We start from the raw sequence: 288,358 nt of genomic DNA, 5'->3' as shown, positions 1-288,358 counted from the left end.
TTTTTTGCCATACCCTCCTTGCCTTCTAACCCTTCCAACTTCTACTTTTCCTTTTGTTTCTCCCTAGAAAACAAGCAGGCAAATACAAACAAAATACCAGTAAATTAAAAATTACCTAAAGCAACAGGAGACAAAAATATAATAATACCCTTCTAAAGTACTATTGGGATCCGTATTTATTTGCCAACTACTATAGAACATGGCACCTTGCCTTAAGTTGCAGTTTGTATGCCCATTGAGAATCCAGTGAAACATTTTGTTGTTGTTTTGTGAGTGGTTGGGTTGTCCCATGGAGATTATTTCTTGGTTAGCGATTTGTATTTATGTCTACTTCCCCATTTCAGGGCTAGAAATCTATCTTGCTTAGACCTGTGTAGGTCCTGTGTATCCTACCATGGGTTCTGTAAATTTTTATGTGTGTCATTTCAGTTCTGGCTAGAAAGTCTTGTTTCTTGGATATTTCCATTTCCCTTTGATTCTTAGAATTATTTTGACTCCTACTGAAGGGTGATGTTTGAAGTCATCCCATTTAGGACTGAGGGTTCCAAAATCTTGTACAGTGGAATCTGAATGTGCCATTGTTTAAGAATAAGAATAGATTTAACTAGATATTCATTGAAAAGAAAAATTTAAAAACATAATATCCTTCATATTTAAAGCAAAAAACAATGCATTTTAAAGATAATATAGTGCTAATTTGTCCTAAATTATAATATTTTAAAACAATATGTTAGTGTGTTTAAAGTACTATAAATAGGATGGTAAGTAATATAGAAAATTATATACAATATGCTATAATGTTAGATTGCAACAATCTAGATTTCAGATTTCTTAACATTCATGATGCCAGGAATATTTATGCCATATCATCAACTTTAGCCCAGACAAATAAAAATTCAATGTAGTTATCATCCTATCCTTTATGAATCCAATATTTACTTTTTACCTATTGAATGTAATATGTGGAAAAGTTACTGTTTTTATATTGATCACTTTTCTAAATATCTATGCCATTTGTTTTTTAATTTTATAAAAGGTATCCTATTCATGTTATTATATTCTGTCACAATTTCTTTTCAGTTTTGAATATAAAAGTTTACTTTTTGGATATTTCTTGTTTTTTCAAACAAGAAATGTCTTAAAATATTTCCTGAAAGTTTATATGTCATCTGTATCTCATGGTTAAAATTATGATTTGTCTCCTCATTCTGCATTAATGACAAATTTTAAAAGCACTGCTAGATATCTTCACTTCTTTCTCTTTCTAAAGATAAAATTTGTAAGTGAAGATTAAACAATCACTAAACTGCAAAAGTTATCTTAAAATTTTGGTCATATGAGACATAAAAGCAAACAGTATTATAAGCCTCAAACTGGTCATTGGAAAACACAACATTTGACGAAGATTGAGCCTTGAATTGGGCATTCCTCTGCATTTTATCCAGAGCTTAGAGGAAAAATCTGTGCTGAGCTATTAATTCTGTCTTGTGGTCTTCATGACCTCATTACTGGAAAGAGAAAAGAAGAACTTCAAATATACTACATAAGGTAGAATTTTTCTTCCAAAAATAATAGGCAAAAGCAATAATGAATAAATTTGCAATATTCCCTTGAGGAAATTAAAAATCAAACAACAACAAATACACTCCAGTAGATACTATAAGAGAAACATTAAAAGTCCTTTTATTACTTTTAGATCATAGGTTTAGAAAAAATGAGATTTTTAAAGACATTCTTGGTGCTAGTATAATTAAGACATAAGCCATTTCCAAAGCATATAAATCATTACTGATTGGAATTAGTATGAAAACACAGAATATGGAACCAATGAATTCACTTTTCCAAGAAAAATGGTACTTAACATTTAAAGTAGCCACATTTGGAAAAGGTCACTTTGCAATATATTTATATGTGTAATTACAAGTTTATGTGTAGCTGTGCATTTATATGTCTAGACATGTGTATAACAATCAAGTTTAACTAAATATTTCATTACTTTCTGTTTTTTTTTTTTCAAGCTGGGGACCGAACCCAGGGCTTTGTGCTTCCTAGGTAAGCGCTCTACCACTGAGCTAAATCCCCAGCCCCTCATTACTTTCTGATCAATGACATAACTATGTCAAAATATCTTCAATAGATGCATCCCTATGCTAAGAAACTTGGTAGTTTCAGGTACCTTAGCGCTCTCTTTTACTTCATGTTCCCCAAACTAGATTGTTTCCTCTCAAAATCACTCTGTCTGTTCATATATGAAATTGAATAGTTAAGAGTTTATTTTGTATGAACACCCTTGCTGTTCATTCCATGATACAAAAGGTTGAGCAGTTCTATTTTGTAACATCTCGCCTTTACATCTGGGACTAGCATGCTTCTTTCAGCCTTCCAACATGGATTTCTGGGTGTGGACTCCCAGTCATCTCTGCTCAATCTAAACTGCTCTTACATTACATTTCATCCATTCTTGCAGACATTTCCACACAACACTGCTCTCCTGTGACCGGCAATCACTGGCTGTTTGCAATGTACTACATCATTCTGTATTTCTCTTCCTCTCTTTGGCAGTTTCCCAAAGCCTCATTCATGCTGTGTGTCAGGAAGTGTTCTACTCAGGGGAGAATACAGGAATGCTATTGCTATGTTTAATTTCATAGTCTAGTACAGAAGACAGACACTGAGCAAGTATTTACAAGGACATTAGAATTTTTACTGGAAAGCATCAACAATCCATGAGCACAGAGAAGAGGACTTTTCTATTTCTATTTCAGTCCACATTTTATTCCACCCACTACTTTCCCCTAGCATTAACACTTTCCTCTTAATGTTTTGATTTCATATAGTTTGTAACCATCACCAAAAACATTGTGTCATTTTGTAACTATCACTTGTTTTACATGATGATTTTCATGCTAAACCAAAATATTTGAAAGTCCAGACAATGGGATATATATATATATATATATATATATATATATATATATATATATATATATCCCCTCTGCTGTGGATTCTATTCATTAATTACATAACATCAATGTGATGTTTTTGCCTTAGCTTGTATTGTATTTTATTTTATTTACATTATCTACTACTGTATTTTGGTTGTTTGGTACACTAAATTATTTAATTTTTAAGTTGTTTTATTCATTTACATTTCAAATTGTTGCCCCCCCTTTCAGGTCCCCAACCACGATTTCATCACCCCAACCATCCACTCCTTTGCATCTGAGAGCATGTTTCCCTACCCACTACACCTATCCCTTCACCTTTTCCACCTAGATCCCTCACCCTCCTCACCTCACCCCCCAACCCTGCATCCCTTTTCCCTGAAATGGTTATTTCAGTCTAGGTGAGTTCATATGACCTTTGTTTTGTTATTTTAGAGAGACTTGTTCTGATATTCTCCATCTCTTTGGTCTACACTAGTCCTTCTGTATCCTATTTTATGAAATTCCTTGAACTCTGAGGAGATGGATTTGATAAAGACATCCCATTTAGAGGTATGTCTAAGCAAAACCTTTTAAAATATCTTTTGATATCCCTGCATGGTAATGACGGTTTTGAAGAAGACTGGAATGAGATCTTTGTCAGTATGTTTCTATGGATAAAACAAAATACCTGAGACTCAATAATGTATAAAATGAGAATGTTGTTTTAAAACTCTTTGTGTATTTTGTTTTGGTGGGAAAGAAGTGGGTGTTAGAAAGGTAGCAAAGCAATTAAGGGCACATTATCAGAGGGTTCAACTTTAATCCTAGCACCAAACTTAGATCTTTCACAATTTCACGAAGTGCAGCTCCAGTTTATCTGATATTCTCCTCTCTTCTCACCTAGTTAGGCACACACACACACACACACACACACACACACACACACAGAGACAGACAGACAGACAGACAGACACAGACAGACAGACAGACACAGAGCAACAGAGAAAGAGACAGAGATATAGACTCTGACAAAGAAGGAATATTCTGCTCATATACTAAAAAGAGGACATGGAGTTGGACATGTAAGTAGGGAGATGAAGTAGACCTGGGTGTTATGGGGAAAATTGGGGGATGAAGTATAATCAAAATATGTAACATGAGATTGTTAAAGAATTATTAAAACCATTTAAAAGAACAAACACATTGACCGTCATTTTCAGGCAAGTGATGACTTCTAGGTTTAGGAGCAGGAAATTGGGCAAAGCTTTCTTGTAACTGATTAAAAAGGAAATGACAACATTGATATATAATGAGACCAAAATTATTTAAGATTTAATATAGGTCTTCTCTAACAGTTGGAAACCACTTCATATAAGGTCTTTTATTTATTTTTGTAACAACTTTGACATATGACTTTAGGCTCCACTTTTACATAAAAAGAAAATTATGGTCACTGAGAGATAAAACGATGTCCTAACATCTCACAATTGAACTGTGCCATAGTAAGTGCTGGTGGACCTGTTTGGGTCACATTAGACTATTTCTACTATATCATCAAACCTATATTACCAAAGAATATAAAATCTTTTGAGAAAGAAATGCAGTTCAGGAAACATGACCAGAAAGCAAGGAGGTGGGAGATGGAGAAATCCCATGTGGAATACTGAGGAGCTATTAACATTTAGTTGGTGTCTACTGGGTAAGGACAAAAATTTTAAATGATGTAAAAGGCCATGGTCCAGCAGGTTACAAAACCATGCACATATAGGCAATGCAAAATGGACTTTGTGAACATTAAAAATATTAAATAGAAAGATTATATGGATTGGAAGAAAACTTGGTTAGGGAATAGGAGAGGAATCACAAAAGAGGGAATCATGTGGATTTGATTCCAACACATTATATGCACAGAGAAACAATTAATGAAATGTTTTTAAAATCTTATCAAGTTCAGAAGGGAAAAATAAAAATGAAAAGTTCTTAGGGCCTGAAAGTCTAGAGTCAAGGTGCAAATAGTTCACCTAACACATCCTAGGCTTTACAGATAGAGCTTTGAAACTCAAAGGTGTATTGGTAAATGTTAATAAAAGAGTCTCTACCACTTTAGCTGATTGTGGTGGGCCACATGGCATCTACTGGGTATTTTCATCTTAGTCATCAAAGTGTTTTACCCACTAAGCTCCAAATCTGCATCCCATGCTGCTGCCAGCTACTGTCTGAGCCTGGCAGCAGCTGCCCTCTTGCAACTCTCTTGCTGCAACTCTACTCACATTCCCAGCATCCACCCCCTGTGGTTATAGTCATAACTCCCAGTTACCCATTTAAAATCTAAACTCAACAAGCTTGTAATTTAGCAAGCTTATGTCTTAAATTCTCAATCCACAAATCATCCACATAATAAACTCAAAACCAATTGATAATGACATAAACTGCCCACCTAGACGAGACAATTTGTCCTATAAAAACCCATTCCTTGAGAAATATTCATAGCTACCTGTGTCCATTCAAGGCCACAGGGATCTAGGTCATCCTTCTCTCCCTCCATCTTGGTTCTCCTTTTCTCCTCTCTCCCACCTTACCAAAAGTCTGTCCCCAACATACTCTTTTTCTGGCCAATTATAGGCCATGCCTTATCTTGTGCCATCCCTTAACCTGCATAAAGATGACAATCTACACAAAGGTGTCACTAGGATAATTCTGTTGATCATGTTTTATTAGAACTGTGTTTCTCAACCTGTAAGTCATAGCAACCCCTTCAGAGGTTGAATGACTCTTTTTACCCAGATCACCTAAAACTATCAAGAAAACGCAGATTTTTACATTAAGATTCATAACAGTAACTAAATTAGTTATAAAGTTGCAACAACATTATGAACTGTATTAAAAGACCCCAGCATGGCCAAGTTTGCGAACCACTATTAGAACATGAGGAAAGAATTCTCATGAGTAAATCAATTCTTACAAGCATCATCTACAAATATTATAATATTAATAAATACATTATAAAATGTGAATTTTAGGAAACCCCTTCAGATGGAAGGAATTATAAAATCAGTAGAATGCATAATATCTTTATGATTTACTCTTTTGAATTCTTATTTTAATATTGAAAAGATTGTGTTTAAAGTTTAGTATATTCTTCTACAGCATGTAAGAGACTAGTTGTAATATAAATAAGATTCTGGCAAACATGAAGTACCAGAATTTCCATAAAATATTGATGCAATATCTTACATTGTAACTAAGAAAGTGAAGAATGTTCTGCCATTTGTGGTGTAGTTTTTTTTTAAATTAGAGCCTACATAGGCAGAATACATGACAAGAAAGTCAGTAGAAAATTAGGCTGTCATAGTCATATATCATGGAGGCAATACATACTAGAGAATAGGTTAGGTACAGTTTTAACATAAAACTCTGTTCCATTTTAACCAAAGTAATCGTCCTCTGATTTCTATCTTGGGTTTGTAGCAAATAAAATTGTGGTTTCAGTGCAATGCTTAAGGGACACAAATATGTATAATAGGATCAATCAGAGGTTACTATACCTTTAGACTCCTGTCAAATGCTCTAGTATTTGAAAGGCCAAGGTTCAATGGGCACTGTACAAAACTCTCACATGAAACAGTTGCCTTTTTAGCAAGACCTTGGAGAGCATTTCATCTACAGAAAGGAGTGTTTCCACTCTCTCAGGAAGCAAACCAGAATGTCACCTAAAAAGAAGTAAACAGCAAAATCAGGTAGTTATTAGGAAAAGGAAGGTGCCTCATTAGACAAGTTCAGACAAAAATTTAGTAAGCTGTATATGCCAATCAACCCTGTATATTTAGAATAGAATGAAAATATCTGGAGAAACACTAAAATAATTTACTATCTATAAAAATGAAATTGATAAAAACATTTTATCATTTTAAGTGTTTCTGCAAGTGCTGTAATAGAGAATTCAATAGTTTAAATTCGTTAATTATTTCTTACATTGTTTGTTCTGAATTCTCTTGTGAATTTGGCAGATTTCTGAACAGGCAATTATACATTCATTTAAAGGCATAATTAATCCTCCTATCATGGCTTCTCAGGGAACATAAGGAGAGCTTTTGCCTTTATTATGGAACAATAGATATTACCGAAGAATCATCCAAAGCACAGTGACACAATAAGAAGGAAAATTAGTCTTTAGATAATGTGACTGTGAGTGTGAATTTTAAATGGGTACCTGATTATGTGTAACTACTGCATCCACTGGTGATGAGAAGGATTTGATTTCCCCCAATCACTTACTCATGTGAAGCTGTGGTTCTAATTCCTTCTGAATGTATCCCACAAAGTGTATGCTTGAATTACCTCACTAAATTTCCCTTTTAAAATATCGTTACCAAGTATAAGGATTCTTCATGTGTTGGGGATTGTCTGGAAATCAGATTTTACTGAATATAGCACATAAAGGAACAGGACAAAGTAGAGGTTTTTTTTTTAACTTCAAAAACCCAGAATCATGTTTAATCTCTACAGGACTAAAGCATAGTTGAACATAAGTTGAACTATGCTTGCTTTAAAACATGACACAAGTATATTTCATGGAGGATCTTTAGGAGTCCACAGTCTAATTCTCAGCAACCTAATAAACAGGCCTGCTCTAGATTTTTTCAACACAATATGATTTTAATAGAAAAGTACCTATGGTTTGAAAGCATGCACAATTTAATTTTCACAGTTATTTTTTACCAAAATGTTTTTATTAGCTTTCTTTGTATTTTTGTGTTAGGAACTATAGCCACAGCCTTGCTTCTTAAGTCACCAATCACCAGCTCTGGTTCTTACCAAATTCTGAATATTCATCTACAAATATTAAGTTTCAAGTAATGATTTTATTCCTTAATAATTGTAAAATTTCTAGGCTTGAAGTTATTTCTATATTTAATTGATTAATGAACTATCTTTGGTCGAGGGAATAACCTTTTAAATAGATGAAAATCTTATGGAAGCTGTCTTTTTCAATTTTAAAATAACTTTCAAAAACATTTTCATTTTACTTTTTAAACACACACTCTGTAAAAATATTTGCATATTAACAGAATTCAATGATCTTCAGGTTTTAATTCAGGCTTTTGTAAAAATATAACAGATGTGAAGCTCTGAACTACCTTTATAATTCTTTCAATCTTTTTTTTTAAATAAGAGTTTAGATTTTTGATTTAGGTATAAAAACTTTGGGTGACATTTATTCTTCTTAGTCTCTGTGACTTAAATACTGTGACCTAAAGTCTTTTCTTTTTAATGCAGGGCTTATTTTCTAATTACTTTTATTGTTTTAGAGTCTTATTTTGTAAAGGTTTCAAAACTTTTGTATGAGACAATGGCAGTAGAGGCTGGTATTGAGAAAGCATGCAGAGGAATTAAATATGTGTTTCCAAACAGAAACTGAGATAAATGCTTGGATATCTTAGAATTAACTCAAGGGGTGGTAGAACAAAGCAGTTGTCAAAAATGTGCCACCATGTCGTAAAGTTATTGGAGTACAGCCTTAACATCATTGTATATTAACATTGGGAATGTGTGTAGTGTGCATGGGAATCAAAGACTGCTTCCAAATTAGTAATACAGAAGAACACTAATAAGGACTATGCTCAGAACACACTTAAGTCTCTTATGAGACTCATATCCAGTTGCTAGCATGAGTAAAAGAGCCACAGGTCTGCAGCAGATTGATAGCCCATTTTATCATCCTGCATGACTCAGGCAAGAGTAGCCAATCCAAAATCTTGAAAATATATTGTGGAAAAACCAAGCTACTTTAAGGAGAACCTCAATTATGTCTGCCAAAACAGTTGAGAGAGGGCAAGAGGGAAGGAGATATGGAGACAGAGAGCCGGATGCTCATGGTGCATGCAGCTAGAAGTTGGCTTAAATCAGGATGTACACCAGTAAAAGGAGTTTGCTGTCCATGGCCGGGAACAGAGAATGACCCTGAGATGTGACATCTATGAGCTAGGGATTGCAGGAAGATGAGATTCTGGAGACCAATACCTGTTATTCACTGCTGTAATGTCAGAGATTTCTGAAGTTTCAAAAGTGTACCCGATACCCACAGCAGTATGTTTCTATCAGGGTGACAAACACCAAGGTGTTGTGGATACGAGAGCTACAAAAATGTAATTGGCCTAGAGATCAATCAGGAAGTATATGGTTAATGAAAGTTTAATATGTATACACAATATGTTTCCTCAGGTAAAAGGAAAATAAAATGATAAAACTTGCAGGTATATAGCTGGAACTAGCAAAGGGTACACTAATTGAATTAATCCAGTTCCACAAAGACACAAGGTACATGTTATTTCTCATAAGTGGTTCTCAGTTTTGAATAATTAGATCTATGTGTTTAGCTCAAAATATCTAGAAGCTGGTGAGTTTTATAAAAGAGAGTGCCTCAAAGAAGGATAGAACATAAGTAATAGGAAACAGAGTGTACATATTTGATGGTTGAGCTTTATTAGGTAAAGATGGTTATTTAGGCATAGAATGGAAAAGATTGGGGTGGAGAAAAATGGTTGCCCACAATTAAGGAAAACACTTTAAGTCATATAGGAATCTATTACTTCCAAAGCCAAATTAAAATATGATAGTACAAAAGTTAATGAGAAATAATACTTTACCTAGTAAATGTGGTATATGTCTTTATGAATTTTTGTCCCCAAAGTCACCAGAGACTGCAGAGAGCAACCAAGTGCTCTTTGCTTGGATGTGAAGCCTATGACACAAGATAAAAATCTCTTTTTACTATGGGGAACAGCTAAAAATCTGTAACAGAAGTTTTAGTCTCTTGGAAGAAAAATAGTAATACTATTTAGTTAAGATGATAGCATATCAAGCTACCTTATAAAACTTAAGCTTAAACCTGCAGACATGGTGCACTCACTCTTAATCAAGAATGCTGTCCTTTGCAATGAAAACTGATGAACGCAGAGATGCATGCTTCATAAAATGATGCAAGTGTAAATTAAGTCCTTGGACCTAAACAAGATATTCATTTATACACCTTCAATTTAGACTGAGGACACAAAACAGAAGACAGGGTAAAGTGTGTTAGAACTGAAAGATAATGAGAAGAACAATGAAATATTTTGGAGGAATGGCACAGCCAATGTACATACAGCCTATCAGGAGTCAATCATACATTAGGGAAAGACCATGTAACCTTACCTTTTTTTGCTGTACTATGAGCTTTCTGAAGATTCTACTGGAAGGGAAGGCATTCTCTACAGTTGTGTCCTTATGAATAAGCTTGCTATATAACCAGAGATAGCCCCCAAAAAGCATGATCAAATGAATAGTAGTGAACACAAATCCATGGATAAACTTAGTAATTCTAACAAAAAACAAAAACACAAGACATTGGGAAAGTGACTTAAAGTTAGGTGTTCAGGGGTAGATAGTAGACAGTGAGAATGGCATTACTTACAATACACTATATATTAGTATAAATTTGTCTAAAAATATAAACAGAAAGGAGGAAATTCTCCTCCCTATACTTGGTTGCTTCCCACATTTCAAACAACAGCAGCAGAACTCTAATGGAGTTCTGGGAATAATCTAGAAAGTCTCAGGAGGATGAATGCATCTGTAGCTCTAGAATGAAAAGTTAAGAGACCATGTCTTGCTCTTACAATATTTCCACAAGTCTTCTAAAATGAACCCCATACCTTGAAATAGGGAATCATGATGAAGATCTCACATTTCGAACTGGTCACTTCACAACCTATGTCTTTCATCACTGCATCCATTAATACTACAAAAGAAAATATATCTGGTGAGGGTTGAGAGATACACTAATTTATGAGTATGAAGACGGGATCTTAGATGGCAGATTTTTACTATCCACTCATCAGAATAGCTGATTCTATTGAGGGGCCTTGCTAGTCTTTAAATTCAATAAAAAGTTCTTGTTTACTTCCAAATCTGTGCTGTTTTTGCACCAAAGAACATATCTTAACAAGCTACCTGTTTGCACTTCCAGCAGGGCACAGCCCACTTTTACTTTTTTACTTTTATCTCCTGGAAGTATACAAAGCATTATTTAAATTGATTAGTAAGTGTGAAATTCCTAGATCACAATCAGCTTGACTTCTTCATGTCTGCTGAATCAAAGATATGTCAATAAACTCTTACCCCAACTTCTGGAAATAACCAAGAGAAAAGCAAGTACTCTGCAATATTTGATGAGCTATAGAAATCCACTAAACAAAACCTAAAAAAAAAACATTAACTTACACGAAGCAAATGTGTTCTTCCTATGGGATTGCAAACCCCTTTGGCTCCTTCAGTCCTTCTCCAAACTCCTACACTGGGATCCCTGTGCTCAGCCTGATAGTTGGCTATGAGCATCCTCATCTGTATTGGTCAGGCTCTGGCAGTCTCTTAGAAGACTGCTATATCAGACTCCTGTCAGTAAGCATTTCTTGGTATCAGCAATAGTGCCTGGGCTTGGGGTCTGCATATGGGATGGATCCCCAGCTTGGGAACTCTCTGTATGGTCTTTGCTTGAGCCTCGTCTCCACTATTTGTCCCTGTATTTCCTTTAGACAGGAACAATTCTGGGTTAAAATTTTGGAAATGGGTGGGTGTAAACATCCCTCAAATGGGGACCTGCATTACCTATGGATATGATGTCTACAGGTTCTCTCTCTCCTTTGTTGGGAATTTCAACTAATCTCAACCCCCTTGGGTCCTGGTATCCTCTTGCTATCCTGGCATCTGGGACTTTCTGGTGGCTACCCCAGTTTTCCATCCCCCATTATGATGCAGTGAGGATGCTTCTATATAGTATGTTCAGAAACCTTTAGTGCTTAGATAGGAAGCCAGTCTACACCACCCTAATTAATCTTTCCTGTTCTATTCTTTTCCTTTCTCTTTTCATAGCATTTTCATTCTACTCCCCTTACCCCACCCCTTTTCATGGTTCATTTCCAGTCACCTGAATTTTGTGCTTAATTGTTTTACTCTCTGTGATTTGTTCAGCTACTTTTGTTACACAACAAAAGTCGACCTACTCAGTGATAGCACTGTTCAAACTGTGATACCCCTTTCACACCATTATTAACCAAGAAACATGTCTCATAAATATGCCAAAAGATAATCAGATAGACGCAGTCTTTCAGACGAGGATCCCACTTCCCTGTCTGCAGTTTTGGTCAAGTTGACAATTCCAACAAGCCCAGAAGGTTAACTTATACAAATATAAGTATAGACTTAATGGTAGCATCCATACAAAGATGCTTTTCTTTCTGGGCATTGGATACCTCACTCAGAATGTTTTATTAGTTTTTCTTACGTATGTCCTTTTAATATGCACTACTGTCACAAAAAGCTATTTTTTAATATGACTCTAATGTAGACATCCATAGATGTTGTTAAATAAAATGCAATTACCTGGTACATGATTATTTTCCCTTGAAATACGTATTACGGGTAAATATTACCATCTTTTATTCTTACATCTTACTTCCTGTCATTGACCTTCTAAATTTCTAAACTTTCATTTGTCTCTTTTGTTAAGTCTCTTTTGTAAACAGCATTGTACAAAAAATAACTTTGTTTTAGAATTGTTTTAGAATGAAAAACATAAAAAAATCAACTATTATATAAGTAAATGAAAAATGTTTGGTCCTGCTTCAATTCTCATTATATTTTTCATTATAAAGTATAACCAAATGCTAGAAAATAGTAATATTCAATTATAGTTTATAATATTTAAAATAATATATTTAAATTGAAATTTAATTTATTACAATTGGCTTGACCTAAAATTAATTCATTGAAATCCTGAAAAACAGTGCTTTATCTTTGCCTCAATATTCTTTGCTTCAAAAGAATTGAATGGTTGAGCATCTATCTTGCTGCTAGCTTATAAATCACATCAACAGTTTTCTTTCGTGTGTGTGTGTGTGTGTGTGTGTGTGTGCGCGCGCGTGCACGTGCGCGCAATGTGGGTGGGTGTGTGCATGTGCATATGCGTGTGTGTTTCTCTAAAACCTTTATTTTACATAAAATGCATTTCTCATTCTGCCTTGAGTCAGAGTTTCAGGTGTGTTGTTGGTCATAACAATGAGGGGAAATGCAATAGATTTGTTTAGAAGACAGACCATTCTAAGAAGTGGATCCTCCTCTCATGACCAATGAAACAGCTACTTTGCTCCTTACTTGGTCAAGGTTGCTTTGGTCTAGTATCTAGCTTTATATTGTCTTGGTGAAATTTCGGAGTACCTATTCCTGTGTGGCTCACAGTACTTCAAGCATCAAGAGTTGATTATATATTTTACTGATCATCTCAGACAGATTATTCTAGATTGAGAATTAGGATTGGTTTTTTGTACTGGTTATTTTATTTATTTACATTTCATATGTTATCACTCCAGTTTCCCTTCCACATGCCCCCTTTCCCCTCTTCCCTCTCCCCTACCTCTATGATTGTCCTCCCCTACTAGCCCTCTTACTCCTGTCTCAGTGGCCTATCGTTCCACTATCCTGGGCCATCAAGCCGCTACAGGACCAAGGGTCTCCCCTCCTTGTGATGCAAAATAGAAAAAAAAAAACCCTCTGCTACATATCCAGCTAGAACCATAGTACCCGTGGGTCTGCTTTGGTTGGTGGTTTAGACCCTGGGAGCTATGGGGGTCTTCAGGTTGGTTGATATTGTTGTTCTTCCTATGAGGTTTCAAAACCATTCAGCTTCTACAGTCCTTCCCCTAACTTTCCCATTGGGGTCCCTATGCTCGGGCCAAACTTTGGCTGTATACATCTGCATCTGTATTTGTCCAGTTCTGGCAGAGCCTGTGAGAGGACTGATATACCTGACTCCTCTCAGTAAGCACTCGATATCAGCAAAGGTGTCTGCGTTTGGTATCAGCAGATGGGATTGATTGCTAGGTGGGGTGGTCTCTGGATGGCGTTTCCTTCAGTTTCTGCTACACTCTTTGTCCCAACATTTCCTTTTGAAAGGAGCAATTCTGAATTAATATTTTTGATACAGGTGGGTGGCCTCATCCCTCAACTGGGAGCTATGTCTATACATTGGATATGGTCTCTACGGGTTCTCTCTCCCCTTTGTTGGGTATTTTGGCTAAAGTCCTCCCTCTTGGGTCCTGGGAATATCTTGGGTCCCTGGCATCTTAGACTTTCTAGGGACTATCAACAGTTCCCCCTTTTCTACTGCTACACACCTACTTTCAAATTCCTGACCCTCTGTAATTCTTGCCCATCTCCTCCCATATATGAACTGCCCCCTCTTTTCCTCCCCCTTCTCACTCCCTCCCAGATTGTGGATGCTACAAGATTGATCTTTTAAATTCTTAGGTTTTCTCAGATTTTTATACTAATGTAACATCTTCAACTATTTTATGTCTCAGCTACTTTACAAATTCTATTTAGCATTTCACTTTATTTAAAATTTCTTGATGAAATTGTGATAATTTTAATTTATAATTTCCTGCTATAAAATGAGACAAAACAGAAAGATGTGCTCACTTTGTTCAGAACCTTGCATTCTTCATGGACAGTGAAAAACTACCAATAAATTAATTTTTGAATATGACATTTTACTTCCTTTTGGCAAAGTAAATAATTGTATACTTATGAATAATATCACAGCTGTTACCAACTGGGATAAGTATATTGTTATTATTCAAATAGTTAAATCTTTATTTATGCATGAAAACAGAGCTACTGAAAATGAATAACATTTCTTTCCAATTATTTTTTAATTTTCCTAATATATTTTGGTGCATAAAAATAGCATATTGCTTTAAGACACATCACTTCAGATCTACAAAAAACATTCTTAATTTGATTCTTGAAAAATACCCTCAGAAAATTATTGCAATACAAAATATTACAAAATAGAAAATTAAATTTACTTTTCTATAATTATTCTAAAGTGACCTTTAATTTTTATCTCCACTTTATAATGAATATCAAAGACTGTTATAACTACCATGAGCTAAAAACTTTAAAAGCCTTCAATATACACCTAAAATCTATTTTATATTTAAGATTTTAATCATGAACTAATGGACAAATACAGTTGACAATACATGAAGAACTGATATGCAAGCAGAGAGATTGAGACATGAAATGCATAAACAATTTTTGTTCTTAATGTAGTACGTATCTCCTTTCAAACAATACATTATGAGGAATAAATAAAAAAGCCTAATACATTTTCATAGTATAATAATTGCATTGTAGACACTTCTCTAAATCTCAGTAAATATTTTTGTCTTTCTATTTGAATTTTATTTATAGGACACTGCGACTTGAAATTAACACTTTCTATGAGAGTAACAGGTGGCTCCTTTATCTTCCACCTGGCTCATATACGCAGCCCATTGGCTTCTTTGACTACCTTAGAAAGAACAGCATTATCTCTTATTTAATAGCTGTGAAATGGTATTAATTTTTAAATCTACATTGGATACTTCATTTAATATATTAGTTTAATACACCAAAGTCACTGTGGTAGTCTGCGCCCATGCCTGTATTCAATACAGAGGATAGAAGACCGAAGCATTCCTTTTCTGCCCACCTCAAAGCTCGAGGTGAGAAGACCACCTTGTTCTCTTGTTAAGTCAGAACAAAGTATGTACGTGGCATAACTTTCATTCTATCCCGCCTTGAGTTAACATTTAATGGATTGCTTCATAGGAGCAATCATGTTTCCATTAGAGAAGGAGTACATGAAAAAAAAATAATTAAGCAAGAATTAAACTGAAAAAGTGTAAGATCCTGATAACACCTCCAGCCATGTTAAGCAACATTAAGAAAGACCAACTTCTAGCCTGATAAATGAGAAAACGAAACAGTGTCAACAGGAAAACGACAAATGAGCAGGAAGGACCAGCCCTTAAGTTAGCCTCTGCAGTGTTTCAGGCACATCAGACTCCATTTGTAACTAGGATCTACTGATACGAAACAATTAAAACAAAGCATTTTCCTTTCATTGCCCTGGAATGGATTTTGGTAAAAACTATTAATGTACAACGTGATCAAGTGTCACACTCTTGTCATTGATATGGTTGTTTCATTATTTCTTTCCTGCTCAGAATGCCATGGGCTTGAGTTCATCCTCTGACCGATTACTTGAAGGTTTGTGTCCCTATTCACAATCACATGTGCACTTGCATTATAGATGTTTAATTCCCTTGCATTATAGATGTGTACATTATGTATTCATAAACACTTGTTTTATATACATATATATCATATTTTTTGGGTGTGTAATCAGAGTAATTTAAATACTGCTTATATTATTAATTTTTTCTGAATTTTCATAATAGCCTAAATAATTAAATTACTTGATATATATTGGATTTTTGTGGGTATAGTTTGCCGAGATCCAACCTCAGTGTGATGAGGGTCCTGAGAAAGAAAAATGGGAGCAGTGCTAAATCAAAACTGACTTAGACAGTAGTGGATGCAAGCTTTAAGATCAACTGCTGTTTCTTCGCCTGAGGATTCTCATTGTTCTTCCTCCTTCTCTTTCTTCATTCCTCTTCCTTCCTTTCCTGTCATCATTCTTCCCACTCTTTTTCTTATCCCCTTTCATTCTTCTGCCTTCTCCTGGCCAGAGAGTCTTAACCGAGTCTTCTATTTACTAAAGCTACATCATCAAGACTTTGAACATTGTCAATAATATTTTTTTAGAAATCCTTAAATTTACGTACATTTTATGAATCCTAGATCATCAGTTCTAACCCCCGCTCCCTTCAAACAAACAAACAAACAAACAAACAAACAACAACAACAACAACAAAAAAAAAACACAAGCCAAAACACACTTCTTATACTCTTTACACAGCTAGTTCTTCCTGGGTAAATGGGCACAGCTATTGAGTTTTCCTGGTATAGCAGACAGCAGTCTTTAGTAACTATTTTCATGTAAGAACTGAAATGTAAACTTTATGGAAGTAAAGCATTTAGCTCTCTCTTATTCATCCATCAGAAGTATCACCTCCAATCCTTCAATTAGCTAGGAAAAGGAAGTACTAAGTACTTATATGCTTATACATCATCTTTTATTTCTCTAATCTTTGTTTCCTAGCCCGCCAATTTCATGTCTCATATAGTGTTCTTCTAATACTATTTGTTATTATATCGTATACAAGCCTTCCTCCATTAAAAAAAACCCAAAAAACAAAAAAAAACTATTCTTTGCTTATTGTCTTTTTTCCTTTATAGATTATTCCTTCTTTTCCTATCCATGCCCTTTCTTCTTGAGACCACTTTTACTCTATCTGTGATGTCCCCATGTACACCCTGGCTAATTAATGCAGCAATAATTGGGTCTGAGAGTAACATTTATCTCCTCATCAAATTACAAGTTCAAGACCAAGCCTTGCAATGCATAATTTCCACAATGGGCCATAACGGTTTTATGGTTTCTGCTGTTATGTTTTCTAGATCCTCTCCCATGGTCCTAAAAGCCAAGCAGAGGGCATGTTCCTTGTCCTCCACAGCCTCATGACCACCTCTATTCCTCATTCTTGAGAAACACATCTGTTTCATTTATTGTGGTGTGATTAACTGTGAGTAGAATGAGAAGAATATTCCCCACTAAAAGAGATTGAAAGTAAAACATACATATGAGAGTGCAGATTAGTTTCAGGCCAACAGCAGTTATCAACATATATGGGGATCAATGGAATAGCATTGTTCCAGGTCAAGAGCAGTTTCACACTGCTCCTTACACAGCAATGCTGGGCCTGGTAGTAACTGTCTTTCCTCAAAGAAAGCACTTATTAATTAGTGCTCTAAAAACTCACTAAAGCAGAGAGAAAAATTGTGAGGAATACAGCACCAAGCTTGCAGCCCTGATGCAATAGTGAGTTCACTATCTTCAAGCTTCTAAGCCAGTATGTCTTATCTTTCCTGAGAAATGGACCTAGTCAGACACTTAGGAATAATTCCAAACAAATTTTGGTCTGTTTAGACACTGAATGACACATGCATATTTTCAATATTATGCATATTTATTTAATACTTCATAATATAAACATAATTTATTAAATATAAAAAGCCTATAACTTTTATGTCTCTGAATAGCAAGTATTCTATGTTACATTAATTTTCCCTGTTATTTACTTACCATTTTAAAGTTCTTCACTCTCCAGGATTCCTTAGTTTGCTTTGGTAGTCCTTAAAGAACTAGGAATCTATAAATACATCAAGAAACTTAATACATTTCTATAGGCATCAGAGAGTCCTGTGACACATTTTGTTCATTCAGTTGACCCATAGATAAAAAGCATCATTCAATTTTATAGCCTGGAAAAAAATTGAAATAGTGTTACAGATTTTTCAATAAATCAGTAAATATTGTTGGAAAGCCCCTGATCTCTCAAATATTTCTATTTACTACAGAATTAAAGATGTGTATTTCTATTGTACGGTTTCAATCATTGTGATAAAGCCCCATGCAATTTGAGTAGAAAAAGGTTTATTTCAGCTTACAACTCTCAGATCACACTCCTAAAACTGAGGGAAGTCAGGGAAAGAGCTAAAGGGATCTCCCTGGGGAGGAAAACTGAAGCAGAGACCATGGAGAAACATTCCTTACTGGCTTGCTCTTATGTTTTGCTCAACTTTTTTCATACAACCTGGAACCAGCTACCAGTAGGTAACACTGTCCCCTGTGGTGAGATGTGCTACCCACATCAATCAAGAAAAAACTCCACAGGTCAATCAACTGGCATTTTCTACATTGAGATTCTGTCTTCTCAAAGAACTCTAGCCTTTGTAAAATTGACAAAAAGGTAGGCAGTATATTTTCATAAAAGGATATATATATATATATTCAGTTCTGCTTAAACTATATCTTTCAAAGCATTTCATTTAATTATTCTGTTACTAATATTTAACTTTATATTATAATGGTATAAAGATAATTCTGAAAGCTAAATACATGTAAATAAGAATTTTGATTTGACTATTAATAGAATTGATAGTATATTTATTTATAATACAGATATGTGGTTTTAAATACCTATAAAATATTATTTTACTTTATGACGAATCACTTCAAATGTCTGGTTTGTCAATTATTTGTAGCCTTTTGCTTCATTGTTAAATTATTAAAATGTCTTTGAAATCATTTTTCCCTACTATTTTTGGGTTGTCATCACACTAATACTTTATGGCTAGGTATTTTTAATTAAAATATTAATTTATTATAATTATCTACATAAGATTGTTGAGTAGATTTTTTCTCACATCCTATGGGAATAAGAATAAGTGATCTTTGAAAAATAATTTTTAGATAATTGTCTATAATTTTCATGAAACTAAGTCATATTGTTCTGTACTTAATAAGTTTAATTTGCTTTAAACCTCATACACATTTCAATTTAGTTTAAATATAGCAGTTTTCCCACTATTTAGTTGAGTTTATGTTTCAGAGATTTTTTTTTGTATTTACAAAAGCTGGAACAAAGTATGGACAGTTCACATGCCAATGCCTATTTTTCTAACAGTATCCTCTTTTTCATCATATTTATTCATATTCTTCACAATTAATGAGTCATTATTTATAGGCTCTTCTAATAACTGTATCAGATGACCTTCTGAAAACAATAGTAGGCCTTGCAGCTGGTTAGTCACAGGTTAGCATAGCCTTTTAAATGAATTCTCCTTAGGGGACAGCCTTCACAAAATGTATGTGATGGATGTACATTTTGGGTCAAAGGTTTTGTATGGTGGCATAATGTTTTTATCCCTCCACTGGGAGTCCTGCATGGCCACAGAAGATAGCCACTTCAGGCTCCATATTCGCAACTGCTAGAAGTCTTAGTTACAGTCACCCTCATAAACATCCTGGAGCTTCCCACATTATAGGTCTTTGAGATGTCCTAGAAATGATCTCTTCTGCCAAGCCATAGATATCCATTCATGCTTCTTGCCTTCCATACACCCTCATCTCCCACCACCATGCCCATTCCCCTCCAAATCCCCTCTTTCACCAAGTTTCCTTCATCCATTAACCTCCAATGACTGCTATATTTCCACTTCTGAGTCGTACTCAGGCATCTCCCTTGGGTTCTCTTTGTTATTGATCTCCTCTGAGTCTGTGGACTGTAGCATTGGTATTCTGTACTTGATAGCTATTCTCCATTTATCAGTGAGTATACACCATTCATGTCCTCTTGGGTTTGGGTTATCTCATTCAGGATGCTAGTTTCTACTTCCATTAATTTGCCTGCAAATTTCATGCTATCCGTGTTTTTTTTTTCTTTTTTGTTTTTTTTCTCCATCTTTATTAAATTGGGTATTTCTTATTTACATTTTAATTGTTATTACCTTTCCCCATTTCCAGGCAAACATTCCCCTAACCCCTCCCCGTCCCCTTATCTATGGCTGTTCCCCTCCCCATACTCTTCCCATTACTACCCTCCCCCCAACAATCCCGTTCACTGGGGGTTCAGTCTTGGCAGGATCAAGTGCTTCCCCTTCAACAGGTGCCCTTTACTAAGGAATTCATTGCTACCTATGAAGTTGGAGCCCAGGGTTAGTCCATGTATAGTCTTTGGGTAGTGGCTTAGTCCCTGGAAGCTCGGGTTGGTTGGCATTGTTGTTCATATGGGGTCTCAGCCCCTTAAAGGTCTTTCAGCCTTTCCTCTGATTCCTTCAACGGGAGTCCCATTCTCAGTTCAGTGGTTTGCTGCTGGCATTCGCCTATGTATTTGCCGTATTCTGGCTGTGTCTTCAGGAGAGATCTACATTCTGTTCCTCCATCTTATCTAGTTTGGTGGCTGTATATGTATAGGCCATATGTGGGGCAGGCTCTGAATGGGTGATCCTTCAGCCTCTGTTCTAAACTTTGCCTCCCTATTCCCTTCCAAGGATATTCTTGTTCCCTTTTTTTTTTGGGAGCTGGGGACTGAACCCAGGGCCTTGTGCTTGCTAGGCAAGGGCTCTACCACTGAGCTAAATCCCCAACCCCTCTTGTTCCCCTTTTAAAGAAGCAGTGAAGCATTCACATTTTGGTCATCCTTCTTGAGATTCAAGTGTTCGGTCCATCTCGGGTTATTCGAGCATTTGGGCTAATATCCACTTAACAATACTGCATACAATGTATGTTTTTCTAGGATTGGATTACCCCACTCAGGATGATATTTTCCAGTTCCATGCATTTGCCTATGAATTTCATAAAGTCATTGTTTTTGATAGGAGAGTAATATTCCATTGTGTAGATGTACTACATTTTCTGTCTCCATTCCTCTGTTGAAGGGCATCTGGGTTCTTTCCAGCTTCTGGCTATTATAAATAAGGCTGCTATGAACATAGTGGAGCATGTGTCTCTGTTATTTGCCGGAGCATCTTTTGCATATATGCCAAAGAGGTATAGCTGGGTTCTCAGGTAAGTGCAATATCAAATTTTCTCAGGAACCTCCAGACTGATTCCCGGAATGGTTGTAATAGTCTGCAATCCAACCAAAAACGGAGGAGTGTTCCTCTTTCTCCACATCCTTGACAGCATCTGCTGTCACCAGAGTTTTTGATCTTAGCCAATCTGACTTGTGTGAGGTGGAATCTCAGGGTTGTTTTGATTTCCATTTCCTCATGACTAAAGATGTTGAACATTTTTTTAGGTGCTTCTCAGCCATACAGCATTCCTCAGATGTGAATTCTTTGTTTAGCTCTGAACCCCATTTTTAATAGGGTTAATTGTCTCACTGCAGTCTAACTTTGTGAGTTCTTTATATATTTGGGATATGAGCTCTCTATCAGTTGTAGGATTGGTAAAGATCTTTTCCCAATCTGTTGGTTGCCGTTTTTTCCTAACAACAGTGTCCTTTGCCTTACAGAAGCTTTACACTTTTATGAGGTCCCATTTGTCAATTTTTGATCTTAGATCATAAGCCATTGATATTTTGTTCAGGAAATTTCCTCCAGTGCCCATGTGTTCGAGATTCTTCCCCACTTTTTCTTCTATTAGTTTGAGTGTATCTGGTTTGATGTGGAGGCCTTTGATCTACTTGGACTAAAGCTTTTACAGGGTGATAAGAATGGATAGATCTGCATTCTTCTACATACTGACCTCCAGTTGAACCAGCACCATTTGCTGAAAATGCTATCTTTTTTCCATTGGATGGTTTTGGCTCCTTTGTCAAAAGTCAAGTGCCCGTAGGTGTGTGATTTCATTTCTCGGTCTTCAATCCTATTCCACTCGTCTATCTTCCTGTCTCTGAACAAATACCCTGCAGTTTTTATCATTATTGCTCTGTAAAACAGCTTGACTTCAGGGATAGTGATTCCCTGGGAAGTCCTTTTATTGTTGAGGACAGTTTTAGCTATCCTGGGTTTTTTGTTATTCCAGATGAATTTGCAAATTGTTCTGTCTAACTCTTTGAAGAATTGGATTGGTATTTTGATGGGCATTGCATTGAATCTGTAGATCGCTTTTGGTAAAATGGTCATTTTTACAATATTAATCCTGCCAATCCATGACCATGGGAGATCTTTCCATCTTCTGAGGTTTTCTTCAATTTCTTTCTTCAGTGTCTTGAAGTTCTTATCATACAGATCTTTCACTTGCTTGGTTAAAGTCACACCGAGGTATTTTATATTATTTGGGACTATTATGTCATTTCCCTAACTTCTGTCTTGGCTTGGTTCCCTTTTGTGTAGAGGAACGCTACTGATTTATTTGGGTTCAATTTATACCCAGCCACTTTGCTGAGGTGTTTATCAGGTTTAGTAGTTCTCTGGTGGAACTTTTGGGATCACTTAAATATACTATCATGTCATCTGCAAATAGTGATATTTTGACCTCTTCTTTTCCGATCTGTATCCCCTTGATCTCCTTTTGTTGTCTGATTGCTCTGGCTAGAACTTCAAGGACTATATTGAATAAGTAGGGAGAGAGTGGGCAGCATTGACTAGTCCCTGATTTTAGTGGGATTGCTTCAAGTTTCTCTCCATTTAGTTTAATGTTAGCAACTGGTTTGCTGTATATGGCTTTTACTATGTTTAGGTATGGGCCTTGAATTCCTTCTTTCCAGGACTTTTATCATGAAGGGGTTTTGAATTTTGTCAAATGCTTTCTCAGCATTTAATGAAATGATCATGTGGTTTTTACTTTTCAGTTTGTTTATATAGTGGATTACATTGATGATTTTCCGTATATTAAACCATCCCTGCATACTTGGGATGAAGCCTACTTGATCATGATTGATGATTGTTTTGATGTGCTCTTGGATTTGGTTTTCAAGAATATTGTTGAGTATTTTTGCATCGATATTCATAAGGGAAATTGGTCTGAAGTTCTCTTTCTTTGTTGGGTCTTTTGTGATTTAGGTATAAGAGTAATTGTGACTTCATAGAAGGAATTAGGTAGTGCTCCATCTGTTTCAATTTTGTGAAATATTTTGGTGGCAGATAGCTGGGGGCCAGCATCAGTGAGGTTCAGGCTCCAGCTAGACAAATGGAAGTACCCGGTCCCATAGGAATTTCGCATTTGTGTGTCCTGAGTCCAAAGGGAGGTCACTTGGAACAGAAAAGTTGCTCTTACCTGTGGTCTCAGGCCTGAAGTCACTCAGCGGTGGCTTCGTTCAGCTCTCCATGAGGGCAGTAACCAGAAGGGCTTGCTCCGCCTTTTCTCGGGACTCTGAATTGTCCTTGTTTTTAATAGCCATGTAGTATTTTATTGTGAAAATGACCCAGGTTTTCTTTTTCCAGTTTTTCAGTTGAGGGACCTCTAAATTGCTTCCATTTTTTGACTATTATAAATAAAGCTGTTGCAGCAGCTCTCTGCTCCCAGACCCCGTGAGAGAGAGACCCAACCGCCTGGTCAGGTGGGCACTCCTGAAGCTGCAGAGCGGAAGAGACCACCAACACTGCCCACCCCTGCCCACATCCCTTGCCCAAGAGGAAACTGTATAAGGCCTCTGGGCTCCCGTGGGGAGGGCCCAGGAGCGGCAGGACCCCTGCCTGAGACACCGCCGGAACCTGAAAGAAACAGACCAGATAAACAGTTCTCTGCACCCAAATCCCGTGGGAGGGAGAGCTAAACCTTCAGAGAGGCAGACAAGCCTGGGAAACCAGAAGAGACTGCTCTCTGCACACACATCTCGGACGCCTGAGGAAAAGACCAAAGGCCATCTGGAACCCTGGTGCACTGAAGCTCCCAGAAAAGGCAGCACAGATCTTCCTGGTTGCTGCCGCCACAGAGAGCCCAAAGGCAGCACCCCGCAAGCGAACTTGAGCCTCAGGACCACAGGTAAGACCAACTTTTCTGCTGCAAATGACCTGCCTGGTGAACTCAAGACACAGGCCCACAGGAACAGCTGAAGACCTGTAGAGAGGAAAAACTAAACGCCCGAATGCAGAACACTCTATCCCCATAACTGACTGAAAGAGAGGAAAACAGGTCTACAGCACTCCTGACACACAGGCTTATAGTACAGTCTAGCCACTGTCAGAAATAGCAGAACAAAGTAACACTAGAGATAATCTGATGGCGAGAGGCAAGCGCAGGAACCCAAGCAACAGAAATCAAGACTACATGGCATCATCGGAGCTCAATTCTCCCACCAAAACAAACATGGAATATACAAACACACCAGAAAAGCAAGATCTAATTTCAAAATCATATTTGATCATGATGCTGGAGGACTTCAAGAAAGACGTGAAGAACTCCCTTAGAGAAACACAGGAAAACATTAATAAAGAAGTAGAAGCCTACAGAAAGGAATCGCAAAAATCCCTGAAAGAATTCCAGGAAAACATAAATAAACAAATAGAAGCCCATAGAGAGGAGACACAAAAATCCCTGAAAGAATTCCAGGAAAACACAATCAAACAGTTGAAGGAATTAAAAATGGAAATAAAAGCAATCAAGAAAGAACACATGGAAACAACCCTGGATATAGAAAACCAAAAGAAGAGACAAGGAGCTGTAGATACAAGCTTCACCAACAGAATACAAGAGATGGAAGAGAGAATCTCAGGAGCAGAAGATTCCATAGAAATCATTGACTCAACTGTCAAAGATAATGTAAAGCGGAAAAAGCTACTGGTCCAAAACATACAGGAAATCCAGGACTCAATGAGAAGATCAAACCTAAGGATAATAGGTATAGAAGAGAGTGAAGACTCCCAGCTCAAAGGACCAGTAAATATCTTCAATAAAATCATAGAAGAAAACTTCCCTAACCTAAAAAAAGAGATACCCATAGGCATACAAGAAGCCTACAGAACTCCAAATAGATTGGACCAGAAAAGAAACACCTCCCGTCACATAATTGTCAAAACACCAAACGCACAAAATAAAGAAAGAATATTAAAAGCAGTAAGGGAAAAAGGTCAAGTAACATATAAAGGGAGACCTATCAGAATCACACCAGACTTCTCGCCAGAAACTATGAAGGCCAGAAGATCCTGGACTGATGTCATACAGACCCTAAGAGAACACAAATGCCAGCCCAGGTTACTGTATCCTGCAAAACTCTCAATTAACATAGATGGAGAAACCAAGATATTCCATGACAAAACAAATTTACACAATATCTTTCTACAAATCCAGCACTACAAATGATAATAAATGGTAAAGCCCAACATAAGGAGCAAGCTATACACTAGAAGAAGCAAGAAACTAATCGTCTTGGCAACAAAACAAAGAATGAAAGCACACAAACATAACCTCACATCTAAATATGAATAAAACGGGAAGCAATAATCACTATTCCTTAATATCTCTCAATATCAATGGCCTCAACTCCCCAATAAAAAGAAATAGATTAACAAACTGGATATGCAACGAGGACCCTGCATTCTGCTGCCTGCAGGAAACACACCTCAGAGACAAAGACAGACACTACCTCAGAGTGAAAGGCTGGAAAACAACTTTCAAAGCAAATGGTCAGAAGAAGCAAGCTGGAGTAGCCATTCTAATATCAAAAAAAATCAATTTTCAACTAAAAGTCATCAAAAAGGATAAGGAAGGACACTTCATATTCATCAAAGGAAAAATCCACCAAGATGAACTCTCAATCCAAAATATCTATGCCCCAAATACAAGGGCACCTACATACGTAAAAGAAACCTTACTAAAGCTCAAAACACACATTGCACCTCACACAATAATAGAGGGAGATTTCAACACCCCACTCTCATCAATGGACAGATCATGGAAACAGAAATTAAACAGAGATGTAGACAGACTAAGAGAAGTCATGAGCCAAATGGACTTAACGGATATTTATAGAACATTCTATCCTAAAGCAAAAGGATATACCTTCTTCTCAGCTCCTCATGGTACTTTCTCCAAAATTGACCATATAATTGGTCAAAAAACGGGCCTCAACAGGTACAGAAAGGTAGAAATAATCCCATGCGTGCTATCGGACCACCACGGCCCAAAACTGGTCTTCAATAACAATAAGGGAAGAATGCCCACATATACGTGGAAATTGAACACTGCTCTACTCAATGATAACCTGGTCAAGGAAGAAATAAAGAAAGAAATTAAAAACTTTTTAGAATTTAATGAAAATGAAGGTACAACATACCCAAACTTATGGGACACAATGAAAGCTGTGCTAAGAGGAAAACTCATAGCGCTGAGTGCCTGCAGAAAGAAACAGGAAAGAGCATATGTCAGCAGCTTGACAGCACACCTAAAAGCTCTAGAACAAAAAGAAGCAAATACACCCAGGAGGAGTAGAAGGCAGGAAATAATCAAACTCAGAGCTGAAATCAACCAAGTAGAAACAAAAAGGACCATAGAAAGAATCAAGAGAACCAAAAGTTGGTTCTTTGAGAAAATCAACAAGATAGATAAACCCATAGCCAGACTAACGAGAGGACACAGAGAGTGCGTCCAAATTAACAAAATCAGAAATGAAAAGGGAGACATAACTACAGATTCAGAGGAAATTCAAAAAATCATCAGATCTTACTATAAAAACCTATATTCAACAAAACTTGAAAATCTTCAGGAAATGGACAATTTCCTAGACAGATACCAGGTATCGAAGTTAAATCAGGAACAGATAAACCAGCTAAACAACCCCATAACTCCTAAGGAAATAGAAGCAGTCATTAAAGGTCTCCCAACCAAAAAGAGCCCAGGTCCAGACGGGATTAGTGCAGAATTCTATCAAACCTTCATAGAAGACCTCATACCAATATTATCCAAACGAGTCCACAAAATTGAAACAGATGGATCACTACCGAATACCTTCTACAAAGCCACAATTACTCTTATACCTAAACCACACAAAGACCCAACAAAGAAAGAGAACTTCAGACCAATTTCCCTTATGAATATCAAGGCAAAAATACTCAATAAAATTCTGGCAAACCGAATCCAAGAGCACATCAAAACAATCATCCACCATGATCAAGTAGGCTTCATCCCAGTCATGCAGGGATGGTTTAATATACGGAAAACCATCAATGTGATCCATTATATAAACAAACTGAAAGAATAAAACCACATGATCATTTCATTAGATGCTGAGAAAGCATTTGACAAAATTCAACACCCCTTCATGATAAAAGTCCTGGAAAGAATAGGAATTCAAGTCCCATAACTAAACATAGTAAAAGCCATATACAGCAAACCAGTTGCTAACATTAAACTAAATGGAGAGAAACTCGAAGCAATCCCACTAAAATCAGGGACTAGAAAAGGCTGCCCACTCTCTCCCTACTTATTCAATATAGTTCTTGAAGTTCTAGCCAGAGCAATCAGACAAGAAAAGGAGATCAAGGGGATACAGATTGGAAAAGAGGAGGTCGAAATATCACTATTTGCAGATGATATGATAGTATATTTAAGTGATCCCAAAAGTTCCACCAGAGAACTACTAAAGCTGATAAACAACTTCAGCAAAGTGGCTGGGTATAAAATTAACTCAAATAAATCAGTTGCCTTCCTCTATACAAAAGAGAAACAAGCCGAGAAAGAAATTAGGGAAACAACACCCTTCATAATAGACCCAAATAATATAAAGTACCTCGGTGTGACTTTAACCAAGCAAGTAAAAGATCTGTACATTAAGAACTTCAAGACACTGAGGAAAGAAATTGAAGAAGACCTCAGAAGATGGAAAGATCTCCCATGCTCATGGATTGGCAAGATTAATATAGTAAAAATGGCCATTTTACCAAAAGCAATCTACAGATTCAATGCAATCCCCATCAATATACCAATCCAATTCTTCAAAGAGTTAGACAGAACAATTTGCAAATTCATCTGGAATAACAAAAAACCCAGGATAGCTAAAGCTATCCTCAACAAGAAAAGGACTTCAGGGGGAATCACTATCCCTGAACTCAAGCAGTATTACAGAGCAATAGTGATAAAAACTGCATGGTATTGGTACAGAGACAGACAGATAGACCAATGGAATAGAATTGAAGACCCAGAAATGAACCCACACACCTATGGTCACTTGATTTTTGACAAAGGAGCCAAAACCATCCAATGGAAAAAAGATAGCATTTTCAGCAAATGGTGCTGGTTCAACTGGAGGGCAACATGTAGAAGAATGCAGATCGATCCATGCTTATCACCCTGTACAAAGCTTAAGTCCAAGTGGATCAAGGACCTCCACATCAAACCAGACACACTCAAACTAATAGAAGAAAAACTGGGGAAGCATCTGGAACACATGGGCACTGGAAAAAATTTCCTGAACAAAACACCAATGGCTTACGCTCTAAGATCAAGAATCGACAAATGGGATCTCATAAAACTGCAAAGCTTCTGTAAGGCAAAGGACACTGTGGTTAGGACAAAATGGCAGCCAAAAGATTGGGAAAAGATCTTTACCAATCCTACAACAGATAGAGGCCTTATATCCAAAATATTCAAAAAACTCAAGAAGTTAGACTGCAGGGAAACAAATAACCCTATTAAAAAATGGGGTTAAGAGCTAAACAAAGAATTCAAAGCTGATGAATGCCGAATGGCTGAGAAACACGTAAAGAAATGTTCAACATCTTTAGTCATAAGGGAAATGCAAATCAAAACAACCCTGAGATTTCACCTCACACCAGTAAGAATGGCTAAGATCAAAAACACAGGAGACAGCAGATGCTGGCGAGGATGTCCAGAAAGAGGAACACTCCTCCATTGTTGGTGGGATTGCAGACTGGTAAAACCATTCTGGAAATCAGTCTGGAGGTTCCTCAGAAAATTGTACATTGAACTGCCTGAGGATCCAGCTATAACTCTCTTGGACATATACCCAAAAGATGCCTCAACATATAAAAGAGACACATGCTCCACTATGTTCATCGCAGCCTTATTTATAATAACCAGAAACTGGAAAGAACCCAGATACCCTTCAACAGAGGAATGGATACAGAAAAAGTGGTACATCTACACAATGGAATATTACTCAGCTATCAAAAACAACGAGTTTATGAAATTCGTAGGCAAATGGTTGGAACTGGAAAATATCATCCTGAGTGAGCTAACCCAATCACAGAAAGACATACATGGTATGCACTCATTGATAAGTGGCTATTAGCCCAAATGCTTGAATTACCCTAGATCCCTAGAACAAACGAAACTCAAGACGGAAGATCAAAATGTGAATGCTTCACTCCTTCTTTAAATGAGGAAAAAGAATACCCTTGGCAGGGAAGGGAGAGGCAAAGATTAAAACAGAGACTGAAGGAACACCCATTCAGAGCCTGCCCCACATGTGGCCCATACATATACATATACAGCCACCCAATTAGACAAGATGCAAAGAAGTGCAGACCGACAGGAGCCGGATGTAGATCGCTCCTGAGAGACACAGCCAGAATACAGCAAATACATTGGCGAATGCCAGCAGCAAACCAATGAACTGAGAATAGTTGAGGGAATCAGAGAAAGAACTGGAAGAGCTTGAAGGGGCTCAAGACCCCATATGTACAACAATGCCAAGCAACCAGATCTTCCAGGGACTAAGCCACTACCTAAAGACTATACATGGACTGACCCTGGACTCTGACTTCATAGGTTTCAATGAATATCCTAGTAAGAGCACCAGTGGAAGGGGAAGCCGTGGGTCCTGCTAAGACTGAATCCCCAGTGAACTAGACTGTGGGGGCGGAGGGCGGCAATGGGAGGAGGGTTGGGAGGGGAACACCCATAAGGAAGGGGAGGGGGGAGGGGGATGTTTGCCCGGAAACCGGGAAAGGAATAACACTCGAAATGTATATAAGAAATACTCAAGTTAATAAAAAAAAATAAATAAATAAAGCTGTTATAAACTTAGAGCAAGTGTCTTTTTTTGTATGGTGGAACTTCATTAGGGTATATGCCCAGGAAAAGTATAGCTGGATCTTGAGATATAAATATTCCCAATTTTCTGAGAAAATGCCAAATTTATTTTTAGAGTGATTCTACAAATTTGAATCCAGTCACAGAGGAGCGTTTCCCTTGCTCCATATCCATGTTGCATATACTGTCACTTGAGATTTTTTATCTTATATATTCTAATGGGTGTAAGGTGGAATTTAACTGGTTATGACTTATATTTCCCTGATTGTTAAGGATATTCAACATTTCTTTAAGTGATTCTGGGTCATTAGAAAGTCTTTTGTTGAAAACTCTCTAATTAGCTCTGTAACCCCCATTTTGAGTTGGGTTATTAGGTTCATTGGTATCAAATTTCTTGAAGATCTCATTTATTAATTGCTGATCTTAGAGCCTGAGCCATTATTGCTTTGTTGCCACCTATACCAATGCATTCACTGCTATTCCCCACTTTCTCTTATATTGTTTTATTGTATCAAAATTTATGTTGAGGTCTGATATACTTGGACTAGAATTTTGTGCAGGGTAATAAATATGGCTCTATTTGTTATGTATATGCAGAATACAGTTAAGCCATCACCATTTGTTGAAGTTTTCTTTCTTCCTTCCTTCCTTTCTTTCTTTCTTTCTTTCTTTCTTTCTTTCTTTCTTTCTTTCTTTCTCTCTTTCTTTCCTTCTTTCTTTAATTCATTCATTCTTCTTTCTTTCTTTTCTGTTCATTCTGTTCTTTCTTTCTTTCTTTTTTTTTCTTTTATCCCCATTGAATGGTTTTGTCTCGTTTGTGGAAAATCAAGTGTCCATAAGTGTGTGGGTTTATTTTAGGTTCTTCAATTTGATTCTAATGATTAACCTGGCTATTTCTATACAAACACCATGTAATATTTATTACTTTTCCTCTGCAGTAGAGTTTAATATCAGGGATGCTGATACATCCAGATGTTCTTTCATTGCACAGTGTCATTTTAGCTGTCCTGGGGTTTTTGTTTTGTTTTATTTTTCATATGAAATTGAGAGCTGTTTTATCAAGGTCTATAAAACTTGTGTTGGATTTTGATGGGAAATTGATAAATGGCAATATTTCTATGTTATTCCTACTGATCCACAAGCATGGGAGATCTTGCCATCTTCTCATATCTTCTTTAATTTCTATCTTAAGGGTTTTGAAGTTCTTGTCTTTCCTTGTTTAGTTACACCAATAAATTTTATATTATTTGCTGCTATTGTGAAGGGTGTTGTTTCCCTAAACTCTGTTTAGTGTCACATCCTATCTCCTAAATGAGTTACTTTGTTACTTAGTATCTTTGAATTCCTTGTATATTCTAGATACTAACCCTCTGTCAGATGAATAGATGGTAAAGATATTTTTCCCATTCTATGGGCTTGTTTTTAACTTGAATGATAGATTCTTTCATAGTAAACACACCATTTACTTCCATATGATCGAAGTTTACCAATTGTTTTAATTAATCTTCTGCCAAGATTAATTCAGAAATCCATTTCCTGTGTATATAAGTTCAATCGTGTTGACTATTTTATCCTTTATCAGATCCAAGTTTCCAGGTATATTTCAATGTCCTTGGCTTAATGTAATTCCTTGTAGAAGTTCTATAAAGGCTATAATTTAATATGCAGCATGTTCCAGCTATATTAACATGGGAAGACTTGTTCATGTATGTTCGTTGCCCCATACCCTACTAAAACATTCAGGGAATGGAAGCAGGATAGATATTCATCAACTTGTAAATGGATAAGGAATATGCTGAGCCTTTAATCAGTCATCTCTTAAGGAAAATAAAATTATAAAATGGCCAAGTAAATGGAAAAGATCTATAAAAATTATGCTAAGTTAGGTAACTCAGATCCAGACTAATAAATGGTATTTTTTCTCTCTTTATTTTGATGTTAACTTTTTCTGTTCAAGTATAAGTGAATACCTAAGATAGGCAGGAAATTAGTAAGAGGCCGTACTTCCACTCCTAACTAAGAAAATGGTCTCACTAGTTTGGCTTATAGGCAAGTCTGGAGAATGTTTTCTTAATAAATCAATGATGTGAAAAGACTCGGCCAATTTTGGTGGTGATACTTCTTGGTAAATGATTCTGGGTTTATACAAAAACAGCCTGAGGAGCCAACCTCCATGCTGTATGCCTGTTTCTGACTCCAAGTTTTTGCTTTGATTTTCTGCCATCCTTCCTTTGAAAATGAACTGTATCATTGAAGCAAATGAATAAAGCCTTTACTCCCAAGTTGGTTGTCATCAAGTTCTTTTTATCACATAAAAAACGAAATCTAAGATAGTGGAAAAATATCAAAATTTGTTGTCTAAAATTCTGAAAGAATTAATAAATATATTTTATAATAACATTTACCACAATTACACTTTCAAATGAAAATCACTCAGTATCATGCATTTTCAGCAAACTTCTATTTGTACTTCTTCCATGAATGAATGTGTGCAGAAACATAATAGTGTATGTAAATTAAGTATGGGAGAAAGAGTTTTGAACTAGCCACAAGGGGTTTTAGTATCCCTGGCCCACCATTGCTCAAATTTCTGACTATTTTTATTGATACCTATACTTTCTAGGTCTATTAACAGTATGGTATATTTAAAGTGATGAGAAACAAAAAGTTACAAGCAAGTAAAATAATTATTGTACTAGCTAGAAATAGTAAGTGAATTAGACTTACTGTAAAGAATAAAGATAGTTTGTTTAGATAGAAAGAATTTTGTAGACAAGTAAAGAAAATAAAAATTATTTAATGATGTATTTTTAAAAGTTAAATAAAACAGACATCCAAAGGAACCTATAATAGGCTCTTAGAGATGGCTCAGCAGTCTAAATTCTTCTTGCTCTAGCAAAGTTTCCAAGAATTCATATGGTGTTCGACAACTCTCTGTTACTCCACCCTAAGACTCTTCTATGCACTCTTCTGGCCTTGTACAGAGACATGCACACAAGGAAGATATCACATACATGTGCACATGCATATGTATTTGTAATACATATGCATATATATGTATTTTTACATATATGTAAATGTATATAGATGGCATTATATATCTTTACACAGTAACTATAATGTTTACTTCATCTAATCTGTTTCATTATGTTAAAGATAAAAAAGGCCTGTTAAAATAGATTAATGAACTTTTATGTACTGACAAAATAAATTTATTACAAATAAGTTTAAACAATAATTTTATCTCTGTATATAAGTATTAATTATTTTACTTTTCATCTTGATTCTTTTTATTTATTCTGTAGCAGTATAACAATTTTTGTTTATTTCATTTATCATCATTCAAAAGTAATTATTTACCACTTTCATAATCACAGTTTAGTGAAAAAAGTAGTTTCCTTGAATGTTGCTTTTAAATCTCTAAAACTAACAACAAATTTTAGAAACCTCAATCTTTAAAGTAACATATGATAACTAATTCTTTCCCAAGGGTTGTAAGTTTTACTCTCTTACTTCTTCTCCCACAATAAATAAAAAATCAACATCCCTTAAATGCCACATGTACAAATTTCAAATAGTGGAAAATTGATGGTCTTGGCAGGGTGAACCATAGGAACATGAACTTATTTGACTGGTATGGATATGAAGTTAATTCCCAGAGATAGTAGCTGAGACACTGTTCCTATATGTGTTTTAGTTTACCTTTCTGTGCATGTGCATAGAAAATAGAAAGTGGCATCTATCTAGGATCAGAAATTTCAATTGGATTCCTACAGTGCTATGAACAAGTAGAGGAGAGTTATAATGTTTTAAAAGAAGGAAGAAAATGATTCAGTTTTAATGAATTAGAATTTCATATTTTTACTTACCTTCAAACCTAATATCAAAAGGAATGTTTAGAATACTCTGCAGCTTCAGTAGGACTAGGCACATTATTTTCTATTGAAGATAGACAAAACAGCACAGTTATGGAGGAAAGGAAGCCAAAGGCAGGTAATATAATCAGTGACAACCCCTGATCCCTATGTAGGAGTCCCACATGAAGCCCCAGATACATAACTGTTACATATATTGCAGAGAGCCTAGGCCCATCCCATGCATCTTCTCTGGTTTGTAGTCCAATCTTTATGACACCTGATGGACCCAACTTAGTTGACACTCTATGACATTTTTATGTCCTTGTTCCCTGTTGTCCCTGTACTGATGAGAATGTGAGGACAGGGTGGGGGTAAAGATGACATGGTTGGACTAGAAAGAGAAAGGAGGAGAAGCCACAATCCAGGTGTAAAAAGTAAATATACAATTTCCTTGAAGAAAACATGAAAAGAAATAGAAATCCTATCTCATCCTCTCAGTTTTCCATTTTCTTTCTAAATAAGAGAATCATGCAGAGAATAAAGTCTACCAGCATTTTATCTATTATTAGGTCTTCTTTAATGGGAAAGTTGTCCAGCGAAGACAGATCAGCTCCAGTTGTATATTCTCTATATTTATAGGACATGGATTTTTTAGGATGAAAAGAAATCAACTATCATGTATGTAAAAATATTTTGTGAGAAGAAACTATTTTTATTTACCTCATTAAATGCTTCAAGAAATAGATTGGAAATGTAGTTTGTAGTAAGGTCATCTGAATTGTGCCCAAGAGAATCAGGAAATGGAATAGCAGCTGGGTTCAGTAGCAATTTAAATTTCAAAGTCTTTCTTCATCTTTATACTCACTAATATTCCGTGTCCGCCATCATTATCACTAATCCATTACCTGATGGATTGCTTGAGGAAATACTTTGATCCTTCCATTTTTACTTTCTATAAACACAAAGTATGTATGTACATATATTTAAGAATTCTGACCTTCTATCTCTCTTCTTTCTCATAAACATCATCAAAGTTTGACTATAATTCTAATTTAGCTATAAACAGAAATACAGGGGATCATGTTAAAACAAAAGCCACATGGTGCCAAGATATTAGATTTGGAAAAAGTAAAGAAGAGAAAGGGTGAGGGGTGGCAGAAAAAGTTCTTTCATCATTTCCTTGATTTCTGCAAAGTTGAAGAGAAAAATCATATTCTAAGTGAAGAGGTGGGACAAAAAGAGCTTCATGCTTTTGTCCATTCACTGATAGTTAGGATACTAGCACTCCACTTCTGTTTTACACATCTTTGCTATCATGTTTGTTTTGTTTCAGTTTTTTATATTAAATAATTAAGTATAGCTAGAATTCAATACTTTAATATTTTATCATAAATAACTCATAAATAATTCTGTAACTTCAACAATTACTCTTGTCTGATCATTGCACAGAATGTCTATTAATTGACACATCACATTTTATCCATGAGTGAATATGAATATGAGACAAATAAGCAATACCAGTCAATGTGTTTAAGAAAGAATAGAATTTGGCCCCGTAACACTCCTGAATTCTCCATCCTGTGGTATAAGTTTTATCCTATTACTGAGAAAATACATAAAATTATAGAGTAACACAAATTTAACAATAACTTTTAAACAAATTATTAATTAATAATTACTATAGATAAGAGAAAGTATAAATCCCAATAAACTTAAGAATGAATGGATAATTAAATATTCATGTTATTCTCTTGCTTTATTCTTGTTGATTTGAAATATTTAAATCACTGATATAGATTTTGTAGAAGCTCTGAGTCATATTCTCATGTAACAAACCTGCAGACTCCATTTTAACAAAACAACCCTGTCTTTCCCATCATGCCCATATAACCATATTTCAGTTCAAAGGATACCTGCAAATCCTGAGCACTACATGACAATGTATGAAACTGCTTACATATTCACTGAGGCTTCCATTCCTGTAGCATTCTAGTATAGTAATATATGAGACTGACACACTTCCTACTGTGCTAACAAGGCACCTCTGATGTACTCATAAAGATGGGTCTCTTTTATGCATCAAAAATACAATCCACCTCACATAGCTTATCATAATCATTTGTGAAATTTTTTCATCTAACTCCCTACAAAGCTATTATGTAATCACCTGCATGGTACACATAAACAAATTTGAATATATTACTGATGTTATATGCCTCATGAAGGAAAACTTTTCATGATAATTTGGGTCTGTTCTTTTAAATTGACAAAAGGCAGAGGTGTAATTATTTATTTTTATTACATTGGCTATGTTTTGTGTATGTGTACATGTGTGCATGTGTGTTTGTGTGTGTGTGTGTGAGTGTGTGTGTGTGTGTGTGTGTGTGTGTGAGAGAGAGAGAGAGAGAGAGAGAGAGAGAGAGAGAGAGAGAGTATGAGACTATGTATGATCATGGATGTGCACAAGAGCAGAGGAAAAAAAAACCCACCACCATCACCACCACCACCACCACCACCACCACCACCACAACAACAACAACAACATTTTACCCCATCAGTTCTAGCCACAATAGTTTTCACTCTGTGAGCCATTACAACAGATTCAATATTAGTAATTTTATGAATGATATAATCCTCAGTTTAGAAAAATTGGAATGAGAAATACTGTAAATTGTAGTTTTTCGATTATTGTGAGATGTAGGTAGCTTTACTTAAATGGCTCAATTTTGAAAAATCCCTTTGCCTTTCTTCTAAGCATTGCCTCATATGTACTGCCTTGTGGCAATCCTCTGAACATGTTAGCCTTCATATAGCACTTACGCTCCTCACATTAGTACATAAACAGCTAATACTGTGCTTCCTTGAATTGTATAGGTATTTTGGAAATGACCTGAACAGTTCGATGCATTAAAATGATACTAATGTGAGAGAAGATATATCTAAAGAAGTATATAGAGACATGCAGCCAACAAAATACAGTAATTTCCTCTGTGGGTTTCTAAGAGCTTAAAGATAATAATGATGAAGAAAATAATAAAACAGTTCCAGATACTAGTAGGAGGGCATTTGGAGGTTGATTCACAATTTTTCTTCTTTTCCAATAAAATATATAATTTAATTTCTGTTTCTATGAGCTCCATTTATTTATATTTATTTTTATTTATTTATTTACCCTCAAGTTGGCTGACCTTGCAATGAATTTCTTCTTTCATTGATAAAAGGACAAAAACTTAATGTTTGTTTCTGAAAAAAATTATCGCTAACAATGCTTTTGGTAATAGGTAGAAGCATTAGAGAGTTGTAAAAAGTATATTGGTATTTTGTTGCTTCCAGTATGAAAACCAAATTTGGAGATTACATAAAATATAAAAGAACTCATCATTTGAGACACACTTTTATTCATAAAACATTTGCTTAATTAATTTGGTTCCACAAAAATACATAGATGGTAGCTCACTTTTGCAAGTCTGGGCATTGGGCAAGTGAGGTAACTGGCTCAGAAGTTGCCAGTCATCCTTGACTATAGTTTTTCTGAGGTGATTCTGTGCTACATAAGTCCCTGTCTCAAATAAATAAACAGTAAGAAATGAAGGATAGGAGGAAACAGAAAATAATGAAAATATTATTTTGAAGCTCTTTAAAATTATGTTTTATGTTATTGTTTGTGCTTAAGATAGCTCACCTTTTCTGGAAATCTAACTATGAGAAATTTAGGATTTAATTTTATATTTTGATGCAAATTGTTTTAATGTTTATTTTGTTTTTTCAAAATAAATGAGGCTGGTAAGAGAACACAACGTTATATAGAGATTCCCGAAACTGTCGATTAGTGCATTGAAATTTGTAGGTAAAAAGGACAATTCATTCCAATAAATCTCCAAACCTCTTCCAAATATTTAAACGAGACATGAAATTGCAATTATTTATATAATCTTTTAATACTACAACCCAAAAAATAATCCAAACCATTCATTACTTGAAGTATTCAAACAAGGGAATGTCTTACAAGGTTTTAAAGAATGGACTAGAGATTTTTAGCCATGTAGTTCTATGTAAAAACAGCAAGTGAAGGCTGATAAAGTGGTGAGTGGTTCCAACTAAACATTGTTGAGACTGAAACATAAGTTAAATTCAGCTATTTTTTATGGAAAAACTTACCCATTCAGTGGTCTAGAAATTATACATTTGAAAAAATATACTGGAATTTTTCACAGCATTTTCAATTGGGAGGAAAGTTATAAAAAACAGTGTCTGGGTAAAGAGAATCTGATATGGCCATGGGTCTATAGTTTCCAATAGTCAGAACTCATTTTAAAGTTGCAGTGATGGGAATATGAATCTCAGTTATATTTGTCTTTGCATTACATGAAGGGAAAATTTTCCTAGACGATGAAACAGAAAGAGAAATATTCACAGTTCTTAGCAAACAACTTTTTATTTTACTAATCTGAAGAAAGTGCCTTGGTTTTTGGTATCATACAGAGAGCAGACAACTTTTCTGATAACGGAATGAGAGAAGCATATGCAACATTAGATGGGCTGGTGATGGTGTGTTAGGAACGAGTTGTTACTTTACAAAAGGTAAATCCAGACACAGAATTTAAAATGTGCACATTTGCTCACAACTCACACTTGTAAATCCTTCCCATCAAAGAATATGCGGGTTTAAATGTGCACTTGGGATCATGCGGAAGAGCCCAAGTTTGTTGACATGAAGGTACAAAAAAAAAAAAGGTGAAAATGATTTCAAGCCACAATTTGATAAATGCCAAGAGTGACAAATCTGTTTGAGGATAATTTATCTTCCAGATGGGTTTGTGACTAAGTGGTTTTAGTCACTAGAAAATATGTACAGCATTAATTCTTCCCAAACATGTACGTAATAGCCTATTCGATTGCTACTGCATGTGTACCTTAGAACCTTGGAAATTCCTTTTCTTACTTAGAAACAGCAACTTAGGCTGCAAGTCTTTTGTGTGAACAGTGCTCTCTATATGTTAACACAAATATAATTATCTCTTTGGGGAAAATGTGTCAAAACTATAAAAGAAATTATGACTGGCTTTTAGATATAAGGTAAAACTTCGCCTTTTGCATTTTTGTACGTGCATTTCAACAAATTTGGTCTCTTCCATGTTAACCCCAAGTGCACATTCAAACCCACATATTCTTTGACGGGAAGGATTTACAAGTGTGAGTTATGAGCAAATGTGCACATTTTAAACTCTGTGTCTATAGAGTTTTATATTAGCTGAAAGTGCACACACTTGGCAAACAAGAGGTGTAAGCATTTGTCTCAGTTTCAGCAGTGTGTTTTAGTAGAAGCAAACCATGATAAGAATCTTAGACAAAAAATAAATATAATTTTTTAAAGACTAACAAAATGCATTGCAAATATATAAAAATTTATATTTGTGAAAACGCATTTTTGAACAAAAATTTGTCTTTCATATTTTTGAGACAAAATGCTTTTCTCTTTTGAAGCAAGGATAATAAGACTCTAAAACCTGAGGAGATAGTATTTATTTAAGAACCCCCAAGTGAATGCCACTTACAGAATATTAGTTTTTACCCTTCAGGGATTGTTGCTTTTTACGCAAAATAATATCTATTCCAAATACTACACTAGATTTTTTTTCTAGTTTCAAACTGAATTTGAGAGGAATTCCTAGCTCAGATGCATCAGAATGACTTCTAGGTTAAAAGGAGTCTTGAGAGTCAGGATAGACCAAGGAACTCGAGGAAACAACGTACTTCAGAGGAAAATGGCTCAAATAATGAAGTGACTGCAATAAGGACAGTAAAATCACTGCATAAGGCTCACCAGAGAAAACAGGCTGCGGTAATGAAAGCACTTTGTTATTGCTACAGAACCACTCAGTGACATCTCAGACATATGTGCCCTCGTTGGCCATAACAAGGTCAAGGAATACATGCTACGAAGAAGACGAACCTTCTCAATTAGGTTTTTCTAAAAAAAAATTACACAAATATTAAGGGATATATAGAAAAGAACTTTTCAATAAGATATGAACCCTTTCAAAAATCTAGGTTACTGGACCTCTTCAACTAGAATGTAATAATAGTGTGTTTGGAATTTGCCTTCAGTGAGGAATCCAGCTATAAACATCCCAGCCGATCTTATGTTTCCCAAGTTAAGCTTCAGATAAATAAAAGCATGTGTTTGCAATCAGAAATATCTTTCTGCATGTGCAACACCCCTGGTATTTGATGATAGTGACAATGTTTAAAATGATTATGTGTCCATTTTCCTACTTATACACACATAATATGTAAACATTTCTATAAATATGGCATCACAATTTTACCTCCATGGAAAATATTTGCCATACAATGAAACCCTGAGTTTCGATACACTCCTTCTGAGAAAGAAGATATATACTTATTTTCTAACTTATATTAGCAAAGACAGCCTTCAAGGATACCTGTTATTGGAATGGGGAAAACTTAGTATGGACAGATGCCCTGATGTTCAGACATAATGAAATCCTTAATATAAGACATTGAAAGCTATACATATAAAAATCATACTTTCATTGCCTGCAGCCCCAGGGATTTATTTTTACTGAGCTCAAACCTTTATCAGGTTTTTGTTGTTCTCTTTAATACAAATAATAAGTGACTCTTTTGTCCATGTTGTTGTAATCTTTGATCAAAAAGATTGGTAATGCCCTATAAGTTAGTAACTTAAATATAAAGTTTAGACACTGTGATCTATTTTACTGTTTCACTAACAGTAGTGGTTTAAGGAATCTGCATAATAGAACTGCACATATTTACTTTCTGTGTAGGGATTTTGCTTCATATTTACTTTGTTCTGGTGGTATTTCCTTGATTAACCTAGTTGATTTCTCAATTTGAATTCAGGAAAAATTAATTATTAGTAATGTAATGCATTTATTATATGCATCATTTTGCCTTTAAGATGACTATTCTAATCCATTCAAATGTTTTCTAATATTCCTACATTTCACGTTTAAATTCTGTTATATTAGAGAAATTATTAATGTACTATGTAACAGCAAAAGAACATTTTTTGAGACTAAAACTTAATAACATATACTCTTTCTATTATTTTTTTATAATTCCCAGCTTTTTATGTGTAATATAGTCATCATTTTGTGATTAATTGTTTTTCGTGGAAAATATTTGTTGAGTAATCATTGGACAATTAACTTCACTGCTGTTTACCATCCTAATTCCAGATTTTTAAAGCATAAAAACCTAAAATCAAGCAATTTTATTATTTAAGCAAATAAGCCTTAAGTTATCTCTTGGGGAAAGGATCTGTTTGGCCTTTTTCTAAATTTGTTAATTCACTTATTAAAATAGCGCTTTCTGAAATAAGCATTATACCTCATAGACTGCTTGAAGGGACCATGTGCTTTAACTGACAAACAGAAGTCAACACAGATTGAGATAACCTTACAGCACAATGATAATCAGTCCCATTGCTTTAAGTGGGAAGAACCACTGTGATGGACATGAAATCAATTTAATATTTTCAATTTATATGAAAAACATTGTAAGCTCTTAGTTTCATGTGGTAGAGTAAACATATAGTATGGATGTTGAATTCATAGGGGTTATTGGCTTTCTAGAATATTAAAGTCATGTGACCTCTTTACATGTGGATTTATAAATATAAAAGATGTTCAGATTAGATGATTTTGCCTTACTTACATCCATCTGATCCTGTATGCAATCATAAGCAGCATTTAAATTGCTATCCTGGTGATAACATCATGTAGCTCTGTTCATTTTCTCATGTTAATTACAAGTTCAATGAATTCTGACATTTGGATGAGCTCCACTGATTTTCACTTTGATCTATTTTAAGATCTAGTGAAATATTGAAGTTATGAGCCCTAAGCAAAGAAACTGCTATAATCATCCTTAAAGACTTCACAGCAGGGGTTGGGGATTTAGCTCAGTGGTAGAGAGCTTGCCTAGCAAGCACAAGGCCCTGGGTTCGGTCCCCAGCTCCGAAAAAAAGAAAAAAGAGAAAAAAAAAGAAGTAAAGAATATAAGAAAATCCCTTGAAATAGTACTATAATAAATAAAAATCCCTGGCTATGAGGCAATTATGAGGGCAACTGGGATGTATGAGATGTGCTTCACAATAAATAAATAGTGCCAGGAAATATTAAAAAAAAAAAAAAAAAAAAAAAAGACTTCACAGCAGTCCGGTTCGGACGTTAGAATACTCTATACTATCTTCTGCTAGATCAAAAAAGGGAAAGACTTTTAGAAATCTGCTTTTTAAATTAGAGAAAAGGAGGAGAGAGAAAATATGTGTATGTAAATCAGAGAAAAGGCTAATATGAGTCTATTTCCTTATTCCACTCTATGGATAGATTTCCTTTAAGAGGGAACTGAAATTCTCAAGTTGTCAAGTTTGATGATTTTCAACATTTTCTGCTGAACTGTCTTGCTGGGTTGCATTTAAATAAAGGGAATATCAAAACAGGGAATCTCATGAATTAGCACCAAAAGGATGGCTTGCTCCTAGAACACTGACAGAGTGACAATGGAATGGAAAATGCAGGCAGAAACATGGACAGAAAACATGACATAGGGTAGGCTGCTTTCATTCTGCTGGACCATATTTAGAATTGAAACATTCAGTGTCCCCAATATTGTCCAGTGCATTAATTATAAATAGCATGTTTAGAGTAAATACATCACACACACACCCACACCCACACATGTATATACACATGTGCGTGTATGTGTGTATATATATGTATATGTATATGTATATGTGTGTATATATATATATTTTTCTTATATATCAGAGGAAGACTTTGCAAATTATTTTGAGTTCGATATATTGATGTCTTTGTCAATAGACTACATCCATTCAGAACTTTATCCATTCTTCATAGTTTCACCCAGGCTTCCTCTGCTTCCCATAATAAGTGATTATTAGAAAAAAGATACTTTCTTATAATTAGTATTCTATGTCCTACTAGTGAAATAATTTTTAAAAATGCATACTCCAATAACTTTACAGTTATTAAGAAAATATTCTTAATATGGTTTCTATAATAATTGAGAGTATGGCAAAATGCAAAGGCTATATGAATGTATCATGTGATTTTATCATATCAAACAGGGAGCACTATACAAATTTTTAATTGTTTTGCCAGTGTAAAACATGAATTAGATTATGCATTCAATAGCTCTTCTTCATGACAGAGGGAAATATACAAATAAGAAATCTTCTTTACATGTATTCTCATTGTGGAAGAACTAGAAGTCTCAGTATAATGGTCCTTTTTATAGTTTATTTTATGCCTGGAATTTTAATTATATTATTTCCTCCCAACCCTGTCATATAAACTTCCTTGCTATTTTCAAACATCACTTCACTTTTATTATTTTTGTCGTACACATGCTCATGTACATACACATACACACATATACACAAACACACACAAGAACACACACATGTAGTGATTAAATATATCCCTACACCCTAGAAACATGCACACACACAAACATATCTTATAGATATCCAGTAACTATAGTTGTGCAAACTGATCAGAATATTATAAATGATCTTTTGAAATTTTTTTATTCTTCATAAACAATGTCCCTATTTTCAGTATGTTGAGATAGATACATAGAAAGATAGATAGATAGATAGATAGATAGATAGATAGATAGATAGATAGATAGATACCTGGATAGATAAATAGCATTACAGAAAGCCACAGAAAGCCACAACCAGTCAAAATGCAGTTTTGGAGGCCAGGCTCAGTATCAACATTTACAAGGCAACTCCTAATCTTAAGCTTCGGAAGACACTAGAAGAAAGTGTGAAAATGTTGTAAGAGCAAAATGTTAAGGGTGTTTGCTGTGAGACTGTATTCTATTAATATCAGAAGCTACACCTGTACCGTATCACCAATGAGACTGCCTAAGTGTGACCTGAAGCAGGACAGGGACAATAGATATGTCAAAGTGGCAGATGGTAAAAGCACAATGCCTCAACCCTACGGAGAGAACTATCGGCTATAAGGAAGCCACCAGAGGATGAAGGAAGTATTCCTTCCCAAGATAGAGAATATTGACTAATTCTAATAAAAATGTTAGCATTGAAAACATACATATTACTTTGCACAGACTCAACAAGGTATAAATGTTATTTTGAAAATATATTCTTCATAAAAGGAACCTCTCTATTCATGATTTAAGTTTTGTAGTTTTCTTCTTTCTGATTTTCAATTTTTCTTTTAATTAGAATGCGTACCCAGTGTCACTAATAAGTCATTGATTAGGGTTTTTACATTATCTAAGTTAAAGATTCATGATTATTAATCTCTGTTCCTATACAAAGCTCTATAAACTGTAGAAGATTCTGATAATTCTAATTATTATATTTCACACAAAATATGTATATATTACAAGTTTATAATCTCTAATTATGAAATAGTTTAAGCGCTTCCAGTTCCACCTATGCCAGGGACCAGAGGAGGTGCATGAGTAGATCCCACACAGACACATCACAGTCGCAGCTCTACACCACAGGCATTCTTTTTTTTTTTTTTTTTATTAACTTGAGTATTTCTTATATACATTTCGAGTGTTATTCCCTTTCCCGGTTTCCGGGCAAACATCCCCCTCCCCCCTCCCCTTCCTTATGGGTGTTCCCCTTCCAACCCTCCCCCTATTGCCGCCCTCCCCTCATAGACTAGTTCACTGGGGGTTCAGTCTTAGCAGGACCCAGGGCTTCCCCTTCCACTGGTGCTCTTACTAGGATATTCATTGCTACCTATGGGTCAGAGTCCAGGGTCAGTCCATGTATAGTCTTTAGGTAGTGGCTTAGTCCCTGGAAGCTCTGGTTGCTTGGCATTCTGATACACCAGCTTCACAGATAAGACACTAAATCCTGCCCCAAAATACTGCGTACCAGGATCCCTGAGACACAGAGAAGCAGCTTTCCCACTTAGCCAGAAACCACTAGGCCTTCTGATTCCCACCACTTCTCATGACCAGACCCCTGGTGCTGGACCAGATCCCACATGCCTACATCCTATTTGTAGCTAGACTTCCCAGGTATTCTGACACATCCAGGATCACAGGATCGCAGGTTTACAGGTTCAGAGGGAGAACAGATTCCAGTCAGAGACAGAAAGGACAGATAATACCAGAGAAACCAGGTGGCAGGATATAAGTGCAAAAATATAAGCAACAGAATCCAATTTGTGTTGACAACATCAGAATCCACCTCACCCATCACAGCAAGTCCTGGACACCACAACACACCTTTAAATTAAGATTTATATTTAAACTCTCATTTCGTGAAGATGATAGAGGACTTTTCTTAAAGACATATATAATTCCTTTAAAGAAATATTCTTTATTTCCTTTAAAGAAATATAGAAGAACACTAGTAAATCAGTAGAATCCCTTAAAAGGGAAATGCATAAATCCCTTAAAGGAAAACATAATCAAACAGGTAAAGGACTTGAACAAAACCAGCCAAGATCTCAAAATGAAAATAGAATCATTAAAGAAAACTGAAAGGGAGACAGCCGTGAAGATGGAAAAACTAGGAAAGTGGACAGGAGTCATAGATGTAAGCATTTCCAACAGAATATAAGCCATAGGAGAGAGAATCTAAATGGCAGAATATAGAATAGAGATCTTTGACACAACAGTCAAGGAAAATACAAAAAGCAAAAAGCTTCTTTTCTTAAAACATTCAAGAAATTCAGGACAAAATGAAAAGACCAAACCTGAGAACACTAGGTATATAAGAGAGTGAAGGTTCCAAACTCAAAAGGCCAACAAACATCTTCAATAAAAGTATAGAAGAAAACTCTAGTAAGTGGAAGAAATAAATGCCCATAAACATACAAGAAGTCTACAGAACACCAAACAGATAGGACCAGAAAAGTTCATCACATGATAATTAAAATACTGCACAGAACAAAGAAATAATACTGAAAGCAGTAAGGGAAAAAGGCCAAGTAACATATAAAGGCAGACCTATCAGGGTTACACCAGACTTCTCCATAAAGACTCTAAAGGCCAGAAGATCCTGGATAGATGTCATACAGACATTATGAAAACAAAAATGCCAGTTCAGGTTACTATACCCACCAAAACTTGCATTTACCATAGATGGAGAAACCAAGGTATTCTAAGACAAAAAAGAAATTTAACCAATCTTTTCAAACCCAGGCCTATAGAGGATAAAAGAAGGAAATTTTCAACACAAGGAGGGAAACTACACTAAAGAAAAAGGAAGAAACTAATTTTCTCATGAAAAAACCCAGAAGAAAAGAAACATACAAACTTAATTCCACCTCTAACAACAAAAATAACAGGAAGAAACAATAATTTGTCCCTAATATCTCTCAACATCAATAGACGCAATTCATGAATAAAATGACATAGATTTCCCTGCTCCCAAACCCCATGGGAGAGAGAGCTCACCTCCCAGACAGGTAGGCAGTCCTGAGACTGCAGGGCAGGAGAGACCACCAGGACTACCCACCATTGCCCACATCCCTGACCCAAGAGGAAACTGTATAAGGCCTCTGGAAACAGGAAGATAGGGTCACTCAACACTGGTCCAGACACCGCCCAGATCTAAAGGGACCTGGTCGAATAGCTCCCTGAACCCAAAACCTGTGAGAGGGAGAGCTAGACCTTCAGAGGAGCAAACACACGTGGGAAGTCAGAGGAGACTACACTCTGCCCACATTTCTGACTCTAAAGGAAAACACCTAGCACTATATGGGCCCCCTGTGCACAGGGTCCTGAGTGAAGGCAGGGCAGGCCCTTCTGGTTGCTGCCCTCACAGAGAGCTGAAATCCAGCTCTGAGAAGTGACTCCAGGCCTGAGACCAGAGGTAAGACCAACTTTTCTGCTCCAAGTCACCTGCCTGGTGGACTTAGGACACACGCCCACAGGAACACCTGAAGACCAGTAGACAGGAATGACTACACACCTGAAAGCAGAATGCTCTGTTCCCATAACTGGCTGAAAGGGAAGAGGAAAATTCGTTTACAGCCATCCTGACACAAGAGCCTATAGGCAGTCTAACCACTGTCAGAAATAGGAGAAAAAGGTTACCACCAGAGACCACGTGATGGCAAGAGCCAAGCTCAGGAACCCAAGCAACAAAAATCAAGACTACATGGCATCATCAGAGCCCAATTCTCCCACCAAAGCAAAAACTGAATATCAAAAAACACCAGAAAAGCAATATCTAGATTTAAAATCATATTTGATCATGATGATGGAGGACTTCAAGAAAGACATAAAGAACTCCCTTAGAGAAATGCAGAAAAACACAAATAAATAGCAGAAGCCTACAGAGAGGAAATGCAAAAATCCTTGAAAGAATTACAGGAAAACACAATCAAACAGGCAAAGGAATTAAAAATGGAAATAGAAGCAATAAAAAAAGCACAAAGGGAGACAATCCTGAATATAGAAAACCAAAAGAAGAGATAAGGAACCATAGATACAAGCATCACCAAGAAAATGCAAGAGACAGAAGAGAGAATCTCAGGAGAAGAAGATTCCATAGAAATCATCGAATCAACTGTCAAAGATAATGTAAAACGGAAAAAGCTACTGGTCTAAAACATACAGGAAATCCAGGACACAATGAGAAGATGAAACCTAAGGATAATAGGTATAGAAGAGAGTGAAGCTCAAAGAACCAGTAAATATCCTCAACAGAATCATAGAAGAAAACTTCCCTAACCTAAAGAAAGAGATGCCCATAAACATACAAGATGCATACAGAACTCCAAATAGATTGGAACAGAAAAGAAACACCTCCCGTCACATAATAGTCAAAACACCAAATGGTCAAAACAAAGAAAGAATATTAAAAGCAGTAAGGGAAAATGTCAAGTAACATATAAAGGCAGACCTATCAGAATCACACCAGACTTCTCACCAGAGACTATGAAAGCCATAAGATCCTGGACAGATGTTGTACAGACCCTAAGAGAACACAATTGCCAGCCCAGGTTACTGTATCCTGCAAAACTCTCAATTAATATAGATGGAGAAACCAAGATATTCCATGACAAAACCAAATTTACACAATATCTCTCAACACATTTAGCCCTACAAAGGATAATAAATGGTAAAGACCAACATAAGGAGGCAAGCTGCACCCTAGAAAAAGTAAGAAACTTTGTCTTGGCAACAAAATAAAGAGAAGAAAAGCACACAAACATAATCTCACATCCAAAAACTTGTTATCCAAATATAACAAAAAGTGACAATCACTATTCCTTAATATCTCTCAATATCAATGGATTCAATTCCCCAATAAAAAGACATAGATTAACAAACTGGATACGCAATGAAGAACCTGCATTCTGCTGCCTACAGAAAACACACCTCAAAGACAAAGACAGAAACTACCTCAGAATGAAAGACTGAAAAACAACTTTCCAGGCAAATGGTCGGAAGAAGCAAGCTGGAGTAGCCATTCTAATATAGAATAAAATTGATTTTCAACCAAAAGTCATTAAAAAATAAGGAAGGACACTTCATATTCATCAAAGGAAAAATCCATCAAGATGAACTCTCAATCCTAAATATCTAGGCTCCAAATACAAGGGCACGTACATACATAAAAGAAACCTTACTAAAACTCAAAGAGCACATTGTACTTCACATATTAATAGGATATTTCAACACCCCATTCTCATCAATGGACAGATCATGGAAACAGAAATTGAACAGAGACGTAAACAGATTAAGAAAAGTCATGAATCAAATGGACTTAACAGATATTTATAGAACATTCTATCCTAAAACAAAAAGATATATCTTCTTCTCACCACCTCATGGTACTCTCTCCAAAATTGACCATATAATTGGTCATAAAACAGGCCTCAACAGATACAGAAGATAGAAATAATCCAATGCATCCTATCAGACTACCACAGGCTAAAGGTGGTCTTCAATAAAAATAATGGAAGAATGCCCACATATACAAGGAAGTTGAATACTGCTCTACTCAATGATAATCTTGTCAAGGAAAAAAATAAAGAAAGAAATTGAAGACTTCTTAGAATTTAATGAAAATGAAGGTACAACATACCCAAAAGTATGGGACACCATGAAAGCTGTGCTAAGAGGAAAACTCACAGCTCTGAGTGCCTGTAGAAAGAAACAGGAGAGAGTTCATGTCATCTGCTTGACAACACATCTAAAAGCTCTAGAACAAAAAGAAGCAAAACACACCCAGAAGGAGTAGAAGGCAGGAAATAATCAAACTCAGAGCTGAAACCAAGCAATTAGAAACCAAAAGGACTATACAAAGAATCAACAGAACCAAAAACTGGTTCTTTGAGAAAATCAACAAGGTAGATAAAACCTTAGCCAGACTAACCAGACGACATGGAGAGTGTATCCAAATTAACAAAATCAGAAATGAAACGGGAGACATAACAACAGAGCCAGAGGAAATTCAAAAAGACATCTGTCCTACTAAAAAAGCCTATATTCAAAAAAACTTGAAAATCTGCAGGAAATGGACAATTTCCTAGACAGATACCAGGTACCGAAGTTAAATCAGGAACAGATAAACCATTTAAACAACCCCATAACTCCTAAAGAAATAGAAGCAGTCATTAAAAGTCTCCCAAACAAAAAGAGCCCAGGTCCAAATGGGTTTAGTGCAGAATTCTATCAGACCTTCTTAGAAGACCTCATATCAATATTATCCAAACTATTCCACAAAATTGAAACAGATGGAGCACTACCGAATTCCTTCTATGAAGCCACAATTACTCTTATACCTAAACCACACAAAGACCCAAAAAAGAAAGAGAACTTCAGACCAATTTCCTTGTGAATATCGACGCAAAAATACTCAATAAAATTCTTGCAAACCGAATCTAAGAGCAAATCAAAACAATTATCCATCATGATCAAGTAGACTTCATCCCAGGCATGCAGGGATGGTTCATTATATGTAAAACCATCAAATTAATCCACTATATAAAGAAAATGAAAGATAAAAACCACATGATCTTTCATTAGATGCTGAGAAAGCATTTGATAAAATTCAACACCCCTTCATGATAAAAGTCCTGGAAAGAATAGGAATTAAAGGGCCATACCTAAACATAGTAAAAGCCATATACAGCAAACCACTTGCTAACATTAAACTAAATGGAGAGAAACTTGAAGCAATCCCACTAAAATCACAGACTAGACAAGGTTGCCCACTCTCTCTCTACTTATTCAATACAGTTCTCGAAGTCCTTGCCAGAGCAATCAGACAACAAATGGAGATCAAAGGGATACAGATTGGAAAGGAAAAAGTCAAAATATCACTGTTTGTAGACGATAAGATTATATACTTAAGTGATTCCAAAAGTTCCACCAGAGTATTAATAAACCTGATAAATACCTAAAGTGGCTAGGTATAAAATTTACTCAAATAAATCAATAGCCTTCCTCTACAAAAAAAAGAAACACCCAAAAAAGAAATTAGGTAAATGACACCATTCATAATGTTCCCACGTAATATAAAATACCTCGCTGTGACTGTAACAAAGCAAGTGAAAGATCTGTATGATAAGATCTTCAAACCTCTAAAGAAAGAAATTGAAGAAGATCTCAGAAGATGGAAAGATCCCCCATGCTCATGGATTGGCAGAATTAATATAGTAAAAATGGCCATTTTACAAAAAGCAATCTACAGATTCATCTGTAATAACAAAATCCCAGGATAACTAAAATTATACACAACAATAAAAAGAATTCCACGGGAATCACTATCCATGAACTCAAGCAGTATTACAGAGCAATAGTGATAAAGACTATATGGTATTGGTACAGAGACTGATAGACCAGTGCAATAGAGTTGAAGACCCAGAAATGAACCCACACACCTATGGTCACTTGATTTTTGACAAAGGAGCCAATATCATCCAATGGAAAAAGATAACATTTTCAGCAAATGGTGCAGTTTCAACGGGAGGTCAGCATGTAGAAGAATGCAGATCGATCCATGCTTATCACCCTGTACAAAGCTTAAGTCCAAGTGGATCAAGGACTTCCACATCAAACCAGACACACTCAAACTAATAGAAGAAAAACTAGGGAAACATCTGGAACACATGGGCACTGGAGAAAATTTCCTGAACAAAACACCAATGGCTATGCTCTAAGATTAAGAATCAACAAATGGGATCTCATAACACTGCAAAGCTTCCGTAAGGCAAAGGACACTGTTGTTAGGACAAAACAGCAACCAGCAGATTGGGAAAAGACCTTTACCAATCCTACAACTGGTAGAGGGCTTATATCCAAAATATACTAAGAACTCACAAAGTTAGACGATAGGAAGACACATAACCCTATTAAAAAATAAGTTTCTGTGCTAAAAAAAGAATTCACAGCTGAGGAATGCCGAATGGCTGAGAACCACCTAAAAAAATGTTCAACATCTTTAGTCATAAGGGAAATGCAAATCTAAACAACCCTGGGATTCCACCTCACACAAGTGAGAATGGCTAAGATCAAAAACTCAAGTGACAGCAGATGCTGGCCAGGATGGGGAGAAAGAGGAACTCCTCCATTGTTGGTGAGATTGCACACTGGTACAACCATTCTTGAAATCAGTCTGGATGTTCGTCAGAAAATTGGACATTGAACTACCTGAGGACCCAGCTATACCTCTCTTGGGCATATACCCAAAAGACACTCCAACATATAACAAAGATGAATGCTCCACTATGTTCATAGCAGTCTTATTTATAATAGCCAGAATTTTGAAGAACCCAGATGTCCTTCAACAGAAGAATGGATACAGAAAATGTGATAAATCTACACAATATATTACTACTCAGCTATCAAAAATGACTTTATGAAATTCATAAGCAAATGGATGGAACTGGAAAATATTATCCTGAGTGAGGTAACCCAATCACGGAAAAACACACATGGTGTGCACTCATTGATAAGTGGATATTAGCCCAAATGCTAGATGCACAGAACACATGAACCCCAAGAAGGACGACCAAAATGCGAATGCTTCACTCCTTCTTTAAAAGGGGAACAAGAATACCCTTGGCAGGGAATAGGGATGCAAAGTTTAGAACAGAGGCAGAAGGAACACCCATTCAGAGCCTGCCCCACATGTGGCCCATACATATACAGCCACCAATCTAGGTAAGATGGATGAAGCATAGAAATGCAGGCTGACAGGAACTGGATATAGATCTCCCCTGAGAGACACAACCAGAATAGGGCAAATACATAGGTGAATGCCACCAGTAAACCACTGAACTGAGAAGGGGACCCCTGTTGAAGGAATCAGTGAAAGGACTGACAGAGCTTGAAGGGACTTGAAACCCCATATGAACAACAATGCCAACTAGCCAGAGCTTCCAGGGAGTAGGCCACTAACCAAAGAATATGCATGGACTGACCCTGGACTCCAAACACATAGGTGGCAATGAATAGCGTAGTAAGGGCACCAGTAGAAGGGGAAGCACTTGTTCTTGTCAAGACTGAACCCCCAGTGAATGGGGTTTTTGAGGGGAGGGCGGTAATGAGGGAAGAATGGGGAGGGGAACACCCATATAGAAGGGGAGTGGGAGAGGTTGGGGGATGTTGGCCTGGAAACCTGGAAAAGGGAATAAGAATTGAAATGTTAATAAGAAATACCCAAGTTAATAAAGATGGAGAAAAAAAACCAAAACAACAACAGCAAAAAACAAAACAAAACGAAACAAAACAACAAAAAAAATGACATAGACTAACAGACTGGGCACATGAAGAGAATCCAGCTTTTGCTGCATACAGGAAAAAAAACCTCGGAGTCAAAGGCAGTTATTATATCCAAGTAAAATTATGGGAACATTTTTACAATCAAATGGTCCCAACAAACAAGCTGGACTACATTTCAATAAACAACAAAATGTACTTTAAATCAAAAGTTATCAAAATTTGGGGAAGGATACTACATATTCTTCAAAGAAAAATCCACAAAGATGAACTGTCAATTGTGCACATTTATGCCAAATGAATGGGCATCCATATCTGTGAGAGAAATGTTACTAAAGCTCAAAGCACACATTAAATTTCACATGATAATAGTAGAAAAATATTTCCAGATCATGGAAACAGAAAATAAACAGAGACACAATGAAACTAAAATAAGTTATGAGCAAAATTGATTTAATTGATATCTACAGAACATTTCATCTTAAAACAAAAGAATATATCTTCTTCTCAGCACCTCATGGTACCTGCTTAAAATCAACCATATATTTGGGCACAAAACTAACATCAACAGGTACAAGAACATTGAATTAATCCCGTGTATTCTAACGGACCACCATGTAATAAGGCAGGTCTTCATTAACAACAAAAACAAAAGAAAGCCCACATACACGTGGAAGCTGAACAACTATGTACTCAATGATAACTTGGTCATGGAAGAAATAAAGAAAGAAATCAAAGACTTTTTGCAATTCAATGATAATGAATGCCTAACATATCCAAACTTATGAAAGCAGTGCTAAGAGGAAAACTCATAGTTCTCAGTGTTTCCATAAAAAAATTGGAGCGATCATACTCTAGCAACTTAAGAGTTCATCTGAAATGCTAGAAAAGAAGCAAATATACCCAAGAGACAGAAGGAAATAATCAAACTCAGGGCTAAAATCAACCAAGAAGAAACAAAAAAATTTATGCAAAATATTGACAAAACTGGTAGCTGTTTCTTTATGAAAATAAACAAGATAGATAATTCCTTATCCATACTAACCAGAGGCCACAGAAACTGTATATAAATTAATAAAATCAGGAATGAAAATAGACATGTAACAACAGAATCTGAGGAAATTAAAAAATAAACTCATCCTACAACAAAAAACGAATACTCAACAAAACTGGAAAACCTAGATGAAATGGATGATTTTCTAGAGAGGTGAAAGGTACCGAAGTTAAATCAGGATCAGATAAATCACAAAAACAGCCCCATAGACCTCAAGGAAATAGAAGCAGACATTAGAAACCTCCCAACCAACAGAAGCCCATGGTCAGATAGATTTTGTGCAGTAATCTATCAGACCTTCAATGAAGATCTAATAACCTTACTTCTCAAATTATTCCATAAAATAGATATAGAATGAACACTACCCAATCTTTCAATGAAGCCACAGTAACACTGATAACTAAACAACAAAAAGACTCATCAAAGAAAGGGAGCTACAGAGCAATTTCCCTTATGAATATCAGTACAAAAAGACTGAGTAAAATACTCACAAACCAAATCAGGAACACATCAAAATGATCATCCACCATGATTAAGTAGGTTTCATCCCATGAATGCAGGGATAGTTCAATATAGGGAAAACCATCAATGTAATCCATCATATAAACAAACTCAATGAAATAAACCACATGATCATCTCATTAGATGTTGAAAAAGTACTTGAGAAAATACAATACCCATTAATGTTTAAAGTGTTGGAGAGATGAGGAATTCGATGTGCATATTTAAATATAACAAAAGCAATATATAGCAACAAGTAGCCAATATAAAATCAATGGAGAGAAATTCAAAACAAACCCATTAAAATCAGGAACAAGACAAGACTGCCCACTCTCTCCCTACCTATTCAATATAGTTTTCAAAGTTATAGCCAGAGCAATGAGACAGCACAAAGAGACCAAAGAGATACACATTTGGAGGTAGGAAGTCAGAATATCACTATTTGCAGGTGGTAAGATAGTACATATAAGTGAGCTGAATAATTCTACCAGAGAGCTCCTACAGCTGATAAATAACTTTAGCAAAGTGTCTAGATGTAAAATTAACTCAAACAAATCTGTAACTTTAGTCTACTCAAAGGATAAAATGACTAAGAAAGAAATTATGTAAACAACACCCTTCACAATAGTCAGAAATAATATAAAATAGCTTGGTTTGACTCTAACCACACAATTGAAAGATCTGTATGAGAAGAACCTCAAATCCCTGAAGAAAGAAATCAAAGAAGATCTCAGAAATGGAAATATCTCCCTGCTCATGGATTTGCAGGATTAATATAGTAAAAAAAAAAAAAAAGGTCATTTTACCAAAAGCAATCTACAAATTCAATACAATCCCCATCATAAATCCAACTCAATTTTTCATAGAATTAGAAAGAGCAATTCTTATTTCATTTGGAATAACAGAAAAACTAGGACAGATAAAACTATTCTCAACAATATAAGTTCTGCTTAGTTTAATGTTAGCGACTGGTTTGCTGTATATGGCTTTTACTATGTTTAGGTATGGGCCTTGAATTCCTATTCTTTCCAGGACTTTTATCATGAAGGGGTGTTGAATTTTGTCAAATGCTTTCTCAGCATCTAATGAAATGATCATGTGGTTTTGTTCTTTCAGTTTGTTTACATAATGGATCACGTTGATGGTTTTCCATATATTAAACCATCCCTGCATGCCTGGGATGAAGCCTACTTGATCATGGTGGATGATTGTTTTGATGTGCTCTTGGATTCGGTTTGCCAGAACTATATTGAGTATTTTTGCGTCGATATTCATAAGGGAAATTGGTCTGAAGTTCTCTTTCTTTGTTGGGTCTTTGTGTGGTTTAGGTATAAGAGTAATTGTGGCTTCATAGAAGGAATTCGGTAGTGCTCCATCTGTTTCAATTTCGTGGAATAGTTTGGATAATATTGGTACGAGGTCTTCTATGAAGGTCTGATAGAATTCTGCACTAAACCCATCTGGACCTGGGCTCTTTTTGGTTGGGAAACCTTTAATGACTGCTTCTATTTCCTTAGGAGTTTGGGGTTGTTTAAATGGTTTATCTGTTCCTGATTTAACTTCAGTACCTGGTATCTGTCTAGAAAATTGTCCATTTCCTGCAGATTTTCAAGTTTTGTTGAATATAGGCTTTTGTAGTAAGATCTGATGATTTTTTTAATTTCCTCTGAATCTGTAGTTATGTCTCCTTTTTCATTTCTGATTTTGTTAATTTGGACACACTCTCTGTGTCCTCTCGTTAGTCTGGCTAAGGGTTAATCTATCTTGTTGATTTTCTCAAGAACCAACTTTTGGTTCTGTTGATTCTTTCTATGGTCCTTTTTGTTTCTACATGGTTGATTTCAGCTCTGAGTTTGATTATTTCCTACCTTCTACTCCTCCTGGGTGTATTTGCTTCTTTTTGTTCTAGAGATTTTAGGTGTGCTGTCAAGCTGCTGACATATGCTCTTTCCTGTTTCTTTCTGCAGGCACTCAGCGCTATGAGTTTTCCTCTTAGCACAGCTTTCATTGTGTCCCATAAGTTTGGGTATGTTGTGCCTTCATTTTCATTAAATTCTAAAAAGTCTTTAATTTCTTTCTTTATTTCTTCCTTGACCAGGTTATCATTGAGTAGAGCATTCTTCAATTTCCACGTATATGTGGGCATTCTTCCCTTATTGTTATTGAAGACCAGTTTTAGGCCGTGGTGGTCCGATAGCATGCATGGGATTATTTCTATCTTTCTGTACCTGTTGAGGCCTGTTTTTTGACCAATATATATATCAATATAGTTCTTGAAATTCTAGCCAGAGCAATCAGACAACAAAAGGAGGTCAAGGGGATACAGATCGGAAAAGAAGTCAAAATATCACTATTTGCAGATGATATGATAGTATATTTAAGTGATACCAAAAGTTCCACCAGAGAACTCCTAAAGCTGATAAACAACTTCAGCAAAGTGGCTGGGTATAAAATTAAGTCAAATAAATCAGTAGCCTTCCTCTACACAAAAGAGAAACAAGCCGAGAAAGAAATTAGGGAAACGACACCCTACATAATAGACCCAAATAATATAAAGTACATCAGTGTGATTTTAACCAAGCAAGTAAAAGACTTGTGCAATAAGAACTTCAAGACTCTGAAGAAAGAAATTGCAGAAGTCCTCAGAAGATGGAAAGATCTCCCATGCTCATGGATTGGCAGGATTAATATAGTAAAAATGGCCACTTTACCAAAAGCGATCTACAGATTCAATGCAATCCCCATCAAAATACAAATCCAATTCTTCAAAGAGTTAGACAGAACAATTTGCAAATTCATCTGGAATAACAAAAAACCCAGGATAGCTAAAACTATCCTCAACAATAAAAGGACTTCAGGGGGAATCCCTATCCCTGATCTCAAGCAGTATTACAGAGCAATAGTGATAAAAACTGCATGGTATTGGTACAGAGACAGACAGATAGACCAATGGAACAGAATTGAAGACCCAGAAATGAACCCACACACCTATGGGCACTTGATTTTTGACAAAGGAGCCAAAACCATCCAATGGAAAAAAGATAGCATTTTCAGCAAATGGTGATGGTTCAACTGAAGGTCAACATGTAGAAGAATGCAGATGCCAGCAGCAAACCACTGAATTGAGAATAGGACCCCCGTTGAAAGAATCAGAGAAAGAACTGGAAGAGCTTGAAGGGGCTCGAAACCCCATATGTACAACAATGCCAAGCAACCAGAGCTTCCAGGGACTAAGCCACTACCTAAAAACTAAACATGGACTGACCCTGGACTCTGACCTCATAGGTAGCAATAAATGTCCTAGTAAGAGCACCTGTGGAAGGGGAAGCCCTCTGTCCTGCTAAGACTGAACCCCCAGTGAACTAGATTTTTGGGGGGAGGGGGCAAGGGGGGAGGATGGGGAGGGTAACGCCCATAAAGAAGGGGAGGGTGGAGGGGGATGTTTGCCCGGAAACCGGGAAAGGGAATAACACTCGAAATATATATAAGAAATACTCAAGTTAATAAAAAAAATAAAACAATATAAGTTCTGGGGGAATCAGCATCCCTGATCTAAAGCTATACTACAGTGGAGTAGTGATTGAAACTGCATGGTATTGGTAGAGTGACAAGCAAGTAGATCAATGGAATTGAACAAAGAGCCAGAAATGAACCCACACATCTATGGTCACTTGATCTTTGACAAAGGAGCTACAACCATGCATTGGCAGAAAGACAGCATTTTCAAAAACTGATTCTGGTTCAACTGGCAGTCTGCATGTAGAAGAATGCAAATTGATCCATTCTTATCTTTTTGTAAAAAGCTCACATCCAAGTGGATCAAGAACCTCCACATAAAACCAGATATCATGAATATCTAATATAAGGAAAGTGGGGAAGAGCCGTAAACACTTTGGCAAAAGGGATAAATTGCTGAACAGAACACCAATGGCTTATGCTTTAATAGCAACACTCAACAATTGGGACCTCATAAAATTTCAAAGCTTCTGTAAAGCAAAGGATGCTGTCAATGTGACAGAACAGCAACTTACAGATTGTGAAAAGATCTTTACCAACCCTACATCTGATAGAAGGCTAATATCCAAAATATATGAAGAACTCAAGAACGTAGACTCCAGAGAACCAAATAATCATATTAAAAAGTGGAGTACAGAGCAAAGTAGAGGATTCTCAACTGAGAAATCTCGAATGCCCAAGAAGCATTTAAGAAATACTCATTATCCCTAAACATCAAGGAAATGTAAATCAAAACAGCCTCCATAATGATCAATCATACATAATGACTAAGATAAAAAACGTAGGTGGTAACAGACATTGGTGAGGAAGTGGAAAAAGAGGAATATTCCTCCATTGCTGGTGCGATTGTAAGTTGGTAAAACCACTTTGCAAATGAGTCTGGACGTTCCTGAGAAAATTGGAAATAGTTCTACCTGAGTACACAGGTATTACACTCCTGGGCATATATCCAAAATATGCTGAACATATAACAAGACACATGCTCCACTATATTTATAGCAGCCTTATTTATAATTGCCAGAAGCTGGAAATAAACCAGATTTCCTTCAACAGAAGAATGGATACAGAAAATGTGGCACATTTATAGAGTGGAGTACTATACAGGGATTAAAAACAACGACTTCATGAAATTAGCAGGCAAATGGATAGGTCAACAATATATCATCCTAAATGAAGTAAGTCAGACACAAAAAATACATGTGGTATGTACTCACTAATAAGTGGATATTAGTTCCAATGCCCACAATGCCCATAATAAAACCCACAGAACATATGGAGCATAGAACGAAGAATGACCAGGCTGTGGATGATTCAGTCCTATATTGAGAGGGAAACAGAGGATTGTGGCAGGTGGAGGGAAAGTGGTAACTGAGAGTGAGAAAGGGGGGGGGGGAGGAAATAAGGGTGACAGCATCACCCTTATTTGGATCTGGAGGAGATATGAGAGATGTTCAGAGGGCTAGGAAATCGAACAAAAATATGTAGCAGGGAGAATGAGGAACTGGGGAAAGCCACAGGAGGGTCTCAGACACCAGGAAAATTTGAGACACTCAGGACTCAATGGGATGAGGTTAACTGAAATGCCCAGAGAAGTGGGAGATAGGTCATGTAGAGACCTCCTCCATTAGGTAGGCACGACCCCAGGTCAAGGGATGGGGGTACATACCCATCTCAAAATTTTTGTGCCAGAAATGTTCCTGTCCAAAGGAAGACAGGGACAAAAAATAGAAAAGAGGCTGAGGGAAGGGTCAAGCAGGGACTGCCCCACCTGGGAATACATAACATTTTCAGACACAAAACCCAACACAGTTGCTGAGGGGAACCCAGTGTGGTGATTCGTGAGGAAGTTCGGTCAGCACCTGACTAATGCAGATGTGGATCCTTGGAACCAACCATGAGACAGAGCTTAGGGACTCTGGTTAGGGAGCTGGCAGAAGGTCTGGAGAAGCAGAGGGGGATTACAACCCCACTGGAAGAACGACATAAACTATTCTGATCACTCAGTTCTCTCTAGGTCTAGACCAGCAACTAAGGTATACCTGGATTCATGGCTCTAGATACATAGGTAGCAGACCACAAGACGGCAACAAGACGAGAGGCCCTTGGTCTCAGAGAGGCTTGATGGCCAAACATTAAAGGATGCTGGAGGAGTGGCGCGTGAGAGTGTGGGTGGGAGGAGGATCACATTCATTCAGGAAAGGGAGAGAAGGGAGGGCAGATGGGTTGCTTGTGGAGGATGGAGTGTTTGTGGTGACAATAACCAGAAAGTGGGATATCGTGAGATATAAACAAATGAAATGATTACGGAAAATAAAATAAAATTAAAGACATTAACCTAAAAACCATTGTAGTTCTGCTGGCCAATTACCTTTTTAAGAAACTTGTAAAAATAAACTTTTTATAAGATAAAGAACCTTCAATAAAGTCTTTGAATTAACTTTGTTTTGACAATGTACCATGGCCATGGGACATACCACATAAGTGTCCTTTGTATACCCAATAAGACTCTACTGAAGAAATCTAACTATAATTGAATGGTTGTCAATTAGAGATACATTTTATGTAGGAATTGGGGGTATAGTCCACCCCTCACAATGTATGTCACTGCATTTCTGTGGCATTCTTGTAGTTTTATTGGGGGGTTATTCTGATGTATTATTATTATTATTATTATTATTGTCATTGTTATTATTATATATCATTTTTGTTCTCTGTTATCCTGAAGGGAAAGAGAAAGAATGTGTGTGGATTTGGGTAGGGATATGGGGAAGAATTGGGGGGAATTGATGGAGGGAAATAATGATCAGGATATAGTGTACAAAATCTACTTTCAGTTTATACTTGTGGCTTTATTAAATTTATGTGAATATTTTTTATGAATTTGCTGCATATGATCATGTATAAAGAGAGCCCTTATTACATGTTGCATATGCTTATTGCATATCATGTTGATTATTAGAATAATGTCATCTGTTACTTCTTTATGATGGTTTATGTACAAATAATATCAATATATACAACCACGGACAAAATTAAAATACATTTTATACTTCTAACTGAAAATATTGCTTAGATGCAAAAAGAATAATTCCTAACCTTATTATTTTCCAACTTGGCAATACTGCCATGTCAGTAGACTAGATTAACTGAAGCTCATTTTAAAGATGTCTCTCTTCATACTTTAAATTTGAAAATCTCACTGTCTAATCTACAGAGAAAGCAAGTTTCTCCAGAACAATAGTAAAGTCAAGATAAGTTTAGTATTATGCTAGAAAATGAATTTCCTGACCTTTCAGCCTGAAGATAAGTTTTCACAGCAGGAAATAAAACAATTGAAATAAATGAAAATGTTCTGTTAATTTATGCTGCCTGTTAAATAGGTCAGCACAATATATTACAAGAGTTCAATGTTTTTAAGTGATCGGAAATACAATGACCTTGAGTTATTCTTTGAAAAGAACAATGAATGTTTCCTACCCAGTATTCTAGTTCCCTTGATCTAATCAGTTTCCAGGAAAAAGAATTCCCTTGAAGGGATTGAAGCAACCGCTGTAGGACCTTCTATGTGTTTTGTTCTAAGGACAAACTAATCTTATGAAATCACCACTTTGTACTAATGTACAAAATTCAGAGATGACTGTTTCTTGGTTACGAATTTGATAGCTTCATAAGCTATTCTTAACTAACATATACAATATTATCTTTCATACTAAGGGTGAGAAAATATAGACTTCATCTTATCTCAATTATATGTATATATATACATATATATATATATATATATATATATGTATAGATATAGATATCTGCAGATAAATGTGGCATTTGGGATTAGAGTGACCTATCTCTCAGTGTTTTAGGATAGGTCATGTCATTGCTAAGACATACCTTACAGACAATAAAAATTACTTAATTTAAAAGGAAACTAGGTAGGAGAGGAGATGGGAGGAGTATGGGAGAGGTTGAAGATCAGGTGTGGAGTAGGACAGTTGTGACAACCCAAAGGCTATGAGAATGAACACAAATTTGAAACTGACAGGGGTAGGAAGGTAGGCGGCATCTCCAGGACTTGACAGAGTCCTTGGATAAGGGATGTACCGAAGAATCAATGGGGGTATCCTTAGGTGTGACTCAGCATTAGTTATATGGAACCTACAGAGACCATCTCCTGTAGCCTGGCAGGAACCCCAGTAGAGCAATAGGGATACCAAACCACTCACAAAATTTTCGAACCAAATTTAATCCTGTCTGTAGAGAAATGGCATGAGGAGACTTCTCCTAGTTTCCTAGCTTTGATGCAGTCTATAGTCAATGCCATTTTCAGTAGTGTGAGCCCAAGGAGGCATACTTTCTCAGGCAGAGAATCCTGGTGTTGTGACTTGTAAGCTGTAAACCTGAGGAAGTGACCCTACTATTCCTGTCCTCCGGAGAAAGTAACTTTGTTTATAGTTTAACTTGACATCATACCAAAGTTAGACTGCAGACAGATTTCTTAACCTGCAAGGAGGTTTGGGTCACTTTGAACCAAAAAAATCTATTGCTATGTAAATGGCTCCTGATGGGAATGAGAGTCTGTAGATAATCTTTATTTTACTATCTGTGTAAAAGATGCTAAAACTTTGAATAAAGTGTTCGTAGGCTGATTATGCCTGTGTGGACTCTGTGTCCTAGTTAAGGTGGCTCGACCCTTGGTTCTCTGGTTTACAGGAAATGCAGTAACAAGGGATGGCCTTAGAGACTGAGAGAATGGCCAACCAATAACTGCCTAACTTGAGACCCATCTCATAGACAAGCACCGATCCCTGACACTATTACTGAAATTGTGTTATGTTTGAAGACAGGGGACTAGCTAGTGATAACACTTAATCTTGTCCTCTGAAAGACTCCAACCAGCAGCTGACTCAGAAAGATGTGGACCCCCACAGTCAAACAAGGGAAGGAGCTTGGAGACTCTTATGGAAAAAACAGAAGGAGTTCCAACCCTAAGGGCATATAGGAATACCACAGGAAGACCAATAAAGCCAACTAACCTGGACCCTTGGGGCTTTCAGAGACTAAACCACCAATGAAAAAATATACATGGCATGGACCTAGGTTTCCATGCACATATGTAGCAGATGTGCAGCTTGGTGTTCATGTGTGGGCCCCAACAACTGGAACAGGGAGCTATTCCAAAATCTGTTGCCTATACATGAAATATGTCTTCTAGCTGGCCTTGTCTGGCCTAGGTAGGAGAGGATGTACCTAGTCTTGATGTGTAAGTGTGGAGATGTGCAGGAGTCCCCCCACCAGCTCAGAGGAAAAGGGGAGGAGGGACAAGGGGAAGGATTGTGGGAGGAATGACCAGGAGGGAACAGTGAGCTGAATATAAAGTGAATAAGTAAAATAAATTACTCTAAAAATTATCTACATTAAAAAATATTTAAATTTAAAAAAGATTTCACCAGGAAAGTCTGCCACAATCTAGAAAGTGAACACGTAAACATTACATGACATTTCAATGGTGTCTGAAACTTTTAGGAACGAAAGCAAAGTGAAGCTTTCTTTTGCCTAATAAGTGAAGTCAAGGGGGTTGGGGATTTAGCTCAGTGGTAGAGTGGTTGCCTAGCAAGCACAAGGTCCTGCGTTCGGTCCCCAGCTCCAAAAAGAAAAAAAAAATGAAGTCAATCTATTCTTTTTAAAGTCTCACCTCCCCAACTCTGAGTGCATGAAAATTTTAATCTCTCATATGGAAGTAAGTATTTTTGAAATATTAAATGGGCTGTGCTCAAACCAGACTATAGATGATGAAGCCAGGTACATCTCCCATTACCATGACAATCCTGTGCCTTACAACCTGCACTCTCCCGGGGTTACTACAGTAGGCAGAACTGTGAAACTGTACACAGCCCTCCCCTAGGCTTTGGCAAATGACAAAGGATGATGGTAGTGATTGCTAGGGTTAGTAACTAAGAGGGGTCTCACAAAATTTATAAGCTTAGTCATACTTTGTAGACATACCAAGTATATAGACATCCTCATTTGGGTTTAACTTATACTAGCTTCAGAGCTAAAAGTTTGAGCATCTTTTGCTGTCTATTTACAGAAAGTGTTTGGCCAATCATGCACACGTTGCATGTCGTTTTTCCCTCGCCCTTGCATTAATTCATTGACTATCTTCTTGCAACACTGCATTTGAAGAATGAATTTTAGAATATGAATATGATTTAATTTCTCCACTATATCATTTGTTTTAATTTATTGTAGAGCATTATATGGGGTGCTGTCTTAAATTTTCAATAAATGTGAACATTTTTTCTATTTTCAATGCATTATATCTTTTTTTAAATTATTTTTATATGATATATTTATTTTAATTTAGGGATTTAAAAAGAAGCTGTGCTTTCCTAATTAAATACAACATTGTTTTTAGAATTTTTAGACTTTTAAGTCTTATATTAAGATAAATAAATGATATAGTTTGATTCTTATACCACATGCATCTATTTTCAGTTCCTTTAATACTATTTTATCAAAAATACTATCATTCCTATTAACAGGTTTCTGATACTCTGGATTTGACAATTTTGTAGATGGATGTAAGTCATGATTACCTTTTTCACTGGTAGTATTTTAAATATGTTCTAATACCATAAGTGCATGAGTGTCAATTAAATCAAGATTGATCAAGCTTCCAGTTTGGCCCCAGCTTCATTTCTCCACGTTCAATGGCATTACTAGTGTCTTCATCAATAATGCTTTGCTGAAAAATTACAGATCGTAGTCAATAAACTTAGCAAGTAGCCTCTGATGTTTGGGATTTCCATGGGACACATTTGGTTAAGGACTCAACATTATCTAATCCATTCCTGCCACTGAATCACTGAATGTTTTACTTGATGGTATGAGATGTCTGGTTTGGTCCTGTCTACCCTGTTATGTGTATATTTATCTATCTGTCTGTCTGTCTGTCTATCTCTCTCTCTCTCTCTATCTCCCTCTCTATCTCTCTGAAAAACTCGTTCTATGGAAGCTTTTATATAAACATGCACATGTGTATGTGAACAAATGGATTTTCAAAAGGCCTTTAGTGTTAGTTGTTTTCCCTATGTTTTCTTTTAATCCTGCCCTTCTATTCCCCTCACCATTTAATTCTCCTATTCTACTTTGTCCTTTAGATGTTTATTTTTTAAAAATCATATATAATATCTCCTTTTTTAATTTGGTTAATTGGGCTAATTTAAAAAATATTGATTTTTTGTGAGTTATATATCATATACCTGAATTGCACTCATCTCCTATCTCTTTGCATCAGCCCTCTGCCATTCCTCCCAAAAGTAAATAAAAGACAAAAAAGTATGAATAAATAAATAAATAAATAAATAAATAAGCTAAGCATAGACAAACTTTTATTGTGGAAGTTGAAGTGTGACACAGTTTGCCCCATAGTATACCCCCATTTTATTATCAAATTTATTTTTTCACTTTTCAATCCCTCATATATGCCATCCTTTCTACTCCCTTTAAAGGGGATACTCCCCTCTGGGTATTAACCCTTACCCTCCACACCCTCACAGTCACACAACTCCAACCCTACTCCACACCCCACCTCACCCATCAAGTCACTGTGAGACTGGGTCCATCTTTTTCCACAGAGGTTATGCAGGACCATCAATTTAGGGTGCAGGTTAGACAGGCAGATATTTGAGCAACAAGCTCAGAGAGAGCCCCTACTTCAGTTGTTGGAGGGTCCAGACAACTGATCATCGGCTACATATGTACAGGTGGCCTAGGTTAGGCTTGTGATTGCTTTTCGGTTGGTGATCCACAGATTAGTTGACTCTGTTGGTCTTCCTATGGAAGGATGAAGACAACAGACCAGCCAAGAAGCTCTTGACCCAAACTGTATGCTGCATACAGATGGGCAGAGGCAAAAATCGGGAACGGCCATGAATGACTGCTCCAAATTGAGACTCATCCAATGGGCAAGAACCAATCTAACACTATTCACGATACTCTGCTATGCTTGCAGACAGGAACCTAGCATAACTGTCCTCTGAGAGATGCCACAGATGTTTTTTATTGTTAATTTTATTTTCTTTTTTGTTGGCAGAATATTTAGGGTGAGAGTATAAAACATGAAGTTGAGTGGACATAAAATTGGGGAAGAACTGAGGAAATATTGGGTAACATGATCAGAATATAGAATATAAAATATCTTTTAGTCTAATTAAAAAAGAAATCTATACTTTCTACGGTGGAAGACTTTTGAAGTTTCATTTAAATTCAGTTCATTTGGTTTGATTTATTTGTGGCATATCCATTTCTGGAGTAACTTTTGTATTTGCATGGAAAAGAATCACAAGAGGTTTGACTGTAGTTAGACATCAGACATTGCTTCTGTCCCAGTGTCAATTTACTTTCTCATTATTTTAACTGTTATAGATCCTTAGAATTTCAACATGTATATAATGTCATTTGTTAATTCAATCAGAATGATCCTGGAATAATTTGTTTGACATTTGTTGATTTAGGAAGTCAGTAGGGGACAAGTGTTCACATAATTACATGGCTATGTGTTAGTTCTACATCTTTACTAAGAGCTGCTAGTTTGTTATAGAGTGATTATACTAAATGCATGATACTTATCTTGAACATTTCCTTGTCTACTTAAAATGACATTGTGATAACTCTGTGTCAAAATAACCATAAAAGGATATATTCATTTCCTTATTGGTGTCACTATATTTGTTTAATAATAAGGCAGTATTGTGTGTAAGCTCTTGAGACGCTATTTTAAAGGTTTTGTATTTCTTTATGCAGCTCTAGATTCTTTATTTTTATTTTGCTCCATTCTTTTAAAATTTTAGTATTTTACTTCTTTTTTATCGATTCACATTACATCCCCTTCACTACTCTACTCCTGGGCATGCTCTGTCACAATTCTTCCCCCATCCTCCTCTGATTTTTTCTCTACATTCATTTTCATGGGCACATGGCCATTTTTACTGCTCCTCCTGAGACCTGATCCAATTCCTGTCATTCCCCTCCCCATTCTCTTTCCCACCCAGTTCCCTTCCTCCATCTGCCTCTTATGAATATTTTATTTCCCCTTCTATGTGAGCACTTTGCTTCTTTTTGAGGGACTTTTATATTTAAATCATTCTGCGGTTGTCTGAGGTAAGCTGCATAGTATTTCCTAATACAGACTTTATTTTGTCAATTTGGAAAGATACTTTCTTTAAAGACAAAGCATAAATTGACATGTATATTTTATATTATTGTCCATGTAAACATTGATTATAACATTCATTTAATGGTATTTCATTTCTTCTCTACATGTAATTGCATGGCTGCTTTGAAATCTTTCTTCTTCTGAAACCAATTGGGTAAATATAATAAACAGATAATTTCCTAGATATATACAAGCAAGATCAAATTATGGAAACTTGAGCATCTGAAAAATAATAAGCAAGGAGATTAAATTATAAACCAAAAATCTCCCAACAAAGTAAAACACAGGACTGAGCAGATGGTTTCCCTGGTGAATTTTATTGCCCAAATTAAATGCATCATGTAAAATCAACTTCAAAACACTGAAGAGAACTGAGATCTATTGAATTCATTGGTAGAGAAGGAAGGCATCTTTGGGCATGCCAGAGACCTAGGATGGAGGAGACTCCTGGGAATATTTGGAAGTAACTAGCTGAGAGTCCTAGCATTCAGAGAAAAGGATACTGAAGAGGCTACCTTTTGGAGTCAGTGGAGGGATAAAGACACCAACATACCCCCAAAGCCTTCAACCCAGATAGTGTTCTGTCTATAATAAGTGCAGGGACAAAGACGGAACAGAGACAAAGGGAATGACAAACCAAACGCCAGCCCAACTTGAGACCCATCTCATAAGCAAGTACTGACACTTTTAATGATACACTTTTATGCCTGCAGACTGGACCCTAGCATAACTGTCCTCTGAGAAACGCCACCCAGCAGCCAATGGAAACAGATGCAGAAACACACAAGCAATCATTTAAAGGAGCTGAGTTGGGGGAAGGATTAAGAGACACAGAGAGGATAGGAACTCTACAGTTAGACCAAGAGAGTCAGTAATCATTGGGACTCCCGGACACTGAAGCATCAAAGAGCATACATGAGCTGTTCCTATGTACCCACACTCTACATACCCATTCCTCACTCCCCAAATACATACAGAAGTCCTGCTTAGTCTTCATGCTGGTAGCCAATAACTGGAGCAGTGACTGAACCTGAATCTATTGCCTATCAGTAGATCCTGTTCTCCTAACTGTGCTGCGTTCTCTGGCATCATTGGGAGATGATATGCCTTGTCTGATAGTGACTTGATGTGTCAGGATGGGTCCATACTCAGGGTAGTTTTCCCTCTTCTCAGAGGAGAAGAGAAGGGGAGATAGAGGGAGGAAGTATATGAGGTGGGTGCTGGGAGGAGAGGGGTGCTGTAATCAGGATGTAAAATAAATTAATGCATAAATTAATGGAGAAAAACATTACAAGAAGTCAAATTTTGGGGGGAGGATGTATGGGATGAGTAACAGAGGGCAGACAGGGAGGATGATAACAACTGTACTGTACAAAAAGATTAAAGAAAAACATTACAATCATCCATAGCAGAATAGAATTTTCAAATGGCCAAAAAAGTTAAAAAGTCACAATCCTAGTATAAATAGGCCTAATACCCTCAACCTGAAGATTTAAGGATGGCTCACCATGCTAAAGCCGAACTATAATTAATTACATTTTTAATTGCTGTGACAAAGTACATGGGAAACACAGCATAAAGGAAGCATTTATGTCAGCCATCTGTAGTCTAAAAGAAAAAAATATCCTTTATGGCAGGGAAGGTCTGGCAAAGTTTCTTGTGGTAGAAAAACACACAACCTTGACTTGCTTTATCTGCAAGGATTAGGAAGAAAAAACAGGTGGGGGAGCTTAAAATTCTTCCTTTTCTCTTTTAATCTTTATTCAGCCCAGCAGCCTGAGTATATGGGACTGGGTTAACCAAACAGAGGACAAGTAGTACTTCCTCCCTTTATCTCTCTGAAAACTGCTTTCATAATGGTACCCAACTTTATACCTAATGGATGCCCTAGGCATTGCTCGGTTCACTCAAGTTAACAATAAAAATAACTATCACTGTATTGTTAGCAGAAAGAACAAAACAGGCAACCTCAAAGATAAAAAGTAGGGGGTACCCTCCAGAATATACCACAGACCTGGGAAATAAGAGACTTTGAGGATTCAAAGGGAGGGACCTTAAATGTAATGTCCAACAGCGGGGAGAGGGAACTTGTAGAGCCCACCTCCAGCACAAAGACAAGGCATCGAATGAGGGATGGGGTTGTCACTTCACAGACATAAATTCTGACCCATAATTGTTCCTGTCTGAAAAAAAACTGCAGGCACAAAAATTGACAAGAGCCTGAGGAAAAGGAGATCCAGTGACAGGCCCAAAGTGGGATCCAGCTCAATGGGAGGCCGTAAAACTTGACACTATTACTGAGGCTATGGTGTGCTAACAAAAAGGGACCTATCATGACTGCCATCTGAAAGACCCAACAAGCAGCTGAAAGAGTCAGATGCAGATATTTGCACCCAAACAATGAACAGAAGCCACTGACCCCTGAGTTTAAATTAGAGAAAGGCTGGAAGAAGCTGAGGAAGAGGTCGACCCTGTAGGAGGACCACCAGGCCACCATCCAGGCAACGTACACCAGCTCATATGAGGTCTCCTATACATATACAGCAGAGGACAGACTGGTCTGGAATCAGTCAGAGAAGATGCACCTAACCCGCAAAAGACTGGAGGCCCCTGGGTGTGGGGAGGTCTGGCGGGGTGGGGAGTAGGACAATGTCTTAGAGATGGGAGTGGGGTGGGAGGAGGTATGGGTTTTGGAATAGTCAGAAGGTTGACCTGGAGGGGAATAAAATCTGTATTGTTGAAAAAAATTGAATAAAAAAATAGATGCACATGAAACAAAATTAAAAGAAAAAATCATAATCTATAAAACTATAAATGATTTAAAAAATTAAAACACTCCTGTACATCAAGAAATATTTTCAATGGGTTTATGTGATATAGTGTGAATTACAAATTACAGCCTTAAACTACATATTTAAGTAGCAAAATGCAGGTGATCTATGTTAAAATGAGAAAAACTACTTCAGTTGTGACTTTTCCATATATAACATGCATATCATCAACATGTATAGCAAATGGTGCTCAGCGTCATCCATCATCAGGGAAAGGAATGTCTGACCTACAATGGTCACCTCTCATATGTGTGAACAGCTATTACCCAAGGGCCCAAATATCAAAAGCATTCTAAAGACTATGAAGAGAATAAAACCCTGAAATACCAAGCTAATTATGAGAAACAACATGAGATTCCTCAAGTAATTAAATTCATGGGATAAGGACATGAGCACAAATGCAAGGGAGATGGAACAAGTCAGTATCCCTAGGTCAAGAAGTATTGATTTATTTATTGTGGAAATTCCACAGATAATATAGAAACAATCCAAGGCCAGCAAAAAGAGAAACAGGTGAGTGAAGAAAATCTGGTGTCTACTTATACATACAATAAAGTATGTACCAACAATAAGAAAAACCCTATCATCTAAAACACTCATCAACCTTGAAGATATGATGATAGATTTCATTAGCTCATCGGAAGCGCCACATGTGATGCTGAAAAAGACAAATTGGAAATAGGATAATAGAGGCAGGGATGGGGAGATTTTGGTCTGAGTATACAAATCTATAATCAATTTGAATTTTAATGATGACTAAGGTTGTTGAAAATTTTAAAACAGTTTCTCAGCCATTTCGGTTTCATTGCTTGAGAAATCATTGGTTCTGTGTTTCATTTGTAAATTGGGTTCTTTGTAATCTTAATGGTGATATCTTTGAGTTCTTTGTATATTCTAGATACTAATCCTCAGTTACACATCTACTAATTTCATTGAGTCATTATGTCATGAAGAAATCAAGCTGCACCAAACTAGAATCCTTTCCCCTAATGACTATCATCCACAGACCTGGAAAGTACTATATACAATCATAATGGAAAAGTAACCATCAATTTCTCTCAACTACGTAACCTGTGATCTACAAAAGTGACTCCCTTAAAGTATACTGGTGCAATAGTGGCAAAAGATTAATCAAACACATTTTACTGGATTAAAGACCCACTCTATGAGAATGAAACAATGTCATACACTATTGTGAGAACACAAAAGTGAGGCTAAAGATATCATAACCCCTAAAGGAAATTCTAAGAATGCATACATTGAGTAAATTCGTTAATACTTCCATTTATACTGCTATAAACTACAGAAAGTAATTTTACTTTTGGCCATGTTTTGTAGGGTTGTGGGTCCTGAATCTACTTTGCCACTGGCCTTGGCCACGTGGGGAGTCAGGACGATGGAGTTTGACCTCTCTTACCTCACAGTCACCAGGCAGGCATTGGACCATAGGGATGCCACAGGATACCACTCCAGGTTGGGGAAGTGTAGTCTGAGGTACAGGATGGCCAAAGCTGGGTGGGGTGTTCCAGGGCCTGTGAGGAAGCTGGTGCCCTCTGGTTCTGAGGCTCTGGGACACCCAGGCTTGCCTGGGAGTTGTGGAAGATCTGAGAATGGAGTGGGAGCCCATGGGCTAGATCTAGCCCAGTCCAGGGGTGGGAGGGGAAGGGAGCTCAGGGTGGTCCCAGTGTGATTATCCTTCGATTGATGTGCATCATCAGGCTTGGATTGAGCCTGTGCAGAGCAGCCTTCTATGGAAGATTAGACAGTAGGCAAAGGACATTTCCATGGCTCCCCATGGCAGATCCAGATGAAAAGAGACAGTCCATGGTTTTAAGGCATTTATTGTCATGGAAGAGAGTGGGATTGTAAAACCATACCCCACTTTTGCAGGGAATAGGGTCTGAGAAGGAAAGCTTATTGGCTAAGCCCTTCAGGCCTTTAGGCACCTCATTAAAATGGAAATCTCTGTCTTGAGCCTATGTGACCTGTGGTCACATCTCTTTTATATTGTCTTGGCTGAGATGTTAATGCTACATATAGAGAGTCTTGGAGTGTTGCCCTTGATATTGATGGCCACAAATCCCTGGGGGAGCTATGGCTAGTGACAGGGACTTGGTCACTGGAAGGTGAAGCTCCTACCATCCCTTCAGGGTCTCAGGGGCTTCTAGCCTTAGCTCAGCCAAGGACAAGGCTACATCTCATGCTCCACTGCCTCACAATGTTTGCTTGTTTTGCTTTGCTTATGCCTTGCATTTTGTTTTATCTAGCTTTAGTTTTCTTTGCAGATTATCATGTCCAGGATTTTATTGTACTTATTTTTGTGTAGTTAAATGCATACCAACTATAATATATGTCAAAGAAATTGAGCATTAACATTAGCTCTGATTGGTTGTTTCCAATTACCACGTGTAGTACTAACCAATATCAGTAGACACTGAAAGAACATTTTCTATGAAACAGTAAAGCTCAAACTCCTTACTTCTATATTGAGAGAAAATCGGATTATTTAATTTTAAAAACTATTTGTAAAACTATTATTTCATCTTATATTCTCCTTTTTCCTTCCATTTTTACTAAATTGGGTTTTTCTTGTTTATATTTCAAATGTTATTCCCTTTCCCGATTTCCTGTCCATCAGCACCCTAAACACCTCCCATTCTATATGGGTGTTCCCCTCCCCATGTACACCCCCCCGCACATTACCACCCTGTCAACAGTCCCCTACACTGGGGGTCCAACCTTGGCAGGACCAAGAGCTTCCCCTTCCACTGGTGCCCCAACAAGGCTATTCAGTGCTACCTATGCAGTTAGAGACCAGTGTCAGTCCATGTATAGTCTTTGGGTAGTGGTTTAGTCCCTAGAAGCTCTGGTTGGTTGTCATGGTTGTTCTTATGGGGTTGCAAGCCCCTTCAGCTCTTTCAGTCCTTTCTCTAATTCATCCAACGGGGGTCCGTTCTCAGTTCAGGGTTTTGCTGCTGGCATTCGCCTCTGTAATAGACATGTTCTGGCTGTGTCTCTCAGGAGGGATCTATATCCGGTTCCTGTCAGCATGCACTTCATAGCTTCATCCATCTTATCTAGTTTTGGTGGCTGAATATGTATGGGCCTCATGTGGGATAGGCTCTGAATGGCCATTCCTTCAGTCTCTGTTTAAACTTTGCCTCCCTAGCTTCTTTTGTTCCCCTTTTAAAGAAGGAGTGAAGCATCCACATTTTGGTCATCTTTCTTGAGTTTCATGTAGTCTGTGTATCTTGGGTAATTTGACATTTTTGCTAATATCCATTTCTTAATGAGTGCATACTACATGTGTTTTTCTGTGACTGCATTAACTCACTCAGGATGATATTTTCTAGTTCCATCCATTTGCCTATGAGTTTTATGAAGTCATTTTTTGATAACTAAGTAGTACTCCATTGTGTAGATGTACCATATTTTCTGTATCCATTCGTCTGTTGAAGGGCATCTAGGTTCTTTCCAACTTCTGGCTATTATTAATAAGGCTGCTATGAACATAGTAGAGCATGTGTCTTTGTTATATGTTGGAGCATCTTTTGGGTGTATACCCAGGAGTGGTATAGGTGGGTTCTCAGATAGTACAATGTCCAATTTTCTGACGAAACTCCAGACTGATTTCCAGAGAGGTTGTACCAGTTTGTAATCCCACCAACAATGGAGGAGTGTTCCTCTTTCTCCACATCCTTACCAGCATCTGCTGCTGCCTGAGTTTTCGATCTTAGCCATTCTGACAGGTGTGAGGTAGAATCTCAGGGTTGTTTTGATTTGCATTTCCCTGATGACTTAGGATATTGAACATTTCTTTAGGTGCATCTCAGCCATTCTATATTCCTTAGCTGTGAATTCTTTGTTTAGCTCTGAATCCCATTTTTAATAGGGTTATTTTGCTCTCTGGAGTTTATCTTCATGAGTTCTTTGTATATTTAGGATATTAGCCCTCTATCAGTTGCAGGATTGGTAAAGATCTTTTCCCAATCTGTTGGTTACCTTTTCTGTCCTAACCACAGTGTCCTTTGCCTTACAGAAGCTTTGCAGCTTTTTGAGATCCCATTTCTCAATTCTTGATCTTAGAGCATAAGCCATTGTTTTTTTTTTTTTATTTTCAGGAAATTTTCTCCGGTGCCGATGTGTTTGAGACTCTTTTCCACTTTTTATTTTATTAGTTTGAGTGTATCTGGTTTGATGTGGAGGTCCTTGATCCACTTGGACTTAAGCTTTGTACAGGGTGATAAGAATGAATCCTTTTGCATTCTTCTACATGCTGACCTCTAATTGAACCAGCACCATTTCTTGAAAATGCTATCTTTTGTCCATTAGGTTTTCACCCCTTTGTCAAAAGTCAATTGGCCATAGGTGTGTGGGTTCATTTCTGTGTCTTCAATTCTATTCCACTGCTCTATCTGTCTGTCTCTATACCAATACCATACAGTTTTTTTTATCACTATTGCTCTGTGATACTGCTTGAGGTCAGGGATAGTGATTCCATTAAGGAAGTATATGAAATTCTATAAATAACTCTTTAAGTGAGTTATGAAACAGGGTTAAGTAACAATCCCTCAGTATTTATAATTAAGTCTGAAGCAATGTTAACTGATACTGTGAATTAATGTTTATGTTTCTCTTATCTGTTCATTTTTACTTAAAAATATGTAGGTAAATTAGAGGCAAACAATATGTTAATTAATAAGACTTTTATTTCAGGATAATTAATCTACATGCTCTGAAGGAGAAATTGATATTTCAATTATCTAAATTTTAGTTTATTTCCATATAATTAGTCACTTAAGTTATTGCCTTCTCATTATTCCTTTACACTCATAAAATCTGACTGAGTTTCCACTAATAAATTCATTTGAAGTCTGTGCTTTTTAGCTGATCTGACAGCTGGACTAGCATATTAATGTCCGAAATTGATTGACATGTGAATTTTCAGAAATGACTTTTATTTGGGTGTACCACTAAACTTGTCAACTACAGGCAGTTATATTTCCTATACTCACAAGAAAGGTTTTTTATTTCCTTAGGGAGATATCATCTGGTCTTTTTTGTTGTGGGACCAGTGGAAGGGGAAACCCTTGGTCCTGCCAACTTTGGACCCCCAATGCAGGGGAATATGGGTGGCAGTAAAGGGGATGTATGGGGGGAATACATGTATGGGGGAGGGGGAGGGGAAGGGATGGAGGTTTATGGACAGGAAACCTGGAAGGGGAATAACATTTGAAATGTAAGTAAAGAAATATATCTAATAAAAAATTAAAAAAAACAAGAAATGGGCACAGAAATTGATTAAGAGTTTTGAAGTCATTCATACTATATCAAAAGCAAACAGTAACTCCTCATTCATGATGAATAAATACAGAGTTTAAGTCTTGATCAGAGTAGTTTCTAATATGTGGCCTGAGTACCAAGGTGTAATATGTCTTATATTTTAAGGCAATAAGAGGCACTCAAAAGAGTCATCGAAATATTTGTGAGACATAGTTAAACATCTTTTAGACCTAATATAAAATAGGGTTTAGTACAATACTGTTATTTATATTTACTCATATATACTCATATGTAACAGTAAAAAAATTTATGTTATTGTTAATAATTATATACATTTTACCCATATATTTTATATTTTGTTTTATTTAAGATAAACTAAGTTATAACAATTACTCAAAGTTTCATTTTTTGCCTAAGTCAAATTAAATGTAATGTTACTCACCCATAGAGAAATGATTCAGTCTTAAAGAACATTTACTTCCACATTTGCTAGCCCCTTCTGGGGTCTTCCCATAATTATACCCACATGTATATAAACCCTCCACAAATATATGGCTGTAAATGTTATCTATATACATAAATAAATCTTTCAAATATGATTATATAAGTGTGAATGTTAGGGTAATATATTTCCTTTTGGTATATTTCCTGTTCCTAGAAATAAAAAAAAAGGTATGTTAGAAACGCAATATATAAGTTCAGAAAATCTGAACTGAAGTCTAATTGGAATATATGTACTATCTTATATAATAAACAAAAGTCCTCAGATGAGAATGTTGTTAACCTGACCAGAACACAATGAAAAGATACTGCTCTCCAAAGTCCAGAAATGTTTAGACATTTTCTGTAAAGATTACAATGCATTTTACTTCATAGATAAATTCAGCTCAAATTTAATTTCAGGTATTACAGTCAACTATATCGTCTGTGAAAACAAACACAATTCTAAGATTAACTCCCACCAATAAGCACTCATAAGACCATTTATGTAACTATTGAAAATAGATTATCAAAAACATAAATAAATGTTTATGAACATCCTCATTGGTAAAGATTCTTACGTCTTTCACACCTACTGTGTAACAGTGAGATGCTAAGCAGATGAAAATGTGTGGTAGCAACTGTGTATAAAATTCAAAATCACAAGCTGTAATACTCAGAAATTATAAGCATATAATATGAAGAAATGGCCAACAGTAGATATACTGTACGGTGTCCATATATGTTAAATCACAATTTCACAAAATAGTTTAAGATGACTTCTGAAGTATATAGTGATAGACTAACATACATTTAGAATACACCAAATAAATACTAGGGCATTTATAGAGAATAAATATTCAGTGTAGCTCATATAACTTTTTTTATTTTATTTTACTTTATTTTATTTTTTATCTTTATTAACTTGAGTATTTCTTATTTACATTTAGACTGTTATTCCCTTTCCCGGTTTGGGGGCCAACATCCCTCTAATCCCTCCCCCTCCCCTTCTATATGGGTGTTCCCCTCCCCATCCTCACCCCATTACCACCCTCTCCCCAACAGTCACGCTAATATACCTTTTAACTTATCAATTACCATGAAGACCTCAATGATATAATGGATTCGACATTTTCTCAATTTCAGACAGTTATTTATTTACTTTTCTACATCTTTGAAAATGTGCTGTATCTTATAACCAATATAAATTCATACTTTAATTGGTAGTATTTTCTTTAGTTATAAAAAATCCACTGTATTCTAGGATGATAAATTGTGGCACTTTAAAAATATTCTTTTGAAAATTGTATTCATTTTCTAAACGATGTGTGGTAATTGCATACGTGTTCAGAGGCCGAAATTTAGGCAGCTATCTTAGAGAAACGAAGGGATGGTAGTTGCAAAATATGCGCACAATCTTTTGTAGTAGAAAATACATTTTTATTTGAAAATAGAGACTTTTTTCTCAGCAAAAACAATGACTTCTGATTGATAATCTAGTGTCTTTTTGGCAGAATATATATGTTGTCACATATTTATTTTCACATAGCAACTACTGTAGACAGTGAGAGTATCATTCATTTCCAGGCTAAGGTGGTTTTACAAAAAAAAAGTATTTCTTATAATCACAGTGAATTAATAAAAATAAACAAATGGCATCGTTAGCAAACTAAGATGTAGGTCCAGTCAGTCTGTAAAGGGTTAATTTAGAGTCAGAGAAAGTTAATTTAGATAATTGTTTCTCCAGATGATATATCCTGTTGAAGTAATTTTATCAAAGATTCAAGTAATAGATTTTGGGGTATCGATCACAGAAAGAAAATTTCAAACACCTATCTCTGAAAGCTCTAATTCATTTTTTATATCAATATTTGGACACTGTCTATATTTTAAACTTATTGTAGTTTGTAGTAACAATCAAAAATTCCTGCAATATGAAATTGTTTCCACCTTAACAAGAGCTACTTCATGAGCTTCATGGAAGGAAAGTCCATTCACTGAACTCCTCAAGAGCACACTTACAGAAGTGTAAGTTTGAAAAATAAAAATTACCTGGATAAAGATCAAGTACATTATTATGAAACCTGGACCAAAGAGTACACGTTTACATAAGTAATTGTGTAGAAAGACATATATGTCATATATGTTTTGGGCCTGCGGTTCAGGCCAGCTTGCTTTAAAGTAAAAAAAAAAAAAAAAAAAAAAAAGAAAGAAAAAAAGAAAAATCAACTGATAAATGGATGAGTGGCATAATTTCAGCTAACAATGAAGGCTGTGAGAAAACTTTATGGTAGCTCTAGAGACTATGATATAAAAAGACAGTTGTTTGACGATCATGTCTATGTGGAGGAGATGTTTAATCTAGGGTCCGAATGACCATGTATGAAAAGAGGTCATGCAAGACCTTACAGACACGGAAAAACAGTAGAAAGACTAGAAATGTAAATATTTGGACCATTTTAAAAATAAAATCAATTTATCTGAAACAAAGGGTCAGGGAAATGTCTTGCTAAATTGTCAGAAATACTTCTTTATCAATACTTTTAGGTGTTCTGGTAAGTTCCCAGTAATATCATATGCTTAAAGAAAATTTGAGAGGATCAGCCAAGATGAGGACATTAAGTATAAAAACACCACTGAACTGAGAATAGGACCCCCGTTGAAGGAATCAGAGAAAGGACTGGAAGAGCTTGAAGGGGCTCGAGACCCCATATGTACAACAATGCCAAGCAACCAGAGCTTCCAGGGACTAAGCCACTACCTAAAGACTATACATGGACTGACCCTGGACTCTGACCTCATAGGTAGCAATGAATATCCTAGTAAGAGCACCAGTGGAAGGGGAAGCCCTGGGTCCTGCTAAGACTGAACCCCCAGTGAACTAGACTGTGGGGGGGAGGGCGGCAATGGGGGGAGGGTTGGGAGGGGAACACCCATAAGGAAGGGGAGGGGGAGGGGGATGTTTGCCCCGATACCGGGAAAGGGAATAACACTCGAAATGTATATAAGAAATACTCAAGTTAATAAAAAAAAACTTTGTTGTAATATTTAACAATAATATTTAGCACATTATATGTGTATTTTTATATGTTTTACTGTTTTTTTAAATTATAATTTAAATTAGACTTACTTTGTATTACACATTCAGTGCAGGCTAATGTGACATGCTATATCTGTGAGACAGAGGTAAGTATTGGAAAGAAAAAAAAACATGTTGTGTCAAGTTCTGAATACGTCATTGAAGTCTCAATTCTATTAGTTAGGCAGTTTGAAATTATGCATTACATAAAATACTTTCTTCTCATAACTCATAATTCCCAAGCATGGATTATTGCCAGTTTGAATGATAAGAATGCTTCTGAGAGCACTCTTCTTTCTTTATTCCTGCAAAATTAGTGGTGGTAGTGGTGGTGGTGGTGGTGGTGGTGGTGGTGGTGGTGGTGGTGGTGGTGGTGGTGGTGGTGGTTGTGTGTGTGTGTTTCCGCAAGCATTTGTGCATGTATGTCACATTTACTTTCACAAAACGTGATACATATTGTTATTTGAATATTTATGAATGAAAATACATTTACTCTGCTCATGTGTCCATGATTCAGGTACCATCCACTTTATACCATCAGTTCATTTGCTTGGCTGTGAAATGAATTATGACCCTTGGTATTTTGCCTTAATGAATTCCAATAATAACCTCCCCTAAGACCCATCTGTCAGAAAGAATGAGATTCAAAACTGATATTCTTGCTACTCTCCAGTCCCTGTATAAAGAGAGCAAAGAGCAATCCGCTTGGCACATTCATCAGAACTGTGTTCAAGCCGATTAAAATGCACACATTCTGGAACTTGCCTTTTATCTGAAATCCAGCAGAGGTATTTGTTTTGTTTGAATTGCCTTAACATTCTTTTTCCATGCCCATTATATTGTTGTTTGCTGCTGTTAACAGCATCAGACTAAACAAAAACAACTGGAAATGTTGAGTGGACATTTGCTCGGCATACATCTGTGACATGACTTGTGTCCTGTTTTTCTACCAGAATCTTGCTATTCAGGCATAACCTGGGGTGAAAGGGGAATTTAGTGTTGTTCTGCATCACATTACTCTTGTGAGAGGAATCAAAGGAACATATAAAATTTTCAATCGAACAACACTCTCTATTTGGGAATTGCTTTCATCTCATTCAAACAACTTCCCATTGGTATAAAGGCTTTTCATGTCTGAATGGCAAAGTTTGCACTACAAGGAATATGTTTATTATAGGTTTGATTTCCGCGGTGATGTCCTGTGCAATTCATTTTTATTGCATGAATTTCTACTAGTCTTTTTCTCATCTCAGTTTTCTCATTCTAGTTATTCAGACCCTGGGACAATCAGGTTTAGTCAGTGTCAGCTCTTTTTTTTTTCTTTCTTTTTTTATTATTAGATATATTACTTTACTTATATTTCTATTGTTATTCCCTTTCCCGGTTTCCTGTCCATAAGCCGTTGTCCCCTTCCCCTCCCCATATGGGTATTCCCCCCATCCATACCCCTGACTGCCCCCCTTATTCCCCTGCACTAGGGGTCCAACCTTGGCAGGACCAAGGGCTTTCCCTTCCACTGGTGCCCCAACAAGTCTATTCTCTGCTATGTAAAGCCCCATTCTCTTGTATCACTTCAGAATTTTCAATTACTATACAAGATTACACTATCTAGTCATTTCCTCTTAACTCTTTCTGTAAGAGCTATCTGTCCACCTTTTCAACAATAAAAGGGAAAAAGTTATAAATGTGACTAGATAATAAATAATATTAGATTAAATTTTAAATTGTGGGGTTTTAAGTCTACTTTCTAATTCCACATGAATATTTTCTCTTAGGAAAGTTCTAAAGGGTTATCTCTGAAAATAAATGTCAAATCATTTTCTTTGGCTTCCAGCTTTGCAGTATTTGATCCAAGATCATGAACATTGGGGAATACATAATTTATTATATTTTATGCAACTATTTATGTTAATGAATATAATTGTATTTATACTTTGGTAATTATTAAGACAATTTATATATAATATTTCTGTTGTTATAATATGTTAAATACTTTCAAATTATGCTTTCAATAGAAACGATATAAAAGAAAAAATGTGCTTGCTGTGTGCTTGGGGGAGGGAAAAAAAAGAAAAATGCAATTCTGCAATTTAATGGTAAAAATTAAAATGCAGGAATATAATATTTACAAATTACAGTGGTATGTCCAACTTAGTATCATTACCATATTCAATGATTAATCAATAAACTCATACACTTAATTGATCTCCTGATATCATGATTTAATTGAGCATCAATATCATGAAAAATAAATAATCTTTTAACAAGTTTAAATGTTTTGAAGAGACCTAATATTTCATGATGAAAGCATGAAAACTGATATTTTTAATATATTCATTGTGCTCTGAAATTCTGTTGGATTTAGGATGGAGTCTTCCTAAAGTAGTGTGATGGTAATTTTGATATTTCAGTTTTACAAATATTAGTAACATAAAACATAAAGACACACTCATCTAAGCATATAGTTTGGAATAAATTATTTATATTCATAAATAAATGGAATATTTATCATAATTTAACATGGCAACTAAATTCTTATTACTGTGGAGAGAAGAAACAGTCTACTAAGAAATGTTTCAGAAATGTTAATGAAGTACATATCACGGTACCTATGATAACTTTCTAAAACTTAGAAATCTAAGTACCTAATTAGAGTACCTTGTAACATGCTGATACATATAAACATCCATGGTAGTTTGAATGAGAAATGTTGCTCAAAGGCTCACATCGTGAACACTGGTCTTGTGTTGGGGGCACTGTTTGTGGAGGTCAAGACTTGGTGGAGTATACATCTCTGTACGTGAGCTTTTGCAGTTTTCATCTTCCCCTTACATCTAGGTCACTTCTGTAATCCATATTTTCTACAAAAATTTTATCTTTCAGCTTCATGATATAGTTGGCTATTGACTTCCCTTTGGAACTATATGTCAAAATAAACTATTTCCTCTAGAAGTTGCATTGACTGTGGCATTTTATTAGAACAACAAAAATTAATTGATACTATAACATTATGTATTTTTATGAGGCAAGTAAGAAAATGAATGAATGGCAATGCAACCCTCAGAGTAACAGGTATGAGAAAACCTGAGTTGAAAATTCACAGGAAGGAGATAATACACACTGAAGAAGAGACAAAATCTTCAACAATGTGTGATGATCAAACTGAAAAACTATGTGTGGAAGAGTGCATTGGGCTCTTTTTCTCTCAGCCTGCAAAATAAATTATAATTTTAAGTGAACCAATGGCCTCAAGACACAGATTCCTTCAGTCTGACAGAAGGGAAACTAGGAAATTAAATTAAAGTAGGCACAGAAAAAGAGAAGAAAGAAAAAAATTGCAAACAGTACTCCAATATTATAGTTATTAAGATCAATAATCAATATATTGGACTGAGTGAAACTAAAAGTTTTCTGTACTGTAAAGGAAACCATGACTGTGGGGAAAAAATAGGCAAAAAAAACTTAAGCATCTGTACATCTAGCAGAAGATTACTCTCTAGAATACACACATAAAAAAAGAAAGGAATGAAAAGGAAAAAAGTAAAGAAATACAACCCAATTGAAATGGAGCATGGAACTAAGCTAGATACTTAAATAACATTATCCTAGAAGAAAATAAATAAAAAGTAAAATCACTATGATATTTTAACTTACCCAGTGTTTTAATTAATATTTGTAAACTTTTATATTTCTGTAATAAACTACTACAATATAAACTGTAAAAGAAATCATTTAATTTGGCATACTATTTCAGAATTTTTGAATCCATGATGTTGGAGTACAAAAATCAACTGAGATTCTTTATTCACAAGGTGAAGCACTGGGTGTCTTTCAAAACCTCTAAGCTAATCTCTAGTTATTCAGTTCTTCCAACCACCTCCAGTGCTCTTAATCCTCCCTGATCAATTACACAAACTGGGAACCAAATATTGATATATATGAGTGTATATGGGTCATTCTTATTGAAACTACCATAATATACTCCCTTCTTTAGTCAAGCTTGTATCCATATAATAATGCATAATGCCTTTATTCCAACTTCAAAAATCCCCCATAGTCTTTTAGTCGCAACACTGTTTATAGGTACAAGGACTGTTCTGAGACCCAAGGCAATTACTGGATCATAACCTACCCAACAAAAAAGCAAATTATATACTTCCTACAAGTCGTGGCACAGCACACGATATTTCAAAAAGAAGGAATAGGGGAATACTGAGGAAATACTGGACTAAAGCAAGACAAAAACATAGCAGGGCAAATTCCATGTCCAATAGCTCAGTGTCTTATACTAAAAGAGTTAAATGGCTTGGCTTCCCAGCATGACTTCTCTCTTTTTTGATACCCAACCCCCTTTTTTCATAAAAGCCTCTTCGGTAGATATCTTTTAGCTCTGGTGTATTTAACATCTTGGAATCTTGAAGGAACTCTTCCACTGACTTTCACATATTAGTAAAATGACTACTCTAGACCTCCATGCTGTGACTCTACCATTTATATGGCCTTGATAGTCCTCCTTAACATTAAAGGAAGAGATTACAACTTCTGTACTCATGCAACATTCGTGACAATAAGAAGAGAAATATGTGGACAATACTATCAAACTTGACTATTACCTTGTATGAAACTCAGCATCTGTGAATTACTACTGCAGCTAGATTTTACTAATTATTTGAGTTAATTAAATTATTTAATTAACGAAATAGAAACAAAGAGAACAACACAAAAAGATCAATAAAACCAAAAGCTGATTCATTGAGAGAACAAAGGCATAAACAAACTAACTAACCGGCACAGAGGCAGTATCCAAATTAACAAAATCAGAAATACAAAGGGACACACAACAACAGAAATGGAGAAAATTCAAAAAAAATCATCAGATCCTACTACAAAAACTTATACTCATCAAAACTGGAAAATCTAGACAAAATGGACGGTTTCCGAGACAGATACCACATACTAAAGTTAAAGTCAGATCAGCTAAACTATCTTAAAAGTCCATATGCTATGAGGAAATAGAAGTTAATAAACCCCCCGCAGCCAAAAATAGTCCAGGGCCAGATGGATTTAGTGCAGAATTCTACTAGACCTTCAAAGAAATCCTATACTAATTTTCCTCAAATTATTCCATAAAATACAAAGAGAAGGAACGCTACCTAATCCATTCTATGAAGCCACAATTTTTCTACAAAAATACTTAAACCAGACAAGGACCCAACCAAAAAAAAAAGAACTTTAAACCAATCTCACTTATGAATAGTGATGCAAAAATCCTGAATAAAATTGTTGTAAGCTGAATCCAAGAACATTTCAAAACCATCACTCACCCTGATCAAGTATACTTCAAACGGGGAGCCAAGGTTAGTTCAATATAAAAAAATCCATTGACATAATCCAGTACATAAACAAAATCAAAGAAAAAAATCACATGATCATCTCCTTAGATCCAAAAACATTTTGACAAAATACAACACACCCTCATATGAAAAGTATTGGAGAAATCAAGAGTTCAAGGCACACCTAAACATAATAAAAAGCAACTTACTGCAAACCAATAGCTTATATCAAATTAAATGTAGAGGTATTTGAAGCAATCCCACTAAAATTAGCAAAAAGAGAAAGATTCTCACTCTCCCCATATCAATTCAATATAGTATTTGAAGTTCTAGCCAGAACAATTAGCAAGAAAAGGAAACCAAAAGGTTAAAAATTGGGAGGAAGGAATTCAAGATATCACTATTTGCAGAGAATATGATACATAAGTGACTCCAAAATTTCTACCAGAGAACTTCTCCACATGATAAACAACTTTAGCAAAGTAGCTGAATATAAAAGTAATTCAAAAAAAATCAGTAGCCTCCCTTTATACAAATAATAAAATTCTGAGAAATAAATTAAGGAACAACTCCCTTTACAATAGCCACAAATAATATAAAATACTTGAGATAACTCTAAACAAACAAGTGAAAGAATTGTATGACAATAACTTCAGGTCTTCTAAGAAAGAAACCAAATAAGATCTCAGAAAATGGAGAGATCTCCCATGCTCATAGATTAGCAGAATTTACATAGTGAAAAATGACCATCCTACTAAAAGCGATCTACAGATTCAATGAAATCCCCATTAAAATCCCAACAAAATTCTTCAAAGACATTCATAATAGTGTTTACTAGAAACTACATGACAGAGTGACTATTCTTCTGTCTTAAAGTCTACTGTACAATGAAAATTAGTCCATTACTTTCCAATACAGCCTTAGGCATGTGCTTAGCATAGAGTAGAAACCTGCACATCCTTTCCCAAAATATGATGAAAATGGTTTCTTGCCCTGTTCTTAATATCAATCCCTTGTGAACTAGACTTCTACAATTTGCTGTGCTCTCTGAGCTTTCGTCTTTGAAGCGCCTGCTAGGATGGCTCATTAAGACCTACTTATAGAATTCAAATACTGTTCTGGTCCACGATCCCCAAATCTTACATATCCCTACTAAAATCAGTTTTATAAAGTCTGTTACATAGGGATCTCACTCACTGGTACCAAATATGTATTAGTTACTCCTCTATTGCCATAATAAAACATCTCTAGTGGAGCAACATATAACAGAAAGAGTTTAATTTGGTTCACAGATTCAGACAGAACTTATGATGCTGGAACTAAAGAACAGCTGAAATAACACATCTTGATCCACACACATGATACAGGGAAAGAGAAAGTTTTAGAAATGCTAGGAGGCTTTTACACCTCAAAGTGCACCCCTAGACCCCTAGTGACACAACTCCTCCAAATATTATGGAAAAAAATACACACACACAAACACACATATATATGTATATATTTATATACATGCATCAGAATGGGGTAGGATTATGAAATGTCAAGAAAAATGATGGCATGAATATGGGATAAAGGATCACTTTTTCACTGAGGTAGAGTTCCAACCAACTACATAGACTATGAAAATTCATGTGGAAGTTCCTCCAATAGTTAAAATAGGTCTTCTTCACTATCCAGCTGTAACACTCTTAGATATGCATACAAAAATGTCTATATCTGCTAGAGATATCTTATTCATGATATTTGCTGCTTTATTCAAGAGTCGGGGAATGGAAATATCCTTTATGTCTAGGAACTGATGACAGAAAATAAAAAGTGATATATTTACAGTGTAGACTTCAATTTAGCTAAGAAAAATAAAATTAAATAATTTACAGGTTAATGGAAGAAGCTGCAAACAGTCATTCAAAATGAGATAACCTGGACCCAGAAAGACAAATGTGTCATTTCTTTCATTTGTAATTGTTACCATTAAACTTCAGCTATGTGAGTTGCAAGAAATAACCATGAATAAGGGGGATTGGTAGGGGTGCTTCTAAGAGAAGGAAGCTATAAAGCAGTGATAGCTGATACTGGAGGGATTACTCTGTGGTTAAGAGCATTTTCAGTGAGAAAGAGCTTTGTTACTAGTGCCCACAAATTGTTTGTTACTCCAAGGCCTTATCCTGACCACTCCACAAATCGAGGATGTACTTGGCATATAAGCATGTTCACCAAATTTGTCTGCGAGTAAAATACTTAGACACAAAGTCTTAAAAATTATAATGTGACCAGTGATATAAATGTTAAAGAAAACAAATGTACTAATAAGGATTTATTTGTGATAGTAGAGAGCTGGCCAAGATAGAGAGAAAATGATATAGAGAGATAACATTAAAGATCTACATACTAGTGTTGAAGCACATGGTGCACACATGGGTGCACACATAAAATAAGAGAGACAGAGACAGAGATTGAGATAGAAGTCAAAATGGGTCTACACTACACAAATGCTGTTGCTCCTGTAGACACCATAGGCTAAGGTGGGACTTTGAAAGATATCCTGGTTCCAGGTTGAGCTAAGGCTTGAAACCCCAGAAACTATGACGCTTTACCTGATTCACAGGAACCAGGAGCCAGTCTCTAGTTGCAGCCTACATAGATATGTGGCTGTGGAAAGCCGTGATAACATTCGCCATTACAAGATGGCGCTGGCTTCCACTGCACCAGCCCGACTTCCTTTCAGGAAACTAGCTGTGTGCGCATGTACAAGAGTGTGTTTGTGCCAAGTCTTTGCCCACCCCGGGGCGTGCCAATGAGATCATGGGTAAGTGACCAATCAGGCGTGGACACGCCACATTAGGGTGTATATAAGCAGCGCCATTCTGGGGCTCGGTCTCTTCCTCTTTAAGATACAATAAACGCTTTGCTACAGAAGGATCCTGGTGTCTGCTCGTCGTTCTTGCTGGCGAGACATTGGGCGCGCGACATGTGGCCATCAGTCACATAAGGGAATGATCCACGTCCCTCCACAGGTAGAGAATATGAGCTGTGACCAAGTAGGCACAAGACAGATCTCCATTTTAATGAGGTACTTAAATGTCTGGAGGCCTTAGCCAATAAGCTTTCCTTCCAAGATACTCCTCCCTGCAAAAGGTATTTAATCTTAGGCCTGCCCTGAGCGGTGGGGTATGGTTTTACACATCTACTTTCTGCCTTGCATATAAATGTCTTAAAACCATGTACTGCCTTTTTCCATTGGGATTCACCACTGGGAGAAATGAGGAAGGTCTTCACCTATAGAGCTGCTGTCTAATCTCCCATAGAAGGTGACTCTGCATTCTTACTCACAGCCACAGCCAAGTCAAGCTCAAGCCAACTGCAAACAAGCCAAGGACTCTTTTGCCACGGGACCAGCCAGAGCCCATCTTTTCCCATTTTCCCCAGGCTAGATCTGGCTTGCAGGATCCCACTCCATTCTCAGCTCTTCAGCAGGATCCAGCAGCACCTGGGTGTCTGAGAACCTGAGATTCAGGTGGCCCCGGTGTCCTTGCAGTCTTGGAGATCCCCAGCCTGCTCCAGTTGTCCCATGCCTCAGACTGTGCTTCCGCATCCCTGGAGAAGTATCCTGTGACTTCCATATGACTGGACAACTGCCTTGTAATGGCATAGCATAAGCGCAATCAACTCCCCATGTCCTACCTCCCCAGTGGCAGTGAAGATGATGTTGGACCCAATAACCTTACAGGTTATCAAGTGAATATCCCAGTGAATAAGAATATGTTGGGGTTGGGGATTTAGCTCAGTGGTAGAGCGCTTGCCTAGGAAGCGCAAGGCCCTGGGTTCGGTCCCCAGCTCCGAAAAAAAAAAAAAAAGAATATGTTAACTCTTGTTGGACTTGCTACAAATAAAGTGCCTCAGACTCCCCAGACATTACAGGCATTTGTCAATTTGATTTGTTACCCTCTAGAACTTGATGGGAAAAAACAAACAAATAAACAAAAAAAATGTTGCTGAAGACACTGAATAACTTAGTGACAAAACATGGAAATATCAAGATGGTACAAACTTGGAATATATAGTCTAGCTTTCATGTTGCGGGAAGGTATAATGTTTACCATGGAAATGTAAAATAAGCAATCATTTTACCCAGCTTTGAAACTACCTGGCAAGAAAATTGTATTGGTGAGATGGTGACATAAAATAATGGGAATAACCAACCACTTTACTATTGTATGAGATAAGAACCATACCTCCTAGGAAAAGAATCTATAGTAGGACATGGGCCATAGGTGGAAAAACACTAAAAATTAAATCTGCTAAATGGAGATAGTACTAGATCCACTTATAACAAAAACCACTATATCTAAAAATTAATGTCACTCTCAGTTCTTAACAGAGAAATTTCTTCATGCAGTGAACATACACTACCACAGTCTCCATAATGGTTCAAGTGCATAAAATAACTCATTGTTGAATGTTCAACCCTCAATTAGATACCTAAATCACATCTCATTCTCCCAGGGCACCGGTACCATTGAGGAAGTGGAAAAACTGTAAGATACAAATGTGGTAAATCAATATGAAGAAACAAAGTCCTCCTGATATATTGTGGCTACTGAACATAAAACTTAGTGATTATAACACCATTCAGAAGATCCACAAATACTCAAGCCAGACCAGCCCTAACCCAGCAGGCTGAGGGTAGTAGAAACTTAATCATATTCTTAGCAATGAAATTATTAGGAACTGATAGCTTCTAGATGAAGAGAAATCCCTTTCCTTTCTTCTTTTTTTTTTAAAGAGAGTTGCCTCTGTTAAGTGGGCCAAGCTTGAGTGGAAGAGCACAGATTCAAAAATATATTGTCAGCACTAATCAAACCCATTTAGTGCAAAACCGGAAAAAAAAAAAACTGAAGAAATTCAAATCAAAATAATTAAGTTCAATGATCACAAATAAAAAGAAAGCATTAAAGTAGAATGATTTGTTGTTGGTAAGAATAATTTCAGAGCAGGAAAGGGATGGGTTAATAGAGTAAAAATGGTAGGAAAATAATTAAAATTTTCATATAAAGGTATAAAATTGGGAAACAAAAATAAAAAAATATAATATCTTTCAACTATGCTTTATTCCTCTTGAAAATAAATTATTCATTTCTGTTTATAAGTAATAAGCATCTTTATTTTTCCTAAAAATACAAAATTTTCAATATTGTATAGGGATTAGTTATCTGCTAGTGTTTGTGATTGACAGAAAAATTCTACTTATGCATCTTCCCCAAAATTGTTATCCAACTGAGAAAAATACAGTGGCTCAAAGGGTATATTATTTCTGCTTGCCATTCTATAACACGAAGTTGAATCTAGTTTCTAAAGAAAGCTCTGATATTGAAAGAAAAACACATCTCATAACAAACTCCATCACCTTCTGGCTCTTGCAATCTTCCTTTCTTTCTTTCTTTCTTTCTCTCTTTCTTTCTTTCTTTCTTTCTTTCTTTCTTTCTTTCTTTCTTTCTTTTTTATTAACTTGAGTATTTCTTATTTACATTTCGTTTGTCATTCCCCTTCCTGGTTTCTGGGCCAACATCCCCCTAACTCCTCCCCCTCCCTTTCTATATGGGTGTTCCCCTCCCCATCCTCCCCCCATTACCACCCTTCCCCCAACAATCACGTTCACTGGGGGTTCAGTCTTGGCAGGACCAAGGGCTTCCCCTTCCACTGGTGTTATTACTAGGCTATTCATTGCTACCTATGCAGTTGGAGCCCAGGGTCAGTCCATGTATAGTCTTTGGATAGTGGCTTAGTCCCTGGAAGCTCTTGTTGTTTGGCATTGTTGTTCATATGGGGTCTCGAGCCCCTTCAAGCTCTTCCAGTCCTCTCTCTGATTCCTTCGTCTGGGGTCCCTTTCTCAGTTCAGTGATTTGCTGCTGGCATTTGCCTATGTATTTGCCCTATTCTGGCTGTGTCTCTCAGGAGAGATCTACATCTGGTTCTTGTCAGCCTGCACTTCTTTGCTTCATCCATTTTATCTAATTGGGTGGCTGTAAATGTATGGGCCACATGTGGGGCAGTCTCTGATTGGGTGTTCCTTTTGCCTCTGTTTTAAACTTTGCCTCCATACTCCCTGCCAAGGGTATTCTTGTTCCCCTTTTAAAGAAGGAGTGAAGCATTTGCATTTTGGTCATCCTTCTTGAGTTTCATGTGTTCTGTGCATCTAGGGTAATTCAGGTCTTTGCGCTAATAGCCACTTGTCAATGAGTGCATACCATGTGTTTTTTTCTGTGATTGGGTTACCTCACTCAGGATGATATTTTCCAGTTCCATCCATTTGCCTATGAATTTCATAAAGTCATTGTTTTTGATAGCTGAGTAATATTCCATTGTGTAGATGTACCACATTTTCTGTATCCATTCCTCTGTTGAAGGGTATCTGGGTTCTTTCCAGCTTCTGGCTATTATAAATAAGACTGCTATTAACTTTGTGGAGCATGTTTCTTTGTTATATGTTGGGGCATCTTTTGAGTATATGCCCAAGAGAGGTATAGCTGGGTCCTCAGGTAGTTCATTGTCCAATTATCTGAGGAACCTGATGGAGAAGGTTTTATATCTGTGGATGAAGTGTAGGGAAACATTCTGAGCTATACAGTCACAAAGGATGTGGGGAGCGGGTGTGGTGGCAGTCCCAAGATGGTGCCCCGGACTGCAGCTAAGTCTCATGACTAGCATCTGACTTCCTCACACACCTGAAACTAACCATGTCCATTGTGAGAGGTGCACAGGCGCGCCTTAACGCAAGATCAGGCCATGTGAGGTGGACCTATGAACTGAGACTACGCAGTCTGGACTGAGGAAACAGAGTTGAGGGAGGATATAAGGGAGTGTGCTGGGGGCTGGGAGGAGGAAGGGAAGAAAAGAGAGATTGCTGCTTGCATGCAGAAAGAATCGTTCCTGAATAAACTGCTTTGAGAAGAACATCGTGGTGTTGCTCCTTTCTGTGCGACAATGAAGGAGGAATGGCAGTACAGAAGAAGAAAGAGCTACAAGGGACAAGTAATGCCAAGGTCTTTTGAAAAAGCCTCAAGGAATCATGCTCTTTTGTACTTTTTTATGATTTGAAAGTAATTGTTCCCAACTTTTTTATAAGAATATATATTTCAAAATTTGTTATTGATGTGTCTTGTGATAATACTTTACATTCAAAATATGATAAGCCATACTTAAGCAAACGAAGTATTGTTTTAGAAAAGATTAAGGAAACATTTTCTGATTTCTGCTTAGTATCTCAGAATTGGCTTTCTTTAATGTCATGTATCTTATTAGTTGCAACAAGGGGTGCCTAATTTAGGTCATTGCTTAGTGATGCATCGGTGAGCAAAAATCACTGTTTAGTTGTGTCAGCTGTCCTAGTACACCACAAACATACAATGATCTGTTAACACATGGTTTCTTTGCTACTTCCATAATCACGAGAAGAGATGAGGAGGGAAAAGGGGAGTCTTATATATATTTTCATTATTTGACCGTTACCACTATACAATATCTTCAAATTTACTTGCATGCCAATGTTTAATCATCTCTTTCATTTTTATTAGCTCATTCTTTGTTGTCTGCCTGTTTGTTTTGTAATGAAGATGAAAACATCCTACCTGTTGGGCAGGTGCCCCACAACTGAACTATATATCTACAATTTTATTCTTTTTAAATTTTAAATAGGACAGTTATGTCTCCCGTTTTTAGCCATAAGAGAGTATTATTAGAAATGTCAGGGATTGGTGCTTACCCATTAGATGGGTTTCAAGTTGGGTCAGTTATTGGTTGGCCATTCTTTCAGTCTCAGTTCCAACTTTGTCCCTCATTTGTTTTAGACACAAGACAAATTTTGGGTTGAAAATTTTGTAAGTGTTGATGGCTTACATATCCATTGGGGGTCCTTCCTGGCTATAGTAGTTGGCTTTTTTGGGTTACATGTCTCCTCTGTTAGGCATCTTGGAGGGAGTCACCTGCATTGACTCCTGGCAACCTATCCTGACTCGGGTTTCTGAAACTCTTTTTTTTTCTCCATCTTTATTAACTTGAGTATTTCTTATATACATTTTGATTGCTATTCCCCTTCCCGAAACTTTCTAATAATTCCCCTCTCCCACACCCTCCACCATCACCCTAGCAGCTGTGGATTTCTATTCATTCTCCTGGCACTCTGTGAATCTCTCCTGTCTCTCTATACACTGTACACCTGGAATGAGGCCCCTGGCACTTAGGTAGCAGAAGTGAAGTACAGTTCATTCTCCATGTGTCCCCCCAAAAATTGGAGGGGAGCCTCTCTATAAACCTGTGGCCCAACTGTGGTATCCATCCATTCTCCAACAGGACTGCCTTGTCTGAACTTAGTGGGAGAAAATGTGCCCTTCATTCCCCTCTTGCTCCCTTCTCCCAATCATTAACCTCCCTCCCTCTTCTTCCTATGATTATTTTGTTTCTCTGCTGATTCAAACATCCTTGCTTGAACCTTTCTTCTTGTTTAAATTCTTTGTCTGTGTGGTGTATTATGGTATTCTGTGCTTAATGTTTAATAACCAATTATCATGGAGTACATACCATGTATGTCCTTTTGGGTTGTGTTATCTCACTCAGATTGATATCTTTTAATTCCAACCATATGCCTATACATTCATGATGTCCTTCTGTTCAATAGCTGATTAGTATAACTGTCTTCTGAAAGCCTCTACCCAGAAAGTAGAGTCAGTTTTTTTCTGACTCAAAAAAGTGCAAAACAGCCTAACATTATAGGGAGATCAGGGATTCTTATGGAAGAGTTGGAGGAAGGATTGAAAGCGCTCAAGGAGCTAGGAACCCCACAGGAGAAACGAACAAAGTCAACTATCCTGGAACTCTGGGTACTCTAAGAGATTCATCAACCAAAGAACACATAAGGGCTGGAATGAGGCACCTGGCACATAGGTAGCAGAAGTGAAGTACAGCTCATTCTCCATGTGTTCCCCCCAAAAATTGGAGGGGAGACTCTCTATAAACCTGTGGCCTGACTGTGGTATCCATCCATTCTCCAACAGGTCTGCCTTGTCTGGACTTAGTGGGAGAAAATGTGCCTAATCTGTCATAGACTTGATAAAAGAGTTTGGGGTGAAATGAAGGAGGCCTCTCCTTCCTACAGGTGAAGGGGAATGGAGAATAAGGACAGGGTGTCTGTGATGGGGGACCCAAAGGGGAGCAGCGATTGGGATGTAGATAAATAATTATATAAACCAACCAAACAAACAAACAAACGAAAATTTAAAAATAATTTGGATACTATCCAGGCTGGTCTTTTCAGTCTGTTGCTGAGGAAAGACCTGAGCTTCTGATAGACCTGCTTCAGCCTCCCAAGTATCTTGGGTTGGAAGCACAACTTTCATATATTCAATGATCACTGCTTTATAACCTTTGGCTCATGTTCAGTTTAATTTATTGCTATCGATGATAATGCACATATTAGTTACTTTCTAATTAATCTTGGGGAAAATGCCAGATAAAAAGCAATTTAAGAAAGGAAAATTTTTACAATACTTACCATTTTCAAATTGATGAGATTTAAATGTGACTGAGGAAACAAAGCCCTGGGCATGCTACTGAGAATTTTTCTAGAGTAGGTTAAATGTGGTGGGAAAACTTATACTAAATAGGAACATACTATATCAAGGCTGAGACTGAGACTGTGTGAAATGATAAATGGAACTAAGCTGTAATAGTCATCATTCTCTGCATCCTGGCAATGGGTGCAAGATAAGCAGCTTCCCTAAGATTTTGCAACCAATATTTGACTGCATTCTTTTAAATCTTAAGCCCATGTAAATCTTTCTTTCCTTATTTTCCCTTTGTTATGTGTTTCATCACAGACATGAGAAAGATAACTGATACAGAAAATGCCTACTTAAATGAACATCTGTTGCTAGGGTTAACTTGAACCTGCAGCTCTTAGTCCTCAGGAACAGATAGGTAGGAAGTCTGTGGGAAAGTCTTGAAATTGAATTTAGAAAAGCTCTTGAATGGTATAAGAAAATTTAAGCACGTCATTCTGGGAGAAGCTAAGGAATAATAAGAATAATGAGGAAAATTAGATAGCACAGAATCCAGGTCTCTGCAGTCATAGGAAGGAACACAGTCTAAATAAGGAAATAAAATAAGGACATATTAATATAATGTTTGTTCAGAAAGTTCAGGTCCTTTGTGGCCTTGTTCTTAGAAATTGAATGAATTTAAACTTAAAGTTAATAGATTACTCTCATTGGTGCAGAAGATTTGAATATAGGGAAAATGTCCGGTTGTGTTTTTGTTTTTACTTACTATTTGTTGTCTTTAGGTCGACTGTGATATGGAGAAGAAATTGTAGTCACAAAATAGAAAAAGATTGTGAACAGCAACAAAGAAAGTTGATCAAAATAAATTTAATTTTCTTTTAAGGACAATTAAAATTACAATATATCTTTAAATTTATAAAGAAATTAATGTTGTTAGAGACTAACCTTGGCATCTGTGTTAGGACAGGAGGAAAGGTTCCTAGAAAGCATGACCATTCCTACTGAAGGCTTCATCTTGTACATGCAAATCAATTTGTAAAAATAGGTAGGTAAATTGAAAATGATCATGATGGAAATGCATACTCAAAAACTAATGTCTAGAGAAGTGTTTACTCTGTGTCAGCATGAAGAGGCTGCTATCTAAAAGGCTTACCATTTAAGTGATTCTAGATTCTGCCAAGTTGATAAGCAATACTATTCAACAAATGTATGTCCATTGACAACTTTATAATCATGTCATTTAAAAGTAATAATAACCTACTTATGCATGCAATATATATCCAGTCTCCAATTTCAAATGGCTCCTAATTTTAAAAACAAATTCAAAGTCTGAAACTCAAAGTGAAACACTAGATGTGATTTCCTTAAAAGTAAAATACCTGCCACCAAGTATGGTATGGTAGTGGTTACAATGAGAGTGGTTTTCATATGCAGACATGTTTGTTAAGTATTAAAAGGTACGGCTGTGTTAGGCAAGATCTGTTATTGAAGGGTGGTTTGAGGTTTCAAAAGACTCACTGTCAGATGCCATTTAGTCTAAAGGCTAGCAGGTAACTTTCCTGAGACAATTCATAATAGACTCTGATGAATGAACTCTTGAAGGCAAAGTATGAAACACTGCATCTCGGGGTTGATTCTTGCTATTGAAATATCTTTCCTGCCATTATTAAATTAATATAACAATCCCCAAGCATTAGCCAACACTATTGGGCAGATTTTATACAGCTCAACAATGCAATGTTTTATAGTGATGCAATATAGAGAAATAGATGACTTCTTGATTCTTTTATGATAATTCTATAGAAATTTTAATTTTTACCAGTGATTATTAAACACTTTACTAAAAGGGCTGCAATTAGAGCTCTCTGTAATATAAAAATTACAATAAGGTCTCTGTAAGTCTTCACACATCATAGGCTATTTGCGCTAAGATAGCAAGCAAGACAGATTTACAATAAAGGAATGCATTCCTTTAGGCTGTAAAACTAGTCTACTAAAGGTCATAATAAGAAACGAATGATTTTTTGTAGGTGCAAGGACAAAAGATAAAATGTTGACTGGGTTTATCTATACAAAGCTTCAATACTAATAAGATATTAGGCAGAAGACATGCCTCTTGACAGAAATGTGCTAACCTAAAATTAAAACTTTCAATTTTAAATGAACCTGTAGAACCTGCAGTGGCAGATAATGACTGATTATTTAGATAACTAATCTTAATGGAAACACATGTAAACATCTTGCTTGTTACTTCTTCTTCGATTTATAATATGAAGTGTTTTGAACTTGTTTTGAACATTTAAGGGGGTGATACTTAGAATACCATGTCTACGTGATGTATACTAAAAGAGTACAAAAAAACTAGGAAGGATGACATTAAGGATACAGGCTGTGAAGAAAAGAGACAGAGAGTAGAAGCAAAAGAACTAGAGAGACAGCAGAATCTACCAGAATATAATAGAACTGACCAGAGAGACCTAAGGCAGAATAAAGCACAGGGAGAAGAGCAGAAGAAGCTCTAGAGAGAGCAGAAAGCAGCAGGCAGTCTTCTCCTTGCCATGGAACAGGTTATTTTCATAACAATAGGTAGGCTTTTTTTTTTTACCATGAGATAGGATTTCTATTTTTTTTCTGCATCTTATTTTTTTTCTTTTCTCCATATTTATTAAATTGGTTATTTCTTATTTACATTTCAATTGTTATTACCATTCCACTTTCCAAGCAAACATCCCCCTAACCCCTCCACCTACCCTTCTATATGAGTGTTCCCCTCCCCATCCTCCTCCCCTTACCGCCCTCCCCCGAACAATCCTGTTCACTGGGGATTCAGGCTTGGCAGGACCAAGGGCTTACCCTTCCACTGGTGCCCTTACTAGGCTATTCATTGGTACCTATGAGGTTGGAGCCCAGGGTCAGTCCATGTATAGTCTTTGGGTAGTGGCTTAGTCCCTGGAAGCTCTGGTTTGTTGGCATTGTTGTTCATATGGGGTCTCAAGCCCCCTCAAGCTATTGCAGTCCTTTCTCTGATTCCCTCAACAGGTGTCCCGTTCTCAGTTCAGTGGTTTGCTGCTGGCATTCGCCTATGTATTTGCTGTATTCTGGCTGTGTCTCTCAGGAGAGATCTACATCCGGTTCCTGTCAGCCTGCACTTCTTTGCTTCATCCATCTTATCTAGCTTGCTGACTGTATATGTATGGGCCATATGTGGGGCAGGCTCTGAATGGGTGTTCCTTCAGCCTCTGTTCTAAAATTTGCATCCCTATTTCCTGCCAAGAGTATTCTTATTCCCCTTTTAAAGAAGGAGTGAAGCATTTGCATTTTGGTCATCCTTCTTGAGTTTCACATTTTCTATGCATCTAGGGTATTTGAGCATTTGAGCTAATATACACTTATCAATGAGTGTATACCATGTGTGTTTTTCTGTGGTTGGGTTACCTCACTCAGGATGATATTTTCCAGTTCTATCCATTTGCCTATGAATTTCATAAAGTCATTTTTTTTGATAGCGGAGTAGCATTCCATTGTGTAGATGTACCACATTTTATGTATCCATTTCCCTGTTGAAGGGCATCTGGGATCTTTCCAGTTTTTGCCTATTATAAACCAGTGTGCTATGAACATAGTTGAGCATGTTGGAGCATCTTTTGGACATATGTCCAAGAGAGGTATAGCTGGGTCCTCAGATAGAACAATGTTCAATATTCTGAGGAACCTCCAGACTGATTTCCAGAATGGTTGTACCAGTCTGCAAACCCACCAACAATGGAGGAGTGTTCCTCTTTCTCCATAGCCTTGCCAGCATCTGCTGTTGCCAGAGTTTTTGATTTTAGCCATTCTGACTGGTGCTAGGTGGAATCTCAGGGTTGTTTTGATTTGCGCTTCCCATATGACTAAAATGTTGAACATTTTTTAGGTGCTTCTCAGCCATATGGCATTCCTCAGCTGTGAATTCTTTGTTTAGCTCTGAACCCCATTTTTTAATAGAGTTATTTGTCTCCCTGCCATCTAACTTCATGAGTTCTTTGTATATTTTAGATATGAGCCCTCTATCAGTTGTAGGATTGGTAAAGATCTTTTCCCAATCTGTTTATTGCCATTTTGTCAAGGTAGGATTTCTTTTTTTTTTTTTATTAACTTGAGTATTTCTTATATACATTTCGAGTGTTATTCCCTTTCCCGGTTTCCGGGCAAACATCCCCCTCCCCCCTCCCTTCCTTATGGGTGTTCCCCTCCCAACCCTCCCCCCATTGCCGCCCTCGCCCCCATAGTCTAGTTCACTGGGGTTTCAGTCTTAGCAGGACCCAGGGCTTCCCCTTCCACTGGTGCTCCTACTAGGATATTCATTGCTACCTATGGGGTCAGAGTCCAGGGTCAGTCCATGTACAGTCTTTAGGTAATGGCTTAGTCCCTGGAAGCTCTGGTTGCTTGACATTGTTGTACATATGGGGTCTCGAGCCCCTTCAAGCTCTTCCAGTTCTTTCTCTGATTCCTTCAACGGGGGACCTATTCTCAGTTCAGTGGTTTGCTGATGGCATTCGCCTCTGTATTTGCTGTATTCTGGCTGTGTCTCTCAGGAGCGATCTACATCCGGCTCCTGTCGCCCTGCACTTCCTTGCTTCATCCATCTTGTCTAATTGGGTGGCTGTATATGTATGGGCCACATGTGGGGCAGGCTCTGAATGGGTGTTCCTTCAGTCTCTGTTTTAATCTTTGCCTCTCCCTTCCATGCCAAGGGTATTCTTTTTCCTCATTTAAAGAAGGAGTGAAGCATTCATATTTTGATCATCCATCTTGAGTTTCATTTGTTCTAGAGATCGAGGGTAATTCAAGCATTTGGTCTAATAGCCACTTATCAATGAGTGCATACCATGTATGTCTTTCTGTGATTGGGTTAGCTCACTCAGAATAATATTTTCCAGTTCCAACCATTTGCCTACGAATTTCATAAAGTCGTTGTTTTTGATAGCTGAGTAATATTCCATTGTGTAGATGTACCACATTTTCTGTATCCATTCCTCTGTTGAAGGGCATCTGGGTTCTGTCCAGTTTCTGGCTATTATAAATAAGGCTGCGATGAACATAGTGGAGCATGTGTCTCTTTTATATGTTGAGGCATCTTTTGGGTATATGCCCAAGAGAGGTATAGCTGGATCCTCAGGCAGTTCAATGTCCAATTTTCTGAGGAACCTCCAGAATGATTTCCAGAATGGTTTTACCAGTATGCAATCCCACCAACAATGGAGGAGTGTTCCTCTTTCTCCATATCCTCGCCAGCATCTGCTATCTCCTGAATTTTGATCTTAGCCATTCTCACTGGTGTGAGGTGAAATCTCAGGGTTGTTTTGATTTGCATTTCCCTTATGACTAAAGATGTTGAACATTTCTTTAGGTGTTTCTCAGCCATTCGGCATTCCTCAGCTGTGAATTCTTTGTTTAGCTCTGAACCCCATTTTTAATAGGGTTATTTGTTTCCCTGCGGTCTAACTTCTTGAGTTCTTTGTATATTTTGGATATAAGGCCTCTATCTGTTGTAGGATTGGTAAAGATCTTTTCCCAATCTGTTGGTTGCCGTTTTGTCCTAACCACAGTGTCCTTTGCCTTACAGAAGCTTTGCAGTTTTATGAGATCCCATTTGTTGATTCTTGATCTTAGAGCGTAAGCCATTGGTGTTTTGTTCAGGAAATTTTTTCCAGTGCCCATGTGTTCCAGATGCTTCCCTAGTTTTTCTTCTATTAGTTTGAGTGTGTCTGGTTTGATGTGGAGGTCCTTGATACACTTGGACTTAAGCTTTGTACAGGGTGATAAGCATGGATCGATCTGCATTCTTCTACATGTTGACCTCCAGTTGAACCAGCACCATTTGCTGAAAATGCTCTTTTTTCCATTGGATGGTTTTGGCTCCTTTGTCAAAAATCAAGTGACCATAGGTGTGTGGGTTCATTTCTGGGTCTTCAATTCTATTCCATTGGTCTATCTGTCTGTCTCTGTACCAATACCATGCAGTTTTTATCACTAATGCTCTGTAATACTGCTTGAGTTCAGAGATAGTGATTCCCCCTGAAGTCCTTTTCTTGTTGAGGATAGCTTTAGCTATCATGGGTTTTTTGTTATTCCAGATGAATTTGCAAATTGTTCTGTCTAACTCTTTGAAGAATTGGATTGGTATTTTGATGGGGATTGCATTGAATCTGTAGATTGCTTTTGGTAAAATGGCCATTTTTACAATATTAATCCTGCCAATCTATGAGACTGGGAAATCTTTCCATCTTGTGAGGTCTTCTTCAATTTCTTTCCTCAGTGTCTTGAAGTTCTTATTGTGCAGATCTTTTACTTGCTTGGTTAAAGTCATACCGAGGTACTTTATATTATTTGGGTCTATTATGAAGGGAGTCATTTCCCTAATTTCTTACTCGGCTTGTTTCTCTTTTGTATAGAGGAAGGCAACTGATTTATTTGAGTTAATTTTATACCCAGCCACTTTGCTGAAGTTGTTTATCAGCTTCAGTAGTTCTCTGGTGGAACTTTTGGGATCACTTAAATATACTATCATATCATCTGCAAATAGTGATATTTTGACCTCTTCTTTTCCGATCTGTATCCCTTTGATCTCCTTTTGTTGTCTGATTGCTCTGCCTAGAACTTCAAGAACTATATTGAATAAGTAGGGAGAGAGTGGGCAGCCTTTTCTAGTCCCTGATTTTAGTGGGATTGCTTCAAGTTTCTCTCCATTTAGTTTAATGTTAGCAACTGGTTTGCTGTATATGGCTTTTACTATGTTTAATTATGGGCCTCAAATTCCTATTCTTTCCAGGACTTTTATCATGAAGGGGTGTTGGATTTTGTCAAATGCTTTCTCAGCATCTAATGAAATAATCATGTGGTTCTGTTCTTTCAGTTTGTTTATATAATGGATCACGTTGATGGTTTTCCGTATATTAAACCATCCCTGCATGCCTGGGGTGAAGCCTACTTGATCATGGTGGATGATTGTTTTGATGTGCTCTGGAATTCGGATTGCCAGAATTTTGTAGAGTATTTTTGCGTCGATATTCATATGGGAAATTGGTCTGAAGTTCTCTTTCTTTGTTGTGTCTTTGTGTGGTTTAGGTATAAGAGTAATTGTGGCTTCGTAGAAGGTATTCGTTAGTGATCCATCTGTTTCAATTTTGTGGAATAGTTTGGAGAATATTGGTATGAGATCTTCTATTAAGGTTTGATAGAATTCTGCACTAAACCCGTCTGGACCTGGGCTCTTTTTGGTTGGGAGACCTTTAATGACTGCTTCTATTTCCTTAGGAGTTATGGGGTTGTTTAACTGGTTTATCTGTTCCTGATTTAACTTCGATACCTGGTATCTGTCTAGGAAATTGTCCATTTCCTGAAGATTTTCAAGTTTTGTTGAATATAGGTTTTTATAGTAAGATCTGATGATTTTTTGAATTTCCTCTGAATCTATAGTTATGTCTCCCTTTTCATTTCTGATTTTGTTAATTTGGACGCACTTTCTGTGTCCTCTCGTTAGTCTGGCTAAGGGTTTATCTATCTTGTTGATTTTCTCAAAGAACCAACTTTTGGTTCTGTTGATTCTTTCTATGGTCCTTTTTGTTTCTACTTGGTTGATTTCAGCTCTGAGTTTGATTATTTCCTGCTTTCTACTCCTCCTGGGTGTATTTGCTTCTTTTTGTTATAGAGCTTTTAGGTGTGCTGTCAAGCTGCTGACATATGCTCTTTCCTGTTTCTTTCTGTAGGCACTCAGCGCTATGAGTTTTCCTCTTAGCACAGCTTTCATTGTGTCCCATAAGTTTGGGTATGTTGTACCTTCATTTTTCATTAAATTCTAAAAAGTTTTTAATTTCTTTCTTTATTTCTTCCTTGACCAGGTTATCATTGAGTAGAGCATTGTTCAATTTCCACGTGTATGTGGGCATTCTTCCCTTATTGTTATTGAAGACCAGTTTTAGGCCGTGGAGGTCCGATAGCACGCATGGGATTATTTCTATCTTTCTGTACATGTTGATACCCGTCTTTTGACCAATTATATGGTCAATTTTGGAGAAAGTACCATGAGGAGCTGAGAAGAAGGTATATCCTTTTGCTTTAGGATAGAATGTTCTATAAATATCCCTTAAGTCCATTTGGTCATGGCTTCTCTTAGTCTGTCGACATCACTGTTTAATTTCTGTTTCCATGATCTGTCCATTGATGAGAGTGGGGTGTTGAAATCTCCCATTATTATTGTGTGAGGTGCAATGTGTGTTTTGAGCTTTAGTTAGGTTTCTTTTACATATGTAGGTGCCCTTGTATTTGGGGCATAGATATTTAGGATTGAGAGTTCATCTTGGTGGATTTTTCCTTTGATGAATATGAAGTGTCCTTCCTTATCTTTTTTGATGACTTTTAGTTGAAAATTGATTTCATTTGATATTAGAATGGCTACTCCAGCTTGCTTCTTCTGACCATTTGCTTGGAAAATTGTTTCACTCTGAGGTAGTGTCTGTCTTTGTCTCTGAGGTGTGTTTCCTGTAGGCAGCAGAATGCAGCGTCCTCGTTGCGTATTCAGTTTGTTAATCTATTTCTTTTTATTGGGGAGTTGAGGCCATTGATGTTGAGAGAAATTAAGGAATAGTGATTATTGCTTCCCGTTACATTCATATTTGGATGTGAGGTTATGTTTGTGTGCTTTCACTCTCTTTGTTTTGTTGCCAAGACAATTAGTTTCTTGCTTCTTCTAGGGTATTGCTTGCCTCCTTATGTTGGGCTTTACCATTTATTATCCTTTGTAGTGCTGGATTTGTAGAAAGATATTGTGTAAATTTGGTTTTGTCATGGAATATCTTGGTTTCTCCATCTATGTTAATTGAGAGTTTTGCAGGATACAGTAACCTGGGCTGGTATTTGTGTTCTCTTAGGGTCTGTATGACATCAGTCCAGGATCTTCTGGCCTTCATAGTTTCTGGCGAGAAGTCTGGTGTGATTCTGATAGGTCTGCCTTTATATGTTACTTGACCGTTTTCCCTTACTGCTTTTAATATTCTTTCTTTATTTTGTGCGTTTGGTGTTTTGACAATTATGTGACGGGAGGTGTTTCTTTTCTGGTCTAATCTATTTGGAGTTGTGTAGGCTTCTTGTATGTCTATGGGTATCTCTTTTTTTAGGTTAGGGAAGTTTCTTCTATGATTTTGTTGAAGATATTTACTGGTCCTTTGAGCTGGGAGTCTTCACTCTCTTCTATACCTATTATCCTTAGGTTTGATCTTCTCATTGAGTCCTGGATTTCCTGTATGTTTTGGACCAGTAGCTTTTTCTGCTTTACATTATCTTTGACAGTTGAGTCAATGATTTCTATGGAATCTTCTGCTCCTGAGATTCTCTCTTCCATCTCTTGTATTCTGTTGGTGAAGCTTGTATCTACAGCACCTTGTCTCTTCTTTTGGTTTTCTATATCCAGGGTGGTTTCCATGTGTTCTTTCTTGATTGCTTCTATTTCCATTTTTAATTCCTTCAACTGTTTGCTTGTGTTTTCCTGGAATTCTTTCAGGGATTTTTGCGATTCTTTCAGGGATTATTGCGATTCCTCTCTGTAGGATTCTACTTGTTTATTAATGATTTCCTGTGTTTCCCTAAGGGAGTTTTTCACGTCTTTCTTGAAGTCCTCCAGCATCATGATCAAATATGATTTTGAAACTAGATCTTGCTTTTTGGTGTGTTTGTATATTCCATGTTTGTTTTGGTGGAAAATTGGGCTCCAATGATGCCATGTAGTCTTGATTTCTGTTGCTTGGGTTCCTACGCTTGCCTCTCGCCATCAGATTATCTCTAGTGTTACCTTGTTCTGCTATTTCTTTTTTTTATGTTATTCATATTTTTTTATTAACTTGTGTATTTCTTATATACATTTTGAGTGTTATTCCCTTTCCCGGTTTCCGGGCAAACATCCCCCTCCCCCCTCCACTTCCTTATGGGTGTTCCCTTCCCAACCCTCCCCCCATTGCCGCCCTCCCCCCATAGACTAGTTCACTGGGGGTTCAGTCTTAGCAGGACCCAGGGCTTCCCCTTCCACTGGTGCTCTTACTAGGATATTCATTGTTACCTATGAGGTCAGAGTCCAGGGTCAGTCCATGTATAGTCTTTAGGTAGTGGCTTACTCCCTGGAAGCTCTGGTTGCTTGGCATTGTTGTACTTTTGGGGTCTCGAGGCCCTTCAAGCTCTTCCAGTTCTTTCTCTGATTCCTTCAGTCGGGGACCTATTCTCAGTTCAGTGGTTTGCTGCTGGCATTCGCCTCTATATTTGCTGTATTCTGGCTGTGTCTCTCAGGAGCGATCTACATCCGGCTCCTGTCGGTCTGCACTGCTTTGCTTCATCCATCTTGTCTAATTGGGTGGCTGTATATGTATGGGCCACATGTGGGGCAGGCTCTGAATGGGTGTTCCTTCAGTCTCTGTTTTAATCTTTGCCTCTCCCTTCCCTGTCAAGGGTATTCTTTTTCCTCATTTAAAGAAGGAGTGAAGCATTCACATTTTGATCATCCGTCTTGAGTTTCGTTTGTTCTAGGGATCTAGGGTAATTCAAGCATTTGGGCTAATAGCCACTTATCAATGAGTGCATGCCATGTATGTCTTTCTGTGATTGGGTTAGCTCACTCAGGATGATATTTTCCAGTTCCAACCATTTGCCTACGAATTTCATAAAGTCGTTGTTTTTGATAGCTGAGTAATATTCTATTGTGTAGATGTACCACATTTTCTGTATCCATTCCTCTGTTGAAGGGCATCTGGGTTCTTTCCATTTTCTGGCTATTATAAATAAGGCTGCGATGAACATAGTGGAGCATGTGTCTCTTTTATATGTTGAGGCATTTTTTGGGTATATGCCCAAGAGAGGTATAGCTGGATACTCAGGCAGTTCAATGTCCAATTTTCTGAGGAACCTCCAGACTGATTTCCAGAATGGTTTTACCAGTCTGCAATCCCACCAACAATGGAGGAGTGTTCCTCTTTCTCCACATCCTCGCCAGCATCTGCTGTCACCTGAGTTTTTGATCTTAGCCAATCGCACTGGTGTGAGGTGAAATCTCAGGGTTGTTTTGATTTGCATTTCCCTTATGACTAAAGATGTTGAACATTTCTTTAGGTGTTTCTCCGCCATTCGGCATTCCTCAGCTGTGAATTCTTTGTTTAGCTCTGAACCCCAATTTTTAATAGGGTTATTTGTTTCCCTGCGGTCTAACTTCTTGAGTTCTTTGTATATTTTGGATATAAGGCCTCTATCTGTTGTAGGATTGGTAAAGATCTTTTCCCAATCTGTTGGTTGCTGTTTTGTCCTAACCACAGTGTCCTTTGCCTTACAGAAGCTTTGCAGTTTTATGAGATCCCATTTGTTGATTCTTGATCTTAGAGCATAAGCCATTGGTGTTCTGTTCAGGAAATTTTTTCCACTGCCCATGTGTTCCAGATGCTTCCCTAGTTTTTCTTCTATTAGTTTGAGTGTGTCTGGTTTGATGTGGAGGTCCTTGATACACTTGGACTTAAGCTTTGTACAGGGTGATAAGCATGGATCGATCTGCCTTCTTCTACATGTTGCCCTCCAGTTGAACCAGCACCATTTGCTGAAAATACTATCTTTTTTCCATTGGATGGTTTTGGCTCCTTTGTCAAAAATCAAGTGACCATAGGTGTGTGGGTTCATTTCTGGGTCTTCAATTCTATTCCATTGGTCTATCTGTCTGTCTCTGTACCAATACCATGCAGTTTTTATCACTATTGCTCTGTAATACTGCTTGAGTTCAGGGATAGTGATTCCCCCTGAAGTCCTTTTCTTGTTGAGGATAGCTTTAGCTATCCTGGGTTTTTTGTTATTCCAGATTAATTTGCAAATTGTTCTGTCTAACTCTTTGAAGAATTGGATTGGTATTTTTATGGGGATTGCATTGAATCTGTACATTGCTTTTGGTAAAATGGCCTTTTTAACTATATTAATCCTGCCAATCCATGAGCATGGGAGATCTTTCCATCTTCTGAGGTCTTCTTCAATTTCTTTCCTCAGTGTCTTGTAGTACTTATTGTACAGATCTTTTACTTGCTTGGTTAAAGTCATACCGAGGTACTTTATATTTATTTGGGTCTATTATGAAGGGTGTCGTTTCCCTAATTTCTTTCTCGGCTTGTTTCTCTTTGTATAGAGGAAGGCAACTGATTTATTTGAGTTAATTTTATACCCAGCCACTTTGCTGAAGTTGTTTATCAGCTTTAGTAGTTCTCTGGTGGAACTTTTGGGATCACTTAAATATACTATCATGTCATCTGCAAATAGTGATATTTTGACCTCTTCTTTTCCGATCTGTATCCCTTTGATCTCCTTTTGTTGTCTGATTGGTCTGGCTAGAACTTCAAGAACTATATTGAATAAGTAGGGAGAGAGTGGGCAGCCTTGTCTAGTCCCTGATTTTAGTGGGATTGCTTCAAGTTTCTCTCCATTTAGTTTAATGTTAGCAACTGGTTTGCTGTATATGGCTTTTACTATGTTTAGGTATGGGCCTTGAATTCCTATTCTTTCCAGGACTTTTATCATGAAGGGGTGTTGGATTTTGTCAAATGCTTTCTCAGCATCTAATGAAATGATCATGTGGTTCTGTTCTTTCAGTTTGTTTATATAATGGATCACGTTGATGGTTTTCCGTATATTAAACCATCCCTGCATGCCTGGGATGAAGCCAACTTGATCATGGTGGATGATTGTTTTGATGTGCTCTTGAATTCGGTTTGCCAGAATTTGATTGAGTATTTTTGCGTCGATATTCATAAGGGAAATTGGTCTGAAGTTCTCTTTCTTTGTTGTGTCTTTGTGTGGTTTAGGTATAAGAGTAATTGTGGCTTCGTAGAAGGAATTCGGTAGTGCTCCATCTGTTTCAATTTTGTGGAATAGTTTGGATAATATTGGTATGAGGTCTTCTATGAAGGTTTGATAGAATTCTGCACTAAACCCGTCTGGACCTGGGCTCTTTTTGGTTGGGAGACCTTTAATGACTGCTTCTATTTCCTTAGGAGTTATGGGGTTGTTTAACTGGTTTATCTGTTCCTGATTTAACTTCGATACCTGGTATCTGTCTAGGAAATTGTCCATTTTCTGAAGATTTTCAAATTTTGTTGAATATAGGTTTTTATAGTAAGATCTGATGATTTTTTGAATTTCCTCCGAATCTGCAGTTATGTCTCCCTTTTCATTTCTGATTTTGTTAATTTGGACACACTCTCTGTGTCCTCTCGTTAGTCTGGCTAAGGGTTTATCTATCTTGTTGATTTTCTCAAAGAACCAACTTTTGGTTCTGTTGATTCTTTCTATGGTCCTTTTTGTTTCTACTTGGTTGATTTCAGCTCTGAGTTTGATTATTTCCTGCCTTCTACTCCTCCTGGGTGTATTTGCTTCTTTTTGTTCTAGAGCTTTTAGGTGTGCTGTCAAGCTGCTGACATATGCTCTTTCCTGTTTCTTTCTGCAGGCACTCAGCGCTATGAGTATTCCTCTTAGCACAGCTTTCATTGTGTCACATAAGTTTGAGTATGTTGTATCTTCATTTTCATTAAATTCTAAAAAGTTTTTAATTTCTTTCTTTATTTCTTCCTTGACCAGGTTATCATTGAGTAGAGCATTGTTCAATTTCCACGTATTGAACACAATTTGGCATTCTTCCCTTATTGTTATTGAAGACCAGTTTTAGGCCGTGGTGTTCCGATAGCACGCATGGGATTATTTCTATCTTTCTGTACCTGTTGAGGCCCGTTTTTTGACCAATTATATGGTCAATTTTGGAGAAAGTACCATGAGGAGCTGAGAAAAAGGTATATCCTTTTGCTTTAGGATAGAATGTTCTATAAATATCCGTTAAGTCCATTTGGCTCATGACTTCTCTTAGTCTGTCGACATCACTGTTTAATTTCTGTTTCCATGATCTGTCCATTGATGAGAGTTGGGTGTTGAAATCTCCCACTATTATTGTGTGAGGTGCAATGTGTGTTTTGAGCTTTAGTAAGGTTTCTTTTACGTATGTAGGTGCCCTTGTATTTGGGGCATAGATATTTAGGATTGAGAGTTCATCTTGGTGGATTTTTCCTTTGATGAATATGAAGTGTCCTTCCTTATCTTTTTTGATGACTTTTAATTGGAAATTGATTTCACTTGATATTAGAATGGCTACTCCAGCTTGCTTCTTCTGACCATTTGCTTGGAAAATTGTTTCACTCTGAGGTAGTGTCTGTCTTTGTCTCTGAGGTGTGTTTCCTGTAGGCAGCAGAATGCAGGGTCCTCGTTGCGTATCCAGTTTGTTAATCTATGTCTTTTTATTGGGGAGTTGAGGCCATTGATATTGAGAGATATTAAGGAATAGTTATTATTGCTTCCCGTTATATTCATATTTGGATGTGAGGTTATGTTTGTGTGCTTTCATTCTCTTTGTTTTGTTGCCAAGACGATTAGTTTCTTGCTTCTTCTAGGGTATAGCTTGCCTCCTTATGTTGGGCTTTACCATTTATTATCCTTTGTAGTGCTGGATTTGTGGAAATATATTGTGTAAATTTGGTTTTGTCATGGAATATCTTGGTTTCTCCATCAATGTTAATTGAGAGTTTTGCACGATACAGTAACCTGGGCTGCCATTTGTGTTCTCTTAGTGTCTGTATGACATCAGTCCAGGATCTTCTGGCCTTCATAGTTTCTGGCGAGAAGTCTGGTGTGATTCTGATAGGTCTCCCTTTATATGTTACTTGACCTTTTTCCCTTACTGCTTTTAATATTCTTTCTTTATTTTGTGCGTTTGGTGTTTTGACAATTATGTGACGGGAGGTGTTTCTTTTCTGGTCCAATCTATTTGGAGTTCTGTAGGCTTCTTGTATGCCTATGGGTATCTCTTTTTTTAGGTTAGGGAAGTTTTCTTCTATGATTTTGTTGAAGATATTTACTGGTCCTTTGACCTGGGAGTCTTCACTCTCTTCTATACCTATTATCCTTAGGTTTGATCTTCTCATTGAGTCCTGGATTTCCTGTATGTTTTGGACCAATAGCTTTTTCCGTTTTACATTATCTTTGACAGTTGAGTCAATGATTTCTATGGAATCTTCTGCTCCTGAGATTCTCTCTTCCATCTCTTGTATTCTGTTGGTGAAGCTTGTATCTACAGCTCCTTGTCTCTTCTTTTGGTTTTCTATATCCAGGGTTGTTTCCATGTGTTCTTTCTTGATTGCTTCTATTTCCATTTTTAATTCCTTCAACTGTTCGATTGTGTTTTCCTGGAATTCTTTAAGGGATTTTTGCGATTCCTCTCTGTAGGCTTCTACTTGTTTATTAATGTTTTCCTGTGTTTCCCTAAGTGTGTTCATGTCTTTCTTGAAGTCCTCCAGCATCATGATCAAATATGATTTTGAAACTAGATCTTGCTTTTTTGGTGTGTTTGGATATTCCATGTTTGTTTTGGTGGGAGAATTGGGCTCCGATGATGGCATGTAGTCTTGGTTTCTGTTGCTTGGGTTCCTGCGCTTGCTTCTCGCCATCAGATTATCTCTAGTGTTACTTTGTTCTGCTATTTCTGACAGTGGCTAGACTGTCCTATAAGCCTGTGTGTCAGGAGTGCTGTAGACCTGTTTTCCTCTCTTTCAGTCAGTTATGGGGACAGAGTGTTCTGCTTTCGGGCGTGTAGTTTTTCCTCTACAGGTCTTCAGCTGTTCCTGTGGGCCTGTGTCTTGAGTTCACCAGGCAGCTTTCTTGCAGCAGAAAAGTTGGTCTTACCTGTGGTCCCGAGGCTCAGGTTTGCTCGTGGGTTGCTGCCCAGGGGCTCTCTGCAGCGGCAGCAACCAGGAAGAACTGTGCCACCCCTTCCGGGAGCTTCAGTGCACCAGGGTTCCAGATGGTCTTTGGCTTTTTCCTCTGGCGTCCGAGATGTGTGTGCAGGGAGCAGTCTCTTCTGGTTTCCCAGGCTTGTCTGCCTCTCTGAAGGTTTAGCTCTCCCTCCCACGGGATTTGGGTGCAGAGAACTGTTTATCCGGTCTGTTTCCTTCAGGGTCCGGCGGTGTCTCAGGCAGTGGTCCTGCCGCTCCTGGGCCCTCCCCCACGGGAGCCCAGAGGCCTTATACAGTTTCCTCTTGGGCCAGGGATGTGGGCAGGGGTGTGCAGTGTTGGTGGTCTCTTCTGCTCTGCAGCCTCAGGAGTGCCCACCTGACCAGGCGGTTGGGTCTCTCTCTCACCGGGTCTGGGAGCAGAGAGCTGCTGCGGGCCGGGATCCGCGGGTGTGGGACTTCCGGTAAACACAGAACGTGCCTGGTCCTAGAGAAATTCTGCTTCCGTGTGTCCCAAGCTCACCAGGCAGCTTTCTTGCAGCAGAAAATTTGGTCTTACCTGTGGTCCCGAGGCTCAGGTTCGCTCGTGGGGTGCTGCCCAGGGGCTCTCTGCAGCGGCAGCCTTGTTCTGCTATTTCTGACAGTGGCTAGACTGTCCTATAAGCCTGTGTGTCAGGAGTGCTGTAGACCTGTTTTCTTCTCTTTCAGTCAGTTATGGGGACAGAGTGTTCTGCTTTCGGGCGTGTAGTTTTTCCTCTCTACAGGTCTTCAGCTGTTCCTGTGGGCCTGTGTCTTGAGTTCACCAGGCAGCTTTCTTGCAGCAGAAAAGTTGGTCTTACCTGTGGTCCCGAGGCTCAAGTTCGCTCGCGGGGTGCTGCCCACGGGCTCTTTGGGGCGGCAGCAACCAGGAAGACCTGTGCCACCCCTTCCGGGATCTTATGCAGCCTCAGGAGTGCCCACCTGACCAGGCGGTGAGGTCTCTATCCCAAGGGGTCTGGGAGCAGAGAGCTGCTGCGGGCCGGGATCCGCGAATGTGGGACTTCCAGTAAACACAGGACGTGCCTGGTTCTAGAGGAATTCTTCCTCTGTGTGTCCCGATTTCACCAGGCAGCCTTCTTGCAACAGACAAGTTGGTCTTACCTGTGGTCCCGAGGCTCAAGTTTGCTTGCGGGGCGCTGCCCACGGGCTCTCTGCGGCGGCAGCAACCAGGAAGATATGAGCCGCCCCTTCCGGGAGCTTCAGTGCACCAGGGTTCCAGATGGCCTTTGGTGTTTTCCTCTGGCGTCCGAGATGTATGTACAGAGAGCAGTCTCTTCAGGTTTCCCAGGCTTGTCTGCCTCTCTGAAGGTTTAGCTCTCCCTCCCACAGGATTTGGGTGCAGAGAACTGTTTATCCGGTCTGTTTCTTTCAGGTTCCGGCGGTGTGAGGTAGGATTTCTTTTAATCAGGTTTCTTCTCATATATAGGGACAGGGCTTTTTCATACTCAGTGAAAAACTAGAAGCTTTTCTTTTTCTGTATGAAGTAAACCTTGAAGTGTATTTTTCATCCAGAATAAAAGAATTCATTTTGCTCTGGCACTTGCTTAATGGACCTAGTGGAGGCTTTTGCTACATCCATCAAATATTCATATATATATATATATATATATATATATATATATATATATATATATATATATGTGTGTGTGTGTGTGTATGTTCATATGTATGTATGTATGTATATGTATATACAAGTATAGATGTGTATAAGTATGTAGGTTGACAAGAATGTATAACAGTATGCATGAGTATGTTTATATGAATGTGTATGTATGTGTTTGTTTCTGTGCATATTTGCTTATATAAAAGTTTTGTTTTGTGAACTTGATTCTTTTTTCCTGGATCAATTAAAGTAAATTGCTCCAAGCTTCCCTCTCAGCTCGCCAGAGAGAGGAAAGGCTTGTGGGCAAGAGAGAAAGGAGCATTAGCAGTAAACCCTCTACGGAATTCTCTACTGCTATAGAGCATATTTTTATTTAAAGTAAGTTATATTGTAAGTTTATAAGTAAATAAGTGATAAGTTTTCCAGGGCTAATCAAGCACAGCGAATTATAAAGAAAATAATTGCCCTGCCCCTTTCCCTTGGTTCCTGAAAATGATGCCAAGCAGGTGCCTGCACCTGTGCACTGTTCCACTTCACAGAGCTCATAGTCTCTTCCAGAGACCATGTCAACAGCTTGTGCTGGGTTCAAAGCAAAGATCATGAACAGCAGCCATCAAGTGACCTGCATGGATTGGGTGGCCAAAGAGAGGCCAGACAAAATAGAGTTTAAGAGGAAGTGAAACGTCTCATTGCTGAAAAAAATGGAAAATTACAAGAAGAAGATGGAAGTGAGGAATCAGAGGCAGGCAGTCCTTCAGAAGATGGCATGCAGAGTGATGGACCCAAGCACAGCTTAGAGAGCCCTTGGAGGATTGGAATCCACAAGATGACCTTACACTAGATAATGGTGAGCTTGATGAGGACATCCTACATAATTATGATGAAGAGGACAACCCAGAACCTGAGACCGTTCCATAATCTCTGTTGGGTCTTATGGTCTATTGTCATAATGATCAGGATAAATATGTCACTCTGAAAGATACGGAGCAGTGTGAGCATGAAGATTTTTTGAATAAGTGGACTGACAACCTCATCATTTGTGGCTGTGCCGAACATGAGCAGTGCAATTTAGAGGTATAGGTTTACAATTAAGAAGAGGAGTCCTTCGGGGCTGGGGATTTAGCTCAGTGGTAGAGCGCTTACCTAGGAAGCGCAAGGCCTTGGGTTCGGTCCCCAGCTCCGAAAAAAAGAACCAAAAAAAAAAAAAAAAAAAAGAAGAGGAGTCCTTCGCAAAAATACTCAACAAAATTCTGGCAAACCGAATTCCAGAGCACATCAAAACAATCATCCACCATGATCAAGTAGGCTTCACCCCAGGCATGCAGGGATGGTTTAATATACGGAAAACCATCAACGTGATCCATTATATAAACAAACTGAAAGAACAGAACCACATGATCATTTCATTAGATGCTGAGAAAGCATTTGACAAAATCCAACACCCCTTCATGATAAAAGTCCTGGAAAGAATAGGAATTCAAGGCCCATACTTAAACATAGTAAAAGCCATATACAGCAAACCAGTTGCTAACATTAAACTAAATGGAGAGAAACTTGAAGCAATCCCACTAAAATCAGGGACTAGACAAGGCTGCCCACTCTCTCCCTACTTATTCAATATAGTTCTTGAAGTTCTAGCCAGACCAATCAGACAACAAAAGGAGATCAAGGGGATACAGATCGGAAAAGAAGAGGTCAAAAAATCACTATTTGCAGATGATATGATAGTATATTTAAGTGATCCCAAAAGTTCCACCAGAGAACGACTGAAGCTGATAAACAACTTCAGCAAAGTGGCTGAGTATAAAATTAACTCAAATAAATCAGTAGCCTTCCTCTATACAAAAGAGAAACAAGCCGAGAAAGAAATTAGGGAAACGACACCCTTCATAATAGACCCAAATAATATAAAGTACCTCGGTATGACTTTAACCAAGCAAGTAAAAGATCTGCACAATAAGAACTTCAAGACACTGAGGAAAGAAATTGAAGAAGACCTCACAAGATGGAAAGATCTCCCATGCTCATGGATTGGCAGGATTAATATAGTAAAAATGGCCATTTTACCAAAAGCAATCTACAGATTCAATGCAATCCCCATCAAAATACCAATCCAATTCTTCAAAGAGTTAGACAGAACAATTTGCAAATTCATCTGGAATAACAAAAAACCCATGATAGCTAAAGCTATCCTCAACAAGAAAAGGACTTCAGGGGGAATCACTATCTCTGAACTCAAGCAGTATTACAGAGCATTAGTGATAAAAACTGCATGGTATTGGTACAGAGACAGACAGATAGACCAATGGAATAGAATTGAAGACCCAGAAATGAACCCACACACCTATGGTCACTTGATTTTTGACAAAGGAGCCAAAACCATCCAATGGAAAAAAGATAGCATTTTCAGCAAATGGTGCTGGTTCAACTGGAGGTCAACATGTAGAAGAATGCAGATCGATCCATGCTTATCACCCTGTACAAAGCTTAAGTCCAAGTGGATCAAGGACCTCCACATCAAACCAGACACACTCAAACTAATAGAAGAAAACTAGGGAAGCATCTGGAACACATGGGCACTAGAAAAAATTTCCTGAACAAAACACCAATGGCTTACGCTCTAAGATCAAGAATCGACAAATGGGATCTCATAAAACTGCAAAGCTTCTGTAAGGCAAAGGACACTGTGGTTAGGACAAAACGGCAACCAACAGATTGGCAAAAGATCTTTACCAATCCTACAACAGATAGAGGCCTTATATCCAAAATATACAAAGAACTCAAGAAGTTAGACCGCAGGGAGACAAATAACCCTATAAAAAATGGGGTTCAGAGCTAAACAAACAATTCACAGCTGAGGAATGCCGAATGCCTGAGAAACACCTAAAGAAATGTTCAACATCTTTAGTCATAAGGGAAATGCAAATCAAAACAACCCTGAGATTTCACCTCATACCAGTGAGAATGGCTAAGATCAAAAAACTCAGGTGATAGCAGATGCTGGCGAGGATGCGGAGAAAGAGGAACACTCCTCCATTGTTGGTGGGATTGCATACTGGTACAACCATTCTGGAAGTCAGTCTGGAGGTTCCTCAGAAAATTGGACATTGAACTGCCTGAGGATCCAGCTATACCTCTCTTGGGCATATACCCAAAAGATGCCCCAACATATAAAAGAGACACGTGCTCCACTATGTTCATCACAGCCTTATTTATAATAGCCAGAAACTGGAAAGAACCCAGATGCCCTTCAACAGAGGAATGGATACAGAAAATGTGGTACATCTACACAATGGAATATTACTCAGCTATCAAAAACAACGACTTTATGAAATTCGTAGGCAAATGTTTGGAACTGGAAAATATCATTCTGAGTGAGCTAACCCAATCACAGAAAGACATACATGGTATGCACTCATTGATAAGTGGCTATTAGCCCAAATGCTTGAATTACCCTAGATGCCTAGAACAAATAAAACTCAAGAGGGATGATCAAAATGTGAATGTTTCATGCCTTCTTTAAAAGGGGAACAAGAATACCCTTGGCAGGGAAGAGAGAGGCAAAGATTAAAACAGAGACTGAAGTAACACCCATTCAGAGTCTGCCCCACATGTGGCCCATACATATACAGTCATCCAATTAGACAAGATGGATGAAGCAAAGAAGTGCAGACCGACAGGATCCGGCTGTAGATCGCTTGAGAGACACAGCCAGAATACAGCAAATACAGAGGTGAATGCCATCAGCAAACCACTGAACTGAGAATAGAACCCCCGTTGAAGGAATCAGAGAAAGAACTGGAAGAGCTTGAAGGGGCTCGAGACCCCATATGTACAACAATACCAAGCAACCAGAGCTTCCAGGGACTAAGCCACTACCTAAAGACTATACATGGACTGACCCTGGACTCTGACCTCATAGGTAGGAATGAATATCCTAGTAAGAGCACCAGCGGAATGGGAAGCCCTGGGTCCTGCTAAGACTGAACCTTCAGTGAACTAGACTGGTGGGGGGAGGGCAGCCATGGGGGGAGGGTTGGGAGGGGAACACCCATAAGGAAGGGGAGGGGAGAGGGGGATGTTTGCCCGGATACCGGGAAAGGGAATAACACTCGAAATGTATATAAGAAATACTCAAGTTAATAAAAAAACAAAAAAAAACAACAACAAAAAAAAAAAAAACAAGAAGAGGAGTCCTTCTATGTCCACCACAACATACTCCTGTCTGCATACCTGTCTGCACATCCTCTGAGTATGAGATGACTGAATTTTTATCCCAGGCCAGATGCTTCTCCTGTAATTTACATTGCTGTGGGAAACGTGACCCCTGTCATTTAGGTGTGGGATCTTTCTGTAGGGAAGTCGGCAGCCAGGTTTACTGCACATACAGATGACTGCAGTGAACACATCCAAAATTACCTCCTATGGCACTTCAGTGGCCAGATCAAATAAGTGACCGAGAACCATTTCTCACCATGTCATATCTTGGCCAGTACAGATGATGGTTTTGTATATAATCTGGATACACGTTCAGAGAAGTTGATTTTTACACTTAATGCACACGACTATGAAATGTCTGGTCTTGATCTGAGCAGTTAGATCAAAGGCTGCCTTGTGACTGTCCACAGACAATTTTGTGAAGATCTGGGATATCTTAGGAGAAAGGCCAAGTCTCATTCACTCTAGAGACATTAAAATGAGAGTTCTCTTTTCATCAAGCTTTCCTGATTTGTCATTTGTTTATGCCTTTGGAGGACAGAAAGAAGGGCTTTGGGTTTGGGATTAAGCACTGTCTCTTCAGTAAATGAAGTGTTTGGAAGACATGAGAGACTGATTATTGGCAACAGGAAAGGTTTATTCCTTAGTGGCCTCTATGGGAGCAGGAACTCACAGACACCAATGAAGTCCTGTCAAAGATCAGTTTCCTGGTGTGCTTAACTAACTCAGAGTTTCAAAAAATCCTGTCCTAAAAATGTTCATGTGTACCTACAACCATAGACGGAAACAAAATTCAGTGTCTGTTGCCATTGCTCTATGCGGCATTGGTGGCAGTCCACAACCATTGGGCTGTCTTCAACTGAATACTGAACAGAGTTCTTTCTTTTTTTGAAAATAAAGTTTTCACTTTAAATAAAGTAGGGGTGGGTGGAAAAATTAAATAATTAGAATGATAAAGCGTTAACTTTCCCTAATGCTTAATGAAGAACAGAATAGTAATAGTTAAGAGGGGGATAAGGAGGGGAGGGAATGGGGGCTTATGGAAGTGAAACTGGGAAGGGGAATAACCTTTGAAATGTAAGTAATGAAATATATCTAATAAAAAAGGAACTGTGCAAAGAAAAGATTTAGCAAAGAGCAATAAGAAGAAAGAGTTAAATTTCAGCCAAAAGCAATCAAAGTTATAAGGCACAGAACAATGATAGGTTTAAGTTCTTTAACACCAAACAAGTAGAGAGTTAAATGCTTTAGCATAGAACAGTTAGACAGTCAAAAGGCTAGAACTCATCAGTCTTCTGACTTATGTCCAATGTTGTGTTCCACTTCAGTCCCATTCCCTCAGGCTAGGCAGGCTCCCTGCAAAGCACACCACCCCAATCTCTCTATTACCTCTCTGTCTCTCTGTCTCTGTCTCTGTCTCTGTCTTTTTCTGTCTCTGTCTCTGTCTCTGTCCTCTCTCTCTCTCTCTCTCTCTCTCTCTCTCTCTCTCTCTCTCTCTCTCTTTCTCTCTCTGTATTCCACTTTACAGATCAGAATACGAGATCTCAGGTATTATTCCTGGCATGCATTTTGTTTATTTCTTGTATGATGGACACTATCTGAAATTGTAAATCAAATAAATTATTTTATAAGTTTTCCTGGCCATGATGTTTTATTAAAGTAATAACAGAATAACTGAGACAGGCAGAGGATTACACTTCTACTCCAAAAGGGACTCCAAGAGCAGGACTGAAACCCAATAGGGCAAACATCAAATCCTTTATCTCCTCATCCAACATCATGGACTCAGTGTTTCATTCATATGCATTCAATAAATAGTACAAACTATAGAAGGATCAAAATAGGGTCTGATGGTCAATTTTGACTATAAACTTCACAGGGCATAATATCATCAGAGAGAAACCTTATGAACATCTTATGATCAATTAAGCTATTGGCTCTATAGTGTAGGAATGCCTATGATGCATTATATACATTAGGTTAATATCAATCATGGATCTGAGGAATTATTCTTATTAGACTAACCACATTTAAAAGACCCACCCATCACATTGGGTGATGCCATCCCTAACATACTGTCCAGTAATGAATGCACAGGAGAAACCTACCTGGACTGTATCATTCACAGTCCTTTGCTTCTTGGCTCTGAGTGCTAGTATGACCAGCTTGTTAAAACTTTTGCTATTTTGACTTCTCTATGATGACAGAAGGATCCTTCAACTGTGAATCAAAGTAAGTTCTCTTTTGATGCCTTTCCCAGGATATTTTATCACAGCAATATGAAGTAGCTTCTCTTGGGAAGGATGCTTCTTTCCTTAGATGCTTGGTAGTTTCTGTGAGAAAACAGTTACCGGATGCAGTCTGTTCTTGCATGTCACTGTGTCATCCCCATTGTTTTATTTTGAGATGTCTGATAAACTGCACAGACTCAAGTATGAATAGATTATGGAAACTAATAGATTTAAATATAAATGCTTATGGTTGAGCTACACTGATATTCAGAATAAAGGAAATCAATCTAAAGACAAAGCTTTTTTTTTTTTTTTTTTTTTTTATTAACTTGAGTATTTCTTATATACATTTCGAGTGTTATTCCCTTTCCCGGTTTCCGGGCAAACATCCCCCTCCCCCCTCCCCTTCCTTATGGGTGTTCCCCTCCCAACCCTCCCACCATTGCCGCCCTCCCCCCATAAGACAAAGCTTTTAAAATATTACTTGTAACTCCTTGAGTAAATTGTAAATTGGCCAGGAAAGCCTGTCACTTAAATTTTGACATTTCTATAAGCTAACACCTTAAAAGGAGAAAATAATCATGTAACACCTGTACCTGTAAACTCAGTAAGTGTTGACAGGTTTATGAATGGTAGGTAAAGCTGAGTCACTAGATTTTAGAAAGGTACCAGAGACTTGGAAATTCAGGGCAAGTCCACCATTTGTTTGAAACCAGCTTGTATTGATATCAACCCTTGCTTTTCTTCAATAGCAAGGTTACATCATTTTTTTTACATTTCCTCACTCCTACATCCATAAATCATTTTAGGGAATGAATAGCAGTGTAAGTGCACCTTTTTTTTTTTTTACATTTTCACTTGATCACATTGCTATTAAGGAAAAAAAAGAAAGCAAATATTCTAAAATATTTAGAATCGTGCTGTAAATAACTGACTTCAAAAATTACATGTATTTTACATACAATAAAGTTATTGCCTTTGAAATTGGATGTTTTCACAATTGTATTCATGGTATTTCATTTAGAATTTGTGCTAATTTGCAATCAATAGAGTATCCTATAGTCATAGCTTCCTAATGTTAAGCAGATTGTCATCCAGATAACTTTAATAAATGGGATATTTTATCAGCCTATGACACAGTTCCGTCAGTAAATAAGTTTTGTTGTAAATATTTTGCCTTACTTGTTCAGTGTGTTCCATTCAGTTGCATTTAGTTCACTGCAGTTTGGAGTAGTTCAGTTGAATGGCATTGGGTTCGGTTGAGTACGATCAGTTCTCAGTGCGGGCAGTCAGTGCGGTGCAGTTCAGTTTGAGGAAGTTTATCTGAGCAGAGCAATTTGGTGAGAAGCCACAGAGAAGACAGTTTGAATAATTCAGCTTGGAGAGGAGAATTGAGCCAGAACCAGTCAGACAGAATTCAGAAAGTATTAGAAAGGGTTAGCTATCAATTCAGCCCTAACCTTCCTAGGGGACAATTACCCCTGGCAAATACAAGACATCTACAGCAATATGACATCAAAAAATGCTATAATGACTTAAAAAAAAACCAAATGGATCTTGTTTATAAAATACTGCTAGAGAAAACATAGCCTATTTGTTTAATGAATAAAATAAGTCAATACTAGTTTTGCATTATACCATTTTGTAAATTGTTCTTGGACAGCAGTAGCTGTTGCTCTAAGAAGTAATAATCATTTCAGGTATTTCGAATAATATTAATATATCAGAGTCTTCTATAATTCGCTGAATACAATTTTATTGATTCTCATGAAGCCTCATTCTAAAAATAAAATGATGAAAATAATGCTGATACGTCTTAACTTAACACACCTCCAGATTATGGAGCCAAATTCCTTTAGCTTCAGGTCATAAGTCTAAACCTGAAACTGAGAAGCACCTAGGGCCTGTTTTGGAGACTAGGGACATATGCTGAAATCGTATATCAAGAGAGTCTATTTGTCTTAAATCATGCTTACTGGATTCACCAATTCTTAGAGTGTATGCTCAAATAAATATTACTCAAATGCTAACAAAGTAATGATAAAATGAAATAAAATAGCATAACAATTTACTTTTATTCATAATTTTGGTGTTGCCTACTTTAAAGTATTAAATACTTAATATATTTTCCTTTTCTAAGAGATAAATGTCTGTAGTAGAAATGTTAGAGGTCTTCTAATTCATTTTATTAGCATGTATATTGTGACTCTTAGGTAATCAATGGGGATTAACAAGTATATACAATGTTGAAAATCCCATATGATTTTACGTATTTAAAATATTTGGTCTAAATAGTGTAAATATGATAAGTACACTTCAGTTAAAATTTCTCATTAACATCAAGTATCAAATGCAGACTATTAGAAAAACCATCATCCAGTCTAGATTAAGTCTTCAAAGTTTCTATTTAAGTTCAATGTAATATATATATATACTCCTATATATATGAAATTCACCTTTTAGTTCCTCTCATTTATATCTTATGAAATATGTTGAAGAATTTTGAACATGATACTCCTTTTGTAAAAAATGAAGAATAATGAGAATATTGGCAATACTTTTAGAATATGGCATTACTAAGATTTAGAATACTAGAACAATAAATTAAAAAAGTTCTCATCTCCGGAAAACTGTCATAATTGAGAATTGTAACTATTTTAGGAAGCTTCAAATATAATGTTGAAGAGAAAATGAAATATTTCAATATATTGAAATTGCACAAAATATATTTTATATTTTAAGAATGTATTATCAACTGTAGGATAGAAAATAGAAAATCAGTATTATGAGCTGTGTGCTTGCATTATCTTTTTTCAGACTTTAGAAAAATGAATATATATTAAAGATAAATAAAACATGGTTTTGATATTTGCCATTGTATAAGGACATATAAAAAAATCCAAAACTACCTGGTTATTTCTTGTAATATCTTTAAAAATACATATTTTTCCAAATGAAGCTTAATTTCAGCTAATTCCCACTTCCATACACAAGGTTCTGAGGCAAACCCCCTTATTCTAACCTTGTTGTGACACTGTAGTTGGTACAGTAGGAATCTGACTCTTGACATGCCTAAAAATGTAGATTCTGCCATCTCTATCTGTAGGTGAATTAGACATGCAGGCAGTGGTGAAACGTCAGGTAATCTCATTCAATGTGGCTACCTATCTTCTTGGTTCTGTCCCAAGGTTTAATTTCCTTAACTAAATAATCCTGCTTATGATTGGATCCTCTTCATCTTGGGTCACTCACTGACTCCTTCAAGTCTCCTCTTAAAGGTAGTTGGAGAAGTTTGCAGATATGTGTGATATTTCTTCTTGGGAGATAAATGTCTACCCACTGGGTAATTCAAAGAGAAAATACAATTTCCTGGGATTTGTTTCCTCAGTCTGGCAGTCTAAAAAAGGAGCACTAGTGTCTTTTTAGAATATCTTCAATCTTGTCAATTATTAAAGTTAAATATTCAATAAATGTAATTGCATGTTCATGAATCACAGGAAAAAACTTTATTGTTAAGCTAGTTTGAAGGCACATGCTCAGATCTTGAGAGTAAAGGGAGAAAAGTCTTGATGGCAAAGACAGCTTTGGCAGCAGCACAAGACATTGCCTGCAAATAAGTAAATAAAACAATAAGCAAACAAAAAGAATAGAAAACATTAGTAGTTAGCTAGTTAATAAAGTCTGATACCCTGATGCCTGGCTGAATGGCAAATATTGCCGTTCATTAATCAGAGAAACATTTAATGTTGTTTACTAAATACCTGTAGATCACTTCACCTGCATAACATTTTATCTATTTTTACACTATCACACAGAAGACTGAGAATTGGTCTTCCAAGTATAAGCTTAAATGTAGCTGTCATGACAGATAATTCATTCATTACTCCTACCAATTCCCTACTACTCAGACAGGAGAATCTCCTTTTTATTAAACTGTTAAATCTGTCTGAATTTTTTATTTGCCTTTTTTGTGAATAAAATGTAATTTTCCTGCATATTCACTAAGTTTCTTCAACATAAACTGTAAGTCCTACAAAAGAATAAAGCAGGTTAGCATTTTAACTCATTTAGTACTGCATTCTGTGTTTAGTTCTCAGTGTATGTTTTATGAATAAATATAAATAAATTAAAAGGTAAGAATATCTAAACAAGACAATGTGAGCACTGAAAAGATGCAATAAAACAAAACAAAACAAAACAAAACAAAAGAAAAAACAACAAAAAGACAAAAACAGATACAAAAAATCCAGGCTTTCTGTATAAATAAATCTTCAGAAGACGAGGAAACACAATCTACTTTTAACTTTTTTCCATTCCCATAATTATGCAAATGTTAATGGGTATATTAAACCCTTGGTCTCATTTTTAATTTTCTTCCTTTTCTCATCATATACTATATGTTTCTTTTTCTACCATATTCATGGTATATAGCTAATATAAAATCTATCTATATTTACAATAGGAGCACAATACAAATCTATAGATATAATAGGTTCAGATATTTAATCCTTGAATTTCAGTGATTTTGCTTACAAATGAAGGTAACATATTTAAAATAAACTGTTTTATAATATAATAAAATTTTTCAAATAAAATATTTTGTAAATATTGTATTTTTATGTAAATTTGTGTTCAAAGTATATTACTTTAGACAAAAAAAAACTTTGCCTTGACCATTATCTCTTACTTAGAACTAGGTACAGGTTCTGTTGCTGTGATACAATGACAGGGCCAATACAACTTATAAAAGGAAGAATTTATTTTGGCTTAGTGTTCCTTGAGTATTAAAGCCTTTTACCACTGGGAGCCATGGATATAAGTGGCAAGCTTATATGAAATGGAAGCAGAAAATAAGAAATCACATTTTTCTACTGTAACCCAGAAGTGGAAATTGAGGAAGCAGTACCAGGCTATGAACTCTGAAAGACCACCTCAAGAGACATTCTTTCTTCTATAAGGATGTACCTTCTAACGTTCCCAAACAGAAACACCACCTGGGACCAAGTGTTCAAGTATACAAGTGTATATTAGACACTTCTCATGTCAACTACCACAGACTAGCAAAAAGTATTTATATTTAAATGTACAGCCACACATATCAGCTTTGAACATCATTCATTCATGTAATCATTCACAGCTTAGTTTCTTTGAAACTCTAATTTTCATTCATTTAGATGTTATTCCTCTTCTTCCTTAAATGTCTCTTGAATGTTACCTTTAGACTGTATATTTTGAGTCATTCTACATGACACATACATCTAGCTGCTACCTGTGGAGTTTACAGCGGGGAGCCATCTGAATTTTCTAAATTGAACTGAATATAACCTGACTCTCTGGCTTTTCCAGTGGTGATGTTGGGTGGCTAATTTTCCTAACATGTTCTGGGCTTTTGTTTTATATGAAGTCAGTTTACAGACTCAAGACTTTGGAACTTTAAGCAATTAGTTACCCCTTTCCTACCTTGATATCTACCTCTGGAAAAAATGAGTATGATGGCATACATGTATATGTTTAATAGAAGAGTTAACCCCATGAAATAACCCATTAGCTGTGTGACAAGATTCTTTCTCCTAGGGTGTACAACACATGCATCTACTCACCCTTAATAGAAAGCCTAAAGCAGACAAAAGTATGGATGTCTCTGAAGTACAACCAAATGAATCTGTGTTTCTCTCTGTCTCTGTCTCTCTATGTCTCTGATTCTGTCTCTGCCATGTTAAATATATCCTCATGAGCAATATCCTCACTGCCACAGTTAAAAGCTCCTCAAATTTAGCTACATGGAGCACATTGCACTGCCGCAAGTACCTCAATAGTTTGGAGAGCATCTTTGTAAGTGACTTAGCTTGTCTAAACCTCTTTCAGGGAGCTAAATGGTTCCTGCTTCCTCCGGCTGAAGTTGTGGTTGCAGTTTGAGTTTTCTGAGAGTGACTCAGAAAAATCTTACTCTTAATCTTTATTGCTTACTCTAGAAAAAGGGTTCTAGTGATTCCTATCAGTTTTAGAGACCTCATGAAGCTATTATGAGTTTTTTTTTTTTACCTTTTAGGAACTTCTGTGGGAAATGGAATGCTTGCTTGTCATAGGGAAGTTGCTACATAACACAAGTACTATCTTATCATAATAGGTGTTTCAGACATATTTATTCACCCAGCCTCACTGTGAAAAGCAGGTAGGTTTAATACCGATATATTGGAGACTGCTTTATCTGGACATTTATAGCATATAATCTCATATTGGATGAAGTTTCCTATATTCTTCATTTTTGGAAAGTTTCTCTGTGTCTGCTTCATAATTTACTGACTTTCTTCAATGAGGTCTTATCCTGAAAACCTGGTATTGCAATGAGGCTGCCTATCACATGTAGGCCATACTCACAGACAATGTATTTGTTCTAGGTATTGTCTCTTCCAGTTGGGCAGGTATTGACAGACACAAATGTGAAACTCCCTGTGGTTTGTGTATTTTTTTTATTAATCATTTCATTCTTCTACATCTCAAATGATATCGCACTTCCAGGTTACCCCTCCACAAGTCCCCCTATCCAACAACCTCACTCTCCTCCCTCCCCTTTGCCTCTATGAGGGTGCCTCTCCACCACCTATGCTCTCTCGCCCCACCACTCCAGTATCCCCCTACACTGGGGCATTAAACCTCCACAAGACCAAGGGTCTCCCCTTCCATTGATGTCAAACAAGGCTGTTCTCTTCTACAAATGGAGCCATGTATCCTCCTGGTACACTCCTTGATGATCTAGTCCCTGGAGCACTGGGGTGTCTGCTAGTCTATGTTGTTCTTGCTGTGGGGTTGCAATCCTTCTGCTTAATTTTAATAACAGTCATGATTCCTTATATATTGATGATCCAGAAAGCTCTTACTTCAGCATGTGGTAGCACAGGAAGGCCTACTTATGCTGCTTTCCACATTTGGATAAAAAAAGAAATGCTGTGTGGTAAATTATATCCAAGAGCTGCCTCTAAAACTATAGCCTGACTATGAAATCTGTTATGTAACAGAGCTGCCTTGTCTGGCCTCAGTGGGAGAAGATGTAATTAATTCTCCCAAGACTTAATGCCCAAATGTGAAGGTGGGTAGTACTCAAGGGGAAGCACACCCTGTTAGAGGAGAAGGGGCAGGCTGAGTGGCAAGGAACACTGTGAGGTGGGATGGGGGTGGGGGCAGAGTTTGGGAAGGAAAGAAAAAGGGAGAGAGAGAAAGAAAGAGAGAGAGAGGAAGAAGGGAGGGAGGGAAGAAGGGAAGGAGGGAAAGGTGGGAAGGAAGAAAAGAAAAGAAAATACTGCATTCTTCTCTATGCATTTTTGTGGTACACCCTTAAATATATCAAGATTATCTGCTAATTGGTTTCCTTTCTAAATATGTCATAGATCATTTATAGTCATCAAATGAATGAAGTATTGGCTACATAATAATATTCCAAGCAGTAAATTTAGCATTGACTATCAAGACTATCCTGGAAGAGAAAATTTCTGCTAACAACTGGTTCAGCCCTTGTTCTCTTCGTACTTTGCTTGCCAATTATACACCAAATAAACTTGTCAATACTACTGTAGTTCTCTCTATTATCTTAATGATATTGAAGTTTCAAGTCTGAATCAAGTCCTATAGTTAAAATGACAAAAATCAGGGGTATATAAAATACAAACCTGGACATCTTCAGCTATGAAGTGCAATTGTACTCACAAAAATTAGAAAATACCTTTGTTATCAGCATTTAACAAACATAAATAATATATATATATATAAGTATAGGTAGATACATATATACACAAAGGAAAGAGACAGAGAAAGACACAGAATCACTAAGATAGAGAAGAACGGAAAGACAGACAGATAGAGGGAGATGAAGTTAGAGATAGAGAGAGGGAATGATGGAGACAAAGACAGACAGAGAGACGATTGTATCATTTCTTCTGTAGTTTCAAAACTCAGCAATAAAAAACAGAAAAGTGAACAATGTATTATCTTGACATAATTCAGGAAAATGAAAATTACATTCAAAGTTAAAACATATTATGCTTAATTTTACCAATATATTAAACAAAGAACCAGCACGTTATTTTAAATGTCAAGCAATTATTTTTGAATGCACAAAGATCTTTGCATTCTCATAGAAGAAAAGACAGGGAGGATGGGAGAGGGAGGAACTGGGAAAGGGGATAACATTTGAAATGCAAGTACATAGAATATCTAATAAAAAAGAATTAATATAAAAATTTAAAAAGAAAGTGTAAAGATCAGCCCCCTCTGATCTGAAACTTCACCTGAACCTGTGGCAAATTGATGAGCCTTCACCTATCGCTGACCTCACAGCATTCCTGTCTCCCAAGAGATCTGTCATAACCAGGAGCACAGATCTACGAGCTTGCTCCTGAACCCAAAGCCAGCTTTTCTCCTAGAATGTCTGTCCTAAGCAGGGACACAAGGACACAGAGATACAGGAGACCTGGTATACCTAGGGACATAGGAGGCCTGCCCTAATCTGAGACGGCACTGCTTACTTCCAAGGAGGTGCTCACCAGTCCAGACCACCGAGGCCAGTAAATACCAGCAATAACAAAATGGAGAAAGTCAAGGACAAGCACATAAGCAACACAAGTCCATGTTATCTGGCAACATCAGAAATCAGTTCTCCTACAGCAGCAAACTCTGGATACTTTAGTACTCCCAAAGAGCAAGATTATGACCAAAGAAAACAGTCTCAAGAACCAAGTGGTAGTGATAATTTAATGTCACATAAGATAGATGCTGAACCAAAAGTAATCAATAGACATGGGGTAGGAAACTTCCTACTCATCAAAGGAAAAATGCACCAAGATGAAGTCTCAATTATGAACATCTATGCCCCAAATGCAAGGGCATCCACATTCATAAAAGAAACTTTACTAAAGCTCAAAGCCCACATTGAATCTCACACAATGAAAGTGGGAGACTTCAATACTCACTCTTGCCAATGGAGAGATCATTGACACAAAAACTAAACAGAGACACAGTGAAAGTAACAGAAGTTGTGAAACAACAGACATAAACACAAACACACGTACTAAGGTAAGTTTGCATTGCAGGATGATGTAGCTTTGCGGAAAGGAAAGAAGGAATGGAGAATGATAAACACATAGTATTTTTATCTCCTGGAAAAACTACTCTGAGTTAATGCCTATAAAGAAATGATGTTGAACAGCTAAATATATCAGGCATGGTATGTCAGGTTCTTGGGACCTGATATCTCACTTATTGTGTCAGAATTGACCACAAACATAGCAAAGCTCAATAGCCTCTACTTTCCCCCTTGCTTTCTTGTTTGTCCTTCTGGTTCTTTTAAACTTTTACCCCCAGTCTGATCATTTTTGTCATTTCTTCTATGTTATGAGAACTTTTTGAACATGTCTTAAGGTTTGTGTTGTTCTAAGCATCCATGGAATGTCTTTAGAAACATGGTAGATGGCCTTTTCTGTGGACATTAGCTGTTCTTGCTGATGAGGCCCCATTTCGTGTGTTTAGACTCATCATTGGCTGGCGTAGACCTGGGTGAATGTGGGGTCTGGAAATAAGGGTCCATTCCACCTTGGGTTAGTTTGGTAATTCCTCCTTTATCTCACATACATATGATAGCAGCACTCATTGCCTTATTAGTTCACAACAAGTAGAAGAAAAATGAGAATTTCTGAAAATTTCAACTAGAGGATATTTAGAGAAACCTGAAATGTATTTTGTTTTCATAAACATATGTTATATGTTGTATTTGACCTAATTTCTAGCATACATATATCTATACAGGAAAATAGATACAAGTTGGAGAGAAACAATTAAACAATCAATTGTTAAGTGGCTAACCAACAACTTTTCTAAATGTTTGTATTATGTTATCTATGTATAATATAATTTAAGTTTAATTGCACCCAAATCTTTGCCAAGTAGGTGTTGTCCCATAGGATTTATTCTAATAAATATATAAACATCTCTTAAAAAAAGAAGTTGTGAAACAAACAGATTTAACAGACACAAACAGAACATTTCACTCCAAAACAAAAGAATATTCCTTTGGTTCAGCACCTCATGAAAACTTCCAAAACTGACAATATAATCAGACACAAAACAAGCCTCAACCAATGCAGGAAAACAGAAATAATCCTTTGTATTTTATCAGATCACCACAGACTAAGACTAGACTTTAAAACAATAAGATAGCAGAAAACCCACAAACTCATGGAAATGGAACAACTCTCTAATCAATGACAACTTGGACAGTGAAGAAATAAAAAAAAAGAAATTTAAAACTTTCTAGAATTCAATGAAAATGAAGGCACAACATACCCAAACTTATGGAACAGAATGAAAGCAGTGTTAAAGTAAAACTTAAAACACTAAGTGCCTTCAAAAAGAAATTTCAGAAATCCTATACTAGCAACTTAACAGCACATCTGAAAGCTCCAGAACAGAAAGAAACAAACACACCAAAGAGGAGAAGATGGCAGGAAATAGTCAAACTCAGAACAGAAATCAACCAATAATAATCAAGGAGAATAATACAAAGAAAGAATCAACAAAACCAAGAGATGATGTTGATTCAAGAAGATAAATAAACCATTAGTTAAATTAGCTAAAGATCACAGAGTCAGCATCCAAGTTAACAAAGTCAGAAATGAAAAAGGGGACTTAACAAGAGAAACAGGAAATTTAAAAAAAATCTTCAGATTATACTACAAAAGCCTATACTAAATGAAACTGGAAAATCTAGATGAAATGGATGATTTTCTATATAGATACCAAAGTTAAATCAAGATCAGTTGTACTCTTTCAATAGTATCATAATCTCTAAGGAAATAGAAGAGATCATTAAAAAACTCCCAGCTGAAAAAATGCAGGTCCAGATGGTTTTGCTGCAGAATTCTACCAGACCTTCAAAGAAGAGCTGATGCCAATACCAAAACTTATCAAACTATTCCACAAAATAGAAACAGAAGGAACACTGCATTATTCATTGTTTGTAGCCACCATTACTCAGATACCTAAACCACACACAGACCCAACCAAGAAAGAGAATTTCAGACCAATTTGCTTATGAATATCAATGCAGAATTACTCAATAAAATTATCATAAATTGAATTCAAGAGCACATTAAAACCATCATTCATCACAATTAAGTAGCCTTTATCGCAGGGATGAAGGAGTGGTTCAATACACAAAAACCAATCAATGTAATCCACTATACAAACACGCTGAAAAAAATAATCACAGGATTGTCTCATTAGATGTTGAAAAGCCTTTGACAAAATACTACACCTCTTCACGTGAAAAGTCCTGGAAAGATCAGGAATTTATGCCACATACCTAAGCATAATGTAAGCAATATACAGAAAACCAACACCAAATTAAATGAGAGAAATGTGAAGCAAACCCACCAAAATCTGGGACAAGACAATCTTCTGTATCTATTCAATGTAGTGCTCAAAGTTCTAGTTAGAGTAATTAGACAACAAAGGGAGATCAAGGGAAACAATATAGAAAGGGAGAAGTCAAAAGTATCACTATTTGTGGATGATACGATTATATATATATATATATATATATATATATATATATATATATCTCAAAAATTTTACCAGAGAACACTTCCAGCTGATAAACAACTTCAGCAAAGTGGCCAGATATAAAATTAACTCAAATAAATCAGTAGCCTTCTTCTATCCAAAGGAAAAATGGGCTGAGAAAGAAACAACACCCTTCACAAAAACCATGAATAATATTATCTTGGTATAACTATAAACAAGTAAGTGAAAGATCTGTGTTATATACAAGAACTTCAATTCCCTATAAAAGGAAATCAAAGAAGACCTCAGAAGATGGAATGATCTCTTATGCACATGGAACAAGGCTTAACATAGTGAAGATGACTGTCTTACAAAAAACGGTCTATAGATTTAATGCAATCATCATCATAATTCTAACAGAATTGTTTACACACATGGAAAGAGCCATTCTCAACTTTGTATAGTAAAACAAAAAACTCGGGGTAGAAAAAAAACATTTCTCAACAATAACAGAGCTTCAGACTGAACCATTATCCCTGACCTTAAGCCACTCTGCACTGCAATAGTGAAAAAAGAAAACAAACAAGCAGAAAACAAACAAACAAATGTATTGGTACAGAGACAGACAAATCAAACAAGGGAATAAAATTAAAGACTAAGAAGTTAACCTCAGAAAATTGGACATTGAACTGCCTGAGGATCCAGCTATACCTCTCTTGGGCATATACCCAAAAGATGCCCCAACATATAAAAAAGACACGTGCTCCACTATGTTCATTGCAGCCTTATTTATAATAGCCAGAAGCTGGAAAGAACCCAGATGCCCTTCAACAGAGGAATGGATACAGAAAATGTGGTACATCTACACAATGGAATATTACTCAGCTATCAAAAACAACGACTTTATGAAATTCGTAGGCAAATGTTTGGAACTGGAAAATATCATCCTGAGTGAGCTAACCCAAACACAGAAAGACATACATGGTATGCACTCACTGATAAGTGGCTATTAGCCCAAATGCTTGAATTACCCTAAATGCCTAGAACAAATGAAACTCAAGACAGATGATCAAAATGTGAATGGTTCACTCCTTCTTTAAAAGGGGAACAAGAATACCCTTGGCAGGGAAGAGAGAGGCAAAGATTAAAACAGAGACTGAAGGAACACCCATTCAGAGTCTGCCCCACATGTGGCCCATGCATATACAGCCATCCAATTAGACAAGATGGATGAAGCAAAGAAGTGCAGACCGACAGGAGCCGGATGTAGATCGCTCCTGAGAGACACAGCCAGAATACAGCAAATACAGAGGCAAATACCAGCAGCAAACCACTGAACTGAGAATAGGACCCCCGTTGAAGGAATCAGAGAAAGACTGGAAGAGCTTGAAGGGGCTCGAGACCCCATATGTACAACAATGCCAAGCAACCAGAGCTTCCAGGGACTAAGCCACTACCTAAAGACTATACATGGACTGACCCTGGACTCTGACCTCATAGGTAGCAATGAATATCCTAGTAAGAGCACCAGTGGAAGGGGAAGCCCTGGGTCCTGCTAAGACTGAACCCCCAGTGAACTAGACTGTTGGGGGGAGGGGGACAATGGGGGGAGTGTGGGGAGGGGAACACCGATAAGAAAGTGGAGGGGAGAGGGGGATGTTTGCCCGGAAACTGGGAAAGGGAATAACACTCGAAATGTATATAAGAAATACTCAAGTTAATAATTAAAAAAAAAAGAAGTTAACCTGCATACCTCTGGTGGGCACTTCATCTTGGACAAAGATATCAAAACCATACAATGGAAAACCTCCACATAAAATCAGGTACACTAGTCCTAATAGAAGAAAAAGTTCAAATAGCCTGGAGTGCATTGGCATGGGGAAAATTTTTGTGAAAAGAACACCAATGGCTCAATCTTTAACATCAACAATTGGCAAATTGGACCTCATGAAAATTGAAAGGCTTCTGTAAGGAAAAGGATACAACCAATAGAACAAAACAGCAAACTACAGATTGGGAAAAGTTGTTCATTAACCCTACATGCAATAAAGGATTAGTATCCAAAATATACATACAACTCGAAAATTAGACTCCTAAAACCAATTAGCCCAATTTTTTAAATGGCACACAATGCTAAACTGAATTCTCAACAGAGGGCTCTCGACTGGTTAAAAAGCATTTAAAGAAATGTTCAACATCCTTTCTCATCAGGGAAATGTAAATTAAAATGTCCCTGAAATTCTACCTTACAACAATCAAAAGGAATAAAAATTCAAGTGTTAGCACATGCTGGCAAGGATGTAGAGTAAGAGCAATGCTCCTCCATTGCCAGTGGTATTGCAGACTGGTACAACCACTGTAGAAACTGATCTGGCAGTTTCTTAGAAAATTGGAAATAGTTCTCTCTGAAAACCCAGCTATACCACTTTTGGACATAAACCCAAAAGATACTCCACCATGCCACAGGGGTGTTCCACTCTGTTCATAGGAGCCTATTAGTAATATCTAGAATAACAAAACAACCTAGATGTCCCTCAATCAAAAAATAGATAAAGAAAATGTAGTTCATTTACACAATGGAATGCTACTCTGCTATTAAAAGAAAAGGACATCATGAAATTTTCAGTGAAATAGATGGAACTAGAAAACATCATCCTGAGTGAGGTAACCCAAACCCAAAGACCATGCACTGTGTGTAGTCACAGATAAGTGGATATTAGCCAAAAAGTACAGAATACCTGTGATACAAGTCACAGAAAGCAAGAAGTTTGACAAGAATAAAGGCCAAGTGAAGGCCCACTTAGAAGGGGAAACAAAATTCTCACGAGAGGAGAGGGAGAGAGTTGTGTAGGAGAAGAGAGTAAGAGGGCACAAAGGGTACAAGATCAGGTATGGTGGGAGACCGGAAAGAGGCCCAAAATGGTACAGAAGTGATTAGAACAATGTAGCTGGGTTAGCTGAGGAGAGTAGAACCTTCCAGAAAGTCCCTGATAACTGGGATATGAAAGGCTCCCAAGTATAAATGTGGGTAACCTTAACCAAAATCCCCAATAGTGCTGAGATGGAGCCTGAAGATACCACCTCCAGTAGATATACAGGGTCCCCAGAGGAGGATAGGGCTACTCATCCATCTTCAAAAGTTTTGACCCAGAAGGAAATGAAAGGACAAAAAATGAAACAGAGACTGAATGAAAGGCCATCTAGTGACTGGCCTACTTTGGACTTCATACCATGCCCAGACACTAAACCCTGACACTATTACTTATACCCTGTTGTGCTTACATACAGGAGCCTTACATGGCTGATTTTTGAGAGGCTCTCCGAGCAGCTGAATGAGATAGATACAGACATAGCCAATCATTGAACTGAGGTTGGGGACCCATATGGACGAATTAAGGGAAGGATTGACAGAGTTCAACATTATTGCTATCCCATAGAAAGACCAACATTGTCAACTAACTAGGACCACTGAGAGCTTCCTGAGGCTAGGTCACCAACCAAGAACATTGTCTGATCCTTGGCCCTAGGCATATATGTAGCAGAGGATTGCTTTGTCTGGTCTCAGTGGGAGAGGATTCCCCTAATCTTGTAGAGACTTGATGCCCTAGGGAAGGGGATCATGTGGTGAGATGAGGTGGTTATGGTGGATAGTTGAGTGGGTGAGCACCCTCTCACAATCAATGAGGAGAAGACATGGGGTGAGGAAATTTTGCAGGGTACAACATTTGGAATGTAAGGAAATAAAATAACTTAATAATAAAAATAAAATAAAATGAAAGTGTAAAGATGAGAATCATCTAAAATTTCTACCATTATTTAATTATTTATAATGTATTGTTTATGAATTAAACATTAATAAACATTGATATATGCATATATGTATGTATATATGTATTCCTATACACCCATATCCAGCTTCTAGTAAAAAGTTACTGCATTATTTTCAAAAACGCCATGTAATGCATTTTGATCATAGCTTTGCCAAGATTCACCCATTTCCCTAATCCCACAACTTTGAGTTCCCATTTAATTTAATAACACATTGAGTCTGATTTATTCTATCATGTGCCATTGGATGTGGGAGTATCCATTCTAACTTGCTTTACAACTGGAAAACCCATCTTAAACAAACTTGACTCTACCCCAGAAGCCATTTACTGTCCAAAACATCTTGTTCTGACCCACTTCACCCTCTGTATTAGAACCTGGACTGGCTTGACCTGGAAGTTTTATGCAGGCAAAGAGAGATTCTATGAGTAAATGACTGGAACAGTCCCTGTTATATCCAGAAGATTGTTTTCCTCTCTAGTCCTACATGACCCCTTGCTCCTATATTTCATTCCATTCTGCTGTGGAGTTTCATGTCCCTGGGGGGTGGTTCTTTTGGTACCATTAGTAGTTAATCACCGCATTATTATTCTGTATTAATACTTTCTAGATTAAGAAAAATGTGGTATTATATGTTAACTACCATCCACTGTACAAATAAATTCTAATGTGATCTGAGAGCTGATTAAATTTATAGGTGGATACATACACATATAAAAGATATTTTGATAGTATGTCCAATTATGAGAATAAAAGTTGTAGATTCACCCATGGGCCTATGTGCTTGCCAACCATTTGTTCTTGGCCAGATTTATTATACCTGTCATGTTTCCTCATATGGAGCTGGCCTTAAATCAAATGCTAAAGCAGATGGATGCCCTATAACACTTGAGCTACTATTGCCCGTAGGAAGAAATCTTGCCAAGTGGGTAATTATTGCAGTTCAGAGGTATCATAGCTGGTAAGAATGCTGACGACTGTCTCCACCAGTAATACATATAGCACCTACAAGTACTACAAAAGTTATCCAGCAGAGTTTCCAGGTCAGTACCAATTGATAAGTTATAACTAACAAATACGTCTTCAGTCATAAAGTCTTATCATCTCAGTAGGTATCAAGACCAACGACAACAGGCTGTAGTGTTTTTAGAATACTTCTGACTAAAAACCTTGGAAGAAGGTATTCAACCCCTATAAGGAATGAGCATGATATCCTGTAGAAGGTAACTCCAATTAAACTTTTTTATGAGTATATATGGACATGTGTATGAAATATATAAAATAGTAGGTTTCTTTAAGGATTTTTAAACATATATTTACTGTTAGTTATCCCTCTCCTAATATCCTCTTTAACACATTCGCAGCCTCCTTCCTACTTCATCCTTTCCCATTTAGACAAATTTTTCTTCCCCTTCTTCAATGGTGACCACTGAGCCTTGAAAAGAATGACTATGACGGTAGATATATAATTTAGAGTTGAGCACTCCACAATCTCTCATTCTCTGAGTATCGACTAGCTGTAGGTCTCTGTATTGATCACTGCTCATTAGAAAAAAAATTCTCTGTAGTTCATAAGGTTCAGACTCAAATAGGCTCACTGATTGTTTAACGGCTTAGAAACTTTACATTTTGTTTTCTAATAAGATGAAAAGTTGCCAATGTGAATAATGTATCCAGATCAGAAGCAGCTTGACATCTCCATATCTTATGTCATTTGATTTCATCTACCACAATTTTTTATTTACCACAATTTTTAATATTCATATATCATTGGAGAGTTTAAATAGAATAATAATATTCAATTAATCTTTTTCCTATAATTTGTGAATATTTTCTATTAATTTACTAAGTTCACTTTCATTCATAAGTACTTTTCAGTTTCCAAATTAAGTCATTCCTTTCCAATACATTTAACAAAAGTAAAAACTTACGCTTGGTTCAGTATAGCTATGTAATTTGTCAATTATGTTACTCAGATTGTAACAATTACCAAATATAAGGGTCTGTGATGTGTGAACAATAATATCCCAGACTCAAATAGTAGGCAACAGTAAAAAGCATTTATTCTTCAGAGAACCTGCATTTAAGGGTCCACCACACACACACACACCCAGACAGACAGACAGACAGACAGACAGACAGACAGACACACACACACACACACACACACACACACACACACACACACACACATCCTGATGGAAAACTGAAGTTTGGACTTTTTAATGGTCATTTTTTAAAGCCTCTTAGGGTAGTAGTGGATGACTTTTATCTTTCTTTAACTTGATTGGTTGGCTATATTCCAGAGTATGCATGCATTTGTAATTGATTAAAGTTTGAGGGATTTGGAAGACTTTTGCTGATTAACTATATTTGATATAAGCTAGGTGGTGGGGCAACTTCCTAGTTGGAGGCCAATGAAGGCTAGTTTTGCCTGGAATTGACTGTTTTGCACTTTTCCATGTCTGTGAAAGAGAAATGTAGGCCTTGTCTCCCAAACTATCAGTTTGCAGCTTGTCATGGAGTCAGCTTGGCTCTAACTAACTCAGTCTTCTCATAAAGCGGTCACTTACCTAAGAAAGGACAATGTATCTGGCTTTTTGTTAGTATATTGGATGTCTTTTTACAAGTTTGTTAGAAAATTTGTGAGTTTTTTTATTCTATGAAATGAACAGTTCTGAAAAATTATGAATTGGACATTTTATAAGACTCCCCTCATTTTGATTTTTCTGTTATCTCTACATAACTAAGTATGGATTATACATTTAGGGCATGAATTCCAAAGATTCACAGACACAGAATTTGTTACCTCATATTCTATCAGGAGGAACACTCTGTTGAGGAGCCTGCACTCATCAGTGCTTAGCATGGTTGCTCTTTCACTATGGCTGCCACACCATTTTTAGTCTGTAGTAAGTGTCTTGTAGTTAGGCAAAGTTCAACAAGTAATTTCTAACATTTAAGACATGTAGAAATCATGTTTGGTATGATTATTGATTGAATCAACTATTATTGTTCTCAAATGATAAAGTTCTATGTCCAGCATCCATTCTCAGAAGATATTCAGCAATATAAGGTATAGTTTTTCCTTTATGAATTCATTTACAAATTAATTTAGTTGTGATTTATGTTAGTGTGAAATTACGATATTTGATTCAATTGGTTTAACTATATGTTGATTTCAGACTCTTTAGACAAATATAATAATTGCAGCTTTTCCGAAATTTCAATCATTTAAGATAGATTTTTTCATTTTCATGTTTCCTCTCATTCCTACAGCAGTCTTTTCTCTGTCCATCTCAAAATAAACTCCCCATTCTTGTTCTATTCTTGTTTGTGAACCGGCTAATTAGTAAGCCATTTCTCTAGTGAGCATTAGTAACTAACAGTAGCAGATAGTCTTGCATAAACAAAGTGTTGATATCAACCCTCCTCACTTCTATGAAAGTAGTGCAGTACCAGACATTCCTACCTGGTAATTAGATTAGGAATATGTATTCATATACACAGAAACATGTATTCAAACACAAATTCATACCATGTCATGGAGTTATACACATACTCAGAGCTTATTAATCCCCTTTGTTAATGAATATTTAAATGGAAAAGTCACATTCAGCAAAAGTGCTTTTGTTAATTTTTACAGTTAATAACCAAGAGAACAAAAAATTATCTATAAAACTAGTTCTCTGAGCTTTACTGAGATAAAATATCTATTCATGTGAGCCAGGAGTGATGGCTCAAAGACTGAGCCATAACAATTGAAAGGTTAATCCTGGCAGACTGTAACTGGTTAAAGGTCAACCCAGACTACATAAAGTCCCAGGCTAATCTAGGCTACAGATTAAAACATCACATCAATACCCCCTCCAAAAAGTTCTTTACAGAAAAAAAGGGTGTTTCATAAATAGGAATTAAGGCAAATATCAACCAACTAATAAATGAGCCTGGATACATATGTAAGGTTGATTGTCCTGAAAACCAACTTAAGATCTTTCTCCTAATGTATCATAACATAATTTCTACCAAATATTTCTATTACTTGATGTGTGTGTACTCTTGAAACTATTTTCACTTGTTCAGGATGTCTAATCATTTAGCATATATCCATCTGCTAATCTATAGTAATTATGAACCAGGGTATTAGAAATGGTGAGATACCATATATTGTGTTTATAATTCTAGTCTTTAGCCAATGCCAAAGAGGTTTCGGTATCCCTTTTCTTTCCACTTTTTAAAATACATTACCACTTTTGGAAACCAATTGTTTTTTGTCTAAAAATATATTAATGTATCAGCTCAGTGTTTAAATGCTAAAACATTGCTTCAAAAGCATATTATCTCTAAAAAGTATATTCTGTAGAGTTACATATATATTAAGAGTTCTTTTAGTCATTAGTCCACAGCATATAGAAAAATTATTAAGACTTATCTAGATTCTCAGTCAGTATAGGATTGTTATCAATTTAAGGCATGATTTTTAAATTTTTAGTCAATATTTTATTTTAGTCTACTTTTTCAATTCTTTCTGACATGTGTGTCTATCCCTATATGTTTATACATTTATTTTTATATGAGCATGTGAAAACAGAAAATTATTAGAAATAGCAAAGCTCTGAAAAATGAACTTGTTTATTGATTACCCATAGCTTTATATATCTGCTCTATAATCAATAAACTTATTTTCACTTCTATAATATTTTTCATATCTCTTTTCATATAGATCGGAAGATGGGCATTTATCTAGTTTTTCCTTGTACTTATATAAAAGTAGAGTACAGATAAAATGTCAGATAACATTGTCTACAAGGGTCCCTTCATAGCAAAATGAGGCTCAAAAGTTAAGAGTAAACTAAAAATAGTATGGCTCTGATTTTTTAATGAAAAAGAAGAAATAAATAAATCTAGTCTCAAGTGATAAAACTTAATATGCACAAATTAAAATGCATATTGGTTTTATAACGCAAGGATATTAGTCAATGGAAAAAACTTAATTTGAGGGATATCTTTCTTAATTAAGATTTAAAATTAGTATTTCCATTACTGAAATTTATTGGAGAGCATATCTACTGCTGCTGATTTCTAGTTTGATTTTATGTAATTCACATTTTAATATTTCTTTCCTCACATGCAAATACAGCCAGATTCTCTTATCCACCTATGTGCATATGGTTTTAATTTAGAATATATATCACTTGGAAGATATTTATAGATTTACATTAATTCTTCTCCTTATATGTATATTTAGATCAGTATCTTCCAAGGGACTGTTAGGTGGGAGCTCTTCAATTACGCAGTTAAATGGATTGTGAAATATGGAAATTTTATTTGCACTTGCTTTGAGGTCTGAAAAAATGTTGCTGGCATTTTAATTAAACTTTGTAAATATTATTTTTACATTTTTGTAGGCATGGTTAACCTACTCTATTTGTCAACATGGAAAGTTCATTAAATATATTAAAATTATTGATGATAAAAATAAGATTAGTTCCTGTCAAAAATGTCATTTCATAGTTAGTGTTTTCACATATAAATATTATTTAACATTATGACTTTAAAAAGAATTCATAACAAATTATCAAGGAAATGAGTGCTGTTTTATTAATATCTGATGCTCAGTATATTAGTTGGGATTATTTTTTGAAATTCTAAAGAAAATCAGTTTTGTTCTTCAGTGAAGCAAAATAAAGTAATCGTTTTTCTTGATAAAAAGCTGTGATGTATAGAATGGCAAAATAGTAAGTTTCTATTACAACAAAAATCAGGGCATTAGCAAGTACAAAACCCCACATAAATTTGTGATTTTCTGTCAAACTATTTGACACTAATGTTTGTTTTTATTTCTTAAATCTGCTTAAACTCTGATTTTCTGATATATATATATGTATATATGTATATATACATATACATATACATATATATATATATATATATATATTATTCCCAGTCTCCCCCTCCCACAGTCCCTCATTCCATTTTTCTATGCCCTTGTTTCTGAGATAATTCTCTATTCTTCATCCCCACAACAGGCCTCTCCCTTCCTTAGGGCCTCAAGCATCTGCAGAATTAGGCTTGTTTTCTCCCACTGAAACTGACTAGGCAGTACTCTGCTATATATGTGCTAGAGGCCCTTGGATCAGTCTGTGTATGCTGCCTGGTTGGTGGTTCAGTTTATGGGAGCTGCCAGGGGTCCAGGTTAGTTGAGACTGCTGGCCTTCCTATGGGGTCACCCTACCCTTCAGCCTCTTCAATCCTTCCCCTAATTCAACCACAGGGGCCCTCAACTTCTATCCAATGATTGGGTATAAGTATCTTCTTATGTCTCAGTCAGCTTCTGGTTGGGTCTTTCAGAGGGCAGCCAAGCTAGGCTCCTGTCTGTAAGCACATCATAGCATCAGTAATAGTGTCTGGCCTTGGTGTACTCCCATGAGACAGATGCCAAGTTGGGCTGGTCACAAGACTGCCTTTCCTTCAATCTCTTCTCCATTTTGTCCCTGTAGTTCTTTTAAACAGGCACAATTCTGGGTCAGAAATTTGGACTGTAGATTGTAAATCCCGTCCTCCATTCTTGAGGCCCTTTCTATCTACTGGAGGTAGATTCTTCCAGTTTCATTTCTCCACTGTTGGACATTTTGGCTATGGTTTCTTCCATTAAGTCTTGATAGTCTCTCACCTCCCAGGTATCTTGTACTTTCTAGAAGATCCGCCAACCTCGCATTCCACCCCTGGTTACATATTTCTTTCATTTTCCTGACCCTCTGGGCTTCTTTCCTTTCTCCTTTCCCATACCTGATCCTTTTCTTCTCCCTCTCCCCACTCCCATCCTCATCCCTCCTCTCTCTGCCGATAATTCTTTTTTTTTTCTTCCACAGAAGTGGGACTGAAGCATCTTCACCTGGGTCCATTTGCTTTTTAACCTTCTTGAGTTCTGGATTATATCCTAGGTATTCTGTCCTTTACATTTTTTATTTTATGTTTAAAACCACTTATTAATGGGCACATAACAAGAATGTCATTTTGGATCTGGGTTACTTCACTCAGGATGATATTTTCTAGTTTCATCCATTTGCTGCAAAATTCATAATGTCCTCGCTCTTCTTTTTTAAATTGGATATTTTAAATGTTATCCCTTTTCCAGTTTCCCTTCCAGAACCCCCTTCTGCCATACCCCCTACCCACTCCCACCTCACCACCCTGGCATTTCCCTACACAAGGGAAATTGAGCCTTCACAAGACCAAGTGCTTCTCCTCCTATTGATGCCAGATAATGCCATCTTCTGCTACATATGCAGGTGAAGCCAAGGTTCCTTCCATGTATAACCTTTGGTTGGTGGTTTAGTATCTGGGAACTCTGGGGATCGGGTTACTTGTTATTGTTGTTCTTCCTATGGGGTTGCAAACCCCTTATAGCTGAATAGTGTTCCATTGTGTAAATGAACCCCATTTTCTGCAACCATTCTTTGCTTGAGGGACATCTGAGTTGTTTTCAGCATCTGCGTACTTCAAATAAGGATGCTATGAACATAATTTAATATATTTCCTTGTGGTATGATGGAACATCTTTGGATATATACCTAGAAGTGGTATACCTAGGTCTTCAGGTAGATTTATTAACTAATGTTTTTAAAACACAATGGAGACACCAAACCACCTTGAAAATTTTCTGGCCCAATTTTTTCCTGTCTAACAGAAATGTAAGGACAATAATCAAACAGAGAACAAATGGCCAACCCATGACCAGCCCAATTTGGGATTCATCCCATGGACAGACACCAAACCCTAACACTGTCACTGATGCTATGCTGTACTTGAAGACATGAAACTAGCATGGCTTTCTTCTGAGAGGTTCTACAAGTAGCTAACTGAGATGGATGCATATACTCACAGCCAAATATTTGGACAGAAGTTGGAGAGTCCCAGTAGAAGTGTTACGGGAAGGATTGAAGAAAATATAGTGGACCCCAAAGGAGAACCAATTGTGTCAAATAATCTGGACACCTTGGAGCTCCCAGAGAGTGAGCTACCACGCAGAGAATACAGGTTGGTTGGTCCAAGATCCTCTTGGCCCTAAACCTGTGGAATGGATGCCCGAGGGGGGTGGGATTTCAAGGAGAACACACCCTCTCGTAGTCGAAGGGAAAGGAGGATGGGGAAAGTACTCTGTGAGAGAAGACTTGGAGGGGTGATAAAGTAATTAATTCATTAAAAAGTCCACAGATTATAGTGAAGAGCTTACATTTTTAGTGGTGTGGTGATATAATACATAGATAATAGTATAGTATAGTATATGTTGTTCACTTATCATCCTGCCCGAAGTATAATTTTACTATAATGAGTAGCAAACACATTTAATATTCTAAGCATATTTTTACTCTGTGTTTTATTAAACTGTTGTTATAGAGACAAGCTTTTTAGTGGCCCATCACTATACTTTGCAGTGGCTCCTTCAATAAATAATAGAACAGTATCAATTGCACCTCTTTATTGTTCAGAATCCAGCACAAACCACAAATAATCAATTGCCTTGTTTTTTAATTGAACATACATGTTCCTTCAAGTATCCTTTCAACAGTTCAGACAGCTGTTCTTTCTAAAAATATCATATTCTTAAACAGTGGATGCTCGCAAGATATGTGCATTCAGCTGCTGTCATCAAATAGTATTTAGTTGTCTCTACATTTGTTAATGTCTTTATGATTTTCATTGAATGCTAACAATTAATATACTTGCAATCTTATGATATTTTTCATTTTTTATGAAGAAATACTTTTCTGACCTAGTATTCTCTGCTAGTTATCCTACTTTTTTGTGATCATTGTTTCAATGTTACTAGGTTATATTTTGATGAATATTTATCATTCAAATGCAAACAATGTGATTAAACTCATTCAAAGACTTTGGATAAACATTAAATAGTAATAGCATATTTAGAAAATTTAAATATAATTAATCATTTATGAGGTGAAAACTAAAATTATCATATGGTACACATTTATTTAAAATAGGGAATAATAAATATCTGGAAGGTAGAGAAATTAACCCACAAATACATTGTTGGTGGAATATGACAAAATCATGCCTTATCTCTAATGCCGCTGCTAACTATATCTAGCATATATTGTCATGCTTTTTTGTTTTATTTTTTGTCACACTGAATTTATCTTGTCATTCTTTTAGGGAGAGAACTCTCTGCTGGGGCATAGGTAACTCACTAGTGGCTCTGAAATGGAAGACAGTGATTTCTTCCCATTACCCATCACCTCACATCAGTTTTTGGGGGAGAGGTTAGGCAATATGAATTCTTTCATCTTTCATAACTGAAAGTTAACAAGTCTGCTCTGTCAAGGTTCCCATCATGCCTTTCATTTCCATGCAATAACCATGCTATGATAGAAGGGAGGATTTTATGAACCATTTCAAAACTATAGCATATAAATTTCTCCCGCTTCCTTTTTTGCTATATTTCTATGATCATTAGATGGAGAGATATGGATCCTATTTTGAAAGCTGAGGATTCAGTTGTCCTTTATTCTTACTCCTGTGACCACAGTATATTGGTGTTTACTAAAAGAAACAAAACAACAACAGCTATAACTACAACAACAACAACATGTCTGACAAAGACTGATGGCAGCACTATCTACTGAATTCTGGATCATGTTGGTATCGTACAAGACACATGTTTGAGTTATAATCATGGCATTTACTTTTGTGTTGGAATGTTGGAAATGGTAAGTGCTTAGATGCTAAGCAAAACATTTTCATGATAGAAAAAAATTCTGAAAAGTGTCTTCTCATTAATTTTACAACTACCGTGGTCTTGATATAGTGGATAAATTCTTTCTAAACTAAAATACACTTTACTTTATATAATATACTACTTTATATAATATTATATTAAAGAATACATGTTTTAGCTCTTGTCTATGAAACTTGGAGAAACAATATCCCACAGCAATTCCTGTGTTTTAACTCCTTCATCAGTCATCTGTCTCAGAAGGTAGTCTACTTTCAGACATACTCGAGGCAAAATAAAAGAAGGAAAAAGTAGAGGCAACTTTAAGATGTGTCACGCACACCTCAGCCAGCGAGGAAGATGCAACACTGTCGGATTCTTCTCAACAGCCTTTATTGTAGTAACACCTCATTGTTGATACGGGGGACCCCGAGCAACAAAGGCACTAGCCTTATATATAAAACAGGCTATGGCTGTAAATTGTCTTCTAGGGATTGGTAGAACATGAAAAACATCATTAGCATGAATATCACCCCAGCCATGTAGATGCCAGAGGTATGCCAACACATGCACTGTAAGGTTGTTTACCACAAACGACCACCGGATGTCAGTGCCATCTTTTGATCTATATGTGCCTCTCCCTACAAAGATGCCTTCTCACGGCAGCCACATAACACAGTAGATATAGTGCCACTATCCGACTGGAATGTTAGAATATCTGCAAGCCACACATACAACAGCAAATTAAAGAGCCATTTAATTTCAGTAAGTAGAGCTTTTGGAGAAAGACATACCATACAAATATTTTTTATAATTTCAGCATAATTCTGTCCAATGATATCAGACACTATATATGCCCTCACACAAAATTTCTACCATGAACTGTATATTACCTGATTAATCATCAAAACTCTTTTACAGATTTTTCTATGAAGTGAAATGGAGTAAACAGTGCCAAATCAGATCCAGGTAGTTAAACATTGAACTGCAGACTGAGAGTATGGCAGGCAGAAATGAAGGCTGTGAGTTCCACTGAAAACAGTTAGCAGGATTGTGAGGCCTCGGTTAACTTTAGAAGCCTCCTACAAGGCTGAGTTGATACTCTTCCAAAGTGTTGAGAAAGCTTACCCAGTTTAACTCTGTAAAACTGGGCCTAAATCACAACTTTCAATGATACCATTGGCCAGCAAAAGGAATGAAAATACTTCTAGAATCTGAACATGCAAAGAGAACATCAAAAGAAAACAAACAAACTGGCTCTGTTGCCTCACCTGGGAAATTAATCAGTGTTCCATGTATTCTCAAAGCCATTCTCATACTGACATTAGAACTGAAACCACCCATCACAATAAATAGCTTTGCAACATGTCTCTGACACAAGGAAGAGCAACCCACAATTGGAGCAGGGATCCAAAATGTCCATTAATAGTTTTGTTTTTTAATATAAAGCACTCTGTTTTATATTACCAGTTCTACAGCAGGAATAGAGAAGATTAAAGTAGGTTAAAATTATGATGGGAGGCTAAAGGAAATACAAAGTACCTTTCATAATAAGGAACCCACCTAATATCTTCAGAAGTTTCTTTATTTGGAGTAAAACATCCTGGCAAACACATGCTTTGACTGTCAGCAAACAATTAACTAGAAGAGAAATTGTCCCTAAACTAGGCATCATTCTTGCCCTCTTGTTAGCTTCAATGTAACAAAGAGGATAATAGATGACTTCTAGTTTTAGAATGAAGAGCACCTTAATCAATGCCCTTGATGTTGGGAAGATATCCTTATCTCCAGGTGGCCTGCAACTTCCCATCATCACTGATGCAATAGGAAATCAGGTAAATCTGAGCACTTCCGGAAAGACTGCAGTTTTGTTTGTTTGTTTTTTCTCTTGGAACTCTTGTGAACTACTTATTCTCACCCAATATTCCAGCAACTGGCCTCCAAATCTTTTTATGTTTAGTACATCAGAGGAACTCTGTGACCAAACACTTTACTTGATCTTTATATTGCCTTAAGAATATATGACATTTTTCTATAATATAAATGTAATAATATTTTCTTTTAACAATGTTCTAGAAATGCCTTAATGTCTTTTTCTTTTTATAAAATAATATTACTAAACTCTGTGCTCAAATTATCATCAATTTTCTCTAAAAAAATCTAACAACAGCAACAACAGTTGCTAGTGATAGATCTCAGTAGTTACAAATGCTTACTACTGTTCTCTCAGAAGACCTAGGTTGGGATATCAGCACCATACAAGTTTGCATTTAACTCCAATTCCAAAGGACACAGACCCTCTTCTGAAATCTGCAGGCATCTACATACATATGGTCCCCATAAAAACATCCTAGGACACACACATGTTAATTTTCTTTCAGAATACTGTATATCATCATCTGTTCTGAGTATTAAAAATGTTTGTTCTCTTTAAGCCTCTCCATTAATGCTGAAGTATTATCAACTGACATTTTAAATAGGGAAATCAAGTTAATCAACTTAATTATAATTAGATTTAAAGAGTCATGACTTTCTTAAATACAAACAATATTTTCTTCTATCCTAATGCCCAAGTGATGTATAACTCTGAATCATTCATGCACCCAAATATGAGCCTTAATCTCCCTGCCACTCTGCACCACTTTGTGTTAATCATTAAAATTCTACCTATTCGGTGATTTTACCCCCACACCTAGGTCATTCTTTTCTTTTGAGATGACTCAGCTTACAACTGATTCACTGGGATTCCACAGTACCTTCATTTCTCTCGAACATCCCAGACCTCTAGAAGAGTGAAATGTGCAATGAGACCCTAAGGTTATCCATTAAAAAACTTTGCCAGGAGACTCACTTTTTCTGCAGAGCAATATTAATAGACTGTGTAGGACTTTATTCAGCTGTAAGCATGAGACCTTTAGAAAATAACTGTCACAGAAATCAGATGGGATCTTTTCAATCCTAAGATAATCACATATAGATGACTTAAACACGTGATATTTATGTCAGATAGCCCTGCTATAAATGTTAAGGAATGGAAAGACGAATGTATGATAGGATTGGGAAGACGAAAATGGAAGGGAAAACTGTTGTAATTAGATTATAATTTTCAAAGAAAAACAAACACTCAGGAACACTTGTGCTATGAGCAAGGTTTAATACTGTGAGAACCACACAGATGCATGATCGTCTCACCTGTGTATCACTACAAAATCAAGCTCAAACCATATCAGACATCACTATTCTGTTTTGGTGAACAGCTTTGAAATTGGATCTTGGCATTCTCATGATAAAAATAGACTATAGCTATGGCAGTCCAATTAACTATTATTAGCTTTTGGACACTGTAAGTTTAAGTTCTGTATTAATTCTTATTCTTTTCTGCTTTACACTTGAATGATTTTATGTGGTCCCATGGCTATCTAACATCATATGTCTGAGATTCTTTGATCATCTTCTGAAGTATGTAAATCTTCAGCATGAAGACACTAAACTACTTAACTTAATTTTAACCAGATCAATTCAATGCTCACCTGCTAAATGATTTAAGGACTCAGTTCTTAAAGGGGGTTAAATACTGATTTTCATATTAGGAAAATATTGATGGCACCATTCTCATTATTAGTAGATTGTAATACTAAAACCTGGAATTGTGGGACAAAGTAAATTATCAAATCCAGGGGTCTCTGTTCTCTCCATTACCCCAGGACATGTGGCACCCTGAACTGTTTAGAATCACATAAATAGGTGCGATGCTTTCCAAGAACATTTAATCTTATGAGATTATAGGGTGGCTAGAGTCATCCAAAGAAAGATAAGGAACAATGGTTTATTATTGTGCTCTAGTGCCAGTACTTCCTATTTTCGATATTTCAAGGACAATTTAAAGCTGTAGAAATTGTAATTAGTCCAATGGTGTTACAGTAAAGATCAAAGATAAAACAGAGGTTACCTACCTGTACCCACGCATTCCTACTTTGCAGCGTTCTGTGCGAACCACATGTTCCTGCTGTCTCTCTGCCAGTCATTTTCTCACACTGTCCCCTTAGCTGGTTGTTACTCAACCTGACCCACACATCATGTCCCACGGGCCAGGCAATCTAGTGTAATACCACCCCATACTAGACCCAGGAATTCTATAACCGCCCTCTCCAGCCTGTCTCTCGACCCTCTAGGAACTTTGCTCACATCTCCTGTAGCCTGGTAAAATCAAAGTTCTAGAAACTTGTAATTTATCAATCGGATTTATATATTAAATTTTTAGCTCACAATACATCCACACAATAAATTGACTGCCATTAAATAAAGATATAAACTGCCCACTTAGACAAGATAAAATTGACCTAGTCCACCTGGATCATCCTGCTTCATCATTGCTCCATCTTGATTTTTTTCCAACTGCTCCTCCTCCTCTCTCCTTCCTAGACTCCCCCTCCCCCAACCCGCCTACCCTTTTTCTCATCCAATGATAGGCTTTGCCTTATCCTGTACCTTCCTAGTTGCATAATGACATCATCCTACACAATGATTTCCATTGTTACTGTCTAGTGTCACTTCTTGAGAATGTGCCTTAAACAATGATCTTTTTAACCATTTTTCACTCTTCCTTCTTGAAAGTATGCTTTCATTTACTCTAGAAAACCTATTTCCTACATTATACACCACATGTCTTGTCTAAGTTATTTTAACAGCAGTCTTAAGGACTGGGGAGCTGGCATAGTTCAGAGAAAGATCACATTGGTAATTTCCATGTATAGGGAAGACCATTTCTGCTAACGGACACCCATCAAAACTGGAGAGCTGTGTTAGAAACACAGCTAGTGTTAGAAACATCACAAGATAAAATGACTGCAAGAAGTCCATCAGGCAGTAAACAGTAAACTAGCCAAGTTCCCACTACTGTATACAGAGGAGGAGACGCAGGGAATTAAAAGTTAAGAGAATATTTGTGAATAGTAAATTGTAAGAATTTCTCTACTAAAGCTAAAATTTGGAAAATAAACACAATAAGAACAACCAAAACTATCAATCTGAAACAAGTACATCGATATGTGCCTGCCATTCCAGCACTATGAAAATTGAGGCACTAATAGTCATTAGTTAAAGGGCAGCTTGGATTCTATAGTGAGATAGAGCACAGTGCATGATACATGGAGAAAAGTCTCAAAACACATAAATTTATGTAAAAAGTATAAAACATCATGAAGAATCAGTTTGCTATAGTTATATATCAGAACCTAGCCCAGTAATCATCAAAGTGTCTTCATCCATCGAATGATGAGAATAGAAGCAGAGCCCAGGGGCAAACATTAGACAGAGTTTGAGGAACCCCATGAAACAAAGAGTAATGATTGTAAGAGCCTGAGGGGTCAATGATACCAAAAAACATGGCCCACAGAGTCAAACAAGCAGGGTTTATAGGGTCTCAGATATACTGAAGAGACAAGCATAGAACCTATATGGGTCTGAGCTAGGTTTTCTGCATATATGCTACAATGGTGTAGTTTACTGTTCTTATGAGCCTCCTACAGTGAAAGTGGGCCATGTCTCTGATTTGTTTGCCAACTCCTGTTACACTGTTCCTCATACTCAGCTGCCCTGTACAACTTTTAAATGAAGGTTTGTGCCTAGTCTAGTTGTTACAGCATGTATACTATTTGATTGATATGTCTGAGAGGCTTAACCTTTCCTGAAGAGAAATGAAAGAGGAGTGTATCTAGGACAGAGGAAGATGAGGTGTATATGGGGGACGTGGGGGAGAGTACAAGGAGTGGAGGGAGGAAAAACTGCAATAGAATATAATGTATGAGAAAATAATTATAAAATAAATGATATTAACATATGTTGTAGACAGATAAAATAATAATTACAAATCAGAAAAAAACCCTTTAGCTTTAAGGCTTTGAAAAATGAAAGTCAATGTGCATAAATATAAAAAATACAAAATTATCTAGTCAAAGGCACAATGGAATAGTTGAAATAATTAAGAAAAGTAGTGAGAATCTCTGAGGACTAATAAAGGATTCAAGACACATAAACAATCATGAATCTGACATATGAATTCAAGACATGAAATAAATTGCTTGAATGGAACCAGAAAGCATACTTACAGAAGTATGGATTAAATCTTTCTTAATCCTAATGAACAAAACAGCTCGCTAACAATCAGGACAGAAAGTAAAGAGGTCTCAAATCTAATAAACCAAGAATAGGATTCTTCTGTATACACGATAACCAAACCAGCAGTAATTAAAAACAAATAAACCCTGAAAGCAAAAAGGATTAAAAATGCTTTCCAAACAGGTTAAAAGACACCTATCAGCAGGATTCTGTAATGAAACCTAGCAATCAGGAGAGAGTGAGACAATTCATTTTAATTACTGAAATCAACCAAATATATTTCAGTCTCAAAGGCTGTCTTTCATAAATAAGGGAGAAGCAAAAGCTTTTCCAAGTGAAGTGGAATTGAGAGTTTATCAACATTGGTCATCTCCTACAAGAGATAACAAGGAGCTCAATGTAGTAATTGTTTGAATTTATTTATTTATTCATTTATATCCTAATCAAAGCTCTCTCCTTCTCTCCTCTCATTCCCTCCTTCACAACTCCCTTCTCCCATTCCCTCCTCCCCTTTTCTCAGAGAAGGTTAGGTCTCACATGGGTAGGAAAACAAAGACGCAGCAGGGCTAAATGCAGCCTCTCTCACTGAGGTCAGCAAGGCATTATGACTAGAAGAAAGGGATTCAAAGGCAGTCAAGAGAGTCAGAGACATCTTCCTGCTCCAACTCTTAGGGTATCCACATGAAGACCAAAGCGCACATCTGCTCCAATGTGTGTAGGGCTTCAATGTCCAGTCATGCACTGGCAGCTCTTAGCAAATCCAGTATTCAGTTCCCATCAGTAGCAGGGCAGTGTACTACCAAGCAGTTCTTTAACCCTGAAAACTGAAACAACAAAAAAAATTCTTTAAATAATAATGTGTGTGTGATAAAAGCACAAAACTCAAGCAATATGAAAAATACATAGAACTATCATGTGACGTCTAACTTAAATTTATCCGTAGCAAAATATCAAAGGCATATTTTAAACTATTTTTATTGATCCTTGGTCATTTCATATCCTGCACCCCAATCCTACTCTTTTCTGCTCTCCAACCTTGCAACTTCCCCCTCAAAAAGAAAATTAAACACACACACACACACACACACACACACACACACACACACAAACACACGCACACTAAACCAAACAAAAGAAGGCATAGAAATCATCTTGTCCTGGAAGATGTCGTGTCACTGTGTGTGCCACAGTATACACCACTCTGTCCACACACTTTCACTTTCAAAATGTTCTTTGCAGTGAGACATTGGTCTGACTCAAGGTCCTAGGCTTCTGTGACATTATAAATAGTGGATCCCCACCACAACTCAGAAAACTAATCCTGTTGTTACCTGGTATCATGGGAATAATGCAGCTTTGGTTTAACAGGACCAGTTTTCCTGTAGCTTCCACAAGCTCCCGTAGTTCATGATGATGCACCAAGTCCCAGGTTGATGAAAATAAATGAGCTGGCCCTGTGTCTAGCAGCTATTACAGTTGATAAAGCAGGACCTGCGCCTCACCTGGGCAGCACAGTAGAGCTGGCCCTGGTGGAGAATGTTCAGATGAGTTTCTTGAAATGGCATAATAGAGGGAGAGCTTGCACAGTTACTCATCTGCTGTGAGGTAGAGTTGGCACAGGGATGTTGGCCTCCTGCACTCTCTCTCCTTGCCACTGGTAATAGTCTGAAGAGCTGGCCTAAAGTTCATGAAAGAAGGAGTGTTTTCCCTGCATAGTGAGTTGTAGATCTGGGAAAAGTGGGCCCTGCATCTCTCCAAGTCAACATAGTACAGCTGGTCCTGATGGAAAATGTACAAGGAAGCCGGTCAAGAGACGGTGAGAGAGGGAAATAAGAGCTGGTCTATCCTCTTGTTGGCTGCAGTACTTGGGAGAGTGAGTCCTGCCTCAGTAGGGCAACACAGTGGATCAGGATATGGGTCAGGAGGGATGATTACAGGTAATAGAGACATTAGGTAGCTTAGCAAAAAGAATGCTGAAGTAGTTGTACTTGGGGAGCAGATACAAGAGGATACATAAGCTGACCAACTCAGCTAATACCCAGGCCCAAATTTGTGCTTTTGTGTTGGCCTACACCAAAATCTACATCATCTGTGAACTACTGGAACAAAAGTTCATTTTAAGTAACAACTTAGTTAAGATATTTTTGAGACATACAAGAGAAGTACTTGGCAGTAATCAACATTTATATAATTACATTTGATGTGGGAACCCTTCTGAAATAAGCACTCTGATACTAGTTAAAGTAGAAGAGATGTCACTCAATGACTAAAGCCAGGATCGCTCCTGGAAAGCTTCAATTCAGCATCTGCCTTTGTATTCTTATTTTATACTCTAAAAGCACAAAGTGGAAAGGGCAAGCAAGAGTTACAGAAGCCTACATGGCAGTCAGATGTTCTGCTGGGCAAGAACATATTGGTTCAGTTATTTTGCCAGAGGTAGCAAGTGAAATGATACTGGGTGAATAGGTAATGTAAGCAGTGTGTCAAACAAAGCACTAAATGAATCAATATGTAATAATTTTTCTACCTTATTCAATTTTGGATGTAAGGCTTTCTCAACAGGAAGGAAATTATGCCTGGTTCTGGAAAGCTAGCCAACAAACTGGGATACTAGAGTCAACCATTGCTTTTAGAGTGGAAGCTACTATTTCAATTTTCTTCGACCACAATTCCTGTCCATATTGTAAATGGGTTGTACCCTAGAATAAGGCTAACTCTCATTTCCCATCAGCAAAGCCTCTCATTGCAAGAGATAGAATTATAGAAATTCACAACTGGTCAAAAATGAAGAAAAGTCCTTAATGTTACATATTGTCTACAACGCAACTCCACTAGCTAGGTTCAGGGAGTATTACAGAAAAGGTAGCATAAAGACTGTAATATGCAGAATATTAGAATATAGAATATTGCTATAGAATATAGAATATAGAGTTGTCTCCTAGAAATAACAACTAAGTTCCCTCACATTATACTTCAACAACATGTCTGCCTAAACAAGCTCTGAAGAAGGACAACACCAATAGAAATGTTAATGCGGATAGGAGACTCTCAAGGGGACCCACTAAAGGACAAAAACTACAGGCAACTAAGGTGTGGTGAGAGCTGGATGGATAGTCTATACTCTGGGAAAACACATTGAGTGTATAGCTGATATAATGTGGTCAGACCTGATTGTTTGCAACTGTGAACAGATTCAGAAGTTTGTACACGCCCATAAATATTCATGCACATGCTCAGTTAGAGAGGAGGGCAGGCGTGAGGTGGATAGGCATGAAGGAAATTGGAGGAAGGGAAGGGAATGTATGGAAAGAAATGTGTTTATATTTTAATTTTAAATGTTATAAAATAAGACAAACTATTGATTTGAAATAGTGCAATAATTTATTTCAAAGAAAATCTTATATTTTAAAGAACTTCTAAACTGTAGTACTTTTTTATTTTTATTTTATTTAGTTTATTTTTTACACTCCATATTTTATCCCACTCCCAGAGTTCACCCTCTGATTATTCCACATCCCATAAATTCTCCACCCCCCCATCTCCATGAGGATGTCTCCACCCTCAAGCCCCTACCCCAAAAGACTTATCTTAAGGGTTAGGTACATCTTCTCTGAGTTAACCCAGACCCCACAGTCCTCTGCTGTTTGTGTTTTAGGGGACTCATATTACTTGGTATACGCTGCCAGGTTAGTGATCCAGCATCTGAGAGATTTTGGAAGTCCAGGTTAATTGAGACTGCTGGTCCTACAGGGTTGCCCTCCTCCTCAGCTTCTTCCAGCTTTTCCCTAATTCAACCACAGGGGTCAGCAGCTTCTGCTCATTGGTTGGGTGTAAACATCTACATTTGACTCTTTCACCTGCTTGTTTGGTTTTTTGGAAGGCAGTCATGATAGGCCTTTCATCTCCCAGCCAAAAACTCTGACCCATAATTGTTCCTGCCTGAAAGAACTGCAGGGAGAAAAATGGAGAAGAGCCTGAGGAAAAGGAGGTCAAGTGACAGGCCCAAAGTGAGATCCAGACCAAGTGGTGGCCCCAAAGCCTGACACTGTTACTGAGGCTATGGAACACTCACAAACTGTAGTTCTTTGTAAGGTATCACATACAGTAGTGACAAAAGTAATGACAAAGGTATTTTTCAGTTAGACAAAATAGTGGCAGTTTTTGTTTGCTTTTATGCTTTATTTTGTTTTTAACCAAATCCAAGTCGTACAGATGTCAACATTGCACTATTATAGTTTTGGTAATATTAATCAATTGTATATATACTGTATATTGTTGCCATCAGTTATTTCAATATCATAAAAATTTTGTTTCAAAAAATAAAGTTCATATTGGAAAATTTTATGGTTATCAAAAATCAAAAATCTTTAGAGTATATTTAAGACAAATATTGAAATTAATTATTCAGTATATTAAATTAAGAACATAAAGAAAATCACAGTACAAATGAAATACAATAAAAAAGAAAAATAAAAATGCCACTTATGCAAGATTTTCATTTGAGCTCTTGCCTTTCAGCAGAAGACAGATCTACAATTTAGGTATATTTACAATTTAGTATATCACATTCAAAGAAACTTAAACCAGAACTGGGGGAAAATGAAAAATATAGTTTTGTCAGTAAGCAACAACAACCATCCTGACTACACATGGATCAAATAACTCATTAAGATTGACACTAAAATTAATAAATGAATAAAACTTTTCAAAGCACCAAAACCAGTAATAGCCCCTGTATATGGAAATAACTCTCTTTTCAAGGCATTACTACACTTGAAGTGTGCTGTCTACAGTCCTGGTGCTGTTTGTATTTTGATTCTAATTCTGCTTTCCCAAGAGAGGCTGCCTGGAACTAGGAGTGAATCACCTGTGAAGTCATGAGAACCTTCCCTTACAGAATGAAGATTTCTAGGAATCAATCACAGGGTGAAGAGTAGGCAGGACTTTCTGTCAGAGAGAAAGAGAAGAGGATGAAAACGGTTACTTGCTTTTGAATGGGGAGACCATAGAGGACAAAATATAGCTAACAAAAGGACCCCAGTTTAGATGGCGATCCATCAAGATTTGTCACCAGAGTAGCTATATTTAGAAGAGCTTACAAAATCAGGGTGCTAGTTCTGATAGTTACCTGTTGATTCTAAATCAATATTATGAGGAATTTTCCTTCACAAGGTGATAGAAAAAGATACATGGGGCACCCCAGCCAGCCACAGGAATTTGGAAGCATGGGGCTAGTGTGACAGCAACCCACCATGGGAACTTGGCAAGCCAGGAGGAGAGATTTCAGAGCTCGGGGTCAGAGAGTCTGCCAGACTGAGAACAGGCCAAGCCAGCCTGCCCACTGTTGCCCTGCCAGAGGTAGCATGGGTGCTTTTTTATTATTTCAGACTATAGAAGTGAAGGGAGTAATAATGTTTCCAGTAGATAGAAGCCAAAATGGGAGAGTTCCAATGACAATTAAACCAAAGTAAACTCACAATAAAAAGCTATAAAAGGAGGAAAAATGTACGATAAAAGAAATGGGGCCAATGAACTTCAGATTTAAAATTTGCAGCAATGTAAACATACAACGGTGGGACAATTAATTCATAAGGAAAAGGTAATGAGCCCAAAGGTGAGAGATTGAAGTATTCTGAAAGTGGAAGACTCAAACAAAGCACTTTCAATGACATACAAATCAGACAGAAGTTAGTATTGAGGCACTGAATATAATAATTTAGGAAAATGGAGATTCTTGTTTTAGACTGCTTCCATCCTAGAGAAACAAAGTGTGTGCTCCAGTGCACACAGAGCAATCTCTACAATCAATAGATCACGTGTTAAAGCCAAAGAAAATCTTTACAAAGTTATAGATTGAAATTATTCATGTATGTTTTTGATGAAAATATAACAAAATTTCAGAGATATTAATAAGTCAACATTAAGCATACTCATTCGAAGAAACAATGGACTAAAATAAAGGAAAAAAGAGAAATTTAAAGATATCTTGAAGCAAACATAAGTAAAAACAAAATGTTTTAAATTTATATAATAAAGACAAGCCAATATTAAAAGACCTTTATAAAAATATTTACCTTAATCAAAAATGGGATTTATAGGGATAATGTTTATATTCACTGTGTGGAGGGGTGTCTTTGCCCTTCATTGCCTGACCAAGGCACTCTATAATTGGATAATATAAAAAACAAATGGCACTGAGAAATGACAGGAAACAGAAGGTGGAAGTTTCAAGAGAAATAGGAACTCCAGGAAAGAGTGAGGTGTTGGGGATTCGCCACTGAAACTCGGAGAAGGTTGGACATATGAAACTGGTGAGAAACAGCTAACTGTAGTTGTGGCACATATAGAATAGTATGAATTGGTTAAATAAGTTATGAGCTGGTGGGAACAAATTTAGCTTATGAGTTAGGTATTTTTCAAATAAATAATAAGTGTCTGAGTCATTATTTGGGAACTGGTGTGCATGCGAAAAATTCTGTAATTATAGTGATTCACCACTTAAAATTACCCCAAGATGCAATCCATGGACCACATGAAACTCAAGAACAAGGATGACCAAAATGCAGATGCTTCACTCCTTCTTAAAAGGGGAGCAAATATATCCATAGGAGGGGATATGGAGGCAAAGTTTAGAGCAGAGTCTGAAGGAACAGCATTCAGAGCCTGCCCCACCTGTGGCCCATATATATACAGCCACCAAAACTAGATAAGATGGATGAGGCTAAGAAGTGCATACTGACAGGAATTGGATATAGATCTCTATTTCCAGGGACAAAACCACTACCCCAAGACTATATACATGGACTGACGCATGACTCCAACTGCATATGTAGCAAAGGATGACCTTGCTGGGCACCAATGGAAGGAGGAACCCTTGGTCCTGCAAAGGTTGGACCCCCAGTATAGGGGATTGTCGGGAGAGGGGATAAAGGGGGTGGGTGGAGAAGGAAACACCCTTATAGAAGGGGAGTGGAAGAGGATAGGGGGCTTATGGACAGGAAACCTTGAAAGGCAATAACATCTGAAATGTAAATAAGAAATACCCTATAAAAGAGAGAGGGAGAGAGGAAGGAGGGAGGGAGGGAGGGAAAGGGAGAGGGAGAGGGAGAGGGGGAGGGGGAGAGAGAGGGGGAGAGAGAGCGGCAGACAGGCAAACAGAAATAAATGAAATTATCTTCTAAACCAACATAAATAATGATAATAATAAGCCTGATGTTGGTAAATGACAGAATAATTGTAGAAATACATCATAACAGGAAGAAAACATGTCAGTTATTATCCATTTTAAATACATAGAGATAATTCAGTCAAATTATATTTAAATTTTTATACCTCTTACTTAGACCTATATTCTCAATTAAATATTTAAAACATTCAGAGGCTTTCCATAATTCAGTTGGTTTTACTCTTACCTAGAAATGAGTCACTTATTTGGTCTTATATTCATTTTATTTGGATGGCTGTTTTATCCTCAACGGCTCTATTAAACATTTTAAAATTTATGAGATGCAATTCAGTTAAGTGTATGTTTGACTCCTGTTAGTCTGTGATCATTATCATTGTTTTCTTGCTAAGAATATCATCAGCTGCGGCAGTGTGTTTTTATTCTAATAACATAAAGGTGTCATTTTGATTTGGAAGAATGTGATTTTAAATTCTTTGAGACATTTATGTCGTGATGTGAAATGTATAAATGCCTGTGATCACACTTTCACACAAGATCGACAGTTCAGAATCTGAGGAACTAAGATTCATAAATGAAAAACCAACATGCCTTATGTTGATATACAGTCAACTTCCACTGACTTATCACAGGAAATTGAGAGACAGGAATGTAGGGAGAAATAGACAGCTTTGACACTGCTTGTGATCACTTTCCTTAGACTATAACATGTCATTTTAATTGGATCAGGAGTTGCTTCTACAAAGAGCCCACAGCACAGACAGAAAAATACTAGCGTCCAAGGCCTTCTGTATAATGTCTTCTGTGAAGCAGAATTGGTAGCAATAACCGATGGAAATGTAGAGAAAAAGGTCATCTCTAAGAGTGTAGGAGTGTTTAGATCACATGACAATGCTTTTGTGTAAAAAAGATAATGTCTCATGAAAATAATATTTTTGCCAGCACAAAATTTTTTCATGGCTTTTTAGAAAAGTCAACTAATTACATTTGAAGCATGTGCAAAAGAAAAGCTACTATTGATAAAGTCCATCCTATCCATATTAATAACCAGGAATATCTGAACATCTACAAATTATTGACATGTTTCAAATTCCTCTAAAATGTTTAGTAATAAATATTCTATTTATTTTTCATATTGAGTGATGCCAAAGCAAAATCTCTCTGCAAATGAGTAAGTACTAATTCTATAATGAGGTAGTGTGCTGTAAAGATTTTTTGCAAAGATTTATAAAAAAGTCATGTAAGCATCTATTTTTCAAAAACAATAGATGTGAGAAGTTTTAAGATCATTACCTAAATCAATGAAATCTCAGACTTAAATTTTATTTTAAGTAAAATATTAGGTATGCTTGCTTAAAGAGCAGCTGTTTCAGCAGTTTCTGAGGACTATGCTGTCTGGTAAAAGAGTCAGAATTTAGGAAGGAAGTACAATTTCATATCTATCATGCCTGAGCTTTAATATTATGAATTCACCGTTGAAAGGTGGGTTTATTAGTTCTTACCCTTGCAAGCCATGTGCTTGATACAGGATGAGCAATCATTACATGCCTCTCAGCCCTGCAGCTTCTGTACTATGTGGCTTTGCGCTTTAGTGAATACTGTTAAAGAAAGGTGGACAGAGACCGGCAATATATGTTAGGAGACAAGCTTCAAGTACAGTTTCAAAAATGTTTCTTCTCATATTTAAAAGAGCACATCAATAAATGGATTCACAAAATAATCCTCTTACACTTTCACTAAGAAGTAAATGAAATGTCTTTAAATTCTAATTAAGATATTTTAAGTGTTATTAATCAATATAATTATATATATTTATTTATTTCACATTTGTGTTTTAGAACTCACCAAGAAATATTTTATCCTAATAAGTTTTAATGAATGAAAAGCAGTCAATAGACCAAATAATAGATGGTAAAATATCAAAATGTTGCTCCTTATTTTATTGTTCAAGCTCAGGATCCATAACTTATGAGTCAGTTCTGATTGTCTGTTTGTTGCTTTCCTTTTATTTTGAAAGAGAATCTCATTATGCACTTCTATCTTAACTGGAACTCAGTATATAGACTAGGCTTGCCTTGGACTTTTACAGATGTGCCTGCCTCTGTCTTCTTACGATAAAATCAAAGGCATGGAATAGTCACTCTCTGCCCTATGAAACATTTCTAACAGAAAAATAACTCAACTTTCAAAGACCAACTGTATATGAAATTTATTATCTGCTTATGCAGTAATATTGGCATTTTCTTTCCCTTAATTAGCAGAATTATTTTACAGTAATGTAGAAGTAGACATTTTCCTAGGATATGCTGGTACAGAAACTGAACTTTTTATTTGCCTAAATGTTATCTCTTTCAATTCTTTTAAATATTGTAAGTATATTCTTATATAACTCTTGTCATACCAACTTGTTTATCAATATGTCACAATCCTAACAAAATTATTTTATACTTCAAATATAGTGGAGTATTATATCAGTTTATCCTAGCACTTTCACACAGTCCCTTAATAAGAATAGAGGAAATAAGTGACATTCTCTACATATTTGTCAGTGGATCATCTCTACATAACATCTCATTTCCCTGAGAAAAAATATATTTTCTTTATGACATGAACAATAGTTTTGTGATTATATCTAGAGCAATTATTTATATGCACTAAACCAGGGTCACATTTCATTTTTTATCTTTTCTGTTGTTAGTTTTCATATATGAAATAAGTTTTATGCAAAAAAGGGATATTGGAGTAGTGTATTTGAAATGTGATAATAACTATGATGGGTTGAGTTTAGTTAATCAGCATCAGGTAAATCCTAATGCTGTATGCTTACACTTTAGGCAGTGGAGGTCTGAGAATTTGCAATTAGCTTATACTACACTGAGAAATTTGCCTGGAAAAAGATAATGAAAATGAAACCCAATGCACCCCAACAACATTAAAAGGACAGAGCCTATATGTCGAAAGGACATTGCCAATTTTAATCAATTAGCAATGTAATCAAGAACACACAAGATAAGAGAGTCAAGTTTTATTTCCTACTGTCTTATGTTTTAGATTAATTAAATTAATTAGAAAAAATTAAATTTAGTGGCATCATCTATGCTCTTTTTAAAATTCCTTTCAGGGAAAGTAGAAAGTAGTTATAGTTCAACATGTTTTAGCAGATGAACTGGTTTATTTCTTCCCTTGTCACTTAAGCTGAAATAGCTGAGACACTGAAGCATAATGGTTACTTTTATTGTGGTTATTTAGGCGACCCTCGTAGTATAAGACATTTCATTACAAATGCAGACTGGTTTCTGGAAAATTCTATTTGAAGGAAGAATAGAATCTGTTTCTCCTTTTCCTTTATCGTCACAAAAAAGGATTTATAATTAGAAACTGTAATATGAGAAATGAATCCTGTGAGACGCAGATGGAAAAAAAAATGTTGGTGTGCACATATTATGGGAATGAGGTCAAGAAGAGCAAGCTATCCACCAATCCGAGCTCCACAAAAAAATAAATGTTTCTGCAAAAATATAAAAGAAATAAGATTATGAAGACTCATATTTTTGTCGCCAAGGAGGACTGCTTTTTAGAGCCTGCATCTGTTGTAAACAGACCAGACGGATATATACAGAAATAGAAAGCTCCAGAGAAAGGGTGTGATTCACAAGCTCTGCTTTAATAGCAGCATCAAACTTTCTTTTGCCGTAGATGGCTTGTCGAAGCAGGTGTCCTAAAGGTGCCATCCAACTGCTGAAAGTCAGCTTGTGTTTGAAAGCTTGCCATCTTGAAGGCCATTAATTGACAAGCTGTGAAAGTCCAGCATTACAGAAAAGGAAATTGTACAAAGGGTGAGGCTAGGTCCTCCCCAACCCCCCGCACTATAACCAGAGAAACAGTAGAGGGAGCTGCCAATCTTCCAAGACCAAAGACAGGACAGCATGTGACATTAGCAACAGGCCTCTATAAGAATGTCATTACACAGGAATCATTATAATGTGTTTATAATTGCCATATGACAATTTATGCTAATTATTCAAAGTACCAATTCAGAATTTTGCTTTTGAAGGGAAGTTTTTTAAAAAAGAAACAAAACTTATTTTTTTCTGAGGTTTCTTAATGGATAAAATCTGTAAGGTGTCTAAAATGTGATCCTGTGACTTTTTGCAAAGACCAATCAAGAGGAAAAAATTTTTTCTAACAATAAACATGCAAGATTATTTATTCCTTCTTAGTAAGAATTATATTTGCTTGAAATGTAGCAACATTTCTTCATTGCCCTTTCTACAAATGTTCCTCAGGAATAGAACAGCATTTCAAAGAGGGTATTGAGAAATTGCAAATTATCTGTTACAGTTTTTCCTTCATACATCAGAATATTAATTACACAACATGAGATATATTTATTCCATACTGACCTCCATACCAACTGGGACTTGCGATGAGATGTACATTGTCTCTCTTCAAGACAATGCTAATTGCCCCAGGTGATCTTTTTGAAAGTACAACAGAACACTAGAGTATATTACAGAAGACACCTGGACATCCTAAATTGTGAGAGAGTTTCATAATAATCCAAAATACTTTATGAGAAAAAGGTAGTCTGTCTGCTACACAGCAACTAAATGCAGTGTCTTGACATAAAAGGGTGTCTGAGCCTATTATGTTTGCTCTAGAGAAACTATCCTGGTAGACAAAGGCCCAGTTGCTCTGCTTTCTATGCTGTACACATGCCCAATTTGACAACCCTCATGGCAGACAAGAGGAAATGGGAAAATGAATGTTTCCACTTCCACCTAGCCCTCCCTGATTTTACTTCAAAATTATTTTCTGTTTTTATCAGAATAGAATCAGGCAAAGTACAGGTATACCATTGTTGACATTTATATACACAATTGTATAAAATGGAATTCTTAATAATTTGCTTCTATAATATTCTATTTTAACCCATTTACATAAAAGATGCAGTTGCCACCCTCTGCTAGTGAGGGAGATATTTCTATAGCACTTGACTTGAAGATGTTGCATTATTTAAAGACATATTCTTAATTTGTATCTCAAAGATACAAATGCAAACCTTTCAAAATTATTTGCAGAAGTAATATAAGTTTCTCAAAACTGAAACATTTTTATTGTTTCCTCTATTAATTTGTATTACTTCTTGTATTATTCATTCTTTCTCAATCCCCCTCCCCCTCTCATTCTGTGTGTGTGTGTGTGTGTGTGTGTGTGTGTGTGTTCCCTGTGTGCCCTTGCATGCACATGCACGCCACAGAACATCTGTTAAAATCAGAGGACAAAATCAATACTTTCTTTCCATCATTTTTGCAGGGATTAAACTCAGGACATAAGCCTTGGCAGAAGATGACTTTACTATCTCATCCTTCTCACTAGCCTAAGGTGGCATTTTTAGCATTAGAACATTCATTAATTTTGTTTCAGATAAATGTGAATAACCTCTTGCAGAGGATGTCTTTGGCTGTACATTTTGAGGTAGATTGGGAATTGGAGAAGTGCTACAGTGGTAGTGCTCATGACATCAAGCTCTGCCTAGCTTCCCCTAACAGCACACTTAAAAAAATAATTATTTTCTTACTTATATTTCAAATGTTGTCCCCTTTCCTGATCCCCCATCCATGAGCCCCCGACCTTAATCTCTACCTTTCTTCTCTAAGTGGGTGCTCCTCCACCCACACACCCACTACCACCTCACTGCTCTGTTATTCCTCTTCTCTGGGGCATCAAGCCTCCATAAGGCCAAGCACATCCCCTCCCACTGAGGCCAGACAAGGCAGTCCTCTGTTACATATGTGGGGGGATGGTTTCAAGCACCAGCCCATGTATGCTCTTTGGTTGGTGGCTTAGTCCCTGGTAGCTCTAAGGGGTCTAACTAGTTGATACTGCTGTTCTTCCTATGGGATTGCAATACCCTTCAGTTTAGACAGTCCCTAGGCTCATTCCAATGGTTGGCTTAAGTATCTGCAATCTGTTTCAGTCAAGTGCTCACAGAGCCTCTTAGAAGACAGTCAAGCCATCTTCCTGTCTGTAAGCATATCACAGCATCAGTAATAACAACCAGCCAGAACCCGTAGAGCTACCAGGGACTAAACCATTAATCAAAGAGTACACTTGAAGGGACCCATGGCTCCAATCACTTATGTAGCAGAGGTTGGCCTTGTAGGACATCAATGGGAGGAGAGGCGCTTGATCCTGGGAAGGCTCAATATCCAGTGTAGGGAAAGCCAGGGCAGGGAGGTGAGATTGGGTGAGAGGACAGTGGAGCTCCCTCATAGAAGCAGGGAGAGGGAAGATAGGATAGGGAGTTTCCAGAGGGGAAATCAGGAAAGGGGATAACATTTGAAATGTAAATAATACAATAACCAAGAAAAAGTTCTTGAAATGAAAAAAAAATGTTTCAGGTCTTGGTAATCCCCAGACCCAACTGAGATTGATCCCAAGTTGGGGCAGTCTCTGTATAGCCTTTTCTTCATCTCTGCTCCATTTTTTTTCTTTTTGTTTCTGAATTTCCTTTAGACAAGAACAATTCTGGGATAAAATTTTTGAATTCGGTGGGTGGCCAAATCCCTCAAGTGGAGGTCATGTTTATATATTGGAGGTGGTCCCTTCAGGTTCCCTCTCTCCACTGTTGGTCATTTTAGCTAATGTCATCCCCACTGGGTCCTGGGATCATCCCACATCCCTGGTGTCTGGGATTTTCTAGTGTTTTCCTCCATTCCCACCTGACATTGTCGAATAATTCTATTCATTCTCATGGCCCTCTGTACGTCTCTCTTGTTCCCTCCCATAGGTGGTCCTGCACCCCCATCAATCCTCTTTTGCCAACATTACTCCCTACCTCTGCCTCATGTGATTATTTTGTTCCCCTTTCTAAGAGGGATTGAAGTATTCACACTTAGGTATTCCTTCCTATTAAGCTTCATATGGTCTCTAGGTTGTATCATGGGTATTCTGAACATCTTTGCCTAACATATATTTACCAATAAGTACTTACCATTTATGTTACTTTGGTTTTGTTTTACCTCACCAGAAGGGTATTTTCCATTCTTTTGCCGGAAAAATTCAAGATGTCTTAATTTGTATTAGCTATGTATTTTTCCCTTGTGTAAATGTATCCTGATTTTTTTATCCATTCTTCCATTGACAGATGGGTGGTTTCCACTACTGTGAACATAGCGGAGCATGTGTCCTTGTGATATGTTGGAGCATCTTTTGAGTACATGTCCAAGTTGTTTAGCTAGTTCATTAGGTAAAACTATTTCCAGTTTTCTGAGGAATTGACAGACTGATTTCCAAAGAGGTTGCACCAGTTTGCAAGCTCACATGCAATGGAATCTTGTTCCTCTTCACATTCTTGTCAACATATGCTGTTGCCTGAATTTTTAATCTTAGCAAGTCTGATTGGTATAATGTAGAATCTCAGGGTCCATTTGATCTGCATTTCCCTGATTATTAATGACATTGAACATTTCTTTAAGAATGGCATCCTTTTCTTAGCCATGAATGCTATTTCTGTCACATGAGCAAAATGACAAAAAATTAACTAGAGAGCAGATTTATTTGGCTTCTTACTAGTGACCTTCCAACCCAAGATTGCTGACTGTTGCTGTGGCCCTATGATGATCATGTTGGAAGGCAATTTCTGGGAGTACATGGCGAAGAAGTATGTTATTCATAATCTAGAAAGAAGGGAGTAACAAAAAGACACAAAGGCTCACCAATCCCTTCAAAGTCTTACAATCAGGACTTCCAGCAGGTCCTGGAAGACCTTACCTCCTAAACATTTTATCTATTTTCCAACAGCCCGATGTGATTATAAAATCTATAGCTGGGCCTTAAGCAACACTTATCCAAAACAGAGAACCATGGGGCATTTTCCTTTCTCAGGCAGATCAGTTGCTTGTCTGCTGCTTCCAGCTAGACTGGCTTGTCTTTGTCTCCTTTGACCAGGTCATTAGGCTGTTTGAAACTTCTAGGTAGTTCAGCCAGTGTGAGGATACCTACAATAGGACTTACTGATTATAGATCTTAAGAAGAAAGGAGATTAATGAATCCATTCACTGTCAGGGAATATGTAAAGCTACTGAGTTATTTAATTCTTATCTTCTACCATAATTCCTTGAATAATGAAATATTTATCTGAAAAAATATTATGAACAACTCTTATGTTTAAGTTATTTGAGCTTCTTGAATGTAAAAAAAATGAAATCATCTATTTATTTAATTGTTTTTATAGTCTCATAAGCTACAAAAATTTAAAATGTACATAAGAAAATGAGTAAGTTTGACTTTGGTAAATGGAAGTGTATTTAAGAATTAATTTGAAGAAATATAATTAAAATTATATTTCATATTTGAATCACACATCTAATAAGCATAGTTATAGCTCTTCACTTATATGTTTACCATATATACATATATGTAATATGTATGTAATATATATATATATGTATATATATAGTTTATTGCAGTCGTTAGCAAACATGGGACAAAACAACATGTTTACTTTAATTTGTGTTGTATAGCATCTAGTCCACCATAGCCTTATTTATTACCATTTGTAATTGTGAATAAGACTATCACAGTGGTGAGATTTTTATAGTAGATGCTAGTGACAATGCTGAAATGGTCAAATAAGTCTCGGATGTAACCTTAAAGTTAAACCCTTAACATTTTAGTGCTGATCCTAGTCCTCCATCTCTTATATCATCCAGAAACTTCTTAGATAGTATTGTTACCTGGAAACCATGTCCTTAGCAGATTATGCTGCAGGAATGTGTCAACTCCAAGGTTCACTGAGTATATCTCAAACTGTCCTCAAAGTCTTAAAAGGTCTTTCTTTGAATCTACTAAATCCTTGAGATGCCTTCAAAGAATTTTTCTTTCTGTTCTGATGATTTGTACTTGATTTCACTCCCATTACACAGTACAAATATTAAAAAAAAACAAATAAGCATGTCTGCAGCAGTAATAAAGCACTGTCTAGTAAAGAGTATACGCTCATCAAAATACCCTAAATAAATGAGAAAATATGCCAAAGAAACATACTCTCTATTTCTCTAATGGTTATCAGGCTAACTAAACTAAGGTGTAAAATGATTTTTTAATGAAGATGAGATGACTCACGTAGAGAACAATTATCTGTCATCCTCAATTCGTATCAATAAATGAATGTTACAATGACAGAATGGTCTTGAATGTGATTACAATGAATTGTTACAGAAACAATCTGACTGACTCCCATTCCCACATGTTACTTATGGGAATTGACCTAAAAAAACTTGTTTAATGCATAACAATTTAATACCACAATTGCCCAAAATACTGTCTAAGAATGTTTTCTTTGTCTAATACCATGGGTCATCTTGTAATAATTAATTCTGGTCCTCTCAAGTCAAAACCTGTAAGTTATTTTATGAAAGTTTTACTATCCTAAACACCCTCAGTTCTTTATCTTACTGTAAGGTGCATTCTTTCATGTAGTGACATTCATTTCTTCTAATTATTGGTAATAGAATAAATTTACATTTCTTATATAAGCAAGTTCTGCTAATAATGAATAAGGAACACCTAATTAACAAGACATTGAGCATTCGAATGAGACACTCTCTAAATCAAAATTCTATCAATGCAGTGAGAGCAGTCGTGTAATTGCTCTATGGGATTATGTGTAGGTGTGACTTTCTGCTACTGTAATAAATAATCAATTTCAGGAAGAAGAGCCTTACCTGTTTGTCATTGCTGTTCATGTTTTCACTGTTGTTTGGGTTCGTGCAACATTGATACTATTGGCCTGCGGTCTAGAGTGAAGTTATACCTCAAACTTAGTGTGCTGCTGCTGAGGTAGTGGGAGGAAAACTAAACTTATACATGTCATAGCCAGGAGGTCTCAGAGAAATTGGGAGACCACGATCCTTATTATGGATACACATCTAATATCCGTGAACTTGCTATTAGACTTTACCTCTTAAAGTTTCGACTCTTTCCTATAAATTTCAGTACTTGCATCTAGCAGTTGGTAATCTAGTGATTGAGTGAGTGATGTGCAGCTTCAATAGTAAACAAATCATGACTGATTCACTCCCTTCTAATTGAAAGAATGCATGATTTTGTGATAACAGGTAACATTATACTGCTGATTTTTCCATGAAATGATATGTTTTATAAAGTTCTTCTGCAAGGCACAAGCATGCTTTCTTTTCTGATCATCAAGCTTCCCATATATCTGTGACATCAGCAGTGCTCTAATAGACTTTTGGCTTTTCCAAGAAAGAGGTTACTTACACTTCAACGTCACTGTTTTACTCAGAGATAAAGTCATCACAGATCTTATTAGGATCAGAGCTGCAAACAGAGGCAAAATGATCTCTAGAACAAAAAAATATATATGTCTTTCTAATATATTCTCATTTCTTTTCTTTTTGTGCATTTAACCTAATTCTGCCACTGACATTAGCCTGTATTCCAACTCTATTGCTGTGCTGATCTCCAAGTAAATGTAGCTTCCCCCTGAGGACCATTTTATTTTTATTATTTTTAACACAGCTGTTTGAACAAATAAATATTTAAAATTTGTCTCCAAAAAATAAAATATTTATTCACATAGAAACCACAATAAATATACTTTCCATACTTACCTATTGAATAATACATCTACTCATTCAGTTGATGAATGCTTCAGAAATGTCCCTTCGTTCAACATTTAAACACTACTCTTTTTAAAGGAACATGAAACACTAATGCCTATTACAGGAACAAGCTGCTGTTTTACAAAATTCCAAAAGTCATGTCATATCATAAGATACATCATAAGATCATATCATGTAATACTGGCTTCTTTTTTATGCTGTATTTATAAGTAATCGTCAAAATATTGGACCTTGCAACATCTAACACTGAAGGAATTCATCTCAGAGTCCAAAGAAATATGATATTGTATTATAATTTGATAGTGATAAGTTTGTTATCCCTATTTGAGCTTTTCTTATAGGTCCACTTTATGTTCATTTTTGCAGATAGAAATGATTCAAGTTTCCTCAGAGAAGCATGTGTACACATGCGCTTTACATACAAATGCACTTGCTTGTACACATCTATGATATCACATTTTAATCATTTGTTAACATCCAATTACCTCCAACAGCAGGACACAAAACCTAAAAAATCACTTAAAGTGAGACCATTTGTTTACTCAGTATTTTGTTGATCAACATACATTGGGGTCCACTGCTTATCTTGTTTAAGTCCATAAAAATCTGTACTTTTAGTATATAATTTTAAAAAATATATACTTCAATAATTGTAAAAGTTGATATAATTAAATGAAAGTCAAAAGATTCATGTTTTCTCTTGCTGTGTTATTAAAGTAATGATTTAAGTATAATTTTTGAAGATATTAATGTAATTATCAATTTATGAAATAATGTATCTGATTTTCTCATGTACTCTCACATCCTCCTTTATGTTATGATTTCAGAAACTGAAAGAAATTTCAACAAAGCAATTCCAATATAAATATACTATAGTCCTATAGGCCCACAAGAGACTGAACTGTTGTCCACAATATACTGAGCCCAGTAGGAGAGGGAGTCAAGATGCTTCATTTTTACTTGAACCAATACTACCTAAAGGTGAAAGATGACAAGACATGAGTAAATTGCTAAAGACCCAGAAAGACCAGAAAGACAGCATCAGGACCTCCTACATGACTACTAGGTACAAGCTTCAAATTCCACATACTTGATACACTTACTTGTGAATGGAATTCCAGAAGCTCATGGAAAATAATTTATTGGGCCTACATTTAAGGTTAGATTGCTCATAATTCAAGTTTTTGATAAACATATTCAAATTATAATATTAGTATAAAATTAAAATATCACCTCACTTTATAATTAGTTCTAAACTCTAAAAAATTACTGATAGAATAATATTTAGATATCACTCAATTTACTTCTTATTATTCAGATGCAGAAACCAAGAACCAAATGATTACGACAGATTGCAGGTATGTCTGAGAGATTCCAATGCTGATTCGTACATTAGTGTTGTATTTGCTTACACTGAAAAAATAATCGTGAGGTCCAGACTTTGTATATGTTTTCAAGCATAAAAACTTTACTGATTACTGCAAAAGACAAAAACTGGTCTCAAAGAAGATTGTTAATAGTGATATAAGTCAGATTTGCAATAAAAACCTGTGACTTCCTGGAGCCATAGTTCAAGCTTTAATGACAACACTGTCTGATAGACATTCTGCTTCACCCTCTGAAAGAGAGAAAATGGGGAAACGAAAATAAAAACAGTTCAATAACCATGGATTTGGTGATTTTTCTTCTCTGAATCAACAAATGTACTTCCCAGGGTAAGGCTTCCTCAAGAATAACTGGCTCTCAAGACTCACTATCTGATTGTTGTTTAGTTCAGACACAAGCAAATATTTCTGCATCATGATGACAGTAAATATCCTTCTTACATATAAGTAATACATTTTTGAAATAATTTTACTTCGAAAACCACGCCAAACTTCATGGTCACAAACTTCAGTGAAAACATCCAGATTTCCTTATTGTATGCACAGGCTCTTCATTTTGCTGTATCATTTACGGAACTTTAAAATTCTTGAATTCGTATCAAGAAATAAATCGTTTACCCTATGTTGCTTTGCAGAATACTACAGTTCATATAAAACCTACCTGAAGTTCTCTGTATATTGTCTGTTTATAGTTGTTTTCTGAGCTACTTTCAGTTGCAGATACTCATACTTGCAAAATCTCAGCTACAATTGTAGGATCGTGAAATACAGCCATGCATTTGTATTATCCCCAGAGAAGCAGGGCAGACAGAGTGGCTGAGGAGCCTGCTCCAGCACCATCTCATGTTGGCTCAGCTATGTAGATTTGATTTATTTTCAGTCACCTTATTTGAAGCATACTCCAAATACGTTCTACCAAGAGGGTTGGACAAGCATCACTCTAACTTGCAATCTTTTCAAAAAGATTCTTAATCTCATTTGTTCACAGACAACTGGGACAGAAACGAGTTGTTCACTTAGAGGCACTACAATTAGCGTGCCCAAGAGACCACGAAGTAACCGAGAATGAGAGTAATACCTATTCAAGTCTCTTGAAACTCAATAATGGGAACTAACTGAAAGAAGAATTCTTACATCTTGAATTGGAAATGAGAATAAGTTTGTTATTGGTAAAGAGAAGAAAGAATATATATGGTTCACGAACAGAATATAACTAGAAATCCTGTGTGAGTAGAAGTGTTGATGCACATCTAAGATCAGAAAAACAGCATCAGCACTGTGCTGTTTCAAAACGTATTGTTTTGAGAAAGAAAATGCTCTAATAGATTTTTAATGTGATTTCATTTATACTATAAAACAGTATATCCCAAGTTCTGATAAATTTTGTAGTACATATTATACTCGAAAACAAACATCTAAAAGATTTATTCTAATAATTAGAAATCTTCCTAAGTTATATTTAATTTTAAGATGAAAGTATCAATAAATTACTAACTTAAGAAAAACAAAGCAATCAGGGTATTCAGAATTATTGTTTGAATTAATGTATGAGGTTGTAAAATTATAATGTTTATTCATCTATCATTTGAAAGAAACAATTACACTTTGAGAAAGGTTTTCAACTCATATTAGTTATTCATAACTTGACAAACTAAAAAAAAAACAAAGGTTCAGTATGTAAATTTCAATGTTATACACTTTCAAATTCCTCTCAAGTGAGGAATGAATGTGATTGAAGTACTGTTGTTTCCATTGCATAAATCACTTCCTTCCTATTGATTCTGGGTGTTTTATAGTTTTATCAGAAAAATGTATTATCACTGCAACACAGGTATTTGTAAATGTCAGCATTACATTCTTTTCTTTTCATCTGTATAAAAAGGTATCAAACAGATTTAACAATAAAGGTTCATATTACTGAATACATAAACACCTATATTTAATAAAAATTCAGCAAACTAAGAATGATTAGAGAAATGAAATCCACTGTTGTGTTTATATTTAATTAAACATTACTCTGTCAAAACTAAATTTCAATCGTATTTATTATTCAAGGACCTATAAAATCAGCCCAGTAGTTCATTGTTCTTTTCTAATGTCTCTCTACTATCCTTAAAGGATGTGTGTGTGTGTGTGTGTGTGTGTGTGTATGTGAGTGAGTGTGTGTGTGTCTATATCTGATATATAATATATAATATATATGACACATAAAATGTTAACATGAATTGAGTATAATTTTACGTAAATAAAAAATAATATGAATATATAAGAGTTTAGCAAACATGCTTGGTGTTATTTGTTTCTCCTGTTTCATTGACATCTTTCCCTCCTTATTTGGAAACTCCTTCTCATTTTACTTTTTCCTACTTCGTATCACAAATAGCCTGCTATTCCCTTACCACACTGCCCACCCCATGCACATGGTCTCTTTCTACTTTTCTGATTTCTGTGGTTACTCCAGGTTTTATACTCTTGTCAGATGATACAGAGCTAGAAACATTAGGTAAGGGACAACACAAGATATATGTCTTTCTGAGTCTGGGTTACAGCATTCAATATAATTGTTTCTAAGTCCATCCAAATACCTATAAATTCCATGTTTTTATGTTCTTTTTAAAGCTTAATAATATTCCATTTTACATATGCACAACATTTCACTAATCAATGATAAATAGTTAATATCAAAGGACATATAGCTTCTTTTCATTTCCTGGTTATTATGAATAGAGCATTTATAAACATTGCCAAGTAGCTATTTGTAAATAGGATGCTCAATCATTTAAGAATATGCCAAGGAGTGATATAGCTGTGACATTGGGTAGGACTATTTTCAGTGTTTTGAGAATTCTCTGTACTGATTTGAAGATTTGCTGCACCAGTTTGCAATCCCAACAACTGGGGACAGGTATATGCTTCCTCCACAAAAACCACGATTTGATGTCAGTTGTTTTGTAGTTCATAACTATTCTGAATGCATTGAAATGAAGTGTGAAAGTTGTTTTAGTTTACATTTCCCTAATTTCTACAGATGATTAGGATTCTTTCAGAAATTTCTAAATTGTTTTTATTTATTCTATTGTAAGGTCTTCTGTTCTGGAACATCTGGTTTTTTTCCAGCATCTGGCTACAATAAATAAGGCTACTAAAAACATAGTGGAGCATGTGTCCTTGTTATATGCTGGAACATCTTTTGGGTATATGCCCAGGAGTGGTATAACTTGGTCTTCAGGTAGAACTATTTTCAATGCTCTGAGGCAGCACCAGATTGATTTCCAAAGTGCTTTTACCAGCTTGCATTCCTACCAGCAAACAATCTGTGTTTTGAACTTAGCCATTGTGATTGATTTGAGGTGCAATCTCGGTGTCCTTCGTTTGCATTTCTCTGATGTTAAACATTCCTTTAGGTGCTTCTCAGCCATTTGAGATCCCTCATTTGAGAATTCTTAGTTTAGCACTGTACCCAACTTTAAATAGGGTTATTTGGTTTTCTGGAATCTATCTTCTTGAATTCTTTGTATATTTGGATATTAGCTCTTTATCAGATATAGTCTCCATTTAGGGTTCCTGTCAAGTTTCCATCTAGTCATGTGTGTCCTTGACTCTGTTTCTCAAGTTCTTTATATATTCTTGATAATAAGGCTGCCAGAGAGCTAGCATAATATTTTTCCCATTCTGTGTTTCTTCCCCATTCCATTCTTTACTTCTTTTACTATTGGAAAGCTGTTTAACTTTATGCAGTGCCAGTTGACTATTGTCCTAAGTGTTTTAAAACACAGAGGGAATCCTTCTTATTCCAAAATCCTTTTTTACTCTTATATTGTGGAGGGTATTTTGTTTGCTATCTTCTAAAAGTCTTAGCTTTTCAGGTTTAAAATTGTGGTCCTTGATCCACATAGATATAATTTTTGTGTAGGATGATACTTAGGAGTCTAGTCCTTTCTTCTGCCCCTGTGCCTATCCAGTTTTTCTGTCTTTTTTTTTGAAGAAGTTGTCTCTTTCCAGTGCTTTTTTTTTTGGTTTTATCATATAGTGGATATGACTATATTGTGTTTGGGTCATGTATTTTATCCCACTATTCTATAAGTCTCTTTTTGTACCAGTTATAGAGTATACTTTTTGCCCAATATTTATTTCACTGTGGGAAATCTTTTCTGGCCCTCTATGATTTATAGGATTTTCTAATCTAGTGTGTTTCACCATCTCTTCTGAGATATGAAGATTCCATTGCAGACATCATTCACCTACTTTGTTAGGTTATTCCAAAATAGTTTATTGTTATATGCTATTTTAAATGTGTGTGTGTTTGTGTGTGTGTGCCTTTGATGTGTTTCCTCACTCTGTTAGTTGATCTTGAATAGAAAGACCACTCATTTTTGTAATTTGATATTTTTATTCTGACACTTTGCTGCAATTATTGATAATTTCTATTGATTTATTGAAGTGGATGTTATCTGTTGGAAACTGTAGGATCTCTCATATGACAACATGTCATCTGATAACATAAATAATTTTACTTTGTCCCCCATTTTTATTTCTTTAATTTGCTTTCCCCCTTGTTGTCCTATCTTCTCTCTCTCTCTCCATATATATATATATATATATATATATATATATATATATATATATATATATATATATATACATGCACATCACACACCTAAATAGTTAAATGGACTATTTGTTTGACAATGTTTGGCATGGGGCATGGGCAGCATAACTAACTAAAATCCTAGTATCAAATATGAGTATCAACCATACAACAGACAGAAGGATAGTGCTAGTGACTTTCAAAACAATATGTATGAATGAGATACATATATATTGTTTTCTCCTCAAGGGTTGAGGATGGGGCCCGATTTTTGAACATACCACATAGTTAAAAGATAAAACAAGAGAAAGGACTGAAAGAGTTTAAAGGGGCTTGAGACCCCATGTGAACAACAAATTCCAATGAACCAGAGCTTCCAGGGACTAAGCCACTACCCAAAGACTATACATGGACTGACCCTGGACTCTGACCTCATAGGTAGCAATGAATAGCCTAGTAAGAGCACCAATGGAAGGGGAAGTCCTTGGTCCTTCCAAAACTGAGCACCTAGTGAACGTGATTGTTAGGGGGAGGGCGATAATGTGGGGAGGATGGGGAGGGGAACACCCATATGGAAGGGGAGGGGGAGGGGTTAGGGGGATGTTGGCCTGGAAACCTGGAAAGGAAATAACAATTGAAATGTAAATAAGAAATACACAATTTAATAAAAATGAAAGGAAAAAAAAGAAGTGGAAAAACTCAAAAAAAAAAAAAAAAGATAAAAGCCAGGTGTTTCAAGCCAACTGGACAGGAAAGCATCATTCCTACATTCTAACTACCATGAATCCAGAGAATGATATGCAAGTTATCCAAGGAGGGAAGCAATTAAACAATATGACACAGAAATAATATCAATGAATCAAAAAATGACCACAATACGAAGATAGGCATAAAGGTGAGATAAGTGGCATTCAAATGTAGGTAGCAAAAATAGCTGTATAATTTGATCTAAGGCCAATTCAAAAGGCAGAGATTTATGACAGGGATAAACCTAGCCAGGATTCTGGAATTAATGAGATCATGATCTTAGAAAAGAATTAACTATTGTCACTTGCATAATTCCATAAATCTTATTCTTGTATAGATAAATTTAACTTTCACCTCCCATTAGAGAAGCTTCTCTTTATAGAAAATAAAAACCATTTTATATATATATATACATATATATATACATATATATATATATATATATATATATATATATAAACTTCTGCATCTATGACTCATGAAATATCACAGAATAGATGGGAAGGTTATTACACCCAGCAGGAAGTCTGCTGTGAAACAGTCTCTACTGGAAATTGCTGCATAGTCAAGAGTAGAAACATACCCATATAGGAACAACTTAATGGGAAATGGAGAACATTTTACAGTCTTACCCCTAGAGGAAACTATTCACTACTGGGTGATGAAAACTTAGAAGTGAATTATATATATATATATATATATATATATATATATATATATATATGTGTGTGTGTGTGTGTGTGTGTGTGTGTGTGTGTTTATGTGTACGTATTTTATTACACCTTTTATTAGTTTAAAATTTTGTAGGATGTGTCATGATCCTCTTTAACTTCTTTTCCCAATTTTCCAATTCCATTTCCTGTTCAAAACCCGACAAAATTTGTATCTTCCTTTTATCTTTCAATAGAGCAAGTATTCGTTTATGGCTCATATGCTTGTGAATGTGCAGGCGATACACCCTCAGTGAAAACTTACTCTACCCACCCCATAGGTTATCAACTACTAATAGCTACATAGGTAAAGGAAGGATTTTGTCCTCTTCTGCTCTCTTCATGTTAAAACTTTGTATATAGTGAGTCTGTGATTGTCTTGTGTATACTGCTTTAACTTGCATCAGTTTCTTGGTGAACATGCCTTACTGAATCCATAAAAGAGTTTCCTTGTAGCAGACTTATCAATGACTGTCACTACTTTTTTACATGTCTTTGACCATGATCACTGAGCTCTGTGTGATATAGACAGATCCTTTGGGTCTGAGAATTTTTTATCCATATTCCCTATTCTCTCTTCTATTATTCTCTCATTTTCTACACTTCATAATTTGTGTATTCCCCAAGTTAATCTTTATTTATCACAAAAAGAACACTTTCCGATGAGTGTTGAGAAGTCTTTAGTAATTACATTGTTATTTTATAGAGGTTGTTAAATAATACTAGTAGGGTCTCTCCTAGCATGACTGCATTGTTTACCCACAGATTCCTGGCACCAAAACAAGCTCCATGTACTAGTTTCAATGACCTTAAATCCAGTTAGAATACATTTGGTTATTGTCATGTTATTCCTGCCACTTTTGCATCAGTGGGTGTGCCTCCTCAGGTGAGTTGTTGGCATAACTGGCAAGGTTCACAAGGATGTTAATGATTCATTTTCTCCTGTTGATGGAAATCACAATACCTCCTAGTGGTAAGAAACTTGCAAGTAACCATAAAGCTTCTATGTGAGATTACTTGATTTTCTCATCTCCCTTGGTTCAAATGTCTGGAGTCATTAGTCACCTTCTGGAAGGTAACCAGTAGCATTGCTGTCATGATTAGTGCCACATGGGATCTCACTTGCTAACAACTCCAAGAAAGGTAACCTCTTCCTAGCATAGTACTTTCTGTTGTATACACTTTGGGTTCTAATAGAGGCAGTTTTTTCCCCCTTTTATGTAATATTTAGACGTCTGTGTAAATATTTTAAGAAGCTTCTATCATAATGGTTTTCAATGTAATTTTTAATTGTCTTTAGTTTTAGTTTACCCCACACTGTATTCCTTGCTTATCTTGCCATTGCATAACCTTCCTCAGTAATCCTTTCTTTACCAGTATTATCCTTTATACTTCATATACAACTTCATTCTCTCTCTTATCCCAGGAAATCAGTAGCTTTCCGCTATTCAACTGATAATAATATCAATAAAGACATTAGTGAGATAATGTCATTGATGACTGCCTAAAAGCAAACAAACAAGCAAACAAACAAACAACACTTGAGTTAACAGATGGTGAATGCTTTGTACAGTGAAAATGCTAAAACACTGGGAAAGAAGATTGAAAAATATTAAAAAAACATGAAAACACTAACAAAGCCACAGATTAACAAGATTAATGGTATAAAAATGGTCAACCTACCATGAGCAATAGACAAATTCAGTGCAAGCAGCATAAAGTTTCTAGCTCTGTTCTTCACATAAATAAAAAGATCTTAAATTTTATATGTAAACAGGAAAAACAAAGATATAATAATAATAATAATAATAATAATAATAATAATAACAATCTCTCCTGGAATTATCCTCAGGGTTTAACCAATTTAAGTTTAAACTCTATAGCTATAGTAATAGAAACAGCCTGGTACCGTTTAAAAATCTCATGAATGAATAAAGTGGAATGGAGGTTAATCCATGTGAATGCCTACTCCTATGACCACTTGATTTTTAACAAAGTGGTAAATAACACACATTGGCAAAAGCACAGCATCTTCATCAAAATTGTACTGGATAAATTTGTAATTAGTGCTGTAGTGTATTCTTATATCGTACTTTGCCCAATACTCAACTACAAATGGTCAACAACCTCCACAGAGAACCCAAAGTTCTAAATCTTATAGTGAATCTCCTTGAACTCATTGACACTGGAAAGGGCTTTATGAATAGGACCATAGTAGAGTAGACATTGAAACAAATAAATGAAATTTCATTAACCTAAATTGCTACTGCCTAGTAAAAGATATCATTATTCAAGTCAATAGGCAACCTACAGAATAAACAAAAAAATCTTTTTTTCTGTCCTTTCTTTTTCAGGATAAACATATTTTTCTTTTATTTATTATTTTTAAAAGGATCCCAATCCTTCACTTCTCATGTCTTTCTCTCAACCTCCTCTTTACTATAGATCAACTTCCCTGTTGTTTTCTTTTCATAAAAGTGCATTCCTCCAATAGATGACTGAAATGGAATTTTCTTGTTTCTTTGGAAACTCAGTTTGGTCATCTGATAATTTTCTGGAAGCTGTCCTGTGAGAGGATGTTTTGCTGAAGCAGAAACATGAGAGTAAAACTGAAGTTTTGCTGGAGTTGATTTTTGTCAGGTGTGGGTATTGTTTAGAAAGACTATAAATATACAGAGAGTGAGAGGGCTATGTTGCATTGCTCTGCCTTGCAACACTTTGCTGATCTTCACGAGCATTGCAACATTTCACTGCTCCTGGTATTCCAACTGATTCTTGTCACTTGTGTTGACTCCTCACAATTCAGTGTAACCTTGTGGTAACTGCTGGTTACTGGTTTGAGCCACCACTATTGATTCATGTTTGGTGTTTCTTATTGGAGAGGACTGCTGATATCCTAACAATGAAGATTGGAATCACCACAAAGAACAACTTCTAAACAGGCTCATAACCCACCTTCATATTGATGAGCTAGAAGGAAGTTACATGTTCAATTTTTTAATTATTAATCTTTCTTTTAATTAACATCTCAAAAAATATCCCACATCCTGGTTACCACTCCACAAACCCCCCATTCCACATCTGCCCTCTCCTCACTCCCCTTTGCCTCTATGAGAGTACTCTCACATCCATCCACATTCTCCTCTGGTCCAGCATCACCCTACAATACAGCATCAAACCTCCACAGGACCAAGGGCCTCTCCTCCCATTTATGTCAGACAAGGCCATCCTCTGCTAAATATGTGTCTGGAGGCATGGATTCCTCCATGTTCACACTTTGGTGGGTGGTCTAGTCCCTGGAAGCATTGGTGGTCTGGCCAACAAATGTGGCTCTTCCTATGGAGTTGAAACCCCCCTCAGCTCCTTGAGTCATCCCCCAGCTCACACCAGGGTCCCTGAGCTCAGCTGGATGATTGGCTCCAATTGTCCACATCTGTAATGGTCATTTACAGGCCAAACCTCCCAAGAAACAACGACACCAGGTTTCTATCAGAAAGCACCTCTTTGTAATAGCAACAGCGTCTGGTTTGGTGTCTGCAGATAGGAAAGATACCTAGGTGGGACATGGCCTTTCCTTCAGGCTCTGTTCCATTTTTTGCCCCTGTTCTTCCATTGAACAGAAGCATTTCTGGGTCAATAACTTTGAGATGGTTGGGTGGCCCCATCCCTCAATCGGGGCTGTGCTATCTACTGGAAGTAGTCAATAAAGTTTCTATCTCCTCATCTCTAAGCATTTCAGCTAACGTCACGTTACTGGTCCTGGAAACCTCACATTTGCTGGGAGCTTGAACCCTCAAGTGGCTATAAATGGTTCCTCATTCCCTACTGCTACATACTTTATTTGATTCCCTAATCCTCTGTACCTCTCTGTCATTCAGTGCAGTACCCGATAATTCTTGACTTTGCTTCCTCTATCATCTTCTTCTTCTTCCGTGATCACCCCTCCCTTCACATCTTGTAATCCTTATGTTCCACTCTCAATATAGGACTAAAGTATCCACAACCTGGGCTTCCTTCCTCTTAAGGTCCATATGGTCTGTGGGTTATATCCTGGAAATTATGAGCTTTGGGGTTATTATTCACTTATCAGTGAGTACATACCATGTGTGTTCTTTTGTGTCTGGGTTACTACACTCAGGATGATTTTCAAGTTCCATCCATTTGCCTAAGAATTTCATGAAGTCATTGTTTTTAATAGCTGACTAGTACACCATTGTGTAAATGTACCACATTTCTGTATGCATTCTTCTGTTGATGTACATCTGGGTTCTTTCTAGCTTTTGGCTATTATAAATAAGGCTGCTATAAGGGGAGCAAGTGTCCTTTCTATATGTTGAACATCTTTTGGAATCTTCAGGTAGAACTATTTCTGATTTTTTCAGGAACTTCCAGATTGATTTCCAAAGAGGTTTTACCAGCTTTTATTCCCACCAGCAATGGAGGAGTGTTCCTCTTTCTGGATATCACTGCCAGCATCTTCTGTCACCTGTATTTTTTTTTTTATTAACTTGAGTATTTCTTATACACATTTCGAGTGTTATTCCCTTTCCCAGTTTCCGGGCAAACATCCCCTCCCCCCTCCCCTTCCTTATGGGTGTTCCCCTCCCAACACTCCCCCCATTGCCGCCCTCCCCCCATAGACTAGTTCACTGGGGGTTCAGTCTTAGCAGGACCCAGGGCTTCCCCTTCCACTGGTGCTCTTACTAGGATATTCATTGCTACCTATGGGGTCAGAGTCCAGGGTCAGTCCATGTATAGTCTTTAGGTAGTGGTTTAGTCCCTGGAAGCTCTGGTTGCTTGGCATTGTTGTACTTTTGGGGTCTAGAGCCCCTTCAAGCTCTTCCAGTTCTTTCTCTGATTCCTTCAGTAGGGGACCTATTCTCAGTTCAGTGGTTTGCTGCTGGCATTCACCTCTGTATTTGCTGTATTCTGGCTGTGTCTCTCAGGAGCGATCTACATCCGGCTCCTGTAGGTCTGCACTTCTTTGCTTCATCCATCTTGTCTAATAGGGTGGCTGTATATGTATGGGCCAAATGTGGGGCAGGCTCTGAATGGGTGTTCCTTCAGTCACTGTTTTAATCTTTGCCTCTCCCTTCCCTGCCAAGGGTATTCTTTTTCCTCATTTAAAGAAGGAGTGAAGCATTCACATTTTGATCATCCGTCTTGAGTTTCGTTTGTTCTAGGGATCTAGGGTAATTCAAGCATTTGGGCTAATAGCCACTTATCAATGAGTGCATACCATGTATGTCTTTCTGTGATTGGGTTAGCTCACTCAGGATGATATTTTCCAGTTCCAACCATTTGCCTACGAATTTCATAAACTCGTTGTTTTTGATAGCTGAGTAATATTCCATTGTGTAGATGTACCACATTTTCTGTATCCACTCCTCTGTTGAAGGGCATCTGGGTTCTTTCCATTTTCTGGCTATTATAAATAAGGCTGCGATGAACATAGTGGAGCACGTGTCTCTTTTATATGTTGAGGCATCTTTTGGGTATATGCCCAAGAGAAGTATAGCTGGATCCTCAGGCAGTTCAATGTCCAATTTTCTGAGGAACCTCCAGACTGATTTCCAGAATGGTTTTACCAGTCTGCAATCCCACCAACAATGGAGGAGTGTTCCTCTTTCTCCACATCCTCGCCAGCATCTGCTGTCACCTGAGTTTTTGATCTTAGCCAATCGCACTGGTGTGAGGTGAAATCTCAGGGTTGTTTTGATTTGCATTTCCCATATGACTAAAGATGTTGAACATTTCTTTAGGTGTTTCTCAGCCATTCGGCATTCCTCAGCTGTGAATTCTTTGTTTAGCTCTGAACCCCATTTTTTAATAGGGTTATTTGTTTCCCTGCGGTCTAACTTCTTGAGTTCTTTGTATATTTTGGATATAAGGCCTCTATCTGTTGTAGGATTGGTAAAGATCTTTTCCCAATCTGTTGGTTGCCGTTTTGTCCTAACCACAGTGTCCTTTGCCTTACAGAAGCTTTGCAGTTTTATGAGATCCCATTTGTCGATTCTTGATCTTAGAGCATAAACCATTGGTGTTTTGTTCAGGAAATTTTTTCCAGTGCCCATGTGTTCCAGATGCTTCCCTAGTTTTTCTTCTATTAGTTTGAGTGTGTCTGGTTTGATGTGGAGGTCCTTGATCCACTTGGACTTAAGCTTTGTACAGGGTGATAAGCATGGATCGATCTGCATTCTTCTACATGTTGCCCTCCAGTTGAAGCAGCACCATTTGCTGAAAATGCTATCTTTTTTCCATTGGATGGTTTTGGCTCCTTTGTCAAAAATCAAGTGACCATAGGTGTGTGGGTTCATTTCTGGGTCTTCAATTCTATTCCATTGGTCTATCTGTCTGTCTCTGTACCAATACCATGCAGTTTTTATCACTATTGCTCTGTAATACTGCTTGAGTTCAGGGATAGTGATTCCCCCTGAAGTCCTTTTATTGTTGAGGATAGCTTTAGCTATCCTGGGTTTTTTGTTATTCCAGATGAATTTGCAAATTGTTCTGTCTAACTCTTTGAAGAATTGGATTGGTATTTTGATGGGGATTGCATTGAATCTGTAGATTGCTTTTGGTAAAATGGCCATTTTTACTATATTAATCCTGCCAATCCATGAGCATGGGAGATCTTTCCATCTTCTGAGGTCTTCTTCAATTTCTTTCCTGAGTGTCTTGAAGTTCTTATTGTACAGATCTTTTACTTGCTTGGTTAAAGTCACACCGAGGTACTTTATATTATTTGGGTCTATTATGAAGGGTGTCTTTTCCCTAATTTCTTTCTCGGCTTGTTTCTCTTTTGTATAGAGGAAGGCAACTGATTTATTTGAGTTAATTTTATACCCAGCCACTTTGCTGAAGTTGTTTATCAGCTTTAGTAGTTCTCTGGTGGAACTTTTGGGATCACTTAAATATACTATCATGTCATCTGCAAATAGTGATATTTTGACCTCTTCTTTTCCGATCTGTATCCCTTTTATCTCCTTTTGTTGTCTGATTGCTCTTGCTAGAACTTCAAGAACTATATTGAATAAGTAGGGAGAGAGTGGGCAGCCTTGTCTAGTCCCTGATTTTAGTGGGATTGCTTCAAGTTTCTCTCCATTTAGTTTAATGTTAGCAACTGGTTTGCTGTATATGGCTTTTACTATGTTTAGGTATGGGCCTTGAATTCCTATTCTTTCCAGGACTTTTATCATGAAGGGGTGTTGAATTTTGTCAAATGCTTTCTCAGCATCTAATGAAATGATCATGTGGTTCTGTTCTTTCAGTTTGTTTATATAATGGATCACGTTGATGGTTTTCCGTATATTAAACCATCCCTGCATGCCTGGGATGAAGCCTACTTGATCATGGTGGATGATTGTTTTGATGTGCTCTTGAATTCGGTTTGCCAGAATTTTATTGAGTATTTTTGCGTCGATATTCATAAGGGAAATTGGTCTGAAGTTCTCTTTCTTTGGTGTGTCTTTGTGTGGTTTAGGTATAAGAGTAATTGTGGCTTCGTAGAAGGAATTCGGTAGGGCTCCATCTGTTTCAATTTTGTGGAATAGTTTGGATAATATTGGTATGAGGTCTTCTATGAAGGTTTGATAGAATTCTGCACTAAACCCGTCTGGACCTGGGCTCTTTTTGGTTGGGAGACCTTTAATGACTGCTTCTATTTCCTTAGGAGTTATGGGGTTGTTTAACTGGTTTATCTGTTCCTGATTTAACTTCGATACCTGGTATCTGTCTAGGAAATTGTCCATTTCCTGAAGATTTTCAAATTTTGTTGAATATAGGTTTTTATAGTAAGATCTGATGATTTTTCGAATTTCCTCTGAATCTGTAGTTATGTCTCCCTTTTCATTTCTGATTTTGTTAATTTGGACGCACTCTCTGTGTCCTCTTGTTAGTCTGGCTAAGGGTTTATCTATCTTGTTGATTTTCTCAAAGAACCAACTTTTGGTTCTGTTGATTCTTTCTATGGTCCTTTTTGTTTCTACTTGGTTGATTTCAGCTCTGAGTTTGATTATTTCCTGCCTTCTACTCCTCTTGGGTGTATTTGCTTCTTTTTGTTCTAGAGCTTTTAGGTGTGCTGTCAAGCTGCTGACATATGCTCTTTCCTGTTTCTTTCTGCAGGCACTCAGCGCTATGAGATTTCCTCTTAGCACAGCTTTCATTGTGTCCCATAAGTTTGAGTATGTTGTATCTTCATTTTCATTAAATTCTAAAAAGTTTTTAATTTTTCTTTATTTCTTCCTTGACCAGGTTATCATTGAGTAGAGCATCGTTCAATTTCCACGTATATGTGGGCATTCTTCCCTTATTGTTATTGAAGACCAGTTTTAGGCCGTGGTGGTCCGATAGCACGCATGGGATTATTTCTATCTTTCTGTACCTGTTGAGGCCCGTTTTTTGACCAATTATATGGTCAATTTTGGAGAAAGTACCATGAGGAGCTGAGAAGAAGGTATATCCTTTTGCTTTAGGATAGAATGTTCTATAAATATCCGTTAAGTCCATTTGGCTCATGACTTCTCTTAGTCTGTCGACATCACTGTTTAATTTCTGTTTCCATGATCTGTCCTTTGATGAGAGTGGGGTGTTGAAATCTCCCACTATTATTGTGTGAGGTGCAATGTGTGTTTTGAGCTTTAGTAAGGTTTCTTTACGTATGTAGGTGCCCTTGTATTTGGGGCATAGATATTTAGGATTGAGAGTTCATCTTGGTGGATTTTTCCTTTGATGAATATGAAGTGTCCTTCCTTATCTTTTTTGATGACTTTTAGTTGGAAATTGATTTTATTTGATATTAGAATGGCTACTCCAGCTTGCTTCTTCTGACCATTTGCTTGGAAAGTTGTTTTCCAGCCTTTCACTCTGAGGTAGTGTCTGTCTTTGTCTCTGAGGTGTGTTTCCTGTAGGCAGCAGAATGCAGGGTCCTCATTGCGTATCCAGTTTGTTAATCTATGTCTTTTTATTGGGGAGTTGAGGCCATTGATATTGAGAGATATTAAGGAATAGTGATTATTGTTTCCCTTTATATTCATATTTGGATGTGAGGTTATGTTTGTGTGCTTTCATTCTCTTTGTTTTGTTGCCAAGACGATTAGTTTCTTGCTTCTTCTAGGGTATAGCTTGCCTCCTTATGTTGGGCTTTACCATTTATTATCCTTTGTAGTACTGGATTTGTAGAAAGATATTGTGTAAATTTGGTTTTGTCATGGAATATCTTTGTTTCTCCATCAATGTTAATTGAGAGTTTTGCTGGATACAGTAACCTGGGCTGGCATTTGTGTTCTCTTAGGGTCTGTATGACATCAGTCCAGGATCTTCTGGCCTTCATAGTTTCTGGCGAGAAGTCTGGTGTGATTCTGATAGGTCTCCCTTTATATGTTACTTGACCTTTTTCCCTTACTGCTTTTAATATTCTTTCTTTATTTTGTGCGTTTGGTGTTTTGACAATTATGTGACGGGAGGTGTTTCTTTTCTGGTCCAATCTATTTGGAGTTCTGTAGGCTTCTTGTATGTCTATGGGTATCTCTTTTTTTAGGTTAGGGAAGTTTTCTTCTATGATTTTGTTGAAGATATTTACTGGTCCTTTGAGCTGGGAGTCTTCACTCTCTTCTATACCTATTATCCTTAGGTTTGATCTTCTCATTGAGTCCTGGATTTCCTGTATGCTTTGGACCAGTAGCTTTTTCTGCTTTACATTATCTTTGACAGTTGAGTCAATGATTTCTATGGAATCTTCTACTCCTGAGATTCTCTCTTCCATCTCTTGTATTCTGTTGGTGAAGCTTGTATCTACAGCTCCTTGTCTCTTCTTTTGGTTTTCTATATCCAGGGTTGTTTCCATGTGTTCTTTCTTGATTGCTTCTATTTCCATTTTTAATTCCTTCAACTGTTTGATTGTGTTTTCCTGGAATTCTTTCAGGGATTTTTGCGATTCCTCTCTGTAGGCTCCTACTTGTTTATTAATGTTTTCCTGTGTTTCCCTAAGTGTGTTCATGTCTTTCTTGAAGTCCTCCAGCATCATGATCAAAGATGACTTTGAAACTAGATCTTGCTTTTCTGGTGTGTTTGGATATTCCATGTTTGTTTTGGTGGGAGAATTGGGCTCCGATGATGGCATGTAGTCTTGGTTTCTGTTGCTTGGGTTCCTGCGCTTGCCTCTCGCCATCAGATTATCTCTAGTGTTACTTTGTTCTGCTATTTCTGACAGTGGCTAGACTGTCCTATAAGCCTGTGTGTCAGGAGTGCTGTAGACCTGTTTTCCTCTCTTTCAGTCAGTTATGGGGACAGTGTGTTCTGCTTTCGGGCGTGTAGTTTTTCCTCTCTACAGGTCTTCAACTGTTCCTGTGGGCCTGTGTCTTGAGTTCACCAGGCAGCTTTCTTGCAGCAGAAAATTTGGTCTTACCTGTGGTCCAGAGGCTCAGGTTCGCTCGTGGGGTGCTGCCCAGGGGCTCTCTGCAGAGGCAGCAACCAGGAAGACCTGTGCTGCCCCTTCCGGGAGCTTCAGTGCACCAGGGTTCCAGATGGTCTTTGGCTTTTTCCTCTGGCGTCCGACATGTGTGTGCAGGGAGCAGTCTCTTCTGGTTTTCCAGGCTTGTCTGCCTCTCTGAAGGTTTAGCTCTCCCTCCCACGGGATTTGGGTGCAGAGAACTGTTTATCAGGTCTGTTTCCTTCAGGGTCCGGCGGTGTCTCTGGCAGGGGTCCTGCAGCTCCTGGGCCCTCCCCCACGGGAGCCCAGAGGCCTTATACAGTTTCCTCTTGGGCCAGGGATGTGGGCAGGGGTGAGCAGTGTTGGTGGTCTCTTCTGCTCTGCAGCCTCAGGAGTGCCCACCTTACCAGGCGGTTGGGTCTCTCTCTCACCGGGTCTCGGAGCAGAGAGCTGCTGAGGGCCAGGATCCGCGGGTGTGGTCACCTGTATTTTTTATCTTAGCCATTCTGATTGGTGGGAGGTAGAATCTCAGGGTTCTTTTGATTTGCATTTTCCTGATGACTTAGGATGTTGAACATTTCATAAAGTGCTTCTCAGCCATTTGAGATTCCTCAATTGACAATTTTTAGTTTAACTATGCACCCCATTTTTAAAAGGGTTATTTGATTCTCTGGAGTCTAACTTCTTGAGTTCTTTGTATATTTTAGATATTTATTCTATATTGAATGTAGGGTTGGTGAAGATGTTTTTCCAATCTGTGTGTTTGCTCTCATGTCCTTTAATAGTATCCTTTGCCTTACAGAAGCATTTCAATTTTGTGAGGTCAATTATTGATCTTAGAGCATAAGTCATTGGTGTTCTGTTCAGGAAATTTTCTCCTGTGCCTATGTGTTCTAGGTTCTTCCCCAGTTTCTCTTCTATTAGACTCAGTGTATCTGGTTTTATGTGGAGGTTCTTGATCCACTTGGATGTGTGATTTGTATAAGGAGATAAGAATGAATTAATTTGCATTCTGCTACATGCTGATTGGCAGTTGAACCATCACCATTTGTTGAAAATGCTGTCTTTTTCCACTGGATGCTTTTAGCTTCTTTGTCAAAGATCAATTTACCATAGATGATTGGGTTTGTTTCTGAGTCTTCACTTCTATTCTATTGAAGTACCTACCTGTCTCTGTACCAATACCATGATGTTTTTTATCACTTTTGCTGTATAGTACAGTTTTAGATAAAGTGAGAGATGGTAGTTTCTCCAGAAGTTAAAACTCTTATTTAAAGAAGGTTTTGAAAAATCTAAGCCCACAGATGACAACCAAACAGGACAAAATAAGGTACATATTAAGGCTGGACAAAGCAACCCAACAGAAAGAAAGGAGTACCAAGAGCAGGCAAAAGAGTGAGAGATACACCTAGCAACACTTTTAGGAGTCCCACAAAAACACCAACCTAACAGCCATAACAGATATGTAGAGGGCATGGAGCAGACCAATGCAGGCCCCATCCTTTCTACTTCAGACTCTGTGAGTTCTTATGACTTCTTTTAAGTTAATGCAATGGGCCAAGTTCTTCTGCTTTTCTCTATCACCTCTGACTCCTTTCTTTCCTCTCTATCTTTTATGAGGTTTCCCAATCTCCGTGGGGAGGGAATAGATGGAGGCTTACAATTATGACTGTTTTTCTACAGATAATGTCTGCTGGTTCTATACTAGTTTCCTGGTTTATGTGGTCTCCGACAATTGGCCATCCAGGCCCTGTAAGGCATTTGCAGCCTCTCATGATGTGAGTCTCAATATAAGCTAAACATTGGTTGGTCACTCTTACAAATTCAGTACTACCAGTTTCTCAGCACATATTGCAGGTACAACAGATAGTAGGTGGAGGGATTTGTCATTGGGTAGGTATCTAGATTTCTCTTTCTACAGCTTGCACAGTAGCTTTTCACATGAAATAGATTAGAATGACAAATGGACACAGGTTCTGATCTGTTCTTGCAATATACGCACCAGTCTGTTCACTAGAAGAGAAAGGTTGGAATTAAAATGAACAAACAAAAGTCTTAATGAAAAATTCAGTCTCCAATTCATAGAACTAAATCTATGAATGCTTAAATATATAATGTTGGCTGAGAATTTCGAGTGCTGTTTAAAGATAAAGTGTTTCATGGTTTGTTTTGTTAATAAGACTTAAAGTCAACAGTAAATAAGCTACAAATTTAGTTTTCCATTACAAAAATAAATTTACAAATATATATTGTATATACTCTTGTAATTCTTGAAAAAATATTGACCCTTAATCTAAATAAAATCTTTTTAATCTTCTTCCTGTTTAGCAGAAATGACTCTTCATCTTTTACTAATCATATACACAGTGTGAATTTTGTTATCTTCTGGCAAGCAAAATGTCAAACAAATCTTACTTCTGAGAATACATGCTACTATTGTTTCAAGTGTCTATTTCCTCTCATGTCTAAGCAATATTTTAATGGTAAGTATGCTAGATATGGTTAGTTTTGTGAGATAAATACCATGACCAAAAAAATCTTGAAGAGGAAATTATTTGTCTTATAATTACACATTGATGTCTATCACCAAAGGAAGTCAGAGGACGAACTCAAAGAGGACAGAAACCAAGAGGCAAGAGATGAGTATAGTTTATGCTTTTACTGGCTGGATCTTTATGGCTTTGTTTGTCTGCTTCCTTACAAAGCCCAGAACAACTAGCTAATGTATGGTCTCATCCACCATGGACTGGACTTTCTCACATAAATCGCTATTTAAGAAATTGCCCTACAGTCTTTCCTACAGCCCTATCTTATGGAGGTACTTTCTCAGTAATTGGTTAGTATGCTCTGATTACTCTAGTTTGTGTCAAGTTGACATAGAGCTATCTAGCCCAGCAGGTCTGGCTGGTTTTGGAAGTTTGAAAATATTCTTAAAACCTTCGACTCCTTTTCTGTGGTCTTTGGTAGTTACCTTTTATACTCAATCACATAATAACTACAGTGACTCACTATAGTCATTGGCTTCTAAGTCTCATAGGAAGGAGGTTGATTGCTTCCAAAGTAAAGGGATGATTGCTGACAAAGTTAACTAAAGGCAGAGATTTTAGCTAAATATAAGAGAGTAAAAAGTAAAATTTTGACTATAACATATTTCCAATTTTAATATATTTCTTTTTACAAATACCCTGCAGTGTTACAAATATAAAACAAGAATATCCGGCTCTGGTAAGGTGCACGAGAATAATTACACAAATGATAACAGGGTATATGTAAATTACTCGTTTAAAACTGTAACTAGAACAAGGCACCAGACCAGAAAACAATAGAGTTTCTATTTAATAGACAGAACATACTCTAGCACTTCTAATAAATATATTCCAAATTCAATGCTTCATTTGTCTTCTCAGGAACATGATTTGCAATTTATGAATGTTAAGTTGTGATATATCACTAATATAGTTTCAATAAAAGTACATTACTAAATCTAAGTATTAGTTATACTTTAAAAACAGACCTGAGATTCCACCTCATACCAGTCAGAATGGCTAAGGTGGAAAATGCAGGTGACAGCAGATGTTGATGAGGAGGTGGAGTAAGAGGAATATTCCATCATTGTTGGTGGGATTCCAAGCAGGTACAAGCATTCTGGAAATAAGTCTATAGGTTCCTCAGAAAATTGGACATAGTACTACCTGAGGACCCAGCTATACCACTCCTAGGCATATACCCAAATGATACTTCAACATATAATAATGACACGTGTTCCATTATTTTCATAACAGCCTTATTTATAAGAGCCAGAAGCTGGAAAGAACCAAGATGTCCTTCAAGAGAGGAATAGATACAGAAAATGGTACATTTACACAATGGAATACTACTGAGAGAATAAATCAATGACTTCATGAATTTCTTAGGCAAATGGAATGAACTAGAAAATATCACCCCAAGTGATGTAGTCCAGTCACAAAAACAAACAAACAAACAAAACACACACACGTATACACACACACACACACACACACACACACACACACACACACACACGGTATGTATTCACTGATAATTGTATATAAACCCAAAAGCTCAGAAGACCCAAGTTACATTTCTTAGGCCATATGAAGCTCAAGAAGGAGAAAGACCAAAGTGTGGATGCTTTTCTACCTTGTAAAATCAGGAAAAATACTCCAAGGAGGTAGAGGTTGGGAGTGACTTGGGAGGATGAGAGGAATGGGAAGAAAAAACAGGGGCAGTATCAGGTATGGGAGGAGATGGGTATGATATATAAAGGGTCAGGAATTTGAACAGGGGTGAGTAGCAATAGGGGATGGGAAACTAGGGATAGCCACCAGAAAGTCCCAGATACCAGGAAAGCAAGAGGCTCCCAAGACCCAAGGGGGATGAGATCAACTTAAATGTCCAAGAAAGGAGAGTAAGATGCTGTAGAAACCATACCCAGAGGTTAGGCAAGGCTCTAGTTAAGGGGATGGGGCCACTCACTCATCTCCAAATTTTTAATCCATAATTGCTCCTGTCAAAAGGAAATATGGGGACAAAGTGTGTATCAGAGACTGAAGTAAAAACCATCCAGAGACATGTGGAAGTATTACCATGGCACACAGGAAATCTCTACAACAAAAATGAACTGCACCTTTTAAAGAGTTGACAACAAGAAATAATTAAACTGGAGTCTAAAATCAAAAAATAAAAAAATAGAGAAGCAAGAACAATGCAAAGAATCAGTAAAACAAAAAAAATTGGTTGTTTGAGAAAACCAATAAGATAGAAAACTGCTTATCCAGAATAATTAAAATACAGAGAGATAATGTCAAAATCAAAAATCAGAAGTAAGGAAAATAACAACAGACAACAAAGAAATTCAGAGTATCATAATGGCATATTATATTTTTAAAATCTATACATTGGAAAACATGAAGAAATTGATAATATTCTTGATAGGTGCCACTTATCACAGTTAAATCAATATAAGATAAACTACCTAGAACTATATCCACTACTAAAATAGATGCAGAAATGAAGAACCTCTCAAACCAAATAATAATAATAATAATAATAATAATAATAATAATAATAATAATAGAACAATAATACCAGACAAAAGGTAAAAACAAACACAAACAAACAAACAAAATCTGGTATTAGCACAGAAATCTATCAGATATTCATAGACTAGGAAATGCAAACAATCCTCAAATTATTTCAAAATTTCTTATAAGGCCAGAGTTATGCAGATATACAAACAACATGAAGATCCAACAAAGAAGGAGAATTCCAGAACAATTTTCCTTTTGAATAGATATCCAAAAGTCTTGGTAAAATGCCTATAAACCAAATTCATGAGCACATCAAAGCGATCATTCACTAAAATCAAAAATATTTCATCCCAGATATGGAAGGACAATTTAAGATACAAAAAAACAGACAACATAAGCAACCATATAAAACAACTGAAAGAAATCATATACAAACAAAAACAAAAAATGAAAAACAAAAATTCTTTGGTCATCTCACTAAATGTTGAAAGCCTTTGAGAAAATCTAGTACCCCTTTCATGATAAAAGTCAATAAGAGATTAGGAAATCAAGGACCATATCTAAATATAATGAAGTAATAATAATACCAATAATAATGCCAAATATAGCCAACATAAAATTAAATGAAGAGAAAGTCAGAGCAATTCCAGTAAAATCAGGAACAAGACAATTTTGTTCACGTTTTCTATATCTATTCAACATTCTACTTAGAGTTTTACCTTGAAAACTAAGGTAAACCTTGATCTAAAGGAGATCAAGGTGACACAAGTTAGAAAGGGTATTATCTGTATATTCTTATTTACATATGATATGCAAAGTGGTTGGATACAAGACTAACAAAATATCAATAGCCCTGTTTTAAAACAATGACACTCAAAACAATTTCATAAAAATCAGGGACAAGACAAAGCTGCACACTCTCTCCTTACCTATTTAATATAGTACTCTAAAGTCTAGTCAGAGCAATTAGACAACAAAAGGAGATCAGTAAGATATAATTTGGGAAGGAGGAAGTCAAGATACTACTATTTGCAGATGATATGGTAGTATATATAAGGGACCCCAAACATTGTACCAGAAAGATGCTACAGCTGATAAACAAATTCAGCAAAGTGGCTGAATATAAAATTAACTCTAACAAATCCACAACCTTTTCTACTTCATAGGATAACTGATCGGAGAAAGATATTAGGGAAAGAACACCCATCACAATAGTCACAAAAAAACAGAAAATACCTTGGTGTGACTTTAACCAAGCAAGTGAAAGAGCTGTAGGACATAGACTTCAAATAACTGAGAAAGAAATAGAAGAAGTCTTCAGAAGATGGAAAGATCTCCCATGCCCATGAATTGGAAGGATATATATATATATATATATATATATATATATATATATATATATATATATCTATTACACACACACACACACACACACACACACAAACACACACACACATACAGGTTCACTGCAATCTCCATCATAATTCCAACTCAATTCTTCATAGAAAGAGCAATTCTCAAATTCATTGGGAATATCAGAAAAGTCAGGATAGTGAAAAATATTCGCAACAGTAAAAGAAGTTCTGGGGGAATCATCATCCCTAACTTCAAACTTTATTACAGAGCAATCGTAATAAAAACTGCATGGTATTTGTACAGACACAGGCAGGTAGATCAGTGGACTAGAATTGAAGATCCAGAAATGAACCCACATACTTATAGTCACTTGACATTTGACAAAGAAGCTAAAACCATCCAGTGGGAAAAAAGACAGCATTTTTAACAAATGACAATATTTCAACTGGAGGTCTCCATGTAGAAGAATGCAAGTTGATCTATTCTTATCTCCAAGTACAAAGCAGAAGTCCATGTAGATCTCCACATAAAATTAGGTATGCTGATTCTAATAGAAGAGGAAGTGGAGAACAGCCACGAATAATGGGGTCCAGGGGAGAATTTCCTGAACAGAACATTAATGACTTATGCTTTAAGATCAAGAATTGACAAGCGGAACCTCATAAATTTGAAAGGCTTCTTTAAGGCAAAGGACACCATCAATAGGACAAAACAGCATCCCACAGATTGGGAAAAGATCTTTAATGATCCTATATTCAAAAGATGGCTAATACCAAAAATATACAAAGAACTCAAGAATTTAGACTCCAATGAACCAAATAACCCTATTAAAAACGGAACACGAAGCTAAACAGAGATTTCTCAACCAAGGAATTTGGAATGGCTGAGAAGCACTTAAAGAAATGTTCAACATCCTTAGTCATCAGGGAGATGCTAATCAAAAGGACCTTAGATTCCACCTTATGTCAATCAGAATGACTAAGATCAAAAATGCAGGTGAAAGCAGATGATGGCAAGGATGTGGAGAAAGAAGAATACTTCTTCATTGTTGGTGGGACTGCAAACTGGTAAAACCACAATGGAAAGAAATCTGGTGATTCCTTAGAAAATTGGAAATATTTCTACCTGAACATCAAGCTATACCATTACTGGGAATATACCCCAAAAATGACTCATCATATGAAAAGTACACATGTGCCACTATATTCATAGCAGCCTTATTTATAATAGCCAGAATTTGGAAAGAACTCAGATGTCGTTCAAGAGAAAAATGGATACAAAATATGTGGTACAATGGAGTACTACTCAGCTATTAAAAACAATGACTTCATGAAATTCTTAGGCAAATGGATGGAACTAGAAAATACCATCCTGAGTTAGGTAACCCAGAACCCCTTCCCCCACCCCCCTCACACATACACACAAAGCCAAATGGTATGTACTCACTGATAAGTAGATATTATATCAAGTGCTCCCAATTCCCATTATTCAACTTAGAGACCACATGAAGCTTAGAAGGAAGGAAGACCAGTGTGTGGATGATTCTGTCCTGCATTGAGGGGATGGGATGGGATGATGATGTAAGGTGTATGAAGGCGAGAGTTAGAAGGGACAGAGGACAGGGAGGAAACAAGGCAGAGCACTCTCAGGTACTCTAGGATACGGGAGAGAGGTACAGAGTGTGAGAAAATTGAATAAAAATATGTGGCCATAGGGAATGAGGAACTGGGAATAACCACTGGAGGGGCCCAGACTCCAGTGAAAATAGATGCTCCCAGGGCCCAACCGGGATGACTTTAGCCAAAATGCGCAGAGGAAGATGAGATAGACCCTGTAGACTACCTCTAGCAGATAGAGAAGGCCCTTGGTTGAGTGATGGGGACACCCACTCATCTCAAAATTTTTAACTCAACAATGTTCCTTCAAAGGAAGAACAGGGACAAAAAAATGGAGCAGAGGCTGAAGGAAGGATTATCTGAGGACTGCCCCACCTGGAAATCCATCCTGTCTGCAGACACCAAACCAGATACTTGCTGTGGTCAAGAGGTGCTTGGTGACAGGAATCTAATGTAGCTGCTCCTTGGATGTTTGGATCAGCGACTGACAAATGCAGATGTGGATTCTTGGAGCCATCCATCAGACTGAGCTCAAGGTCCCTATAGGGGAGATGGTTGAAAGACTGGAGTAGTGGAGGGGAATTACAACCCTATAGGAAGAAAAACCTTGACTGGCCGGACCACTTGAAGCTCTCAGAGACTCTCCCACCAACCATGGAGTGTACAGGAAGGATGACCTTGCCTGACAGCAGTGGGAAGGGAGGCCCTTGGTCCTATGGAAGTTTGATGCACCAGGGTAGGGGGACGATGAAGCAGTGGGGTTGGGACAGAGTAGGTGGGTTGGTGGGGAAGTACGCTTATAGTGTCAAAAGAGAGGGCAGATGTGGAATGGATAGATTGTGGAGGGGTAACTGAAAGTGGGATATTATTTGAGACGTAAATGAGTAGAATTATTAATAAAAATAAGGTTAGTTTTATCAAAAAAACAATTAGATTAGAAAAAACACCCTTCAAAATAGTGTCAAATAACACACACACGCGCGCGCGCACACACACACACACGCACGCGCACGTACACATAGATAGATAGATGATAGATAGATAGATAGATAGATAGATAGATATTTATATATCTTGTTGTAATTAAAACCAAGCATGTGAAAAACCTATATGATAAAAATTTGAACACTTTGAAGAAAGAAAATAAAGATGATATCAGATGGCTTGATCTCCCATGTGTATGAATCTATAGAATTATAAAAATGATTATGCTTTCTAAACAGTGTACAGATTCAAAACAATCACAATCAAAATTACCAAAAAATCCATTACAGTGCTTTAAGTAACAATTCTCATATTCATATTAAAAAAACAAAAAAACTAATAACAATTTAGAATAACTAAAACAATAAAAGAACTTGTGGATGTATAACAAATCTCTGTTTCAAGCTGTATTATAGGGCTACATTAATGAAAATTTGCATGATATCAGCACAAAATCAGACAAACTGAACACTGAAATAGAATTGAAGACCTAGACATAAATTCATGCCCAAACGGACATTTCATTCTTGATAAAGGCAGAAATACAAACTTGAAAATTACAAAGTATCTTCAACAATGTTGCTGGTCTTGACAGACTGCCAAACTTAGCAGACCCCTATATGCTAGCATTATTGACTCCATGATAGAAGTTCCATTCAGGCTGTAAAATTTGGCAGGAACACAACACCCCATGCCAAATCTAAAACGAAGACATAATCAATCAAAGTTATGTTCTAAGAAAGTCTCAAAGTACTCTTTCCTTTTTAGATTTGACAGTTCTGCTTCTGGCTGATTCTTCTTTTTTTCCATCTTTATTAAATTGGGTATTTCTTATTTACATTTCAAATGTTATTCCCTTTCCCGTTCTTCTTAACTGAAGTATATCAACAATAGAATGTGATTTGGTGCTTCAAAATCTACCATGCCATCAATAAAACACTGAACTGAGAATGGGACCCCCGTTGAAGGAATCAGAGAAAGGACTGAAAGAGCTTGAAGGGGCTCGAGACCCCATATGAACAACAATGACAACCAACCAGAGCTTTCAGGGACTAAGCCACTACCCAAAGACTATACATGGACGGACCCTGGGCTCCAACCACATAGGTAGCAATGAATAGCCTAGTAAGAGCACCAGTGGAAGGGGAAGCCCTTGGTCCTGCTAAGACTGAACCCCCAGTGAACATGATTGTTGGGGAGAGGGCAGTAATGGGGGGAGGATGGGAAGGGGAATACCCATAGAGAAGGGGAGGGGGAAGGGTTAGGGTGATGTTGGCCTGGAAACTGGGAGAGGGAATAACAATCAAAATGTAAATAAGAAATACCCAAGTTAATAAAGATAAAAAAACAAAAAACAAACAAAAAACAAAAAACAAAAAAAAAAACCCTACCATGAGAAATGCTCAGGGCTACATTGAGAATGAAAATATTCAGTGTAGTTGCTGGCTGGCTCACAGAGACTTTCTATTAGCTTAAACCCATGTTTTAGCAGTCTACTCTGGTGAATAAGGCCACATTTCTGGAGGTCTCACTGAGATCCTAGAGACTAGATTTCAAGACATTGGGGGTCTTAAAGCTCCTTGGATCAAGAAAGAATGCAGAAGTAAGGAAGCTCCTAGGAGTTGTGCAACCCGAGATGCTCCAGGTCCCCAGAACTCCCTTTGACCAATCACTATTGATATAGGGGGGTCTGACACATCCAACCCAAAAGGAAACAAATCATAAAGTTGATAGATCTGTCACTTCTGGAGATGTTTGTTTAAAATGCCTTCTTTTGGCAATCAAATGAAGCTGCTGATCGAGTGTACTGGAGCTATGAGAAATGTCACAAGATGCTGTTGTCTCTTCAGGTGTATGGATTTGTGTTAATGATCCCCTGCTGGTCTTTACTGTATCTCTGTGTGGGTGTTTGTTTCTATGGGTCTTTCTATGTGAACAGTGGCCTTTTCTGGTATAAGATCCATCTTCATCCAATTTACAACTTGTGCTTCCTGCTGTTGGGATACATAAAATTTTTGGTTCAGTGTGATCACACCCACCTCAAAAAAGCCCTTCACCTGTCCTACTCCATGAGCTGGAAAACTTGCTTTTTGCTTGCTGTTTTGTTGTTTCACTTCTGCTCACAATCAAGGTTGGTCCTGTGTGGAGATGAAGAGATGATATTCTTCTGGCCATCTTTTGTACCCTCATAATGCTTCAAATAGTGGAACAGAAAAACAATCAGTCAAGTTGTTGGCTAAGGATGTTCTGTAGAGAACCTCAAAAAACTAAGAGTGTGCTTGGAAAGAGGGTCATTTTCTGAAAATTTATAGAGGGTACCTTTGCTGAGGAAAACATCCAAACTTGCTTACTGGATATACAGGTTAAGTTGTCACCCACATGGAAACTTCATTCTGTGTTTTAGTCTATCTGACAAGAGAAGGTACTTTACAGGGCAACAGAAGAAAAATCTGGTCACTAACCTATCTATAAACCACTCAACGTACAACCTGCTTATCATGCATGATGTGTGGGGTCAGTGGTGGTGCAGAACTTCTGAGAGTGGGCAAGTAATTAATGATTTAACTTGAGCTTCATGCCATAAGAAGAAGACCTACAGTGCCTGGATAGCCAGGAACCAGATACTATACTGCCCAGAGATCTAGGATAGAAATAAACACTATAGGAACAGAGAGAGAGAGAGAGAGAGAGAGAGAGAGAGAGAGAGAGAGAGAGAGAGAGAGAGAGAGAAAGAGAAGAGAAGAGAAGAGAAGAGAAGAGAAGAGAAGAGAAGAGGAGAGGAGAGGAGAGAGAGATCCAGAGAGGATTCCTAATGATATTCTGTTATGCTCCTAGGATTGTTACCTTGCAAGTTTTCAGAGAGGCTTCCTCTGGCAGCAGATGGTAAATGGTTCAGAGACCTTCAGCCAGACACTATGCAGAGGAAGAATCCAAATTTGTGGTCTTCATTGGGTCCCTCCCGTTGGATATAAGGAACCCAAAAGAAAAGGATGAAAAAAGACTCTAGAAGTCAAATGGAATGATGGAAACCAGGAGAGCTTTGTTCACTTAGTCAACTAAGCAGACCTCATATGGGCTCAGAGACTAAAGGTCCAAGCACAGGCATAGAATGGGTCTTCATCAGGTTCTTAACCAATATGTTATGTTTGGTGGCTTGGTGGCTTTATTGGAATACTAACAATGGGAGTGGGTATATCTCTGACTCTTTTGCCTGTCATAAAATCTTTATATATTGAGTTTCCTTGTCTAACCTTGATACTAGAGCTTTTGCCTTTTTATTTTATCTTGTTTTGTCATGCTTGACTGTTATCCCTTGGAGGCCGCTTTGTTTCTGAAGGGAAATGGACAGGGAGTGAATCTGTGGGAGAGGCAAGCTGGTAGAAACTGAGAGGAACTGTTGAACGCGAAATAGTAGTTCATATGTATGGGAGAAGTATCGTTTTCAATAATAATAATAATAATAAATCAATAATATAATTATTATTGATAATATATTAATAATATAATAATTAATAATAATAAGTGGAAGAAGAGGCGTTAAAGGAGGAGGAAGAGGAGGAGGAAGTGGATGAAGAGAAGGAAAGAAAGACATGAAAGAAAGAAAGAAAGAAAGAAAGAAAGAAGGAAAGAAAGAAAGAAAAAAGAGAGTGGGGAGAGAGTGGGGAGATTGGGAAAGAGGGAGGAAGAAAGGAAAGAAGGAAGGAGGAAAGAAAGAAAGAAAGAAAGAAAGAAAGAAAGAAAGAAAGAGAGAGAGAGAAAGAAATGAAGGGAGGGAGAGAGGGAGGAAGACAGGAAAGAAGGAAGGAAGGCAGGAAGGAAGGAAGGAAGAAAGAAAGAAAGAAAGAAAGAAAGAAAGAAAGAAAGAAAGAGAGAGACAAAGAAAGAAAGAAAGAAAGAAAGAAAGAAAGAAAGAAAGAAAGGAAGAAAGAAAAGGGGAGGGAGGTAGAGAGAGGAAGGAAGAATGAAAGAATGAGGGAAAGAAAGAAAGAGAAAGAATTAAAGAAATAATCAAGAGTAGACACATATATTAAATGGAGACAGAAGTCAGGTAAGATTGAGGACATCAAAAACTAGATTTTTGAAAGTTTTAAAACAGCAGAATCGCAGCTAAGGAAAGAGAAAAATACGTTTTAATTGCAAAATCCAACAATGAAAGAGGAATCAGTGCAGGTTTTAAATATCCTATCACTTTTTGATATTTTATGATTTTAATTATTAATTTTTTTGTTTTAAGAAAGACTGCTTATACCATTGTTATTATTATTTACTATTTTATTATCATATCCATATTACTATGATCCATGTATAGCAGTAATTTTCTAGTATTTATTAGCTACAACATTGAAAATATGCTACAAATATCATCTAGTGCTAAAAATTTGTTTTCTTATGACTGAGTAAAATTAAAAATTTCAACATTTTATTGATTAGAGCATGATTGAACTCCCAGTGGCCAGCTTCTTAAATATAACCGAGTTCTTCTCTACCCACCTGGCACAAGCCATCAACTGTAAAGAGCTGGCCTTCATCTTTCTTACATTTTTTTTTAGAACACTCATCATTGAATACATGTCTGGACTGTTTTGATAGATTATTAAAGGTTTTTTGTGGAGGGTGGCATAAGGTGTTATGAAAGACTTCAATGTCTCTCATTCTCACTTATGAGTCTGTATTCACAGTCACTAAAAAAGAAGCTTCCTTGTCCATAACAATCTGTAGTGACACAGATAGTAGAACCTCACATGATAACTAGTGGCAGGATTTAACAAGGATATCCACATGGCCTCAGGCTGCAACATATACCATGAACATTAACTTGGAGTCATGTGGCATCACTAACCGTGGGCATCAGCATTGCCCCTGGTAGCAGTACAGAATGAGGAGGTCTTTCAGATAGGCTTAATCCAGAAAATGAACTATTCTGCATCTTGAATATCTTTGTCTTTCCCATAGCCAGGATGATTCTGGAGCTGGGCACAGTGTTTCTGGTAGAGCCTACATGAGTTCCAGACTGATGGATACCACTCTCCTGGCTCTACTGAGCAACAATATGCTCCTTTGTCCACAAGAGCTGTACTTCCTTACATGCTGCTGATAGATCTCTAGTTCTGCTTCTCTAAACTATGCAAACCCAGCTCCACTCTTCCTTCTTTCCTCCCTCTCCATTGTACATCCATCCATTAAAGTGGGAATGCAAACTTCTGTGGTATATATATATATATATATATAGATAGATAGATAGATAGATAGATAGATAGATATAGATATATAGATATATAGTGTGTATATATATAGATAGATAGATAATGGATAGATAGATATAGGTATAGGTATAGGTATAGGTATAGGTATAGGTATAGGTATAGGTATAGGTATAGGTATAGGTATAGGTATAGGTATAGGTATAGGAATAGCTAGAGATAGAGATAGAGATAGAGATAGAGATAGAGATAGAGATAGAGATAGAGATAGAGATAGAGATAGAAATAGAGATAGGTAGAGGTAGAGGTAGAGGTAGAGATAGAGATAGAGATAGAGATAGAGATAGATATGCATGCAAATACTTATTGCAAGGAAGTCATTAGTCTGGCCCAGGGTTCATGGTTTCTGAAGCACTGTGAATACTGTAAAACTAATGCTGAGACTCACCTCAGATACTCTGTTATTGCCTAGAATCAGGGTGAACTTGCAGCTCAGCAGGGAATCTAGGAGGAAAGGATCCCAGGCCTCAACCATCTTGCTTGTAGGCTTTTGGGAGTGCTATAGTCTTATGAATTGCAGTAAGAGTGCCTTCAATTTTTGAGCCAGGTCTGATAACCTGAGCCACCCAATGGGCCAGGAATGGGCCCTACTAAACAAGAAAATGCTTCCTTGTCCAGAGCATCCCTGCTTCTATCCCCATTACTGGATTACTTGGGTTTAACTTCTGGAGACTCTATGCATTATGCAGCCTCATCTTCAGCCTCTTCATTTTCCTTGAAGTCTCTCTGCATATCTTTGGCTCCTGAGAGGAACTCTGTGGTCCTGCAAGTGCCTGTAGCCTCGACCATCTTTGTTTTTGTCTCTCATACATATCAAGACTGTGGGTTCCCTGTGTTTCTTTCCTTTCTGTCTTTCCAGCACCTTCTTCTCACTCAAATATACTCTCGCTCTCTTTCCTTGAAGAAACAAACAAACAAACAACAAAAAACCCCCAGACTTTCCAAGAATATCAATGAACCTTGCAACCTTGCCTTAGAAGTTACAATAAGAATAGGCACAAACCCTCATAGTAAGGTTGGATGAAGAAAAGGGTCACAAAAGCAGACAAAATTGTCAATAATGGCCTTAGATTTCACTGTTAGAAGTCCCACAAGAAGTTCTGGCTATACAATCATAACATATATGCAGAGTTCCTAGATTAAACCCATGCAGGATCTCTTATTGTTAGTTCTGTTGCTGTGAGCTTCTGAGAGCCTTGTTCAGTTGATTCTCTCAGCCATGTTCTTCTTGTGTAGTCAACTTCTATGGCTTCTACAGTCTTTCTATGTCCCATTCCTGAGCTTCATCTTATTTCATATAATGTTGAATGTTTATGGCCTACATAGCTTAAATTATTTACTTTTGTTTATTTTTGTTTCAACATGCTTCTGTTTCCTCTTTTACTTATTGGCTTCTGTGACTGTAAATAAATCATGACATAGAGTCAATAAAGGTGATTAGAGATTCCAAAAAATTATTCAGTGTTTATCAGAATATTCAGAATTATCAAATATATTTAAGAGATACTATATAAAATTCTTTGAAATAAGTGGATATATAATTTCACAACTTTGTATGTCGAAATAGTTTCTTAAATTGCTTTGCATGGCATAAAATTATTAAATATTTTATTATTGAAAACAAGAAATAAAACCGAATCTAGATTTAATAATGTAAAGTGGTATAAAGGAGATGCACACAGAACACTCTCACACTTTCTATAGTCTTTTTGTTCCTTTGTTTATGTACCAGGCATAAGATATTATCTGATTTTCTTTAAAGGAATTTTATTTCAAAGTTTGTATATTTTCTTTAGGAACATTCTAGATTAAAAAAACAATTCATTTGTATTTGTTTGCATAGCAGAAAGTCAAAATGGATCACTCTATTCAATTCTTTTATTACTGATGGATGATAAATTTTAAGAAATTTTATACGTGTATCTGTTGTAGCTTGTAACTTTCTATTATAAGCATATGTCTGAAGTGGTTCGCATCATCCTTGTATGTAAAATATTTATGAAAATCTAGGAAGTTGTTGTATATACACAAAAATAAAAAGCTTTTTTGTATAAAATACTTGAAAAAAGCGTTATTTATACTGTGATTAACGAAAATGTTTGAAAAAAGCAGCATTCATCCTGTGGTTAACAAGCAGAAATTGACAGGATACTGAAAAATGGAAATTTTCATGTTGCTTGTGTGGGCATCACCCCACCCTTTTCTATTTTTATTATTTTATTAATGACACAAAATAATGGTGCTATTATGGAATTCCATATATATGTGTGTGTACAGAATACTTTGATCATCTGTCTTGCTTATGGTTTATTGCTGGGAACAGACACCATGACCAAGGCATGTCTTTTTTTTTTTATTTTTTTTTATTTTTTTTTTATTAACTTGAGTATTTCTTATATACATTTCGAGTGTTATTCCCTTTCCCGGTTTCCGGGCAAACATCCCCCTCCCCCCTCCCCTTCCTTATGGGTGTTCCCCTCCCAACCCTCCCCCCATTGCCGCCCTCCCCCCATAGACTAGTTCACTGGGGGTTCAGTCTTAGTAGGACCCAGGGCTTCCCCTTCCACTGGTGCTCTTACTAGGATATTCATTGCTACCTATGGGGTCAGAGTCCAGGGTCAGTCCATGTATAGTCTTTAGGTAGTGGCTTAGTCCCTGGAAGCTCTGATTGCTTGGCATTGTTGTACTTTTGGGGTCTTGAGCCCCTTCAAGCTCTTCCAGTTCTTTCTCTGATTCCTTCAATAGGGGACCTATTCTCAGTTCAGTGGTTTGCTGCTGGCATTCGCCTCTGTATTTGCTGTATTCTGGCTGTGTCTCTCAGGAGAGATCTACATCCGGCTCCTGTAGGTCTGCACTTCTTTGCTTCATCCATCTTGTCTAATTGGGTGGCTGTATATTTATGGGCCACATGTGGGGCAGGCTCTGAATGGGTGTTCCTTCAGTCTCTGTTTTAATCTTTGCCTCTCCCTTCCCTCCTCATTTAAAGAAGGAGTGAAGCATTCACATTTTGATCATCCGTCTTGAGTTTCGTTTGTTCTAGGGATCTAGGGTAATTCAAGCATTTGGGCTAATAGCCACTTATCAATGAGTGCATACCATGTATGTCTTTCTGTGATTGGGTTAGCTCACTCAGGATGATATTTTCCAGTTCCAACCATTTGCCTACGAATTTCATAAACTCGTTGTTTTTGATAGCTGAGTAATATTCCATTGTGTAGATGTACCACATTTTCTGTATCCATTCCTCTGTTGAAGGGCATCTGGGTTCTTTCCATTTTCTGGCTATTATAAATAAGGCTGCGATGAACATAGTGGAGCACGTGTCTCTTTTATATGTTGAGGCATCTTTTGGGTATATGCCCAAGAGAGGTATAGCTGGATCCTCAGGCAGTTCAATGTACAATTTTCTGAGGAACCTCCAGATTGATTTCCAGAATGGTTTTACCAGTCTGCAATCCCACCAACAATGGAGGAGTGTTCCTCTTTCTCCACATCCTCGCCAGCATCTGCTGTCACCTGAGTTTTTGATCTTAGCCATTCTCACTGGTGTGAGGTGAAATCTCAGGGTTGTTTTGATTTGCATTTCCCTTATGACTAAAGATGTTGAACATTTCTTTAGGTGTTTCTCCGCCATTCGGCATTCCTCAGCTGTGAATTCTTTGTTTAGCTCTGAACCCCATTTTTTAATAGGGTTATTTGTTTCCCTGCGGTCTAACTTCTTGAGTTCTTTGTATATTTTGGATATAAGGCCTCTATCTGTTGTAGGATTGGTAAAGATCTTTTCCCAATCTGTTGGTTGCCGTTTTGTCCTAACCACAGTATCCTTTGCCTTAGAGAAGCTTTGCAGTTTTATGAGATCCCATTTGTCGATTCTTGATCTTAGAGCATAAGCCATTGGTGTTTTGTTCAGGAAATTTTTTCCTGTGCCCATGTGTTCCAGATGCTTCCCTAGTTTTTCTTCTATTAGTTTGAGTGTGTCTGGTTTGATGTGGAGGTCCTTGATCCACTTGGACTTAAGCTTTGTACAGGGTGATAAGCATGGATCGATCTGCATTCTTCTACATGTTGCCCTCCAGTTGAACCAGCACCATTTGCTGAAAATGCTATCTTTTTTCCATTGGATGGTTTTGGCTCCTTTGTCAAAAATCAAGTGACCATAGGTGTGTGGGTTCATTTCTGGGTCTTCAATTCTATTCCATTGGTCTATCTGTCTGTCTCTGTACCAATACCATGCAGTTTTTATCACTATTGCTCTGTAATACTGCTTGAGTTCAGGGATAGTGATTCCCCCTGAAGTCCTTTTATTGTTGAGGATAGCTTTAGCTATCCTGGGTTTTTTGTTATTCCAGATGAATTTGCAAATTGTTCTGTCTAACTCTTTGAAGAATTGGATTGGTATTTTGATGGGGATTGCATTGAATCTGTAGATTGCTTTTGGTAAAATGGCCATTTTTACTATATTAATCCTGCCAATCCATGAGCATGGGAGATCTTTCCATCTTCTGAGGTCTTCTTCAATTTCTTTCCTGAGTGTCTTGAAGTTCTTATTGTACAGATCTTTTACTTGCTTGGTTAAAGTCACACCGAGTTACTTTATATTATTTGGGTCTATTATGAAGGGTGTCGTTTCCCTAATTTCTTTCTCGGCTTGTTTCTCTTTTGTATAGAGGAAGGCAACTGATTTATTTGAGTTAATTTTATACCCAGCCACTTTGCTGAAGTTGTTTATCAGCTTTAGTAGTTCTCTGGTGGAACTTTTGGGATCACTTAAATATACTATCATGTCATCTGCAAATAGTGATATTTTGACCTCTTCTTTTCCGATCTGTATCCCCTTGATCTCCTTTTGTTGTCTGATTGCTCTGGCTAGAACTTCAAGAACTATATTGAATAAGTAGGGAGAGAGTGGGCAGCCTTGTCTAGTCCCTGATTTTAGTGGGATTGCTTCAAGTTTCTCTCCATTTAGTTTAATGTTAGCAACTGGTTTGCTGTATATGGCTTTTACTATGTTTAGGTATGTGCCTTGAATTCCTATTCTTTCCAGGACTTTTATCATGAAGGCGTGTTGAATTTTGTCATATGCTTTCTCAGCATCTAATGAAATGATCATGTGGTTCTGTTCTTTCAGTTTGTTTATATAATGGATCACTTTGATGGTTTTCCGTATATTAAACGATCCCTGCATGCCTGGGATGAAGCCTACTTGATCATGGTGGGTGATTGTTTTGATGTGCTCTTGAATTCGGTTTGCCAGAATTTTATTGAGTATTTTTGCGTCGATATTCATAAGGGAAATTGGTCTGAAGTTCTCTTTCTTTGTTGGGTCTTTGTGTGGTTTAGGTATAAGAGTAATTGTGGCTTTGTAGAAGGAATTCGGTAGGGCTCCATCTGTTTCAATTTTGTGGAATAGTTTGGATAATATTGGTATGAGGTCTTCTATGAAGGTTTGATAGAATTCTGCACTAAACCCGTCTGGACCTGGGCTCTTTTTGTTGGGAGACCTTTAATGACTGCTTCTATTTCCTTAGGAGTTATGGGGTTGTTTAACTGGTTTATCTGTTCCTGATTTAACTTCGATACCTGGTATCTGTCTAGGAAATTGTCCATTTCCTGAAGATTTTCAAATTTTGTTGAATATAGGTTTTTATAGTAAGATCTGATGATTTTTTGAATTTCCTCTGAATCTGTACTTATGTCTCCCTTTTCATTTCTGATTTTGTTAATTTGGACACACTCTCTGTGTCCTCTTGTTTGTCTGGCTAAGGGTTTATCTATCTTGTTGATTTTCTCAAAGAACCAACTTTTGGTTCTGTTGATTCTTTCTATGGTCCTTTTTGTTTCTACTTGGTTGATTTCAGCTCTGAGTTTGATTATTTCCTGCCTTCTACTCCTCCTGGGTGTATTTGCTTCTTTTTGTTCTAGAGCTTTTAGGTGTGCTGTCAAGCTGCTGACATATGCTCTTTCCTGTTTCTTTCTGCAGGCACTCAGCTCTATGAGTTTTCCTCTTAGCACAGCTTTCATTGTGTCCCATAAGTTTGAGTATGTTGTATCTTCATTTTCATTAAATTCTAAAAAGTTTTTAATTTCTTTCTTTATTTCTTCCTTGACCAGGTTATCATTGAGTAGAGCATTGTTCAATTCCACGTATATGTGGGCATTCTTCCCTTATTGTTATTGAAGACCAGTTTTAGGCCGTGGTGGTCCGATAGCACGCATGGGATTATTTCTATCTTTCTGTACCTGTTGAGGCCCGTTTTTTGACCAATTATATGGTCAATTTTGGAGAAAGTACCATGAGGAGCTGAGAAGAAGGTATATCCTTTTGCTTTAGGATAGAATGTTCTATAAATATCCGTTAAGTCCATTTGGCTCATGACTTCTCTTAGTCTGTCGACATCACTGTTTAATTTCTGTTTCCATGATCTGTCCATTGATGAGAGTGGGGTGTTGAAATCTCCCACTATTATTGTGTGAGGTGCAAAGTGTGTTTTGAGCTTTAGTAAGGTTTCTTTTACGTATGTAGGTGCCCTTGTATTTGGGGCATAGATATTTAGGATTGAGAGTTCATCTTGGTGGATTTTTCCTTTGATGAATATGAAGTGTCCTTCCTTATCTTTTTTGATGACTTTTAGTTGGAAATTGATTTTATTTGATATTAGAATGGCTACTCCAGCTTGCTTCTTCTGACCATTTGCTTGGAAAGTTGTTTTCCAGCCTTTCACTCTGAGGTAGTGTCTGTCTTTGTCTCTGAGGTGTGTTTCCTGTAGGCAGCAGAATGCAGGGTCCTCGTTGCGTATCCAGTTTGTTAATCTATGTCTTTTTATTGGGGAGTTGAGGCCATTGATATTGAGAGATATTAAGGAATAGTGATTATTGTTTCCCTTTATATTCATATTTGGATGTGAGGTTATGTTTGTGTGCTTTCATTCTCTTTGTTTTGTTGCCAAGACGATTAGTTTCTTGCTTCTTCTAGGGTATAGCTTGCCTCCTTATGTTGGGCTTTACCATTTATTATCCTTTGTAGTTGCGGATTTGTGGAAAGATATTGTGTAAATTTGGTTTTGTCATGGAATATCTTTGTTTCTCCATCAATGTTAATTGAGAGTTTTGCTGGATACAGTAACCTGGGCTGGCATTTGTGTTCTCTTAGGGTCTGTATGACATCAGTCCAGGATCTTCTGGCCTTCATAGTTTCTGGCGAGAAGTCTGGTGTGATTCTGATAGGTCTCCCTTTATATGTTACTTGACCTTTTTCCCTTACTGCTTTTAATATTCTTTCTTTATTTTGTGCGTTTGGTGTTTTGACAATTATGTGACGGGAGGTGTTTCTTTTCTGGTCCAATCTATTTGGAGTTCTGTAGGCTTCTTGTATGTCTATGGGTATCTCTTTTTTTAGGTTAGGGAAGTTTTCTTCTATGATTTTGTTGAAGATATTTACTGGTCCTTTGAGCTGGGAGTCTTCACTCTCTTCTATACCTATTATCCTTAGGTTTGATCTTCTCATTGAGTCCTGGATTTCCTGTATGTTTTGGACCAGTAGCTTTTTCTGCTTTACATTATCTTTGACAGTTGAGTCAATGATTTCTATGTAATCTTCTGCTCCTGAGATTCTCTCTTCCATCTCTTGTATTCTGTTGGTGAAGCTTGTATCTACAGCTCCTTGTCTCTTCTTTTGGTTTTCTATATCCAGGGTTGTTTCCATGTGTTCTTTCTTGATTGCTTCTATTTCCATTTTTAATTCCTTCAACTGTTTGATTGTGTTTTCCTGGAATTCTTTCAGGGATTTTTGTGTCTCCTCTCTATGGGCTTCTACTTGTTTATTTATGTTTTTCTGGAATTCTTTCAGGGATTTTTGTGATTCCTCTCTGTAGGCTTCTACTTGTTCTCTAAGGGAGTTCTTCATGTCTTTCTTGAAGTCCTCCAGCATCATGATCAAATATGATTTTGAAACTAGATCTTGCTTTTCTGGTGTGTTTGGATATTCCGTGTTTGCTTTGGTGGGAGAATTGGGCTCCGATGATGCCATGCAGTCTTGGTTTCTGTTGCTTGTGTTCCTGCGCTTGCCTCTCGCCATCAGATTATCTCTAGTGTTAGTTTGTTCTGCTATTTCTGACAGTGGCTAGACTGTCCTATAAGCCTGTGTGTCAGGAGTGCTGTAGAACTGTTTTCCTCTCTTTCAGTCAGTTTTGGGGACAGAGTGTTCTGCTTTCGGGCGTGTAGTTTTTCCTCTCTACAGGTCTTCAGCTGTTCTTGTGGGCCTGTGTCTTGAGTTCACCAGGCAGCTTTCTTGCAGCAGAAAATTTGGTCTTACCTGTGGTCCTGAGGCTCAAGTTCGCTCATGGGGTGCTGCCCACGGGCTCTCTGCAGTGGCAGCATCCAGGAAGACCTGTGCCGCCCCTTCCGGGAGCTTCAGTGCACCAGGGTTCCAGATGGTCTTTGGCTTTTTCCTCTGGCGTCCGACATGTGTGTGCAGGGAGCAGTCTCTTCTGGTTTTCCAGGCTTGTCTGCCTCTCTGAAGGTTTAGCTCTCCCTCCCACGGGATTTGGGTGCAGAGAACTGTTTATCAGGTCTGTTTCTTTCAGGGTCCGGCGGTGTCTCAGGCGCAGGGGTCCTGCAGCTCCTGGGCCCTCCCCCACGGGAGCCCAGAGGCCTTATACAGTTTCCTCTTGGGCCAGGGATGTGGGCAGGGGTGAGCAGTGTTGGTGGTCTCTTCTGCTCTGCAGCCTCAGGAGTGCCCACCTGACCAGGCGGTTGGGTCTCTCTCTCACCGGGTCTGGGAGCAGAGATCTGCTCAAGGCATGTCTTATAAAGAACAAGCTTAATTAGGGCTACCTTGCAGGTTTAGAGGTTCATTCCATTATCAAAAAGGCAGGAGCATGGCAGCAACCAGGCAGGCATAGTACAAGTAGAGCTGAAAGTTCAGATCTTTATCTGAAGGCTTCTAAGGGAAGATGACATCCAGGCAGCTAGGAAGAGGGTATTATAGCCCAAGTACACAGTGACACACCTATTCCAAAAAGGCCACACCTCCAAATAGAGACATTCCATGGGCCAAGCATAGACATAGCAGTATACCATCTTTAATCTTATTATCCATTCCTGCTCTCCTGCCCTGATGATTTCCTTCATGTTTGTGCAAAACCCACCTCTGTTTTCACACATTATCTCTATTGTTTTGCTTTATTGTTTCAAAATTTTACTGTTGTATGTATATACCCAAATTACTGCATGACTGTTTGACATAGACTAGGAGCTGCTGCGGAGGATATGCTGAGAAACAAAGGGATTCTCCTAGCATTTCAGAAAATAATTTCTGCATTAATTTCATGCCTGGCAATGAAAAGTATGAGAAAGAGCCACAGCTATTAAGTAAATTTCCTGTAAATTAGAAAATAATATGCAGAGGGTTTACAATAAGTCATTCAGAAAAGCTGCTGGCAGTTGTGAGTATATGTGATGCTCAACGCATCAGCAGTTATTTGGAAAATAGGTTCCTTATTTGGCATTCAGGCCTCCTGCTGTCAAGCACACCAGATATTACACATCCCCAGCCATGCGGACTGCAATTGAAAGAGGTTAAAACATGGAAATGACTTGCAAATCATCATTAAGAGTCAGCACTGTAGAAAAATTGAAATGATAAGCATGGCCAAATTAGTATTTTCTTTCCAATTATTTTGGTTTTAAAACAAAATATGCCTAATGTGGTCATGTAGGCAATTTATAAAAGATTAAGCAATAAATGAATTATAATTTCAGATGCTTTTGAGTAAAGGAGACTTAAATCACACTCATGCTGTTCTGAGAGCTATAATAAATTCCCATAGAGTGCTTAATTTACACAGCACAGGGTCACATTAATATCACACAGTGGGATGACACTCACGATCACTTCTGTATTAGTAATGTGATAGATGACCAATTAGGACACCAGTAAAGAGAAGAGAGCATGAAAATCAACACATACATAACCTATATTTTCAGGAAATTCATCCAATAATCTTGGGTATTTTAATCCCATAGCTCAAAATGTTTCTTATTTTAATTTATTTCATTAATGAATTAATCAATATTAACTATTGCTTTATGTAATGGGATTTTATAACAAAATCTTTTATTATGTACAGAAGTTTGATCAACCAATTGTTGTTTTAAAAATAGTTAATAATTCTGCATTACAATATGTGTTATTACATTTTTATATGCATTTTTACCAGTTTGCACTTGGATCCATATTTTTTTAAGGAAGACTAGAAGTTCAAACACTTTCATATGCTAAATACTGCATAAATTATAATGTCATCCTATAGCTTTTTCACATTTTAAAATGGAAGAATGGGAAGAAAAAAAGGAGGAAAGGAAGCAAGAAAGAAAGGGAAGAAGGGACAGAAAGGGCCAATGGCAACCAACAAACCTAGTTTCAGACTTTAGGCTACAAACATATCCTGTGTGTAAGTCAGGTTTTCTGATCTAGATCCAGAACCATGGCCCAGGAATCCACTTTCTGTGTAAGTCACATTTCATGGGTCAGTATTTTCCTTTTCCTTCTCTCATTAATTCACCTCCATCTCAAAATCAGCAAGCCTAATTCCTGAACTGTAGTCATGAATCCTCTTAATTTCTGAAGCATTTTTGCCTGGAAGTTACTTCTTCCCTTTGCCGTCCATCTCGGCTCCTTGAAAAGCCACAAGCCTGTTTCCAGTCTATGTCCATCAAATCCACTATTTCCTTGAGAAGCCCATGCTGGTTTAATTTCTTTCACCCTTTCTAATCACACTAAGCATTCTCTATCATGCCTCACCTATCTGTACCCAGAGACCTTACTCAGATACAGGGTTCTGAAACCTACTTTCTTCCAGTGCTACCTTTAATGGGTAAGTAGCTCATTTTCACTCTACTTCTTCCCTCTGTTGTAAGCCACAGACTCAAACACAGGCGAAACCCCAAAACCCACAGTTTGAGAGCTATCTTTACTTACTCAAATTAAACACCTTCGACTTGTCTCATTCAGGTCATACATTCTTTGGACTGCCTTAATCAAAGGAAAGCCAAATTATCACATTAGATACAAAATGAAAGAAAAGACAGCCTCATGCCCAGGTAAAACTGCAAAACAAATGACATGAACAGTCAAAACACCCTGCCTAGAAATAAAACAAGAGAATTATTCTTTAATGGGAGCTACCAATACACACAAACACACACACACATATGTATATACACACACACACACACACATATATATATATATAATTTAAAAAAACCAATAAATTTTATCAAAGATTTTAAGGACCTTAGGAAAGAAACAAACATGTCATTGGATTGCAAGAAGAAAATCATAAATACTTAAGTGATATCCCATAAAATGTAAGAACATTGATGAATCAAGTTATGAAAATAACTTACGATTTGGAAACTTTATTTGCTAAAATGATAGAAACATGGAACAGAACAGTAACTGAAATGAAGATGGACATTAAAAACTCATATCTTGATCAAAACCTTGGGAAAAAGCCTTAATAGAAAAATGAGCCAAGAGAATATAGTATATCAGCATTCAAGATAAATTAAAGATGTTCTAAATCAAGTAAAGGATATGGGTTTTTTTAAGTATAGGTAATGAATATACAAGAAATGTGGGACAAGGTAAAAAGAGCAAAACTTTGAGCTATAAGCACAAATAATGGAGAAGAATCTCAGGTTAATAGTATAGACCAAATTATTAATATGATCATAGAAGAAAAAATCTTCTTCAAGCTAAACAAAGACACTTACTGTCGATGGCACAAAAAGGCAGCCCAGAGATTGGGAAAGAATCTTCTCCAATTCTACATCTTACAGAGGGCTAACATCCAAAATTTATACTGAAGCTCAAGAACTTAAACAACAACTACCCAAACAACCCAATTTAAAACTGGTGTACAGATCTAAACATTCTCAACAGAGGATTTCAAATTTCCCAGAAGACCATAAATAAATGTTCAAATACCTTAGTCATAGAAAAAATGTAAATCAAAACAACTTGGAGATTGCATACTGTGCTGTCCACAATGGCTAAGATCAAATACTAAAGTGACAGCTCATTCTGGCCAGGATGTGGAACATGGGGAATACTCCTTCACTGAGGGTGGGAGTGCAAACTTGTTCAACCACTCTGGATATCAATATGGTGATTTCTCAGAAAACAGAATAGTTTTACCTCAAGACTCAGATATAACACTCCTCAGCATCTACCCCAAAATTCTTTATCGTCCCACAAAGACACTTTATCAACTGTGTTCATAATATCTTTATTCATAATAGCCAGAACCTTGAAACAACCTAGAAATCCTCCAGTTGATGAATGGATAAAGAAATTGTGGAATATCTATACAATGGAATACTATTCAACTATTAAAAACAAAGACATAATGAATTTTATAGGCAAATGGATGGATCTGAGTGAGGTAACCCAGTCCCAAAAGGACATATATTTTACCCACTTATAAGTGGATATTAGCCGTAAAATATAGAATACCCATGTTATACTCCACAGACCCAAAGAAGCTAACAAGGAGCAAGGTACAAGGGAGAATGCTTAAATCTCCCTTAGAAGAGGAAATAAAATAGCCATGAGAAGCACATGGAGGGAGGAAGATGGGTGAGGGAGGTTATGGGAGAGGAACGGAGGTGCTCAGGTTCCAATGTGGGAAGAGACAGGTGAGATGACTGTATGGCCATTAGAATGAATGGAAATCTGCAACTGTTAGGGGTGGTTAGATAAGGGCATCTCCAAAATGAGACAGAGATCTGGGAGGAAGGGAAGCGCACAAGAATCAATGGGGGTTTCCTTACATGTGACCCTCAGCATTGGAGATATGGGTAGAGATGAATTGGCTTCCTCCTGTAGATAGGCAGAAACCCTAATGGAGCAATAGGGACATCAACCAACTCACAAAACTTATGATCCAATATTTATCCTGTCTGCAAAAGTTCAGGCATAGAGGATGAAACAGAGACTGAGGGAATGGGAAAGCAATAATTGACCCAACATGATATACATCCCATGGAAAAGCACCAATACTTTGTTATGCTTGCAGACAAGAGTCTAGCATTTCTATCCTCTGAAAAGCACCACCCAGCAACAAACTCGGATGTCATTCTCTAATCAGAATGACCAAGAACAAAAATTCAAGACATAGCACATACTGGTGAGGCTGTAGAGATAGGGTAATACTTCTCCACAGCTGATGGATTAGAAACTGAGACAACCACTATGGAAGTCAGTGGTTCCTCCAAAAACTAGAGGTTTCTATTTCAACTAGAAATAGTTCTAATTGAAGACCCAGGTATACTACTCTTTGGCATATACTCAAAAGATGCTCCACCGTTCTACAGGAACACGTGCTCCACTATGCTCATAGCAGCCTTATTTGTAATAGCTAGAAACTCGAAACAACCCAGATATACCTCAACAGAAGAATGGATACAGAAAATGTGTTTCATTTATACAATGAGATACTATTCAGCTATATAAAAAACAGGACATCATGAATTTTTCAGGCAAATGAATGGAACCAGAAAATATTTTCCTAGGTACATTAACCCTGACCCAAAAAGACATATACTGTATGTACTCACTGATCAGTGGATATTAGTCAGAAAGTACAGATACCCATGATATACACCATAGACATTAATAAGTTAAACAAGAAGGTAGGGTCAAGTGAGGATGCTTCAATCCAATTCAGAAAAAGAAGAATAAAATAATTATGGGAAGCAGAGAGGGAGGACATGGGTGGAACATAAAGGGGGGAGGGGAAAATGGTGCATGATTAGGTATGGGAGTATACAGAAGAGAAGCCAGAGGGCCAGGAGAATGAATGGAGATATGCAATTGCCAGGAGCAGAGGGTAGAGGAGACCTCTAGAAAAATCCCAGAGTCCTTGGTCCAGAAAGCTCCTAGTAATCAATGTGGGTGAAATGTCCAATTGTAGGGCAATGGAAGCTGAAGATGCCACCTCCAGTAGGTAGACAACCCCTAGCAAAGGTATGATGATACCAATTCACCTTCAAAACTTTCAACCAAAAAGTGTTTTTGTCTAAAAGAACTTCAGGAACAAAAACGGAGCAGAGACTGAAAGAACAGTAGACTAGTGACTAGCCCAACTTTGAAACTACCTTAAGCAGACACCAAACTCTGATACTTATTGATGCTACATTGTGTTTGCAGACAGGAACCTAGCATGACTGTCCTCTGAGAGGCTCTACAAGCAACTAACTGAGACAGACGCGGACACTTTCAGGCAACCAGTTAACTGAGATCTGGTACTCCTATTGAAGGTTTAGCGGAAGGATTGAAGGTACTGGAGAGGATGGCAATCCCATAGGAAAAGCAACAGTGTCAACTACCTGCCCCATGGCACATATGTTTGTAAAGACTATCCTGTCTGGCTCAGTGGGAGAGGATGTGCTTAATCCTATAGAGATGTGGTGCCCCAGGGAAGAAAGAAACAGGGGGAGTTGGTCGCACCCTCCCAGAGGAGAAGGGGAAGAGGGATAGGAAAAAGAACTCTGTAAGGGGCACAGAGACAGGGGGGACATTTGGGATGTAAATATAGAAAATAATTAATTAATAAAAATTGAAGTTAAAACCTCATATTTATGAACACATTGAAAAAGACTCTAGAGCATGGACAGGTACATTGTTCATGAATGAGTAGAATTAATACTGTGGAAGATTATATTTTTATTTGAATTAATTTATAGAGTAAATGGAGTTTAAGTCAAAATTTCAATATTCCTCATAGGGGTTGGGGATTTACCTCAGTGGTAGAGTGCTTGCCTAGCAAGCGCGAGGCTCTGGGTTAGGTCCCCAGCTCCGAAAAAAAAAAAGAAAAGAAAAAAGAAAATAGCAACAAAATTTCAATATTCCTCATAGAAGTGGAAAAACAAACACATCCCATGATTCATACAGAGCCCAAAAAGATAGAAGGTAGCCAAAAAATTCTAAGTAAATAGAACACTGTCAGGATTCCATTCCAAACTTAAATATGTCCTAAGTGGGATGTCTTCCTCAAGCTTCTCACCCTTAGGTCTCAGGAAGATATGTCAAAGAGAAGGCAGAATGACTTTAAGGGCCAGAGCACATAGAAGATACTAAGAAAATATTGTCTTCTGGAGACAACAAAACTGTCACGCTCAGAAAATCACAGAGACTGTGTGAGTATCCACAAACCCTGAACAGGTCCAAATGAGCTAGGGTTTCATCACTGAGAAGGAAATGGACATGCTCTCATCTGTAGTCAAGGACCAATCTGTAGTGGATAACCAGATGGAAAAGAAAAGTTGTTTTTCTCAGTAAAGTCATACTTGGTATATACTCACTTAAGAACAGGCACCATGAACAGAGTAGATGGATCACAAAAAAAAGAAAAGAAAAGAAAAGAAAAGAAAAGAAAAGAAGGAAAGAAAGGAAGGAAGGTATTTCCATAATTTTATTTGTTTGTTTCGCATTTCTCTGTTAAGGGATTTTTAAAAATCTTATACTTATGTATGTTTTCTGATTTTGTGTTTGCTTGCTTGCTTTATTGTGTGTGTGTATGTTGTAAGTTTTCTTTATTTGGGGGGACAGGGATGGATATGGATGGGTAGGGTCAAAGGGATTAGGTAAGGTCTTGAAGGAATCAAGGAAGAGAAAATTATGATCAGAGTATATATATGTGTGTGTGTGTGTGTGTGTGTGTGTGTGTGTGTGTGTGTGTGTGTATTAGAGTTATAGAAACAAAGACAATATGATGATAGCTTAAAATAGACTTGCAGAACAATGAACGATATTAAGAGTCAAACATGAGTATTTGTAAATACAACCATCTGACATGTGAAAAAGAGGCAAAAGACATTCACTGGATCAAAGAGAGCATCTGTAGCAAATTGTGACTGTAAACTTGATGTTCTCATGCAAAAGAATGAAATTAGACTCATGTCTATCATCCTACACCAAATTTGATTCCACATGTTTCAAAGAGTTCAATTTGAAACTTGAAATGCTAAAAGTTTGAGAATAAATCATATTCATGACCATATAAGACTTAGGTGTAAAAATGGTTTAATAAATAGGACTTCTTATCCCATGAAACAAGGCAAAAAACTGATAACGGAGATCACATAAAACTAGAAAACTGTGCAGCTAAGGATATAATCAAGTAAAGACACCTACATCATGGGGGAGTCCTTGTAGCTATATATCTGATTGAAAATATCACATATAAACAAATAATTGAAAAACAAAGAGTCAATTAAAGAAGTGATCTAATTTTAAAAAAGTGAGCTGGGGTTACAAACAGATTTCCCAATAGACAAGATAAAAATAGCTAACAAATAAAAAACAGAAGTGTTCATTAAACTCTAGCAATTTAATGTCAATTAATCTTACCCTAGTCAGAAGGGCTAAGATAAACAAAGCAACTGATAAAATATCTCTGGGTAGTTATGGCAAAGGAGGAACCCTTTTTCACTGTTGTAAGTATAGCTATCTCACATTCAGTAAAGATAATCTTCAAAAAATATAAGAATAAATATATACAATGATTTCATTCTACCACTTTCACCATATATCCTGAAGACTGGGCCTTGTACTTTGTAAGTACATTTTTTAAAAATTTCAATACTTTTTTAAAAACTGTCTTCTTTTTCTTCGATTTTTTAATTTACATTTTAAATGTTATTCCCTTTCCTGGTTTCCCTATCCCACCCCACCCCCTTCTTCTATAAGTGATATTTATAGCTGTACCATTTACAATACTCAGGAAATGAAAACAACAAAAATGGCCTCTAACATACAAATGGATAATGAAGTGTAGATCCATACACCACAGAATGCCACTCAACTGTAAAGAAAAATGGAAACATGACATTTGCAGAACAATTGGTGGAACTAGAAAAGATCATAACAAGGCCAAACAGACTGAGAAGAAAAGTCATACATGTTCTCAACCATCTGTGGTTTGTAGCTTCAAATCTTGAGATGTGAGCATGCAGCTATCTATATCCTCAGAAACCAGGGGATAATAAAGTGACAATGCAGGAGGTGGGAGGTGTAGTTGGGGGTTGAAAGACAGTGATAGGAAACAGGTGATATAAATGGCAAACAAAATAATGGAAGGAGAATGCAACTGGTAGAGGAAGGAGCAAGTAAATGTAGGTAGAAATGAGATGAGGAACATATACCACTAAAGCTCTTTGATAAAGCCTCAAGGACTCCTATTCTTGTATAACTACCTAATTTATACATAATAGAGAGTATGTTGGTAAGGGAGGTGTTAAGGGATGACAATACTCCCAAGACTCCCATATTAACAGTTTTATTGTTTCTCATTTTTATTGGATATTTTTTATTTATTTCAAATGTTATCCCCTTTCCTGGTTTCCCCTCCAGATGCACCCTATCCAATTCCCCCACCCTCTACTTCTGTGAGGGTGCTCCTTACCCACCCAACCATTCTTACCTGCCTTCCCACCCTGGCATTCCCCAACAATGGGGCATTGAGTCTTCACAGGACCAAGGGCCTCTCCTTCCATTGATGTCTAACAAGGCTATCCACTGCTACATATGAGACTAGAGCCATGGGGTCACTCCATGCACACTGATTGGTGGTTTTGTCCCTGGGAGCTCTAGAGTGTCTTGTTGATTGATATTGTTGTTCTCCCTATGGGATTGGAAACCACTTTAGCTCCTTCAGTCTTTTCTCTAAATCCTCCATTGGGAACTGCTTGCTAAGTCCAGTGGTTAACTATAAGCATCCACCTTTATATTTGTCAGGCTCTGGCAGAGCCTCTCAGGAACAGATAGATAAGGTTCCTGTCAGCATTTACTTCTTGGCATGCACAATAGTGTCTGGGTTCAGTGACTGTTTGTGGGATAGATCCTCAGTTGGGGCAGTCTCTGGATAGCCTTTCCTTCAGTCTCTGTTCCACGTTTTGTCTCTGTATTTCTCCCTATGAGTATTTGGTTCCTCATTCTAGGAAGGATTGCAGAAACATCCACACTTTGGTTTTCCTTCTTCTTGAGCTTCAAGTGGTTTGTAAATTGTATCTGGGGTATTCCAATATCTTGGACAAATATCCACTTATCAGTGAGTGAAAATCGTGTGTTCTTTTGTGATTGGGTAACCTCGCTCAGGATGATATTTTCTAGTTCCATCCATTTGCCTAAGAATTTCATAAAGTAATTGCTTTTAATAGCTGAGCTAGTACTCCATTATCTAACTGTACCACAATTTCTGTATTCATTCCTCTGTTGAAAAACATGTGGATTTTTTCCAGCTTCTGGCTATTATAAATAAGTCTGCTATGAATGTAGTGGAGCATGTGTCTTTCTTATATGTTGGAGAATCTTTTGGGTATATGCCCAGGAGTGGTATAGCTGGGTACTCAGGTAGCACTATGTCCAATTTTCTGAGGAACCTAAATACTGATTTCCAGACTGGTTTTACCAGCTTTTAGTCCCACCAACAATGGAGGAGTGACCTATTTCTCCACATCCTTGCCAGCATCTACTGTTACTTGAGTTTTTGATCTTAGTCATTCTGACATGTGTAAGGTGGAATCTCAGGGTTGCTTTGATTTGCATTTTCCTGATGACTAAGGATGTTGGACATTCATTTAGATATTTCATAGTCTTTCAATAGTCCTCGGTTGAGAATTCTTTGTTTAGCTCTGTGGCCCATTTTTTAAAAGGGTTATTTGATTCTCTGGAGTCTAACTTCTTGAGTTCTTTGACTATATTGGATATGAGCTTTCTATTGGATGTGGGTAGGTAAAGATCTTTTCCCAATCTGTTAGTTGCCATTTTGTCCTATTGACAGTGTCCATTGTCTCATGGAAGCTTAGAGTCCTTATTTACAAGGAGGGAGGTTCTACTTTGATTCAAGAGTTTAGAGATTTTAGTTCAAAGTCAGCTAGCTCCATACGCAAGGTACCATAGCAAAAGAGACATGAATTCATGATGGCTGAGAAATAGAGACAATCATCGTAAGATATATGAAGACATATATTGCCATGCTTTAACTGCTTCCTACCTTTAACTTACCCTCATCTCCTGCATCAGTTCCGAATAGCGGATGAAATTATGAGCTCTTTGTTGGATTAACCCACTGGTTAAGGTAAAATCCTTATTATCCAGTATTTCTTGAAGTTCTGATCTCCCAATTGAAACAAAGATTTATACCAATGAATTCCATTGGAATTAGTACACTTAGTATACATTTCATAACAGCAACAATAAAAACCAAACTCTAAATATACTCATATATTAATTATGTTCATTTAATATACACATGTACATAAAGTGTATATTTCATATGCACAGACATATACATATAAAGGGGAGTTTTTGTGTGTGTGTATGTGCTTACATTTTACTTTGTGATATCTTTTTGAGATTAGATCATTTACAAAAATTAATTTGTTTACAGTAGCACAGAGATGATAGTTTTAATGGGTATTTCTGGACTGTAGTTTTATTTGCATTTTTCTGACAATTTGTTTTGGGAATTTGGATTTTGCAATGTAAAGCAATACCCTGATGTGATTATAAATGCTTAATTTGAGAATCATGTATTCTCCAATTTATCTTATTTTCACACATGTAGAAAATATTGAGATAGATGCTGAATGCTGTTCTTCATTGCTTTGAACTTGTAATACTCTCTGATTTCAAATAGTGTAATCTTTACTGTTTATTGATTATTTAAGTATAATCTATTTTTTAAAACTGGCCTTAATAACGTATTGTCAAAAATATTTTATACTGATATCTATGCATGAAAAAAATGCCATAGTATGCTTTTATTTGAGGTAAAATACAAAGCTATCAAATATAATCTAAGATATTTGCTATATTATTATATTTAATAGTTAAAAACAAAAAGTATTTATAGGATCTGTTTTAGGTTTTCATTGCTGTGAAGAGAGAACATTATTAATTTAACTATTATAAAACCAAACATTTGATTGGGGCTGGATTACTATTTCAGAGGTTTGGTCTATTATCATTATGATGGGAAGCATGGCATCTTGCAGGCTAATTTGATACTGGAGGACCCAACAGTTCTACATCTTTATCACAAGGCAGCCTAGAGAACACCCTTTTCCATAGGTAGCCAGGAGGCTCTCTTCCTTACTATGTGGAGCTTGAGCACAGGACCTGAAAGCCTACGGCCACAGTGACAAACTTCCTCCAACAAGCCCATATCGCCTCAAACAAGGCCACATATCCTAATTATAGCACTTTCCATGTGCCCTTCTTATTCCAACCATCACACATCACAGTTCATCTTTGAAGTTTTAAAATAAGATTAAAATTTAATTAACTCATCAATATTTATCTAAATATTCCAGGTAAAGATCTGGTCCTATCTCCTATTGAACAATGGTTATAGAAAAGTATGAAATTTCTTTTTTTTTGAGACATGTTCCCCTTTGATCTGGAGTGTTTTCATTACCCAAGCTTTGATATTCTTAGAGAAATTATGATTTTTTAAATCAATGTTCTAATATACTTATAAATTGAAAGACACAGGTATCTTTTAAAATATCCTCTACTTTATTCTTTAAATGATTCGGTCTTGAGGTAGAATATAGCAAAGTTTGAAACCACGATAGTAAACAGAAAACAAGTAGCAAACAAGGTTAGAACACATCTAGTTAGTGCCAGGTAACTGCACAGAACACTTTCAGTTTTTGTTTTTAATAACATTTTGGTTCCCCTATCATTTTGAAAGGAACGTAACAATTCCATTTTTGTTTGTTTGAGAAATGATCTTCTCATGAAGTCTAGGCTGTCCTCAAACTTAAGATATCCTCCTTTAGCATCTTAAATAATGAGGTTATAGGCAAGTGCTATTTTGCTCGGTGTGGTTTTATTTTAGTTATATTAACCACTCCCCCCTTATTTTTAGACATTAGTTGTGGAACCACTGAACATAGTTCATCTGGTTGTTTGTTCCCAGTGTCCAGTGGTGCCAGGGAAAGATTCATTCTGGTTGCTCCAACTTGATCCCAAGGTGTGACAAGTCAACATCAATAATTCTTATAGCAAGAATTTAAACAGCTGAAGTATAGAAGAAATGATCATTACGTCAGGTTCAATTTTCGTTTTCCTTCATGGGAAATCTGATAATAACCTAAAAATGTTCAGATTCTTTTGTCAGTATTAGTAAAGTGTCATAAGTATTTACAGAAATATATCTACCAACTAAACATTTAGCTGTAAGGTTTTAAAAAACAAAACCAAGCATTAAAATAGCTAGTTTTTTTAAATAAATAGATATAGAAAGAGTTACAAATATCTTATACATATTAACCATTTGAAAGATTATACAGTTCAAGAGGCATCAACATATGTTAAAGATTCACTAACAATTGCTATTAATACACCATAAACTATATAGAAGATATTTCTAGAGCTGAATTTAGAACCAAAGGGTTCTAAATCAAAGGTTTTAAACACTAAGTCTATAACACTGATATGCAAAAGTAGAAATATGTTACATATGTAGATAACATTTTTAGTTCTATCAAGTAGATCATACATCAGTTTATATAATATATACAGAAAGAAAATAATTATCTTGTCAGAGCAAATAGGTACATATCCAAATTTTAATTAGCAAGAAAATCTTGGTGGCATTTTTTTCATTTACCATTTTAAGTCAGAAAAAAAAGCAAAAGGTCAGTATTATACCAAACATGTAATGAATCCTGTTGACAGGGTGAGAAGATCTCTGGAGGCTTGTCATTCCCCATTCTAAACAAGTACCTGTTTGTTTCTGGAGTAAGGAGTTTAAAAAAGTAAGGGAAGAAAACATTAGCTACATAATGAAAAGATTCTATCATTTGTAACAGTTATTCCTTCAAAAGGGCAAAGTTATATACAGTTCTGTGGGGTGGGAATACTGTTAAATAATTAATTTTGTTTTATGTACCTGAGTATATAACTTTATGTATCTATCTATGTGCACCACAACATACTTTATAAACACAATCCCTAACTACAATCTAAATATTTGCCCTTATACAAATAGATAAGGATAGTCTTCACTCCTCATCAGGAACATTTCTCTTTGCAGTAGACAGACCATTATAGAAAACAAGAACCAATCAAAATTCAAAGTTGGGAGACCAGTCCCATCGTATAACTCCTGCCTCTAAGCATCTGGGTTCATAATGGAAAATGGGTTGGGAAGTGTGTCATAACCAGAGGATAAGGAAGTTTTCTGTGAGATTATGTCTCCTGGAAATGTCAGAAGCTACTACCATAAAGACTCACGCACATGACTGCCCAAATGTGAATTGAAAAAAGAAAAAGAACAGGCATAATAACTAATATGGATTGTAGGTTGGTGGAAATTAGCAGGCCTCAACCCTACACAAGGAATTATAAGAAACTGAAGAATTTTGTGAGTGGGAGAAATAGTCTTCTCTAGGGAAGAGTACATCAAGTGGTTATCAAGAAACCAAATGCTCATCTCTGGGAACATACATACAAGCAGGTTGTATTGATATAGTTTGGAATACTGTCTGTATATACACATATATGTACCTAAGAACAATTAAAGGAAAAAAGGATACGTGTATTTGAAATAGGAATATGTGGGAGGCTTGGTGGTAGAAAAGTATAAAGAAAAGTTATGTTATTTTATATAATTAGAACTCCATAAATAAAACAATTTTAGCTAACAAAATATTTCTTATTTTGATAAGCAAAATAAAGTTTAAGTATGAAGCCAGAAATGATTCTTTTTTAAAAATTTATTTATTTATTATTAATCCTGACCACAGTTCTCTTCTTTTTCTCCTCCCTGTCCCACCTTTACAGATTCTTCATCCATTGGCGCCTTCAGTCAGTTTCCCTCAGAGAAGAAAGAATCCCATTTGGTACCACCTCACCCTGGGACATTTAGTTCTAGCTCACTGAGGTCCAACAGACAGTCCTGGTAGGGAAGGAGATCCAATGACAGACAAAAGAGTGCCAGGTGGTGTATCTCTAAGCTGGGATGGGCCTCAGATTGGGGCAGTCGTTGGTTGTCTGTCCCCACATTTTCTGTTTCTCCCTGCATATCTTATGCACAAGAAAAATTTGGGGTTGAATATTTTGTGGGAGGATTATGTTATCCTCTCCCCTCTGAAAGTCCTGCATTCCCAATTAAGAAATGTTTCGACTTATATTTGGCCTCATTAAAATAGTATTAATTTGAGAAGTCAGAGATATATTGTTTTTACAGTCTGGTGAGATGAGCTCTGATAATAGGAGAATATTGTACTGTCACAGAATAATATTTTTGAATATGAGTGATAGTTCAAGATATTTTATTAGAATACTAAGGGTTTTCAAGAAGACTGAGGAAAACAAAAGGCTTGATTATGAAATCAACCAATTTAAGAGGATTAAATTGTGCTCGCTTCGGCAGCACATATACTAAAAAAGAGGATTAAATTAAGTGAGTCACTAATGGCTACTTCGTGTTAGAGAGAAAACATATCCTATCCACGTAGCCAGATACCAAGAATAAATAGTATTGAGAATGAAGCATTTTGTACAAATAAAATATGAAAAATGTACAGCAAGTAATATAATTGATAAATGTAACAAACTCTAATCTCTCTATAGTCTACATGAAGCTATAAAGAGATTAGCTAAGATTTAAATACGTAGGTTTATTAACTTGTCCAACTTAAAATTTTTGATCATCAGATTTTTAAGTATAACAGTACAGATTCCTCAGTCAACTAATTCTTTGCTAAAATGTCCTGCATATTTCAAGTCATGAATAACAGATCTGTGGCCTTTTGAATTAAACCTTAGTAGTACTTCATTCCACACTCCTGTTTTGACCCTCAAAATGTCTCTATACATTGCTATGAACACCTTTGGGAGAAAAACCTTCACCTTTTTAAAAATCACTATCTTGGGTAAAAGTATTTTAAAACCTTTAAATATCTACATACTCATTAGAAATTGCAGAAGTTCTCTTAAATGATTTTTCATCTTAATGATTTAAATATAATTAAAATTCTAAAATACTTATATAAATATAAACATAATTTAAATATAATTAGCATTATAAAATATTTATAAAATATAAATGTAATTTAAATATAATTTACTTCAATACATTTTTCATTTACCTAGAAGAGTATTTCTATCATTTCTCTTGATACAACAGATGAAGACACTGATGACAACTTTCTGTGATAGTGCTTGCCTGGACACACTGGTTCCTGTGTGAGATGAATAGATATAAATGAATTCAATAGCAGCCCCTGCCAATTTTGGGGAGGCGGTGGAGTGATATGGCAAACTATCATCAGAGAACCAAGAGGGACAAATTAGAAACTTGCCTTCTTCTTTTAGGCACCTTGAAGCTGTCAAGAGCATAGCACAATCCTCTGAGAGTCTCCACCTTAGAGCTGACCAAAACCATTACCCAAAGCCAAACATTAGACAGAGCTCCAGAAGAAGACACATGATATGTACTCACTAACAAATGGATATTAGACCAAAAGCCTGGAATATACAAGATACAATTCACAAACCTCATGAATCTCAAGAAGAAGAAAGACCTAAGTGTGGATGCTTCTTCAGTCCTTCTTAGAATGAGGAAGAAAATACTCATAGGGGGAAATACATAGACAAAACATGGAACAGAGACTGAAGGAAAGGCCATACAGAGATTGCCCCACCTGGGGAATCTATCCCATATACAGACACCAAACACAGACACAATTGCAGTTGTCAAGATGTATATACTGACAGGAACATGATATAGCTGTCTCCTGAGAGGCAATGCCTGACAAATACAGAGGTGGATGCTTGCAGCCAACCATTGAACTGAGAATGAGGTCCCCAATGGAGGAGTTAGAGAAAGGACTGAAGTAGCTGAAGAGGTTTCCAACCCTTTAAGAAGAACAACAATATCAAGCAACCAAACCCCTCCAGCCCTCCCAGGTACTAAACCACCATTACAAAAGAACTCAGAGATGGACCTATGTATCTAGCCACATATGTAGCTGAGGATGGCCTTGTAAGGTATCAATAGAAGGAGAGGCCCAATGTAGGGGAATAAATGAGTAGGTAAATAAATAAATAAATAAATAAATAAATAAATAAATAAATAGAATTATTACTACAATTATCAGTTGATTTCAGACTCTTGAGTTCTATGCCTATTGAAATGAAGGTAATTTATTTCTGAGTTTTTCATTGATTATGAAGTAATAAATATAAATATAGATGTGGTTATTGACTTATATTTTCTTCTTTCATTTTTTACTATTTGCAGTTATTTTGGGGGGGATAGGAAAGGTATGGTTATTTTGTATAAACTTAGCTAAAACTTGAAATCTTACTGGTTAATTTGAAGAATCTGCAAATACACTGATTTAGGAAGTTTGCCTTATAACAGGCCATCTACCTTGAGTCTGATTTTAATTGTTTTAATATCAAAATATTGGTCAATATTTTCTGTTCTTGCATATTGTAGCAGCTATTACTTAGGTATAGTAAGTATACTTAGATTATACTTACTTAGAATATTTGCCCAGTAGTCTGAAAGTGCTGTGGACTGTGCGTGTGTGTGTGTGTGTGTGTGTGTGTGTGTGTGTGTGTGTGTGCGCGCGTATGTGCATGCACAAGAGCATAGGCACTCATGAGGTGTGTCTGCATGGGGTGGGCAGTTCTTTGTTCACATCACTCCTGTCCACAGTCAGTACTTAATCAATTTGTTGCCATGGAAACAATCATCTAGTTTCACAGAAATGTTATTTTTAATTTGAATTACTCATCCAACCAAATTTCTGCATTGCCAGTATTTCAGTACTAATATATATTTAATGAATGTGAAATGGGCCAAGCATCATGTCATGGAGAACTGTCATGCCTATATGTTCTTCAGTTTTCTGTTCTGAAGAAGCACACATGCTCACAAGTCACTGTGCTATTCTCACATTAGGGATTCATTTATTGTTTATTAGGCAACATTGATATTTACAGAAAAGATTCTTGGGAATTATTTGTTTGCTTGCAGTTTTCAAGACAGGATGGTTCTGTGTAGTTCTGGCTGTCCTGAACTCATTTTGTGGATAAGGCTGGCTTCAAACACAGATCTGCCTGCCTCTGCCTTGTGAATGATGTATACCAACACTGTCTGGCTTGATGAGGTTCAAAAATATCTCTGCTCCTGCCATCCTTCTCTCTTAACTGTAGAAATATGTATAAGGTTGTATATTAACCAGAGTTATCTAAAGAAATAGAATGTATACCTTTAAAAGCAGATTTGTTAGATTTCAAGATATTTTCTGTGTACTCTAACAATAGTTGTCTAATACTTGATAGGCTGAAAAATCTAGTTTTTCAGTGGACAAATATCAATGTTTCAATCTTCATTGAAGGACTGGAGGATTCTTGGAGAGCTATTCATGTTAAGTCTATGAAGGAATTTTGAAAAATTTGGTTCTGAGATCAATGAAAGGATTTAGGATCAAGACAGGAGTTATTGGCATAGAAAGTGAGAACAATAGACAAGAAGCAAAATTTCCTTCATCTCTGTCTCTTTATATGGGTTGCCACCAGAAGGTGAAGCCCATACTAATTGTTGGTCTTCTGTTTCATGAGGAGTAGCCCTTGGTCCTGCCAAGGCTCGATGCCTCAGTGTACAGTGTACAGAAATGTCAGGGTGGGGAGGCAGAAAAGAAAGGATGGGTGGGTGGGTAAGGGAACATCCTCATAAAAGCAGGGGGGAAGGGGAATAGGATAGGGGAGGTTATGAATAGGAAAATGGGAAATGGTATAATATTTGAAATGTAAATAAAAAATATTAATGAAAATATTCTCTTCTCAAAAGGCCATTCAATGACAGGCCCAACTTAGGGTCAATCTTATGGGCAGGCACCAAACCCTGACATTATTACAGATTCTATGTTGTGCTTGCAGGCAAGAGCCTAGCATCTCTGCCTAAGGAGAGGCTCTAACAGCAGCTGACTGAGAAAGATGCAGATACTTACAGCCAACCATTGGACTGAGGTTGGGGACCACTATTGAAGAGTTCCAGGAAGGATTGAAGGATCTAAAGTCAACAGAAATCCCATAAGAAGACCAACAATGTCAACTAAGCCACCAGCCAGAGAGCATACGTGTGCTGGTCTGAAGCCTCCCAGCTCATATGTAGCAGAAGACTGCCTTGTCTGGCTTCAGGAGAGAGGATGTGTCTAATCCCCTAGAAACTTGATGCCCAAGGGAAGGGGGATACTTGGGAAGGGACACCCTCTCAGAGGCAAAGGGGAGTTGGAATGGGGTGAAAAACTATGGTAGGGGCAGTGGGATGGGGGTCAATATTTGGAATAAATAAATAAAGTTGTTAATTAAAAAGTCCCTTCTCCTGTATGCTCAGCTGTTAGGGTTTCAGTTGATTTCAGATGCAATTAACTTGACAGTGTACCAATCATATAATGGGAAATACACCATTTCAGCAAAGCTGTAATCCATATTTAAGTTGCCTGGTTTAAACTATCAATTGGTAGAGTGTGAGGTTGCAAATGCTTTAAAGGATGGTACTCCAGGGCACGGTGGTGTTAGAGTCCCTCTGGTTCCCCTTGGGCTAGGTTTATTATGTTTCCTTAATATGGCTTTGCTATTATGCACATTACAGGCATTAGCTTTTATCATGTTTATGATTACACAGGGACCTTTAAGTATGCAAAGTATTTAGCTGACATATACACAAACTAATGAAATCACCAAACACAGAGCTATCTTTAAGAGGAACTAGTCTATAACTTTAACTATGCATATCTACAACACATAGTCTATGTGTTCTATTAATTATATTTTATTGATTATAATAAAGTTAACTTGATTTAGAAGGTGTTTAATGTAGAGCCTCTCTACTATGTTTTATAGGATAAACAAAAATTCTATATCCTTCATAATCATTATTTTTGCTTCCATAATTACAGTTTTCTCTACATACTAACATTTTCCTTCAGGCTGTAAGATATTTTCATGCTATTTACAAATCCATGTACAAATGCTACATTTCTATAAATATAAAAAATCTAGAGGCATATACATGAAATTTTAATGTATTTTATATTAAACGTGGGCTTTATTTTGCTGTCTTCCAAACCTCAAATATGATGATTGGATGCATCAAAAATAGAACATAATATGAACTGTAATTGGAAGTTGAAGGATGTGTTAAACTGAATTCTTAGTCATCTGTTTATTTCCTTGCCTCGGGGTAGAATTCAAACAGCTTTGAAATATTGGAAGGATTCTATTATCTTAAAGTGAAATGCAATTTAAAAACTTTCATTTTTTAATACTTTTTGATAACAGATATTTAATTTAAGGTTTTATTACTTGAATAAATTTTCATAACTCATTCCAGGTGTTAGATTTTCATGTTCTATTTTTTTCTAATTACATGTGAGTGTTGAACTTTCTTTTATTCAGTAAGCCAACTTTTTCATGTTTTTAACATTAAATGTCCTTTAAGTAACACTTTTTTTCCATTAACTTGATAAAATTCATATTAAAGATGCCAAGATTTATTGCATAGAGTAATAGAGTAAAATTTGTCTTTTGAAAAATATATAGTTCACATAGTTAAAACATATCTTAATTGTTATATGCCTAACTCTATTTTTGGAAAATAGAAGCCTAAATAGTAAATGCATGAACAAAGTAGCAAATAAAGATATTCCATTTTTTCCTCAATGAAATTTTTATTGCTTTAGAGAAATTTCACCTCTGTCTGCCTGACATAAATCTAGATTTCTTCTTCAGAAAGAAGGAACTACTTTAAGGAGGATCTTCCATCATGCTGGTTCACAGCTGAGAATTCTAGTTACTAAAACTCTTTTTGCTCTCTGCTTTTTACAGAAATACTTATTATCAAGCATTCTAAAGCTATTTGAATTAAAAGCACACTTGTCTAATTCTTAAATTTTCAAATGTCATTGTTTCATCCGACAAATTGAACTGAAGACAGAACAAGAAACACATTACAGATGATATGATAACATACATAAGCAACCCACAAAAATCAACCAGAGATCTCCTACAGCAATAAACAACTTCAGCAATATGGCAGGATATCAAATTACCTCAAACAAGTCAGTAGCCTCCCTTTACACAAATGATAAACAGGCAGAGGAAAGAAATGAGAGAAACAACGCCTTTCTACATAGTCACAAGCAGTATAAAATATCTTGGTGTAACCATGCAAGGGAAAGATCTATATGACAAGAACTTCAAATCTCTGAAGAAAGAAATTGAAGAAGACCTGGAAGATGGAATGATTTCCCATTCTCATGGATTGATGGGGTAACAGAGTGAAAATAACCATCCTACTTAAAGCAGATTTATTGCAATCCTCATTAAATCCTAACAGAATTCATAATAGACATAGAAAGAGATATTCTCAACTTTATATGGAAAAAAATTCCAGGATACCCAAAACAATTCTCAACAACAAAGAAAAATTTTTAGATAAATTGCCATCCCTTTTCTCAAGCTGTACTACAAAGAAATAATGATAAAGACCTCAGTGTATTGATATACAAACTGACAAGTTAGTCAATGGAATAGAATAGAAGATTTAGAAATAAACCCACACAAATTGACACTTGATCTTTTTAAAGAATCCAAAACCACACAGAGGAAAAAGAGAGCATTTTATTCATTTTTATTTATTATTATTTTTATTTATCATTTTATTCATTTACATTTCAAATGATATACTGGTTCCTGGATACCATTCCACAAACCCATATCCTCTCTCCACCCATCCCCTTTGCCTCTATGAGGGTTTTCCTTCATCCACTCACCCACTCCCACCTCACTGCCCTAGCATCACCCTATATTGTGGCACCAAGCCTCCACAAGAAGAAGGGCCTCCCCTTCCATTGATATCTGAATAGGCCATCCTTGGCTAGTTATATATTTGGAGCCATACCCTCACCCAATGTATACTCTTTGGTTGGTGGTTTAGTCCCTGGGTGCTCTTGATGGTTCAGTTCATTGTATTTTCAACAAATGGTGCCAGTCTAACTGGTAGTCTGCATGTAGAAGAATGAAATTAGATCTATATTTATAACTTTTGACATAACTAAATTTCATGTGGATCAAGGAACTCAACTTAAAACCAGATATGTGGAATCTAATAGAAGAAAAATCCTAAAATAGCCTCAAACTCATTGGCCCAGGGGGAAATTTCCTGAACAGACTACCAGTAGCCTAGGCTCTAAGATTAACAATTGATAAATGGGACCTCATGACACTTAACAGAATCTGTAAGGTTAAAAAAAATAGGACAAATTGGTAAACTATAGATTGGGAGTAAAATCTTCACTCACTGATCTTCTTCTAGTTCTTAAAGTTTTACCATCTTGTCTTCCTCATCTTTCTTGAGCCCCAGGAACAAGAGCTTTAGATGTGTCCATGATAACTAGGACTCCAGAGTCAATTGTTCTCTGCATTTGAAACAGCTGTGATTCTCTGGAATAGTTTCCATTTATTGAAAAGGTAAGCTTCTTTAATGAAAGGTGAGACCTACATTCACCTGTGAGAATAAAAGTAAGAGTCAGGTATTACTTCTTCCTGGCTGAGTGTTCATTAATACTAATTACACAGTAGTTGGTTATCATCAGGATATACATGCCATAATTGCACACTTAGGATATCAGGCCATGCTGGTCATAGTCATATTTCATAGGCCTCACAGTATTATCTGCTTCATTTCCTTGGAAGCTTGTGTATCACAAAGTAGGACCACAAAATACAATACTCAGGAATGAAGTTTTCATTTATAGATCTCAAGCTTAAATCTTTTGAGTTCTAGTTCTAAAGTCTAAATGTCTAAATTTCTAATGTCTAAAGCTTTAGGAATTTACCATTGACTTTTGGTCGGTAATGAATGACAAAATCTATAGCAAATATTGGTTTGTGAATTTCTTGGACTCCCTGACCATAATTCAAACGGGAGTTTTTTTTTTTATTATTATTATTAACTTGAGTATTTCTTATTTACATTTCGAGTGTTATTCCCTTTCCCGGTTTACGGGCCAATATCCCTCTAACCCCTCCTTCTCCCTTTCTTTATGGGTGTTCCCCTCCCCATCCTCCCCTCATTGCCGCCCTCCCCCCAACAATCATGTTCACTGGGGGTTCAGTCTTAGCACGACCCAGGGCTTCCCCTTACACCGGTGATCTTACTAGGATATTCAATGCTACGGGAGTTTCTTATGCCTTGTACTTAGGTTTTGTTAGTCTATGGTTCTTGGGTGGAAGACTGTCAGCCAAAGTAACATAAATTAATTTAAATAGATACATATGTGTGCAGTGGCAGGCTGTGAAAGCTACCCTGATTCCTGGTCAAAATAGGTCTTACACCCAGAAACTCTAAGATATGGCAGGATCATTCCCAGTCTCCCAGGAGATTAGGCCCCTCTCACATAGTAAAGCCCACCATAGCCCCTTAGAGAGCTTTGAAAGAATGCCTGAAGCCCCTCCTCCAAGGGTAATGATGTGACCACAGGTCATGTAGGTTCAAGACAGATCAGTCAACTAGAAGCAGGACCACACCGTCAAATATGTAGATGAGGCATTTCCAAGTTTTCAGGCCAAATCAATAGAAAGTACCTGCTGTCAGACACTGACCCATCCTGACACTATACTTAAGAATCCTATTCAGGGCAGTCCAGACTGCACCAGGATCTGAAGGGACCTGGTCAAACAGCTCCCTGCACCCAAATCCTGTGAGAGAGAGAGCTAGACTTTCAGAGAGGTAGACATGCCTGGGAAGCCAGAGGAGACTATTCTCGGCCCCCATTTCTGACTCTAGAGGAAAATGCCTAGTGCCATCTGGGACACCTGTGCATAGGGCCGCAAGAGAAGGCAGGGCAGGCCCTTCTGTTTGCTGCCCTCATGGAGAGCTGAAACCCAACCCAGAGGAGCGACTTCATGCCCAAGACCAGTGGTAAGACCAACTTTTCTGTGCCTGGTGGACTCAGGACACAAAAAGGCAAAATTTCTCTGGGACCCGACACTTCCGGTTTCTAGCAGGAGCCCAAACCTCATGATCCTGGACCACAGCTCCCTGCTCCCAAAACCCCTTGGGAGAGAGAGCTCACCGCCCAGACAGGTAGACACTCCTGAGACTGCAGGGCAGGAGAGACCTCTAGTACTGCCCACCATTGCCCACATCCCTGGCCCAAGAAGAAACTGTATAAGGCCTCTAGGAATAAGAAGATAGGGGCACTCAAGCTGCAGGAGCCCTGCGGTCCAGACTGTGCCTGCACGGATCTGAAGGACCTGGTCAAACAGCTCCCTGCACTAAAATCCTGTGGGAGGGAGAACTAGAGCTTCAGAAGGGCAGGCACTCCTGGGAAACCAGAGGAGACTACACTCTGCATATTCTGACTCTAGAGGAAAACACACAGCACCATCTTGGACTCCTGTGCACAGGGACCCAGGAGAAGTCAGGGCAGGCCCTTCTGGTTGCTGCCCTCACAGAGAGCTGAAACACAGCTCCAAGGAGTGACTTCAGGCACAAAACCAACTTTTCTGCTACAAGTGACCTGCCTGGTGGACTCTGGACACAGGCCCTCAGGAACACCTGAAGACCAGTAGACAGGAAAGAATACACACCTGAAAGCAGAACACTCTGTTCCCATAACTGGCTGAAAGAAAATAAGAAAATAGATCTATAGCACTCCTGACACACAGGCCTATAGGACAGTACAGCCACTGTCAGAAATAGGAGAATAATGTAACACCAGAGACAACCTGATTGCTAGAGGCAAGCGTAGGAACCCAAACAACAGAAACGAAGACCACATGGCATCATTGGAGCCCAATTCTCCCACCAAAGCAAACACTGAATATCCAAACACATCAGAAAAGCATGAAGTAGATTTAAAATCACATTTGACCATGATGATGGAGGACTTCAAGAATAACATAAAGAATTCCCTTAGAGAAATGCAGGAAAGCACAAATAAACAAGTAGAAGCCTTGAGAGGAAACAAAAAATCCCTAAAAGAATTACAGGAAAACACAATCAAACAGGAAAAGGAATTAAAAATGGAAATAGCAGCAATAAAGAAAGCAGAAAGGAGACAACCCTGGATATAGAAAACCAAAAGAAGAGACAAGGAGACATACATACAATCATCACCAACAGAGTATAAGAGATAGAAGAGAGAATCTCAGGAGCAGAAGATTCCATAGAAATAATTGACACAACTCTCAACGGAAATGTAAAATGAAAAAAGCTACGTGCTCAAAACATACATGAAATCCAGGACACAATGAGAAGATCAAACCTAAGGATAATGATATAAAGGAGATTTAAGACTCCCAACTCAAAGGACCAGTAAATATCTTCAACAAAATCACAGAAGAAAACTTCCCTAACTTAAAGAAAGAGATGCCGATAAACATACAAGAAGCCTACAGAATTACAAACATATTGGATTAGAAAAGAAACTCCTCCCATTACATAATAGTCAAAACACCAAATGCACAAAATAAAGAAAAAAATATTAAAAGCAGTAAGGGAAAAAGGCCAAGTATCATATAAAGTCAGATCTATCAGAATTACACCGGACTTCTCACCAGAGACTATGAAAGCCAGAAGATCCTGGACAGATGTCATACAGACCCAAAGAGAACACAAATGTCATCCCAGGTTATTGTATTCAGCAAAACTGTCAAATTACATAGATGGAGAAATTCCATGACAAAACCAAATTTACACAATATCTTTCTACAAATCCAGCCCTACAAAGGATAATAAATGGTAAAGCCCAACACAAGGAGTCAAGCTAAACCCTAGCAAAAGCAAGAAACTAATCGTTTTGCAACAAAACAAAGGGAAGACAAGCACAAAAACATAATCACACATCCAAATACGGATAAAACAGGAAGCAAAAATCACCATTCCTTAATATCCCTCAACATCAATGGACTCAATTCCCAAAGGAAAACACACAGATTAAAAAACCGGATACACTAGGAGGACCAAACATTTTGCTGCCTATAGGAAACACACTCAGGGACAAAGACAGAAACTACCTCAGAGTAAAAGCAGGAAAACAACTTTCCAAGCAAATGGTCTGAAGAAGAAAGCTGGAGTAGCCATTCCAATAGCAAATAAAATCAATTTTCCACCAAAAGTCATCAAAAAATATAAGTAAGGACACTTTATATTCATCAAAGGAAAAATTCGCCAAGATGAACTATCAAACCTAAATATCTATGCTCTAAATACAAGAGCACCTACATACATTAAAAAAAAAAAACCTTACTAAATGTCAAAGCACACATTGCACCTCACACAGTAATAGTAGGAGATTTCAACACCCCACTCTCATCAATGGACAGATCATGGAAACAGAAATTAAAAAGAGACATAGACAGATTAAGAGAAGTCATGAACAAATGGACTTAACAGATTTTTATAGAATATTCTATCCTCAATCAAAAGCGTATACCTTCTTCTTACCACCTCATGGTACTTTGTCCAAAATTGACCATATAATCGATCATAAAACAGGCCTCAACAGATACAGAAAGGTAGAAATAATCCCATGTGCCTTATCAGACCACCACAGACTAAAGCAGGTCTTCAATAACAATAAGGAAAGAACTCCCACATATACACGGAAGTTGAGCAATGTCCTACTCTATGACAACCTGGTCAAGGAAGAAATAAAGAAAGAAATTAAAGACTTCTTAGAATTTAATGAGAATGAAGGTACAACATACCCTAACTTATGGGACACAATGAAAGCTGTGTTAAGAGGAAATCTCATAGCTCTGAGTGCCTGTAGAAAGAAATAGGAGAGAGCACATAGCAGCAGCTTGACAGCACACCTAAAAGCTCTCGAACAAAAAAAAGCAAATACACCCAGGAAGAGTAGAAGGCAGGAAATAATCAAACTCAGAGCTGAAATCAATCAAGTAGAAACAAAAAGGACCATACAAGGAATCAACAGAACCAAAATCTTGTTCTTTGAGAAAATCAACAAGATAAGTAAACCCTTAGCCAGAATAACCAAAGGACATAGAGAGTGTGTCCAAATTAACAAAATAAGAAATGAAAAAATAGACATAAATACAGAATCAGAGGAAATTCAAAAACTCCTCAGATCCTACTACAAAAGCCTATATTCAACAAATCTTTAAAATCAGGAGGAAATGGACAATTTACTAGACATACCAGGTACTGAAGTTAAATCAGGAACAAATAAACCATTTAAACAACCCCATAACTACTAAAGAAATAGAGGCAGTCATTAAAATCTCCCAAACAAAAACAACCCAGGTCCAGATGGGTTCAGTGCAGAATTCTATCAGACCTTCATAGAGGACGACATACCAATACTATCCAAACTATTCCACAAAATTAAAACAGATGGAGCACTACTGAATTCCTTCTACGAAGCCATAATTACTCTTATACCTAAAATACACAAGGACCCAACAAAGAAATAGAACTTCAAACCAATTTCCCTTATGAATAACGACACAAAAATACTCAATAAAATACTTGCAAATCAAATCCAAGGGCACATCCAAACAATCATCCATCATGATCAAGTACGCATCATCCCGGGGATGCAGGGATGTTTTGGTATACAGAAAACCATCAATGTAGTCTACTATATAAAAAACTGAAAGATAAAAACCACATGATCATTTCATTAGAAGTTGAGGAAGCATTTGACCAAATTCAACACTCCTTCATGATAAAAGTCCTGGAAAGAACAGGAATTCAAGGCACATACCTAAACATAGTAAAAGCCATATACAGCAAACCAAGAGCTAATACTAAACTAAATGGAGAGAAACTTGAAGCAATCCCACTAATATCAGGGACTAGACAAGGCTGCCCACTCTCTCCCTTCTTATTCAATATAGTTCTCAAAGTCCTAGCCAGAGCAATCAGACAACAAAAGGAGATCAAAGGGGTACAGATTGGAAAGGAAGAAGTCAAAATATCACTATTTGCAGATGATATGATATTATATTTATGTGATCCCAAAAGTTCTACCAGAGAACTACTAAACCTGCTAAACACCTTCAGCAAAGTGGCTGGGTTTAAAATTAACTCAGTAGCCTTCCTCAACACAAAAGAGAAACAACCTGAGAAAGAAATTAGGGAAATGACACCCTTCATAATAGTCCCAAATAATATAAAATACTTCGGTGTGACTTTAACCAAGCAAGTGAAAGATCTGTACGATAAGAACTTCAAGCCTCTGAGGAAAGAAATTGAAGAAGACCTCAGAAGATGGAAAGATCTCCAATGCTCATGAACTGGCAGAATTAATATAGTAAAAATGGCCATTTTACCAAAAGAGATCTACAGATTCAATGCAATCCCCATCAAAATACCAATCCATGGGGTTGGGTATTTAGCTCAGAGGTAGAGCACTTGCCTAGCAAGCACAAGGCTCTGGGTTAGGTCCCCAGCTCCGAAAAAAAGAAAAAAAATACAAATCCAATTCTTCAGAGAGTTAGACAGAACAATTTGCAAATTCACTTGGAATAACAAAAAACCCAGGATAGCTAAAACTATCCTCAACAATAAAAGGACTTCTGGGGGGGATCACTATCCCTGAACTCAAGCAGTATTACAGAGCAATAGTGATAAAAACTGCATGGTATTGGTAAAGAGACAGACAGATAGACCAGTGGAATAGAATTGAAGACCCAGAAATGAACCCACACACCTATGATCACTTGATTTTTGACAAAGAAGTCAAAGTCATCCAATGGAAAAAAGATAGCATTTTCAGCAAATGGTGCTGGTTCAACTGGAGGTCAGCATGAAGAAGAATGCAGATTGATCCATTCTTATCACCCTGATCAAAGTTTAATTCCAAGTGGATCAAGGACATCCACATCAAATCAGATATACTCAAACTAATAGAGGAAAAAGTGGGGAAGAATCTTGAACACAAGGGCACTAGAGAAAACTTCCTTAACAAAACACCAATGACATGCTCTAAGATCAAGAATCGACAAATGGGATCTCATAAAACTGCAAAGCTTCTGTTAGGACAAAATGGCAACCAACATGTTAGGAAAAGGTCTTTTCCAATTCTACAAATGATAGTGGATTATAGCCAAGATATACAAAGAACTCACAAAGTTAGACTGTAGGAAGACAAATAACCCTATTCAAATATGGGGTTCAGATCTAAACAAAGAATTCACAGCTGAGGAATGCCGAATGGCTGAGAAGCACCTAAAGAAATGTTCAACATCTTTAGTCATAAGGGAAATGCAAATCAAAACAACCCTGAGATTTCACCTCACACCAGTCAGATTGGCTAAGATCAAAAACTCTGGTGAGAGTAGATGCTGTCAAGGATGTAGAGAAAGAGGAACACTCCTCCATTTTCGGTGGGATTGCAGACTGGTACAACCGTTCTGGAAATCAGTCTGGAGGTTCATCAGAAAATTGGACATTGCACTACCTGAGGACCCAGCTATACCTCTCTTGGGCATATACCCAAAAGAGGCCCCAACGTATAACAAAGACACGTGCTCCACTATGTTCATAGCAGCCTTATATATAATAGCCAGAAGCTGGAAAGAACCCAGATGCCCTTAAACAGAGGAATAGATACAGAGAATGTGGTACATCTACACAATGGAATATTACTCAGATATCAAAAGCAATGACTTTATGAAATTCATAGGCAAATTGAGGGAACTCGAAAATATCACCCTGAGGGAGGTAACCCAATCACCAAAAAACACATATTGTATGCACTCATTGATAAATGGAAATTAGCTCAAATGTTCGAATTATACTAGGTGCACAGAACACATGAAACTCAAGGATGACCAAAATGTGAATGCTTCACTCCTTTAAAAGGGGAACAAGAATACACATTTGAGGGGAAAAGGAGGCAAAGTTTAGAACAGAGGCTGAAGGAACGCCCATTCAGAGCCTGCCCCACATGTGGCCCATACATATACAACCAGCAAACCAGATAACATGGATGAAGCAAAGAAGTGCAGGATGACAGGAACTGGACCAAGATCTCTCCTGAGAGACACAGCCAGAATATGGCAAATACATAGGCGAATACCAGTAGCAAACCACTGAAGTGAGAACAGGACCCCCGTTAAAGGAATCAGAGAAAGGACTGAAAGAGCTTGAAGGGGCTTGAGACTCCATATAAACAACAATGCCAACCAACCAGAGCTTCCAGGGACTAAGCCACTAACCAAATACTCTACGTGGACTGACCCTGGGCTCAATGAATAGCATAGTAATGGCACCAGTGGAAGGGTAAGCACTTGGTCCTGCCAATATTGAACCCACAGTGAATGGGATTGTTGTGGGGAGGGTAGTAATGGGGGGAGGATGGGGAAGGGAACACCCATACATGAAGGGGAGTAGGAGGGGTTAGTTGGTTGTTGGTCTGGAAACCAGGAAAATGAATAACACTTGAAATATAAATAAAAAATACCCAATTAATAAAGATGGAGGGAAAAAAGGCTCTTATTCAGAAGGATTAAAGTGTGTGCAGGAATTATTTCATCATCTGAGAGCTTCTGTCATAAGAGCTGTAACCCTGCTGTCATAACAAATCTGCTCTCCTGAAATCGCCACCAGAAGCTCACCTGTTCCCATGAATTCTCTAGCCTTCCTTTGAAATGGAGCGCCTAGCTAGACTAGAGGTCTCCGTGGAAAGCTTCCAGCAACCAGGCCAACACATATGCAAATTTTACATAATTTTGTAACTTACAGTGAATAAAAACAATGTTCCCTGTTGCTTTTCAAACATCCCTAATGTTATTTTCACTCTTTTCTCCTCCTTATGTACTGACTTCTTCCTTATCTCCAACTAAATTACCTCCCATTTTCATGTACTTTATTTCTAACATCTGTAGTCATTTGGTTTCTTCACCGTTACTATGTTTACTTTGAGATGCAATTCATTGTTGATTTCCCTATGACTAATAAAGTTAAGCCCTTAAAATATTTATTATCTATTTGTGTTTCATCTTTTGAGAATCCTGTATTCAATTGCCTGCTTTGGTTATATAGTTTGACCCTTTGATGTTAAATCTTTTAGAATCTTCTTGTTCAAGATATCAGTGATCTGGCAAGATTATTTTTCCCAAGTTGGAGGCTGCTTCTTCCTCTGATTGACAATTTTCATGATGTAGAGAATTGTTTTAATCTTATGAAGTTACATTTTCAATTATTAGCCATACTTCTTAAGCAACTGATTCTCATATTGCTTATGCCTATATCTCATGGTGTTTTCTTCCACACTCTCCTCTAGAAGTTGCAAAGTTTCTATATAGTGAAGTCTTTATCCATTGAACTTGAGTTCTGTGTGAATGAGATAAGGTTTATCTTCATTGTTCTACACACAGAAATCCAGTTTATCCAAAGCCATTGTTGATGATCCCATCTTTTTCCAAGCATTTCTTTCAGCAATCCATCACTAAGTTGCATGGGCTTATTTATGGTTCCTGTTTCCCAACCCATTGTTCTACTTGTCCATTTTTTGTGCCAGCCCCAACTTGTTTTTTTATAACAAAGTATATTTGTCTTAACAGTAAATAAGATATACAAATATACCCAGGATTTTTCTCTTCACAGAAGGTTTCTGTGGCTATCTGTGTGCTTTGTGTTTTAAGATTGTTTCTAATTCTGAGAAAAATACACATGGGTTTTCACTGGAACTGTATTAGATTTGTGACTGTTTTTGATATGATGACTGTTTTTTTAATTTTGTTATTACTGAGCCATAGGTGTGGATGGTTTTCCTATCTTCTAATGCATTCTTAATTTCTTTCTTTGCTGTTTTGAGTGTTTCATTGTAGAGACCCTTTATTTTCTTACTAAATTTATTTCAAGTTATTTTTTTCAGATCATAATGTGAAACCCTGGAATGAAACCAAATTGTTAATTGGAGATATTTTTGAGATCTTATGTTGATTCGAAAGTGTTGTATTAAAAATATTTTCATGAGAAAGATATGAATCTGTTTTTAAATTTATATATATATATATATGTATATACATATATATATATATATATATAGAGAGAGAGAGTTAGTTAGTTAGTTAGTTAGTTAGCTGACTCTTAACAATTTTTCCAGTCAGTGAAATACTTATGAGATTTTAAAAGCAGTCTTAACTTTTCTGCTGACTCCATTAGACTCATGAAAGCACCTTGGAATAACAAAGTGGTGACTTGAGAATGTCCATTAATGACTGTCCAGGATAAAAGGATATGAGATATTTTATAGGATCTCTGGACCATATGCTATGGCCAGAGCTCAGAAAATGGTGAAAGAGAATATGTTGGGCAATTGCAAAGTAGAAAGTGACAAGAGGATACACTAAAATAGAGTCCTGAAAAAAAAAGAAAAGAAAAACGGCAGCTGGGCACTTGTCAAGTGTTCTGAGCCTCCAGGTGTGGCTGGAGATAATTCTGGATTGAAGTAGTGACTTGTGTTGAAGGAATTTTAAATTTGGTAGTAGCAAGAGGAGGAAGTTTGAGGTCACTTTCCCTAGTCTCTAAGTCTTGTTGGGCAACTGAATAGTAACTGTGAGACTCACAGGACCTTGAAGGATTCTGAGTGAAGATCTGTCAGAAAGAAGTGTTGTAAGGATGTTTTCCAGGATCTCTTGGACATTTCGTAGGGCCTATTAAAGTGCTGCAAGCAGGGGGCAGGTGGGATGTTTCTCACACATAGACAGGCAACTACTGGGATGGAAGAGAAAGTGTCGCTGGGATTTCTGGGCTTACAAAAATTATTTTAGTATGTTTTCAAAATGTATCACTTTCATCAAAGAAGCTCTTGCTGAGTTTAGGTTCCTGACTATGGTGATGGGTGGGACAGCCTGAAGAGAACAATAGGGTTAAAATGCATGTTTGTGTTACAAATTCTGAGAACATTTGCGACTCACTTAGAGTTCCTTCATTAAGCTTTAATTATATTATTAATCAAAAAGTACATTTCACGAGAAGAACTGAATATGAATTCCCAGGGGAAGAAAATGGGATTGAAGACAATTAGACCTTTTCTTTTTTTGTAACCAGCCTCCATTATTTATTGTCATACAGGTGCACTCTGGTTAGAGAAAGCTTCAAGGACATCTTCACACCTTTCAGTGTTCAGGTGTGTGAACCTTAATCTCAGTTTCTCTATTCTTTAAAAAAATAAAGGTATCAATACTTATGTCTATTTGCTTCCCAAATTCCAGTAAAGCCTTTGAAACAAATGAGCTGGTAAGTGCACTTAAAACACAGAGAGGAACGATGTGAGCATGAGTGATACGTTACCCTCTTAGGTCTCATCCCAGGATAGAAATTTGCCAAGCTTTATCAAATTTTCAACAAATAAATTCACAAACCACAACAGGAACTGGAATTCTTACCATCAATAATAGTTCCTCTTTGAGAATGTCATCTGTGGTATTGCACAATTCCCTAATCTCATGTACAATTCCTCAAAGATTTATGTGGTTTGCTTTTACTCCCAGTGACAGTTCCTGTAAAAAAGAAAGAAGGAACATATTACCACACCAAATATTAAACATTTTTATTTAGAAGATGTGCAATTTTCAATACACACCGCCCACACACAGACATATATATGCATATAGGTATACAGTGAATGTATATGTATCTATGTATATATAACACTGTCACTGGTAGTAATTAGTATATACTATTAATTATCTTAGAATAACTTAGAATATATATGTATTCTAAATACGTATACAAATGCACATAGATATATATGTGTATATACGTGAATGTATATGTATATGTGTATATAACTTATTATTACTAGTAATTAGCTTCAAATAATTTATTAGTAATATTAACATCTATATATATGCACATACACAAATATTTGTGTTTCCCCACAAGGGGTAGGGTACAAAACAATCTTCAATATAATGTAATTTTGCTGTATAAAAGTTATGAATACAGAAACTAAAGGATATAAGAAGAAAAATCATTTTAAGAGGCTGGTATGTAACTCCTTTTCCTCCCCCCACACTAATCCTTATCCCTCCTCTCTTGTCAATCATTTCGTTCTGTTCTGTTTGTGATATGGGAGCTACATTTGTGAGCATCAGAGTAGGAGTTTTGAACAAAAAAAAAACATCATATATGGATTTACTTTAGTCACAAATTTCAATTTCTAACAGAAATCCAAAAAATTAGCTAGGACTTGAATTAAAAATTTTAAAATTCTTTTTCCAAAAATAAAACTGCTTAAACCATCTAAAAGTGACCCCAAATTTCATAAAATACACCATTCTGTCAAAAGTCATAATTTAGTAAATATTACTTATTTTATTATTTTATCTACTTTTGTAACTTTTTTGTCCAATCAGCAGTTCACACAAATTATTTCATAATTGTACTGTCCTGGCCTAATTGGGTTTCTTAGTTCATTCATCTGCTTTTTTGACTTCCTTGGAACTCATTAACATGCATTAAGTAGAACGCTAAGAGTCCATTCTCTGACAAATATGCTATCCCCTTATTTGTGTATGAAGGTAAGAATTGTTAGGCTGGAAAGATGGCTTAGTGGTTAAGAGCCCTGAGTGCTCTTCCAGAGGTCCTGAGTTCAAATCCCAGTAACCACATGGTGGCTCACCACCATCTATAATGAGACCTGATGCCCTTTTCGGTGTGTCTGAACACAGCTGCAGTGTACTTATTTGTAATAAATAAATAAAAATAAATAAATAAATAAATAAATAAATAAATAAATAAAATCTTTTTTTTTGAAGTTTCATCATGCAATTTTTATTGTAGTATTGTAATATTTATTTTTTTTTCTTTTTTTCTTTTTTTTTATTAACTTGAGTATTTCTTATATACATTTCAAGTGTTATTCCCTTTCCCGGTTTCCGGGCAAACATCCCCCTCCCCCCTCCCCTTCCTTATGGGTGTTCCCCTCCCAACCCTCCCCCCATTGCCGCCCTCCCCCCATAGTCTAGTTCACTGGGGGTTCAGTCTTAGCAGGACCCAGGGCTTCCCCTTCCACTGGTGCTCTTACTAGGATATTCATTGCTACCTATGGGGTCATAGTCCAGGGTCAGTCCATGTATAGTCTTTAGGTAGTGGCTTAGTCCCTGGAAGCTCTGGTTGCTTGACATTTTTGTACTTTTGGGGTCTCGAGCCCCTTCAAGCTCTTCCAGTTCTTTCTCTGATTCCTTCAACGGGGGACCTATTCTCAGTTCAGTGGTTTGCTGCTGGCATTCGCCTCCGTATTTGCTGTATTCTGGCTGTGTCTCTCAGGAGCGATCTACATCCGGCTCCTGTCGGTCTGCACTTCTTTGCTTCATCCATCTTGTCTAATTGGGTGGCTGTATATGTATGGGCCACATGTGGGGCAGGCTCAGAATGGGTGTTCCTTCAGTCTCTGTTTTAATCAATAAAATCTTTTTAAAAAGGTATAGAATTGTCAGCTTGTAGAGACGTCATAGTGTAATGAATGATGGGCCATGTGTCTCTGCATTGCTTTGTTGTATTTTGTGTATCTGCTGGGATGTGTATGGTGTGCATTTTAGCTTCTTAACTTGTATTATTTACTATTACATGGGACTTTCTAGTGAATTTCTTTGCCGGGACTGATGTGCAGGTACAAAGATGACAATAGTAACAAATCTGGTTGGCCATCACTGCAAGTCATGGCAGAAGACATTTGGGAGTGTAATTTGTTCTGCCCTTTAGGGTTGAGAGTCTGATAATCAGTGGGTAGAGAAATGATAGATTATAGCTTTTCTTTGGGAAGAGGATACAATATTGAAAGGGTATGGAAAAGAAAATATCTGTGTAATGAGTGTAAAATTAGAGAAAATGTATATATTAATAAATAGGTAAATAATACACTGGAAAAAGATCTTTTCTAGTAAGGCAAATATTACAACACAACCAGTGGAAAAAATAAATAATAAAAGTGAAAATGATAATAAACAAATAGATAAGTAGATAAAATGAGCATAAAACATAAACATAAAAGAAGTGTTATCATACCTTACTCAGTGTCTCTTTACTCTTGAGAAAGTATGATTTCTTTTTATGGCTTCATAGATCCATTGTGTTTTCTTTGGTCTCTGTGTGTCTATCTGTTGTGTATAACACATATAAAAGATTAGAGTAAGTTCTTCCACTATTAGTAATTTAAGCAAATCAAATAAATATGTCTGTCCAGTAGTGAGAAAAATTATGACTACAGATATTTTCTGTCAGAGTTCCCAGGTTTGCAAAATTTTTTACCACCCTATCCCTGGAACTTTCTCAGCCATTCCTTCTAAGCAGAGCTTTCTAGTGTAGGCCTCCATAGGAGTCAGGAAAGACATTCCACATAAGTTTATATAGTTTGTTATAATATAATACTCCAGGAATTTTTGCTGCAGACTTCCAGGAATCCAGCATTGTACCTCATGGTACTAACCCTGGTAGTGTTGGAGTGGGAGGCATTAACATTCTCTTACTTTCTTGTTCATTTCCACACTTTTGGTGCTATGCCTCTCCACAGGGTTTCTTCATGTCTGCTCTTCTTCCTCCTTTACATTTTTTACCAAGGGCTGAGGACCAGGGGCTTCTCCTTCTATTGATGCCATACAATGTCATCCTCTGCTACCTATGTGGCTAGAGCCATGGTTCCCTCCGCATATACACTTTGGTTGGTAGTATAGTCCCTGGGAGCTCTGGTGTCATCTGTTTGGTTGATATTGTTGTTCTTCCTATAGGGTTGCAAACCCCTTCAGCTCCTTCAGTCTTACTCTAACTCCTCCATTGGGGTCCATGTGGTCAGTCTAATGATTAGTTGCAAGCATCCTCATCTGTATCTGTAAGGCTCTTGCAGAGACTCTCAGGAGACATCCCTAATAGGCTCCTATCAGCAAGCACTTCTTAGCATTGGCCATAGGGACTGGATTTGGTGGCTGCATATGGGATGAATCCCCAGTGGGGGCAGTTCTGGATGGCTTTTCCTTCAATCTCTCCTCCAATCTTTATCACTGTATTTTCTTCAGACAGAAACAGTTCTGGGTTAAAATTTTGAAAAGGGTGGGTGGCCACACTCCTCAACCTGGGGCACTGCATGACCTCTACATATACTATCTACAGGTTTTTCCTCCCCATTCTTTGGCATCAAAGATTCAGTCAATCTAATTTTTGGGAGGCTAATGGTTCCTGCCATATGGGACATTCTGGTGGCTACCCCGAGTTTCCCATCCCTCCTTGCTATACAACACTGTTCAAATTTCTGACCTCCTGTATTTGATACATGTCCCCTCTCATACTCAAATCTGTCCCCCTTTTTCCCACCCCCTCCTCTATTCCTCCTAATTCAATCCCACCCTCTACCTCATATGAGTATTTTGGTCTCACTTTTAAGAAGGTCTTCCTTGTTCTTGAGCTTCCTATAGTCCATGAATTGTGAATTGTATCTTGAATATTCTGAGATTTTGGGCTATATCCATTGATCAGTGAGTGCATGTTCTTTTGTAACTGGGTAACATCCCTCAGGACAATATTTTATAATTCCATCCATTTACTTAAGAATTTCATGAAGTCATTGTTATTAATAGCTGAGTAATACTCTATTGTAAATGTAACATATTTTCTGTATCCATTTCTTTGTTGAAAGACATCTGGGTTCTTTCCAGCTCCTGGCTGTAATAAATAAGGCTGTTTGTCAGAACATAGTAACACAATCCCATGCTAACAGGATCTAGATCCTCTACATAAGATTAACGAGCTCTCAACTTCAGACTCATACCTTTTCTGATGCAGTATCTGATTACTGGCCTCGACTCTCATCAACCTTCCCTGGTTACTAAAATACACCTCCAGTTAGAACTTCATTATTTCTGTTTATTTCCCTAGAGTCTCAAGAAAGCAGAAACTAGACCTGAGACTACTTGAACCCATGTCCCTAAAAAGAAAAAGAACATATTGCTGCTTGGTGTGCCTGGGGTCTGCGAATTGTGTCTTTAAAACAAAATGACCATGTTTATTTTTCCTGGGTTTTGTGTTTGTTTCTTTTGCTTTGTTTTGTTTATTGACTTTTTATCTTGACTGTTGCACATTTGATCTCACAATTTCACAGATGTAGCTTATAACACATATTGTGATACACCAAATTGAAAATCAGAGTTTTCTTTTATCAAAGTAGGTACTTACACATATAATATAAAAGCCTGGGTTTGGAGCTAAAATATAGAGCAGATTTTACAAATCAAAACTGGAGTCATTGATTCATATTTGCATATAAAATAGGTGGCTTCTATTCTAGCATTACAGTAGCCCATGGATTTTCAAATAGTGGAGGGTATGGGGGAGAAAAATGTTTGAAGAGGACATAATGAGAAGACCAAACTTAAGGATAATAGGAATAGAAAAGCATGAGGATACCCAACTTAAAGGGCCAGTAAATATCTTCAACATGATTATAAAAGCAAACCTCCCTAATCTAAAGAAAAAGATGGCCATGAACACAAAAGAAGCCTACAGAATTATAAACAGATTGTATCAGGAATGAAATTCCTCCCATCACATAATAGTCAAAACACCAAATACATAAAACAAAGAAAGAATGCTAAAAGCAGTAAGAAAAATGGTCAAGTAACATACAAAGGCAGACCTATCAGAATTACACCAACAGAGACAGAATTCTCAACAGAGACAATGAAAGCTAGAAGAACCTGGACAGATGTCATACAGACCTTAAGAAAACACAAAAGTCAGCCCAGACTACTATATCCAGCAATATTCTCAGTTAACATAAATGGAAAACCAAGATATTCTATCACAAACCAAATTTACACAATATCTTTCCACGAATCCATCCCTCTAACACAAGGAAGGAAACTACATGCTAGAAAAAGCAAGAAAGTAATCTTCTTGCAACAAACCCAAAAGAAAAGAGACACACAAACATAATTCCACCTCTAAAAACAAAAATAACAGGAAACAACTATAGGTATTCTTTAATGTCTCTTGACATCAGTGGACTCAATCCCCCAATGAAAAAACATAGACTAATAGACTGGATACTTAAACAGGATCCAGCATTTTTCTGAATCCAGCAAATGCACCTCAGTGACAAATACAGAAACTACATACGGGTAAAACGCTGGGAAAAAGTTTTTCAAGCAAATGGTCCCAAGAAAGAAGCTGGAGTAGCCATTCTAATATCAAATAAGATTGACTTTCAACCAAAAGTTTTCAAAAAAGGTAAGGAAGAACACTTCATATTCATCAAAGGAAAAATCCACCAAAATGACCTATCGATTCTGAATATCTATGCTCCAAATACAAGGGCACCCACATGCATAAAAGAAACTGTACTAAAGCTCAAAACATATATTGCATCACATACAATAACAGTAGGAGACTTCAACACCCCACTCTCATCAATGGACAGATGATGGAAACAAAAATTAAACAGAAATACAGTGAAACTAACAGAAATTATGAACCAAATGGGTCAAATATATATATATCCTAATACAATAGAATATACATTTTTCTCAGCTCCTTATGGTGCCTTCTCCAAAACTGACCATATTTACAAAAAGGGCATCAAGAGAATCAAGTAGATTGAAATAATCCCTTGCATTCTATCAGATGACAATGGGCTAGCGCTGGTCTTCAATAACAACAAAAACAACAGAAAGCCCACATGCACATGGAAGCTGAACAATGCTCTAGTCAATGACAACTTGTTCATGGATCAAATAAAGAAAGAAATTAAAGACATTTTAGAATTTAATGAAAATAAAAGCACAAGATACCCAAACTTATGAAATACAATATAAGCAGTGCTAAAAGAAAAACTCATAGTTCTGAGTGCCTCCAAAAAGAAATTGGGGAGAGCATACATTAACAGCTTAACCCACCCAAAAGCTCTAGAACAAAAAAAAGCAAATTCAAGCAAAAGGAGTAAACAGCAGGAAATAATCTCAGAGCTGAGTCAACCAAGAAGAAACAAAAAAGAATCCATACAAAAATTAAACAAAACCAGGAGCTGGTTCTTTGAGAAAATCAACAGCATAGGTAAACTCTTAGGCAGACTTACAAAAGAGCACAGAAACTGTATCCTAATTATCAAAATCAGGAATGAGAAGGGAGAGATAGGGTCCTCAGGTAAGCCAATATCCAATTTTCTGAGAAACCTCCAGACTGATTCCCAGAGTGGTTTTACCAGCTTGCAATCCCACCAAAAATGGAGGAGTGTTCTTCTTTCTCCTCATCCTTGCCAGCATCTGCTGTCACATAAGATTTTTTTTTTTTATCTTAGCCATCCTGACTGGTGTGAGGTGGAATCTCAGGGTTGTTTTGACTTGCATTTCCCTGATGACTAAGGATGTTAAACCTTTCTTTAGGTACTTCTCATGCATTCAATATTCCTCAGCTGGGTATTCTTAGTTTAGCTCTGTACCCCAATTTTAATAGGGCAATTTGACTCTCTGGAGTCTAACTTCTTGACTCCTTTGTATATATTGGATATTAGGCCTCTATGGGAGGTATGATTGGTCATGATCTTTTCCCAATCTGTTGGTTGCTGTTTTTGTCCTAATGACACTGCCCTTTGCTTTATAGAAGCTTTGCAATTTTATGAGGTCCCATTTGTTGATTCTTGATCTCAGAGCATAAGCCATTGTATTCAGTTCAGGATAATTTTCCCAGTGCTCATGTGTTTGAGACTCTTCCTCATTTTTTTCTTTTATTAGTTTGAATGTATCCAGGTTTATGTGGAGATTTCTCATCCACTTGGACTAAAACAATGACTATATGAATGTCTTAGGCAAATGGATGGAACTAGAAAATATCATCTTGAGTGATGTATCCCATAACAAAAGAGCACACATGGTATGTACTCCCTGATAAGTGGATATTATCCCAAATGCTTGGAATACCTAAGAAATATTTACAGATCATACGAAGCTCAAGGAGAAGGAAGACAAAAATGTGCATATTTCATTCCATTTTAGAAGAGAGAGCAAGATACTCAGAAGAGGAAACACAAGGACAAATAGTGGGGCAAGCACTGTAAAAAAGGTCACCCAGAGACTGCCCACCTTGGGATGCATCCCACATGCATCCACCAAACCCAGTCACTATTGCTGATGCCAAAAAGTGCTTGCTCACAGGAACCAGATATGGGTGTCTCCTGAGAGGCCTTGCCACAGCCCTACTGATACAGATGAGGATGTTTGCAGCTGAACATTGGACCAAACAAGGGAACACGGAAAAGGGGTGCGAGAAAAGAGTGAAGGATGTAAAGGGGTTTGCAACTCTATAGTTAGAACAACAATATTAACCAACCAGACCCAACAGAGCTCCCAGGGAAAACCACCAACCAATGAGTCCACCTTGAGGGACCAATGACTCCAGCTGCATATGTAACAGAGGATGTCATTTTCCAGCATCCATAGGAGGAAAAGCCCTTGGTCCTGTGAAATTTCATTTCCCCAATGGTGAAGTGGGATCAGATGAGTGGGAGTGGGAACATCCTCATACAAACAGGAGGAGGTTGGATATGGTACGGGAGAAGGAGGAAAGTGGATAATATTTGAAAAACACACATGGTATGCACTCATTGATAAGTGGCTATTAGCCCAAATGCTTGAATTACCCTAGATGCCTAGAACAAATGAAACTCAAGACGGATGATCAAAATGTGAATGCTTCACTCCTTCTCTAAAAGGGGAACAAGAATACCCTTGGCAGGGAAGGGAGAGGCAAAGATTAAAACAGAGACTGAAGGAACACCCATTCAGAGCCTGCCCCACATGTGGCCCATACATATACAGCCACCCAATTAGACAAGATGGATGAAGCAAAGAAGTGCAGACCGACAGGAGCCGGATGTAGATCGCTCCTGAGAGACACAGCCAGAATACAGCAAATACAGAGGCGAATGCCAGCAGCAAACCACTGAACTAAGAATAGGACCCCCGTTGAAGGAATCAGAGAAAGAACTGGAAGAGCTTGAAGGGGCTCGAGACCCCATATGTACAACAATGCCAAGCAACCAGAGCTTCCAGGGACTAAGCCACTACCTAAAGACTATACATGGACTGACCCTGGACTCTGACCTCATAGGTAGCAATGGATATCCTAGTAAGATCACCAGTGGAAGGGCCCTTGGTCCTGCTAAGACTGAACCCCCAGTGAACTAGATTGTTGGGGGGAGGGTGGCAATGGGGGGAGGATGGGGAGGGGAACACCCATAAAGAAGGGGAGGGGGAGGGATTAGGGGGGATGTTTGCCCGGAAAGCGGGAAAGGGAATAACACTCGAAATGTAAATAAGAAATACCCAAGTTAATAAAAAAATATATTGGGGCTGGGGATTTAGCTCAGTGGTAGAGCGCTTACCTAGGAAGCGCAAGGCCCTGGGTTCGGTCCCCAGCTCCGAAAAAAAAAAAAAACCAAAAAAAAATATATTAAATTTCTCAACTATTTGAAATAAAAATGTAAATATATGAAATAACCAATAAAATTAAAATTTTAAAAAAGGGTTTTTTTCTAATTCTTTGTGATTTGCCACTTCTCACAATATGCTGTTCACAGTATATTATGTGACAACCTCTCAGGAAAACATAATTAAATAAGCTTTTATGTCTTAAAATCTGTACTTTCCATTTTATTTCTTCCCCATTTTTCTTTTCAAGGTAATATATGGAAAATTTTTACTTATCTAATTGTGTAATTTGCATACTCAAATAATTTCTAGTGATAAAACTTTCATTTGAACAACAACAACATAAGAAACTTAGGACTAAGTATATATGCTCAGGGGACCTATTGCTGACATGAGAAACAAGTTTAAATTTATTCCAAAGTATGCTGCTTCTAGATGAAAAAATACCAACCTTCAAAAAATTAACTGAATTTTATAAACCTCCACTCTAAAACATACAAAGGTTAGTTTGGATTTACCTTTTCTGAACCTCAGCAACAGGTAAGACATAAACATGGGATGGATGCCACCATTGGCATCCTTGTTCAGATAAAGAAAAGAGACTAGGGATCATAGGTTAAAGTATTCTTTACTTTGGAATGCTTCCAGAAACAAAAGATGCCAAATCATCCTTTATAAATATCATTTAAAAATCCAATAATTATTTTCAAATCCCCAGAGAGACAATTTAATTCATTAAATGTTTATTTTTAGTTCACATTGTCACCGATCTTGTGCATATTAGATGCTAAAACCTATTGGTGAATAATTTTCCATAAAAGTTTTAGTTGAACCATTAATGTGGAAATAAAATTTATACCTTAACTAAATCTATAGCTTTCTATTTGCACAAAATAAAATCTGTATATAATTACATTTGTTCCTTTACTTTTTATTTCCTTATCTTATAATTTCATAATATGAACTTTTACCTTGCATGTATGTTATATGTTCTTTCATGCCTAGTAGTCACAGATGTCAAAGGACACCTTAACATACTCTGGAACTGGATGTAAAGACAGTTGGGAACCATAATGTAGATTCTCAGAATGCAACCTCTGGCCTCTTGCAAAAACAACATGGTTTTCCAATAAATACTTATTTTACTAATTTAGGCAACGTCTAATGTGAATTTGCTTCTGCCCTTATGCAGTGTTCTGAATGGTTACAGATATTAAATCCATCAATCACAATTTTCTACAAATATTTCTCAACAACTGTAGAGTCTTCAATATTCATAAGTAGTTCAATATTTTAATTAATGCATTTTTCTAGGCATGTGAACTAAACTGTCTTCCCATACAGATTTACTTTCCTTTACTTTCCACCCACAAAATCCAGAGAGATTTCAGTGCCTCCATTCACCTGATTTGTTTCATTTGTCTTTTACATTTCCTACGAGATTTTCCAGAATTAATTAGAGAGCTCAGAGGGCACATGGGCATAAGGATGTATCAAGTAAGTTGTGGTTTGAAACTGTTGCAGTGAAATTTTATTTTCCCAAAATAATGTGAAAATCATTTCATGAAAAACAACCACAGGGTCAATAGAGTTACAAAAATAAATTAATCATTAAAAAAGTAAAAATGATACTATGTTTATTATTACATTATTACTTAAATTAAATATATAATTAAAATACCAGACAATAAATAAAAATAGAATAATTTCCATGAAAACTGAAGTAATGATTTATTTCATGATAACTTAATTGATGAAATCTTTATTAATTTAAAAATTTTTATAAGAGGGATGGATAAATATACCTTTTTTTCTTGACTGATGAACAGCACTAAATGATAAAAAGAAAAAACTTGAGAGGTGGAATTGAAAGTATTATGTCATGTCTGATATGACTTCTTGCTTTTATAGTATTTTTAATGGTTGCCAATACCCTCAAATAGAATTTTTTCCCCTAAAATTGTAAATGGATTCTACAAGAGCAAGGCTCCCCCTTGCTGTTGTCAAATATCAAATTTTGATAGGAAAAACTGATGTAGATAAAAAGTTATTTTAATATAAGAAACTGCTAGTCTTAGTATTGCTAAAATAAGATTTGAAATACAGTTGACTAGAGATTACCAGATAGACTAATGCTAAACTATGTATATGGTAGGTTTCCATCATTGCAGTAGCCAAACAAACTAAGTACCCTCTCAAAAAGTAGATAGTCAATACAAACTTACTTTCAAATAAATTGAACTATGAATTTATTCTTCATTTGTATGATTCTACTTTATTCTTTCTACTGTTTTTTCCAAGAGGCAACATATTGCTTGGAAAGTACAGAAAAGTCTTATATGTTAGGCAAGTGCTTCAGCAACCATAATTACTTGCCTACCTTACATTAAATCGTAAAAGAAATTTTTTTAAACAAAATAAGCATGTATTACTTTTATAAGCTTTGCAAGTTGCTATAATTGTAGCAGTAGAAAATAAACCATTTATTAATGACATTACATATGACTTCCTTTAGTGTTACTGTAATATTTAATTTTACTCTGTAGCAAAGATATGGAATATTGTCTGTTTATATAGTATATGTGTTTGTGACCCAATTTTTCCTTATATTCTGCCATATATTTACTTGTAGAAATGAAATCAGACAGAGTAATCTGCAAATTGACAACTGAGATCCTTTCGACAGACTTACACTGGGACCTGGACACCTTAAAGAACATGAGCTGGAGCAGAGAACATGGAGTTGGAGCAAGAGCTGAAGATGCAGTGTCAATCCCTTTAGTATTTGGTTGTCAGAGACTGCATTGACAATGTAGGCCCAAATCTACTTCCCAAGGTGAGATTATCAATGGAAACAAGCCCAAGGATATTACGGTTGACACTTTGGCATCTTGGCTTACCCACAAAACTAAAATTGATGTTTTCTAAGATAAGCCTTTGATCACACATAAAAATAAAGTGATCAATGAGTCTAGAAAAATAGGATAGTATAGCTGTTATCAACCTGTAGGCTATAATGTTTTGGGGGTCAAAGAATCCATTAACAGGGGTCACTTAAGACTACCGTACATATCATATATTTACACTATGACTCATAAGAGTAGCAAATAATTTTATGGTTGGTGCCACTACAGCATATGAAAAACTATAGTAAAGAGCTGCAGTATAAGAAAGATTGAGACATACTGGCCTGGTGGTTGCGAATACCACGTTCAGAGTACCAGGGTTTGGTTCCCAGTTCCTGTGTCAGACAGCTCACAATTGTCTGTTACACCAGAAGTCTGGGATCTAGTAATGTCTTCTAGCATATGTGGATCACTGCATTTGCGTTATTACCCAATTAAAACATGTACACATCATTACAATGAAAATTATATTTTAAATGATCACAGTAAGAATGCAAATATTTTCTCTCAATTAATAATGTTTACAGACATGTCAAAACTTACGTATCAGAATCAAAGATACTTTGAATTGTACCTGTGCATTTCTCAGCTTGCACCACTGTGTTGACTTTTTATAATGCACATCTGTAAGATACTTTACCTAAACAATTTGAGAATAAGTAGAAAAATACTGAAAAATGTAGATGTGGTTGAAGGAAGAATAAGAATGATGTAAACACAGTAGTCATATATGAAGTTCTCAAAAAAATAATATGCAAAACAACTAAAATAAAGACAATAGAACTTAATGTTTTTCTGAATAATATTTGCAAACAAAACTTGTAAAAATAATTGCTTTAAATGACAACTGTACTGAAAATTTAATAATAATTCCTAAAGGATTTAATTTGCAAGATACATCAATGTTTACTTTTAGCCAATCACAAATATATCAATGTGATGGATGACATAGCAACAGTATTTAATATAACTATAATCTTCTTATTAATTGCAGAAAAGGAATTTGAGAAAAATCCAATATCACTTCAAAATAAAATCCCACAGAGGCTAGAGATATAAGGGATATAACTCAACATCATTAAGACAATATATAGCTAAGCCAAAGCCAAAATTATCTGAAATTGGGAAAAAAAATTCTAGGTATTTCCACTAAATTCAGAAATAAGTCAAAGATGTCCATTCTTCCTACTACATAATACTTGAAGACTTATCTGGGGTAATAAGACAAGCACAGGTGATCACAGACATAAAAATAGGAAAGGAGGAATTCAAAGTATCCTTATTTGAAGTTGGTATGGTTCTATACATAAAATATCCTAAAAACTCCATCTGAAAACTCCTATAATTTGATAAACAAATTCAGCAAAGTAACCAGCAAAAAATTAATATTAAAAATTCAGTAGCCTCCATATATGCAAGAGTAACATAGTGAGCAAGGCATAAGGTAATCAATAAAACTCTCAACTATCTAAAAAATTAAATTGTCTTGAAACAAAATCAAAGTGGAAGATTTATACAGTAAAATATACAAAACACTAGAGAACTAAAAGAAGGGGAAAAAAGCAGAAGATGGAAAGTCTTTTGATGTTTGCAGACTGGTAAATTAAATATTGTGAAAATGGCTATCTTACCTAAAGCAACATGCAGTTTAAATGTAATTTTCATCAAAATTCCAATATAAGTATTCACAAAACTTGAAAAAGCAATCTAAATGCCTCATGGAAAACGATCCAGATATGGATTAACTAAAGCAGTCCTGGGACTAGACTCACCCTTGCGACTAGCCTGAGAAATGTAAGTCCTATAGTTGTTTTTCTCAATCTTTCCTGCATCCTTGTTCAGGCAGGCTCCAGACACATGCTACCAGTGGAAGAGAAATAACAAGCACACAAAGGCATGCATAGTAAACATGCGTTAAGCTCAGAAGATTTAAAATATTATAAGAAGGCAGTGAAATTACTTATAAAGTTATAGACATATTTAATATGTCCATTGTCATGCTGTACACCATAGTAAAGGACATCTGATAAATGTATTTTTGTACATTTACAGAACTGATAAAACAAAAAAATAAATTGATTCTTCATAAAATCACACCAATTACAAATTATTTTAACTACTGCTAGTCAGGAGCTGAAATGTATTACAATGGGAGTAGTAAAGAAAAATATCCCTAACCAAACTTATTCACATCAAATTTATAATTGTTTGTATCTTCATCACAACAATGATTCTTTCACAGGGAGCCAAGAAGCAGACTATGGCATATGAACAGTAAAATAAGCATCTGCAGAAGTATATGAAAGTCTGGCAGTGCTTACTTACTGTGAATTACAAACAAAACAGCTCTAATTTTTCTCATTTAAACTTTACTACTTAACATCAGTGACTTTTATTGAATATAGATTCTTTCCTCACGCAATATGCTGAAGACATGCTCCCCTTCCTCTCCTCATTCTAGTTCCTTTCACCTTACCATTCTTTTCAAATCCACATCCTTTTTGTCTCTTTTTAGAAACGTACAGGCTTTTCAGAGATAGTATAACAAAATAATGGGAAGGGTGCTTTCGCCAGTTTGTTTTCAACTCCTGAAGTAATTCTCTCTCAAGAGAAAATATTATCCTCCCTTTAAATTTCATGCTAATAAAAATTTCAACATGAAATAAAAGAAGATAAAACAAAACAATGGCATCAAAGTTAGACAAGGTAAACCAACAGTGACTTTTAAAGCTAGGTGTAATTTCAGCATATTTAGCTGACCAGGCTTGAAGTCTATTACTATAATTCATATACAGGATGTAACTGACATATAATCATTTAATTTTTTTAGCAGGATCAGCATGGGAAAATGTATTCAAATAATGTGCAGCACCAATCTTAACTGTATGATGTATAATATGCTCTGTATTTTGCTGTAATTGGTAAAATAATGTACATATTGGCATAGATTTATTTACTGTTTTATGGAATGTTTTTATGTAATTAGTAATCATTGATTTTTCAGTCACATAGTGTTGGAATCTTTGTGTCTGGTAATTTAACAAGTTAGAATATTAGAAATGTTCAAATACAGGTTTGTTTTCTTTGGTGTCTATTTAAGAAGTATTGAAAATAGCACTAATAATTGGTAAACAGACACTGAACAGCAAATCAGAACACAGAAAAGATACATATGAAAATGGGTGAAAATACATGAATTTTTGTGAATGTATGTTTGCTCAGAATAAATTCTATAATAGTACTTATAGACGGTATAGCAGAAGTCAAAATGGCTCTACTAAAATAAAAAATTATAAAGTGTTGCCTGTGCACCGGACAGTTCTCAGTCCAACCCTACCTGCCCTTGGGAGCAAGTTGGCACAGAGTGAAAGACACAGACTCCGGGAGCAGGTGAGAAATGCTGCAGCAAGCTCACCTGAGCGCTACAGCAAGCTGCTTTCCATTGGTTCCAAGAAAAGTATATATTCTAAACAGCAGTTCCTGATTGGATGGCATTATTTACGCCAGCAATGCTTGCTCTCTCAGACAGTCCTCAATTAGGTCCTCAATTAGGGAATGCTATTGCAGCTGCACGGCTACCAGAGTTTACATAGAACCAGCCCTGCTTTTCTTGCTACAATAAAGACAAACAAAACAGCTCTAATTTTTCTCATTTAAACTTTACTAATTAACATCAGTGACTTTTATTTAATATAGATTTTTTTGAAAAAACCGATGAAGTTGATGTTCACATAGGAGTCTGTTAAATACTATGTACGATATTAAGCTTGGGTTGAGAAATAGAATGAACAAGGCAGATACTTTGATTATAGGCATGAGGCTTTAAGAAAGAAGAAAGGAGCAGAAGGAAAGAAAAAAGAGAATGGGAGATACAGTAAAGGAAGGATCATTAACCAGAGAACATAGTAATAGTAATATCTAAGCACATTAACTTACCACAATACGATGAAAAGTTTTTTTTTTCTTTTTTTGGATATATATCTTTATTTGCACTTCAAACTTTATTCCCTTTACCGGTTTCCTGTTCACAAGGCCCTATCCTCTTCCCCTCTCCCATAAGGGTGTCTCCCCCCATTAACCCCTCATACTGCCCCCCATCGACATTCCCCTGGACTGGAGGTCCAACCTTGGCAGGACCAAGGACTTCCCCTTCTCCTGATGCCCCAACAAGGCTATTCTCTGTGAAATATGCAGTTGGAGCCCTGGGTCTGTCCACGTATCGTCTTTCAGTAGGGGTTCAGTCCCTGGAAGTTCTGGTTGTTGGGCGTTGTTATTTTCATGGGATTGCAAGAACCTTCAACTCTTTCAATAATTCCTCTAATTCCCCCCAAGGGCATCCTATTCTCAGTTCGGTGGTTTGCTGCTAGCATTGACCTCTGTATTGTACATGCTCTGGATGTCTCTCAGGAGAGATCTATATCCAGTTCCTTTAAGCATACATTTTCTAGCTTCATCAATCTTATCTAGTTTTGGTGACTGAAAAACAATATATTTATTATTAAAAAGCATCAACAATAGGGCCTCATAAAACTGCAAAGTTTCTGTAAGGCAAAGGACACTGTCACTAGGAGAAAATAGCCACCAACGGGTTGGGAAAAGATCTTTACCAATCATACATCTGATAATATATACAAAAAACTTAAGTTATACTCCAGATAATCAATTATCCCTATTAAAAAATAGGGTACTGAGCTAAACCAAACATTCTCAGCTGAGGAATATTGAATGGCCAAAAAGCACCTAAGAAATGTTCAACATCCTTAGTCATCAGGGAAATTCAAATCAAAACAACCTTGAGATTTCACCTCACATCAGTCAGAATGACTAAGATAAAAAAAAAACAACCCTCTGTTGACAGCAGATGCTAGTGAGGATGTGGAGAAAAAGGAACACTCCTCCATTGTTGGTGGGATTGCAAACTAATATGACCACTCTGGAAATCAGTCTGGAGGTTCCTCAGAAAATTGAACATTCCAGTACCTGAGGACCCAGCTATAGTTCTCCTGGACATATACTCCAACATACAACAGAGATACAAGTCCTACTCTTTCTTAAAAGGGGAACAAAAAAATTCATAGGAGGGAATAAAGAAAGTGAAGGAATGGCCACTCAGAGCCTACCCCACATGTGGCCCATTAATATGAAGTAGATATATCTGGTGGTATATTTTTTCAAACTAACCAAATGTAGAAAGGTCTCTGAGTTTTGGTATTGAGTGATAATATTAATGACATTAATGGTTGGGAGAGGATAAATCTTAACTGGGTGCTGGACTATTTCTGACCAGGAGTCTCTGAGCTAAATAAAATGAAGAATAAATATACATAAGTGGCTTATGCTCTAGGATCAAGAATCACTCGAGACCCCATAGGAACAACAATGCCAACCAACCAGAGCTTCCAGGGTTGTTGGAAAGACTATACATGGACTAACCCTGGGCTCAAACCTCATAGGTAGCAGTGAAGAGCACCAGTGGAAGGGGAAGAAGCCCTTGGTCCTGCCAAGACTGAACCCCCAGTGAAGGTGATTGTTGGAGGGAGGGTAGTAATGGGGGGAGGAGGGGGAGGGAAGCCCATATAGAAGGGGAGGAGGATGTTGGCCCGGAAACCGGGAAGGGGAATAACAAACGAAATGTAAATAAGAAATACTCAAGTTAATAAAGATAAAAATGTAAAAAAAAAAGGAATTAACAAATGGGATCTCCTAAAATTACAAATCTTCTGTAAGGCAAAGGACACTGTCAATAGAACAAAATGGCAACCAACAGATTGGGAAAATATCTTTAGCAATCCTACATCACATAGAGGTCTAATATCCAATATATACAAAGAACTCAAGAAGTTAGACTCCAGAGAATCAAATAATTCTATGGAAAAATTGGACACAGAGCTAAACAAAGAATTCTCAACTGAGGAATACCAAATGGCTAAGAAGCACCTAAGGAAATGTTCAACAACCTTAGTCATCAGGGAAATGCAAATCAAAACCCTGAGATTCTACCTCACACCAGTCAGAATGGCTAAGATCAAAAACTCAGGTCACAGCTGATGCTGGAGAGGATGTGGAGAAAGAGGAACACTCCTCCATTGTTGGTGGGAGTGCAAGATGGTACAACCACTCTGAAAATCGGTCTGTCAGTTCCTCAGAAAATTGAGCATAGTGCTACCTTAGAATCCAACTATAGCACTCCAGGGCATACACCCAAAAGATGCTACAACATATAAAAAAGACACGTGCTCCACTATGCTCATAGCAACCTAATTTATAATAGCCAGAAGCTAGAAAGATCCCAGATACCTTTCAACAGAGGAATGGATACAGAAAATGTGGTACATTGACACAATGGAGTACTACTCAGCTACTAAAAACAATGACTGCATGAAGTTCTTAGTCAAATGGATGGAACAGGAAAATGTCGTCCTAGGTGAGGTAACCCAATCACAAAAGAGCACACATGATATGCACTCAACTAATAAGTAGATATTAGCCTGAAATCTTGGAATACCTAAGAAAAATTCACAGATCATATGAAGCTTAAGAAGCAGAAAAACCAAAGTGTGGATACTTCATCCCTTCTTAGAAGGGAGAACAAAATACTTACAGGAGAAAATACAAGGACAAATAGTGGAGAAGGGACTGAAGAAAAGATCATACAGAGATTGCAACCTGAGAATGCATCCCATATGCAGCCACCAAAGCCAGTGACTATTGCTGATACCAAGAAATGCTTGCTGACAGGAACCATATATGGGTGTCTCCTGAGAGTCTCTGGCAGAACTCTAGTGATATAGATGAGGATGCTTACAGTTAACCATTGGACTGAGTACGGGGACCCCAGTGGCAGAGTTAAAGAAAAGACAGAAGGAGCTGAAGCAGTTTGAGACCCTATAGAAAGAACAATATCAGCCAATCAGTCCTCCAATGTTCCCAGGGACTAAACTGCCAACCAATGAATACACTTGGAGGGACACATGTCTCCGGACTCATATGTAGTGCAGGATGTCATTGTCCAGCATCAATAGAAGGAAAAGCCCTTGGTCCTGTAAAGTCTCATTTCCCCACTGTAGGCGAATGCCAAGGAGTTGAGGTGGGATTAGTTGGGTGGGGGTGGGATCATTCTCATAGAAGCAGGCAGAAGGGGTATATGGGAGAGAAGGTAAATGTATTTACATTTGAAATGTAAATACATAAAATATCCTGGGAAAATAAAATTAAAAAAATAGAGAGTACTATACTCAGCTATAGACTTCTTGCTGGGTATATCACACCAGAATCCATAATGAAATGCTCTTATGGTGACTGAAATAGTAACAAGAGATAATTTATATACCACTTACTTATATAGGGAAATCTGTATGTTTATTTAAAACAATTATACACATATTTACATCTAACAGGATATAAGTTTCTGTCTGTGATAGGCATATATTATTAATTCTGCCTGCCAAACACATTATGTATTCATTTTAAATTCATGAATAAATGACTGAGTAATTTACTTGAAGTTATACCATGTCAATGAAAAAATAGAATTGCAACATTGTTAGGCAATATAGAGTAGGTGCTGAGAAAATAACATGGCAGACATAGATCAAGCATATGAACTAGAATCATCCAGGTGTTGACAATACTCCAAAACGTTCTAGATTCCGACTCTTAAGATACAACTCAGCAGAAAATGAATGGTCCATGCCTGAGCATAATGTCTTGAATAATCAGTGGTACAAATTTGAAGGACCTATTTCAAACTCCAAAGTTATTTTTTTTGTTTCCTGACTCTATAACTTAATTGTTAAAAAGTCCCAGGTACAGACTATACAAATTTTAAATGTAACATATAATGTGGCTAAAAGTAACATAACTAAGTTATTAAGTGTCAATACTGCTGTTTTATACAAAATTATTTTCCACATGGGGAATAGAAAATCCCCAAATTATCCATGTTTCATGAACCATTAAAAAGTGGATAAATGTCAATTGTAACAAAAGTAAGCTAAAGATGTATTTTCTAAAAATGGATTTATTTGAACACATACCATTGTATTGTATTCTAGAGAAATCTACATTTCAGCTTTTAAATGTTCGAGATATGTGTCATCAATCCATTTAAAACTCAGATACTATTTGAGCATATATGTTGTGGATAGTTCTGCTATTTGGAGTTTATCCTGTATAGGAAAATATCAGATATACAACGGATATGAATCATTTCTCCCTACCAAATTACTGGTGAACAGTTTATATACAGAAGTTTATGTATGATTCTATCTGTGAAGTCACTTCTAAATAAGTAATTGTAATATTTTACACTTATGCAAGTGAAAAGAGCTTGCCATGGAACAGAATACATCTGTTCTTTTTCAAACAAACAAATATTAACTCAGAGGAACTTGTCAATGGATCCTGACTTGAGAGCAGCAGACCCGCAAAGACTCCTTCCTTTCCTCCTTAGCTGTCATTACACTCAGCGCTTGAGTAGCTTGATTTTTAACTTTCAAGAGACGTTCATTTTAATCGGGGAAATACAACCAATGCTCTTTAAATAAAAGATATAATTATAAAAGAAAAAGGGATCTTTTATTAACTTTTTTAAAAGATGGAGTACAGAGTAGAAAATGCCTGGCATAATTATTGCATAACATATTTTCACATTTGAATAAGGGCAGGCCAAAGAGGACTCCGATATTCACAATTGTTTTTGAAAAATGGAAAGAATCCACATGGAGAACTGGAGTTACTCTTATGAGCTGTAATTGCCTATACTTTACTCTCTTTAAATGTCCCATCTTTGCTCTCATTCTTTACAAAAGAAACTTTTATGGAGTAAGTAAAGCACTTGTCTTAAAATTATGAAGAGATGGAATTAATCACTGCAACTAACGGAAAGCCTGGGGCTTGGTTGAGGGCTCCTGTGATCCAGCACTGAGGATTCAGAGACAATCATATCACCAGCATCCTTACCACATTCTCTCTGGCTCTATTAGTGAGATTCATGACAAGAAGAGACCTTTGCTCAAAGGACTAGGTAGAGAGAGCCTGAAAGACAATACTTGATATTTTTCTCTGGCTTTCATATACCTGCAAACATATATCCACACTCATTCAAGCACACACATGAACATAAACGCACATGTACATGAGTTCATCCTTACATGTACACATGCAAATGTGCGGGCACGAATGCTTGCATGCACGAGCACAAACACATACACACACACACACACACACACACACACACACACACACACACACACACCAGCATACAGATACAGAAAATGGCAATAGTATAAACTCTTTTTCCCATTTTTCCTCTATTATCATCAGTTGTCTCTCAATCACAGTTTCTCTAGGCCATGTGTTTACATTTGAATTCTTAATTCCCAAAATACTGAGAACCTGGCTTCTCAGCAAAGTAACAAAAGAAATTCAAGTGGAGAACTATAATAAAGCTTCCCCCAGACAAGGTTTCCATAATAATTTTAACATGGTTCTTTAAAAGTCTGTGAGACTGCCTGAGGAATTCTGCCTTAGATATTATCAGGACTGTAATCCAGATAATGAGCCCTAAGCCACCTCTGTATTTTGCAAAGCAGAGTTCTGGAAAGAATGTTTGTTATTTTTTGTTTGTCGGTTGGTTGGTTTTTTTGTTTGTTTGTTTTTTGTTTTGTTTTATTTTGTTTTACCCTCTCTGGCCATATAAAACTTTAAACAACCAAAGGAATGATTATTTTGTCTGACTTCTAGTTTCACACTTCAACAAATGGTCATTTGGCTGTCTTTCTGGACCTGCTGAGAGGCAGAATATCAAGGAGGTATAAGCATGAAGTGGAGAATTTTTGTGGCAGCAGAGAAAAGGGGGATTCAGTAAGACACCAGAACAAGAATTCATTCAGGCCACAATGCCAAAGGCACACTTTCTGTTACTTGACTCCACTCATCCTTCGAGTCTTCCAGTGATTCTATCAAGTTATAAATTCTTCCAGGGGAATAAGTCACAGAATGCATATGAAAATATATAACTAGTTAGCACTACAAATGCCATCATAGAAATACCAAGAAGTATGTTCTGCTAATCCTAGAGATATTTCTTAGCCTAAGCAATTGAAAATTCAAAATAATGATCATATTTGGGATACATATATATTTTATTATTTCTACTAAATTCCACATTACTGGAACATTATGTATTTATAGAATAATGAAGTTTTTAATAATTTTAAATGTAGTTTTAACTTTTCATCGTGAGAATCCTTGAATATTACTGAAAATTTTTCAAAATTATTCTAATATGGACTTTTAAATGTGGTATATATATATATATATATATATATATGTATGTAAATATGGTTTTGAATTCATCAACCTGTAAAATTACCCAACAATGATTGAACGAATTATGCTTCAGATTTTGTGTGTTTCAGAGTGTACATGTAATTTGTGTTTCTCTGTGAAATTAAAAGGTATTTTGTTATACAAATTTTATACAAAAGAATTAAGCAATATTTGTTGTACAGCATTATCTTTTGTGTCTTATTCTTCTAACTGGTGAACACTCTAGAATTCTTCATTCTGAGTCCTTTTTTTCAGGTATTATGAGTGAACCTTAATTTATTAATTCATAGGAGTCTAAAGTAAATTCAAAGGAATTTAAATAAATATATTTCCACATCACACAGAACAAGCAAACATTTGGATTGTGTATTATAGAAGAAGAAAATGAGGAAATGGAACATAGTCCTGGTGGTATGACCAAATGACATTCTTGCAGGTTCTCTCAGCTTCTGTTATCTATTTACAGTAGTAACTGCTTCTCAATTTAAAAGTTAGATAAAATTTAAATCTAGTTTTGTGTATTTGGTTATCTGAACTTAGATATGGTGGCAAGCATAATGAGGTGCTGCAGAAAGAAGTTGGCTTGTTTTAAGCCAACATGAACTACATAAACATTGTGTAATGACAAGAAGAAAACATGTAGAGAGCTAGATGACAGTAACATATAGGCATGTATTTAAGCATATAAATAGAAACTCAATGATATGAAGTAATCATCTTATAAATAATATTTTGCATGATTACATCCATTTATTATACTCTGCTGAGAGAATGAAGCATCCATCACTACTTGTTTCATCATAACAAAGTACTACCATATTCTAAGTAGACCAGATTCTGCTGTTATAAGTATTTTTTCCTCACATTTTGGAGGATGAAGTCTTTGGGCACTAGTGAGGTCCTTCTTCATGCTTGAGAAAGACTACTTTATTACCGAGGGTTTTTAAGAATAACAAATTTCATAGAATAATATTTTGCATTTACTAAAGTAAATTACAGCTGAGGTCCAGCTAATCTAATGCCTGCTTTCCAATAGAAATGCCAAATTTCCAATCAGATCTAAGAGATTGATGTAGGTTCTTAATTGAAGTATTACTCCTAGTATTTTGCATTGCATGTTGTTTATTTTTTGACAGAAAAAGTATTTTCTGGAAAGTATTTTCCCCTTTCAACTATGGTAGATAATTCTGTTGCAATAGTAGACTATGTTGATGAAATGACTTGTTGGACTTCCCTTTCTTCTCTGTGTTCTGCTTTTTATTGCTATTATAAAATTCTCTGTTGAGATAGCTCTCTCTACTAGTAAATATTCTAAAAGCTGTCTTGATAGCTCGTGTTTTTCCTTACCCATGTCAGAAAAGCTTCTACAAAAAGTTATTGGATATTCTGACCAAGTCAGAAATCATGTTAGAAAAAAAATTTGAAGAGCTGTTTTCACTCGCAGGAGATCTCCAGAGAGCACAGCTCACTCTAGAGAAAATATTCTAAAGAACAACCTCTATTGTTTTCTGCTGGATCATCTCATGCAGATCAAAAGCTCAGGTGTTTTGTTTTATTTGATTTGATTTGATTTTAGTTTAGTCTAGTTTAGTTTTATATATTTTTCAGTCATTTACTTCAGATTCCCTTTGTATTGTCCTAAGAATCAGCATCCAGTAACTCCAGCTCATTAATTCTTAGGAATAAGCAAGCACACATGGTTTTATTGGTGTTGTTTGTTTGTTTGTTTGTTTGTTTGTTTTAACGTTGAAAAGGAAAGAAATGATCTGTATAACTCTGTCAAGCACAGATGCTAAGGTAGCTTGAGGATCCTATCCTGAAATACCCATTTCTACTACTCCTGAGCCTGGACTTGCTGTGTCCTGGGATGACCTTGAACTCAGGAATCTTCCTGACTTTGTATCTTTTGAAACTGCAGTCTCATTAACGCAGCTGCTTTGTTTCTGGAGATTTGTGAAACCCCTCATAATTTGTATTGCATCCTTCTATTTTGCAAAGTTGAGCAATTATATAGTTTCAAACTCATATTTTTAGAGTTCTTTTCCACAGCCTTTAGGGCTATCCTAAAGGTCCCAGCATTTATCATTTTGCTGAAACATTAGCTACACCTTCACTTCCTGTGCTTGTGCTGTCTGGTTATCATATAGCCATTCATGTTAACAAGAAGGGCATGTAAAATATTATTATACAAACAAGCCTTATGCTCCTGGGTACCTTTAACACTCTTGGATGCTCATGTCCTTTGGCCCTGTTTCAGGCACAGGAAGCTTGCCCTTCTCTCCACCCCAAGGTCATGCTGATGCAGCATGACTCCAGCATGTTAGTTATGTCTTTATTGAATTCAGTTTTCAAACCTTGAATTACATTCAGTATTTCTTTTTTCCTGGTATTTGTATTTCTATGTACATCACTCAAAACTGTATTATTTTCTTTTTGGGGCTCACTGAATTCTTTTACTATATTCTTTAACTCCTGTGATCTTTTCTTCTTTCTTCCTTCCTTTCTTTCTCTTCTCTCTCTCTCTCTCTCTCTCTTTCTCTCTCTCTTTCCTTTCTTCCTTTCTCTTTCTTTCTTCCTCTCTCTCTCTCTCTCTCTCTCTCTCTCTCTCTCTCTCTTAATTCTTTAAACTCTTTTTACAGACCAGACTTTATCTCCCTCCTGATTCACCCTCAGACTCTTCTACATCCCACACCTCCTCCTTCTCATCTCAAGCAGATGTCCTTACACTCATCCCTATCCCACCAAATAGACCTCCCCACTCTCTGAGACCCCAAGTCTCTCTAGGGTTAGATATATCTCCTATGACTGAATCCAGACACAGCAGTCCTCTGCTGTATATGAGCTGGAGGCCTCATTTCAGCTAGTGGGTGCTGCCTGGTTGGTGGTTCAGTGTCTGAGAGATTCCAGGGGTCCAGGTTAGTTGAGACTGCTAGTCTTCCTGTGGAGTTGCCCTCCTCCTCAGCTTATTTGTAATTCTGTATCCTGGAGTTCTTCTAGGGAGTTATCATTAGAGAATATATCTGTAGAGAATATATCAGGAGACATGGAGCTTTGGGCCTTTAAGTTGATTTTTGTTGTCATTCAGGTCAGTATTATTTTAGTTATTTTGCCTAGACACATGGGCTTACTTCTTTGGTTATCTGTCTGATGAGATAATCTAGTCTTTCTCTGAATAGCCCAGGAAGGAGTTGTGCAATCTGACATGGACCAGATAAAGCTGATACATAAGCTGTTTAATTGTACCAAAAAAAGGAAGAAGAAGAAGAAGAAGAAGAAGAAGAAGAAGAAGAAGAAGAAGAAGAAGAAGAAGAAGAAGAAGGCGGCTCACAAACCATAGGTTTTTGAGTTAGGTCTCAGGTTACAGAGAGTGCAGTAAGTTAAGATTGGAGGGAAAAGGAAAATCCTACCAGTCAAGGATAAGAAAGGAGGTCTGAAGACTACTGATCCATAGCTAAGCCTGTGGACAAGGAGAAAACCATAATTGGGCTGTGGAGCCTAACATGTAATTTTGGATGGCTTACAAATGCAAAGTGCAAAGTGCCCCTTATCATCATGGCAGCAAATATGGCAGTATACAGGCAGACATGATAAAGAGGAACCACAGTTCTACATCTTGATTAGAGGGTAGCCAGGAAGAGACTATCTGTTCTGCAGGTAGCCAGGAGAAGACTGTCTTTCACACTGGGCAGAGCCAGTGTGCATAGAACTTCAAAGCCCAACCCCACAATGACACTTCATTTGAAAAAGTCTTACCTCCCAGTAGTGTCACTTTCCATGAGACAAGCATATTCAAACCACCACAGGTGCTTATACAAATTGTATCAGAACACTATAAAAAATAACTTCCAAAAAGTAAGTTATGTATTGTGCAATTGCCAATTTTGATCATTTTTTCATATTCTCCCCCTCTTTTTTCTTCTTCTTTCCCCTCCCCATCCTTCCTTTTGTTTTCTTCTATTGTATCTCTTAAGATAGTATGCTTCATTCCTATCAAAATTACAACATAATTATTTACAGAATATGGAAGTATAATTCTCAATTTCATATAGAAAATCCAGGGTTACCAAAAAAATCCTACAATAAAAGAACTTCTGGAGATATCACTATCCCTGACTTAAAGTTGTACTGCAGAACAAGAGTAATAAAATATTGCATGGTACTGGTACAGAAAACAACAGTCTAATCAATGGAATCAAATTTTGAAGTTCTAGAAAGTGAGCCACAGAAATAAACCCCCACACTTAAGTTTTGACAAAGAAGGCAAATTCCTACAATGGAAAATGGAGAGCAATTTCAACAAATTAAATGTCTGCATGTAGAGAAATGCAAATAGATCCATATTTATTGCCCTGCACAAATCTGAAGTCAAAGATAATCAATGACCACACCGGGATTGTGGCTATGCATCACTACTTCTGATTTTCCTACCATTTAGAAAAATATTAAATTGTCAGTGCCCTTTAAAATTAAATGAGGTTCTGGAAATCAGTCTGGAGGTTCCTCAGAAAATTGGACATTGAACAGCCTGAGGATCCAGCTATACCCCTCTTGGGCATATACCCAAAAGATGCCCCAACATATAAAAAAGTCACGTGCTCCACTATGTTTATTGCAGCCTTATTTATAATAGCCAGAAGCTGGAAAGAACCCAGATGCCCTTCAACAGAGGAATGGATACAGAAAATGTGGTACATCTACACAATGGAATATTACTCAGCTATCAAAAACAATGACTTTATGAAATTCGTAGGCAAATGGTCGGAACTGGAAAATATCATCCTGAGTGAGGTAATCCAATCACAGAAAAACACAGATGGTATGCACTCATTGATAACTGGCTATTAGCCTAAATGCTTGAATTACCCAAGATGCCTAGAACAAATGAAACTCAAGACGGATGATCAAAATGTGAATGCTTCACTCCTTCTTTAAAAGGGGAACAAGAATACCTTTGGCAGGGAAGAGAGAGGCAAAGATTAAAACAGACACAGAAGGAACACCCATTCAGAGCCTGCCCCACATGTGGCCCATGCATATACAGCCATCCAATTAGACAAGATGGATGAAGCAAAGAAGTGCATGCTGACAGGAGCCGGATGTAGATCGCTCCTGAGAGACACAACCAGAATACAGCAAACACAGAGGCGTATGCCAGCAGCAAACCACTGAATAGAGAATAGGACTCCCGTTGAAGGAATCAGAGAAAGAACTGGAAGAGCTTGAAGGGGCTCAAGACCCCATATGTACAACAATGTCAAGCAACCAGAGCTTCCAGGGACTAAGCCACTACCTAAAGACTATACATGGACTGACCCTGGACTCTGACCTCATAGGTAGCAATGAATATCCTAGTAAGAGCACCAGTGGAAGGGGAAGCCCTGGGTCCTGCTAAGACTGAACCCCCAGTGAACTAGATTGTTGTGGGGAGGGCGGCTAGGGCGGGAGGATGGGGAGGGGAACACCCATAAAGAAGGAGAGGGGGGAGGGGGATGTTTGCCCGGAAACCGGGAAAGGGAATAACACTCGAAATGTATATAAGAAATACTCAAGTTAATAAAAAAAAAATTAAATGAGGGAACAGATAGCTGCTAAGGAAATAGTTGATTCCCCAGAATCTTTCACTGTTTGTAAAAGCACAATCTAATGGAAAATAATAATTGATATTCAGTATTATGTCTTGGAACTATAGTACTCAAAGGCAACATAGTAAATACACTTCAATAGTATGTTTTCAAGAAGGTCATTCAAATGCAAGTAATTTCAGAACAGATCAAAGGACCAGGAAGAGGTCTGTGTACAATTAAATTCTAGTGGATTTTGATCCCCCAAAGACCATTGGGATACACAGATATTTAGATTATGATTCATAGTTGCAGCAAAATTAAAGTTATGAAGTAACAATGAAAGTAATTTCATGGCTGGGGTGTCACTGCAGTTGGAAGAAGTATATAAATAGGGAACAGCAGTTGGAAGGCTGCAAACCACTGCTGTAAGGGCTTCATGTACACTAAATGTTTGAGAAGGGCTAGATCAGAGAAACCAAACAGTTTCCATAATCTTAAACTTTCATACTTTTGACTTATCTTCAACTGGAAAGCATGGAAGAAACATTGTAAATGAAATGTGAACATTTTGTTATATATAACATTGGCTAAATTTTTTTGACTGGTAAGTAAACCAGACATTTATTTTGCTGTTATTTGAGAAGGCATCTTCACACTAATTAAATCAAGGTGTGGTTTTCCCGTAACTGCATAATAATGTAGCACTATCTTCATGCATTAAACAATGGAATATTGTTTTACAGATCTGGAACTCAGAAGTGAGAGACCCAAGTTGGAGCCAAGCTGATTTCGTTTTGGACTGAAGAAGAGGCTGAATTTTCTGTCCCTATGCTTTCTCTAAGGTTTTTATTTAGGTAGTTCTTCCTTGTACAGCCTACACACCCTTTCATTGCTATGTTCATGTTCTCATACAGAGTCTGTTTTCACCTTAGGGAGTCTACTTACTAAGTTCAACATTACAAAATCTGCTAAAAATTCAGAAAAGTTTAATCAATTTCTCTAAAACAGCTGAAGCACATCAAGCAAAATACCTGACTGAACCGTGATTGCTGGACGGCTACCATGATCTTGTATGGGAAAACCTTGTTTCCTTCAAAGATTCATTTAAGTTGGTGGATTAATTCTAGAAACAGAGAATGGTCTAAGTTCACACTTCCATGACATTTCTAAAATAGTACTTTAATTTCAAATTCCAGATGCAGTACGCAGTTGTGTTTACAGGGTTTTTCAACTGATCTTGTATGCAAATACCTGGGAAGGGAAAACAATAATATAGTACCAGTTTAAAGGTAAAAAAAACATGGCACTAGTATGAAGATCCAGTGTTATTAAGTAGAAAGATGACTACCAGATTCTTGGGGAACTATAAACAAACAGTGAACTGACAGGAGAATAATTGGATATGTAGCAATTACTGGCAAGAAGGCACATTTGTGTGATTCTCTATAAATTACCTTTAGGATAAAGAACATAGTCTTTCTCACTGGAAATAAAGCAGTCTGAATTTTCCAGAAACTGTGATCATTTTTAAACTTTTAGCTCTGTGAGATACTGTGTCTGGTTCCCAAACTTGAACTTACCAGTGTTGTGTTTCGGCAAGACTGAAACCCAGAGAAAAGTCTCTGATTGATTCATGAGTGAGACTCGGAGTAGATGTTCCCCCAAATCATAGCAGGTAGTATCTTTTGACTGTCATTTCCCCTTCCTGGGCCCAAGGAGAAAGCTGTGATAAAGTGAATGTCCTTTGTGGTTCCTGGCAGGTACTTGAAAAGAAAGAATAAAGATGAAAATGGGAAAATAGGTCGACTAGTCTTGAGTGCACTAAAAGTCAGTCATGAAGATGTGCTGTGGTGGGAAACCAACATTTATGAGCTATAAACCCTGAAGGAAAACTTGATGACTAGCTATTTGATTAGGAGTTTGAACACAATCCATTTTATCAAATGTGAGTTGGAGTAAAGAAAATACCTCAGCTGCTGCTCCATAATATACGGGTGTCTTATTAAGCATAAGACAATGGTAAATCAGCTCCTGATCTGATGGTCAGACCCAAGGTGAGAGAACAACCAAAATGCATATGTTCTATACTTTTACTATGGCTGAGCTTCGAACTCTGGAAAAGCAGTACAGAATGTAGAGAAGGCAATCTGTGCCCTGTTGATGTACTTCTGAGAGGAAGATTCAGTTAGAATCTCCTTAACACTGATTGACAAAGAGAAGTTGGCCTTTGTCACCACTCATCCTTCTCTAAGGCAGAGCTTGTATGCCCTGAGGCCACGGGATTGGAGAGAACATTTGCTAATGAGCTTTAACAGCTGGAGACTGTCTAGTATAGGCCAGTGCTGGTGAGTTGCCTGAGACAGTGTAAATGGAATAGTCCTAGATTTGAGAATGTGCCAGATCATGCTTGATGTACACTACTGGCCCAATGGAGAGCATTCTAATACTAGATTGCAGGCATTAATCTTAGTCACCGTTCTGTGAAGGGCAATTTAGATATTTGATTGGGTACTAAAGTCTTTTATGTCATCATATTCAGGACCTAACACAGAAATGGCAGCCTCAGGTGTTAGAGTGGGCATGAAAAGTGGAAGGGTGTAATGGAAGTCACATATATTGTCTCCAAGTAGCATAACAAACAAGACAAACAATTCTGAAAAATTTTTAGAAATACAGTGCCTTTTTATATACTCAGATGCATTTTGATCTTATTGTATTTGGAATGGATATGAAGAACAAATACAAATTGACAGCCAGATATGGTGCTATTAGACTTATGAAACCAGAAGAGACATACTCAGAGGTACTACCAATCCCTTAGAATCCCAGACATGAAGCTCAGGTCAGAACTCCAGTATGTATCTCCAGGTTTTTCTGATACTTACGTCAGATGATATCACCCTTTGGGGTCAGAAATAGGTTTTATATACCCAGCTGGGTGGTGCTAAGGGGAACATAAAATGGATGTTGAACTGACCAAACATTGCTTACATTCAAATGTGCAGAGTGTTGGCCCTTGGTGATATTAATGCTGACTGTACTGTATCCATGAGAAACCAGCTGGCTTTCTTGGGCTGGCTGCCTACATAGATAGATATGGCAGATGTACAATTAAGGTCAAGCTAGTAATTGTGACTTTGGGTATTGGCCATATGGCTTCCGACCATATACAGTGTTTTCTTTTTTCTCCAATGGCTAAATATATCCTAGGAATAGATATCTTGCAATTACTGGCAACCGTCCAAATGGTCTCCCATGGATTTGGATTCCAACTTAGAGCTGTTACGGCACTGATAAAAGGCCAGGCACCACGTCCCCAACAAGGGATTGAAACTCCAAGAGGGGTAGTTATAGGTACTTCAATACCAGGTACCTGTGGGGCAGGAGGAACATATTTACACTATTTTGCAATAGAAACAGCTGGTATAATGTGAGTAATATAGGGTCACTGCAACTTATTCCCTGTGTAGCCAGCACAGATGTCATATGGAACATGGAGAATGACTGTGGACTACAGAGAAGCAAATAAAGGGATTCTAACCATGAATAGTACAGTACCATCCATCTTAGATATGATGAACCAATACAACAATGCAATTGTTCAGGCCAGTCCTTTTTTTTCCATTTTATACTAGCATTGCTTAAAAATGTCAAGAACAGTTTCCCTTTATCTATTGTGGCAGACAATGAACATATGTCATTTTAGCCCAAGGTTATCTACATAGCTCTACAATTTGCCATGGTTTAGTAACTCTAGATTTAGTATCCTGGAAAAGCTCCAAGACATTTACAATAAGTCATCAGATCGAAGATATTCTGCCTACCTCTGATTCTTTTGAAGAATCAGAGGTTGTAAGTTCCAGAGCTGCCTTAAAAATGTGGAAAAGTGTTGCGAGTGTTTTCAAAGAATAGGGTTCTGATTTGTCTGTCAAATTCTTTGAAGGTGCCTTGGCTTTTTTTTTTTTTTTGATTTTTGTTTTGTTTTGTTTTGTTTGTTTAGTTGGTTGGTTTGGTTAGGTTTAGTTTTAAGGCTGTTTCAGAGGAAAAAAACTTGACAATATTCTTGCATATCCTTGAATGAAGGTGGTCAAGTAATTACAAGCTTTAGTGTTGGTTTTAGATTACTGAAGAGTGTTCATCTTCCACATGGCCTAGATAATTCATTCTTTGCAAGACTTATTTACAATAATTCAACATAATATGATTCTGAGGCAGGCAAATGGCTATCTGTAGTTGCTGAGAAGCTTATTGGCCACACAAATGTTTAGCACCATCAACCAGACAAATCTGGTTTAATTGAATGTGATAATTTATCCAAAGGGATTTGGTTTGAATCTGTGGTAACACATAAGGAGAGATGAGTACCTGTAGGATTTTAATGAGAAGTGTGGAAGGAGACTGAGACCTGGTATACCCTTATGGAAAAATAACTAGTGGCAATGTATGCACCCTTCAAAATAAAGAGTTTATCTCTGGGTAAGGTAAATTCCTAGTGCATATTACATACCCCATTGTTGGATGGTAAGGTCTTGGTTACCCACTAAACTAGTAGTAACAACTCAAAATCTTTTGTTACCAAAAGAGGAAAGCCTTATAGACCAGCAGGGAACACTAAGTAGTAGCTCCTAAAAGAGCTGTAGTGGTCCTGCATGCAGTAGAGATTGGGAAGATGCCAGACATGGGCTTCCCAAAGACAGAGACATCAGTACTAGTTTTCTACCAAGAAGGGACTATTCCGTCCCTTGATAACTGTTACATGATGCATGATGTAGAGGGCTCCAGCATACATGAAAGTCAGAGGCAAGCCACCTGTTCACTGACAGTATACAGACAACTAACTTGTCAGTCAGATAATCCAGTGGGCTTAACTACACACTGTGTAGCTAATAGTTATGAATACTCATCTGTTTAGTTAAGCATGGATAATAGAATTGTATACAGGACTATGCAATTCCATTCAGGCACCTGCAGGATTGTGAGGTGAACTAGCAGCTCTTGTGTTGCTCTTCCATGTAGAAATAAGTTTGAATATCAGGAAAAAAGTCTGTAACAGTTAGACTGCAAATCATAAACCTTTGCTCAGCCAATAAAATTACAGGGATGATGTCTAGTCATATGTTTAGTGGATGCAAAGTGTAATATCAGGGGATGCTATTGCTATGCGGAAGCACCAACACCATGGCCATGCAGAAACCAAAACTATGAAAAGATAACTGCCCAAAGCAAAGTTTCTGTTCAGAAGAGATATATCATGTCCACTTATAATATCTGGCATATATCAAGGCATTCCTAAAGCACCAGTGGCTGGGAACAGTATTTATTAGGATTAGATGTTATACAGATTGATTCCTGTCAACCTGACACAAGCTAGACTCGCTTAGAGAAAAATACCCTCAAACTGTGAAACAGTCTTTATCACATTGGTCAGTGGACATGTGTTTGGATCATTTTGTTGATTTCTAATTGAGAGTTGTTTATCTCTGATAGTGGTGGTTGATAAATCCCATCCCACTGTGAGACATGCCATTGCTGTGCAGACATACCTGAGTTGTGTAAAAGTAATTAAACAAGCTATAAGAAACAGACCAATATGCAATATTTCCTATGCTTTGTTTCAGTTCCTGAATGAAGTTTATTCCCTGACTTCCTTCAGTGATAGCATATGATCTAAAAGCTGTAATAAACCATTTCCTCATCATTTTGCTTTTGGTCATAACAATTCTCTCAGAAAATGATAACAAAGTAAGACAAAAGGTAGATAGGCCCTCTTGGAGTGATTGAGCACATAGGCCATTCCCCATGTATAAAAGTTGTGATTATGATTATACCATCATTCATATATCTGCCAGTTTCTTGATTACTTAATCTATTGGGTAGACTGAATACAACCTCTGTGTGTAGTAAGGCATATGGTTTAATTCTTATTATTATCCAAGTGCAAGATTGGATTTCTCAGGTGAACATTTAACTCAGATGGCAGTTTCATGTGTCATATTTCTCCAAAGTAGCATGGATGACAGTGGGGTATAGTGGTCTGTGGTAAAATGAGTTGCATTTGAAAATACATTCCCATATCCCTCAAGAGTTGCAAGATCTGCCTTGATGTAGCAGTGTTTGTCCCCCGTAAAATATTTTGACATAGCATAAGTTCTCCAAAAATTGACATAACAGTAAATATTCTTACAGAGTTCACTGTACATTTGCTCAACCAGAATTTTAATTCACTGCTCATTTCTGTTGATAAGAAGACTCAAATGAGATATATACTTTTACCTCTGATTCTCTGACGGCTTCCAAAGAGAAACTTGTGTTGTGTTACATTGTTGTGTAGGTAATCAATAACCAAAGAATAGCTGTCTTTCAAGACATATACAATGAAGTACATTAAAATCAAGAAATTCATTTTCAACATCCCAGAGTAATAGTGTGGTCACATCAACCTAAATCTCAGGGTTGTGTAAAGAACCTTATCTGGTGAATTCAAAAATTAAAAAAAAATTCATAAATCTAATAATCCTTGAAAGCAATTCTAGAATATATTGACAACATAATATTACCAAATCCCAACTTGGAAAAATCATAAATTTTTATCTGGGATATTAACAGAGATATGGATGAGGGATTGTTTACAAGAACAGGTGTGATTTAAAAAATGATGTGATACTAATATCCTGTTTTAATACTCTTTATTCCACACAAAAGCTATATCTCTGTATCGCTCCACTGTCTGCAGGATATTGTACAAGTCAGAGACATCTCCTCAACTAATCAGTATGTCCTCCCTGAAAGTTTAATAAATCTATAAATCTTCAAGAATATTCTAAGTATCAGTTTTCCCACCCACAATTGACACTATTGAGTCTCATCTTAACACCCTCCATTCCCACACTAAGGGAATACTTTCATTCTGGAGAAAATGACAAATAATAGCCAGAACACTCAAAGGCTGAGGTAGAAGGACCATTTGGTCTTATGAGTTAGAGGCCATTTGAGGCAACAAAGAAGACATCTTCTCTTTAAAATTGAAATCTTAACCATGCTAATTACAAACCTCTGTTTCTAAAACTGGCATTTATATTAGAAGGGAATGTCAATACAAGTGTGGTATGTCTGCTAGATCCAGGATATAATTTCAGGTAGAAGGCTAGAGGAGAATAGACATTACATTTAAGAAAGAAATCAAGGCAGGGACAAGGATGAGGCACAAACACACCAGCTATAAGACAGTAAGACATGGGAACAAAGGCAAATGGACCCTGGGGACTTGTAGGCTTCTGCATTTTTCTTGGAGATCTGGAGAAACTAAACTTAGAATTGGGCAAGATAAAATATGAATGCATAGAGCACTATCTAAAAAGAGCTTTAATAGAACCTGTAGTATAACACAGTGAAGCAACATAATGACAGCAATTAAGAAACACAGAGCAAAAATCACTTTTAATGTTAATGATAACCACTCAATAGAAAAAAATGGAGATTAATAGATTGGATGAGAAAACAGGATCTATCTTTAGAAAGATCTGTCTTTTCAAATAAACACACCTCACACTGTATTGTATGATCAATACAGTCTTAGAAACAAAATCACCATCAAGGTATTTTAACATCTGAAAAAGAATTGACTTCAAACTAAAACAAATTAGAAAAGAAAGGAGAGTTATAGGTTTTACTAGATTGTTCTACATAATAAAAACTGAAGAAATATTTCTAGATAGTTTTTTTTTAAATATATAAAGCTAGTGTTACGTTGAAAGTAGACAAGAGAGGGAAGTTGCTGGCAAGGAAAGCAAAATCAATTTCACTAAGATAGCATTTTATTTCCAAAAGAAACATTTCAAAGAGAAATGGTGAGAAGATATATAGATAAGTATAGAAAGAAGCTAATAAAAAAAGGAGAACCCAAGGCCATATATAATACTTAAACAAGCATCCCTTTACTGAAATTCCAACCATAGGCACCATCCAATTCCAAACTGAAAATTCCCCAAGCTTTCAACTCTTTTTCTATTCCAGGTCACAAGGTTGGTGATTCCATAGATGACAGCCAGTATTCCCAACACTTTTCTTCGACACCAAAACCAGGTAAAGAATCACCACTACCACCATCACCAATAACAGATATGAAAAAGAAATAAAAATATTGGTCAACATGTTTTATGTAAATATGCAACCTTTAATAAAATATTTGGAATCTAAAATCAGGAACTGACCAAAGAACATATCGACCATGGTTAAGTAGGTTTCCTCTGAGAAAGCAGGATGGATTCACATACATGAATTAACAAAGGCAATTTACCATGTTCACAGACTTAAGGATAGAAACTACATGATCATTTTATTAGATACAGAAAAGCTTTTGACAAAATTGACCATTCATCCAAGGGAATGATCTTGAAGACAATAGCTTTATGAGGGACATATATCAACAAAATATGTGCAATAAAGTGAGAATGTCATCATCTTCTACAGGTAAAAACTCAAAGTATTTTTATTCAATCACGAATGAAATAAAGATGTCCACTGTGTCCTTTCCTGTTCCTTTTGAGAGCAATAAGACAGGTGAAGTTGATAAAGAAGATATAAATAAGAAAGTAAGAAGTCAAAGATTCTTCATAGGAGATGATATGATTCTGTACATAAAAGATAATTGAAAATGCATTGGGACTCTCCTACAACTTAAAATAGACTGAGCAAAGTAGCAGGAGATAATATTGACACATGAACCAGTAGCCTGTCTATATACAATGGCAAACACAATAAGAAAGAAATAAAAAAATCATATACAGTATTGTTTATATAACAAGAAAATCTTTATTTCCAAAAGTAGTTGAAAAGGATATAAGACAGCAGAAATATTTCCCTTGATTATAGATTGGTCAGATTAATACTGTTAGCATGGCTATTCTTTATAAAGCAGCCTAGACATTACTATTTGTTCTCTTCACAATTACAACGTATTTCTTCACTGAAATTGTAAAGCTATTATTAAATTTCACATGGAAATAGAAAATACCTAATATATCCAAAACTATCATGAACAATGCTTTTCTCGAGCTATCACTGTATCAGATTTCAATTCATACTACAGAGCTGAAATATTAAAAACAATTTAGTGTTGAAAGAAATTATACTCCTTAATTAACAGAGTAGAATAGTAGTCATTTCTAAACCCATATTCCTACAGCTGCTTTTCTTTTGACAAAGAAGACAACAATACACTTCTTTGACAAATGATGCTGATCAAAGTTGGCAACTATGTATTGAATAGTGAAACAGGCTTCATCTTTCTCCTGCTGTACAAAATACTATTCTAAATAGATCAAGCAACTCAACATAAGTCTTACATTCTGAGCCTTAAAGAGTAGAAACTTCAGAATAGACTTGAGTTTACTGGTACAAGAAAGGCCATTCCAGACATGACCAAAGACCATCATAGGCTATAAAAGCAAAAATGAAAACAATAAATGGGGGCTCATAGTGATAAAATAGTTACACACAGCTAAGAAAACCCAAACTCAAATGAATGGTAGCCCAGGGAATGGGGAATCAAAGTCTTTATCAGTTGTTTACTTAAAAAATCAGAATAAATAGCCTAATGTTAAAAGGTGGAATGAAATTAAAAAGAGTATTCTCAAAACATGAAGTGTAAGTAGCTCAGAAACATTTAAAAAGTTTAACATCTTTACCATCAGAGTAGTGAAAATTAAAATTACTTTGAGCTTTTATCTCATCCTAATTAGAATGGTAAGGATCTAAACAACAAATGAACATAAATCATCCTGTGGATTCAGAGGGAGGCGGAAGCCTGACACACTGCTAGTGGAAGTGAAAACTATCAGAGTGAGTGGAAATCAAGGTGAACTATTCCAAGAAAGCTGAAACTAGAGTGACAATATGAGGCAGTTATAGCAATCTTGGGCACATACATAAGTCACTCCATATCAACCTACAGATATATTCATGTTCATTGTTTCTTTATTTATTATAGCTAGGAAATAGAAACACTCTAGATTCCCATCAGTGATAAATGGATATGAAAATAAGGTATATATGGTAAGTAAAATATTAATCAATTACTAAAATAAACTATGCTGGTAAAAATGTAAGTAAATTAGTTAAAGCCAAAATCCAATATTCTGAGTGATGTGACTCAGGGCCAGAAAAGCAATATCTTTTATCCACCTGTATTAACAGTGAATCTTCAGATTAAAGTGACATAATATGAAAAATCACAAGTAACCTTTCAAAAAATCCACCTGGAAATCCACTAAGATACACACACACACACACACACACACACACACACACACACACACAGAGAGAGAGAGAGAGTGAGACAGAGACAGAGACAGAGAGACACAGAGAGAAACACACACATGACAGAAAGCTGCAATTATAGTCCACAATAAATTACTTCCTTCAGAGCTGAGGGCCAGTGAGACACATCAACTGCTGCAACACTGTCTTGAACATCATGTTGTAATCTACCAGCTTCTGACGAGATTCATACACTGCTTCACAAGAAGATACCCATACCTGAATCTGTGTAGTGTAGTCAAGAACCTGTGTTAGACAGGTCACAGGCTCTCAGGTAGAGTTTGCCATTGTCATTTTGCCAAATTGATATAACATTAAGATGGCTGCTAATGACATATTTATAGATCAATTCCTCTCTTGACCCTAAGATGCTTTATTTTAATTAGATGGTGATTAGCACAGCTGTCCACAACTGGACAAGGAAGGTAATAGGAGACCCCAGAGTTTTTTAACATCCTGCCTGCCAAGCCTCAGGGCTTATTGTGGAGGAGGAAATGAAAGATTCTAGCAGCTAGAGGTAGTTGAAAATTTTAAGTACACAGCAAGGCATCTACACAGATGAATTCATAATGATTGTGACAACATGAACAATTCTTGAAGAAGTTCAAAATAGATCCATTCCCAATATGGAAATAGAGTTGCTTATAAAATCCCACCCTTAGCCATGGAACTATAGGCAAATATTACCTAGAGCTGTGAGCAGTGGCAACTTTCTCTAAGAATGAAACCCCTGGTAAATTGATCATTATATGTTATAAAACTATAAAGAACATATCAGTCTTGGTGGATTTAGGGGAAAAAAAGAATAATTGGGTGAGTAGGAATAGGAAGTAATTCTGGCAAGAGTTGGTGCAGGGATAGTATGATAAATATAGGTTGTATTAAATCATTAAAGAATTAATGTAAAATTTGTGCAAAATACTCAAAGAGATAATTAACTAACACTAAAGTTAAAGTAAGCCTTAATTAATTGTACATGTCAGCACATATTTGAATACTTTCATACTTATAAACATTTGATGACATTTTGTTTGTTGGAGGAAGATACTTCAACTGCATGTTCAGACTGCAGGTATTTATAACCTTTAAAACACTTTTCTTTATTACTTTCTTTCTCATACTAACATTAAATAGCAATCGATGCAAAAAATCTATATGTCATTTGAAGCAAACTGTTTATAATATTCCTTTTCTATTTTGAAATTGAAATGGTTGAATTTGAAAATTAATTTTAATGCACATATAAAGGTTGTGGTTTCTGTTGGACAGTTGTGTCACACGCATCATTGGTGCTGAGATAGTGTATTTAGGCAGAGAATAAAAACTGTTATGTATTATTATTAATTTTCTTAACCTTCTAGTAATACTAGGGTTAAAATTTTTTGTTAAATATTAGAAATTAATGCTAAATCTTAAGATATGCCTTTTATAAACCATGTTTTTTAAAGTAAAAAATCAACTGAATTTTTATACACTACTCCAATGATAAAATTATTAAAATGTTCTGAAGTGAATATACACACTATCTATTTGAAATGTTGGACTATTATTATATACAGTATAATTTAGACTATCAGAATAGTATGTGTTTCAGTTTTTCAATGTCAGTATTCTGTTTTGATGTGAGAATTGAGTCCCCATAACCACCTGAAAACTTCCTAAGAGGATGCCGTTTTCTATCTATCTAACATGCCCAGTGGAAACTGTTCAGCACTGCTCTTGATACAGGACAACTGAATAAAATGTAGTTATTTTCTTAGAAAGTACCTTTTATTTGTAAGGTATTTAACTCTAGTTCTCAGTGAGTCTGAATTCTACACATCATGTCATTTAAAAATCTCTTACACAAGAGAAAAACTTCTCCACAGACTCACTTTTGTATGTTTCTCATTTTCCATAGTACAATACATATTTAAACATCGGATCATATCTATAAAGCTGTATTTTCTCTATAGCTTGAACTATATCTATTTTATAGCAATATTCTACTTATGCTTCACGTGAAGCTGATGTCAATCCTCTTTGTTCACCTATGATCCCTTAGTACAAACATCCTTCCTTCGATCAGCATTAATATAGACCATTCTTGATAAGGCAAAGCTCATCACTATCCTCGAAGCCTCACATATCAGAAGAATTAAAACCTTGTCACTAATTGATTGCAAAGTATTTCTTAGCAATACAAATGTCAGTTTGAAGACAGGAGGTCGTTTTAGATGGAATAGAACATCTCTGCCCATTTCTAACCAACTCCTTTCCCCCTACCTTTCAGACTTAAAGGTCTAAGAAAAATAATACTTGAGATAGTCAATTGAAGACATACTTTACATATAAACAAGATGACTCACTATCTGTAAGTCTTAACTTTGTTTAATTTGAAGGTGGAGTTTTATACTCTGTGTGTGTGTGTGTGTGTGTGTGTGTGTGTGTGTGTGTGTGTGTGTAACTTGGCATATAGCTAAAATTAAGATAACATTTTAACCTTGTTGTAAATTGCTTTTCTGTTGGTAAACCTGATTCTTAGAAGTTTAGCAGGCTTTGTCCATATTAGCAAATAATAATGTTTTAGCCTCCTCTTGTTTTTCCAGAACTGTCAGGGACAGCTTTGCTCTATCCCAATACTGCAATATATAAGTCATCCTCCAAAGATTAATAACCTTTGCCAGGATTGCAGTTGATTTATGTTCTGGCCCTGTTGGCAACAGAGGCCTCCGTACCCCAGCCCTCATCAGCTACATTGATTGGGCACCAGAGCTTTCCCCCAGCCTGCTGCTTAAGCAGATGCTAATGGGCAAATGAGCAGCAGCAGGAGGGGAGGCTGGGGTGATCTTCATTCATTAGCAACTGTTCAAGCAGCAGGCTGAGGGACTCTGCAGATGCTGAGGAAGAATCCAGGATGAACATTGACCTCAAAGGTACATTCCTCAGCAGCACTTGAATTGTTGACTGGGAAATCAGACTGTTCAATGTTTATGAAAATTCACACCCTGTGATATAGTGCACTTTTCTCACATAGCTGTTTTCATAGGGCGATATCAGTATATGTCTCAAATCAAACAGTCATATCTTTGATTTTAAGGCATTGTCCTGTGAAACTGCAGACTCATAGTAACCATGGCAGGTGTTACAGATGGTGGACTCTAATTCATTGGGTTACGAGTGAGAACTGAGAATTTTTGTTTCTACAAAACTATATATGATAAGCAAGAAAAAAACCACATTTGGTTTTTCATTTGTTTTCCTCAGCAGTATATTTTAAAGTATTATCCAATATTCTATTGTCAAAAAGACTTAAATGATTGTAAAAGTTTAATAAACTGCCATGCCACATGATTCCTTATTAAATGAGAAAATTTAGAGGAGAACCCAGAAATCTATTTTTCAGGTTGGGAAAATCTTTCACAAGAATTAAAATCTTGTTACAGGTTTATTCCAAATTATTTCCCGACAATACAGATCTCAATTTGAAGACATGATGTTGTTTTAGAAGGGATTCCTCAATCCTTCGTGCCAAAGAGTCAAAGGATGATTCATCATGCTTTACCTTGCTTTGTGAAGATAATGTCTGGAATCCTGTGTTTCCTTCCCTAATTGAGGGTCGATATTTTTCTGAAATGATTGTAGCCCAGACTCTGTATTCTCTCAGAAAATGTAGGTGGTTGGCTCTGAGATCCAGTACACACGCAGCCAGACATGATTCTTGGACTATTAGTAGTGCTCTCTGATATTGAAATTGTAATTATCCATTAAAACTGATACTACTGTTCTTTCATTGTGTCATATAAGTCTATTGTGTTTTCCCAAGCTCTTCTAATAAAATACCATGAAGTTGGTAACTTAAACAACTAAAATCTCTCCTTTTGGCATTCATGCAGCAAGAAATGTAAATTCAAGTTTTCAGTGAGATATATTTCTCTGGAACGTTTTGAAGAAAAAGCATCTATTCAATGCAGCACTCCAACCTCTTGACATATCTGGAACCACACTGAGTCCATTACTTACAGAAGCTTCATTCTAGGACCCACTCTGTTCCTCTGTACCTCTCCAGAGTTCTGTCTTTTGTAGGATATCTATCATTGGATTTTGGGCCTACTCTGAACTTAGGATAGTCTTATACCAATATGCAAGTGAACCTTTAGATATGGGTACTAATGACATTATTTGAACACATCCTTTGTAAAGATGAATCTTAGCTCAGTGAAAACCATTAAGCTCTTATAATAACCACCACATTTATGGAACTATATGAATATATTACTGAAATACTTAGGATCATTTTGAAAATATAATACACATATTTCCTAGTTTTTCCTTATTTTGGGAAATGTAACAAAACAACAACCCCCTAAAAGTTAACTTTTTGGTCCTTATAGGAGATGAAATACCTCTAATGATTACTAACTTCTTTTATATCATTTTCAAGTAAACAGAAAGTTTAGAGACACCGTTGGTACTTGCTTATTTTCTGATAATCACCCTGTATTTTTACCCACCCCTACTCAATATTATAATCATCATGTTCATGCTTGTTTAAACCACATTCAATTGCAGAAGATAGCGTATTCCTGCACTGTTGTACTCCTTGCACAGTGCTGAGAATTCGTGTTCTCATTTCAAATTCACCAAGTGTACCCAGGGATCTTGGGCCACTTTATGTTGCAGCTGTAATGAGAATATACTGACAGATTTTCATTATTTGACCAAATGATGAGGACATTGCATGAAGCAACTTGAAATTAAATATCAAAATTGGCTGGAGGATACATTTTCATTCTAATCTGAAAGCATTCTCCCTTTCCAGAATCAATACAGGAAACCAAAGACAGGAGACACAGAGTCTGAAATTAATACAGCTGGCGAAATCAGGCTTAACGTAAGTCCACTTATTCACAGTAGGCTTGAATAACTAAAATATAGTCTGTATAATTAGAATGTCTTAGAAGAAACAACTTTTGGTGGGGGCAGGGTAAGAAATGTAACATGTGGACATTTTCATTTTTGTTGATAAATGATACTACAGCCCTGCCTTTGTAGTTTAAGGACTAATACATGAAATATCTTAATTCAAATCATTATAGCTTTCTATAAGTCAATGATATCTTTTGGGATTGCATATTGGTTTAATCTAGGTAACCATCCTTTAAAAACCTGACTTATCTTAATAAGCTCAATTAATAAAATCACTTTATTGTGTGTGTGTTATTGATTCATGAGTATTGTACCTTAAGTTAAAATAAATAGAGTAAGTATTTTGTTAGAGAAAAACAGTATTTAAGGTACTTCTTGTATATAAGAACATAACAGGTTTTTTGAGATTCCTCGGCTCAATGATCAATGACTTTATGGTGTCTTATCTGAAAAGGCTCACTTTCTGACATATTGAGGTTCCTCATTGAAGAAGGCAATGCTACTTTTGCTAATATTCAAAAGCTAAGTGTTTTTTAGCTCTTAATGCCTAAATTCTGTAAACCTACTGTGTGGCATATGTGTGAGAATATATTTACCCATCTACTCTCTTGGCATTATATTTTTACAAGCACGTACAGCTAAATATGTACTGTGTGTTTCATTTACTTTCTGAATATCGTTATTGTGCTTTCTGGGGTGTGAATAATGAAGCTAATAAGAACAGATATGCTTCTGGTAGCAATTTTCCTGTTGTTTAGCTCAAATGATACATAAATTTCCCCCTCAGAACTTTTTCCCTTATATTTGACCTCAAGTCATGGACTTTCCCAATTCAAAGTCACTCAACAAAAAATATTTTCAGTAGTTTCCCAGCATTCTGTCAGATCTATGGCTTTGCCAAGCTGTTGCTATGGTCACCAAATGTGTACAAAACAGCAAATGAAAATCTAATGTGGTTTTTATGCCTTCCTACTGTTTATTAGGAGACTTCTGAGGCTTCACATTGATGCCCAAAACAAATGTCTGTAATTTCAAAGAATAATATTAAGGTAAATAACAAAATCTATATACACCAAGAATATTCTCTTCAATTAGGAGATGAGGAATGAGTCGAGGAAGGAACAATTCTTGGTCCCTTTCCCCTTATGTGTGAACAAGATTGATTCACATAAATAACTGTAAATATAGACATACACATTGAATTGAGAAACTGTTCTTCATGACAGCTGCTTAGCTTTGAGGAGTAAATAATACTACTTATGTGAAGATTATAGATTTTAATGGAAGACCTATGTATAATCCATCTATAAAGAAAATATTAAATAGATATTTTAAGAACAAAAAAATTGAATGCCTAGGCAAAACAGCAACATACTGGTGTGGAAAGGAACTTCAATAACCCTATTTCTAATAGAGAATATTCAAAATATACAAACACCTCAAGATGTTAGATTCCAAAAAATCAAATACCCCAATTAAAAAGTGGGTTATAGAGCTAAACAGAATTCTCAACAGTGGAATCTGAAATGGCTGAGAAAAGCTTAAAGAAATGTGCAACATCCTTACTAATTAGGGAAGAGCAAACCATAACAATCCTGAGATTCCACCTTACATCAATCAAAACGGGTAAGATTAAAAACTGAAGCCACAGTACATGTGGGCAAAGATGTGGAGAAAGAGGAACACTCCTCCATTGCTGGTGGGAGCGCAAACTGGTACAACCATTCTAGAAATCAATCTGTTGGTTCCAGAGTTAGAACAATTTGGAAATTCATCTGGAATAACAAAAAACCCAGGATAGCTAAAACTATTCTCAACAATAAAAGTACTTCTGGGGGAATCAATATCCCTGAACTCAAGCAGTATTACAGAGCAATAGTGATAAAAACTGCATGGTATTGGTACAGAGACAGACAGATAGACCAGTGGAATAGAATTGAAGACCCAGGAAAGAACCTACACACCTATGGTCACTTGAATTTTGACAAAGGAGCCAAAACCATCAAATGGAAAAAAGATAGCATTTTCAGCAAATGGTAATGGTTCAACTAGAGGTCAACATGTAGAAGAATGCAGATCAATCCATGCTTATCACCCTGTACAAAGCTTAAGTCCAAGTGGATCAAGGACCTTCACATCAAACCAGATACACTCAAACTAAAGAAGAAATACTAGGGCAGCATCTTGAACACATGGGCACTGGAAAAAATTTCCTGAACAAAACACCAATGGCTTATGCTCTAAGATCAAGAATCGACAAATGGGATCTCATAAAACTGCAAAGCTTCTGTAAGGCAAAGGACACTGTGGTTAGGACAAAACGGCAACCAACAGATTGGGAAAAGACCTTTACCAATCCTACAACAGATAGAGGCCTTATATCCAAAATATACAAAGAACTCAAGAAGTTAGACCGCAGGGAGACAAATAACCCTATTAAAAAATGGGGTTCAGAACTAAACAAAGAATTCACAGCTGAGGAATGCCGAATGGCTGAGAAACACCTAAAGAAATGTTCAACATCATTAGTCATAAGGGAAATGCAAATCAAAACAATCCTGAGATTTCACCTCTCACAAGTGAGAATGACTAAGATCAAAAACTCAGGTGACAGCAAATGCTGGCGAGGATGTGGAGAAAGAGTAACACTACTCCATTTTTGCTGGGATTGCAGACTGGTACAACCATTCTAGAAATCAGTCTGGAGGTTCCTCAGAAAATTGGGCATTGAACTACTTGAGGACCCAGCTATACCTCTCTTGGGCATATACCCAAAAGATTCCCCAACATATAAAAAAAGACACGTGCTCCACTATGTTCATAGCATCCTTATTTATAATATCCAGAAGCTGGAAAGAACCCAGATGCCCTTCAACAAAGGAATGGATACAGAAAATGTGGTATATCTACACAATGAAATATTACTCAGCTATCAAAAAACAGTGACTTTATGAAATTCATAGGCAAATGGATGGAACTGGAAAATATCCTCCTGAGTGAGGTAACCCAATCACAGAAAAACACACATGGTGTGCATTCATTGATAGTGGTTATTAGCCCAAATACTTGAATTACCCTAGGTGCACAAAACACATAAAATTCAAGATGGATGACCAAAATGCAAATGCTACACTCATTCTTTAAAAGGGAAACAAGAATACCCTTGGCAGGGAATAGGGAGGCAAAGTTTAGAACAGAGGCAAAAGGAACACCCATACAGAGCCTGCCCCACATGTGGCCCATACATATAAGGTGACCAAACTAGATATGATGGATGAAGCAAAGAAGTGCAGGCCAACAGGAACCGGATGTAGATCTCTCCTGAGAGACACAGCCACAATACAGCAAATACATAGGCGAATGCCATCGTTAAACCACTGAACTGAGAATGGGACCCCCGTTGAAGGAATCTTAGGAAGGACTGAAAGAGCTTGAAGGGGCTTGAGATCCCCATATGAACAACAATGCCAACCAACCAGAGCTTCCAGGGACTAAGCCACTATCCAAAGACTATACATGGACTGACTCTGGGCTCCAACCTCATAGGTAACAATGAATAGCCTAGTAAGAGCACCAGTGGAAGGGGAAGCCCTTGGTCCTGTCAAGACTGAACCCCCAGTGAATGTGATTGTTGTTGGTGTTGGTGGGAGCGAGGTAATGTGGGAGGGTGGGGAGGGGAACACCCAAAGAGAAGGGGAGGGGGAGGGATTATGGGAATGTTGGCCAGGAAACAGGGAAGGGGAATAACAATTGAAATGTAAATAAGAAATACTCAAGTCAATAAAGATTAAAAAAAATTGGAAATAGCTCTACCTAAGGACACAGCTATATACCTCTCCTGGGAATATACCAAAAAGATGCTTTACCATACCACAAGGACCCATGCTCCACCATGTTCATAGCAGCCTTATTCATAATATACAGAAGTTGGAAACAACCCCAGTGCCCTATAACTGAAGAATGGATACAGTTGTGGTTCCTTTACACATTGGAATACTATTCAGCCACTAAACACAAGAACATCATGAGTTTTGCAGGTAAATGTATGTAACTTGAAAATATCATCCTGAGTGAGGTAACCCAGACCCAAAGGACATGCATGGTGTGTACTGGCTGATATGTGGGTATTAACCCCCGAATTTCAGCAGTACCCATGATACAACTCACAGACCTTAACAAGAATGAAGGTCCAACTGTAGATACCTGAAACCCACTTAGAACAGGAACAAAATAATCATGGGAGGCAGAGGAGGAAGGAAACTGAGTGGAAGATGGGAGGTAGGGTAGGTAAAGGAAGGGTAGGTTCAAGTATGGTACAAAACATGAGGAAGAAACATGGATAAGAAACAGGAGGGACACCCAGAAGGCCAAGAGAATGAATCAGTATATCCAGCAGTAGCGTTTGGGGGAAGGGGGAACCTCTAGAAAGTTCCACAGACCCGGGGTGTGAGAGGCTCCCAGGACTTGTTGGGTATGACCTCAGTGGAAATGCCCATCAGTTCGGAAGTGGAAACTGGAGAGTTCAACTCCAGTAGATAGACATGGCCCCCAGTTGAGCAGGGGGCCACTAACCCATTTTACAAAGTTTTAACCTAGAGATGTCTCTGTCTAAGGGAAATGCAGGGACAAAAATGAAACAGAGACTGAAAGAAAGGCCACCAAGTGCCCGGCCAAACTTGGGATCTATCCCATGTGCACACACATCAAATCACGAAACTATTACTGAGGCCATTTTGTGCAGGCTGACGGGAGCCTGGCAGTGCTTTCCCCTAAGAGACTCTACTGCCAGCTGACAGAGACAAATGCAACTATTGGTTTGAGGTTAGGGACCAACACTCAGGAGTTGGTAGAACAACTAAAGCAGCTGAAGAGGATTACAGCCCCATAGGAATAACAAAAGTGTCAAGTAAACAGCATCTCTTTTTTTTAATTTTTTCCATCTTTATTAAATTGAGTATTTCTTATTTACGTTTTAAATGTTATTCCCTTTCCTGGTTTCCAGGCCAACATCCCCCTAACCCCTCCTCTCCCCTTCTATATGGGTGTTCCCCTCCCCATTCTCCACCCACTACTGCCCTCCCCCCAAGAATC

At 36.9% G+C, this 288,358-nt stretch overlaps 2 long non-coding RNA genes and 1 pseudogene across 9 annotated transcripts; all 3 read left to right on the top strand.

Moving 5' to 3' along the window:
- The first annotated feature begins 111,703 nt into the window (after positions 1 to 111,703).
- Pwp1-ps1 (PWP1 homolog, endonuclein, pseudogene 1) lies at positions 111,704 to 116,042 on the top strand (annotated as a pseudogene).
- Positions 116,043 to 151,731: 35,689 nt separating this feature from the next.
- On the top strand, positions 151,732 to 269,461 carry LOC102555669 (uncharacterized). Of its 8 annotated transcripts, none has more exons than XR_010051850.1 (6): positions 151,732 to 151,874; positions 167,938 to 167,977; positions 212,959 to 213,088; positions 221,605 to 221,761; positions 251,873 to 252,076; positions 268,786 to 269,461. It is a non-coding gene; the product is annotated as an uncharacterized LOC102555669 (long non-coding RNA). The 8 variants fall into 8 exon arrangements; XR_005504812.2 differs by lacking the exons at positions 251,873 to 252,076; positions 268,786 to 269,461 and adding exons at positions 167,447 to 167,685; positions 225,718 to 226,152; XR_005504811.2 differs by lacking the exons at positions 251,873 to 252,076; positions 268,786 to 269,461 and adding exons at positions 167,447 to 167,778; positions 225,718 to 226,152.
- Positions 269,462 to 275,882: 6,421 nt separating this feature from the next.
- Positions 275,883 to 283,232, top strand: LOC120103155 (uncharacterized). Its single transcript, XR_005505264.2, has 3 exons — positions 275,883 to 276,124; positions 280,632 to 280,712; positions 283,161 to 283,232. It is a non-coding gene; the product is annotated as an uncharacterized LOC120103155 (long non-coding RNA).
- Positions 283,233 to 288,358: the final 5,126 nt, after the last annotated feature.

Source organism: Rattus norvegicus, chromosome 5 (assembly GCF_036323735.1).
Source record: "Rattus norvegicus strain BN/NHsdMcwi chromosome 5, GRCr8, whole genome shotgun sequence".
Classification (NCBI taxonomy): Eukaryota; Metazoa; Chordata; class Mammalia; order Rodentia; family Muridae; genus Rattus; species Rattus norvegicus.
The sequence above is the reverse complement of the archived record's forward strand: the minus strand, read 5'-3'. Positions and strand labels throughout refer to the sequence as shown.